At 49.9% G+C, this 246,680-nt stretch overlaps 1 protein-coding gene across 1 annotated transcript; it reads right to left on the bottom strand.

The window, feature by feature from the left end:
* Positions 1-56,128: 56,128 nt before the first annotated feature.
* Positions 56,129-199,814, bottom strand: ABLIM3 (actin binding LIM protein family member 3). The gene is made up of 21 exons (XM_075543154.1): positions 199,681-199,814; positions 199,198-199,295; positions 140,105-140,242; positions 130,900-131,083; positions 128,920-129,032; positions 123,000-123,126; positions 117,933-118,026; positions 110,966-111,053; positions 92,308-92,366; positions 88,986-89,057; positions 81,078-81,207; positions 78,672-78,719; positions 76,488-76,622; positions 73,902-73,966; positions 72,542-72,689; positions 69,351-69,380; positions 68,194-68,252; positions 64,617-64,677; positions 63,894-63,901; positions 63,273-63,353; positions 56,129-57,647 (listed from the first exon to the last, which is right to left on the bottom strand). Exons 2-21 carry the CDS (start codon positions 199,241-199,243, stop codon positions 57,534-57,536), a joined length of 1,800 nt encoding a protein of 599 aa, XP_075399269.1. The 5' UTR covers positions 199,244-199,295; positions 199,681-199,814; the 3' UTR covers positions 56,129-57,533.
* Between the last annotated feature and the right edge of the window lie 46,866 nt (positions 199,815-246,680).

Below are 246,680 nucleotides of genomic sequence, written 5' to 3'. Positions count from 1 at the left end.
ACCTTCCCGGTCGCTCTGTGGGAGAAAGAAGAGGCTGTTTGCGCTCATAAAGATTTACAGCCTCAGCAAGGCTAAGGATCAGGTCTCCTCTGTCTCAGATGTCATTCGGGGACGGAGCTGACTCCGCGGCAGTGGGCTTTTGCTTTTCAATGGCCAGGCTGGCCACTGGGGTGAGGCAGTTGGAAAATGGGTACGATGTTGCCCCAGTGGATTTGCTTGTAGGCACTCTCATTTTCTCTCTCCCACATAAGGTGCCCGAGAGAGGTTGGCCCCCCGAGAGGCGGCCAAGATTCCAGCCCTGACTTGTAAGTGGAGATCCGTGACACTGCTCTGCCACCCCTCGGGGCCGGACGCGGGGGCGGTGGCCGTCCATCCCTGGCCTGGCGATCCTGGAACTTCGGGGTCTCAGCTCTTCTTTTTCTTTCTGACAACCAGCCGCATTTCTGTCTTATGGGGCGATGCATTGCTGACGTCACCTTGAAGCCCGAGTCGAGGTCGAACACAAGAGGGCACGCCAGGCTTCCCGCTGGCCTGCAGAGCTGCCCTGCCATGTGCCTTTTCTGGAAAACGCCACCGTGCCCCATTTACCCCCACCCCCAGACGCCATCGGTCGATTCCCAGCGGCGCCTGTGTGGGCAGAACTGCTCTCTGCAGGGTTTTCAGTGGCTGATTTCTCAGGCCTACATCTTTCTTCTGACATGCTATTGGTGGACTTGAACCTCCAACCTTATAGTTAGTCACTGGCCGACTAAGAGGCTTCATAGGTCAGACCTCGTGTACCCCTGAAGGCAGCCTGAAGGCCCCAAGGAGTCCCCAGACACACCGTGAAACCAGGTAACACCTTGCAATGCATGCCTTATGATGCATGACTCCATTCTCTCAACGCTTTGAGTTTCTTAAATCTGGTTCTTTTTTCTTCTTTCTTTTCTTCTCTGGGGGGAAGACAGGGCTTTTTACTTCTGTAAAGAGCTATGGTTTTAGAAGCCCACGGGGCGGGGCATACCTAGGGTCGCTGTAAGTTGGCATCGATTCTATGGCAGTGAATTTGGGGTTGGCTTTTGTACTCTGACCTCCCCACCCCCTGCCTTGGAAATCTTTCCTTTTTGCTGGGAGGTTCCAGCGATTTCTTTTGTCATCGAGGGCCAATGCACAACGTCGACCAAGGGAAGATCAAGCAGGTTCTGGGGGTGTTCTCAGTAAAACAACCAGGAGCTTTGGCCCTCAACTTTGCCACGTCCTCTTGTTTCCTTGTGGGTCTTTGATGACTCCTAACACAACAGCTTGACCCCCACGTGGCTTTCAGTAACTGAGATGTTATCATAAAAGCCCACACAGAGAAGGGGAAGTGAGTGAATCTGGGTGAGGCAGATGGAGCCGAGGGCTGCCCTGGCTTGGTGCTGGGGACTGCAGCCCAGGACAACTGCAGGCAGCAGATGGCTGAGGGAGACTCACAGAATGCTTCTAATGAGCACTTGGGAAGTTTGTAGGGAAAGTTGAGCCAGGAGGCAGCAGCTCTGAACAGAAGGTGTATGCACAGCCTGCTGGAGGGTACAAGCTTCTCAGGCGCTGGGCAGTGAGTATGCGTGATCTCACTGAATGCTCACAATCCCTTTTGTGTGTGTGAGAGAGAACTTTTTATCAACGAGAAATTGTACTTTAAGAAAACATCCCAGCCCAATCCAGATCAAGTCCCTAAGTCCAATATTACCTAATATGTCGATACTAGTCCATAAATTCCTCTTTAGACTCATTCTGCCATGCAGGAAGATCACAGGCCAGTAGGTGGAAAGTCTTGTGGATCCAGTGGTGGTGGAAACATCTCGGCGCTGGTGTGGGTTCTCCAGGTGGCTCCTTCAGCTCCAGGGCTCTAGCTTTATCAGTGTAGCTCTATGTGGCTTGTCATCAGGAATGTTTCACAGGGGGTGAGTGTATCTGGCCTCCAGTGAGCTAGTTATCTCTGTTGCACCTCCAAATGAGGTCATCAAGCTGTGACCTGATTGACGGGCTAAACTCCACCCCCTCTTAATAGTCTCAAGTTGACACCAGATTATGTAACTATCACAGCCTTGCTGATGAAGATCAAGGATCGCAGCCTTCAGGATGGAGTATGACTCAATGTAATGAAAACAAATCCTCACAGCTGGACCAATAGGTAACATCATGGAGAAAAGGCGGAAGTTGTCAAGGGTTTTGTGCTGCTTGGATTCACAGTCAATGCTCATGGAAGCAGCAGTCAAGAGATGAAATGACATATTGCATTGGAAAACTCTGCTGCACAAGACTTCTTTCGAGTATAGTAAGACAGGGGTATTACGTTGAGAACGGATGGAACCAGACCCCTGGAATTGGAGAAGCCACCTGGAAAGCCCTGCCAGCATCGAGATGCTTACAACGCCACTGGACCTGTAAGACTTCCGACCCACTGGCCTGTGATCTTTCTGCATTGCATGTGTTGTGTGAGTCTGAAGAGGAATTTATAGATTGGCATTGGACACATGGGCTAATATCGGATGTGTGGACTTGATCTGGACTGGGCTGGGAGCTTTTCTCAATATTCAGTTGCTCTTGTGTATATAAACCTCTTTCTTATACACATATGTGTGTTTATGAATTTGTTTCTCTAGTCTACCTGGACTAACAAAAGGGTTTTCCTTGTTTTGGGTGCCCCACTACTGTATCAAGCATGATGTTCTTCTCCAGGGACTGGTCTCTCCTGCTAAGATGTCCAAAGTATCTAACACAAAGACTTGCCATCTTGGCCTCCAAGAAGCACATCCTGGCCTCCAAGAAGCACTCTTCCAAGAGAGATTTGTTTGTCCTGTTAGCAATGCTTTCAATATTCTACTCCAGCGCCACAATTCAAATACATCAGTTTCTCTCTGGTCTTCCGTATTCAACGTCCAACCTTCACACGCATATGAGGCAATGGAAAATATCATGGCTTGGGACAGGCACAATCCCTTTAAGAAGTACGCATTACTGCTCCCTATGCGAAACATAATGGCTACCCTATGGGCTGCAGACCACAAGGTCAGCTGTTTGAAACCACCAGCCACTCTACAGCAGACAGGCGAGGCTTTCTACTCCTGGAAAGAGTGCAGCCCACAGGGGCAGCTCCACCCTGTCCTTTAGGGTTGCTGTGAGGGAGACCTGTGCCCACACAGGAAAGCCCTGGGGCGGTTCACACTGTTCGCACTCGGCAATGAACCCAGAGGCTTGTGGTTCGAACCGTCCCGGCGGTCATGAAGAGCGAAGGCCCAGAGATCGACCTCTGTGACGATGACAGCCAAGTCAACCCCACACAGGGCAGCATGGGGAGCGGACAGCAAGAGGCTTTGTTTTGTTTTGATAACACCCTGCAGTGGATTGAAGCGAAGCTCACAGAGTGCAATTCATCAGGCTTTGAACCCGGGCTTGGCTGGTTCCACAGCTGGGCTTTCCTCCTGTACCTGAGCCCTGGGTCAGAAGACACTGACCCCATAATGACGCTGATGGAAAAGACTGGTGGAGGCCGGGCTGGGGCAGGGAGGAGTCAGCTGTACATGCTTCCCTTTCCTCCAAGCCCTCCCACCGAGAGCTCTGGGTCATGACGCGGGACATCATTGGTGGGCCTGCCTTGGGGTGGGGGTGGGGTGGGGAATCCCTTCATCTTGTAACCACAGAGGCCTGATTGTGGGACTGAATGATCCCTTCCTTCTGAAGTGTGCCTCTTCCCAGTAGCTCCTTGGAACTTCAAAAACCTAACTATGAAGATCTCCCAGAAGGAAAACAAGTGACGCAAAGCATGGCTGACCGTGGTGGGGATCTCATCCGGGAGAGGCCCTTGCACACGTCGTGGACGCAGGAAGCCCTCAGCCCGCGCGGAGGCCAAGAACAACACAGAACCTGCCCTGCAAAGCTGGCTGTCCGCCACAGTGCGTCCAGAGAGGCCTGCCACCGCTTCCTCTTCTATGCGAGAGCATTGAAATCACAGGGATGGAAGTCACCAGGGAATCCGATGTGGAGAGAAATCATAGACGCAGAATGCAAATGACAAGTGATCCTGCCTGGGGCTCGGACGTGCCACCAGCAGCCTCCAGCTTCAGTAATAGTGTATGACTTCCCAAGAGGGCTTGTTGGACAGGCAGATTCTCAGACCCAGGAGTGCCTGGACAGCACTAACCGTTAACCTGGGCTTGACTGCTGAAGCTCCAACTCTTCCCAGAAGTGTCTTGGAAGAAAAGCCTCATGATTTACGGCAAAATTGGTCACCAAAAACCCCATGAAGAGTTCTACTCTCACCCGCCCTGCGCTGTCATGAGTTGGGCCGACGTGATGGCAACTGGTGTTGATTCTGGGATCCAGGACTCTGCACCGCAGCAAGTACTCTAGGTAGGCTGCCCTTGACCAAGCACTGCCTCGGGCCGACTGTGAAGACATTCTACAGGAAACACTGTGGGGATCGTGCGTATTCTGAGGGTGCCTATGTCTTGAACAGTGGTGACAGAACCATCATTCTGAAGTGGCTGCGAGAGAAGATGGGAGTAGGAGACCCCACCAAAGACCCTTGCAGGAGGACAATGATTCTTGCTCCTGAAAGTGTTAGTCTTAGAAACCCAAAGGGGCAGGTTCTGCCCTGTCCAAAAGAGTCACTCCGAGTCAGGACTGACTCCTTGTCAGAGAGTGTGAGTGTCTAAAAAGACCCTCCGTGGCTGGGGCGTGGAGTCCTGCTTGGAGGGGCATAGCAGGTGGGCGCTGGACTCTGGCTTATGTGTGCTGGACTTCATGGGCAGCCCTTTTCCAACTGTACAGCATTGGGCAGGTGAGCGCATTCTGAGCCCTGGCTCCAAGGCCCCCAACCTCACAGGCTCGGAGCAGCACTAGGCGAGACCATGCTGGCAATGCAGCGGTCTGCTCCGTGTGGAGCCAGCATCCACTAAATGACAGCTACCTTATGACGGCGGGTGGTGTGGCTTTCTTCTAATATTCTCCCAAACCATGCAGGCTCCCAAGGATTCATCAGATAACAGTTAGAGGTGGATTTGCTACAGTTGTAACACACTCCATGAGCTTAGGAATGGTGCCCAGCCTCCTCAACGCGTACATAGTAGAGGCCCAGCAAGCACGCATTCAACCAACACAGTATTGTGATAACCCAGCCTGACCCCGAAGGGGTCCTTCCTGGTGGTGTCATGGAGTGTGAGTCGGGCTGCTCACCTAAAGGTTAGCAGTTGGAACCCCCTAGCTGCTTCCCAGGAGAAAGATGAGGCTTTCTATTCCCGTCAAGAGTTCCAGTGTCAGCCGTTCTACTCTGTCCTGGAGGCCCCTGTGAGTCAGGACAGACTCAATGGCAGTGAGCCTTTTTGAGCTTGACCTTCTTATTTCAAAGAGGAGGAAACCAGGGCCAAGGAGGTTATTTCATTTACCTTAGGCTGCACAACCTGTTACAAAGAAGAGGAAAAAAAGTTCCTAGTGTGAGATTCAGACAATGGGACACACAGCTGGAGGCTTGCAGGAGGCTGAGCTTCCCAAAGAGAGGCTGAGAGCACAGGCCCTGGGCAAGCTGGGCTCCCCTGGGGGTTTCTGGACATGTGTGTGGAAGTGGTGTCCCATGGGTACGGAGAAGTTGCTATGAAATGGTGCTTATGGAACTCATGTACGGACAGTGTTCTCCTGGCAGAACATCAGTGCAGGGCCAGGCACAGGGGAGGGACCTGGGGACAGGGGGACACTATGAGAGTCCGCAAGTGCCACTGTGCAGATAACTGAAGGTTCTGGCCTGCACTGAGCCCCTTCTTGCAGATGCTTGCCTCCGGTGGACCCTCCATGTCAGGTGAGGAGAACCTGAGTCTTGCTCCCAAGTCCAACGTCTTCCTGGGGTCGGGCTATGACATAGCCCTGAGTCCAGACCCTGCCGTCCGGTGGGGACATTTCCCACCACGCCTCCTCTTGCTTCTCAGACCCTGCTTTTTCTCCCAGTCCAGGCCATCTCCGCACCCCCTGGGCACATCAGGCCAGATGTCAGCACGGTCTTTTTAGGTCCCAAGTTGAGCCATGAATAATTTTCACTGGTCTTGTTTCATGTGGGTCTTAGGGGAACCAATAGGGAGAAACACCAGCGAGACACAGAACCAGTCACGGTGTATAAGGTTCAATCTTTTGCCACGTGGGACAGGCAGCCCCGAAACCCAAGATGGGGCTCACTAACTGCTCCCGGCATGCCGAATGCTGTGCCAAACACAATTACAAACCCATTAAAATGTATCTCTAAGATTAGACTGCTAAGTGCTTATTGTTCCCACTGAAAGCCCAAGCTAGAATAAGAGCAATTTTCTCTCTGCTCCTCCGCCCTTCCTACTAATTGAAATAAAAATAAGATGTTCTACAGTAGAAATTAAGCCACAGGAAAAAAAAAAAAAAAAAGCACCATCACTTGTGCTGGGAACATCACCCCAGGTCACCATGCAGCCAAAGGGACTGGCTGAAGCACAGCCAGAGGGCTCTGGTGCGGGAGAACTGAGATTTACTTAGAAAGCGCCAACGTAAAGGGAGGGAGTCTAATTTCCACGACAAAAGAGAAGCAGTACTGAAACCGCAGGAATAATAAACCCTGCCTTGGGACCTACCAGGTGGGGGAGGTGGGGGTGGAGAGGGCCAGGGCTCAGGGCTGCAGGCCTGTGATCTCATTCCTATGCACCTTTTGCCTGTGGAATGCAGGGAGAATGCTTTCATGACATGCAAAGCAAGAGGAGGAAGGAAAACAGGTTCTCCTCTCCCCACCTCTCGAAAAAGGCAGCTTCATCCTTCTTTGTTCCCCAAGTCAGAGAACAGGCCGCCATCCCTAGGAAACAGCCGAAAGCACGAGTTGCCGAGTGTGGTTTTCTGAAGGACTCCGATTTGATGCTGCTTTTGCTTTACTGGGTCCCTGTCTTGGTTCCTGAGAGCAGGATAAGTCCCTCCATCTCATCAAGGCTCTTTCCCGTTCTGGAGCGAGAACCAGTGTGCCCCACTTTTCCAATTCTGGATTGTGAGGTTAGCGGGGTGTGTGTGTGTGTGTGTGTGTGTGTGTGTGTGAGGTTTCCTGTATGCACAGGTGAGCCCCCTGCAGGGGCACGGCCCTCTGTGGTCAGACCACACGGAGAGGGGACAGTGTCCTAGCAGGGGTGACCTGGAGGTTTAGGAGAAGTGCTGAAGAGCCTTTCCTGCAACTTCACATCGTGTGGATGCTCCTGTCTGGCTCCCTGCGGCTCTGTTCCTCAGCCTCTTATCTCCAAGTGTTCTCACATTCTGTTCCCTCCGGTGGTCAGGATCCCTCGCTCCTCCACCAACCAATACGCACTTCCTTCAGCTGTGACCTTCCTCAACACCTCCTGTCCCCAGTCACACCCAGCCCCCCTTTAAGGCTAAAGTCACACATCTTGTATCGCTCCAGGTTGACATTTTGGTCTCCCTTTCTCCGCCCCTCCAGGGCAAGACTGACAAGCACCTGTTGCAAAGCACCTGCCGCAGAGGAAGCGTCCCGCTCAGTTTGTCTGAAGTATTTGCAGACGGACTGACTGAAGCAAAATGTATTTTTTCTGAAGTTGCTAAAGTCAACCAGCTAGTCCGTGTGAGGTTAAACCGTGTCTGTCACCACAGAGGTGCAACGTCATTACAAAGGCGCCTGAAAAAAATGTGGGGAGGAGGCAACAAAAAGCCCTGGAAAGAAAAGGCAGCAAAAGCACCATGTTTTCTCTTAGCTGAGCACCGGCAGAAGATGCAAGGCCGGACCGCGTGGGGGACATCAGGGACGAAAGCAGAAGTCATTGCAAAGACAGGAGAGAAAGAAAAGATCGGCGTGGATGCCAGCGAAGACTCTGAAACCTGCTCTTGGCCGTGGAGTAGTGAAGGCAAGGGGAAGAAACGGTGCAGTCGGAGAGCTGGACAGACAGTTCCAAGGGCAGCTCGAGAAGACAGTCAAATATTATCATGAAATGCACAAAGACCTGGAGTTGGCAAACCCCCCAGGAAGAATGTGCTCAGCCCATCTTAAAACTGAACGAGCTAAAGGAAAAATTGAAGACACGAGTTGCAATACTGAGAGGTTCAATGAGCAAAGTACTGGATGATGCAGGCAGCATCAAAAGAAGGTGGAAAGCATACACAGAATCACGGTACCAAACCGAACTAGGTGACACACAACCATTTCAAGAGGTAGCACACAGATCAAGGACCAACAGTCTGAAAGGAGTCCAAGTTGCACTGAAGACTAACCCCCGCCCCCCCCCAACACCCCCGCCCCCAGAATCCAAACTAAACCCAAACTCACTCTCACTGAGTCCATGCCAATTATCATGACACTATGGGACAGGGTAGAACTGCCCTGGTGGTTTCCTGAGACCCTAAATCTTTACGGGACAGAAAGCCCCGCCCTGCGGAGCGGCTGGTGGTTTCAAAGCTTGCAGTTATAATCACCACGGCACAGGCCTCCTGGAGCCCAAAACAAGGCTTTGATGGAATTTATGGAATACCAACTGAAATGTTTCAACAAGCAGATAAAGCACTGGAAATACTCACTGGTTTTTGCCAGGAAATTTGCAAGACAGCTACTTGGTCAACTGACTGGAAGAGATCCCTATTTGTACCCATTCCAAAGAAAGGTGACCCAAGAGAATGCTCAAGCTATAGATCAATATCATTGATATCACATGCAAGTGAAATCTTGCTGAAGATCATCCAAAATTAGTTGCGGTAGTACATTCCTGGGGTCAGATGGATCTTGGCTGAAAGCAGAGTGCCAGAAAGATGTTTACTCGTGTTTCATTGACTACGCCAAGGCATTCAACTGTGTGGATCACAACAAACTAGAGAGTCTTGAAAAGAATGGGAATTCCAGACTCCTTAATTGTGCTCATGTGGAACTTGTCATTCATGGATCAGGAATCAGTCGTGGGAACACAACAAAGGACCACTGCATGGCTTAAATCAGGAAGGGTGGGCATTAGGGTTGTATCCTCTCACCACACTTTAAAAAATATAATTTTATTGGGGGCTCATATAGCTCCTATCACAATACATACATACCTTCATGTGTCAAGCTCATTTGTACATTTGTTGCCATCATCATTTTCAGAACATTTTCTTTCGACTTGAGTTCTTGGTATTAGCTCCTCATTTTCCTCCCTTCCCTCCCTTCCTCCCCCCCCTCCCTCCCTCCCTCCCTCCCTCCCTGCCTCCTTCCCAAACCCTTGATAATTTATAAATTATTATTTTTGCATGTCTTACACTGGCCGATGTCTCCCTTCACCCACTTTTCTGTTATCCATCCCCCAGGGAGGGGGCTATATGTAGATCAATGTGATAGGTTCCCCTTCTCCGCCCACCTTCCCATTCCCCTCCTGGTATTGATACTCTCTCATTGTTAGTCCTGAGGAGTTTATCTGTCTTGGATTCCCTGTGTTTTGAGCTCTTATCTGTACCCATGTACATCCTCTGGTCTAGCCGGATTTGTAAGGTAAAATTGGGATGACAGTGGGGGTGGTGGTGGAAGCATTAAAGAACTAGAGGAAAGTTGTAGGTTTTATCAGTGCTGTACTGCACTCAAGTACTCCCTCAATGCAAGTACACTTCGTTCTAATAACCTGGCATTCCATGATGCTCACCTTCCCGATATGATCACTGAAGACAAAACGGGTGCATAACCAAATGTAGTGAGGAAAGCTGATGGTGCCCGGCTACCAAAAGGTATAGCATCGGGGGTCTTAAAGACTTGACGACAAACAAGTGGCCATCTAGCTAAGATGCAACCAAGTCCACATGGAAGAAACACACCAGCCTGTGTGATCATGATATGTCGATGGGATCAGATATCAGGCATCAATGACTCAGAACAAAAAATCATATCGATGTGAATTAGAGGGAGTACAGAGTGGAGACCCAAGCCCATCTGTAGACAATTGGACAGCCCCTTACAGAAGGGTCACAAGGAAGAGACGAGCTTCCTACCATACTTACTCAATCTCTATGCTGAGCAAATCATCAAAGACACCGGATTATCAGAGGAAGAATGCAGCATCAGGATGGGAGGAAGGCTTATGAACAACCTGCAATTGGAGCAACCTTGCTGGCTGAAAGCGAGGAGGACTTGTAGCACTTGCTGATGAAGACCAAGGATTACTGCCTTCAGTGTGGGCTCCGACTCAATGTAAAGAAAACCCAAATCCTCACAACCGGACACTGGACCAATAGGTAAACACTGTAACTGGAGAAAAGAGCGAAGTTGTCAAGGATTTTGTCTGGCTCGGATCTATAATCAATGCTCATGGAAGCAGCAGTCAAGAGAGCAAACAACACATTGCTTTGGGGAAATCTGTTCCACAAGATCTCTTGAAAGTGTTGAAAAGTCTGATACCAAGGGCTTAAGTAGAAAGAAAATGTTTTGAGAACGATGATGGCAACAAATGTACAAATGTGCTTGATACAATGGATGGATGCATGGATCGTGACAAGAGTTGTGGGAGTCTCCAATAAAATGATTTTTTTAAAAAAGGTGTTGAAAAGCAAGGATGTTACTTGAAGGATACTAAGATGTGTCTGACCCAAGCATGGTATTTTCGATCGCTTCATATGCATACGAAAGACAGACACTGAATAAGGAAGACCAAGGAAGAATGATACATTTGGATTTCAATGTTGACGAAGAATAGTGAAAGTACTATGGACTGCCAAATGAACAAACAAATCTGTTGGAAGCCCAGCTAGAATGTGCTTAGAGGCAAGAATATCAAGACTCTGTCTTACATACTTTGGACCCCAGTCCCTGGAGAAGGACATCATGCCGGGCAAGGGAGAGGGGCAGTGAAACAGGAAGGTCCTTGCCAAGGTGGGTCGACACAGTGGTGACCACACTGGCTCCAACATAAGAACAATAACGCGGACGGCGCAGGACGGAGCAGTGTTTTGTTCTGTTCTACACAGGGTTGCCAAGGGTTAGCATGGACTCGACAGCACCCAACAACATCCCAGCCAGGAGCTCTGCTGGTGTGGTGAGGTCAGTGGTTTGAACTCACCAGCTGCTCTGTGGGAGAAAAAAGAGGCTGTCTACTGCAGTAATGATTTAGAGCCGCAGCAACCCAAAGGGGGTAAATCCAGTCTGTCCTCCAGGGTCAGAATCAACTCCCAGGCGGTGTGTGAACACGCGAAGCACCCAGCATAACCTGCTCTGTGGACGTTGTCTCTCACGTGGATATGGTTGCCAACTAACTATGCCTTGCAGTTAGCTTTTGATCCTAACACATACACAAAATGTGCACGCTGACTAACCCACCTTGAGAAACTGAACCTAGTGCATTTCAAATCCTACTTTCCCACTCACTGGAGTCACTGGGTGACACATAAAATCACCACTTACTCAGCTGCTAACTGAAAGGCTGAAAGTTCGAGTCTCCCCAAAGCACCTTGGGAGAAAGACTTGGCGATTTAGTTTGGAAAACAGCAGGCACATGAAACTCCTATGGAGGATGATTCTACTCTGACACCCATCAGATCACCATGAATTGGTATCAGCTGGAGGACAACTGGTTTTCTGGTTTCCCCTGCTTCCAATCTGAGTGTCTTAGGGACATCTATCTGCCTTATGTTTTAGGAGCACCTTGTGCTGCATGTATATCATGGGCGACACATATCGACCTCATCAGGGGAAATGAAGGTCTAATACACGTGGCAGTGCTTAGAACTGTGTCTGGCACCTAATAAATACTTAATAAATGTCAGATGTGTATATGATTCTGTTAGCTTAGCATAGGGACTGGGGCATCCATTGCATATACTCAGAGGTTCAAGCTTCCGGACAGGAAGGAGTGGTACACCTAGGTGCGTGTTACACCTGGATTGGCCCCTCTGGGCCAGGAGAATTCAATTCAGCCAACAGGATCGACCAAGATCATCAACCACGCCTCCCAGCAGAGGAATTGAAAAGGCGGGATCCCGGAGCCCACCGTTCTGTGGAGCAGCTTCTAGGCAGGCTGTACAGGGGTGAGGGGCCCCGAGGGTGCCTGTGTGAACCTGAAACTTCTTCTAACTTTCATAAAACTCACTTGGATCACAATCCAGGCTTCCGAGTGAATTCTTTCTCCCGTGAAGCCAAGGGCCGTGGTTGATCTCTCCCATGAGAGAGCGAATGATTCTTCTATTACTATGGTAAGCCGTGCACCAGGCACACGACGCGGTTATGACAAGGAGTGCCCCCATTTTGTAGGTGTGGGGACTGCACTGGAGGGGGGGGAAGAGCACTGGAGACGTTCCTTGGTGACGTCCTCCCCTTTGTCCCCGCGGAGTTTCCCTGTCCTTCGAGTGGATGCAAGCTAGCGCTGCAGACCAGGCTGGTAGAGAGGCTCCTTCACATTGTGAGCTCAGAAACCTCTAGCCTTTTCCAAGTCGCTGCCCATCTACCCAGCTGGGGCCAGGCGGACGTCTTCCTTCCTCCCTTCCTTCCTTCCTTCCCTTGAATTTACAAGCACTTCTCTCTGAAGCCAAGGGAAGGCCAAACAGTGGGCAGAGCATCGGAGGCAGCATTGTTTATCACTAAGACAAACACTTCCTGTTGTCCCCTGAGCAATAGGAAAGGCCGTGGTCACGTGGGCTGGAGAAGCTTGAAAGGCAGGAGGGGAACCCAGCTGCAGCGCCAATGTCTCCGTGCTCACTGCTTTCCAGGAGTTAAATATAGCTCCTGTGTGTGAGGGACGCAAGGCCAGTGAGGTCACCCTGCAAAGCTTTTGTGTGTGTGAATTGCCGATCACAGGAAAGCGAATATTCTATGCGGTGGAGGAGAGTGCATGCTTCCCTCCACAGAACAGACATGGCAAACGGATGAGGGAGGGAGGTGGTAGGAGTCAGAGGGGAGGAGGACTGGGGAGTTAGTGTTGGAGGACTTGGTTTGGACGCGAATGCCTCCCATTACTAGCAGGTAGATCTGGGCAAGTACTTTACCCCTCTGAGGCCGGGTTTGTAACCCACAGGGGTTCTTCTGAGGGGTGGCAGACTGGGGCAGTTCTCTGATTTACTGTGTCTTCCAGGAAGATGGACGTTGTGAGCTGGTGGGGGAAGAAATGCATCCATTTCTGGGTGACTCAGCCAAGAGGCAACTCATAGCAATGATAATTCTTCAGGCCAGGGGCATTCGCTCAGGGCAGTTCTACTGAACCGCAGTTCTGTCCCGGTTCCTCCTATCTCTAAGGGGACCCCCACTTTGGGGACATCTTGTTTCCCAGCTCTGGGCTGTGGCAGAGCTAAACCTGTCGCTTCCTCTCATCAATTTTTGGCTGGGGGAGAAGGGTGCCCTGCCTCGCAGCAGGGGGAGGGGAAAGCCACTGACTTCCGAGGAAATAACTTTTGGCTGCGACACTGGGTTCTCCCAGAATTGTTCCTTTGTCTGCAGATTCCTCCTCGTTGAGCTCACAGAGGAAATGGTCCCAGGAGGAAGTGGAAGACTGTGACACACACAGGCTCACTCCCACACACAAGATGGCAGCTGTTTCCGTTTTCAGCCACAGAACCCGTCCGGTGAAGTGGCCGGAGACACACAATGATAAAAGTGGGGAGCGAGAACGTTTGAGCTCGCGAGTGATGTACCAGGTGTTGTGTGGGGCACTTTGCACAGATTACCTGTTTAATCCTCAGATTGTCACATTGGTAAAGCGGGACACCAGCAGGACACCATTGATAAAACTCACATCCTGGCAAAACAGCCACATGGCAGCCGAAAACCACATACCCTTGTCGTGCAGTCTTTCCAAAAATTGGTGCTTTTTAAAAAAAATCGGTATTTTTTAAAAACGCCGTGGGACACGGGAAAAATTGTTAAAAATTGGGACTGTCCCACCAAAAGCGGGACATCTGGTCACCTTATCATAATGTCCCCAAGAGGCAGGAACCGTGTCTTCTCCCATTTCACACAAGCACCAAGTAAAGTTCAGAGACGCACAGCCATTTATCTAAAGGCACACAGTGAACAGCTCTAAGATTCAAGCTTAGACTTAACTCTAGAGCTAAGCTTTCAATGGCTGCACAGTAATACTCTCTAGACACCCTTCTAATAGAGATCCCCAAAAAACTTGCTGGACCCGGACATGAGCTCCCAGTGACCATTCCTCACTGTTGTTCATTGATCAGGATGAAGGCACCGTGCCTGGTGTGGGGAAGTCTGAGTTTGATAGACCCGTGTCACCAGCTGCCTTGGGCTGACATCTGGCTAGGGGTATCTGGGTGCGCAAGTAATAAGAGACAGACATTCCCATCTCATCTTTCAAATTACTCTTGTCAATTGAATTCCAGAGAGTTCTTAAAAGAGCAAAATGCTCAAGGTAGGCTTTGAAAACAAAGACACTGGTTAAGCTAAACTCTTGTTTGGTTCTGAGACTTCAGAGGCAACTTCTGGTTGAAGGGTTAAAGATTAAATCGGGTAGCTTCAGGGATCATCTACCTTCCATGGTTCCGGGAAGTCTGGAGTCCAAGAGAATTTAAAATTCTGTTTGACAACCCCCCCCCCCTACACTTCCATCAAGATTCTTCTGTGGAGCACGTTTCTTCCACTGAGCCAAGGAAAAGTTCAGGCGTGGCGGCTGGGCACCCTCTGCTTCTTCTGCTCTCACGGCAGGAGGCGGTTGCTCACGAAGGTACTTAGCCACACGTCCTTCTCTCCCTGTGGCTCACTCTGCGCCTTTCTCTGTTGTTCAGGAAATCGAAACCTACTGCTACATTTTACGATTACGGTTGCCTAAACTGTCTAGAAAGATATAAACTACACGAAATCTTCTGTGGCTGACTTGCTGTCTTGAACATCGCGTTGATTAGACTCTCCTCTATTGCTGCCCGTCACTGTGTTCATTCATCTGGACTACTGGGTCCCAGTCCATTGTGGGAATAGTCTCTGGGCTTGCCCTATGCCTGCTTCCTCCTTCAACTCTGCATGATAGCAACTCGTCTTAGTTTTATTGACCGAAAACCGAGGCCTACAGAGACTCAGAGAATTGCTGGAGGCCAGACGTGACAGGGGTAGAATCATCCTGACCTAGCCTCCAGTGTTTACTGTCATTCTCTGTGGTGGAGGGAACAGAGGCAGTGAAGCCAGAGCCCCAGCTCCATACTGGCTGGCCGTGTGACATTGGGCAGGTGGCTGCACTTCTTGGGGCCTCGTGATGACAATACAGAGTCTTATACACCTCCCGCCCACCCCACCCCACCCCCTCTGTGGGAGACACTTTGTAAAGAGGTAGAACGTGTTTACGAGCATATGTCCCACCACCCCCAATGAACAAGAGAACATGAGCATGGCTCAGGGGATGAGAATGACCAGCCCTGGGTGCAGCTAGATGAAGGATCAGCTCACGGAAGCCTCGGTGTGAGAGAGTATCCAGCACACCCCCAACAAATGCTCGAGCTGCACTGATCAATAGGAAGACAGCAATCAGCTTTGCTCCGATCACTGGAGTTATTGTTTGATGTTTTTGACCCATTTTCAATATCTGAGACCCATGCACATGCCATTTGCTTGTGGTGTTTCCATCCACCCAATGGCCTATCTTATTCACACTGCCGCCCATGAATTGTTAGGACCCCGGGCAGGTGACTTCACTTCTCTGGGGGTCAGCTTCCTCATTTGCAAAATGGGGATGTTAACACCGACCCCTCTCGGGGCTGTTCTGAAGATCCAGGTGCTATTCTCCAAAGGGCCTTGAACAGCACCAGAGGTGCACTGAGCTGCCTATTGCCGTGGAAAACCGCTCCAGTTCCCAGGTGGTGCCCATTCACCAGGTCTGGATTTAGATGTCTTCCAGGCAGGTGGGGTCACCCTGTCCTACCCTGGAGAGCAGAGGATGTGTTCAGTGGCCTTCTCCTTTGAACTGGCAGGCCTCAGGGAGCAAGAGGGTGCCTGCCTCACTAGCCACCTAGGCTGCCCCAGGCCCAGCACAGTGACAGGCCCAGAGCAGGGACATCTGGAGGCATTGTGAGGAGGGGCTCATGGACAAAGGGATCCAGAAATCCTGCCCATGACAACTGCCTCCAAGGATGGAGGGCTCATTGGGGCTTCCTTGGGGTCCTGGGGGGCAGGCTGGAACCGTGGGTGGCAGCTCCAAGAACACAGTATTTGGCTCACGGTTTGGAAGAATGTTCTAGCAATCTGAACTAAGAAGCAAGAGGGCTGTCGCTGCCAAGAGGGGCTGTGCCCAGGTGGAGCAATCCCTGGCCAGGAGAGTTAGGGAGGAGTCAGTGGGTAGTTGAGGCACTGGGACGAGCGGGGGTCAGAAGCACCCACAATCGTGCTTTCACCCTCCCCCTCTCGGTTCTCCCAGGTGTGAGCAGAAGGGTGCAGTGAGGAGAAAGGGAGACGTGCACAGAGCAGGAAGCTTTGTGTCAGGCACTGGCGAGTCCTTTGGTTAGGGTTTGCTGCCATCATTTAGGTCTTGGTTATCAGTCCCGGGATGGTGGAAACAGTGCTTGAGGACTAGCCTGGAATCTAGACTTGCCTTAGACTGTCTTAGACCCTGGCATACTAACGCGAGGACTCAGAAGGACACCTGCATGGCACCAAAGAGGAAATTCTCCCTCTTCCTTCCCGTCTCCCTTCCTGGCCTCTCCTCTGCCAAGACCTCCCAGGGCCAACCCTGGATTTGGTTCTGGGCCAGACTCCCAGAAATCTCTCCTCCCGGAGGCCAGCCACCTAGAGCCGGTGCATCGCACCACTGGCCTGTTTCCTGCCTCCCCTGGGCATGGAAACCCAAGAGACGGTTGAATGGCACGAACACAGATGTGTCCTTTCTTGGAGGGCTCCAGACCTAAGTCTCTTTTGCTGCCCCTGTTGTAGCTATGGGTGCTTTCAAGTTGTTTTTGACCATAGCAACTCTATTCCAAAGAACAGCACTGCCCCATTGCATCTCTTAGGCTGAAATCTTTGCAGGGCTGAGTGCCAGGCCTGGGGAGCGGGTGGTGGGCTTGAACTGCTGACCTCTGGCTCAGCGGTCCCGCTCTTAACCACTGTGCCAGGGGCCTCCTCTGGTGAGCTGGTGCCGTCTGGTGAGCCAACTCTGTATGATTACCTCTGTCTGAGCATGGGCAGAGTGGAAGGGTGTAATGTCCTGTTCTTAGGTCTCAGGGAGGCTCGAGTGGTCCGCACCCAGCTGCACCACCGAGGAAAGACCTGTAATCCGATTCTGTAGAGAGTACAGCCAGCAAAACTCGATGGCGCTATTTTATGCCCCGAGGGCTCGCTAAGGGTCAGAGCAGAGGCCACGGCCATTGGTGGCTGTTGTTGGTTCCTCACTGACACTCCGGTGCATTAGCCTGACGCTGCCTGCTGCCCACTGCAAATGCACACTGCAGCATCAGCCTCTGCATGTCTACCTGCATGCAATCTGGCCTTCCCAGCACCCCAAAAGTACAGCCCTCACCGCACCTTAGTCCCTCTCAAGCTCTCCAATCGCTCCCCATTGCCCAGACCACCAATTTCCCTTTGCAGCGCTCTGATGAAAGCTCTTGGCAGGCTCTGCGCATGCCCGGTCTCCCCGTAAACCCATCCACTCCAAGGGTGGCCATGCGAACAGCGGGGGTGAAAGGACTCCAGTCTGATGGATTCTAAAGGCAATCATTTACATGTTGGACTCTTGAGCATTAGCACCGCCCCATGCACACGCACGCACACACGCACGCACGCACACACACACCTGCCTTTTAATGGGACACTTTTCCAGCACTCAGCGCTTGCCCGGCATGGATCGGCTCTCACTCAGAGGGGGATCTGATTGTTATCTCCACTTTCAGTGGAAGAAACTCAGGAGGTGAATTGGAAGGAGCGGAGCCAGGTTCAGAGCCCAGCCATCTGACACCACAGCCAAGGCACTCAGCTGGTGTATTACTCGCTTCTATTCTTAGTTACACATCACAAGCAGCCCAGCCCCTGGCACCCCACCACTGCCAGTTAGGGGCTTGGAGGATAAGGCCCTTCTACAGAAGGCCGAGAGTCTGGCTCCCTGCAATGTCTCCGTACCGCTCTGCGCTCTCGGGGCTTTTGGCACACCAACCTGCTTAGCAACTGGAGCAGATGTGAGCGGTCCTGATTTTCCAAAATCACTGCCCCGCTCCATTCTAACTCACAGCGACCCCACAGGACCCAGCAGAGCTGCCCCACAGCGTTTCCAAGGCTGCGATCTTCATGGATGTGGACTGCCACATGTCCCTCCCACGGAGCGGCTGGTGGGTTCAAACCAGCGCCCTTGAGCCTGCTCTTCCCAGCTCAGTCATGGCCAAGGAAGGGAAACCAGAGCAGTCTCACATCTGTGAAAGGCGGGTGGATTGGACTGGTAACTGAGATGGCGAAAAGGCCAGCACATGTGTGCTGCATAGAAACCACATTTCTTGACCAGCACAGCTGGAGACAGTGGGGCCCTGCGCACAGATGGTGATCCACAGTGCCCTTTTGAACGCGTGTTGCTTTCCACAACAAAACAAGACACACACATGCGACTTCACTGACATGGGGGCCAAGTCTGACTCATATAGAGATCCCACAGGACAGGAGAGAACTGCCCCTGTGGGTTTCCGAGACTGTAACTCTTTATTGGACTAGCAAGTCTCTCTCCGAGGGGTGGTTGGTTAGCAGCTTGACCCATAACTTACTGGCCATAATGCCATCTCCTGTATTAGGCTCCTGATGCCCCTCATTTTCCCAACCTGGAATTCCAGGGCTGTGACCTGTAATTTTTCCCATTCCAGTCATCATGTTACACATTTTAGTTGTGTAGACCATGACCCAACTGGCTTGAGCCGGTTCAAAGCGCCCGTCCGCATCTTCCCAGCCTGGAATGACATTCCCCAGTGGTTCTGAGGAGTCGCGCTGGAAAGGGTTCCTCACCCCCCTTGTTGTTGGTCGGTGTCATTGAGTGGATTCTGACTCGCAGAGCTCCCATGTGACGAGTGGCCAGAGGCCTCCCTAGGACGTTATCTGTACGGAATCGGATGCTCCCAACCCAAATGAGCAAACGCAGAGCTGACTCATCGCAGCCCTATAGCACAAAGCAGAACTGCCCACCCCTCCACACTATGGACCTTTTATCAGCTCTTTTACTGTAGCACCCCACTAGGGTTCCTTGACGGACGGGGCTGGCTTGTCCATCGATTTGATGGGCACAAGGCAGACGACTTTGTGTCACAGTGATCTTGACAGACGGTCTTACTTTCCCAGACCCACCAGGAGGTTCCAGGGCACAGGGACCCAAAGGCCCCTCTGTCACCCCTCAGAGCTGCACCTGGCCCTCGGCCGGAGGCCAGGAAAGACGAGCTGTCTCCCTGGCTTCCTCACACACCCCCAAGAGATCAGTTTCCTTCTGCGTCTGAGGGGAGCTAAAAAAATCCCTCTTGGTTTCCGATCAGCAGGACCTGCTCTCAGCAAGTCCTTGGACAAGAATGGGCAGGAAGAGTCAATATTTACTCTACAGACGAATATATCAGATTCCATCTTCAAAGAAAGCTTTAGTATAAATTATCATAATCTCTCTGTTCTAAGATGACATTGATTTGAAGATGTTTTCATCCACTTAGTAACAACTTTTTGAAAGAAAAAAAATCAAAAAAGAGACACAGAGAAAGAAACGAGTGAGTTAATATATCCAAGGGAAGATAGGTTCTGATTTTTTAAAGGTGACTTAATTCACTGTCACCGAGTTGGAAATGACTCAGTGACCCTACAGGACAGGGCAGGACTGCCCTGTGAGTCTCTGGGATTGTAGCTCTGCGTGGGAGTGGAAAGCCCAGTCTTTCTCCCAAGAAAGGGCTGGTGGCTTCAAACTGCTGACCTTGCAGCTAGCACCCCAACGTGTACCTGCCATGGCAAGGCTCGGAAGAAAGTGTGTCTTGGCATTAATGAAACGAACGAATAAACAAAGTCCCAATTCAAATGTTAACACTTTTCTTTTGACTAGAGGGCTCTCAGAAACACAAAAAGAGTTCCATAGCCCTTCAGTAAACCACCGTGTGCAGACGGAGAGCTCAGACTAACTGACAGGCCGGCAGTATGGATCCACCCAGAGGTGCCTGGGAAGAAAAGCCTGGAGACCTACAAGGTCACGGCCATGAAAATCCAGTGGAAGGCGGATCTACTCGTGGATTGCCATGAGCTGGCCTGAAGTGATGACAATCAGTTGGGTCTCCTTTGGTTTTAGCATGGGGTTATGACCTGGCCCAAACTCCCAGCTCGGAACCCCTGTGGGCTACTGGGCTAGCAAGAGTTGGTCATGGCCACCAGGCCCCAGTGGCAGCCCCCGGCGCAGCAAAGCCACCTGGCAGGTGTTCTCCCTGACAGAGATGTCTGCGTTCTGTGGAAAGGAGTCGGGGGCGGGGGCGCATGGTATGCTCTTAGGCACACCCTGGAACCTCAGATTACCCACTTGCAAAAGGAGGTGTAAAGGACCAGGTAAGTGGGTTTCAGACTCCATTGTGGTGGAGCGTACAGGGAGCAGGTGGGATGCGGTGGGCTCCACTGGGTGTCCCCATCCCTGCTTCCAGCAGGGCAGCTCTGTTTCGTGGAAACTGCCTTTGGAGCTCTGGGGTCCTTCCAGCATGGTTGTATGGAGTGACAGTGCTCCCCTGCCCGTTCAGACCCCCCTCAGAATCCCTGTCACCCCAGGCCCTCATGCACACACTGCCAACCTCTCCAGAGTCTAAGCCAAGCATCAGCAACATTGTTTCTATAAAGGACCAGGTAGTAAATACTTTGAACTTTGTGTGTTGCAAGGACTCAACTCTGCCTTTCCGGTGGAAGCTGCATTCCAATAAAACGTTAGAGATAAAAACAGAGGGCAGAGTGGGCTTGGCTCCTGCCCATTGCTCAGACGGATCCTTCCACCAGACTGGTGAGGAAACTGATGTGCAAAATGGGGTTGAAAGAAGTGGGTGGAAACCTCAGCTCCTAGCTCTCTCAGTGGGTCAGGTTCCACTTCTTCTCACACATCTCCCTGGCAGCCCTCCCCGCTCTGGACCTCCTGGATCTGGCAGTGCCCGGAGGGCCCCAGCAGGGCTCATCGTCCTCCACCTGAAATGTCACTCGGGGAATCCCAGCCATGTCCCTCGTGGGGGTGGAGGGCAGAACCGGGCAGGGCGTGGCTCTTCTCCCTGCCACAGCTGTCAGGCTGCAGTGCGAGGGGGCAGAGGTGGCACCACATAGCACGCATTCCAGCGCTGGGGGATTTACCAACAGCAGTTCCTGCAGAAGGCAAGCCTGAGAGCTTTTTATAGCTCTCTAATATCCCGCGGGAAAACTGATCGCCTGGAGAGGGAAAGGGGCATAGGTATCGTCTAAGCACCCTTCCTTCCGTCAGCCGGGTAGTCCCCAGGTAGGTGCCCACAGTGAGAACTTGGGGCACGAGTCTCTGTCCAGTGAGTGAGGAGACGACACCTTCATATAGACGCAGAGGAGATCTAAAATCAGTGCGGAGAAATAGCCGAAAGGCCAAAGCTGAGGGAGGGGGTGATGATCCCAAGTCTGGGTGGTGGGGGCTCAGGCTGTGGGCTGGCAGGAAGTCCCATCACAGGGAGGCGATGCTTTCAGGGGGATGGAAGAGCAAGGTCACCTCGGGACCCCAGTTTCTGCGTCTGTCCAATATCAAGGATGTCTCTGCGGGCCAGCTCACAGCGCTGCTGCCCGAGCCCAGAGAAGTCACTGAGGAGAAGGAAGGGTCCCCAGAAGGATGGCTGCATCTGCCAACGAGCCCTTCTTGTCCACGGTGACCCCAGTGAGTGGCCGCTGAGAACACACATCTGTGCACTGAGGTCGCCCAGCATCTGTGGCGAGCACTTCAAGGTACCCAGACCTCTTGATGCTAAGCTGAGACAGACACACTGGAGGATGGGCACATACACACTGGGGGATGGGCACATGCTTCCAGAAGTCAAAAAGCTGTATAGCAAGTATGTTCTCAACTCATGGAAGCAAGTGGCCCAGCTGGGGTGAGACGTGGGAGCTCCCCTCCTGTCTTCGGACCCTTTCCACTCTGCCACTGTGATGCTGGGACACTTCTGGGAGGGTCACGCTTCTCAAGCAGGGTTCGCACACCCTGGGAGTCCCCAAGGGAGGGGAGGAGAAGCCCCGAGGGAAACAAAGCACCACTCTGGAGGGCCCACTGTGCACAAAGATGGGTTCTGGGAAAGGTAAGGATGAAGATGATGTCTATATCAAAACAGACAACAGATATATCAAGGCCTAGCATTACACACACACACACACACACACACACACACACACACACACACACTATTTTGGCATGGCTTTTGAAAGACACAATAAAACATTTCAACATTTCAGAAAGCCATTCTGAGTAGGAGATGAGCCCCGAGCCCCAGTTCATTTCTCCTGCGCTGCTACCACTAGTACTGAGGTCGTGAGGGTGAGAGGCATCTGAGCAGGGTCCAGGGTCATGGCAAAAGCAGTGCATTAGAACAGCAGTGGCCTATGAGTGTGTCAGGATCATCTGGGAGCTTTGGGAAGAACACAGATTCCCATCTCCCTCCAGATCAGCTCTGTCTCCACAGGGGTGTGTTCAGTCAACTCCACAGGCGATGATGTGGAGCCCAGCTTGATGTGTGAGTCACTGTTTTAGACAAATCTGGAGTGGTTACGCATTGGGCTGTTAACCACTGTCAGCAGTTCAAAACCACCAGCCGCTCTGCGGGAGAAAGATGAGGCTTTCTGCTCCTGGAAAGAGTGAACAGCCTTGGAAACTCACTGTGGCAGTTCTACCCCATCCTGGAGGGTCGCTATGAGTCAGCATCAACCCCGGGGCTGTCAGTCTGAGCTGGGGGATCTGTAGGCAGGCTGGGGAAGGGGGGATAGAAAGCAGGAAGCTTCCCCAAGACATGATGTGATTGAGGAGAAGAAAACGTTTTTCAGTGACAGTCAAGAGGACGTGGGGTTTGAGTACATTATAAGCAAGAGTTAACCAGGTGCAGGTACACAGGCCCGGAGGCTGGCAGGAACAAGGGCCTAGGAGGCCATGTGGGAAGAGTGCAGAGCAGGGGGCCAACGTGAGTTGGTAAAGTGGGGGGAGGGGCAGCAGTTTGGACAGGGCCTTGAGGGTCATCACAAGGGTGATAGTTTCATGTGCAATCAGATTATAAATTTAAAGTAACTCTCCTTAATGCATCAGGTCCCTGCTCACCAAATCCAACCCTCAAGCAGAGCTCAGGCCCATAAAACCTTGTGGTAAAGTGTAAGCTAAAAGCAAAGGGGAGTCCTGTTCTCTGGGAGGGAATCCTCCCAAACATTAGGAGGTGGCAGCTGTCCTCACCCTCCGTTTTAACAAGACACTCATCCACCCTCCGGACACCGCTCTTTTTTTTCTCTAATGTCCTCCTTGCCTGGGCCCCCACTTGCTTCTGTTTAACCTACAGGATGGCCTTGTGGAGAGTGCACTACTTTTTTCTACAGGACAGTTTACTTTGAGACTCGATCCCATTATCTCCCCTTCTTGCTCGCAAACACCCGTTTCCTTCCACAGCTCCTCTGGTCACTGCGGAGGAGGGACAGGAAGGGTCATCTGATTTGGTGGTGAACAAGAGGAGTTCAAAACCAGGTCACAGGGTGGTAGGGGCGGCCTCGGAGGCCATGCAGGGCTGGGGCTGGGGAGAGGCTGGGTTTCTGCAAGAGTCCAGTGGTGAGAGCTAAGGCAGCAGAGGGACAAGAGTCCCCGAAGAAGAGAGAGCAGTGGGATTGGGGGGGGGGGGAGAGGAGGGGAAATGATCAGTAAGCACCTCCTGGGATCCTGGGTGGTGCCAATGGTGAATGCACTCGGCTGCTACCAGAAAGGTCGCAGCCCAAGTCTGCTCAGGGGTCCCTCAGAAGAAAGGCCTGGTGATTTACTTCTGACAAGACCCTCGGGAGCACAGTTTTGCTCGGATACAGGAGGCGGCAGCCTGAGTTGGGCAGGCCTCCATGGGCACTGCTTTTAACCACTTGCTAAGGCCTGGCACTGTCCTGGGGGGCCGGCCAATGTTATCTCACTCCATCCCCCTCCAATTCTGGGTGTCGTTCTTCCTGTCCTACAGATGAGGGAAGGAGCTGGGTGCACTGCCCTAGGGCAGCGCAAGTCCAGGGACTCAGCAAGAGATAGGAGAGACTTCCCTGAAGTGGTGGGGTGGGCGCTTATTCAAGCAGCGCAGTCTGGTTCATACAAATGCATGCCGGTGGGTGCCAAGGGAAAAGCTGGAGGTTCAAAACCACCCAGAGGCCCCTCAGAAGAAAAGATTGGGATCTCCTTCTGAACAAACCCGCCTCTGACAACTCTACAGACACCGGTCCACTCAGACATGCTGCCGGCCGCCTCCGTGAGTCAGAGTCTACTCCGCAGGCAACTGGTTTGGTTGTTCTGTTTGACCCCAGAACCTACGCTCTTGCCTTCTCTGCGGAATACAAGGCTAGATCCAGAAAGCACGTGACAGCTGCACATGGAACAAGAAAGACCAAAGAAGGAAGTCCAAATGCACGGATACGGCTGAATCGTGGAGCTGGTGAAGAACACTGAAAAAGCACTGTAGCCTGCCGAAAGGAAAAACACCTCTGCCTTGGTAGAAGGACAGCCTGAACGTTCCTCAGAGGCAAGGATGGTGAGACTTCGTCTCAAACACTCTGGACATGTTGTCAGGAGAGACCAGTCCCTGGGGAAGGACATCGTGCTTGGTCGAGTAGAGGGGTAGCAGAAAAGAGGAAGGCAGCCCCGGAAAAGACAGATTGACACAGTGGATGCCACCCCTGGGCTCCAGCACAGGAAGGATCGGAGGTGCTTTGTTCTGTTGTACAAAGGGTCTCTTGAGTCGGAGTTTCACAACAGCGGCAACATTCAGAAAGGGGTGGCGGGTCAGCCGGGCAAGAGAGAAGTTCAGGAGATGGAAACTTGCAAGAGGTCAAAGAAGTTGGCGAATGGAAGCCATTTGTGATCCTTAAGCCTGACTACTGAGCTGAGGGTGCGATCACAAGTGAGCCTGCAGGGGGCGAAAGAAGTGTTTGGGAGGAAAAGGAGCCCCGGGCAGACCAGTCAGTGGAGAAGTTGGCTAAGAAAGGAAGGAGGAAAATGCTGTGTGTGTGTGTGTGTGTGTGCACGCGCGCGCCCATGCACAACAGGATGGCTTCACTTTTTTGGTTGCAAGCTTTTCAGCAAAGGAAGAAAGCATGAGAAGCCAATGGCATCCGAAGGCAGGATTATTTTTCTGGGCCAAAGATGGGAATGGAGCAATGACAGCCTCTTGGCAGAGGGTGGGGAGGGAGGAATATACTTGTCAGGAGGCTCCCTCATGTGAAAAGGGAGGTTTGAAACTGGTATTTGAGGGAGAGACAGAAAAAGTCCTGGCTGAAATGGAGCAGCCCGACACCATGGAGGCAGAGCAGGACCCAGAAGGGGAAGCAGGGTTCAGTGACCGGCAGATATTTCCAGGGGGAAAAGTAGAAGGTTAAGTTCCATGGGCCCACAGAACCACAAACACAGGTGTTCCACCAGAGGTAAGACACGGCAAGAATGGGGTCCTCTATCAGCTCAAACACAATCTCACCCAACGCAAAGCAGGGCCTCAGACGATTCCTGGACATACCCAATAGACCACACTGTTTCAGCGTTCAGAATGCAGCAAAAGAGACCCTCTTCTTGAGCCGGGTTGTGAAGCTGAAGGGAAAGGAAGCTTCCTATGCATCTGGGAGGTCAGGCAGAACCTTGGATCTTCAAAGGAGAATATTTTTTAGATGAGTCAATTGAGGCCCAAGACTTCAAAGCGAAGATGGCCCAAGAAGATTGGAAAGCTCACAAAGGCAAAACTGGGATGATGCAGGCAGACTCAATACGTAAAAGGACCCACCTGCACATCTCTTAATGTTTTCTCAGTCACTCGGAAATGTCCGTTGAACGGTGGTCCAACTACTGAAGGACAGAGATGACTTTCCAAGAGACAAGCACGATGAGGGGAAAACAGAAGGCAGAGTTGTCTAGGCCAGGACTTAGCACCAATTGAGGTTTCAAAATGCATCCTCAGAGTCATACCAGCTTGGAGAGGGACCAAGTGAAGCTCTCCCTACTGCCATCGAGTTGATTCCGGCGCACAGTAATGCATATAGGGTTTCTGAGGCTATCCATCTTTATGGGAGCAGACAGCTCAGCTTTCTCCGTCCCATCTGCTGGTGAGTTTCATTTGCTGACTTTGTGGTTTGCAGTCAGTCCTATGCCTGACGCACAGAGTCACCAGGGCTCCTCAAATGAAATTCTACAAAGCCGTTTTATTATATTGAGTTTTTTGGGGAAAAAGACCCCCAATCACTGCCATGGGGTTGATGCCAATTCATAGCAACCCTGCAGGACAGGGCAGAACTGCCCCCATGGGCTTCTGAGACTCTTTACAGAAGTAGAAAGCCTCGTCTTTCTCCAATGGGGCGGCTGTTGGTTTTGAATAGTTGACTTTGAGGGTAGCAGCCCAATGCATAACCACTAAGCACCCACCGCTCCTACTTGAGCCTGAAGAGAAGAGTTTAATCAGTACAATAACCAGTTGTCATCAAGTCGACTCTGACTTGAGGGGACTCCATAATTCCATGTGTGTGTCAGAGTGGAACTGTGTTACATAGTGTTTTCAAGAGCTAAGTTTTGGGAAGTGATAACCAGGCTCTCCCTCCAAGGACTTGAACTTCCAACGTTTTGGTTAGCAGTGGACTATGCCAACTCTTTGGGTCACCAGAGACTCCAAGCAGTATGACAGCCAGCAATGACTGCACATATTCCAAGCACTAAGTACCGTTTGAAGTAAATCCAAGCTGGACTCAGAAGATGACATCCGTGCTCATTGTTGATGTCAGATGGATCTTGGCTGAAAGCAGATGATACCAGAAAGATGCTTCCTGTATTTTATTGATGATGCAAAGGCATTTGTGTGGACCATCACAAATTATGGATGACACGAAGAAGAATGGGAATTCCCGAACACTTCACTGTGCTCATGTGGAACCTGTACATAGGCTAAGAGGTAGTCGCTCAGGCAGAACAAGGGAATACTGCATGATTTAAAACCAGAAAAAGGGAGGTGGGCAGGGAGGGAGGAGAAAAATGAGGAGCTGATACCAAGTGCTCAAGTAGAAAGCAAATGTTTTGAGAATGAGGACAACAAATGGACAAATGTGCTTGACAAAATGGATGGATGTATGGATTGTGATAAGAGTTGTACGAGCCCCCAATAAAACGATTTAAAAATAAATCAATAAAACCAGCAAGAGTGTCTGTCGGGTTTGTATTTTTTCACAATACCTGTTCAATCCGTATGCTGGGTAAATCACCCCGGAAACTGGACATTATGAAAAAGTGGGGTCACACTTGGAAGAAGGCTTATTAGCAAGCTCCAATATGCAGATGACACAACCTTGCTAGCTGAAAGTGAGGAGAATTTGAAACACTTATTGAAGTCTGAAGACTACACACTTCAGTATGCATTACAGCTCACTGTAAAGAGAACAAAAATCCTCCCAACTGGACCGAGGACCCTCGTGATGAGTAGAGAAAAGATGGGAGCGGTGAGGGATTTCTGTTTTGCTTGGACTCTCAATCTACCTGGAAGTAGCAGGCAAGAGATCATGTGACGTAATGCATTGGGCAGACCTCTTTAAAGTGTTAAACAGCAAAGAGGTCACCTGAGACCTAAGGGTGAGCCTGACCTAAGTCATGATAGCTTTTCATCGCTTTCTATGCCTGTTAAAGGTGGCCCATGAATAGGGAGATGGGATCAGAATGGGTGAATCCGAATTATGGTCTTGGCAAAGAACAATTCAGAAGAAAGAACAAAGCTCTTAGAAGGGGAGGATGGCGAGGCTGGGCTTCGTGTACTTTGGGCAAGCTATCAGGAGGGACCGGTTCCTAGAGGACACCGTGTTGGGTAAAGTCAGTGAAAGTGAAGGAGACTCTCAGTGAGGTAGGTTAACAATGGGCTCAAACATAACAAGAATGATGAGGACTGGGTAGTGGGATGTTTTGCTTTGTTGTGCACAGGGCCGCTAGGAGTCCGAATCAACTCCATGGGACTCAATGGTAACTCATTTTCTATGCATATCTCATGCAACATTTACAAAAACACCAAGAAACAGGCGATAACATTAGGTCATATTTATCCCATATGAGAATGTAGAACTACTTGTCCTAGCAGATGGCTGTGTCTGTAATCATTGGGCCACCTGTGTGTCACCTTCGCCAATGGCTAATCCTTTCTCCCATATTTACAAATCCCACATGAAGGAATCTCACTATAGTACAGGTGGCTTCTGTGTTTGCTGTGTCGTATGGCCCTTGCTTTACTCGTGCGAGATACATATCCTGTCCAGATCTCACTTCCAGACTTGGTGTTTTCATTTGAGTCGGTTGCCTTTGATGTGGAGCTTTTGGTTGTGGTTGTTATTGACCCCGGAATGATGCAGCTGAGATGTGATGGGGCACCCCAGGCTGAGGCGGCAGGACTCAGGGTCTAAAAAGCGCTACCTTTGGGGAGGTCATCTGCTTCCACAGAAGCAGTTCAGCAGAAAGCCTAAGACCAGGCTTTGTGACTGCGGTTGAGCCCCTCTGAGCCTGCTTTCCTACCAGATAATGATTAACGACAGGACTTACTTTTTGTCCCCACCCCACCAGCTGCTCCTAGAGAAGCCATGTGAGAAGCAGAAGACGGTGCCTGGCACACAGTAAGTGCATGACGAGTGGGACAAATGGCTTGTGTTCAGCTACTGACAGAAAGGTCGGCGGGTATGTGATCCAAATGAGTTTTTATGAAGGTTAGAAGCAGCACAAATGCGCAGGACCGCGGCCACATTGCACGGCGTCTGGAACCGCTGGCAGAGGGATCGCCAGAGCAAACGTCCGGCTTTTCAGGGAGGCGTGGTCGACAATACCGGTTGACCCCATTGGCTAAATCACATACACTTGGCCTACATGGGCCAATCCAGGTGTACTGTCCACCTAGGTATACCACCCCTTCCTGGGCGGGAGCTCAAACCTAACACACCCTGTTCTGTAGGGTCACCATGAATCAGAATTGACTCATGGCAGTGAGGGTTTTTCTGAATGGGACTGTCAAGACTTTGTCTCATACTTTGGACAAGTGATCAGATGAAGTGGGGGTCAGTGACAAAGGGATACACTGACGCAGTGGTTTTAATAATGGGTTCAAAGGTAAGAATTGTGAAGATGGGGCAGGATTGGGCAGTGAGTTGTTCTGCTGTACATCCGGCTGCAACTAATAGAATCAAGTCAACGGCACCAAACAACACATGTGGCACTAGGAATAAAGGCCTGGTGATCTGCTCCATAAAGATGACAGTGAGCAAACCCTATAGAGCAGTTCTACTCGGTAACACATGGGGTCGATAGGAGTCAAATCAGTTTATGGACAACTTGAGAATTAAAAATAATAAATCTGGTCATGATAATCCCACCCCACATCGATCAAAATGTAATTAATGAAACTTGTACTTCTTAACCTTTGCCTGATATCAGAATTGAATGCACACCTGCATGCTGACAGGGGGATTGCTACACAGGCCCATTGGAAAGATTTTTGAAATCTCATGCTTTATCTAGGAGTCTTAGGTAGCATAGTGCTTATACATTTGGTTCCTAACTGCAAGGTCAACAGTTCGAAACCACCAACCACTCCTTGGGAGAAAGATGAAGGTTTATGCTTCTGTAAAGAGTAATAGTCTCAGAAACTCACAGGGACAATTCTACCCTGTCCTTTGGGTCACTGTGAGTTTTCAACTCAATAGAAGTGGGCTTTTTATTTTTGTATGCTTTGGGGAAAAACACACATATTTTTCATTCTGATTCATACTATATGCACAGGAGCCTTCATGTATAAGGTGCTAGCAATTACTCTTCTGGGTAGAAAAACCCGAGGCTCTAGACCAGTGGTTCTCAACCTGTGGGCCGCGACCCCCTTGGAGGGCAAACAACCCTTTCATAGAGGTCGCCTGATTGGTAACAGTAGCAACATTACAGTTATAAAGTAGCAACAAAAATAATTTTATAGTTAGGGGTCACCACCACATGAGGAAGGTTGAGAACCACTTATCTAGACTCAGTGCCTCCTCTCATATGCACACTAGTCCCCTGCCCATGCTACATGCATTCTGAGAAGGCCATTGCCAATCACAGAAGTGGGGATTCAGTAGGATTTTCGTTTGAGAATCTCAATATTCAATATTCCTATTAATCAACTTAAAATTAACGACAGTGTGTTTCGTAGTATTAATTAGTTAATTAAAGCCTTGTGAGAGAGGGCCTGCTCTGCGTCAACCACCGTGTCAACAAAGCGTCCATAGCAAATCCACTCCCTGCCTGGTGGGGTGGGGGTGGGGGTAGGGGGTGCCATTCAGGCTGGGCTGCAGGCACTACTCAGACCTTCGGACACCAAGGCCCACGCGAGAAGGCTGCAAAAAGGTGAGAGTCAGAAGCCCTCGCAGTGCTGAGCACCCGCTTCCCAGGACGTCTGATGCCCTTGGAAGACCCCTCTGCAGGCAGGTAATTAAGCAGGTAAAGCTAAGTGAATTATTAGCACCCTTGGTCCCTGGGTGGCACAAAGGATTTTCACTTGACTCCTAACCTAGGCCAGGTGTAATCTGCTTCCGTAAAGATAACAGCCAAGAAAACTCTATGGGGTACGCCCTCTAGGTTACGGCCGTGTTGTCACTGCGAGCCTGAACCGACTCAAGCGTAGTGGGTTCCGTAGGTCTGTGTATGCTGAGCAAGCTCTGCTCCCCACGGTGCTGGATGGGCCTGGATATGGATTTGTGTACCGAGAGTCAGGCAGGGTAGTATGCGTACTGGACAGCCTGAAGCGGGGGAGGGAAGCGAGGTTTATGCAAGTGGGGGGTGTGATGTGGTTAGGGGCAGGACTAAGGGACATTCATTAGAGGGCTTGCTTGCTGCCTTTCAGGAGCCCGATGTCAGAGAAGTGTTTGGCTGATAGTGATTAGGCACTCTGCTGCTAACAGGTAGGTTGGTGGTTCAAATCCATCCGCCTCCACAGGCGAGAGATGTGGCCGTCTGCTACAGAAACGACTGACCACCTTGGAAATCCCTTGGGGCAGTTCTACTCTGTTCCCAAGGATCGCGCTGGGTGGATTCGCCCGCCACAGCATTTGTTGGGTTTGCTTCTAGCTTCCGGTCTTCCTCCCTGGCGGGCGAGGCTGGCCACTCTTCACCAACTTGCCCAGGAGTCAGAGGGCTTTACAGATTACAGCCTCAGTATCCCAAAGGCCCCAAAGAAGCCACCTCCACTGCCCCTCTGTAGCTCTACCTCGACGGGAGGCGGAATACGCAGTATTTTGTGTTGGGGGTCGGGCGGCTGGGGAGATTCCCCCCTCCCCACCCCCACCGATCTAGGATCTAGGACAGGACACTGGTCATTCCTGGCGGCACTCTGAGCTCCTTTCGTCTGACTGTGCCGGCGGTTTAGCGCGCAGGGAAATGTGGCTCCTCCCCCTTCCCTCCTCAAGCACTCATTCCTGCCCCCAGTGCCGCACCCCTGCACACCCCTTTTCTCCCTGAGATAGTTTATCCCCCAGGGGGCCTCAGCACAACAAACAGGCCGGTCGGTGGGGAAGGGTTCAAGATTATTGAGGGGTGGACTAGGAACTAGTAGCGATGACGGTGGTTATAATGATCAGAATCGCACCGGTGACTGGACCAAGTACTTTGGAACTCATTGGTGGAGGGCTAGGGTCCCCAGGCTTGGGCACGACCCCCACGTCCAGAAGGGCACTCATTTACAGGCGGGCACAAGCCCACGCGGGCTTCTCCACCTCCGTTGCAGCCCGGCGGCCCGTGGGTGCCCTCTCTTGGCCCTGGGCAATCGCCTTTCCTCCGGCTGCCGTGAAATCCCTGCCAATCCACCGGACTCCTTCACAACCGCGGAGCAGCAAGGGACCCCGCGACCGCCCAGTCCAACTTTGTTCCTAGCCCGGGGAAAAGGGACTGAGCCAAAGTCACACTCTATCGCTGAGTCTTTCGTTTCACCAATGTCCAGTGTTTTAACATTTGGCTCTCTGAACCCAAGGGTCAACGCCAGAGTTTTCATTTGTTTTCCGGCGGCAGCCCCAGAGCTCCTGCACATTTCGCTTTCCAGTCGGGAGTGGAACCAGTATTCCTCCCTCCGGGCCCGCGGGCCTGCCGAGCACCGGGGTCGGGCGGGGAAGGCGCTCCCAGCGTCCCGGAACCCTGCGGAGAGTCTCTGAAGTTAACAATCGGAGTGCCTGGAAACTCCGATCTACACACCCGAGGGGCTCGGCCCGGACGCGAGTGTCTAGCCGACTCCGCCGCCGCCCCGGCAGCAGGTGGCACCTGCACACCAGCCCGGGGTCTCCCACCCCGCACCCCGCACCCCAGCCGGCGCCCGCCCCGCCGCCCCCTTCCTCTCCGGTCTGGTCGCGCGCTCGCCTTTCCCCGCCCCTCGCGGCAACAAGTGCGGGGCCGTGGCGCTTCTTACCCCGGCCACTGTCCATGGCGGGCCGCCGGGCTGCGGGGAGACACCGGGCGGGGCGATCCGGCGGGGCTGCTGGCGGCGGCGGCGGCGGCGTGCGCGCCGCTCTCCCTGGTCGCGTCCCGGCGCCCGGCGCTCGGCGCGCGTCCCCGCCCCCCAGCAGGATGCTCGCCGGGCGCCCCCGCCCTCCCGCGCGCGCCCGCCCGCGCGTCCCTCTACGCCGCTCCCGGCACGGAGCCCGAGCGCGCGCGCCTCGCCCCCTGCGCCGCCGGCCGAGTCCCGCGAAAGGCCCGCACACGCCCGCGCCCCGCCCGGCCTTCCGCACACTTTCCTCCTCAGGTGGAGGGCCCAGCACCCAGCACACACGCTCTGGTTCCAGCCCCTCGTGTTCCAGCCTAGGTGGACCAAGGCCTGGCGTGCTCAGTGTTGCTTGTACTCCGCTGCAGATGGGTGGCTCACCACCACACTCTCAGCCTGTTCCATCTTTCGACTAGAGAAATGGTAATCATGTGTTTTTCTCCGGTGCCATCAAAACTCCTGCAGCTCCTACCTATTTCCTTGAGTTAACGTCGCCACCGGGCAGGTCTTACCCCCAAGACCCCGCACTGTGGACGGAGGCATAGCCGTAACACGCATTTCCCACAAAGAAAGCCACCCGGAGACGAGTCCAAACAGAGGATTCTGACCAAGTGCCACACACTTCTAATTTTTGTGGTTCTCTGTGCTTCGAAAAGTTGATGGGGAAGATTTCATCATCGTTTAATCCTGTTTCCCACCAACCTTCTTTCGGAAACCGTCCGCTACAGGAAAGGCGATGAGATTGCCAAGCCAGAGATGAAGAAATGTCTGAACTAGCCCCGTTAGCACAAGAAGGACAACGGATAGTGAGTGAGTGCTCTTCTGTCGGGGATGCGGTTTCCTAAGAAAGCACATGTAATGTTGTCTGGCCAGTGGTACTAGGAGGGTAAAGGGGCGGGGGGGGGGGAGTAAGGGGGAACCCATCAGAATGATCGATGTATGGCCCTCTTCCCAGGGGGATGGATGGACAGCAGAAAAGTGGGTGAAATGAGACGTTTGGTGTAAGACATGAAGAAAAAAAAGAATAATTTACAAATTATCAAGGGGACATGGGGGAGGGAGGGAAAAATGAGGAGCTGATGCCAGGGGTTCAAGTAGAAAAAATGTTTTGCAAAAGATGATTACAACATATATGTAGATGTGCTTGACACAATGGATATATGTATATGTATGGATTGTGATAAGAGCTATAAGAGTCCCTCCCCAAAAAAGAAGAAAAAAATTGTCATTGCAATGGATGAGTTGAAACAAAGTGTGTATGAATTGTTGACTGTAAGACAGATGATCGGCTCTGTAAAGCAGATAAGGCTTCACGCCTAGTTCACAATAAAAATTGTATGTTAAAGAAATTACACGTGGAAGCGATCCTTGCTGGCGTCATGAGCTGCACACTGCGCTGTTGACCACAAAGTCCACGGTTCAAACCCACCAGCCACTCCAGGGGGGAAAAAGTTGTATGGAGAATATCAGCTTCTTTCATTCTGCCATGGTATCTCTGAAAACAGCACGTCTTCGTGTCCAATTCACTGCTGTTGAGTGGATGGCTACTCACAGGCTAGGGCACACTGCCTCTAGGCTTCCCAGACCGTAATCAACAGCGAGTGGAGGGAGCCTCATCTGTCTCCCACGGTGTTGCCCGTGGTTTCCAACTCGACAGGTAAGCACCACTCCCCCAGCGCTCCTTCTTTGTCGATAATATTAAATGTCTCTGAGAAACCCTTTGTCATGTGAAAGACAGGTCCAACGGTCCCTTTCCTTCATGATGGGCTGAATCACATGATCAGTTTTGACCATGGCCGATTAGACTATTCCAGCATTGGGAACACCTTGTGCCAAGGTACAGAAGCAAGAAAGGGCCAGAGAGACCATTGCCTACTTCCCCACATTTCTTGATAAAACAAGAAAACAAACAAAAAAACCCAAACCTACTGCCATCGAGTCAATTTTGACTTATAATGACCCTACATTGCCTATGGGCACCGAGAAATCAAGTCTCTCTTTGCACAATCTCATCAGTAGTTTATTTTGTGCACAGATGTGAGAGCATTGGGAGAGTCCTGCTGTCGTGAAAAATACCAGTAGGATTTTGAATCTGGAACATGTATGTAAGCTCTTGTTCTACTATGTAGTAAATAGCTTTCAATCTGTGAGACGCTCATTTGTGCTATGCGCTATGGGAACAATAGCACAGGGACATTGGGGGAGCAAGGGAAATGATGATACGAACCCACTTTATATGCCACAAAAAGTTATAAAAATGTGAGCTGAACGTTATTTTCCAGGCTTTCCTTTGTTCCCGCCCACTTTTCTCATTTGTAAAGGCCAGTTAAAATTCTAAAGCCGACAATCAATACTTTACAAATGGGTTGAGTTCCAAAAATTCATTTTTTGAACTCTGAGATAGTTGGAAATAAAACTACAATATAGTTAAATTTCCAGACTAACCAACTAATACTTTTTAAAACACAGTATTTGATTTGATTTAAACGTTTTTCCTATTGCAAAAAACAGCTTGAGGCTTTTGTAGAGATTTAACGAGAATTTACATATCTCAATGGAATAATTTGTTAGGTTGAACTGACTTGTGGTCTAGGAAAAAATATTAAAAGATAAGAATAGTTGGCCCTGTTCTTGAGGGTGAACAAAAGATAATTACCTCTGATGGCCATAAGGTGGCAATGTTGGGTAATTCCACTAAATACAGCTTGGCTGCTGTTTGAACTACTGAACAAGACCCAGAGGGAAGCAACAGCATATAAATGATAATTTATGACTTTTGAACATAGAATACCGATCCCCCCACTGCTGCATTTTTTATTTATCAGGGGCCTTTGTTCACGAGAGAAGCCATACTTAGTGTTTATCAGTTCACTTAGGCAATATCTACTGTATCTTCTGTCGGGCTCTGCTAGGAGAACAAATGTTGGTAGGGATGATTCCATTCTCAAGGAATTGACAACCGATTGGAGGGGATGCATATATAAAAATGGTTTTAATTCAAATTATTACGTGAAAGTAATCAGAGGGGTGATAAACCTCCTACAAGACAAAGCCAGAATCTCTCCCTCATCTTGGAGATTGATTGAGTGCAGTGAGCATTGAGCTGGGCTGCGTTTGAACATGCAATGCGTGAGAACATGACAGACAGCGAAGACACGCAGGGACTTTTGAGGCCTGTTACTTGTTCTAGAATTGCATCCGGGGCAAAGATGAAGAGATAGATTACTCCAGGCTGTGTCTGCAAAGCAGTTTGGTTTGTCTGCACAGTGACGGATCTGGTGGGATGCTCTGGGAGAAGGAGAGTGATGGAGGTAGATGGTGATTGAGTCTCTCCTTTTTCCCATTTTCTGTTTGAAGGTGACACCCCCGCAAGGACCCTAGGGATCTCCTTATTATGGCCCTTTCCCTCTTGCTTGTGTGGGGAGTACCAACATTTCCAGTTTGCCTGGGGCTTGTCTGAAGGATCTGTAGGGAGCCCCGACTCAGGCAGAAGATACCAGACTTGGTCCCGGCGAACAATGCCAGGAAGAAGGTTTTCAGCTCCCTCTTGCTCTCAGTCTTATGAAAACAAACGGTTGACCCTGGTCTCATTCTCAGCTTATCAGGTGGCACTGGGAGGTCATGGGAACAGAAAGAATAATTCGGAGGCTAAAGCTTCAATGGAAGAAACAGGCCCTACTGTTTTGACCTGTCACCTGGTCTCCAAGGTCTGCTTCCACCAGGGACATCAGAGTGACCGCTTCACGACTGCAGTCTGACCAGTCACTTCCCCCTAAATATAGTTGATGGCGATGTTTGATTTCTTGGGTGGGAATAACTCGGTTCTTGGCTTTGCATGAGAAGGAATTCACGCCAAAGCCTGGTTTGCGATCCAAGTGGGTTTTTATAAAGGATAGAAGTTTCAGGTTTGACAGTTAACTGAACACAGGACTGCACCCCCACACATGGTGACCTGGTGAGTGAGAGAGAGAGAGAGAGAGAGAGAGAGAGAGAGAGAGAGAGAGAGAGAGAGAGAGAGAGAGAGAGAAACCACAGCACAGGCTGAACGGAAGACAGAGGAGCAGTGGGGAAGAGCAGTGGTCTCCATGTTCTGGCTTTTTAAGGTACCAGTTGATCCCATTGGCTGATTTAAGCCCACCTGGCCAATCTAGGTGTACCACCCACCTAAGGTTATCACCCCCCCTCCTGGCTCAGGGGTGAATTGGCACATGCCCTTTAGACACCCCTGGTTCCTGTTATGCTACCTAACAGCTCCTTTTGGCCCTCAGAGTAAGGTCTAAATTCCTTATGTCATTTAGGATCTTGTCTTCACCACACCCTACCCTACTGTTCAGCAGAGCAGAGGGGCAGGGAGCTCAGGCGATCCCAGGAGGAACAGGAACACAGTTGCCTGCAAGTTTAGACCTGGGTTCTCGGGCTGACTGCCACTGTGGGACCCTCGGTAAGGGCACATGCTGTATCTCACAGCGTACAATACCCCGAGAACTTTGCATCATGCCTAGCACCTAGTGCGCGGCCATGCACATTTTACAGAGTGAGTCCCCGGCCTCCCAGAGGACTCTGCATGGCCAGGGAAAGGCTGGAGGGTGGAGCCCACCAGTGGCATCTCAGAAGCAAGGCCTGGCGAATCTACTTCCGAATGGACAATCACAGTCACTGGAAATCCTATGGAGGGAAGTTCCCCTCTGACCCACGTAGAATCCTCATAAGTCAGTCAACTCCAAGGTCCTGGGGTAAATCAGTGAATTAATGCTCAGGGACTTTTGAGGCCTGCTATTTATTCTAGAATTGCCTTGATGTACATGATGCGAAGGGGCAGAGTCCCCTCACCCACTCGAGAGTAGCTTATTATTCTTATTTTTGTATGCAGAGGAAAATGAAGTTGCAATAAGGCGTTCTTTGGGAAATGCCTTTGTGTGTCCCAGCCCCACCACATGGTGCAGTGGACCTGCAGCCCAGCCCACAGGGCTTCTTCCTTGGCTCCAGGCCCAATCTCCCATGCTCCTTTGTGGAGGGTAAGCCCCAGAGCCCCTTGCTCCAGTCTGTCCGATGTTGGCTGCTGGATGAAAACTTCTCTTGTTCCATTCAGCACAATGTCACCATTATAGCCCCTAATCTGGGGAAATGACACACGCCTGCTGGCCCACCCTGGGCCCCAGAATGGAGATAGAAATCTCAGTGGTGGCTGCTGGGATAAAGTGTTTCATGGATGAATGAAATCCTCTCCTTTCTGAGCACCTTCAGCTTTCTCCTCCAGTGCCTGGGGCTCCTACCTGCACCCATGCCAACCGGTTCAGCTCCCTCTGTCAACAGAGAGCCCAGTGCCCTCATTTTGTCTGAGGGACAGGATGCTGCATGGAGCATGGCCCCTCTCTGCTCGACTTTCCTCCTGAAAAGGCACCTGGGCTCCTTACGTAGAATCTGGGCAATGCATACTGTAATCCCCCGAGCGGCTCACCGAAAGGTTGGCCGTTCTAGTCTACCCAGAGAACACTGGCAAGAAAGGGCTGGTGATCTCCTCCTGAGCACCGGCCAATGGAAACTCTCCAGGGCCCAGCCCTACTCTGACATGCATGGGGTTTCCAGGAGTGGGAGCTGACCTACCTGGTCTTGGTTGGCTCCTTAAGTCAGCCATGGAGGAAGTGAGGGTGGAGATGGAGGAGAGTGTCTTACCCATGTAAAGAGACCAGTAGCCAGCCCTTGTGGGCCACTGTGTCCAGTTCTTCAGATTTCTTAGGAGAACCCAGAAATCCAGAAGTCAGTGCAAAATTTCTCGATGCAAGACACTGATAACAAGTTCTAATTGTTTCAGAACATCACAGCAGCCAGTGGAACCACCTTTGTAGCCAGCAGGCTACCTGATAGACACTGCGGGGCCACGGAGGCTTCTGGAGACTCTGTCCAGCTGGGCCCAAGGCAGATGCCTAACTGGAATCTCCAGTGCTGGCTAACTCCCTTCTGCAAGGTGTGGGCTACACCCCATCTTCATCCAAGACCCGGCTGCAGTCATTCAAAGTGCATTTCATAAGTTTGGGGTGTGAACACTTAAGAGTTGAGAGGAGCCCTAGAGATTAGCCAGTCTGGACTCTTCGTTTATCAGGTGGGGAAACTGAGGCCACAAGCTGGAAATAAATCTTCCCCAAAGTCATATAAATTCATCAGAACCAGAACCAAGAGTGGTGCTCAGTATTTTGGACTTGACACCCAGAACCAAATGCTTTTTCCACCTTCAGCTTGTGTAGCACTGGTGAAGTGTACATGTTGGATATGCAGCTTGGCCTCTGGGCAGCTAAGGGCATGATCTTGAATGTCTCAGATACTCAGATTTCTCATCTCAAAAGTGGGCTTATAGCACCTCCTTCACACCGTGCTCATGAGGCTTAAATGTGATTGTATATGTAGAGCGCTTGGTGCTGTGTCTGGCATGTATGAGCTTTCTCCAAATGCCCATTGAAACTTGATGTAAGGGCGTAGTGTGGTGCAGTGGTCTGGCCAAGGGCATGAGCTTCAGGGTCAGATGTCCCCAAGTTCATATATAGGCTCTGACACAGACAGGAATGAAACCTTGAATACATTTGTTTTAATATTATTATTTTAAAAATAATTTAATTGGGGACTCATGCAACTCATCACAATCCATACATACACCCGTTGTGTCAAACACAGTTGTACATTTATTGCCATCATCATTTTCAAAACATTTTCTTTCTACTTGAGCCCTTGGTATCAGCTCCTCATTTTTCCCTCTCCTTCCCGAACCCTTGATAATATATAAATTATTTTTTTTTCATGCCTCACATGGTCCAATGTCTCCCTTCACCCACTTTTCTGTCGTCCATCCCCCAGGGAGGGGGTTATATGTAGATCATTGTGATCGGTTCCCCTCTCTCCTCCACCTTCCCCTTACTCTCCTGGTATCACTACTCTCATTGTTGGTTCTGAGGGGTTTATCTGCCTTGGATTGGATAGACACACACACACACACACACACACACACACACACACACACACACACACACACACACTCAATTGCTGCTACTCACAGTGACCCAATAGGAAAGAGCAGAGCTGCCCCCGTGGGTTTCTGAGACTAGCCGCTTCATTCCCCTGAGGAGGGGCAGTGCTTAGCTCCATGCTTGTCATTCCTATTGGCATCAACGTGGGCTTCCTCTGAAGAAGCTGTCAGAGATTGATGGAACCATTAAAGGCTCCTGATTCCATGGCCATGCACCCAGGCTGCCCCCTGCAGGGAGTTTTATGTAACTCCAACTGTTGGAAATATAAGCCATTCTGCTAGGTTCCACGACCCCCCTACTGGAACATCTGGTACTCCTGCCTGGCCTGGGAGCCCAACCCAGCTCCTGCTGCCTCCCTGCCAGTGAAGGAGGGCCATTTTGCCTGGTTCCGTGTATCCTGAAGCATTTGACCATGCTGTGCGTTTCCCTGGGCTCCACCGGAGAGCAGTGGTGAGGCTGGCACAGGACCGTGGGCCTTTCCTTCTGCTGGAACCGACACGACAGCACCGAACAATGACAACATGGTTTTTCCAGAAGGACAAATTGCTTGGGTCAGAGGGTCAGGGGGTATCTGTTAGAGGGGCATTCCCGCTTTTGAAAGGCAATGGTATCTCTGTGCACAGGGGGGCTTAGGAAAACTAGAGACTCTTGGGTCCCGGTCCCGCGAACACTCTTAGAGCCTGTTCTGTGAGTGTGTGACTGTCCCACCACACACTCCTTTGGTATCAAGATCTAAACTGTAACCACGCACCTCTCCGCAAAGGCACTGACAACTTCACTCAGGAGGACGTGTTTGTCTAGACTCCTTGGGTGGTAAGTGATAGAATGATAAACTCAAACCATCAAGCACACCCAAAAAAGTCAATTTATTGGCTCAGAGGCTCACTGGGAAGTTGAAGGAGTGAACAAGACTTTAAGGTAAGCCTAGATCCAGGAGCACAAACAGAGAAGTTGTTACGTTCCTTTCGTTTCCAGGCCTCCTATACCTCTGTGTAGTCTTCCTCTTCAGGAGGTCTCTCCCACGCAGTGAAGCATGCTCTACCCTTAGGCTTGTGAATTCTTCCCCTTGGACAGTCAGGTGCGAAGGACCTGCCTCCCTCCCTGTAGTTTCAGTGGTGGCCTCTAGGGGGCTCTGGTGGCTTGGGCAAATCACATGCGCAGAGCCCGAAGGATGACAGTTGAGCAGGTGAAAACAAAGCTCCCCTGCAGGCAAGTACTGTCCCTGAGGAATAGTCGCTGTCGTCCCCAATTTGGGAATTTAATTGCATGTGGCTAGCAAAAGAAGAGGCCGAGATTTGCTCTCTGCAGTGCCAGCGCACTGGTTGGGAACCATGCTTTGAGTAGCAAGATCTAGAGCAACCCTCCCAGATGCTAACAAGCACAGAGTAAGCCTGCACCACTGAGGGCTGCCCTGGCCCGCTGTGAGGTCTGGCTTCTGCCTTCCTCCTCTCCTAATCTCACACTACCCCGCGTACCATTTCGTCTCACTGGCATTTTGAAAAGCCTTTTAAGAAAGTTATTACGGTATTTCCAAAGCTGTAAATCTTTATGGGAACCGACAGTCTGATCTTGTCCTGTGGAGTCCCTGTGAGCGTGAATCGCCAGGCTTGTGGTTAGCAGCCTAATGCTACCCCACAGCACCACCGGGGATTCTTACATACAACAAAAAGTTTGCCATGGTAACCATTTAAAAATTACATTTTATTTATTTTGAGTTTATCCAGGAATTCACACCAAGCCTTTTAGAAGTCTTCTATGTGGAAACCTTATTTAAAAATACAATTATGAGCCAACAATTTATGATCAACGTATTATATTCCATTCAGTTTTTATTTAGATAGCTAAACTCTCTATATGTAAGGGTTGCATCATATACAAGATACCTATTCTATATTTTACATCGTTACCTTCTGATTTTCCTTATTTGTCTGATTTTATTATTTTATCCAAAAGAAGAAACCTCCATGGAAAATTCATTTTAAAGTACCTGCCTGGGTACTTTTCATGCATTCTTCATTTTGATATTTCTGATTTAAAGAACATCAAATATTTGTTTCCCTCCACGCTAAATTTCAAAATGTCCCATAAGCGTCAATGAACTTCCAGGTGTCCTATTTTGTGTCTGTGGTCTAAGCTCAGTTAAAAAAAAATTGTCTACTCTCCCTTCTTTTATTCATTTAAAATCATCATACTATAATTGTTCAGTCATATCGAGAATTAGTTTCAGAACATTTTCTTCTCATTGCTGTTAGCTCCCCATTTCCCCCAACCTCCCCTGCCATGCCCCTTGGTAACTGATTATTAATCCAGTTTCTGTCTCTATAGCTCGACCTATTCTGGATTTCATATACAGAAAATCATACAAAACACAAACAGGAAGTGACAAAAACCCAACAGCCATGACTAGACCTAAGAGAGAAGAACCTCAATCAAATATTAATGATGGAAACAACTTCAATGGGTCAAAAGGGAGATCAAATGATAAGGCATTACACTTAAATCTAACTGTGTTGCCACAATCGACTTCATAATGCTCGCTGACTGGTAGCAAGGCTATTACTATCCCAGGACCAAGGTCAGAGGGCATTCACCAGACACCTACTTAATCATTTGGGGGCCCTGAAAATGAAATTTGCGCTTCCACTGTCAACCCACAGCTTTATGCAAACAGGGTGTTCATAATTTAAGCTCTGATACTGTTCCCTCCTTTGGATTTGGATTTCATTACTTACAATCCTTGGATCACACAGGCTGCTGGGCTTCTTCAATGTGGACTTAGTTGATACCTCACTTACATGGCTGCATGTTTTAAGACAAGCCTTTAAGGCTCCAGATGCTATTTGATCTGATAGCCAGGAACTATCTAGTTTTTTCACCACACTTTGCTAGAGCACCCATATCTTCAATGATGTCTTCATGAGGGTGAGCATTACACAGGGCCATGCCATAATAACTAAGCATTCTTAGATTGGGCCTAAAATTAGTGTGAGGCCCCAATCCATTCATATATATATATATATAATATATATATATATTTCACTTTAGAGAAGCCATTGTCATTTTCTGATAGAGAACATTATAAATCACCCCCCTGGGCATAAGGTAATTCTGTTGAGAGTGCCATTCATTTATCCAATAGTATAGAATTTAAAACATTGTTGATAAAAGGAAATTAGACAAGTATAGGCCAGCTTCAGACTGAAATACATGAATTTTTGACTTGTTTGATTGTTGATTAAACTGTTACGTGACCGCATGAACAATGGAGGTGTGCGACAGGACAAAACTTTCAATAGCACTGTTCACAAAGGAAGAACTATGCCTACCAGACTAATACATGTCAAGAGAAAGCATGGAAAGCATTAAAATAATAAATATATGGTAATCTGGGCCACCATTCATTGGGCATTCTCAAAGCAAATGATCCAAACCCAAATCCAAGGAACTCCAGTTCCATCATCTTGAGATAGCAGTTGTGGTAGTTACATAATCTGTTGTCAATTTGAGAGGATTAAGAGTGAAGGGTGGAGTCTAGCCTGCTGATCAGGTGGTAGTTTGATGACTTCATTTGGAAGTGCTAAGGAGATAAATAGCTCTTTGGAGGTGGGACACAGGCTCACTCCCTGGGAGACATTGCAGCTGACAAGACACATGGAGCTAGGCTAGTGCCCTGAGCTGCAGAAGCCATGTGGAGACCCCTGACAGCACATTGGATCCACAAGACTTCCCACCCAGTGGCCTGTGATCTTCCTGTGTTCTGCATCATTGCACGTGTTTTGTCAATTTGAAGAAAATTTTATAGATTGATATTGGACATATGGGCTAATATTGGATTTATGGACTTAATGTGGACTGGGCTGGGGATGTTTTCTCAATATTCAATTGCTCTCATGTAAAAAACTCCTTCTTATAAACATACGAGTGTCTATGAATTTGTTTCTCTAGTCTACCTGGACGAACACAGCAGTCATCGACTTCTTCTCACACGAGGGGGTTCAGGCTGAAGTCCGAGGGAGTAAGGCAGTTCCTTCAATCTGCTGCAGGTGAGTTTGAGATAAAGCCCAATTCACCGAGGGGAGTTTCCACATTGACTCCTTCTGCTGTGGCCTATGAAAGTTGCTGTGCACCTCAAAATGACAGAGTCTAAAGGCCCACACTGTCTGGGTCACCCACGGCTGGATAAGAACTAAGTCAAAGTGTCCAGCTAGGATCAAAGCATAGAGTGAATTCGCCCCTTGAGTTTTATGTCAGTGTTGTTAAACATTTTTCAAGATGGAAGGCTGCTGCAGACAGTTTACTCCTCAAGAGCAGTGTGATTGCTGAGATGTCCATGGACCCCTTCTCCTGTCTAGACGTGAATTTCCAGCAAGGTTCACTTATCACTCTTGCAGGAGGGACTGTTGATTTGGGGTGTCCTTAGCACAATGCATAGCAGCAATCGAATGGTTTCTTCTTGAGAAACGGTTTCAGCTGATGTGAGGCCGCTCTGTTGAGGTGGTTTTAAAGATGGGCATATGAAGGGGGGATATAAGGTTCATGGGCACTAGGCATGGCTTCTATCTCATTGCTTGGGAGACCAGATTAGGAGATTACACGATGTGAGAGCCGGAGCCTGTCTTTTCTTGGTGTTTATCCTTAAAGTGGTGGACTCATCTAATATTTTCTCTTTTATGATTGGATAACTTCACTCAGCATAATGGTTTCCAGGTCCATCGAGGTTATGAAGTGTTTCCTGGTTCATCTCTGTTCTTTAGGGATGTTGTGTGTATGTGCCAGAGTTTCTTTATCCATTCTTCTACTGATGGACATTTGGGTTGTTTCCAGCTTCGTGCTATTGGGACCTGCCCTTCAATACACATGAGAGAGCATACACCTGTTTGTGTTCTGTTTCCTACTTTTTTGGGTATGTGCCCAGCAAAGGTACTGCTGGATCGTATTGTATTTCTCTTCGCAGTTGCTTTAGGAACTGCCACATTGCTTTCCACAATGGTTGTGCACAATTACATAAATGGTTGTACATATCAGCGGTGCATAAGAGTTTCTATCTCTCTGTGCCCTCTCCAGCATTTGTTGTTCTGTGTTTCGTTTGTTTGGAATTGGGCCATCATTTTCAAGAAAGAGTAGTCGTTGGAAAATAAAGATTTGATGATAGAAATGAAGCTAGAGATGGCCTGATAGAATTTTGCAAAACCAATGACTTGCTAATAGCTAATAACTTTTTCAACAACGGAAAAGGTGACTATGCACATGAACTTCACTGAACGGAATACACAGAAATCAAGTTAAATCTGTGAGAAAAGTCTCTGGAAAAGTTCAGTATTAGCAGCTAAAACCAGTTCAAGGCTGACTGTCGAACAGATCATCAATTGCTAATATGTAAGTTTAGGATAAAGATGAAAAACATGAAAGGTCCTGTATAGTCAAAATACTATCTTGCCTCAATTTTGAGAGTATCTCCAGAACAGATCTGACACATTGAACATTAATAACAGAAGACCTGATGAGCTATGGGAGGATATAAAGATCATCACACAGGAAGAAAGCAAAAGGTCATTTAAAAAGATAGAAAGAGTCATACAACTCTTATCACAATCCATACATATACATACATCAATTGTATAAAGCACATCCATACATTCCCTGCCCCAATCATTCTCAAGGCATTTGCTCTCCACTTAAGCCCCTTGCATCAGGTCCAGAGGAGAAAAAAATGATTAGGGCAAAGACTGTTCAGATGTGCTTTATACAATTGATGTATGTATATGTATGAACTGTGATAAGAATTGTATGAGCCCCAATAAATTGTTTAAAAAAAAAAGATAGGGAAGAAAGAAAAGATCAAAGTGGATGTCAGAAGAGACTCTGAAACTTGCTGTTAATTGTAGAGTTTCTAAAGCAAATGGAAGAAACGATGAGACCAAAGAACTGAATAGAAAATTTCAAAGGGCAGTTTGAGAAGACAAAGTAAAATACTATAATGAAATGTACAAAGACCTAGAACTAGGAAACCAAAAGGAAAGAACATGCTCAGCAGATCTTAAATTGAAGTAACTCAAGAAAAGCTTCAAGCATTGAGTTGCGATACTGAAAGGTCTTATGAGCAAAACATTAAATGATGCAAGGAGAATTTAAAAAATGGAAAACCACACAGAGTCACCCTACCAAAAATAAGTAGTTCACATTCTACTCTTTCAGGAGTTACCATATGACCAAGAATCAAAGGCACCGAAGCAAAAAGTTTAAGATACTCTGAAAGCATTAGGCAAAAACAAGGTTCCAGGAATTGATGGAATACTAATTGAAATATTTTGGTAAGCTGATTAAGCACTGGAATCACTTACTACACCAGGACACCAGGAAGACAGTTACTTGGCCAACTGGCTGGAGAGATCTATATTTGTACTCACTCCAAAGAAAGGTGACCCAGCAGAATGCTCAAACTGTAGAACAATATCATACAATCCAGTAAAATTTTGCTGGGGATCACCCAACAACAGTTGCAGTCGTACATTGACAGGGACTTGACAGAAGTTCAGGCCAGATTTGGAAGAGGATCCGGAAAAAGGGATATCATTTCTGATATCAGATGGATCTTGGCTTAAATCAGAGAATACCAAAAAGATGTTTACTTGTGTTTTACTGAGAATGCCAAAGCATTCAACTATTTGGACCATAACAAACTATGGACAACCAAGAGTTAGAAAGCCAAAAAGGAAGAGCACACTCAGAATAATTGAAACTGAAAAAAAATCAAGAAAAAATTCAATTCTCCAGTTGCAATATGGAAAGATTCTATTGGTAAAGTATTGAATGGTGCAGATAACTCCTTTTTTTAAGATGGGGAAACAACCTAGTCACTGTATGAAAAATAACTAGAGGACATTCAGCCATTTCAGAATGAAATATGAGCAAGAGCCAATGGTACTGAAGCAAGAAGTTTAAGGTACACTGAAAGCATTAGCCATAAACAAACTCCAGGAAATGGTGGAATACAAATTGAAATGTTTCTGCAAGTGAATGAAGTACTGGAAACCCTAATCTCTGCCAGGACATTTGGAAGACAGTTACTCGGCCAACTAAGTTGAAGAGACCCACATTTTTCCTCATTCCAAAGAAAGGGGCCCCAACAGAATGCTCAAACTATAGGACAATAACATTGATATCACATGCGAGTAAAATTTTGCTGGAGATCATCCAACAACGGTTGCAGCAGTACATTGACAGGGACTTGAGAGAGTGCAAGCCCTATTCAGAAGAGTATGTGGAACAAGAAATATCATTGCTGATGTCAGATGGGTCTGGCTCAAAGCAGAGAACACCAAAAAGATGTTTATCTGTGTTTCATTGACTATGACAAAGCATTCGACTCTGTGGACCATAAGAAACTATGGATAGCCTTGAGAAGAATGGAAATCCCAGAAAGCTTCACTGTACTCCTGCAGACTCTGTACACGGATCAACAGGCGGCTGTGCAAACACAACAAAGGAATAGTGCATGGTTTAAAATCAGGAAAGGTATGGATCGGGTTTGGATCATCTTACCACAACTGTTTAATCTGCACGCTGAGCAAAGAAGCTGGACTCTGTGAAGAAGAGTGCGGTACCCAATGGGAGGAGGGTCATTAACAACCTGCGGGACGCAGGTCACACAGCCCTGCTTGCTAAAAGTGAGGAGGACACGAAACACTTGCTAATGAAGATCAAGGCTTACAACCTCCATGATGGATTACAACTCAATGTAAAAAAGAACAAAATCCTCACAACTAGACCAGTAGGCAACATTATGATAAATGGCGAAAAGATCGAGGCTGTCAAGAATTTCATCTTGTTTGGATCCATAATCAATGCTCATGAAATTAGCAGCCAAGAACTCAAACTACACACTGCATTGGGTAAACCTTCTGCTCATGGGTAAATCTACTGCACAAGACCTTTTTTTTTTCCAGTTTATTTTTTATTCTTTTTTAATCATTTTATTGGGGGCTCTTGCAGCTCTTAAAACATTCCATACGTCACTTGTATCAAGCATATTTGTACACATGTTGCTATCATCATTTTCTAAATATTTACTTTCTATTTGAGCCCTTGGTAACAGTTCCTCTTTTTACCCTCCCTCCCCTCCTACTACTCTTGTGACCCCTTGATAAATTATAAATTATTATTATTTTCATTTCTTATACAATCTACTGTTTCCCTCCACCCATGTTTCTGATGTTTGTCACTTTGGGGGTGGGTGATATGTGTCAATCATGGCAATTGGTTCTCCCTTCCTCCCCCCACTTTCCTCCTATTCTCCTGGTATCACTACTCCCATTTCTGCTCCTGAGGGGCTTATCTGACCTAGATTCCATGTGCCATGAGCTCTTATCTGTACCAGTGTGCATGCTCTGTACTAGTCAGAACTGAAAGGCAGGCAGGACTGGGGTCATAATAGTGGGGTGTGAGGAAGCCTCAAAGAACCAGAGGAATATTGTGTGTTTCATTGGTGCTTTACGGAACCCTGTTTGACTCAACCCTTCCTTGTGACCCTTCTGTGAAAGGATATCCCATTGTCTACAGATAGGTTTGTGGTCTCTGCTTCAATCTCCCTCTTTCTCAAAAATATGGCTTTTTGTTTTGTTTTGGGTCTTTGTTTTGGTGCCCGTTCCTGATTCCGTCAATACCTCATGATCACACAGGCTGGTGTGCTTCTTCCATGTGGGTTTGTTGCTTCTCTGCTAGATGGCCATTTGTTTAACTTCAAGTCTTTAAGACCCCAGGCACAATATCTTTGATAGCTGAGCACCACCAGCTTTCTTTACCACATTTGCTTATGCACCCATTTTGACAAGATCTTTTTTAGAGTATTGAAAAACAAGGATGTTACCTTGAGGATTAAGATGCACCTGATCCAAGCCATAGTATTTTCAATTGTCTCATATGCATTTGAAAGTTGGACATTGATGATGATCGTGGCATATGTGCAAATATGCTTGGCACACTGGATAAATGTATGGATTGTGATAAGAGATGTAAGAGCCCTCAATAAAAGTGAGAGAGAGAGAGATAGAGAAGAAAGTTAGACATTGTATAAAGAAGACCAAAGAAGAAAAGATGCATTTGAATTACCATGGACTGCTGAAGAACATTGAAATAGTGAAGAATTCAAAGTCCCATGGACTGCCAAAGGACAAGCTGATCAGACTTGGAAGAAGTACAACCAGAGTGCTCCTTAGAGTCAAGGATGGTCAGACCGTGTCTTGCATGCTTTGGACCTGTTGTCAGGAGAGCCCAGTCCCCTGAGCAGGACACCATGCTTGAGAAAGTAGCTCGGCAACCAAAAACAGGAAGACCTTTGACAACATGGGTTGACACAATGGCTGCATCCAACGGCTCAAACATAAGAACAAATACATCAGAATGCTAACATGTCACACAAGATAGAGCAAAAGCAGTTATTAGAGAGAGATTTATAGCAATCAAAGGATAAGAGGACAGAAAATCCAAGATCAACACCTGAACACAGCGCTCCAACAACTAGAACAAGAGCAACACCATAAACCCTCCAACAACAGGAGAAAAGAAACCATAAAGTTAGAGCATAAATAAATTTACTGGAAAACAATGGGGGAAAACAAACAAGAAGTTGGTTTTTTGAAAGGATTAACAAAATTGACAAACCACTGGCAAAGGCAAAGAAAGAGAAGATGCAAATATCTCGATTAGAGACGAAGGGGGGGAGACATCACAATAGATCCGAATGGAGTAAAAAGAATAGGAGCACATTACTACTCCAACAAGTTTGATAACTAGAAGAAATCGACAAATATCTAGAAAAACACTATACCCACATTAATAAGATGTATGTAGGAAACCTAAATAGACCCAAAGCAAAAAAGAAATAGAGATGTCACCAAGAGACTTCCAACCAAGAAAAGCCCAGGACCAGATAGCTTCACAGTGTTTTCAGGGAAGAGCTGCCACCAGTTTCTACAGACTATTCCAGAATATAGGAAGGGACAGCAAGCTTCCAAACTCATGATGTGAAGCAAACATAGCTCTGATATCAAAACCAGGCAAAGACAGAAAACTAAAGACCAACATCCTTCATGAACATGATGGAAAAATTCTCAACAAAATTCTGGTCAATAAAATCCAACAACATATCAAAAAAACTATTCATCATGACCAAGTAGAATTAATATTGGGGATGCAAGGATGGTTCAGCATTCAAAACAAACAAACAAACAAAAACCAATCACTGAAATCCTCCACATCAGCCAGACAAAGAATAAGAACCACATGAGCATATCACTAGAGGAATGAAAAGCACTTGACAATATCCAACACCCATTTCTGATATTAACACTCAGTAAAATAGGAAGGTAAGGGAAATTCCTCAACATAAGAAAGCCATATACATGACTATATAATAATTTATACATTATCAAGGGTTCATGAGGGAGGGGGGAGGGAGGGGAAAAAATGAGGACCTGATGCCAGGGGCTTAGGTGGAGAGCAAATGTTTTGAGAAAGATGAGGACAATGATTGCACAAATGCGCTTTACACAGTTGATGTATGTATGGATGGTGGTAAGAGTTGTATGAGCCCCTAATAAAATGATTTTAAAAAAAGAAAGCCATATACAAGCATCCACTGGCCCATATCACGATCTTTGGGGGGAAAACAAAAAGTATTTCCCCTGGAAATGGGAATTACACAAGAGCGCCCTTATCACTACCCTGAATCAACATTGTGCTGGCAGTCTTCGCTAGAACTATTAGACAACAGAAAGATGAATTACTAACGTCATATGGAGAGGGAAAGGACCCAGGAGCAGCATGGAGCCCCTCAAAAAGAAGAACAAAGTAGGAAGCTGGCACAATCCCACCTTAAGCCATCCTACACAGCCACAGTGGTCAAACATCCTGGTACTGGCACAATCCCACCTTAAGCCATCCTACACAGCCACAGTGGCCAAACACCCTGGTACTGGCACAATCCCACCTTAAGCCATCCTACACAGCCACAGTGGCCAAACACCCTGGTACTGGCACAATCCCACCTTAAGCCATCCTACACAGCCACAGTGGCCAAACATCCTGGTACTGGCACAATCCCACCTTAAGCCATCCTACACAGCCACAGTGGCCAAACATCCTGGTACTGGCACAATCCCACCTTAAGCCATCCTACACAGCCACAGTGGCCAAACATCCTGGTACTGGCACAATCCCACCTTAAGCCATCCTACACAGCCACAGTGGCCAAACATCCTGGTACTGGCACAATCCCACCTTAAGCCATCCTACACAGCCACAGTGGCCAAACATCCTGGTACTGGCACAATCCCACCTTAAGCCATCCTACACAGCCACAGTGGCCAAACATCCTGGTACTGGCACAATCCCACCTTAAGCCATCCTACACAGCCACAGTGGTCAAACACCCTGGTACTGGCACAATCCCACCTTAAGCCATCCTACACAGCCACAGTGGCCAAACATCCTGGTACTGGCACAATCCCACCTTAAGCCATCCTACACAGCCACAGTGGCCAAACACCCTGGTACTGGCACAATCCCACCTTAAGCCATCCTACACAGCCACAGTGGCCAAACATCCTGGTACTGGCACAATCCCACCTTAAGCCATCCTACACAGCCACAGTGGCCAAACATCCTGGTACTGGCACAATGGTAGAGACATAGACTAAGGGAGCAGGATTGGATCCCCAGAAATTAAACCATCCAACTATAAGCAACTGATTTTTGTGACCAAGGACCCAACCCCCCATTAAATGAGAAAGGGATACCCTCTTCAATAAATGGTACTGTAAAAATTTTGTCTCTACCTGAAAAAGAATGAAACAGTAACCACACCTTACCCTAGGCAGTACGGATTTAAGATGAATTAGAGACCTACATGTAAACCCCAGAGTTATAAGAATCATCAATGAGAAAACTGGGACAATATCAGGGCATTCTTTCAGGGTATACCCAGACTACCAGGTATAATAAAGGAAGCGCACAGTGGGAGACAAAGGAGATGACTGGGACATATTAAAAATAAACACTGTGCACATCAAAAGACCACATGAAAGAGTAAAATGGGAGCCCACAAATTGGGGGGATAAACCTTAGCAATGTCATAATGGACAAGGTACTAATTACTAAAATCTGCAGAATTCTCCAATACCTCAATAAGAAAAAGAAATTCAGTTGAAAGCTGGGCAGAGGACATGCACTGACAATTCACAAGGGACAGCACTCAAATGGCTAGTAAACACGTAAGGAAGTGCTCATGATCACTAGTCATCCAGGAGATGCAAATAAAATCAGTGATGAGATATCTCCGTATAGTACCAGGGGTCCTCAAACTTTTTAAACAGGGGGTCAGTTCACTGTCCCCACACCCGTTAGAGGGCTGGGCTATAGTTTTTTTAAAAAAAAAACTATGAACAAATTCCTATGCATACTGCACATATCTTATTTTGAAGTAAGAAAACAAACGGGGCAAAAACACCCGGCAGGCTGGATAAATGTCCTCGGCGGGCCGCATGTGGCCCGCGGGCCGCAGTTTGAGGACGGCTGCCTTATTCCCACAATGATGCTGTTGTCGTTAGGTGGGTGAAACACTGGCTGGTCCTCAGCACAGTTCTGTGCCTGAGCCCACGGTTGTAGTCACCATGTCAATCTTATCTCCTGGAGGGCCTTCTTCTCTGCCTGTCCCTCTCCTCTACCGAGCAGGATGCCCTTCTCCAGGAACTGGTCTCTCCTCACCTGTCCAAAGTATGTGAGATGAAGTCTCCCCGTCCTTGCCTCTAAGAGGCACTCTGACCATACTTCTTCCAAGACAAATAGGTTTGTCTTTTAGCGGTCCATGGTACTTTCAATCTTCTTCTCCGCATTCAAGTGCATCGGTTCTTTTTCCGTTGTCTTTACTCCATGTCCAATTTTCACACATATATGAGACAATGGAAAATACCATGACTTGGGTCAAGCACACCTTAGTCCTCAAAGTAACATCCTTGCTTTTCAATGCTCTAAAGAGGACTTATGGATTTACATAATGCAAAACACATTTTGATTTCTTGATTGCTGCATCCATTAATAGTGGATCCAAGCAAGACAAATTCTTGACAACTTCAATCTTGACAACTTCAATTTATCATAATGTTACCTATTTGTCCAGTTGTGAAGATTTGGTTCTCTTTTTTTTTTAAAACAATTTATTAGGGGCTCATACAACTTTTTTACATTAAGTTGTAATCCACTCTGAAGACTGCAATCCTCGATCTTCATTAGCAAGAGCTTCAAGTCTTCCTCATTTTCAGCAAGCAAGGTTGTGTCATCTGCATATTGCAGGTTGTTAACAAGCCTTCCTCTAATCCTGACGCCATCATCTTCTTCAGATAATCCAAATTCTCTTATGATTTGCTCAGCATCCAGATTAAACAATTATGGTCAGAGGCTACAACCTTGGTGCACACCTTTCCTGAATTTAAATGGCGTTTTCCCTTGTGTTCGCCCAGCTGCCTCTTGTCCATGCACAAGCTCTGCATGAACGTAATGAAGGGTTCTGAATTCCCATTATTTCCTCTACTTCCGTTCACCTTCCGCCTGTCCCACTATCATGCTCACACTCCATTCGGCTCTCAGTAATTCCTCTCGGATACATGGCTCTTGATCAAGCCCCACCTGGCATTACACACCCTCCTCACCAATTTTAGATCTCCTGATGTTCCCATATCTCTGAGTTTACTGGCTCCCCACTCCCTCACCCAGCCCCCTCCTCTCCCATGTGCCCTGGAACCAGAGGTCCTATAATTTTCTCCTCTGGATTGTTCATCCTGCCTATTTTACATAGACAGACATAAGGCAAAAGAAACAGAAATAAAACAATGAAACCAAACCAAACCAGAGAAAACAAACAAACAACAGATCGTTCCAGGTCGGTCTGCTGACCCATATGTATGTTTTCTGATCAAGTTTGATGAGGTGCCAAACCGTGTCCCCTAGGTCAGAAGCCTATTTTCAGGATTCCTCTGGGACTTGGTTACTTTGCTCCCCTTGCTGCCCAGTTGCACTCCCTCTGAGTTTCACCCCACTGTGCCTGGGGCAGACTGGGATCACTTTTTGCACAATGTCTCCAGTGCTATGGGGTCAGTGAGGGAAAGTCAGGTCTCGTGGCGGGGCTGGCTGTCCTCTCTAATGCACTGGCTGCTCCGAGTACAGATGTTGTCCCAGGGGCTTGGTGGGCCATGGTAAGGTCCACTCTCTCTCTTTCCCTCTTAGTTCACTCCTGTGGGGTCTGGACAGGCCTGCCTCTCTCCCCAGGGCTGTCTTCTTCTGGGGAGAGGGTCAACATAGCTCAACTTGGGCCCGGCCCCATCCACCTGTCTATTAGTTTGCTGCTCCGTGCCAGGATTTTGGTCTGTGGAACATAGTGTCACTATGAATCCATACTGACTCAATGGCACCCAACCACAACAACCACAGCAGCAGCAGCAGCCGCAGCAGCACGTATTGCAGGCATTCCCAGAGTGTTTGGTAATGTGCACTGTGAGTCTGTACAGGAAGCAGCAGCACTTAAGCGACGTTTTTGTTCTGTCCTCTTTCCTCTGTAATTGCGGTGCCCCAAGCCAAGCCAAAGTCACTGTCATCCAGTCAATTCCAACTCATGGTGACCCTGTAGGATGGAGCAGAACTGCCCTGTGGGTTTCCAAGGCCGCAACTCTTCACAGGAGTGGAGAGCCTCATCTTCATCCCACGGAATGACTGGTGGCTTCAAACTGCTGACGCTATGGAGAGCAGCCCAACTCATAATCCACTGCAGCCCCAGAGCTCCTGTATCTGCATGACAAAACGTTTGCCAAGGTCTTTGACCTGTGTAATTCAGTGCAGTCGATTATGTCCATCACGTTGTAAAAGCATCACTACTATCCTTTTCTAAATTATTCCACCAGCCCACCTTCACCACCACCACCGCCACCACCACTTAGTGTGTGTGTGTGTGTGTGTGTGTGTGTGTGTGTTTATCCCCATGCTTGAAGCACAGGCACTAAGTATAGGCACCTACCCACTGGGCGTTTCTCGTCTGTCCGTCTCTCCTCTTCCTGGCCAGGAGGGTGTCACCTCCCATGATCAAGACTGAAATGCCAAATACTCGATTCCTCAGCTTTTTGCACCCCGCACAGGGGCACAGTCCCTGTTCATAGTCAATGGACTGAGGGGACGTCTCCTGAGGGCTTCTGGGAGTTTTCCTGATTGAAAGAGACACACAGAGGGGTTTTTCTTTCCTGTGTTTTGACGTGGTTGTGTGAAGGCACGGCGCCTGGATCAGAAACAGCCCCTCGCAAACGTGACAGGATATCCTGGAGGAGAAAGTCAATGTGACAAGGAGGGTGGGGCGAGGTGTCAGCAACCTGGGTGCTCAATGGCGTCACCAAACCTGGCACCCTAGACTTTCAGTTATGCAAGACAGTAAGTGTGCGCATTGCTTAGGTCATTTTGCATGGGCAAAGTGACTTTACTCAGCGGGACAAGCACCCTAATTTTCCCCCTGGAAAGAGTGGATACGCCGGCCTGTCCAATCAGACAGGCAGGGGAGAGCTCTCAGCCCCACCAGTGGTCATTACATGTCCTCCTCAAAGCCGTTTCCTCACTTGGGAGATGGTGAAAGTAATCGGAGTGGCTTCCTGCTGGGCGGTTGTCGGGGCTGTAGTGAGATAATCGCTGTCTTGGCACATAGTTGGTGCTCACGAGTGAGGAATTTTAATTATTATTATCGATCGCAGAATTAGTCTGCTGTAGTTCTGGACACACTCCCCAGCATATGACAGCACAGAGTGCATTCCGCCCGAAGCCGTCGGAGCCATCCGGACCCCTTTAAACCTTCTCATTTTACCGAAGGAGAACCTGAGGTCAAGCGAGGGGATGCCCGCCCTCCGGGCCCTTGCATTTTGAAACACATGCAAGTGCCCATCTCCCCGCCCCGGTAACTCATTTCCACTCACAACGGGACACAGAGAAGGACACAGTCTGGGCTGAAATGATGTGCTTTTATGGGAAGCAAACAAACAAAAATATTCAACAATCAAAGCCCTCCAATCTCGCCAAGGTCTCAATCAGTGGTAATGAGGCAGTTTCGATGATCGTGACTGGCTGGGGACATTTCTAAAGGTCAGGAAAGTTGAAAGACATTGGCCAAAAGAGAGAAGTTTCAGGGAGGGCTGACATTTGACATGTGAAGTGGAAGTACACTCGATCTCCCCGCCGGTCCCTCCGCCCTCCACCCCTTTCACTTCCAGTCTCTTCCCGGTTCACTGAAGATCATCCTTCTTTAATTTGCTCAAACACTGTCTCTTCCAGAAAGCGTCCGCTGGTCTGCAAGCAGTTCCATGGGCCATTCCGGCAAAGCCACGCCTCCTCGTGCTCCCGCCCATCACTTTCTGCCTTACGTTCGGGCCTGGGTACAGTTTAACTGCCCCCCCCCCCGCCCCCCCACTATCAATAGGGCCGTGTTGATTCATCTCAGTGTCTGCACCCCTCCCCACCCGGTGCTCAGCATGCAGCAGATGCTCAGTGAAGGTGTGCTGAGTTGAACTAAGGTCTACGTTTACTGTGTCCAATGACCAGCCTCTTGAGAGTCCTTACTTGTCACCTGCACTTCATCCTTCCTCCACGACCTCAGCCTGGCCTGCGGAAGGTGGCTTCATGGAGGGAGAGTTTGGGGAGGGGAGGAGAGAAGGTTAAGTTTTCCACTCCTGCTCCCGAAGACAAGGAGGCAGGAAAGGCAGCTCCCAGGGGGAATCCAGGATGGTCCTGAGCGGCGCTGACCAGCCCTTCATTTGGAATCTCAGAGGGAAGGCATCCTTGTAAAAAACTCCCCCCATGAAAAAAAGCCATGTGCACAGAGAGGCCTGAGGACTGTCAGGGGACCAGGGGCCAACAGGCACAGACCTGGAGCCTTTCTTGGGCACGTGACGGGCATGGCCTCTCAAGAGGGTGGCTGGAGATGGAACAGCTAGTGGATCAGGTGGAGCTGTAGTGGGGACGCCAGCCCTGTGCTGTGTTGAGGTGTCAGGCACATAGATTGTAGTAAGGCGGAAGCACAGGCTGCAGGACAGGACCCTCTCCTGGAAAGAAAGACTGGAGGCTGGGAGGAGGCTAGGAGGAGGGGGGTGAGGGCAGCTCCAATTCCAACAGGCGTCCGGCTCTAGCCCCTGCCCCAGGGACCTCCCCTGCCTTCCGTTCTCCAAGTGGGAGCCAGCCAACGTGGCCAGGCTGCAGGGCCATTCAGAAGTGGGGAGGGAACACACGTGCCTTGTTTTCTTTTCCTACCAGGAGTCCCTGGTTCAGGCAAGGGAGAGCGTTTAAGGATACAGGACAGAAAGAGGAAGGTTACACAGCTGTGGAGAGGCCCGCCCCCCGCCCATTGCTGTTTACTGGTGTGAGGAGGAAATTGGAGGCCCCAGCTCACAATGGTGGTCCCATCACCCCCAGGACGCGCCTAATTAGGGGACCAAGAAAAAGTTCCTCCCTGCTCTCAAAGGCGCTCTGTGACTTTGGGAGATCCCTGCACCTCCTCTGTGGGCAGCCCCCAAGGTGCTGCTGACTGGAAGCCCAGGGCGGGCTTCCAGGGCCCGGGATGCAGCCAGGAGGGAGGCTTCTGCAGGCGCTGCCCTTAGGAGAGGGAGCTGGGTCTCAGGGGACAGATGTTACAGTAGAAAAAGGATCCCAAGAAAAGGGCAGGAGTCCCCCTCACACCCCTTCCCAAATCGCACAGCACTTAGGAAAGAGAAGATGAGGCGCATCATAAGGTCTTGATGGCCTGGGCTCGCCTGGCAGCGCAGACAGCGCGTCTCAGGGCAGGCCGCGTGCCCCACCGCACGAGGGCAGTCCCGCGCTTCAGGATAGAGAGCTTACATATGTCTTTATATAAATGCACATATATATTTATCGAGCCTCCGCCTAGAACAGCCGGGCTTGCTTCTTCAGTTCATTCCGCTTCCAGAGGGCCAGCCGGTCAAACTCGGAGATGGTCATGCCGAAGACTTGGTAGAACTCTTCCTGGGATAGGTGGCGCTGAAAGGAGGTGGGAGGGGAAAAAGGGGACAGTGTGAGCATGGAGATGGCAGCTGGGGGTGGGGGGCAGGAGGCAGGGTGGTCACTCTGTGCTCTTATTGGGTCCCTGGACCTGGGAAGGCCTGTAATCTCTATTTGCAGAATGAATGTTGGAGAGATGGAGCGGGGCGGTGTGTGTGTGTGTGTGTGTGTGTGTGTGTGTGTGTTGTGTGTGTGTGTGTGTGCGTGTGTGTGTGTGTCGGGGGCCTCTGCAGCTGGCTAGAGAGGCCTTCCTCTTTGCGGCTTCTTGTACCCAGGCTTCCCCTTGCCTGGTCTCCACTTCAGTGGGACTCATGATGTCCCTAAGCTTCTGGTCCACCCACCTTTCTGCATTCCTGCAAGTTGAGTCCTAACGAAAATTAACCAGAAATGTTACTCCCTCCTCTTTGAGAGGTAAAGGAAGGATTGTCAAGTTTTTAGGGTGCATTTCTCTATCTATCTATGTTAAGATTTTAGGATATAGATGTATATGTGCATCCTAACACACACACACACACACGCACGCACGCACGCACGCACGCGCGCGTGCGCGCGCGCGCGCGCGTTCCTAACTGCAATGTCAGTAGTTCAAGACAGAGCTGTCTATAAGAAACCCAGGAGCGGGCATTGCCTCTCTGGCCTTCCCAGGGCAGGCCATGAACACAGTACCGTTGAAATGGGATTTCCCAGGGGCTCCTTTCAATACTCACCAGCCCTGAGCAACACCCACGATCCCTTGCTGCATTTCTATTAGGCTCAATCGTTTATAAACACAGTCTCTTCCTCTTTCTTTTTCTCAGCCAACCCTTTCGACTACCCTGGAAACCAGGCGCTGTCTTTTAGCCCAGCTGAAGAGGAGAACACCAGGGCAGAGAATTAAAGTGACGGACCTGTGCGAGGGGGAGAAAGGGCCGGGGCATGGAGTGGTGGTGGGAAGGACCACAGGTAAGTAGCCAAGGTGGGAGCGATGCCTGGCCTCCGACCTCACATGCACAGGGCGTGTTCTATCCCGGCGGCTTGCCCCATTCGGAGACATTCATCACGACATCTTTTCATGGCGGGAAGTTGCGGCAACGCACAGGGTTAGAGAAACAACACGAGGCTGGCTGCGAGGGTGACAGCAGGAACAAGACCTGCTCTGCAGGCACAGAGAACGCCGGGAAGCCCTGTGGGGTGTTCTCCTCTGCCACCTGGGGTCGCTGCCAGTGGAAACGGGCCTGATGGCACAGGACAGCCACCGTGTCAGTCCACCTCACTGCCAAATGCATCTCAAAAACACCCCTTTCTCACCCAGGTCTCGGAAGCACGCGAGGGAGAGGCATGGCCGTGCCTCAGACTCCCTTCATCCAACTCGAGTCGACAACCAGAGGCCCCGCTGGTCCCTGGATGCCCTGGGTGGGTTTCTCTGACGAAGGGGTTGCACATTTGGCTGTTGGGTGCCCAAGTGTCCATCGGTCTGGAGCCCTCGCTGTTCCTTCCGGCCAGGGCATGTCCGGATCTGTTCTACTGGCACTCAGACGAAAGCCCGCCAGCTTCTCCCCTCTGTCCCTAACAGTAAAGGCCGAGGGAGATTGTAACACACCAAGGGCGCCTCCACCCAGTTGTTACTGACTCACAGTGACCCTACGGGACAGGGTCCAACTGCCCCGGTGGGTTTCCGAGACGCTACCTCTTCAGGTGGGTAGGAAGTCTTGTCGCTCTCCCATGGAGCAGCTGGTAGTTTTGACCTGGTGACCTCCTGGTTGGCAGCCCAACCGTAACCATAACCATAACCGCTCCCCCAACAGGGCTCTCGAGGGAAATCCTAATGGAGGCTGTTTTGGGCTTTTGGTGGGGCAAGGAGCTGTGGGTGACACTACTGATACTTTAGTAGGCTTTTTAAAAACACATGAGGCTTGAAACAAGCGAGTGGGAGACGAAGCCTCAGGCATCCTGGTGGCACCGTGGTTAAGTGTTGCTAACTGAAATGTGGGTGGGAACTCACTCAGCAGCTCCTTGATTGAAAACCCTTGGCTGTCTGCTCCCAGAGAGGTAGAGCGTGGACACCCCCGCCCCTGCCCGGGGCAGCTCTACGCGGGCAGGTAGGGCTGCACTGAGTTGGGCTGAATTCGACGGCACCCGGCAACCATGGACTCCGCCTCATGAGTCCCGGTGGTGCAATGATGAAGCGCTGGCTGCTACCTGAAGACAGCAGGGTTCAAACCCACCTGCTGTACCTCAGGAAAAAAGACTTGCAAGTGGGACTCCTGTGACAGCCCAGGAGCCCTGTGGGGCAGTTCTACTCTGTCGCATAGGGTCGCCATGGGTCAGCATGGACCCCATGCTTCAATTGAAGCCACAACAGACTCAGCATCAAGTATGGTCGTCCATGAGAGGATGGGGGTGGGGGAAAGCAGACTAAGACCCCTCCCTCCCTTGACAAGCCAGCTTGAGTTGCCTTCCTCCTCCAGCTCCTTAGACATAGACCACCTGCCTGCCCATGCACATGCTGCCAGGTGCCAGTGTGAAGACCAAGAGCACAGGCACACCTGCATGGCAGACCTGGTCAACCACTTCATCTCCCTGAGCCTCCAGTTCTTCCTCAGTAAAGCCAGAGCCTTCCAGGTCCTGCCTCCTGGACGCTGCATGAGATGGTGCAGTCCGGATGCTCAGCCCAGAGGGCGGTGTGCGGTGTGCATGCCGTCTAGAGTACCCGTCACGGCTGTAATCGTCTTTCCACGGGTCTGCCACCTGGCCCCCAGTCATGTCACCTCTCTGCTCAGAACCTGTAATGGTTCCTCATTTTGCTCAGGCAGAAGCCAAAGGCCCTGCAACAGCCCGTGGCTCCAGAATAATCCAGGTCTCCTTCCTTCGACTCTCGCCTCCTGCATTCTCCCCTGTGCTCATCCGGGCTGCCTCCCACCTCCCGCTGCCCTCGAACACACCAGATGCGCCCTTGTTACTGCCTTGCCATCGGTTGCCCATTCTGCCCTGATCACATCAGAACCCAAAGCAGTTGCCACTGAGCTGATTCTAGGTCAGGGAGAACCCATGTGTGTCAGAATATAACTGAGTGTGACAGCGTTTTGAATGGCTGATTTTGGGGAAGCAGTTTGCCAGGCCTTTATTCTGTGGCACCTCTAGGTGCACCTGAATTTGCAGCCTTTTGTTCAGCTGCTGAGTGAGTTAACTACTTGTGCTGTTCAGGACTCCTCCTCTCCACAGAAGCATGGCTCACTTCCTTACCTACTTCAAGTATTTGCTCAAGTTTAAAAGGAAACCTACTCTGACAACCCCCCGACCCCCATTTAAAATGGCAACTCCTGCCTCCACCTAACTCCCAAGCCCCTCTCTCTGCTCTCCTTTTCCTTAGCACTCATTACCGTCTACCATGTCACAGCCTTTATCTTAGTTCCAGCTAAAGGAAGGATGCCTGTTGCAAGGGGGCCGGGGCCTTTGCCTGTTTGGTCTGTAAGCACTGCAACAATGTGTCTAATAGCGCCTGTATCCTAGGCACCTATAGCCAAACCTAACTCACTACCATTGAGTCAATTCTGTCTCCTAGTGACTCTGAGGGAAGATTAGAACAAGCCCTTTGCCCTTCTGAAGCTGTACATCTTTATGGGAGCAGAAAGCCATATCTGTCTCCTTAGAAGTGACTGGTGGGTTTGAACTACTGACCTGGTGGTTAGCAGCCCAATGTGTAATGCACTATGCCACCAGAGCTCCTAGCACCTATAACAGTATCTCACATACCTAATATATTCTAAGCACCTATAGGGAGCCCTGCTGACCTAGTGGTTGCTTTTGGGCTGCTAACCACAAGGTCAGTGGTGCGAAACCACCAGTGACTCCGTGGGAGAAAGATGAGGCTTTCTATTCCCACAAAGAGTTATAGTCTCAGAAACCCACAGGGGCTGCAGGGTGCCATGAGTTAGAATCAACCGATGGCAGTGAGTTTATGTGTGAAGACCTATAGCAGTATCTGGTATATAGGTTTTCAACAAATAGTTGTTGGATGGCTGGCTGTCTGCACTCTGAATTTCCTGAGGACAGATTCAGGATCTCCCTCTGTCAGCCTCCTCCCTGAAGGGGCACAGTGAGCTAGGGCGGTGCCTCTAGCCCAGTAGCACCAACTCTGGTTACACAATAGGGTCCCTGTAGCTTTAAAAATATCCGATGTCTGTCTTGCCCCACTAGATTGTGATTTAACTGGCCTGGGGTGAGTTCCAGTGTGGGTATTTGTAAGAAGCTCCCTGGGTGATTCCAGCGCTTCTGGGTGTCCTGCTGGGACAGAGGAGAGCAGGGTGGTTCAACCATTTCCATGTGGTGGTGGTGGTGGTGGTGGGGTTCCCGAGGCCAGCTGTGGGAGCTGTCCCTTCAGCACCGCAGACACTCACTGCTAGACAGTGAAAGGAGCTGCTTGTAGATGTGGGAAGGATGGCTCACTTTCTGGGCTGTGAAACCCAGGATGCAGGGAGGGCTGGAAACCCTCTGACCCCCTCACATCCTCCAACTCCTGTCTCAGTCCTACAACCAGTTGAGTTGCTCTGACCCCAGACAAGCCCACGGGTGTCAGAGGAGAACTGCTTGCTCTAGGGTTTTCAATGAGTGATTTTGTAAAAGGTGATCATCAGGCCTTGCTTTTGAGGTACCCGTGGGTGGATTTGATCTTTCAGCTTTCCAGTTTAGCAGGATGTGTTCACCACCTGGGGATTCCTTGTCTCTAGCTCCCATCCTGAGCCCTGTGCTTGCTCTGTGCTCTGGAGACAAGAGTGAGGGAAGCTGGAGGCAGAGGGGAGACATGCCATGTGCAGCAGGCATGGGAAGCTTTGGACCACAGGGATTCCTGTGTAGACCTCTGAGGAGAAGGAGGCTAAGGGGATGGGAAGGGCACTCTAGGGAGCAGGAGGGGCACCATGGAACAAAGGGCCGAGAGTGTTCATGATCTGAGGGGCCTGCGGCGAGTGCTCCAGACCAAGTAGACTGAGCTGCTGGCACCCCAGGTGCCAAGTTCAGGCCCACCCTGGGCCTATATGTCATTCCCTCGGCCTCGGAGGCTCTTCTCCCTCCACGCATCCATCCAACCCTGCCTACTTCCACCATCCATCACATCCTTCCTCTTTCAAAAGCCTAGGTCAACCGATCCAGACCCCTGTGGTTCTTTCTGAGTGATCACGTTCTAACATTCATCGAGTACTGACTCCTGTGAAGTGCTTTGGGTACGTGGTCTCAATGACCACATGAGTCAAGCTGTTGGCCCACCTGGGGCCCAGTGCTGCCCCCCTTGTCCTGCCAGGAACACCTGTTTTCTGCACAGTTCTTCATAACACCAGTGGGTCTCTTCTCTGTAACCCAGATACAAGACCCTGAGAGCAGGGAACCAATCGAACGCTCTTCCTACATCTGTCTGCAGAAGCACTGGCCCAGGTGTGGATACCTATCTCTGTACATCACAGATGCTAACTGAATGGAAAAGACAGCATCTCAGAATAGCATGGGGGAAAACCTAGGTCTACGACTTGGCCTTGCCCATCAGCTGTGTGGCCTTACAGTGATATATTCTCTCATCCTGCCCTCCAAGCAGGGGGGAGCTGGAATCCCTTCAGACCCGAAGCCTACACTCACCTCCAAACGAGTCCGGTCCACATCCTTGGGCAACCGGTTCCTTCCTCGTGTGGTCACCAGCAGCAGCTCGTAAGGGTAGATCTAAGGAGGAGAGGGGGTCTGAGGAGGAATGAGGGGCTGTCTCTAGCTTGGGTGAGGGTGCGGGCGCCTTGTCCCTTCCAGCCACACTGGATGTCTGACCTCCCTCTTCTATCCAGATCAGGACAGGGGCTCAAGTCTGGAGGGATGGTGCAGGGTCTGCCATCCCTGGGGTTGCCGAGCAGGCTCAAGGTACCCCCTCCCAGGGGCAAGGCCCCAGAGCCCCTCTAGTGCTGCTCGGCTGGGTGGCATTAGGCAGTCATGTGGGCACAAGGCCTGCAGTGTGTGTCACTCTTTGGCCATTGGTAAACATCTAGAGAGCCCTTCAGGCCCAGGGGACTTGTCTGATTCCAGGCATTAAGAGACCTAGGGTGGGCTGCTGGGTCAAGGAGGAAGGGAAAGGCTAGTCTGGGAAGGACCCTTGGGGTTACTCATCCACGTTCTTTCCCCTGTGGAGCCAGTGCCTTCACCCGCCTGCTGGGCCCAGGCTAGCCAGCCCTATCAGGGTTCCGGAGACCTGCGAGGTCCACGAACAGCGTTTACCTTGTACTCTGTAGAGAGGAGAGAGAGAGACACACACACACAATGAAAACCCATCAGGCTGCGTGCTGCATCCCTCCACGGGCCTGTCTCCACCCTCTCCTCTCCTCTCCTCTCCTCTCCTCTTCTCTCCTCTCCTCTCCTGACCAGCCAGAGCCCCTGGCCTGGCTGAATTCATTCTGCAGGAGAATCAAGTCTTGTCGGAGCACAGCTGGTGGCTGGAGTGAGGGGTTGGATTGGCCTGCAGATACGTGTCTTAGAAACAACGTTTGAGATACTTGGAATAGAATGGGGGGAATCTATAACCCTGAAGCCTGTGGGTGAGACCCTCCATCCTCTGGAGGAACCCCTGGGACTTTGGTGCGGGCCTTGCTCCGGCCTGCTCTGGGGGCTGGTGGAGACTGGCGTGGGGCCTCCCGGGCAGAAAGCAGGCAGCTCATGGAACCTGTACTCAGGGCAGTGTGCATCTGGCTTGCTTCTTGCCCCTGGGGCTCGCGGGTGCCTCTAGTTGAGCAGTGTGAGGGAGGACAGCATGCTGGTGGCTCTGGGGATGCAGATGGGATAATCACCCAAGGACCCACCACCCACAGCCCGCTATGCGCTACGCGAGGATAGGGAAGTGGAAGGAGAGGGAGGGAATGGGATGTGAGAGTTTGTGGGAGGGCCAGCATCAGTGATAAGCGGGGAATCCCAGCACCCCTCCTGTGGAGCCCGGCTTGTACTCACCTCGCATGCCCCAGTTGACGGCATTCATGCTGTCGTAGTGGAAGAGGTCTGCGCTGGGTGTCTGTGGGAGGACAGGAGCCAGACAGCTTGAGGTCAGCTCACTGCTGACCCCTGGCATTCTCACTGCCTCCAGCAGACAAGAGGTGGGAGAGCCCGGGCCTTCTTAGAAGCCACGGTTTGAACTCATTGCCTAACCCCTAGAGTCTAGCAGAAGACCTGCCACATAGGAGGGGGCGTCAAAAAGTTTGTGAGACAATGGGATTAAAAGATCATGAAATTTTCCCATGGACTTTTTGGAGCCCCACTGAGTAGGTCTTTCAATAAACAAATACCCATCTATCTGGTGAGTTTCAGCTCATGCTGTGGTGGTTACACACTTTCATGTCAACTTGAAGATCTGCAGTAGTGTAGGGGTGGGGTTCAATCTGTCAATCAGGTCGCGGCCTGCTGGTGACTGCTTGTGGGCGTGGCTTTCTCATAAGAAGGGCTCGGGAACCTCCCCCTCAATCTCTGCCTTCACCTTTTAGCTGGAGAGCCACTCTGAGACCTGCCAGAGCTGCCACCGTTGAATCCACGGGCCTTTGCACCCACTGGCCGGTCATCTTCCTGCATGCTGGATCATTGCATGTGGCTGTGTGAGTTGATGCGAGACTTATGGACTAGTATTGGACTCATGGCCTGAATCTGGACTGGGCTGGGATGTTTGCTTGATCTATGATTACTCCTTGATATAAATCTCTCTTACACATATATGAGTGTCTCCAGATTTGTTTCTTTAGTCAACCCGGCCCAACACACGTGCTTTCATTGCTCACATGCTGCCTTTCTTATGACATCCGTTAGACCCACTCCACTTAAAAGTGCAGCTTGCCCCTCCCCTGAAGAAGGTGTCCACAGGCTTCAGCTGGATCCATGACAGGAAGATGCATTGGACAGGAGATGGCTAAGAACCAATGGCCTGGCCAGAACATGAGAAGGGGTGCCCCTCACAGAGAGCCCACGGGTCTTTACTAAGCGGGCGGGGATGGGGTTGCTGAGTAGATGGAAATAGCAGGTGCCTTTTCCAAAGGGATAGCGAGATGAGTTGGAGGTGAGCCTTCCCTCCAAGATAGTTAGGCTAGAAGGTCCTGGAGATCCTGTAGAGATGAAAACAGGGGAGCCCAAGAGGTGCAGGGGTTTACTTCAGATCATCAAGTGATCTCAAATCAGGTGGTGTTGGATCAGGTGGGGCTCTAGACCTGGATTCTTTCACTGAAGTCCCCTCATAAAGTGTGCGAGGAGAAGGCAGTGAGACCGAGACTCCAGATGGTTAAGGGAAAAAAAAAAAAGGTATGGGAGAGGGAGATCTGCAAACACCTGTGAGGTAGTTAGTGATTGTACCAGCCTGGCCGATAAACACACGTGGGATTAATTGAAGGGCGGAGGGATAAATGGCTCGGTGAGCCTCACCTCTCTTGTCTCTTGCTCTTTGATCATCGGACCAGTGTGCGGCTGCCTTTTACTTATTCTGTGCCTCCATTTGCAAGCTACACTACCTGTGGGACACCTAACCTATGGACTATGTCACTGTAATCTGAGGTTCCTTCAAGACCTGCTTCACCATACCATTGGAATTTACATCTCTTGAGCTGGGGACTGTCGGACCCTGTCATCTGGCTGACTGTTGGTGACCTGACTGACTGTTTGCTGCCTGTGCCCAGATAGCCTGAATTGCTCTACAGAGGACTACCTGGCAGCCCTCAAGACTTGAAGGACTGCCAGTGTCTCACAGCTGTCTCATGGGAGTGAGTTACACTGAGCCATTTGTACTGCTTTATAATTTAATTCACTGTTTATTTCTTATCTTATATATCTATCTGTATAAATATATATAAAATTATTAGTATTCTGATTTTGTTTCTCTAGAGAACCCTATCTAACACAACCTACTTAAAAAAAGAGAAGGTACTCAAATCAATCCCCTAAACTTCCACCATAGGGCACGGGGCTGGGTGAGGGGAGGGCAGGGTGGAGGGGGTGCATCGAGGGAGGGCAGGGAAGAGAGTAAACTAACCTCAAGCAGCAGAAGAGAGACATTCATAGAGAACCGAGCAGTCACAAATGAGATAGAGAATAGAAAGAGGGGAGTCAACCAAGTCAAAAGTTGGTCCTTTGAAACTAGCAAGAGACCCCAGGAACAGTAAGGGCAGTAGCACTGTCATGAGGGGAAGGGGAAGGTAGAGGAGAAGTGGGAGAAAGGGGAAACTGATGACAATGATCGAAGTATAAGCCATCACCCCCACCCTGAGGGAGACAAACAGCAGAAATGTGGGTGAAGGGAGACAGTGGACGGTGTAAGATATAAAAATAATGTATAATCTATCAAAGATGCATAAGGGTGGGGTGGGGGGAGGAAGGGAAAAAGGGGGGAGCTGAGACCAAGGGCTCAAGAAGAAAGAAAATGTATTGAAAATTATGGTGGCAACCTATGTACAAATGTGCTCGATACAATTGATGTATGGATTGTTATAAGAACTGTAACAGCCCCCAATAAAATGATTTATAAAAAAGAGAAAATATTGAGAAAATTCCCTCAACATTTTTTCTATAGCGCTCAATACCTTCAAAGCGTTTTGTAGAACTTGACTTAGTTCCTATGAACTGTCTGTTTTCTGTTTTCCTGTACCCAAGGATAAGCCCCACAGGGCATGGTCCTTCTCTGCTTCGTCCCTGAGGCTTTCCACACACCCAGAATGTGCCCTGGCTTCCACAGTCCCGCCCCCTCCCCGAGTGCACTCCTGTGAACGAGTGTCTGTCCTGACTTGGGGTGGTGAGGCCCGGGGCCCACGCTCCTCATCCGGCAGTGGTTGATCAGCGTGTGCTCTCCGCCAGTCCCTTTGTTGTCTGTTCCCTGGCCGTCCATGGCATATTTCATATCTCATATACTATGGACATGTCGGAAGAGACCAGTCCCTGGAAGAGGACCTCTTGCTCGGTAAAGTGGAGGGGCAGTGGCAGAGAGATGGTGCCTGCCACAATGGGCTCAACCGTAGCACGGTGGCGAGGATGGTCCAGGACCGGGCAGCGTTTCGTTCTGCTGTGCACAGGGTGCGATCATGCAGCACCCGCGGGAAGCCCAAGCCCAGTGCCCATGCCTTAATGAGGTCCCTCTCCAGCTTCATCTCACCCAGCCCCTCCTCACTGGCTCTGCCCCTGCACCACACCGACCAGGGGCTTTGGGTGTTTCTGACAGATCCTCTCTGGGGAGACCCCTCCCTTCCTCTGTTTAGGTTCAGCGCTCTCTGACCCTCTCTAAGGGTAACCACCTCCCAGGGCTGGGCTACTTAAAAGAGTTCCCACTTAATAAGCATCGCGCCGAAGGCCGGGCACACAGGAAGTGCCAAGTTAGTGTTGTCCAGCACTGCAGGCCGCCCGCCGAGGGCAGAGGACGAGGGAGGGCAGGGTTAGCCACTGCCGTACAGCTGTCCAGGGAGCCCACCCACGCGCCCAGGCTTCACCCTTAGGCAGCCACCCTAACAAGCGCTAATGCTGGAACTGTGCTCGTCTTGGGGCAGTGCTCCCGCCGGGCCTCTCTTACCCTGTGCAGCCCATTTCTCCGGTAGGCAGGCAGGGAGGCTGACTTGGAGATGAGGGGATCTGAAACGAAAGAGCCAGAGCTGTCGCGGGGAGCCCTCCACCAAGGGCCCCTTGCCCTCAGGGCAGCTGGCTGCAAATGGCCAATATGACCCCTACCCAAGGACCCCTACCCAGAGACCACCAGACAGCACCCCTTGCTCTCCAGGCTTTCGACTTGACACTTTGGGATGCTCCATGCCAGCAAGACTTCCAGCCCATGGAGGCCCCCGCTGCCTCTGCTCTGGCTTTGACCCGGACACAATAGGCTCCTACGAGGCTAACTGTGACCTCGCTTCAGGATGCTCTAGACCAGTGTTTCCCAAAGTGGGCGGCACTGCTGGATCCAGCTGGGCGTGGCGGCAGGGTGGGGTGGGGTGGCGGAGTCTGCAAAGGCAGGTCCTTCCGCTTTCTCTTGGATATGGCTATGTGACCAAGGCACCGAGCAGCCTTTTCTGCAGGAGTGGCAGGCTGGATACGGTTTGGGAACCCAGGCTCTAGACCAGCGGTTCTCAACCTGCGGGTCACAACCCCTTTGGGGGTTGAACGACCCTTTCACAGGGTCTTCTAAGACCATCGGAAAACACATAAATAGTTCACAATATATAATTACATGTTGTTTTGTGATTCTTCCCTATGCTTTAAGTATGTTTAATTATGTTCTATTTGCAACAATGAAAAGACAGTCTGAATATCAGCTATTTACGTGAAAATTCATAACAGTAGCAAAATTACAGTTATGAAAATAGCTTTATGGTTTGGGGTCACCACCACATGAGGAACTGTATGAAAGGGTCGCGGCTTTAGGAAGGTCGAGAACCACTGCTCTAGACAAAGGCCTTGGGGTTGCTCAGCAGCCAGGAGAGGGGTTCCCACAGGGTGGAAGAGGCCTGCTCTCCCTCCTCCTTGCTCTCAGGGTTACTGGGCATGACAACCCTGAATCAACCTCAGGAACCAATGTTCGGGGCCCACAATCTAACCAGAAACCAACAGGAGGGGCTGTCTGAAAGGAGAACGCGCAGAGACATCCATGCTGCTTGGCCAGAGCAGCCACCGGGGGTTGCAGCAGGCTCTGCTCTGTCCCCCCAGGACACAGCGGGGCGGGAAGGAGGGCAGACATACCGCTGTCAGCGAGGTAGTGGGACCGAGGAGCTGTAATGGAGAAAAACCAGAGACAAGTCAGTGCCCTTGCGGACAGACAGACGTGGCAACAAACAGTTCCAGGAACTAGGCCACCCGGGCTGGGTTGGGGGAATGCCCCTTTGGGTCCTCTTTCCTGACTGGCCAGTCTCCAGTGGTTGCCATTAGTATGTGCCAGAAGGCATCCCTGGCCCCAGCACCTAGCACCCTGCCTGGCAGAGCAGGTGCTCCTGGGTGACTTGTTGCATGTGAATCATTGAGCGGGGTTGGGTTTTGACCTCGACTTCCGGAGACACTAGTAGTGTGTGTGTGGCTGCTGGCGCTGTGGTTACATGCTCGCCTGCTGACCAAAGGGTTGCCAGTGTGAGCCCACCCACGGCTCTGCAGGAGACAGCTATGGCAGCCTGCTTCCAGGCAGAGCACAGGCTTGGCAACCCTACGGGCGTGATCTGCTCTGTCCTGCAGGCTCACTGTGCGGTGGAATCAACTCAAGGGCAATGAGGTTACTCCGTTTAGGCTAACATTTGGTTCAAGTCTACTTCGTGGCTCTGCAGAAGAAAGAACGGGTGATCTCAAACCATATGGAGAATTCCAGTCTATTGCTCAAGTCAGAAGCTACTCAAAGACAACACTTTTTGTGTTTCTTAGACATCATATTGTCGCTTAACCACAAGTCCTTTAACCACCGCCTGATTTCTTCATCTGTGAAGAATCTCCTTTCTCAGGTTCTTGTGAAGAACCACTCAGTAGCACAGTGCTCAGTCAGACGAAACACTCAATGAAACCCTTATCTTCTCGGCCACCACCAGCAGCACTACCACCTGCAAGCTCCCCAGGACTCACCTTTCCACCACTGTGTCAGAGGGACAGGGCCTTAGGCTCAGAGTTATGCTGTCTTGTCTGGATCCTTCCCTAGATGCTTCCTGACTTCCTGACCTTGGAAGAGTGCCTTAGCTTCTGTTCTCAGCTCTAAGGGCAGTGAGCACAGTCCCTGGACATGGCCGATCTGTGTGAGGACCAGGCGGATAGCGTATCTCCAAATGCCAGGCACACCGCAGTCTAAGGACCCGTGTCTTGTGTCACGCACAGTCTCTCTCCCACGGTGGGCTGGAATTGTGGAGGGCTCAGTTCCCGTGCTTATCAGACAGCACCACCTGGGCTTCAAGGTAGAAGACTGGGAAACCCGACGGAGGACCACTCAGAGTCTGAATTGACTTGGTGGCAGTGGGATCACCCGTCACCGCCTTCCTTGATCTATCAGACTGCCATCTTTGACGAAGGCCCTCTTTGGGTGTTTGTTCCCTTGGCATCTTGCCACCTCCACTGCTTGAGGGGTTTCAAGCCGCCAAGTAAGAAAGTCACCTGGCTGCTCCAGTCATCACAAGAGCTTTTCCTGCACTTGGTCTTCCCAGCTCTCAGGTTCCCGTGTTTCTACCACAGCCCTGGCAGACGGCCTGAGACCCAGGTCCCCCGGGCTAATGCTGCCAGCTACAGGTCCTCAGCGCCAACCAGACCCTGACTGGTCCCTGCAGTGGTGGGCTGTAGGTTTTAAAAAAATCTTTCTTTATTTCTGTATAGTATCTGAACTTGCTATTATTATTATTATTTTTACAAAGAACACACATTACTTCTGTTAAACAAATAAGAAAACCCAAGCCTTCCCCACTCCCCACCTCAGGTATTGATCTGAGATGGGCTTTCCTGGCAGAACAGAATTCCACAGGGGCGAGAAAGAGAGAGCTTTGACCGCAGGTGCACATCACCGCCACCAATAGGAAAGAGAGGAGGCAGGCAGAGCCTGTCTGTGTCTAGGAACGGGGAGGAGCTTCCAATGAGAGGCTCCCAGGGCAAGGAGCCTCACTGCCTCAGCAGGCAGCCCCTTATATTCTTCTGTTATATTCTTAAGCATGTGTTGCTCTGTATGGGCGGAAAGGGTGTCGAGGCTTCTGGGTCCCCAAAGAGGCAGGAGTGGCTGCTCAGGACAGAGCCGAGTCTTTGCTAAGACCCGGAGTCAGTATTCTGAAGTGTGGCCAGCCTGGCAGAAATGCAGGAGAGTGGGAGAGCCTTGAGGGCAGGCTCTCCCGGTTCTTTGTTTGCAAGCTTGGCCATTCCACACCCCCTCCCCCCCCCCATGGTAGCGCCTGTGGCTTCTGCAACACAAGAAACAGCGCAGTCCATGCTGCCGAGCATGTGCTTGTCTGAGACATGGAGACGGCTTTCCGGAGGAGGAGGCATTTGTTCAAAATGACTTTGCTTATTGACATAGTTTTCTAAACACTGATAGCTTGTTGTTCCGCTAGAAAAAAAAATAACTAAACTCATTGCCTTTGAGCGGATTCCGACCCATGGAGACTGCATGGGACAGAGCAGAATTGCCCCACAGGGTTCCAGGCTGTCCCTCTTTACACACGCAGACCGCCACCGTGGGTGCTTTAGAGCAGCTCGCAGGTTTGGAGCACTGAGTTTCCATGACTAGCTGAACTCTTAGCCTTCTAGAACAAGGATGGACGAAGAGCAAATATCTTAGGCTTTTCAGGTCAACGAGTGTTTGATGCCACGGCTTTGTTGTTACAATGACGTCCTGTGGAGGGAGGGCAGCACGCACACAATAGTGGTCATGGCTGCGCTCCAATACAAGGGAATTTACAATAGCTGGCAGTGGATCATCGCTTACCAGCCTGTGCACTAGCAGTCAGTCCCCTGAAAACAAGAATCTGGCCTGTTTATCCCCAAAACCCCAGCATTCAGAATGCTGCCTCCTCCAACTAGAAGGTCCTTCCTCCTCCAGCCTCGTCTGCCTCTGGAGTCAGACTGATTGGCCTCCAAGCAGCTCCATTACTTATAACCGGTGTGGTCTTGGGCAAGATGCCAAAGCCCTCGGGCCTCAGACCCTCGTGTGTAAGGTGTGTGGCTGTGGGGGTAGTGGTGGGGTGGGTAACGGCATGGACTGGACAGGACTGCCGAGAGATTGAAGGGAGACAAGACGGGCTGGGAGTTCCAGGGCGCCAGGCGTAGAGTGAGCCCCCGGCCAGTGTGCACCAGTACTTTCGTTTCTCGTCCACGGCTCTCCTACGGGGCCGAGACGCTGTAACAACGTGGAGAGGCCTGGCTGTGGGGCTCTGGCTCTGACTCACGTGGGGTGCGAAGAATGGGGCCGACAGGGCATTACTTACAGCCATTGAGGGACATCTCGTAGCCAGAGGTGTGCAGGGCCTCTCGGCTGCTGGTGGAGCTCCGGGGCGGGGTCCACGTGTCTGCATAGGAGCTGGACCGGGCCTTCATCTCCTCCTTCAGAATCAGTCTGCCAATTCCGCTCTGGAGCTGGGGTGGGGTCGAGGCGAGATGAAGACAGGCAGAAGTGAAGACCCCCAATATGTAGCAGACTGAGAAAGGCTGACCCTCGATCACCAACATCTGCCCTCTTGGCCTTCCTTCCAGCTCCCCTCCCTGCTTGCGACATGCACACGTTCTGTTGAAATCCCCTCTTCCACACGCAGACCACTGGACAGCCCGGCCCAGGGCCGAGCGCATCTCCTGGCGGTGGCGATTGGCTCAGGGAGGGGTGGGCGACTCCAGCCAGGTCTCAGGATCCTCCCCAGGGATCTTGCTGGCCTTGCTGGTGGCCAGCCTTTTCATTAGTTGAAACATAATTTTTTCTTTGCATTGAAGAGAAATGACTATAACACGGAATTCACTATTTGAAACCAAACGATCCAGTGGCATTTAATCACCATCGGATGCAACTCCCACCTCGCTCTAGTTCTGAAACTTTCACCCCCCTCCTCCCAGTGAAGCCTGTACCCCTGCAGGAGCCCCTCACCCCTCTCCCCACCGCAGCTCCTGGGAACCACGCGTCTCTATTAGGCCTTTATGGGCTTGCCTATTCTGGGTATTTCGTAGAAAGAGAAATCACATAAAATGCACTTTGTGTCTGGGCTTCTTTGGCTACTCCAGGTGCACACAGGCGGCAGTGCGTATCGGGGCTTCCTCCTTCCTAGCTGAAGGATACTCCATTGGGTGCACGGATAGCATTGGTTTATCCAGTCACCTGTTGATGGACATTTGGGTCGTGTCCACCTTCGGGCTACTATTGTAGTGAACACTGGTGTACCCTGCATTCAAGTATTTGGGGATGTACCTGAGAGTGGAATTGTTGGGTCGCATGAGAATTCTGTGTTTAACTTTTTCCACAACACTGGCTGCACCATCTTACATTCTCGCCAGCAACTGACGGGGGCCGCTCGTCCCCACCTGACCACTACATGAGCAAAACCTGCCTGAGCGCGAAGTCGAACAGCAGAAAGCCGGCACAAGAGCCAACTTCCGTAAGGTGGCTTTGTTTTGTTTTAAGCTGTTGGGTCTAGTTACATCTGAAAAGAATGCCACCCTCTGGCTGTTTAGTTATGGGGAGCCACAGATTTCTTTTTCCTCCCTTAAGCCCGTTTGCCTTTGGTTTCCACCACTGGCAAATGAAAATGCTCCCCGTGACTGACCCTCTCGGTATCTCGGGCCGTGCAGTGACTGCTTGCTCACCTTGTGCATGCTGCGATCAAAATCCTCCTCCTCTCCTCCGGATGAGAACCTCCTGGCTCGGGGCACTGCCAAGAGACAGAGAGGGTCAGCTCCTGCAGGCACCCTCTTCTCAGCCTGCCCTAGGGAGAGGGCAGAGAGGGGCATGGAAGCCTAGGGGTTAAGTCTGGGACTTTAAAGCCTTATTTTTGGCTCTCCCACTCTCTAGGAGAATGACCTTGCACCAGTGCCTAGGCACCAGTGCACCAGTCCCAACAGTCAAAGAGCGGCATGATGAGACTCCCTGTCACTGGTGGGAAAGAGTTCTCTTTTTGTCCCGGGTGAGGTGTAAGCTTTGGGCCACCTTTCATGGGATGGGCACAGTGCAGTGAGTCGACCAGTTTTCCATCTTCCAACACGGCACCCGTTTGTGGAAACACCTCAGTCCATCCTGGGCTCCATCCTTGGAGCCTGCTGTCTCCCCAATGCCTCAGCACCACCTGGGCTGCTGCGTTCAGTGCCCCGGCTCTTTCTTTTATGTTGGCATTGTAACAGACGACACTCAAAGGTAAACACAGCCAAGTGTTGAGGCATCTCCCCCTGCCCCCTTTGTAATTCTAAGGAATAACCAAGTCCAGTGCAGGGCCTTTTCTGAGCCTGCGACAGCATGGCCTTGCCTGTCGCCTGCCCTAAACCAGCTCACAAAGACACGGAACGGCGACACTTTGTTTCTGTGGCTGCTGCTGATCCCGGCATGGTCCCCGTCCAGTCTTGTCGCTCCTGATTAAGAGAAAAGGCATCCCTGCCCAGGACTCCTTCCTGGAGGACACTAACCATCTTGACCGTGAAGAAAGATGTCATCTGTATCCTGGATGATGAGCTCCCCCGGGCATTTGACTCATCCTAGGAGAGCAGGAACCGTTCATGCAGGGCCGTCCTGTGAGCACTTCCTTCAAGATGTTGGCCATCTTTCACTCAGCACAGGCCTAGGGGACTGGAGAGTCCTCCGCCCACAGCCCCAGCTGTGCTTCTGCGTCACCCACAGTGTGCCTGCAGCCACTACCACAGGGTCTTGATCAAATGCTACCTCTTGAAATGCCTGAATTCTGCCCGATTCTTTCTAGCACAGTGAATCTGTGCATTCTCTCCACCTTCTTTCGATGCTTTCTGTGTCGTCCGATATTTTGCCCTTAGAATCTTTCACTATCGATTTTGCTACTCAAGGTTTGAATTTTTTTCCTTCAGTTTTTTGTTTTTTAGCTTGAGTATGATCCCCGCTTTTGGTTTTCTAACTCCCGGTCTTTGGATATCTCATATGGTGCTTTCTTTTTGTCTTTCCAGCTGCTCCTTAGAAGCCAAGAGAGCTGGACGTTGTCTTATGTAGTATGACTAGGTTATCAGGCGGTAACCTTTGTTATCATGCTATCCTGAAGAAGGACATCATGCTCGGTGAAGGAGAGAGCCCATGGCCAAGAGGAAGACTCAATGAGATGGCGTGACCCAGTGGCTGAAGCAAAGGACCCAAACATAAGCACTGTGAAGACGGGGCTGGAGAGGCAGGTTCTGTTGTACATGGGTCGGGGGTACGTCGGGACCTCCTGGAGCTCATCTCACCTGGAGGATAATGGGGCCACCTCTAAGGAGAGGGATCCAGGTCCGAAAGACATTCATTCACCCCTAGATCCAAGTAAGCCTCAAGTTAACATAGTTGCAGCGCCCCACCCATTCAGGACAGGAGCTCGACGGTCCCTTCAGCACAGCCTGGTGGAACAGTATGTGCAGCTGCGGTTTTCTTTTGAAATGGGACAGCCCCGATGAACACGCTCCCCGCTCTCTGCTTGGTGGGTGTAGCTTCTCATGTGTGACCTCTCAAGGGTCCTGCTCACCGTCCGAGTTGGCCTCTCATTGTGTGTGTCTCACAGCCCCTTCTCGACAAGGAGAACTCTTTGAGGGTAAGGAGAGGGGCCATCTCTGTAGCTTCCATGAGGCTGTGTTCAGAATGGACATGCAATGAGTAAAGGTGGGTGTCGGATCAATTGCATCTGGATGAAAATGCCTCCCCAGACTTGACAGGGCAAGTTTGAGTTGTTTGATTGGGTGGGTGGTGCCCTGGGGGCCCACTGAGACCTCTGGCCTTGCCAGGAAGCCCATGAGCACCTTGCGTCCTCCCACATCCTCTTCTTGCCACCATGCACACCGTCTCCCACCCTACAGACACAGCGCCTCTCAAAGGGCACATCTGATTGTATCACATCAAGGGCTTCCAACTGCTCAGGATGAAGGTCGAAGTCCTCCTCCCAAACCAGAAGGCGCCGCGGGGCTGGGTCTCTTCTCCACCCCTCACGGTCCCTTCTCTGAGCTCTAGACAGGATGACGGTCTTTCTTGTGGTCCAGTGGAACCCGTCCTCCCATCTTTGACCCCTACGCCTGCGCTGCCGCACGTACTCTTTGTGCTGACGCCCCCCCGTCCCCTGACTCTGTCCCTAGGAGCTGGGGCTGGCCCGAGTACCTGCCTGCAAATGGACACATGAGTGACTCTGAGAAGGAGCAGACAACTCTCTTTTTCAGGCGGTGGGGTCTGGCCCTAGCATCCCTGTGGGGACACGGTACCTTTGGGGGACCCGTGGTAGGTCCAGTACTCAGACTCTGCGGCGTAGTAGGGGTCTGGCGAGTAGGCTGGACTGTACTTGGATGCTTGGCTGATGTCTTCACTTGTCTTGCTCTTGGTGGTGGTGGACAAATCACCTGCCAAGGGACCCAAGGGGAAAGCCTGAGCCAGGCCGAGTCCTGGATGGGCCTACATACCCCTGCCCTGTCATGGCCAGGCTCCTGCCTGGACATGTGAAGCCACACTGTAGTCAGGGACCGCTGGTGGGAGAGTTTGGGACATGGAGAATTTGCCCTCATTTAATATGTAGGAATCTGCATCCCAGGGGACAGGGCTTGCTGAAGACCACTCAGCCAGCTGGTGCAAGAACTAGACCAGATCCCAGAGCAGAGCTCCTCCACCCAATACTCCAGACCTTCCAGACTTGCTCCTTCAGGAACACCAAGATCCTGGTCTCAGGAAGTAAGGTTGGACAGATCCCTCTGCTCCTATCTTAGACTCGCTAATCTAATCTAGAAGCCTGCATTGTTATGGATTGAACTCCACCCTGAGAGGAAATCTCCAGGCAGGGCCATGCAGAGTCAGTGGAACCTTCTCACATGGAAATGTTACACCCTGGTTTGGGGGCTGGGGGTGGGGAGTCACTACATGGCCTGAAGGCAGAAGCACTGGCTGGGGACCGGTCAACACTCACTCAGCCATAACACTGCGCAAAGCTCACCCTTCTCTGCACCAGTCTCCCCATCTATGAAGTGTCACAGTTGGTCTGCTGGCTTAGACCCAACTTCAAGTTCCCACCCAATGTCAACCCCAACCCAGGCACACATACTGAGGGGCTATGGAATCTGAGTGGCCCCAGAATGGGTGACAGGCCCGCTAGGGCTGGGAGAAGGCCTGGGGGAACGCATGAGGCGCCACCACCACTTCTGAAGCCAGAGCAGCACAGGGTCCTGAGACGACCTCCCGCCCCCAAGTCTGAGCAGCTCTCCTGCCCTGCCCCTCATGGCACTGGCTTCCGACAGCTGCAAATGCTCCTCTGGGCTTTTGGTACCAGAAGTCCCTCCCACCGTTAGCTGCGGGCATTTAGCTGGTGGATAGCCCTCTTCTGCATGCAACCCACCCTCACTGCCTGTATACAGTCCTGATGTCAACTCTGAGTAAAGTGAGATGACCTCTCTGGGAAGGGGAGGTGCCTTTCTGCAAGCCCCCACAGTGGATGTGCACGTGCACTGGCTCACAGACTCCCCGCCCAGCCTCTTCCCACACTAGAGATATTTCCCTGGAGATAGATCCGAAGCACCCAGAGCTACTCTTTCTGCTTGCCGTGTCGCCCTCCTGCCTCACCCGCCAACTGTCTGTTGTCCAAGGGACGGTGGCACAGGGCCTAGCTGCTCCTCTAGACTCTAACTCCTTGGAGGAAACCCCAACACTGGTGGCTGTGGAGCTGAAGTTGGCTCCAAGTGCATCCGAGGGGAACTGTGCTCTGCAGGGGTCTCAGGGGCTGGCTTTGGGGAGGCAGACCACCAGGTCTTTCTTCCGATGTGCCTCTGAGTGGGCTCAGACCTCCAACCCTCAGGTCCCGGGCCAAAGGTTTAACCATTTGCTCCACCCAGTGACTCCATCCCCAAAGGAAGGGAAGTGCTGATTGGAGGTAGGCTCAGTAAGGATTTTGGGGAGGAACAAAGTGCTGTTCCCACCTGGCCCATAGGGTTTTCATGGCACAAGGCTTTATGGAAGCAGATGCCACCTCTTTGGCTCATGAAGTAGCCGACAGTTCAAATGCCCACCTTTTGATCAACAGCCAAGTGATTAACCACTGAGCTGCTGTGGCTCTCTGGGGGAAACTGTTACAGACACAAAATTCAGATCCAGGGAATCTGGGACGGGGCGGGAGCCGTGCATTCCCGTGATGCTAATGAACACGAAGGCTGCCTTTCGATGCCTTGGTGTGCGCTTGTCCCACGAAGGTGTGCATTTTGCAAGGATGGCTTTGATCATGGCATTTAGGACACCAGGCAGCAGTTAAGGGATTTAGGGGGCACAAGCCATCTTTGCTCCTGTGAAATGACACCATATTCCTCCCTAATACCCCTTTGAGTGATTGAGGGGTAGTTGGCAGGTGATCCTAGCCTCCATCCTCCTCCTCTCCTGCTGCCTGGCCAAGCCCTGTCTGCCTCGGACCGTACCATGCTGCTTGTAGATGGGAGGTCTCCGGTAGATGTTACTTTCTCCAGCTGCCGCACCAGACAAGAGGGGAGGGGTAGGGGGTGGGTGGAGGCGTTGGACGAGAGGGAGAGAGAAGGAGAAAAGGAGACAGCAGTTGGTCAGTTGATCTCAGGAGAGAGAGAGAGAGAGATCAGCAACTTTCTGACAAAGGTTCCACCCGCTTTCCTCGGGTGGGCTTCCTCTGCCAAAGTTGAGCTTGCCCACCTCGTTCTGGGGAGGGGAGGAGAGAGGAATGGATGGATTCATGGTGGGGGAGCAGGGTGGAGAGGGCTTGGGCCATCCATGGTGGGCAATGCAGGCACAGGTGGGCACATGCTAAGCAGGACCCCATGCAGGACAGGTGTCCATTGCCTCCACCCAGCAGTCTCCCTTAGTCCACGTGAAAGTCCCCAGGGTGCTGCAGCCCCATTTCAGCATGGTTTCCCTCTACCAAGGGCAGTCAGGAGGACACCCTTCGGGGGCCAGTGAGGAGAGGTGCAGATGGGACAGCAGGGAAGTGGGTGAGCCCAGAGCTAGGAGACGGGTGGGCAGGCCTGGCTCTGCTGTCACGCTGGGAGGGACCTTGTCCAGATCCCATCTACAAGGCCATCTAAGTCCTTTGCTGTCGAGTCAAATTCTGACTCCCAGCCACCCTCTAGGACAGAGAACTTCCCCCTACGGTTTCCAAGGCTGTGAATCTTTACAGCAGGAGACAGTCACTAATTTCTCCCAACAGAGTGGCTGGTGCATTCGACCTACTCACATTGTTGGTTTGGGCTGAGCACCTAACCCACTGCTCCTTCCCAGGCAATCTGCTCCCTCTGGTTCTCTTCTCTGCGGCCTTGCTCTAGTCCAGGTAGGTCGGGACCAGAGCGGGGGCAGGGCACTGCCTGCAGCCTCGCAGACTGCTCCCTGCCTCAGTGCCTTAGGGCCTTCACATTTGTGGTTCCCTCTGCTTTCCCCTGTCATCTAGGGAGGTGGGCTCCATCTCATCTTTTGACCTCACGGTCCCCTTCTGAGAAGCCCTTTCTGCTCAGTCTGCCTTAGCTAGCTTCTCCCACTCATGTCACCGGACACCTCTTGTGACCGGAACTCACCGACTTTCCTACCCGCTGTTTCCTCCTTCTCTCTAGCCCCACAGTAAACAAATACCACCAGGGCAGGGCCTGGGCTGGGCCGAGTCGAGCTGCTGTCTCGGCGCCCAGCTCCGAGCAGGGCTGGACAGACGGAACAACTGAGACTCAGCGAAGCTAAGCATCCGGCCCCAACTCTCACAATGGAATCAGGATTCAATTCCAAGAGTTTCAATGCCTGATCTGGAGGCCCCACATGATATAGTACAGCCCAGGTCACATGCCAGTGGGCCCTCGGCACTGCCTGCTCGCTATTTGTGCTTCCTGTCCCTGGGCCGATGCTTGAAGACCCCCTCCATCGCCCTGTGCTCCTCATCAAGGGTGTCTCTGTCACAAGACTGGGCCAGCCTGGGGCCGGGTGGCTGTGTGAGTTGGAGGCCGAGGGCAGTACGGTGGTGGGTTGGGCAGGGTCCCCTAGAAGCTGGCTTTTCCTCAGAGTTGTGGCCCAGTGAGCCCCGGAGCATGCACCCATGCTGGCATTTGGGGCGGGCAGCGCCTACCTGGGATGTGAAAATGCCTGGGAGCTTGGTAAGAGGTCGGAGTGGAGGCCCTCACATCTAACTGGCTATGGTATGGAGAGCTCCGGCCACTCGCCGGCCCTGGAGTGCGCAGGCAGCGGTCCCCAGAGAGAACAGAGGCACAGAGAAAACGGGCTTCAGCGCGCTCGCGGTCCAGGAGGCAGTGAGGCGATGGCAGCGAGGATGGTGGGGGTGGGCGGGTGCCCGGCGTGCTTAGGCCGGTGCTGGGAAAAGCGTGTGCTCTCATGCATGTCCGAGGGGAAGGGCATGACCCTGCTGCCTCGTCGGACCCCAACATCAGTGCTCAGGGCTGAAGAGTCACCTCCAGGCGGGACCCACAGGAAGGCCTCTCCAGCCATCTGGCTGCCCAGCCCTCCAGCCCAGACCACCCCCCTTAATTATGCTTCTCCTCCATGGGAGTCGGGTGCACCCAGGTCACACTCCTGTGACTGGGTTCAGGTTCTGCGCTCTGACTGGCAGGTCAGTGATGAGGGAGGAGGAATCTTCCCTGCTCCGCCCACTCCTGGCAGCTCACCACCCACCTTTACGTAGTTTCTTGGTGCCCCTTTCCCTCGGACCCTCCCACCAGGGCGCATCTGCAGGGCTCAGGGAGCCCTTGGGTGACCATGCTGGGGTGGGATCTCAGGGGAGCCCGGAGCTGTCTCCTACCCAGGGGCATCAATCCACTACTTTAGCCTAAGGGTTCCTTCCTCCCCTGGGGGCTCCCTGTCCTTACCGGAGCGGTAGTAGTGGTGAGGCGAGCGGGAGAAGGTGGGGGACATGCCCTGCCGGCTGTAGGTGGGGGAGTCGATATAGCCGGGACTGGAGGCCCGTCTCTGCCGAAGGTCCAGGTTCTCATAGATGTCCTAGAGGATGAATGGGGGGGGAGGGGGTACGGGATGTGAGCCAGGCAGGTCCTTAAATGCCCTGTGACCCAAGGATCAGGCAGGCAGGTGTGAGGGCGGCCTGGATCAGGGAGTCCAGAGGCTGCCCTCTGAACACAGAGACCTGCTCCCTGTGCGTTCCCAGTGCAGCCCAAGGAAAGGGAATTCCCTGTACCTTCACCCCTCACTCCCTGGCCCCTGAGTGGACCCCAGGGTCAGTCACTGCTGGTTAGAAAGGGCCAGGCAGGTTCCCTCCCTGCCATTCCCATCGGTCATTCTACCACCACACCCACTGACTCCTGCCCCAGCCTGTCTCTGCCTCATTTAGGGTTCAGGGCCCTTGGGGGGGGGTGATGGGGAGGGTCAGGGCACTGCAGTCTGTATAGAGGGGCACAGGTATAGGAAAGTTCTCCCCCAAATGGCTTCATTACCTGCGAGTAGGGAGATAATGTTCCCAGCGACTTAGAGGTGAAGTTTGGAGGCAGCCAGGAAGGAATACAGAGGAGAAAGAAGGGAGAGAGCAAGGCACAGGATCTGGTTAGACGCCTCAGCGGGGAGGGAGGGCCTGCAGCTCCTCTGGGCCAGACACCTTCTCCAGAGAACAGCTATACCCAGAACCCCAGAATACTAGGCCACGGGTAGGGAACCTGAGATCGCGTCCTTCATTTACAAATAGGGAAACTGAGGCCCAGGGAGCAAGAGGCAGGCTCTTCACTTGGACCCTAGCATCTCCAGCCCTGGCTCATAGTGATTTTCATGACACTTTGTTGTCCCCCTGCTGGCCCATACACCCTCTGTGGTTCATGAGGACAGGGCAGGGCAGGCCACCCCAATGCAGGAGCCAAGCAAGGGCCCTGAGGGAGCAGAGCTGGGAGGAAGGGGGGCGAGATCGTGAAGCAAGCTGGGGAATGAAGGGCCCACCCCAGAGGGCAGCCGCTCCTCCTCTCTGGCAGGTCAAGGCCAAGATGAAGTGCCTGCCCAGTGTTTACACAGCTTCCCGCTCTCCAAGAGAAGCAGACCCTGCTGTGACAGCGCTCTGTGCTTGCATGTTGGCAGCTGACGTGCATTTTTAAGAGGCACGTTGTAAGGGAGACGAAACCAATCTGGAGGCTGGCTGGCTGTCGCCTGGGAGCCCCGGACTGTCCCCTCGGGTTTCAGGACAGTATGCTTCAGGGCTCTGCTCCAGAGTGTCTCAGCCATGGACTTGAAAGCTTTATTGGGCTCACACGTGGCGGGGGGCTGCTTTCAACCACCCAGAACCCAGGCCCTTAGAGGGGAAGAGGCCCTTTCCCAGGTTCCAAAGCGAGGTAGTGGGGGACCTGGGATGAGAGCCCATGCTCTCATCCACCAGACCACTGGTCCTTCTACTTCAAACTGTCAAAGCTGGCACCTGACCCTGCTTCTCCAGAGAATATTTCTCCCCTTCTTTCCCTCCCCCTCCCCATCCCCTGGGAGCTGCGGAATCAATTAGGACCCATGGCGACCCTGTGCACAGTACAGCAGAATTTCCCTCCATATGGTTTTCAGTAGCGAACGTCTGGGAAGCAGGTCACCAGGCTTTTCTGCTCAGGTGCCTCTAGGTGAACTTGAACTCCAGCCTTTTTGCTAGCAGCCAAGTGCATTAAATGTTTGTACCCCCCAGGGAGCTAGCTACCATTTAAATATTTCCAAAGCTATTGGATGCATAATCTTCATAAAACAACTTCTTCTTCTGAGCACAGAGGCTTACAAACTCGCTCACAGCCATCAAGTCAATTCCAATTCAGAGTGAGTGGCCCTGTGAGTGATGTTTCATGGGAACAGAAAGCCCGGTCTTTCTCTCATGGAGTGGCTCGTGGTTTTGAACTGCTGACCTTGTGGTTAGCAGCCCAACGCATAACCGCTACTGCCACCAGGGCTAAAGTCAGATGCAAAAACCATACCTAGCCAGGGACAATAACCCCCAATGCCCACAGTGCTCAGAGATGTAAATGAGAGCCATGGGCTGGGCATAAGATACATGTCTCCACTCAGAGAAAAAGAACAGCTCCAGTGCTGAGTGGTCACAGCTCTCGGCCTCAATGTTGGGAATGGTGGATACTAGGGAGAACTGGAGAGCCCATGCCCTGCCCCTGGCTGCCACCTATCTGCTTATCTGCAGAAGGTGGGATTTCAGGTTCGGTGTTGTCAACTCAAGAGTCAACTCTTGATTTTTTTGGGGAAAAAAAAAGTCAGTTTTTTTTGGATGAAATCTCTTGAGCTTTAAACATTGACTATAGGTTCCAGTATATAAAATTTTGGTGCCAACACAGTGGAGGCCAGAGCACCTGTGATGGCCTGGGCTGGGGACTGCAGTGGGACGTCCTCTGCTCTCGAGAGGGACAGGGGTCAATACCTCGCCATAGCCACATCTCTCCAGCATCTCGTCAGACGTGTATCTGGAATGAGGCTCGTAGGAAATGAGGTCGGGGCGCTGTACCTCGTAGATGGATTTAACCTTGGGGAGAGCTGCCAGGTCTTTGTAATTAAGGATCTCATTGTCCACTTTAGCCTGGGGAAGAGGAGGGTGCACAGGAGAGAAGCAGAGAGATCAGAGGAAAAGGAAGGAGGACACACAGAATCTCAGGACCAGGGACTCACAGAGGGTTAGCACTAAGAGATGGCAGAGCCCATCCCTTCCAACAGGAGGAGTGTTTGTGGCATGGACACCTTGTGCCAGGCCCTGCGCTCTGTAGGACTTGTCTCCTTTGCCTGCCACTGCACCTCTGGGAATTATCAGGCGGATTCCTGCTTTCCAGGTGAGGATACCAAGGCTGTAGTTATTCACTGGCTTGTATCCCTTAGCTGGCAGGTTTGAACTGAGTCTGAACTACACAGCCTGGGGCAGAACTGGCTTCCCAGCGCATAGGAGGGAGGGCTCTCTCCATTCAGAGCATCCTTGAAGAAGGCGATGGACGTGGTAAACGTTAATCATGATGGCAAAACACGAGCACTTAGTGTGAGCCAAATGCTGTCTTAAATCCCTTAAATCCCTTGTGTTGCGGAACCTGACTGGTCTCCATGCCTCACAATTCCGATAATTAGGTAACGGTGTTATCCTCAATTGTGCATCGGGAAAGAGAAGCGCAAAGCAAACATACTAATTAGCTAGTGTGTCGGAAGCAGAATTTGAACCCAGGCTGTCTAGCCTGAGAGCATGGCTGACTCCCTGTGATGGGAGCTTATGGTCTTCCGCTCTCAGGGGGTGGCACTCTGAAAGCTGCCCCTTTCCCAGACTGAAATGAGCCCCCACCTACTACTGAACTTCGTCAGAAGTAAAGCTCCTGCAAGGATAGATCCCTCCAGCATGTGACAGTCCGTGCACTGTGGCTCCTGAAGGCTGCCCCGGCCCTGTCCACACACTCTCCAGCAGGTCCTGCTGTGATGCTGGGGCACCTGTGAGGGTCCACTGGGGGCGGTCCCCCTGTAACTGCCTTGGCTTTCAGGACTCTGGACCGTGGCAGCGTAAGACCGAGGCCACCTGTTTTTACCACATATTCCCAATGAGGGCCAGTAAAGTCTCATAAGAACTTCATAAGTGTCAATATTTTCCCTCGTCTCTTCCATTATTCCATCCCCAACCAATTCCACTGCAGTTTGGATGTTGTTTATTGTCCTTAGGTCTACTGTCCCCACCGCCTTGCCTTGATCTGTGCGCTGGACCCTCCATGGACTTCCATGTCCAGGGTTTCTTGCTCTCAGGCTTTCAATTAAGTGTGGTGAATGGGAGGCACCAGCAGAAACTGGAGACTGGTACATTGATATCTATGCCTCCCTATCCACATGGCCGGGTTCCAAAGACCAGGCTGTTCTGTGAAAACTAGTGTTACGCAAAAACGAAGGATGAGCACATCAGGTCACAGCACGTGACCATGACGACAGCATTCCATCACTCCAAATGACACCCTGACTTAACTGTCAAACCACTGAGAATTAGGCTTGTCAAGCTGAGGCACAGCCGTCACCATCATAGCCAGTATCGCGGTTCCCCCACACCGAGCCATTCCTCACTACTAGACAGATGCGGATGTGTGGAACGAAGGCACAACGGGCTTCCTTTCCTGTGATGGAAATGTGGAGTGGCCAACACGCTGAAGGAAGTGAGGTGCAGGGGTGCTCTCTCTGCTTCCTGCCTGCCTGGCCCTGGGCTTGGTAGTGCCAGGCTTCTCTCCTCTCCACTGGCTGCTGCTCTTCCACAGCTCCAGCTCTGGCCACCTCTTGTGACACTGTTTGCTTCCCTTGTCCCTCCTGGCCTAGGAAAGGTCACCGCTTTCCACGGTTGTGCTGTAGGTGCTGTTGAGGCAGCTGTGGCTCATCGTGACCCTATGTCTGTACACTGGACTGAGACACCGCCTGAGCCTGAGCCTGGGCCTGGGCCTGAGCCTGAGCCTGAGCCTGGGCCTGAGCCTGGGCCTGAGCCTGAGCCTGAGCCTGAGCCTGGGTCTGAGCCTGAACCTGAGCCTGTGCCTGAGCCTGGGCCTGAGCCTGAGCCTGGGCCTGAGCCTGAGCCTGAGCCTGGGTCTGAGCCTGAGCCTGAGCCTGAGCCTGGGCCTGAGCCTGAGCCTGAGCCTGAGCCTGGGTCTGAGCCTGGGTCTGAGCCTGAGCCTGAGCCATGCTGACTCGTTCTGAGGTCTGAGCCCTTTGTTCCCGCACTCGGCCAGGCCACCTTCTGGTACTTGGTCAGTCTACCTTGTCGGGGGCTTTCCTCTTTTTTCACTGCCCTCCCACTTTACCAAGTATGGCGTCCCTTTCCAGGGACTGGTCTCTCCTGACAGCATGTCCAAAGCAGTTGAAACCAAGTCTTGCCATCCTCGCTTGTAAGCAGCGTTTTGGCTGCACTGTTCCGAGACAGATTGGTTGGTTCTTTTGGCAGTCCACGGTACCTTCGATGTCCTTTGCCAGCACTGTAACTCATATGTGCCCATTCACCTTTGGCCTTCTTCATCCAATGTCCAACTTTCACACGCCCTGTTGTAAGTCCCTGGGTATTTCGCTATCTCTGTGGGTCCCCCTAACTCTGCCCGCAGTCAATGGCCCCCTCAGGAAACTCTCCTCAGCTAAGCCCCCTCAAGGGTCCATCTGATGTCTGTCAATGCCTGCCTGGACAGACACCCACCTCAATTTTGGGGTGCAGTGTAAAGGGCACCTCGCCAGGAGAGCCCATTTCCCTTTTGCTGTGGGATGTTGGCCTTCTACGGCTGAGAGCTCTTGGCGACTTGCCAACTCCAACTCAACCTTGACGATTCCTCACACACTTGACCCCAAACCTCCGAAATGCCAAAGGTGCACTTCTTCCGAAAGCCGCCTTCCACGGCTATCTAGGAGCCCTGGGTCTGGAGACTCAGTGACTGACTGAGACATCCTAACACAGCGAGTCAGGACAGAAGGAAGCTCACGCACGGGGCCGGCCGAAGCCCAACTCCCCGAGGATGATCCTGGCAGTCCGTGGAGCTGGTGCAGTGAAGTGGGACAGTTTTCTGCCTCTGGTAGGTTCAGTTTTAATCTCATGCCTTCCTACCTGGGAAAACACAACCAGTTTTCTAGCGTTCTGCCTGTGGTTGCAGAGGCAGAAAGGTTGGATGGGTTCATCCCCCTATCTGGAGTACCTGCTTGGGACGGCCTGCGTGAGAACATGGCTCGTCAGACAGGGGCGTCAGTCCCCAGAGGCGCCATCAGAGAGGAGAGGGGGGACCCAAGGGGCCCACAGGACAAAGTGTATCCACCCCCAGCTGGCTGGCACACGGGCAGGAGTGCCCAGGTGCTGCTGCTCCTCTGCAGTGGAGCTGCTTCTTGGGAGCTTTCTCCAGGCCCCCAGGGCGAGCATCATCAGGGAGGTACTTATTTAATGACAGTGAACGAGGCTCCTCAGCACACGGAGGAGTCCAGCCCGTGATTAACGGTGGCAGAACGCAGCGGCCATCTGAGCCCTCGTCCTCGCATTCTGGTAAGTACCTGCTGGAGACAAGCTCAGGGCTGTCAGTAACCTCAGAGTGCCGGCCCTGAAACGAAGCCCATTCACCCTGTTGTGGTCCGGCCCATTCATGACGCCAGGGGCACGATCCCCTCTCCTGTTCTTGGACAGGAAGCTTTAACATGAGCCGCCTGTCCTGTGGTCCAGGCAGCTTGCCGTTTGTGATGGCAGTAAGGCCCGTGTGGAAGCTGCTGTCCGCGATGGCATGGCTTTCTCTCCTTTGAACAGAGGGAGGGAGGAGAGGCACTGGTCCTCCTCATCCGGGCATCACCCAGGAGCAAAGAGGAAAATGGTGTAGACTTCAGATGTAGGGGTGCGCATGCTGGACCCCCCAACATGGCTGGTTAGGGGTGGGTTTCCCACTATAGATTACCTACACCATTACCAGTACCAGTTGCTATAGAGCTGATGCTGAGTCACAGAGGCCCGGTAGAACTGCGTGCCCCGCGGGGTGTTCAGTGGCGGATAGTTTCAGATGTAGTCAGCCAGGCTTTGCTTCCACGGTGCCTCTGAGCTGACTCAAACCTCCAACCTTTCAGTTATTGGCAGAGCACGAGACCTGCTTGCAACCTGCACGGAATGCTGATGCTATAGACCAGTTTCTCCAGACACAAGGGGCTTCATGAAGCTCCTGGAACGTTCCGTGATTTTATAATTCCCCTTTCCCACCAACTTTTGATGCCTTCTCGCATCTGGTCTTCTGGGCTGTTTCAAACTGCGGAAGGCTGCAAGGATCCCAGGCACTGAGGTTGCCGACTGTCAGTTCTGTTCATCTCAGCCTTCCCTGCCTCCGCTCCCTTCTGTTAATTTTCTGACCTAGAGCCCTGAAACCTGGGCTTACATATTTCCTGTTCAGGGATGCCCTTCCCCAATCCGTCCTAGACTGTCAGCTCTCTCCGTTTTACATGTTCAGAGCTGCCAGGACTTTATCATCCTTGCTCTTGTCATAACTGCAACCGATCACTCAGGTAATGAGTAACTGAATGCTCCGAGGACAGGCGTCAGATCCGTGTGGCTCACCTCGCTTCCTGAGCATCAGGCCCAGCACTTAATGCGGAGTAGACACTCAGCATGTGTTTGTTGAATGTAGGACTGGATGGATAGACGGATGGATGAATGAACTACTCATCCAAAGTACCCCTGGGGTCTTTTAACTCACCCTCACTCCTACTGCCATATCCCTGGCAGATGATGAGCCTTTCTTCATTGGAATGTCTTTGGAGATGGGAGCCCCTGGCACCTCCAAATGGTCTATGCCCTGCCAGGATCACGCACATGGTTAGGAAGCTCTTCTGTATGTTTGAAAATTCGTTATGACGAAATCTCTCCATTCACATAGCGACTTCCTCCTTTCTGTCTCTCCCACCCACCTCTACCTCCACATCAGCATCCCACCTGATGCTCCCGCATTTCAACTTGCTCAGGGCTCAGTTACGGAGGCACCTTGTACCAACGCTGGCACTCATCAAGAGCTCGTGGGCCAGTTGCTGTCAGGTGCATGTTTTTCTGGTGCTTCGACTGAACTGCCCCTGGCTCCTGTAACTCTCGTGTGTGTTTCTAATTACTGGACTGGGCAGGGCCTACACCTGCCCTGTTCCCTTCTGTGTCCTCACAACATAGCAGAGAACCTGGCACATGGCAGGCATGCCCTTAATGTCCATTGGCTGAAATGCTGACGGCTGTCTTTGGTCACTCTCGTGTCCTTAAAATCATTGGAAACCAGGACTAAGGAGAAAGAAAAGCCCTTTGGTGGTCAGAAAATGCTACGTACGCAGATGACTCGGTTGGGCGACCCGATGCTGGATCCAGGGGGTGAGATGGACGTTTCAGATGTCCGCCTATGCTGTGAGGAAACACAGAGACATAAGGGTGAGGGCTGCACTGCAGGCTTGGTGGGCAGCAGGAGACGGGATGTAAGGGTGCGACTCTCTCTGTGAATGTAGCCATTCTGCGAAAATACTCTGGTTACTTCTCTATTTTCCCTAAGCATCCTGCCATTTAAATCAATGCCTGGCCTTCCCAACACAATCGCTGAAGACAAAGTGGGTGCATAAGCAAATGTGGTGAAGAAAGCTGATGGTCCCCAGCTATCAAAATATGTAGAGTCTGGGGTCTTAAAGGCTTGAAGATAAACAAGCGGCCATCTAGCTGAGAAGCAACAAAGCCCACATGGAAGAAGCACATCAGCCTGTGTGATCACAAGGTGTAGATGGGATCAGGTATCAGACATCAAAGAACAAAAATCATATCATTGTGATTGAGTGGGAGTGCAGAGTGGGGACCCAAAACCCATCTGTAGGCAACTGGATATCCCCTTGCAGAAGGGTCTCAGAGAGGAGAGGAGCCAGTCAGGGTGAAGTGTAGCATTGATGAAACATACAACTTTCCTCTGGTTCTTTAATGCTTCCTTTCCCCCACTATCATGATCCCAATCCTACCTTACAAATCCGTCTAGACAAGAGGATGTACACTGGTACAGATAGGAGCCAGAAACACAGGGAATCCATGACAGATCATCCCTTTAGGACCAGTGCTGAGAGTGGTGATACCAGGAGGGTGGAAGGAAGGTGGGGTAAAAGGGGGAACCGATCACAAGGATCTACATATAAACCCCTCCATGGGGGATGGACAATGGAAGGGTGGTTGAAGGGAGACATCGGACAGTGTAAGACATGATAAAATAATAATAATTTATAAATTATCAAGGGTTCATGCGGGATGGGGGTATGGGGAGGGAGAGGAAAATGAGGAGCTGATACCAAGGGCTCAAGTAGAAAGAAAATGTTTTGAGAATGATGATAGCAACCAATGTACAAAATGTGCTTGACACAATGGTTGTATGTATGGATTGTGATAGGAGTTGTATGAGCCCCTAATAAAATGATTTTTAAAAAAGGGAGACTAGCCAAATTGGCACATATAGTTGGAATAAATAATTTAATACATAACACACATTAATGGAATCCAATTGAAAGTCTAAAAATAAACACACATTTCTATGTTCAACTAATTTTAGACAAGGTCACTAAGTTCATTTAATCAGGAAAGAGAGTATCAACAAATGGTGTTGGAAAAAGTGGATCTCCTGATGCAGAATATCAAACGGAATCCATGCCTCACACTGTGCATACTCAGAAAGCACAAATAAAGTGTATTAAAAACTATAAATAAATAAATAAATAAATAAATAAATAAATAAATAAATAAATAAATGCCTGAGTGGGAATGAAATCCCCAAATGAGCAGAGCTTTAGATTGCTCAGTAGAAAATGGATTTTCCCTATATATTTGCAGCTGGTCTTTATAAATCGGAAAGGTGCTCACAGAATTTTTCTTCTTTCGGTCCTATCAGCCGATTAAGCATTTACACCGAGCAAAGACAGACTGTAATACTCATTCTTTGACGGGTGTTTGGCCAATCTGTTAAAGCTGACGAAACTTCACGCCATGGCACCCCATGCCCAGTCGTCCCGAACTGACCTCAACCTAAGGGACAAACTTGAAAACAACAACAAAACCCCCAAACGAAAACCTTCACTGAACAACCGCGACGATGGGTCAATGGTTCCCTTGAACAACGGGGTGTAACCCTGAGTGTCTGGAAGTCGGCAGCGACATTAAAAGCCAGCAAGGAACGAAGGGGCACTCCAGATGATGAGAGGCCAGGGCCGCTCATTCCTGGCAGTCAAAGGCAGCGCTCTTCCAGAGCAGCTCACTTCCCTTCCAGACCTGGGCTCTCTCTCGGGGCTAGCTCGCTGGAGTCTTTCCAGTGTGGGCAGTGGGTGAGTAGAGAGGCTCTGGGGAGCTGAGCGTGGGTGGCAGGTTTGCCAGCAGTGCACCACAGGGAGAGAGAGGAAAATGTAAAATTCGATTTCAAGCCTCTTGATCAGATCAAAGGGGGAGCCTGAATGCAACTTCCACACCTCCTAGCCGCGGAAGACTCCCTCCCTCCGCTCATCCTTTATCCACCAGGAGCTGATGCTCGGTTCATTTTCATTGAGTTGGTTCATGGTTATCACTTGTTTCTTTGCACTTGCTCTTTGAAAAGAAGCTTGCTGACATGAAAAGTTGTGGTTGACGCAGAGAAAAGTAGTAAGGGTATAAATGAGACAAGTGGTAGACACACACGTGGGCAAAGCGCATCCGGGTTGTGAAGGAGACGGGGTCTGGGGCAGGCTGCCCAGAGGAACAGAGGGGCGAGGAAGAAAAGGGTGGCTAGGTCGCTTCACTCCACGGATCGGGGAATTCTTGGAAGAAATTGGAAAAGAAACTATCACAGCGTATGAAATTGTACATCAATAGACCAGCTCTTTGACAAGATGCACAGTAAGTGGCTGGGATGGGAAAGAAAAGGTGACCGTGTTACTAGCGGGTCAGAAACCGAGCACACTTGTGAGTCGCCGAGTCCCTGCCAGAGCCTGCACTGGTGTCCCGGGAGCTGTGCTGATGGCCAGGGCTGGGGGCGCAGGCTTGGAGGGCAGCATGGACTGCTGCTTTCCCCCAACCTAGCCTGCAGGCATGACGCCCCTCCCCATTGCCCCCCGCCGGCTTTGAGACACCCAGTCTCCTAGGATTTCCTCGTCCTTGTCAGAACACGGTCATTCGGAAGGAGGCCAGGCCGGCCAGCCCTGCATGCCTGCTGCAACGCTGCGGGATCTTTAGAAGCCGGGCTCTTCCCAGGCAAAACGAAGACCCAAATCCTGTCCCATCTGCCTCACAGTGCGCTTCGTGAACTGTCTGTTTCTGTGCTAATTTTGACCGGTCCTGTTCACAGCTGACCCTAAGCTTGGAATCCACGGTTTTAGTTCCCAAGAGGGGCGCCCACCTTGGTATACAACAGCCAGGTGCTCCGTTTACCCTGGAAACACCCTCAGTTTCCACTGCACTTTCAGAGCCGACACATTAATCCCCTCTCAAGGTTCCCCCTGTCCCCCATCCCCGAGGTAGGGGGGAGCACCGAGGACACGGGCGCACGTTTGGGGGAGTACACACGAAAAATTGCTGCCCATGGTGGGACTGCCTGCTTGGAACCTGTGGTCAGAAGCCCCCATGCACCGGTGATGCTCTGGTATCTCTGGCATTAGCTTGCTTACCTTTAACTTCTTCTCTGCCCGCGCTGCCTGCTTGCAGATGGGGTGCCAAACCTCAGAACCTAAGGGGCCAGGAACACAAGAGAAGCTCAGATGGATCCATACCCTCAGCCCTCTGTGGCTCCCCTCCCCTCTTCCCTGGCAGGCAGCCCTCAGGCCTGACCTACTCAGCAGGATTGCCCCTTGGCTTCCCTGCCTCTCTGCTGGTACGCCCACCCACACAGCCTCCTCTGTCGGCCCATTCCAACTCTGTCTCCGAGGGCGCCTCCCAAACTCTCTTACCTGTCTGCTGGGAGGGGCTTCTCTCTCCTCCGTGTTCCATCGCTCCCCTGAAGCCCTGTCAGCACCTGGGGCTCTGAGTCACAGTAGCTAGAGGCTTCATCACCCACCTAAAGGAAGGGCTCCTCCGGGCGGGGCCTGCCCTCTAGCCGTTGCCTCATCTCCGGCAGAGCACCAGCGTGGGGCTGTGTGCTTAGTGGAGGTGCCACACGTGTTTGGGACTGGGGTGTGGGGGATAGATGAGCGGTCCTGAGTGACACAGCAGCTGGCCAATAAATGTTTGCTGGATGAATGGGTAGCAACGGGGGTGACATACAGTGACAGGCCCTGGTGGATTTCAGCCCTCCTTGCTCTTCAAAGATGCCCGGCAGGCCACCAAAGCCATCACGTTTAAAGGAAGGAGGTGTCATGGTGAATGTTCTGCTCGCTAGCACGGCCATGACCCGCTAATTCCTAAGAGACTCAGCCTTGTCAAATTTAGTACCCACATTCGAGGGCGGGTGGGGGCCCAGTTGGCCAGCCTCAGACCTGAGAGGCCAATTTGGAAAGGCATGAGCAACAGCTGGCTGGCCACATGCTGAGAACCCCCAAATATCACACATTCCCCAAAGCAGGGACAAGTGTCCTGGATTAGAACGAGAAATAGGAACATGTTATCCGGGCGGTGCCGCTCCTCCTGCAACCAGCTCTAAAAGGAGAGGAGCCAGCACATGGCTGGATTCCTGAGCACCCAGATGGCATTTGTTTGTCAGACTGTTTCTAGACTCTTCTCTCCAGTGCGATTGGTTGCCTGGAATCCCAGGGCGACCGGGAAGCTGGTCTGCTAACCTCGGGTTGGTGTCCGGTTGAGCAATTACTCAGACCCGCATGGGGAGCGAGGGGATGGGCTTCGGGGCTCTCGCTGTCCCTCCACCCCCCGAGTCATCCTCCTTCGGATTCCAGTTTCCGCCTCAGGGTGGCTTTGAGGCCGCAGCGAGATGGTTTCAGAGACGATCTTCGCATCCAGAATTCGAATTCTAGGGCGGCCCTGTCTTGTGCAGATGAGGGACCGCAGCATCTTGTTTGAGGGCATTCTTTGGCATCCCTAAATTCTCAACAAACCCTGGTGGCACCGTGGGTGATGTCTTGAGCTGCTTGCCTAAAACCAGCTGCCCCCAGGGGAACAGGTGAGGCTTTCACTCCTGTAAGGACTCCCAGTCCCCCAGCCCCCAGACAGCTGTTCCACTCTGCCCTACGGGGTGGCTTAGGGTAGTGCAGCGGTTCTCATCCTGTGGGTCGAGACCCCTTTGGGGGTCAAACGACCCTTTCACAGGGGTCGCCCGATTTATAACAGTAGCAAGGTCACAGTGATGAAGCAGCAACGAAAATAATTTTATGTTTGGGGATCGCCACAACACGAGGAACTGTATGAAAGGGTCGCGGCATGAGGAAGGTTGAGAACCACTGGAGTATGGGTTTTTTTAAAAAGGTCAAGTGCAGTGGCCCTCAGAGCCCAGTAGAGGGACTCGGGGGCTGCAGCTCCATCAGCTTTCACAGGGTGTGTCCCTGCTTGCTGGTGTTATTAGAGAGTGTTTCCGGTTTCTTTCTGAGTTGTCCCAGAATCTACCAAGGCTCCCAGGCGTGGTTTAGCCCGGCAGCTCTGACGGGAAGCACAGGCTGCAGGTCACTGTAGGAGGTCTAAGCCGGCTCAGAGCTGGCAGGAGTCCTCTTGGGGCCACACTAGCTGGTCTCTCCTGCCTTTTGACACACACGCCAATATGACATTGACATATTCTCTGTGGAGCTGCAAATGGCCATTAGCTTCGGCACTCTGCACTCGGGAAAGCATGCTTACATAAGCAGTCTCTCTCTCTCTCTCTGTGAATCAACAGAGAAAAAGAACATAAAACTAACAACGAAACAATGGAAACACACCAGAACCGTGGAAGTTGGCAGTATAACATCTAAATTATAGAAGGCCCACAAGGAGTTTGTTGGTAGTTTGCAATGAAGGGGAGAAAGGTGGCCTATTCACAAAGGCCTCTGTGAAACTAGGGCTTAAAGGATCCCTGGTGGTTCAGTGCATTATGGGTTGAGCTGCTAACCACAAGGTCAGCAGTTTGAAACCACTAGTCGCTGCATGGGAGAAAGATGAGGCTGGCTACTCCTATAAAGATTTTCAGCCTCCGAAACCCATAGGAGCCATTCTTCTTTGTCCTATTAGGCTGCTATGAATTGGAATTGCCTTGATGGCAGTGAGGTTTGGAGTTTTAGCCTGGCAACACTGTGGGTTTAGACCTTGGGCTGCGAACTATAAGGTCGGTGGTTCAAATACACCGGCTACTCCTCAGGAGAAAGATGAACTGTTTACTCCTGTCAAGACTTAGTCTTAGAAACCAGTTGGAATCATCTCAATGGCAGTGGAATTGGTCTCTCTGCTTTGAGCTATGCCACATAGTTAAAGAAGGTAACGTTCAGAGAGATAAATAGCCCAGCGAAGAAGGTGGCTATTCTCTTCTCTGGGTCCCAGCACCTAAACCGGGGACTGCTGGCTTAGTAAAGAAAGAAACGAGTGACTGGTTGCATTGTAAAGTAAGAGACGAGGTAAAAAGCAGCCAGGAAAGGACAATAACTGGGATGAAGAGAGGACCCCAAACGATGCTGTACGGCAGGCGTTCACCTTGGGGAAGAGAGGACTTTACAGTGCAGGGATGAAAACAGGCTGTAAGTGAAGAGACTTTTAAAAATGTGCTTTTTATTTATTTAATTTTTTGCTGCTGTTGCTGCTGCTGTTGAACATATCTTGGGCTATTTAACGACTCTCTTATGAGAGGGAGGGTTAGCTTATGCTGCATGTCTTGCAAAAGACTAGAACTGAGAGCTAGAAGCTTCAGGGACAGTCCACTGAATATGTAAGAACAAGAAGACCTGAATCGTCTGGCAGTGAGCCCCCCGTGGCAGAAGTATTTAAATACACATTGGGTGGATGAGCCCGTTGCAGAGATATTGTGAAGAAGCATCCCAAGGCAGTTATGATCAAGGGCGTCTACTATCTTTGCCAAGTTTTAGAAAATCTGTTTCCCCGTGTCCGGCTTCTCTGTACAGAGAAGAAAATTATTTGCTTGTGCAACCCCAACTGGAATGCAAATTCCACTGAGGGAGGGGCAACATCTGCCTATCTAGCTGTAGATTTATCTTTAAGGCTGACACAAACCAAAGCCAAGCTCCCTGCCATCTAGTCATTTCCAACTCACGACAACCCTGTAAAACAGAGTAGCACTGCCCCCGTGGAGTCCCGAGGCTTTGAATCTTTATGGGAGCAGACAGCCTCATCTTTCTCCCACGGACTAGCTGGTGGTTTTGAACTGCTGACCTTGGGGTTAGCAGCCCAAGGCATAACACATGGTGGCATCTCAGTAAAAATGCATGAAATGAAAGAACAGAAGAAGCATCAAAATATATTCTTTAAACTAGACTCATAAATTTTGACACATACTGCCATCTAGAATCTGATCAAACTCCTACTATTCCCGACGGAGTGCATATGATCATGCTCACTGGGTTAAACCCAACCAAATGCTGTGGATTCAACTCAAGGCAACAGGTTCCACGTGTGTCAGAGTAGAACGGTCCTTCAAGGGGTTTTCAAGGACTGCTTTCTAGGAAGGAGATTGCCAGGCCTTTCTTCTGACGCACCACCGGGTGACCTGGAACCTCAAACTTTTCAGTTAGCCTTCGAGTGCCTGAGCTGTCTGCACTACCCAGGGGCTCCTTCGCTGGGGTGGAGCTTCACCCGTCCTTCTCAGAGGCTGGAAAATGCACAGCCAGGGAAGCAAGCCTGGGACTCTGTGATTTCAATCAGCCCCCAGGTGACTTCAGGACACCACATTTGGGCACCACGGGGCCTGCTAAGATGCAGGTAGCACTCTTAATCTGTTCTCTTGAAATGTTATGTGATAAAGAAAACCATTTGACAAGACAGAAGTCTGTCAGTTCTGGTATGAATTTGACAGTTTTTGCTGGTTAGCACCCGCTTCCCCTGGAGTGCTGAGATTGCCCCCCACAGCTGCAGGCTCTGCAGCTCAGCCTGCTCACAGAGGTGAGGGGAGAGAAGGGCTCACTCTTGGGTGCCTGCTGACTCAGAGCTCTCCTGGCCCACACTGGCCCCTAACCGGGGACGGGACGGGAAGGGAGGACTGGGTTTAATCCTCATTAGAATCGGCAGCAGAATCTTATCTCTTGGCTTGGTTTGGCACACCCCGACCTGTAACATTTGGGGTTTATTTAATGATGTTTGGAAAGCTACTTCTTCTTCTGCAGGACCTTGGAATTCGATTGGCAGGTTCTCCCCAGCCCCCACCCACTCCCCCACTCCCAGTGGAGATGTTAAGGCTGGAGCTACAGTTGGTTTTCCCAGCCAGCAGGCAGGGGTGCAGGCAGCGCCGCCTGCTGAAATGGACCGCGAAGCCTCTGCTTCCCAGGTCATGTCTGGCAAGCACCTTTGAGTTGGAATGTCTTAGACAGGGCAGGTCGCTAGTGACCCTCCCTGCGGCCTCCCTCTCTTCCTCTCTCATCATGGATTGTGTAGGCACTTGAGTTTGAACCCCTAACCTGGCCGTTCTTGTACAACAGGATCCTTCTTCCAGATTTATCTGGAGCACGGCTGGGTGAGGATTCCGAGTTCCTCCTCAATGTCAGCAGTGTCACCCATGTGACACGAGCTGCAAAAGCCACACTGCCCGCTGTGGGATGGATTCTGACTCCTGATGCCGCCCTGGGGCTAGCAGAAGCTGTAATCTTTATGGAAGAAGATGAGCAAGCCTTTACCCCATGCATGGAACGGCTGGCCAGGTTCTCCCTGCAGCATACCAGCCTGCTCCCAAACCCAAACCAAACGCATTACCATTGAGTTGATGCTGACTCACAGTGACCCTATGGGGCAGGGCGGACTGCCCTCGAGGCTTCCTGAGCTGCAATCTTTACTTGAAGCTGACTGCCACATCTTTCCACCACAGCGTAGCTGGAGGGTTCAAATCCCTGACCTTTTGATTTGGTGCACAGGTGAGTGCTTAACTTTTGCGCCACCAGGGCTCCTCATAGGCCTTCTAGGACCTTGGGATTACTCCGTTACCAACCCTCCCTCCCCCATTCCTTCCTGCAGGCAGGCCCTCTCCGAGTGGCTCTTTGCTCTCCCCCGTCACTCAGAGTTCCCACTCGGCCAGAGGGAGAAGGACAAGCATTTCTGCTGGCTCTCACAAGCAGTCACGCTAACAAGTCCATTCCTATTATTATTTTGAGCATTAGTAGATCTTCCCATTTACCAGGCACTCTTTATGCATTCATTACTTATTTATTTGAATAGTTTTCCTGGAAAATAATTCACTCACTCAACTCACTTGTCATTGAGTCAATGCACACTGACAGTGACCCCATAGGACAGGGTAGAACTGCCCCTATGAGTTTCCCATCTGTAACTCTTTACAGGAGTAGAAAGTCCTGTCTGTCTCCAGAGGAGCAGCTGGTGGTTTTGAACTGGTGACCTTACGGGCTGAAGCCCAACTTATTGCTACTATGTTACCAGGGCTCTGATACAATGCACATGTCGTATAATTTAAAAGTTCTGTCATAGGAAGAGCAGTTGTGTGACCATCATCACCATCAAGTTCAGAACATTTTCTTCTTTCTCATACTCAGTGTTGCTAGCTCCCCACGTCCCTGGATCCTCCCTTGCCATCCCCCCTAGAAAATTATTAATCCAGTTACTGTCTCTGTAGCTGAACCTATCCTGGATTGCATCTACAGAAAACCATCTCAAACAAAACAAACAAACAAAACCCAAACCCAACAACAATGACAAAACAAATATAGAAAAACCTCAATTGCAAAGAAACACACAATATTAAAAACGGAAACAGTGTTAAAATGGGTCAAAAGGAAAGCAACTATGTGGCTGTTATAGTTTTACTTAACTACATCTGCAGCAATCGGCTTTACAATATTCTTTGTCTGATAGCGAGGCTATTTACAGCTCTGGACTTCAGTCAGAGGAGATTCACCGGAAGCTGAATCCATGTGGGGGACCCTGAAAATGGGTTTTGGGCATCCATAGTCTTCAGCAAACTAGGTGTTTAGAATGTAATCTCCTCTAATACTTCTCCTCCTCTGGATTTGGATTTTTAAATTTACAATCCTTGGATGGCACAGGATGGTGTTTCTTCCATGTGGACTTAGCTGACATACATGGCTGTCTGTTTGAAGATAAGCCTGTAAGACCCCAGATGCAATTCTCTCTGAGTAGAGCACCACTTGATTTCTTCACAATACTTTGCAATAGCTCCCATAGCTTCAGTGATCCCTTCATGAGAGTAAGTATCAAGTAGAGCCATGTAATAAGATCTGGTTGTTCTTAGATAGGGCTACAATGAAATGCGAGTTCCAAATCCATGAAGGTAAACCTCTGAAAGGATCTGTGTCCTAGCTACATCACTAACCAGCAGCACCATCTGGAAAAAGTCACTTGCCTCTTGGGTTTTGGCTTCTCCATCGAGAAAACGGGGTTGATAAACAGTACCCACTCATTGTTTATCGCGAGGGCTACTGGGATACTAGATGTATAGACGTTAGAAGAGTATCCGGTCTATAGTGGGTACTCTGTAGGTGTTAATAGAACCCTAGTAACACTGTGTTAATCCTTGGGCTTCTAACCACAAGGTTGGGGGTTCAAACTCACTCGCTACTCCTCTGGGGAAAGAGGAGAAAGTCTGTTACCCTAAAGACTTACAGTCTCAGAAATCCAATAGAGCAGCGTTACTTTGGCCCACAGAGTCAATGTGAGTCAGCACAGACTTGACGGCACGGATCCCCAGTGGCATCAATGGTAACCTGCTTGGCCGCTTACTGGGTGTTTGGCAGTTGGAGCCCATCCAGCAGTTCTTCAGAATAGAGACATGCTGATTTCAGGAGGTACATAATCTGTTGTCAATTTGAGACTTAAGAGTGCAGGGGTGGAGTTTAGCCTGATAATCAGGTTGCAGCTTGATGACCTCATTTGGAGGTGCTAAGGAGATAAATAGCTCGCTGGAAGCGGGACACATGTTTACTCCCTGCCAGACATTACTGATGACGATGAGCCTGATGGAGCTATGCCGATGCAGCCAGAGTTCTGGGAGCTGGAGGAGCCACGTGGAGACCCCTGCCAGCTCTGAGATGCTCCTACCTCCACTGCATCTATAGGACTTTCCACCCACGGGCTGTGATTTCCTGAATTCGGCATGATTGCATGGCTGTGTGAGTCTGAAGAGGCATTTATGGACTATTACTGGACATATGGGCAAGTATTGGACTTATGGGCTTGATCTGGACTGGGCTGGGATGTTTTCTCAATATTCAGTTGCTCTTGTCTATAAAGCTCTTTCTCACACACATATGAGTCTCCCAGGATTTGTTTTTCTAGTCTACCTGGACTAACACAGTGATAAAGATTACAGAAGGATCTTAGCCATGAAAACTGGCTCCATGGTGTCACTGGGAGTCACTATGAATTGGCAGCGCCTTGGGGGTGCTTAAGAACCCAATGTAGGTGTTAGTTGTTATTATTATTGATTCTCTCCTTCCTCCCCAACCCCCAAATAATTTGTTTGTCAGACTAAGATTGGGTAAAGGAAAAGGCACATGGAGAGATTTGGGGGTGGAGGTGGTATTGAATCCCCCTCTCCTGGGCCAGGAGGATGCACTGTGAAGAGGCCTGGCTGTGCAGATGGCGCCACTGAAGAGGCTGCCAGTGCCCCTCCTGGGAGGCTGGGCCTCTGCCCAGAGATGAGAGCGGGAGAGGTGGGAAAAGCCAGGTTGCCAGGAGCTAACAAGACTAAGCGGGCTTGAAGAGAAGATGAAAGGCTGTCGGGGCAAAGTGCTTAGTTAAGCTGGTTACTGTGAAGGAAATCTGGAAGGGTGTGGAGAGGAGAATGGCAACCTCCAGGTGTCCGATCATTCTATGCCTCCGTGAAAAGAGAGCATGCAGAGTTCAATATCACCAGTCAGGGCGAGGCTACTACGGGATGAATGAGGAACAGGTCACCAATGGCTCATCTGTGAGGTCAAGCTGAAGCTGAAGAAAATCAAAACAAGCCCACCATAGTCCAAGTTCAACCTTGAGTATAGAGCCACCTGACTTTAGAGACCGTCTCGGGTACAGGTTTGACGCACAGAATATTAACGGCCCAAGACTAGAGCAGTTGTGGGATAACATCAAGGGCATTGCCACGAAGAGAGCCGAGAGCGGTTTAAATGAAAGAAAGAAAACAGTTGGATGTCAGAGAGGCTCCGCCTTGCTCTTGTCGGCAGGACCATGAGAGCAAAGGAAAACATGAAGTGAAGGCGATTTCAAAGGGTAGCTGGGGAGCAAACGGCAAACTATTAGAACGAAATGTGTCACGACCTGGAGTTAGGAAACCCAAAGGGAAGAATAGGTTCCGACTTTCCGAAGGTGCAAAAAGCTGAAGCAAAAAATCGAGGCGTCCAGGGTCAACGCTGAAAGATTCTGTGGGCAAAATATGGAGATGAGGCATCAAATGAAAGGAAGCGTCAAACGAAGACAGAAGGGATAAACAGGCGCGGTATCAAAAGGAATGGGTCGAAACAACATTCAACTGCTTCTGGAGGTAGCATGTGCGCCAGGACTGAGGCCACCCTAGGAGGAAGTCCAAGCTGCGCTGAAGGCGGCTCCAGGAATTGGCGGGAAAGTTTCCCAAAGCTGACGAAGCACTCACTTGTCTAGGTCCAGGTATTTGGAAGGCAGCGCCCCGGCCAATCAACCGGAAGAGATTCTTAGTTGTGCCCATTTCAGAGCAAGGCGATCCAACAGAATACAGAAATTATTGAACAATGCAATTAATATCACATGAAAGTAAAATTTTGCAGAAGATAATAAAAAATGGTGGCAGCACTACATCAACAGGTAGCTGTGAGAAATTCAGGCCTGAGGTAGGAGAGGAAGACAAAGAGGACCATATTCAGCTTGTGGATTATAACAAACTATAGAGTCTTGAGGAGCATGGGAATTCCAGAGCCCTTCACTGGGCTCATGTGGAACCTGCCCATGGATCAAGAGGCAGTTGTGCAAACAGAACAAGGGAACACCACATAGTCCAACGTTCACATGCATCTGCAAAGACTGGAAACACCCTGGCTTGATCAGCAGCTCCTCTTTCCTCAAGTCTCATCCTGGCTTTGCACCGCTTCAAAGCGGCCTTGTGCGGCAGACTTCCCCAGTGCAATGTGTTTGTTGGCGCTGCCAGAGAGTAGTGAACACACTGAAAGAACAAACACCGGTCTTGGAAGAAGTACGGCCACAATGCTCCTCAGAAGCAAGGATGGTGAGACTTTGTCTCATATACTGTGGACATGTTGTCCAGAGAAACCAGACCCCGGAGAAGGACATCACATTTAGCAGAGTAGAGAGGCAGTGAAGACGCGGGGAGGCCTTTGACAAGATGGATTGACACAGTGGCTGCAACCTGGGGCTCAACCATAGCAACAGTTGTGAAGGGGACGCGAGACTGGGCAGTGGGTCACTATGAGTTCAGCTAACATCAACAATAACAACCACAGTGGGAAGAGCACAGGAATTTGGGGGATGGGAAAGAGAGATGGAAACACTGACTTCAGAAGCATATTGACCCAGGTGGAGGGTTTGTCGAGAAACTATAGCTGTACATTTTTGTAATTATACCTAGTAAGCTTTTCTATGGTTCTGTAGCAATAGCTTTTGACGTAGCCTTGTGATATTGACATGAAAAAGAATGATGCCTAAAACTTGCTGAGCACAGCTGCTGGAACCTACGGCCATTTTTATTAATAATCGTGAGAATAATGACAGTAAACCAACCCAAGCCCACTGCCATCAAGCTGACTCCGACTCCCGGTGACCCTTTCCAGGGTCCCCAAGGCCCTCCATCTTCACAGAGCAGGAAGCTTCATGGTTCTCCTTGGGCGCTGCTGGTGGGTTTGAACTGCTGACTTTGTGCCGACAATAGCCAGCATCTATGGAACGCTGCATCATGGGGAATGGCCACAGCTACGTTAAATACCAGTCACTGGCGCTTTAGACTCATGGTGACGCCATTGCGTCAGTGTAGACTTGTGCTCCGTAGGGTATTCAATGGCTGATTTTGGGGAAGTAGGGTCACCAGGCCTTTCTTCTGAAGTACCTTTGGGGGAACGTGAACTTCTGAATTTTTTTATTAGCAGTTAAGCCTCTTCACCATTTACACCATCTGGGAACTCCATCATGATCCTGTTGTTCTGGCTACGTTCCATCCAGCTGGTTCTGATTCACACTGACCTTGGGCACCACGGACCCCAAACCTGCATGGCCCTGCACCCTGCCTACGATCGCTGCTGTGTTCGAGCCCGCTGTCATTGCAGCCACGGGGTCAGTGTCTCTCGGTGAGGGCCCTCCTCCTCTTCACTGACCCTCTACTTTTGTCCTTTTCCAGGGACCGATCCCTTCTGATAACACGTCCAAAGTACATGTAATCAAGTCTCACTGTTCTCATTTCTAAGGAACATTCTGTACTTCTTCCTAGATAAACGTATTTGTTCTTTTGCAAGTTTATAGTACATTCTTCACCAACACCGGGACTAAGATGCAAGAATTCTTCTCTGGTCTTTTTAATTCGTTGTCCAGCATTTGCATGCACATGAAAGAAAGACCTACCCGAGCTACTAATATTGGAGCCAGATCTGACTCACGGCGACACTACAGACGGAGTAAGGCTGACCCTGTGGGTTTCTGAGGTGGGCAGAAGGCCTCCTCTTTCTCCCCCGGAGTGGCTGGAGAGATGAAACTGCTGACCTTGTGGTTAGTAGCCCAGTGTGAAACCCATGACACCGTCATAGAAGCTCTCATCCCCCCTGTTTTCATGGTGGCGATATTGGAGTTCAGAAAGGTTGCCACTTGCTATCTCTCCACCCTGACCTTGGTGTGGGCATGTGACCATAGCAAGGCTTGTTGGAACCCCCCGGGACTCTTCACCCACAGCCCAGGGGAGCACTGGCTTCTGTATGGGCGCTGGCTGGAGGCCGCCCTTGCCATCTTCCCCTCCAGAAGGAGACATATAGTCTGGGCAGGAGCAAATGGGGCCAAACACCCAGAGCCACCTGGAGAAGGGCTGCCTGATGGCACCTATAGCCCTCAGCACAGCAGCTCGTCCTGGATTAGGTTCTGTGATACCTAATGTAGCTTAACTTTGCTTTCTGTCACCTCAGCAGTCCATCCTAATAAAGCATCGCATTGAACTGAAGCCCAAGTATCTGACAAGTTCTTGACTTGCCCGGCAGGCAATTTTGTTTCCTGGAAAATCGAGGAAGCAACCAGGGAAATTGCTACTCGGGACCTAATTCCAACCAACAGGGACGGATTGACTGGTGAAGTGGATGTGACACTTCAGCCGGGAGAAAATGGCCACGTGGTGGAGAGTTAGCGGGGCCTTGAGAGGAGCCAGCTGGAAATAGACCGTGGAGACATCAAGCTTCCACCACGACAGTGTCATATTTTCTGTGTGAGACAAGTTGTTTGGTAACCCTAAGGATTGAAAAAAGAAAGTTGGAGCGCATCAGAAATGAAAATCTATTCTGTCTCAGAGGAAACAGACTCAGTACAGTCAGACTTAGGAAATCACAATTCAGCACGGCAATAGGAGAGGTGCAAAGAGTCTAAAATTATGTTGCCGGATTGGGGAAACATAGATGTAAAGTCTTTAAGCATAAAACTCCTACACACTAAACTGTCAGTAGAGAGATCCAAATTTAAAATAACAATGCCAAACTACTAAATTATAGCAGCCAATACTCCTTTAGTGCCTTTTAAAGGGTGGTTGGACGAGATGTGCAGATAGTGACTGAGGGTCGGTATTCCGCAGCCTGTAACAACGGGAGGCGCTCGCCCATTCATTAGCTCTGGGCTCCTCTTATAAGCTACTTGTCAGCGGAAAGTGAGGCTGCAGCTAAGCATGCATGTGTCTCCAGCTGAGCCTCAAAGACATACTGCGCCGCCTGGTCCTAGAACCTTGTATCGTCTGAATGTGAAAACCTTTTATTTTTGGATCTGAAATGGACTTGCTTTTACAAGAGAAAGGTGGGTGTGATGGCTGGAGCAGGCTCTCTGGGCTTTGCTTTGACTCGAGTTTATAGAGACTCCTCATTTGCTTGGGCCAAGGACACTTCGGGAAATGACGTGAAAGCAGCCCCACCCACACACACCACACGTGGCGGACAATTTCAAGGGGATTCTGAGACCTGAAGGGCAGCCAGGTCCCACACGTTAGAATTTCTGACAAAGGCTGTAAGTAATCTGCCTTAAGAAAGCCTAGCGACTCGGGCTGGTTGCCCTTGAGTTATTTAGAGATGGGACACTGGAAATGACCGGGAAGACACCAGCAGTACCGCGACGACAAAACGGGCACTTCATTTATAGTCCTTAGTTCAGTGCTCGGCTTAGTCAGCGCTCAGCAGACATCAGCTGGACCAACGATGCATTTTAACATGGGCCTTAGCAGCACAGGGTTTCTACTGGAATTTGATAAATGGCTTTGTGCCCAGTGGGTTTTCGTTAAATATGGTAAGAATTGTTATGGATTAAATTTTTTCTCCCCACCCACCAAAAAATAGGCCCTGCAAATTTCTAACCCCTATATGAATCGTCACGGAAGCAACAGTCAAGAAATCAATGGACACAGTGCGTATTGGGCAAGCGTGCTGACGTATTTTAAGGTGTCTTAAAGGCACTGGAAAGCAAGGATGTCGCTTTGAAGATCGTGCCTGACCCAAGCCATGGTATTTTTAATTGCCTCATATGCAGGTGATAGTTCGATAGGGAATAAGGAAGACCAGAGGTGAATCAATGCATTTGAATTCTGATGCTGGCAAAGGCGACTGAAAGCATCTATAAACTGCCTGAAGGACAAGTAGATCTGTCTTGGAAGAAGTACAGCCAGAATGTTCTTTAGATGCAAGAATGGCCAGACTTCGCCCCACAGACCTTGGCATGTGGTCAGGAGAGGCCAGTCCCTGGAGAAGGACATCGTGCTGGGTAAAGCACAAGAGCAGCAATGGAGTCCTGGTGGCAGCGTAGGTGAAGCATCAGACAGCTTACCATGAACTCTACAGTTCGAGCCTGACCGTGGGTCCATGGGAACAAGGTGAGGCTTCCTACTCCCGTGAAGAGTGACAGTCTCAGAAACCCACAGGGCAGTTCCCCCCCGCCCTACAGGGTGACTCGTGTTGAAAATGATTCCTGGCAGTGAGAGTGAGTACCTTGTGAGAAAATAAATAGTTGTGGGATCAAGCCCTCTATCCCAGTGGTGTTTCTGCGACCGCGGCACTAAGACACCAGGCGAGAAGTAGAAACCCTGCTTAGAAAGTGCAGCTGGCCTACCCGGTCCTCAGCATGGTCTTCGCCTCGGGCCCTTGGAACAGAGAACTGTTGGAGTAGACAGATGGGAGACAGGCAGGAATGGGCCCTTTCTGGGCCCGGGCATCTTTAGAGCCGCAGCAGAGTCTACCCGATGGACCATATTCCCGGTTCAGACAGCCTCCCCCAGGCTCAGCAATGATAACCGTCAGGCCTTCAGTGTATGTTGCTCACACCTGCAGAAAGTTGGCTACAATTTTGCCGCCCAACGTCAGAGACCTAATTTCCTTGAGAAGTCCAAATGAAGGGCCTGCGCAACACAAAGATTAGAAATCTGGCATCTTTACAAAAACAGTTAAAAGACTGAATTCACAACAGAATTAAAACAAAGAAAGGGAAACTTGCTCCTGTCCCCTGAGCCCCCTGGGCAGTTCTCATGGAGACAGACGCAGGCTTCTCCCAATTAGAGCCCATCAGAAAGCCATCAGGAGGAGATTAAAACACAAACAAACCATTTGTCAGTAACACTCTGCACCCCGCCACAGAACTGACAGACCGGGCTTACTAGCTTAGTGCAGTTCCCTCCCTCTCTCGGGTGGTTCTTTGCGGGCTCCGCAGCAATTTCAGACTCATCAACATCCACCGGACCTCGGAGCGTAGGTTAGGGTTGCCCTCTGTGGATCCAGCATGCAGGCCTGCCTCAGTTTCCCCACCATGCAGTGCCTCCCCCCATTAAGGGCGTTTGCGCTTGCCGTTCTTTCTGCTTCCACCGTCTTCCCTCTTCACCCTCTGACCTCTTCCTCGTTTTCAGGATCTTGGCTCGTTTCACGGGGGAGCTCGTGGCCTCTCACACTAGATCAGGGCCCACTTTTCCTCCAGAGGACTATCACAACTGGTCCCTGAGTATTTGGTCTTCAGCTTGAGCTTCCTTCCAGATAGCAAACTCCCTCAGGACAGTGACCATGCGTGCCCGGCCCATGTCAGGATGCTCAGAAGACGTGCACATGGCCTGGCCTCAGCTCCAATGGCAGAGTGAATGACAGGGCTACGATGTGCATTTTACAGGTGAAGGGAGAGACCAGAGAAGGAAGCCACTTCTCAAGGTCACAGCCCAGTCGAGGAAGAACTGATGCTTGAACTCAGGAGTCCGTACTCCCAGATGGCTCTTCCCACTGCTGTGCGGTCGGGGGAGGGCTTTCCTGCTGCCTGTAAAGATCATTGAGAGTCTGGTGTTCTCACCGTCCATCAGGGAAGTGAGCAGCCTCGTTATCAGACACAGCACTGTGAAGTCGATTATGGCAGACGGAGTGAGGTTTAATTGTAACACTGTGTCTTTTGATCTCCATCCTGACCCATTTTGAAGTTGTTTCACGTTGTCATAGTTTCTGTTTTCTTTTTGACTGATTTTTCTACGTTGTATGCAGTCATTGTTGAGGGTTTCGCTGTTTGCTTGTTCCCTGTTTGTGTGTTATATGGTTTTCTGTGGGTGAAATCCAGGATAGACAAATGTGTATGGCAGGGGAGGATCCGGGGAGATGGGGGCAGGTGGGGGGGGTGCTGACCACAATGAGTATGAGAAAGAGGAACTGTTCTGAATTGATGGTGGTGATGATCGCACAAGTCTTCCTAAGATAATCGAAAGATTAAATTGTATGATAGGAGAGGTGTATGTCAATAAAATGACAGGAAAAAAAAGGAAGAGTCCTTGTGTCCCCACCTGGGTAAAGACTCCCAAATACTCCCGGACCAGCTCCCAGTGGGTAGCAGAACCGCCCCGCTGGCAGCCGCCCCCGAGATGCCCACGGCCCAAGTCAGCATGACTACAACATTGGATTGCCTGGTTCCCCTGTTTCAGGATCACTCAGCACCCCTCAAGATAGGGCCTCAAATACCCTGCAATTACACCCACTCTCCCAGAAGCCTGGAGCCAAGGGATAGGGATAATTAACAAGGAGGGTGACAGTCCCTTCTGCATCACCAAGAATATCTCCCACCTCCTGGAGGCATTTCTGCCTTAGGGTTGATGGTGCATCTTCTCTCAAGCCTGCAAAGCCCAGTTCCTCTGCGCTGACCCTTTCTCGTCCAGCATTGTGCCTGGTTCTGGGCAGAGACTACTACACGAGAGGGGCAAGCCCCCAGTGGACAGGGACCTTGTCTAACTTGCTCACCATGACGCCCCGCCACTCCACCCCCCAGTCCTGCTACGTGTCAGGAGCTCGCAGAGTCTCTCTGTGAGGGGCTTCAAACGTTGGTGGATACATTCCATGATCTTTTAACTCCATTTTCCCCACCAACTCCTTGAGGCCCAGATCCAATATTACAGGGATTAGCCTCATCTACTAGTAAGATGGGACTACAAAGGCTTAGAGAGTTCAGAGACTTGCCCACGGTCAAGCATTTTAGTGAGCAGAGGATTCAACCAGGATTCAAGCCCAGGCCATCTGGGCTAAAGTGCTGGATGGGAAAGATGAGGATTTAGGGATTAGGCCGGCAGGTCCAGATGTGGGTATTCTATGTGCAGGGAGGGGTGTGGTCCTGAGGGCAGGGAGACTCAAGGGTCACTGGAGAGAGGAGAGGAATGTCCATTAGCACCTTTTAAAACCAAGCCCCAGTCAGTCCTATTCGCATGGGGTCAGGGCCCTGAAGGCAGTGTTCTGGGCCCAGGAGAGCTTCCCAGCACATATGCAGAAAGCTGGCAGGAAAGGGTGAGGCTTGTGGGCAGGGGGAATCGAACCCTTGTTGGGACAGGCAGGGACTGGATCCCCAGAGGGTGTGACAGTGGGAATCGGGGGCAGGATCCCGCTCTGTCCCTGTGTGCTGTGTGCTCAGGGTGAGACGCTTTCTCGTTCTGGGCTCAGTTTTCCCTTAACCACCACTTGGGTTGTGATTGTGGCCTCTAGAATCCTTGCGCTTCTCAAACTGGATGACCACACAATAATGAATCTATCAAGAGTCTTAGAAACAACTCTAGTCCAATTTAACCCCCACGCTATTGCTAGTGAGGGGACAGCTTCTGTTGACCAGCTCTTGGCGGCGTTCTCAGTCTGGAGTGCATGATTGTGTCCCCCGGACACATATGGCGATGTCTGGCTATTTGGGGTTGTCACAGTGCTTCCTCTGCAGTGGGCAGCTGAGTCCTTCTCCGTTGTCTGTTCTTAGTCTGGAAGCTCTGCGGAAACCTGCTCACTTTGGGTGACCCTGCTGGCATTTTAAATACCAGTGACAGCTTCCAGCATCCAAGCTACCACTGTACGACACACTGCTAGACAAGTGGTGACAAGGTTGCTTCTTACATACTCTGGACACGCTGTCAGGAGAGACCAGTCCCTGGAGAAGAGCATCATGCTGGGTAAAGGGGAGGGGCAGTGAACGAGAGGAAAGCCTCCCCTCAGTGAGACAGATCGACACAGTGGGCTGAAACATGACACTGGTGAGCCCGGTGCAGGGCCGGGCAGCGTTTTGTTTGGGGTGCACAGCGCCACTGTGGGTCGGAACGGACTCGATGGCACCTAGCAAGGAGAGCAGTTGGCAGAGGCCAGGGCTGCTGGTCAACATCCTACAAGGACACAGGACAGTGCTGCCACGCCTGAGAAACCCAGCTCGGGGAAGCTGGCCTCCTGATGTCGTGACGGAACTCCGAGTTGTGGGTGTTTGTGGTTAGGATACAGTTGATAGGAAGCCTCGCTCCGGGCCTTAGATCTGCCTTCAGTATCTCAGGCCTTAGATCTGGAGGAGGGGCCCTTGCTGCTGTCCAGCACAGACATCCCGGTGCCTCCAGTCATAGCAGCCAACGACCACCACCTACAGAGTGAGCATGTGTGCGACTGGTGGCAGGTTCACAGAAAGAGGACCGACCACTCCACTCTAGGCTGGGGAGCACCAGATGCAGGAAAGGGCTGTGGGACCTCAGGGCAGAAGTGGTACCCTCAGTTTTCGTGGAGCTGAAGGTACAAGGGAGTTTTATAAAGGTGGGCAGTGACGGAACTTGGCCTAGAATCATAGGGTTTCCGAAGGAAGGTGCCAGGAGAAAAGAAGTTTCTCTGAGGTATGCAAGCGAAGAATACGTCTCTGGAGGCAGGTGTTTGTTTACGGAGCCAGACACTCTCTTTGACAGACACCCGCCAGGTCCCATCCCTGCACAGCTCCAGCCTCCTGTCTCCCTGCTGTGTCCCAGCCACATGGCCGGCTCCTCTCAGTCCTGCCCACTCCATCGTTCCGTCCCCGCAGCGAGGGCATTCCATTCTTCCGCTCTTTGTCTAGTGACTACCCAGTCCTCCTGTGGATCTCACTTCTGGCCCTTCCTTAGAAACCCCTCCCTGTCATCTCCCCACATCCACTAGTGAGTGGCGGTCAACCTTCCTTATGCCATGATCCTTTAATACAGCTCCTCATGTTGTGGTGACCACCCCACCAACCATAAAATGATTTTTGTTGGTACTTCCTAGCATAAATTTGATAGTTATTAATCAGGCGACCCCTGTGAAAGGGTCGTTCAACCCCCAAAGGGGTCGCGACTCACAGGCTGAGAACCGCTGCACCAGAAGGTCCACACAGCCCTGTACACTTCTCCTTCATAAAATGTACCACGGTGATATGCTGGCATTTCTCCGGGGGCTATTGAGTGATGTCTGGATTGTGGGGATGTGGGGGCAGGACTATGGGTGGTGGGCGGACCTCAGCATCCCTCTGAGGTTGTGGGAGACGCTGCAGATCCACCTCCCAGTACAGGCAGAGTCAGGGGAGTCTGCCCACAGCACTGCCAAGGGAGTGAGCCAGCTGAATAGCGGCAGAAGATGCCCGAGAGGCAGGAGGCAGATTACGTGTCACTTCATATTAGCCACCCCAGCAGCCTTGCCAGTCCACCCAGAGAAGGATGAGTTCACTGCCATTTGGAGGACAAGCCAACTGCAAAGATAATGCAACACAGAAGGAGATGGCCTCTCCTTTCCAGCCCTGGCTAGTAAGACGCGGTGGCGCCGTGTCGGCTTTGCTTACCTGTGAGGTACATCTCCTCCCCTTCGGTGAACATCTGGTGGCAGCGCACACATCTGGCACAGGTTGGGTGGTAGTGCTTCCCTCCTGCCTGTAGACATGAACGAGATGAGGCAGGAGGTCAGGAGTTGGGCTGCCGCCCAGAGGGGCTGGCTGGGTGTGGACACCTCCTGGGTCGGTCAGGGATGCTAGTTGGTTCACCTCACGTCAGAGAGGATGGTGGTCGGGTGGACTTCCACCGAGGGGCGTCTAGAGCTATCTAAAAGCCCACAACCCACCAGGAAGCACGGTCGTTCCCCATCACGGGCCTCTGCCAGCCATGGGGGAGGGGTGCCCGGAACCCCACCCGTCTCTTTTGGCAGTGGAAAGGGGCCTTCAGAAGCCACGGGTCCATTTCAATTGCAGACTAGGAAGCAGTCTTGCTGGTCAGACACCCGGCATTTCCCCGAGTGTGGAACTGTATCACTAGTAGCGTTATGAGATCATTTTCGATGGCACAAGGGCCGGGCATTAAAGAGCGTTAGATGAATCAGAAAGAAGTAGCCCCTTCTCCATCCTCTTTCAATTCTTCTGAGGTTAGCAAGGAGGACATTTTAGACTCACACCAATGCGTCCTTTCTACCCCTGCGAACCTCAGCAGTCAGCATTTAAAGGAGAGAAGGCGTGATGTTGGCATTTCCATAAGCAACAGAATCTAATTGGACTGGCTTTATTTGTTAGTCATATGCAATATGACACACAATAGCATTCTTCCCATTACGGTCTTTGAGTTTTCTTATATATAAGCACTATGGATTAGGTCCCCCAGTCATGCTGAGCGCCCCAAGTACCTTCCTGGGAACTTGAGCTTATTAGCAATAGTCTCTTTAGAGATGGAATTGCTTGCATTGACTTGAGGACATATCGGAATTGGGTAGACGTGAGACAATATGACGGGTGTCCCCGCAAGGAGAGAAGAGACACCCAACAGATGGCAATGCAAAGCTGGCGGTGGAGATGGGAAGGAGCCCTGAGCCTGGAGAAGCTGGAGGCTGGAAGAGGCAAAGGAGGGTCCTCCCCTACCACCTGTAGAGGGAGCACGGCCCTGCCCACACCCAGAATTCAGACTGGTCGTCTCCAGATGGAGAGAATGTATTTCTGTTGTCTTCAGCTACCCAGTTTGTGGCACTTGGCGACTGCAGCCCTACACCAGGAATGCAGGCAATGAGCAAACAGCGCAAAGAGAAGTTAAAGTATTTGGTAAGAAGTAATACTCAGGGCCCACAGACCTGGCAAGAATTGTGAGTGGCACGTGAAGGGCAGCTGCCAAGGTGCACTGGACAAATCAGCGGTCAGAGGGAAAGCCAGGGCCCGTGGGACTTGTGACCAGAGGCTGGTCAGTCCCATGAGGGTTGCACCCAGCGGGAGCCTCCCAGGCTCTGGCTTCATGGAGTGTCCCTCCCTGTGCCATGTCCTGTCCCCTCCATTATTTACACGGAACGTGGCTTTTCTCGGCACTCGCCACTCCTTCTGAGGGTAGCAGGCACAGACCAAGGGAGGGTTGTGTCTTGCTCTCTGACACCTGGGAAGTCATGAGCAGGGTTGGGTCTTGACCCCGAGAGGACAGCCACCTAGAACAGCACTCATTTCCATGCTCAGGATTTTGGTAAATTCCGACAGTAAAACCCCAGCCCAGAGGACCTGATGATGCCCAAGAGCTTTAGTATGGCTCCAGAGAATTCTATCTGTGAGGGGCTTGTGGCTTGTTTGGAGGATATATTTTGCATATCATAGGGAAGGTGTGTGTGTGTGTGTGTGTGTGTGTGTGTGTGTGTGTGATGCAATCTTGGGGGAAACTGATGAAGATCTACAGGCTGTTAAAGGACCCCAAGCCATCGTTAGGTTGGTGCTAATGGATCCCTTCCTATGTGGAGCTCAAATGATATGATTAAGCTCTAGTTTTAAGTTCGTTTGTTTTTTTAAGTGGAGTGGTCAGGGGGTGGTGGTGAGGTAGATATGGACTTGCCTATTTTGGGAATAGTCTAAAATCTAAAGAGTCTCAATTGATTCCCTCTATATTAGTAAGCATTGGAAGGGGCAGGTTTTTACGAAAAAGGGAAGCAAAAAGACCCTCCAATCAATATCCCCTCTTTTCTCTGCCCTGGCTGTTTACATAGATGCCACCAATGAGCAATGTCCTTACCATCATCAAGCAAACTACTTTCAAACTTCGGAAGGAGCCTCCTGCTATTTTCCCAACTGGGGATGTGTGGGACTGATGCTTTTGTACCGTGACAAGGAGAAGCGGTTTAATTAGCAGTCTCTTCCTACTTGGTGTCTCGTTATCACCGCAATTATAGACCTGTCTTCCAGTGTGGCAACAGTGGCTGTAGCAATCTGAAGTTTAGCATCGGCTTCCTAAATGTCACAGCCCCCCCCTCGCCTTCCCCCCAGCCCCAACCAAAAGAAGCTGTTCCCGTCTCAGCAACCCTAGCCATGGATGGCGCCAGAAACCTTTTGAGGGAGGGGAGGCCGCAAGGGCAGCCTGATGCCAGCATCAGTGAGGGAAGACAAAACGTTGGTGAAGGAACCCCGAGAGAAGATGGCAGGCATTGGTGTCTGAAAAATCAGGCCATGCCGGCGAGGGCAGAGCAAGGCAAAGCAGATGAGGAGATGTAACGGCCTCATGAGTTCTGTCATCCAGGAAGGACCGACAGGAAGGGGAGTGACAAGGGTGGGCTGAGACAGGTGGAGAAAAAGGAAACGAAATGCGAATGGGTACCAGGCCAGGTCCCTGGATCACGCAGATGACTTGGCCACTAACTGGAGAGTTGACCATGAGAAGGGCCTCATGACCGACTTTGGGTAGCTCACAGACACGGAGAACGCCAAGGGGTGCACCTCTATTCTGAAGCACAGGGGTACCACAAATCAGAATGGACTCCACGGCAGCAGGACTTCCGTGCCGCAGGCAACGTGGTGGGTCAGCATTCATTTTCCTCGTCAACAGCCTCTCCCCCTTCTTCCCAGGTCATTACCTGTCTCCCCCACCCCCACCCCACCCCACCCCACCCCAGCAGTCCATATAGCTAAGAAGTATCATCGCGTTCCAACTCCATAGTCACAACTTTATGGCCTGAGGCTGTCCAGTGGGAGTCCGTCCCCAGATGTGGCCTGAGCTATTAGAAGACAGTCGATGTGCCGGAGCGACTGGTGGCCAACTTCCCTACCACTGCGACTCAAGCCAACAGAGCAAGGAAGGGAGCCAAGATGGTGACCAGCCAAGATGGTGACCAGCCAAGATGGTGACCAGTTTTGTTTGAGACCTGGATCCAGTTGTGTCCGAAGCCCGGAGAACTTGTGTGAGCTGTATTATGCGAGCCGATGCATTTCCTCTTTGGCTTGAGCCACTTTGAGTATTGTTTCTGCACATACAACCCAAAGGATATTCCCACAGCCATTAGGAACTAAAGAGCAGCCTTCTCCATGGATAGGTAAAGACTCTGACCACTTGTCAAGTTAGTTAGACATGGTACTGTTTGAATACACATCTGCTTCACGTCAACTCAGGTTTCTCTCGTGGCATTGTTCTACCTCAAAAGACCAAGACCCTTGGGTGGCTGGAGCTGGGGGCATATAGGCTACAAGAAAGAGTCCTGGGTACAGAGCCTGGAGTCCTAGACTTTAGCTCTGTTTCTCCCAGAGGCGACCTCGGAAAAGCTCCGCCTGTCTTGAATCTCACTTTTCTCATCTGTAAAATGAGGAGGTTGAAGTAGTTGATGGCTAACAGTCTTTCCCAGCCTTCTAAGGAAGAAAAAAAAAAAGAAATCAATAAGCCCAAGATGCTAATGGAACCTCGCACAAATAGAATCAATTCGAATCCAGTCACAACAGCTGCCAGAGATAAGGAGGCGCCCGCCATGCTCAACAACAGTGACACGTGGGGGAAAGGTAGCCACCACCAACAGCCTTTCAAAGCAGTTTGGGAATGCTGGGACAAGTTCCTGTCAGCAGCCCCATGGGCCATCGGAGTGGTTTCCTTCTTGAAAGAATAGTCAGAAATGGGTGCATAAGCACACGTGGTGAAGAAAGCTGATGGTGCCCGGCTATCAAAAGATATAGCATCTGGGGTCTTAAAGGCTTGAAGGTAAACAAGTAGCCATCTAGCTGAGAAGCAACAAAGCCCACATGGAAGAAGCACATCAGCCTGTGTGATCACGAGGTATTGAAGGGATCAGGTAGCAGGCATCAAAGAACAAAAATCATCTCATTGTGAATGAGGGGGCGTGCAGAGTAGAGACCCAAAGCCCATCTGTAGGCAACTGGACACCCCCTTGTGGAAGGGCCTTGGGGAGGAGACGAGCCAATCAGGATGCAGTGTAGCACTGATGAAACACAGAAATTTCCTCTGGTTCTTTAATGCTTCCTTACCCCCATTATCATGATCCCAATTCTACCTTACAAATCTGGCTAGAGAATGTACACTGGTAAAGACAAGAACTGGAAACACAGGGAATCCAGGACAGATGATCCCTTCAGGACCAGTGCTGAGAGTGGTGATACCAAGAGGGTGGAAGGAAGGTGGGATAAAAGGGGGAACCGATCACAAGGATCTACATATAACCCCCTCCCTGGGGGACGGACAATGGAAGGGTTGGTGAAGGGAGACATCGAACAGTGTAAGACATGACAAAATAATAATTTATAAATTATCAAGGGTTCATGAGGGAGGAGGGGGCAGGAGGGAGTGGGAAAAATGAGGAGCTGATACCAAGGGCTCAAGTAGAAAGCAGATGTTTTGAGAATGTTGAGGGTAACAATGTGCTTGACACAATGGATGGATTGTGATAAGAGCTGTATGAGCCCCATTAAAATGATAAAAAAAGAATAGTCTGCTTGTATGAGTTCGCATCCCACTGACCCTTTGCCCCACTGCAATTGGATGCTACTCCCCCATAGCACTGTAAGGACCCCACACACTGTTCCCATCAAGGTGGTCTTTCACTGGAGCCACCAGCTGTTTCTCATGACACAGTCCTTAAGCGCTCTGCTCCGACGGGCCTCGCCAGCCTTTCCCAAACTGTCCTTTCACTGCCAGGGCCCTCCTGGGTCCTTCCCACTCCTTGGACGGCTTCTCTTTTCCTTCTAAGACCTCAGTGCTTTCCACCACCTGACAGCTGGCTCCAGTCCCCGTGCCCCTTGGAAATCTTGGCGACCTTCTTGACAAGTGCTTTCGGATTGGGTCTCTCTCGGCCTGAGCCCTGCCCCTGAGCTCAGATCCACATTCCTCAGTGCCTTCTGGAACCCTTCTCAGGACAGGATGTCACTCACCACCCAGCCCAAAGGGCACTCCTCTCTGCTCAGATCCCCATGCTGCCCGCCCCACTTCCTCTCCTCCAGGCTTTGCCCTGGGATGCGATGTGCCTTCCATTTCCACATCTCCAACTCACGCTGCTCGAAGTTCAAAAGCTGGAGGCAATCTCCGTCCGAAATGTTGCAGACAAGGGACACCACGCTCCTCATTGCCACTGCTCTCGAGTCGGTGCTGCCTGGGCTGGGCAGTGCCTGCTCCCTGGCCTCCCGCTGCCAGTCTCTCCCCTAGTATTGGGCCTGTGCACCTTCTTACGGGCCGCCCTCATCAGACCACTCTCCCTTTGCCCAGTGATTTCGGACCAACAGCTCACGTTGGTATTACAGATCTGTGGAATCCGGGGCCCAGCTGCCTTTCCAGCCCTCCTGTGACGTGTCTCATCCTCCATTGCTTTCCCGGCCGCTCCCATGCTAGGTTTCATGCTGCAGGGTGTCCAAGTGCTCATCTTCTCTCTGACTCTCTACAGGGAACTCTCCACAGAGCAGTCAGACGATCTTTTTAAAAAACCACCATAGCATGCTGTTCCTTGGGTTAAGCCTCTCCACTGGCTCGCTCCGTTTCACTTGGTCTAAAGGACAAACTCATCCACACAGCCTGCAAAATACTATCTGATACGCACCACCTCCTCAGCACCCAGTTGATATCGTCCACCCACACTGGCCTTCCTCGCTCTCCCTCGAATGGGTCAAGGCCATCCTTCCCCCAGCCCCCCCACAAGACGGCCTCCTTCTCCTCCAGGCTCGGCTTCCATGCCAGCTCTCCAGGCAGTGCCTTCTGATGGTGTCTCACCTGCAGGGCCCAGTTGCGGCCATAGACACCTTGTGAACACACAGCTCCAGGCACCCACCACCCATCGGGCAGATTTGGCAGAATTAATGACTCAGCTCACGATAGCTGACTCAGCTGTCTGTCCCTCAGGCATAGTCAGATAGGAACAGAGAGAATCCTCCCCAAAGTCTGTGCATGAGTTTGCATTGAGTCAATATGAGAGCCCAATCGCTTCTGCTATTATATTTGTCCTTCATACGAAATGCTTTGCTGCTCCCAGTTCTCCCCGGGTGGTGGTGGTGGTCCTGAAGCAGCCTTTCTGTCCCTACAGCGTGTGGGGGAATGGCTGGGGCGGGGGGCGGTGGTGGCTGGCGAGTGGGGAGCTCCGGCAGGGTCTCAGCAAGGGCGCTGTGCTTGTCTGTCACAGGCAGAGAGAGCGGAGTCAGAGGCTGAGGAGGAGAGCTGTTGCCATGGTGATGGACCAGCCAAGGAAGGGCTTCAGAGCAAGCTGCTAGACAAGCTGGTTTTAAATCAACACATCACAAAATGCTTAAATAAGTACAATAATAATAAAAGCTTCCATTCTCAGGCAGGGATGTAAGAAAATGGTACTTGTTACCCATCCCAGAATTCTACTTGGGTTCTAGTCCAGGGAAGCAAGGGATTTTGCCGGCGCAGCAGTTTGGGAGCTAGAAATTATTTTGTCTGCCTTCTCCTGTTTGGGGTCACACTCAAGGCCACGTGGCCAGCAGAGGAAGCAGGGCCGGTGGAGGTTATGAACGACATGGAGTGAGTTTCTTCTTCCTCGACAAGGGCTACGGAGAGTCACAGGCCACCCTGCTCAGCACTCACCTCCAAGACCCTGCCACTGATGTACCGGTCACAGGTCTCGCATTTAATGCCAAACTGGGAGTGGTAGTCGGACTCGCAGTACGGAACGCCATCCCTGCAAGAGGAAATCCACACGGGAAGGGGAAGTCAGGGGGGTGGGGTGGGGAGGGCGTCACGTGGCGGGTTGAAGCCCTGCTGCCAGCAGAGGAGGCAGGGCCCACGCTAGAAGCACTTGGGGGCTGATTAAAAATGCAAACTCCCTAGACACACCTCAGACCTTCTCCTGGGGGGCAGGCTGGGGGACACTGCATCTTGGCAAGTTCCCTGATTAGAAAGGGACCCCTGGTCTGGACTGCTGGGGGGAGTAGGCTGTCCGTGCCCCTCCCCTCCCCCTCACAGTCCCCTTTACCACTCCGTTTGTTCCTTTACTCCAAAGGGCTCCTTTAAAATGTGTTTCACTGTATGTTAGAGCAGGTCATACCGACATAAGACGCAGCATTTTATCGGCCTAAGGGGGAACGGTCTCTGCCTTGCTTTCTTCCCAGGAAGGGCTCATGAGACTAGCTCTTTGTGTGTGTGTGTGTGTGCTTTCTGCCTTTAGAGGAAGCCCGCCAAAGAGATGGAGTGACACAGGGGCTGCAGCCAGGGGCTCAACCTAAACAGGGACCCAAAGCACAAGGACGGGGTGGGGTGGGGTGGGGTGGGAACGGGGTGGGGATGGGTGTCCCGCTCTCTTGCGCATTGGGGAGGAGCGGGTTGGAATGGACTTGACGGCACTGTCGACAACAACAACCACAACGAGGACCACAGGGACGGCCACGGCAAAGCTTTCGTTTGAATGAAGATTTCCCCCTGGCGTGAGAGGCTGATTGGCCTCTCCTGAGCCCCTTCCACGGGCTCCCTTGCAGCGCCCGCTCTGACATCACTAAGAGACATGGCTGGCTGTCCAAGACCTCTCCGTGTACCGCTCTCACTGTGAGTGTCTAAGGGGGGCTAACGGGCTGTTTACTCAGACGTGCCGCAGAAGAAAGGCCTGGTGAGGGAAAATCAGCCAATGGAAGCCCTATGGCGGCACAGTCACACCAAGACACAGTGACCACGCGTCAGAATTCCCTTGGCTTGTTCTTTCATTGTTGTTGTTACCGCTGTGACTAACAGCTGGTATTGCTTGCTGTTTGCAGCCTCTCCCTCTGAGAGTTTTGTAGAGGTGCGCTCATTTCTTTCTATCGCAGCCCTGTGAGGTCAGAAAGCCCAAGCTTTGGGCAGCTGAGTGCCTTGCCTCCCCTATATAACAAACCAACCCACTGGCATCTGGGCAATTCTGACTCATGGCGACCCCATAGGGCAGGACAGAGCTATTCCTGTGGGTTTCTGACATCGTAACTTTTTAGGGGATGAGAAAGCCTCATTTTTCCCCTATGGGGCATCCGGTGGCTTCAAACTGCTGACTTCTCAGTTAGCAGCCCAATGCGCTACCGCTATACTAGAGGGACTCCTTAATGACAAGCCTCAGAGCTGGGGTTCAAAGCCTGGAGGAGAAGCAGCAGAGATCGGGACAGCGGCCTAGCAAAGGTCTGGAGACGAGCCAGTGCCCACAAGGCAAGGAATTGTTTGTGAGCCCGGGAGACAACCCCTCCCAAGTCCTCCCACTGTGGGATGGCGGGTAACTTCAGGGCGATGACATCATTGCCAGGAAGCAGGGAAAGGGAGCCAGCAAAATTTGGGTGTAAATGCCAACAGAACCTCATGTGCACCTACGGGTTGGTGAGGCCTCTGGAAATTTGGAATTCGCACAATTGTTCCAAGCAGCAGATGATACTAGTGACCAGGCTTTTATTAGGTAGGTAGCACAGAGTCTTAGTTTTTGCACAATCCTAGAAGTAGCTCTTCTACAAAGGGTAGAGAGAGCTGCAATGGAAGGTCTTTGCTACAAACAAGGAAATGGAGGCTCAGTGAGTCGAGCCCCTTGCCCAGGTCATGCAGACCGGCTTCAACTGGGCATCGTGGTCAGCATCTGCTGGCAGAAGGATGAGGCGAGAGCTGTAGGTCATGCCCTTGTAAACCCCCATGTCTTCTCTTTTCTCTCTCTGCATGCCTCTGCTCTGGGTCTTCTCCTGCCCAGGCCCTTGCTGTGGCTCCCTGTGGACTGTCCAGGGTAGAGGGTGGCCTTTGAGAACAGCAAGTACCCAAAGATCAGGAGGAAAGGGGCAGAGGGAGGCAGGGTTGGGTGGGAGAGGCCTTGGTCCAAGGCAGGTGGGCTCTGGTGGTGAGACTCACGTAGACCATTGATTTGGGGTCCTTCACCTGCAAGGGGATGAGCCAGGCTGTGGAGAACCAAGATCTGGTGGGCAGTCTCGACTGGGGCTCCCTAAGAAGGCCCTCCCAGCAAACTCTTACCCTCAAGAGATTCTGACTCAGCCTCCAGGCTCGGCACTCCTGACTGGAGACTCCAAGGAGGGCACTCCCCACTTGGCAGGCTCGGAGGGAACGCCAAGCTCCCATTGGCATGGCATTCCAAAGCTCCCTGTGAGCTGACCTTGGCTCACCCCTGCAGCCAGACACGGCTCCATCTGAGCACACAGCTCAGCTGCCTTTAGCACTGGCTCCCCTCCCTCTCTGCCCTTGCTGTGCATCCTGCTAAATGCTTTCTTTAGTAGCATGTCTAAGTCTCTCTCTTGCTCAAGATCAGCCCCAATACCACCACCTTCCAGAAAGCTCTCAGAAAGTCCAGATTCTACTACCTGCTAGTTAGATGCCTCATTGGGGGGGTTGAGCCCACTCCCTGGTACCGCAAAAGAAAGACCTGGTCACCTGCTTCTGCTATGACCGCAGCCGAGAAAGCCACATGAGGCAGCCTTGCTCTGTAACAGGTGGGACCACTGTGAGCTGGGGTTGAGTCAGTGGCAATCGTTCTGATATTTGGGGTTTCTTGTCTACCTCTGACAGTATCCATGGCCAGCATCCATTTCCTCTGCTGCTGGAGATAGTAGATCAAACGCTAGGAAGTTACTTACCACCCCTTCCACGCCTCTGTTTCCATAGCTTTAAAATGGGAATAAATACCTCAGTGAGTAGTTATGGTAGTCTAATGTGACAGTGCACACAAACTCAAACCCAGAACCAGTGCCATCAAGTCCATTCTGACTTAGAGAGACCCTACGGGGCAGCATAGAATTACTCCTGGGACCGTAATCTTTTCTTTGGTTATTTTTAAAAACAATTTTATCGTTATAATTATCAATATAATTCCTGTACCATTCAGTTCAATGGTTTAAATATATTTGTAAAAGTTGTGCAATCACCACCACAATCAACTTTAGAGCATTTCTTCATCCAGTACCCATTATTACTAGCTCCCCATTAACTCCCAACCTCACCTGCGGTACTGAACTATTAATCTAGCTACTGCCTCTATGGATTATTTATCCTGGATTTCACATAAAGAAAATCATATTTTAAAAGACCCCAACAACAAAAAGTAAAACATAGAAAAACCTCAATCCAAAAGAAAGCAGAATAGAAACCAGAACAACTGTTAAAAGGGTCAAAAGTGAAAACAAATGATAACATGCTAAATTGTAACCCAACTCCTCTGCCGTAACCCACTTCCCATGCACTTTGTCAATAGTCCACGGGCTTTCAGTGGAGGGTTAATCCCATGTGCGGACTCTGTAAATGCATTCTGGGCTTTCACTGTCATTCAGAGCTTTCTGCAATGTGGGTGCTCAGAATTTAATCTCCAATGTGATTTCCTCTTCTGATCTTGGATTTTATTATTTGCAATCCTTAGATCACACAGGCTTGCGTGCTCGTTCCATGTGGACTTAGCTGACACCTCACTTAGATGGATGCTTATTATAAGACAAGCCATTAAGACCCAGATGCTAGCCGGTACGGCCTGATTTCTTCACCACACTTTGCTACAGTACCTATATCTTCCGTGGCCACATCATGAGGGTAGTATTGAGCAGGGCCATATGGTAAAAACTAATTGTTCTTAGATTAGGGTTTATGATTAAGTGTAAGGTCAAAATCCATTCATGTATCTAAAGTTAACATATATCCCTGGTTCCCTTTAGAGGCAGCACTATCAGCCTGCTGAGAAATAATTAAAGACACCTCCATGAGACATTCGGCAATTCTAATAATAATCTCATTAATCTAGCCAATGGTATACATTCAAAAGTACTATTGAGACCAGGAAGGTATACATATGTAGGAAAACTTTTTAGATTAAAATATATGGGAAGTTCCCTTCTACAGGTTACAAACTGAACACTGTTTAAGAAAGTAATGAGGGTTAGACACAAGGCAAAAATGCTCATTCACTAAGGCAAAACTATGTATGCAGGACTAAGACCTATTACCCCCTCCCCCCATAAAAAGGCTGTAAAATTTTATGGGAGCAGACAGCCTCATCTTTTTCTCATGGTGTGGCTGGTGGGTTTGAACTGTCAACCTGTTGTTAGCAGCCCAACACGCCACCCACTATGCCACCAAAGCTCCTTCATTCACACAAAACAGTAGTAAGTTCTATGTGCATCATAAAAGCTCAATACATGATAGCTAATATTATTATCAAGAAGCCCTAGAGGTGCTGTTGGGTGAGCAATGGACTGCTAAACCACACGGTTGGCAGTTCAGACCCACCAGTTGCTCTGCCAGAGAAGGACGAGGCTATCTACGCCCATAATGACTTACCACTTTGAAAACCCTTTATAGGGTTGCTAAGAGCCAGAATGCACTCGATGGCAAAGGACAGTGTTATAATCACTACAAAGTTAAGGCAATACATATATGATTGGGCATGGTGTCCGCCAGCTGTAGGAAGAAGACAGGCAGGGCTCTGGGAGGGCTGGTAATAAGGGTCTGGAGGTGATGAGATGGTGTGAGCCTTCTTGGAAGCAGAGGGGAGCGGGAAGAGAAGGAGCAGACATTTGAAGAATGGAGGTGAGCCTCTCAGGCGGAGAAACACCTGAGGGTGGAGCTTGGGCCAGGCAAAGATACCACTATGGCCAAGTGGGGGGCACAGAATCCGAAGGGAGTGGAGGCTGGGGATTGAGGTAGGGGCGATGTGGGGAGACCCACTTGCTAATGTACTCCCCGGTGAGAATGACACTGCAAGTTTGGCATTTGAAGCAGCTGACGTGCCACTGCTTGTCCAGTGCCAGGAGCGATTGGCCGTGCTTGATCTCCTCCTTGCAGCCAGCACAATCTGCAGAGACAAGAGGACGTCATAGACCCTGGATCCACTGGCCATCATCCTACGCTCCTTGAACATCATTCTGCCCACAATTACTCTCACATGCCACTGCCACCTGTCCAGACCCTTGGCCAGGTGAGAGATAAGGAGCCCCTCTGTGGGAGAGAGAAAGAGGGGGCCCATCAGGGCTCCTACACACAGCTCCCGTCCATCATTCTGACCACTGTTCCCCCGCAGAGGACCCACCCTACATAGCCTCTGCCTGGTCCTGAAATTGCTCCTGCATCACAGTGCTCTCCTTGTTAGTACCGCTGGCCCTCACTGGGAGCCTGGGGATGGGTATCATCTCCAGATCGACTGAATTTTAACTACTCTCCAGGTCATTTACAAGCAAGCAAAGTCTGAGAAACACTGCTCTGGTGGGCAGGGCAGGTATGTATATATTTCTTTCTTGCTCCTTGGTGAGGGCTGTGCCTATGTTCTGTGGTTCACTCGATTCCATTGCCTAGCACGGTGCGTGGCACATAGCAGGAACCGGAGGCATATTTGGTGAATGAGTATGAGTGAATGGACCTCGCAGCATCCAAACCAAGGCTAGGCTATATCATATCCTCCCCACCCCCCAACATGTTTATATGCCAAACATGCACCTCCCAAGTGGCAAGGATTAAAGTAAAGTGTCTTCTGAAATTGTCCCAAGTCAGAAGGCAGCCTCTCTCTCTCTCCCTGTCACCAGGGAACTTATGCTAGGGCAACAAAAAGTGGAGGAGGCCCCAGCGTTCTGCTTGCGGCTCAATGGGCGTCTCGGAAGGGGCAGGAAACAGAGCTCAAGTCCAAAGTACTTGGGAGATGCTGGGAATTCAGGCCTTGAGGACCGGATGACCCACTTTAGAGAAGGAAGAGGCCATGGGCCAAAGTTTACCAGAGGACAAACCCTCCTGATGGCACCAGCAGACGGAAGGACACATACATCTGTGCAGTGAGGCAGTGCACATGGCTAGGGGAACCCAGAGGGAAGCTGGGAGTCAGTCCTAGTCTGTGAGACTAGGGAGGTGGTGTGTCCAGCGGGCTGGGGGAGGCTCTGGGGTGCTGACGAACAAAGTCTTCATGTGCATCCTCCGCCACAGTTATTCAGCCTCAGTCCAAGCCAGCGATAAGACAGTTCTCTGATTGCAAAATACTTCACGCCTCAGGCCTTCCATTGGGAGCTGGTGAATAGAGACATTTGGGTTTTCTCTTTTTTTTCTTTCATCTAGGATAAATGCCTCCCTCCAGTAATTGTGGCTTTCAGAGTGTAACAGTGTAGCTAGGTCAAGGTCACACCTCCCCTTCCTTTTCTACAGACAGGCAGGCATCTGAAGAGCCGTGCTCAGGCTCCATGTAGAAGGAGCTGAGGGCTGTGGACACCTGGATACACTCTCCTGACCACAGACTAGGTCTCTGCAGGCCTCCTTGTAGGGCTTCATAGTTCTCTAAGAGTCTGAGGTCATGGACCATTTGGTTGGATTTCCCACTGCACACAGGAATCACCAGCATTCTTGGTAGATGGATGGGTCTCCTCCTTGGGGTTCCACCGCCAGCAGCTTGCTGCTTCTTGAGGAGGCCCATTTTGCCTTTTGTAATAGGTCTGATTAAGAATGTCTTCTTTTAATGTAGCTGAGATCTGGCTCCTTGCAACTCACCCCTATTTCAACATAACCAAGAGCACGCCACCTCTTTCCCACACAGCAGCTGCTTCAACGATTTAAAGAAAACGGCGGTTTCTCCCTCGCCTTCATTCCTTGGACTTCATTTTCCTTGCTTGCTACTGTCCGTGGGTTGTGGATTTCCAGGATGCGGGTGCGGTATTAGCCAACAACGTGACATTTCCCTTCCAATGAAGCTTCTTTGAGTAGGCTGCTTCTGTTCTTGGCCATCCGTCAGTGACGAGTCCCATGCTGCCGTGGATCAGCGAGATGAATGCTGCACTGTGTGGTCGTGCAGTGCAGTAGTTATGAGGTTGCACTGAGGCCAGGCTGCCTCGTGGAGAAGTCCAAGGCTCCCAGCTTCCTCATCAGTACCATGGGGACAGTTATTGATGCCATCGTTACAGTGCTGGTGTGAAGAGTGATGGAGACCAGGCCTCTGAGAACTTGGCAGGCCTGTGCCCAGCAAGTGGTGGTGGTTAGGAGTCCTCCGCTTCTTAAAACTTATTTTCTGGGCAGTCTCCGAACTCAGATCTGAGGCCAGCAGCAAACTGCCTGTCGTTGGAGCCCTGCTGGTTCCTCCTGGGAAACCTGGCTCACCTTCTCCACGGAGTTGTCTTCCCATGTGCTTCCCAAGCGGCTCTCCTTTGTACTGGCTTCATGGTGATCCGGCCATTTCTCCCCTCTCCTTCCTCCTTTCACTCCTGACCTCCAGTGGAGCATCAGACACCCCCCACTTCCCAGAGCCCTGGGTCTGGCGCAGTAAGTGAAACCAGCAAAGCCACACCCTGCCTGTCCTGTGTTGGTCTCTGCATACTCAGCTGTCCACTCCTCCCATGTTCCCCTCCATTCCAGCTGGTAGAAAGTTTGACGCCACCACCTGCCCCCACAAAGCCTTCAGTGTATTACTGAGGCCTCTAAATACCTGTCATTTTTAGCTTGTTCGACTTCACTCTTCATTCACTTAGATCAGCAAAAATAAGTCAAAGCTGGGGGCAGGGCTGTGAATCACAGCAAGCGCCCCACCTTGTTTAGGCAATGAATACCAGAACACAGGCCCCTCCCAGCTAGCAAGTCAGATTCCGACTGCTCCGCTTGCTTGTCCGTGGACTTTGGGCAGGTCATGTATGCTCTGTGAGCCTTCGTTTTCCCATCTATAAAATGGAGAGGAGAGTAACTTCTCGCATGGAGTTCTTATAATGAGTAAATGAGCTGTTATCCCTACAACACTTATTGCAGAGTCTAGCAATAGTCGGAGGCAATCAATTTTAGCAGTGGGAGTGACGGTGATGGTGGTGATGGTGGATGTGATGGTGATGTGCTCGTGAGGACTGGAGGTGATGATGGTGGTGGAAGTGAAAGTGATGGGATGGGGAGCAGTGACAGTGATGGTGGTGACGGTGGATGTGATGGTGATGTGCTCGTGAGGACCGGAGGTGATGATGGTGGTGGCGATGATGGTGGTGGAAGTGAAAGTGATGGGATGGGGGAGCAGTGACGGTGATGGTGGCGAAGGTGGTGATTTGATGGTGGTTACGATGATGATGCTACAGATTATTTTCAATGAGGTCCATAAGGAAACCTTCCTTCTTTCTGTGGAAACAGGATGATCTTCTCCTGACAGTTCCCGAGTCTTCTTCTGGGTCTCTGTTGACTAGTGATGGCTCCTGTGTCTCCAGAATGTCTTTATTCACTTTCAAGGTGGGCTGGGGAGCTGAACCTGCCCCCCTTTTCCTTTTAGCAACCTTTCCTGCCTGGCTTTGGTTCCCAGTTCCCCTTGGGAATGCCGAAAACCCTCCAACCTCTCTTCAGGCCAGGAGACTAGCTTGCCTTTGCAGCCTGACCACTGACCACTCTGCAGTGGAGACCTTTCTAGCAAACACACGCCCTGCAGCTCCTGCAGGCGATGTCTTCTTTGAGGATAATACTCGGTACTCCTCCTGGAAACTGCCCATTGGCTCACTTCTTCCTGTTCCCTCAACATCATAAACTCCAGTCCCTTGATCGACTCTTCCTTCTCACAATTGGGGTGGAGACAGTTGGGGACCTCAGACCTTTTTGAACAGGTCTGATTAAGAATGTCTTCTTTTAATGGAGCTGAGATCTGGCTCCTTGCAACTCACCCCTATTTCAACACAACCAAGAATACGCCACCTCTTTCAACGATTTAAAACCAACTGCGGTTTCTCCCTTGCCTTCATCCTGGGACAGTGACATGTCCTGGAGGCGTTCCCACACAAGCCCCAGTCCCAGTGGAGGGAAGGCTCCACTCCTTCGAGAGTCCCGATGGACAGTCATCAAGCGGCACAGCGGAGAGAACCTACGATGGATCCAGACATCTTGCTCTCGGTCGTCGTTGGTTGACTGCTTCGTTGATTAACTCTGAATGCAGGTCGACCACGCCCTCCACTTCTGTTTGGCAGGCATTTGATGCGCTCCAGCTTGTGAGTTCGACTCCTGCAGTCTAATTCACATCTGCCTCCCACAACACCTCTGCAAGGGAAGAAAACAGCAGCGGCTCCACCCTCTTTTACTGCTGGGTAAACTGAGTCCCAGGACCTGTTTTGCTTCACACAGAAGCCGGGCAGCTCCCGGATTCCCAGCAGGCCTCTGTCTCTGTCCTCCCCCAGGGTCCTGCGGGTGTCTGGCTCCTCTGCAGTGTCTCAGCGTCCGGCCTGGCGGTCCTTCTGCGTGACGAGTCCAAGGAGGGACAAAGCAGAACCGCGCCAAGTCCTCAGCCACCTTGCGATGGAAACCGGGTGACGGCTGCTGAGCATCCCCAAGGATGCAGAAGGAAGAGCAGGCCTGACTCAACTGAAAGGAAGGTTGCGAGAAGGAGCCTTCCCACAGTGGAGGGTAATGGGACTCCCGGGAGCCTGGCGCTGCTGACTCGGGGCTCTCTGCTCAGCCCCTCAGTTGCAGGCAGGCCTAGCACGCTGACTCTGCTAGTGCTGGGCCGGCAGACCCCTCCTGCCCGCCCACAGCATGGGCATGCAGCACAGCAGCCTAATGGCTTTTCATTGATTCCGCCCTCGGGCCAGCGAGTGTCATATAACATGAATGAATGATGGAGTGTGCTGTGCTGAGGTCCAGGGGGCAGGGCTACCTGCGGCACGCACGCGCAGCCGGCAGCTCACAAGGGCATCTGAGCGCAGAGGGTTAGGCATTTTCTCTCTAGCTACACTGGAGTGGAGCGGACCTTTCACAAACCAGAATGCTCAGCCTGCTCAGTTCTTCCAAATGTGCGTGATCAAAGCTAACATTTTCCGTGGCCTGGTCTAGACTCCCTTCCCCCCTATACCGTGATTCTCCGGTGTCCCTCATACCATGAGGTTGATTTGGGCTCACAGCGGCCCCACAGATCAGAGTGGAACTGTCCCTGTGGGCTGAGAGACCCTGAATCTCTACAGGCATAGAAAGCCTCCTTTTTCGCCTGTGGAACCGCTGGTGGGTTTGACCCGCTGACCTTATGATGAGCAGCCCGATCATAACCTCGGGGCCACAGGGCTCCGGTTTGTTTATTTTAGGTATAGCAAATGAGTCCCAGGGAGCATGCTCACTAAGAGTATAGATTTCTAGATCCAAGATGGGCCCAGAAAGCTGTTTGGACAGGATCCCCAAGCCCTGGGGCGCACATTCTAAAACACCTAGGCACAGCCTGTGGGGTTCCCCCACACCACCTCGAGCTTCCCTTTGTCAAACAAGTCTGAAAATCTCTGTGACAGAACTTGTGAGAACGGAGACGCACTAGTGGGAGAAATCCTTGGCCCTCTCTGGGAGGGGTGCTGTTGGGAGCCTGGATCCAGGAGAGGAGATAAGACCAGGCACTCAGCTCATCCCAGAAGAGAGTGCCCACATGGTGGACCAGTGGCTCAGGCCATCCCTATTCAGGTGGGGCAGCCGGTTGTCCCTGTGTGGGTGATTGGGGGTGGGAGGGGCATGGGGAAGCTCATTCTGTGAGGCTGGGCCATCTGCTAACTGGGTCATGTTTCAGGTGTCCTGCAAGGGCCGGGGGGGCGGGGCGGGCAGGGGACCGGCCCCTCTTACCTAATGTCAGGAACAGGGGGTCCCAGAGAGACAGTACCCCCTTACAGGAAGGTGCCCAGTGGGGAGAACTCACGGCTTGGTCCACGGATCTTGATGGGCTTACTGCTGGTCATGGACTGGGAGCATGTCTGGCACACACACTCTTTCCCGCTGAAGGTCACCTTGTCTCCAATGGGGAAAGGTTTCCTGCGAGGAGGAAGAAGGAGACTCAGCACTGGGCTCCTGAGACCTCGGGGGCTGTTGGAGTCATGACGGCACAGCACCTTGGTGAGACCCAGAGCTGCCTGCATCACTCAATTAGAGGCCAGGAGGCCAGAATGTAAGGCCTGTTTGGACCATTTATATGACTTTGACCCTGAGAAAATCATGCCATGTAGCTGTAAAATAAAGAGGTTCCTGTCTCCTCAGCGAGCTCTTCCTCCTGCCTGGAGGGACGGTCCCCTCCCCGCACGGCCTATCCCATGTCACGGAGCACTCAGTCTATTCCCAACCTTCCTAAATGTTCTCCCTTTCAAGGTCCAGCTTATTAACATCCCCTTCCCGCAGGGAGCCCCTGAGTCCGCTGGGCAGCCTCTTCCTATCCTCCTCCGTATCTGTGCAGCTTGAGTTCCAGGCCCAGGACTCCACCTGGACCACGTGCCAGCTTCCCCAGTGGAATCATAATGAATTCCCAGCATGACCCATGCATCGATGGGCTGCTGCTCTCAGATGCAGCTGGGGATGCCTGCTGTACCGATGGAGCAGTAGCCGCTGGCACAGGCTTCTAGTGGCCCTACTGTCCTGGTACTAGCAATATGCGCCAGTGGAGGGAATGCGGGGGCGAGCCAGGAGAGCCACAGTGGTGAAGGGCTTGACAGAATCCTGACTTGCCGCCCACCTCCCCTTTATCACAGAGTGCCCCTACCATGCTAACCTCTGAGGGGCCGGGGCCCCGGGGCCCAGGTTTGAGAAGAGGAATGAATGAGTTCTATTTTCTTCCACACCGTGCCATTCCAGGCCCATTTAGAAATTCTTTGTTCGTTCCTCTGACTGGCCACTGGCTGGTCGTTGTCCTATGGCAAGCACAATCAGTCTATGGAATTCTTTCCTCGTAGGGAAAAAGGAAGGCCCTCAACAAGGTGGACTGACACCGTGGCGGCCACAGTGGGCTCGGACGCAAGAACAAGTGTGAGGATGGCGCTGTAGGCGATGCGGGCACGCCGGGGTCCCTCCATGGATGTCTGCTAGCCGACCGAGTGAGTGAGAACAGAGGGCTGGGGCGTGGGCTATCCACCCCTAGAGAGATCTGAGGGAAGCTAGATGACGGCAGCTAGGATGACAACAAAAATGGAATGAGAGCACACCCAGTTGTGCGCCAGCCCCTGGGAAGGCCTTCACATCCTCTCGCGGATCCTCACGGAGACCAGTGGCACTGGGGTGCCTGTGATCCCCATTTGGCAGATGGGGAATCTGTGCAGCACCGGGCCACGGTCACCATGCCAGCATTCGGTGGCGGCACAATGGAGGAAGGCTATAAACAAGGACCCAGTAAGTAGTATATATGGGTGAGGGACCCTGACCCAGATCTGTGGATGCCAGCTGAGTCCGCCAGCCTACCATAGCCACTCAGACACAACCTCTTGTTGGGGCTTGAGTGGTGGACTGGGGGCGGGAGGGGGTATGGTCAGATCTGCTTCTATGACGAGCGGACAATGGCTCTACATGAGACCGCACTTGGAAATTAAGATTTATGGGCTAGACGATTTGAAAAAATAATCTGAAAACCTGATTTAGAGCAGTGTCTCCTTAAGTGGGTGACACCCCCCCTCGGGTGCACGGGAAGGACCAGGGGGGCTGCAAAGCAGATGCCTACAACTTTATCCTGGAGTAGGGGCTACAGAACAAAAAGGAGGCAGTGAGTACATTTGGGTTTTTTTCTTTCTGAAAAGTCGGCAGAGGGCCAGATAAATTTGGGGATCTAAGGTCTAGATTCTAGAAACCCAAGTGTCCAGTAAAGCCTATGAACCCCAGGACGATGAGGGGTCCCGCAGCCCCAAGGTTCCCTCCTGCTCACCTGCACAGGCTGCACACGAAGCACTTGGGGTGGTAGGTGCGGCCCAGGGCAGAGATGACCTCGCCTGTGATGAAGTCCCGGCAGCTGTCACAGCGGGTGCCATAGAGTTGCTGGTAGTCCTGGGTGCAAATGTACTCTTGGTTCTTGAAGAAGAAGCCCGACTGGGCCAGGCCACAGCCACACACTTGGGGAAACAAGGAGGCAAAGGGCAGGTTGAAGCCAGGCTCTTGTTGGAGGGAAGGGCGGTGTCTACGCCATGAGTGGTCATTGGATCTCATGGGCCTTTGGGACCAGTGTTTCTCAAAGATCGTCTCAGTGACCACTGACATCCGAATCACTGGGGGAGCTTGGTAAGAGGCAGATGCTTGAGCCAGACACTCTGGATGTGGGCCCAGGCATCTGCATGTCAACTCACTCCCCAGGTGACAGTGCAGCACACTGATGGAGAACCTCTGACGCTGTACAAGCAAGTCCCTCAGTGAATGGATGGAAAGGGGAAGATCCCGGTGGCTCACCTAACTCTTCATTGCTAGCAGTTTCACGAACCATCCCTTTAAACTTACCCGGGCACTTCCCGTGTGTCTGATCCTGTGCCAGTGCAGAGCACTGTGGGGACCACATCCTACAGATCCCTAATTGGAGACAGCTTAGGATGGCAATGCGAGGGGGGACTGCATATTTACAACCTGTCGCCAGCACAGCAGAAAGGGGTGAGCTGTTCCTAAGCAAGATTGGCGAGACAGAATCCCCCCAACTGTGTGCAGGGAGAAGACCACACCGAAAGCTGTCAGGTACCACAGACTCAGGGCCTGGCAAGGAGAGAGTCCCCCGGGGGGGAAGGTCCTGGGGCACTTGATGTACACTTGAGGAGGGACAGGATGGGCACAGGAAGTTGAAAGGCGCATTCATGTGGCAGTGGGCTGGGGCAGGATGTAGGGGTGGAGGGTCCCTACAGGAACATGATATTCAGGCCAGTTGGAGGAGAGCTTGAATGTAATTTAGGAAGGCCAGACTTGTGGGACACGGAAAGGTCGTGGAGATTCCTGGCCTAGTTTTTAAAAGCTATCGGGGCGGTTTGGGTGGAGGCTGGATTTCAAACATACACAAAAGCAGAGAGAAGATGATAAGAAGGGGCAACCCAGCTTTAAAAATGATCAACTGCCTCGGTGGCTTCTGAGCAGTCAACAAATAGCCAAAGGTATTTTATGAAATCTCTTGTGGACAATATAAAGACAGAGGACAGGCGGGCAGGGACTTTGAGGTGTCTGCACAACTGAATCCCAGGGGCCAACCTTCCCAAGGACTGAGAATTGGGGGGAACAAGCGTTCCCTCTGAAAGTTCAGTTATGAAGTCAACACATAACAGCTGGAGCAGGAAGAGCCAGCGGCCCTCCGAGTGTCTTGGGCCAGCTGGCACAGGATGGCCCAGGCAGGAACAGGGATGCAAGAAGTCAACGGAAGGGAACTGGGCCATGCATTCAAGTTCCGGGACCAGCTCCCCTTGTTCTGAGTCTGTGTCCTGCAGGCTTTTGTTCGCCAAGCAGACGCTGATTGTTGACTTTCTGAAGAGGCAGCCTGTGGAAAGAGGAGCTGGCCAGGCCATAAACAACTGGTTCAGCTGCGAGTTCCAACTCTTGTTGTCCACTAATCAACAGGCCCTCTGGCTTGATACATCGGCTTCCCAAGCACTTTGTTCACACAAGTCAGATTTGCAAGAGTGGTCAAGGATGGGGAGACCAAGGAGATGGTCTTCAGTCAGCAAGTTTGCCCACCACACCTGAACTGGGGTGACATTACTCCAGTAAATACGACCTCACTTTGGCAGGGAAAGTTGTTCAGCAAGAGCGGGTTAAAAAATGAGAGGAACTTCCAGGTGAATAAATGCCAGGCATATTTCATAATTATTTGTTCACCTCTGTGGCCTTCAAGGGTCAAGCAGAGTGTGGGCAGAGGAGGGCAGCTTTGGCAGGCAGGGCACAGGGAAGACCCAGTGGTCTGGGAGCCAGGACTGCAGGTGTTGCTTTCTGACCTCTCAGGCTTTTTTCTGCTTATTCGTAAAACAAAGAAGCTCAACTTGAGAGGACCTGTGTTTTCTTTGGGAACTGAGATTCCCTGAGTCTATCAGGAAGACAGCTTTCTACAGGGATTACCATATGCCTAAATATTTTAAACTCAGTGTGTAGCGCAGTTGGAGACCCAGGGAGGCCACCCTGTGGAGAGAGGCAGGGCACATGAATGGGGTGGCGGTGGAAGGTGGGAGGTGGGGCAGGTTTCCTCTTCCATCAGGACCCATGAAAATTCATCCCATCAAACAGTACCTCCTCCGGAGGGAAGGCTGGGCCAGAGGACAGGCTGTTCTGGGTTACACAGGTGGCCGATCGATTGACTTCAGGGCTGTGGAATGAGTTAGGTCATGGCCTCCGACCTTGTTGGAAATAGCTCCTGTTTTCCCCCTTCTTTTCTCTCCTTTGTTTCACTTGCCAGCTCCGCCCCCAGAGCCACCTCTCCCAGGGAGAAAGCCAGGAGGTCCTTAGAAAACTTGGAACAACCAGTCCCTCCATTTCCCCTAAGGAGCTGGAGGAGGAAGTGTTTTTTGGTAGTAAGGACGTAAAGGTTGATGAGAATCTCAGGGTTCCTGGAAGTATGGTGGGGGACTGGAGGATGAAGAGAGATGTGTCCACAAGGCTGAGCAGAGCCAGGTGCTCAGAATAACAGGAAGAGCTTCCGTGGGGGTTTGCAGGCTGGAACTGATGAGCGGCTCAGACAGCCGGCACACTCATTACTGGCGTCGGAAAGAAGCGCACTGGAAATACAACCGTTAGGAGGAAGCCTTGCATCCAGCTGTGCCGTGCTGCCCCTGAACCTTGGCGCAGGTCCTCTCCGGTCACTAGGTTGCCGGTGACTCAGGGAGAGCGACTTCAGCTTGCTCAGTGACCTTCTCTGTGAAATGCCCAGGCTGGGTGGCAACTGAGGACTCTTTCCGTTGTGGGAGTCCAGGATTTTGTCACGTGATTTTGTCGATTTTAAACTTTTCGGGTGAGTCTGAGTTTTAGGAAACGTCCAAGTCACAAAGGTGGCAGGTCCCCCGAAGGTGATCAAATTCATTGTTGAAACAGTTTCATTGTGAAGTACCCATATGTTATACGCGCAGTAAATGGATAGAAGTATAAAAGATATGAAATACAGGCCCATGTGCCCACAACTCGGGTTGGGAAATCGAGTATTACCAGCCCTCGGAAGGGAGCTAGGTCTCTGGTCAAGACGATTTTGGGCGGTGTTGCTGAGGCGCTGAAGTCTTCCGTTGGAATGTAGCTGAATTTATCTTCCCTTTGCACCGTCAGTGTGTTATCCACACACGATACTATGTGTCTAGTCTTGCCTGTTTTTAACTTTATATCGATGAAACCATTCTGCATTCATGCCTGTGTGCTTGTTCCCTCCTCCTCTCCCCCATTATGTCGCAGAGGGGGGGGGGCAGGTCTCTGTGGATCATGCAGTTGCAGTCCATGCCTTTTCACTGCTCTGCAATATTCTGTTGTCTGGACCCATGACAGTTACTCTGCTCCATTGGGCACTGACATTTGAGCACACAGCTGCGCTCTTTTGCATGTGGATAGCCGGTTGTCTCAGCCTCGTTTATAGACATGACTCTTTTTTCCTTATTAGGTTAGTTTGGCACTCGTTGAAAATCAACTGACCATGAATGTAAAGAGCTCGCCATTCTGTTCCACTTGATTTTTACATATCTGTCCTTAAGCCAAAGACTATCACACTAGTTTATTATTGCTTTGCGATAAGTTTTGAAATTCCCAAGTGTGGGTCTTCCAACTTTGCTCTTTTGTAGCTTTTTAATAAGTTTTCAGTGAAAAAATTGCGAGCCCTCCCAACTTCATCTTCTTTTCCAAGATTGTTCTAGCTATTTTACTTTCCTTGAATTTCCATGTAAATTTTGGGATTGGCTTGCTAATTTCTGTTAAAAGAAAAATCAAATGTTTAACAATACTAAGTTTTCTAACTCATGAACATGGGAGTTTTCCCCATTGATGTAGGTCTCCTTTAATTTCTTTCAATATTTTCTTGTAGAATATTCATTTTATATGTCTTCAACATTTTTATGCATCGATATTTATTCATCTTGATACTACTGTAAATTGAATTATTTTCTTAATCATTTCTAATCATTTAAAAATTAGATTTCTTAAAATTTTTCTGTCACCTGAAAGTAGAGATAGTTTTATTTTTCACTTTACAATTATGAATGCCTTTTATTCTTTTGCCTAGTTGACTTGGCATGGACCCCCAGTACAATGTTAAATAGAACTACTAGTAGGCAAGAACATCCGTCTTGTTCTTATCTTGTAGAGGTTAGCATTCAGTCTTTCACTATTAACTATAAAGTTACCGATAGGTTTGTCATTGTTCTCAAAATATAACTTTAAAAAAACATAATTCTAATTTGACAGTTTTTCTTTCAGTGCATTGAACATATCCCACTGTTTCATGGTTACCTTGTTGCTTCTAAGAAGCTAAAACCTATTTATCACTCATATGTAGAAGATCTTTCTCATCTCTCTGGCTGCTCTTAGTATCTTCTCTCATCTTTGGTAATCTGCAATTTTATTATGATGGGGTTTATTCTGTATTTATCTGCTAGAATTTATGATGGAGCCTGGAATTGAAAACTTGTATGTTTCAATATTTGAAGAATATTCACTGATACTAACTCCTCAAATATTGTTACCATATCAATTTTCTCTATTATATAGCACTCTACTATAGAAGCACTATGCCACCAGATTTAACCTTGTACACACATGAAACTCTAATTAATTAATTCTCTATTTCATACTACTCTAATTACATACTAGCTCTAATTAATTATATACCTCTAGAACTCTATATATCAGGCCTCCTTATTCTATTATCCATAGATTAACTTTTTCTTTATTTTTATCATCTTTTCATAGTTGTGTGCTATATCTGTGTAATTTATTTTGGCTCAGTCTCCAGATTATTAATTATCTTTGCATCAATATCTAATCAATTTAATTTCATACTTTGGATTTCAAATTTTAAACACTATATATTTTTATTTCTATAATATTTTTGCTTTAAAATTCTATTTGCTAATTTTATCATGTTTTGCTTCTTGATCATATTTTCTAGCATCACTTACTTGTGTAAACTTGGCGAACATGTTTATTATATATGGTCAGAACATTTCAGGAAGAAGTTTTGGGGGTTCTAATTTTGGTCTTCATTGTTTCTGTAGATTTTTGCGCCATTGCGATTTCATTTAGTTGTTTACTGTAAGTTGCTCATTTTCCTAATAATTTTATTTTCTGTTGGAATTCTTTAAAACCTAGAGTAAATTCTATTTCATTCAAAGAGAATTAGTATGTTTCTTCCAATTGCCAAATGTGGGATCATTTTCTTTTAAATCCTCTGCCTAACTTTTTGTTGTTGCTGTCTACACATAAAAAATACACATAGGTATAGTGTCTGAATACATCTAAATAATTGATTATGGGCACACATTTTCATACAAGTTATATTCCCTCCCACCCAATGCCAAAGTTGAGACTGACATTTGCTGTTGCTCCAGCACGATTTATTAGTTATCTTCACACGGACAGTAAGATTTAGCCACGAGTCTCAGTTGTATACAGGGGTCTATTATTAGGCTTCTGCTTTGGTTCGGCTCCAGGTCATGCCTCCAGTTTTCTGCGACTCATGCAGTTATCCAGGTAAAAGACTGGAGTCTTCAGCGTTGAGTGTAAGCCACGGGATGAAAGCTGGCACGGTCATTTGCTCTAGGATCCCTGCTTTCCTTCTGGTTTTGACTCTCCAGGTGCCATCTTTCCTCCTCACCCCCCAGCTGCCGTCTCTTCATTCCAAATGCAATAGTGCGTGTTAGGAGAGTTGAAAAAGCGCAATTCATGGAGAATTTTATATTTTTCAAATGAGAAGGCTATTTAAGATAATTAATTTTCATACTGTTGGGTATAAAAATTCTCTGTTTTGTTTTACTTCTGTGGAATTTAATATCGAATATATTCCAGAAAAGAATGCCCTTCCCCCTCCTTTCTTATAAGCCTCTATTGAAAGAGATTATCCAACCTTTCTGAGGTAGATTGTGAAATGGCATGAACCTCTTTCTCCCTCAGCATCCTCACTTTTGAAATAAATTACTGACCATCAAAATGCAAAGCCCTTTCATTTCCCAATCGTCAGCCATCATCATTTCCCAATTGTCAGCTTGGCTACTAGACTTCTCCTGGTCAGTGAGCCGTTAACAAGCGTGACACACGCCAGAGATCAAAACACACGTGTTTATTGGGGCTTGTTCTCTTACAGGGTTGCTCTGAGCTGGCATCACCTCGATGGCAGTGAGTTTGGCTTGGGTTCTCTTGTTTCACTTGGACCCCTAAGATCATTATGAGAATGAATCCAAGCTAGCCTACTGGAGGATGACAAGCTATTTGGAGGCATCTAGGCCCCAAACCCACCAGTTGACTGATCAGCTAAAGGCCTAACATCAAGATGAGGCAGTAGAGACCATCAAGGCTAGCTCAGCCTGGACGGATTGCCCAGTCAAATCAGAGAATTATGAGCTAGATAAACTATTTTAAGCTATTTTGCCTCCTTTAAATAAAAGATAAATGGTATACTTCCTTAAAAATGTGATTTTGAGTTATAACCCAAACCTCTTTGTAATAATTTTATTGTCATCATCCTTTGTCTTCTTTCCCCCTAGTCCCTCAGTCTACAAACTGAGCATGTAGCGCAAGAAGCCGGACTAAATGAAGAACATGGCTTTCATGGTTAAAGAAGACTCAGTAACAACCTGTAACATGTAGGGGGCACACCTCTTGACATGAAGCATGTACCGTGGAAGACCAAAGACTGTACCCTTCAGGATTGCACCTCACAACTGGACCAATGAGCAACCACATGATAAATCGAGAGAAGATGGAAGTTGTCACAGATTTCATTTTACTGAGATCCGCAATCAATGCTCATGGAAGCAGCAGTGAAGAAGTCAAATATCATATTGCATCGGACACATTTTCTGTATGAAACCTTCTTTGAGTGTTAAAAATTGGTGGTGTTATTTTGAGGATGAAGGGGCATGTGACCAAAGCCATGGTCTTTTCAGTCACCTTGCATGCTTTCAAATTTGGGCAATAAACACGATAGAGTGACGAACAATGGATGACACATTTGCAATATGAAGATTGGCTATACCAGAGGCAAGTCAGAAGAACAAATACATATATCTCGGAAGAAGTACACCCGCCTAGAATGCCCCTGCGAAGTGAGGATGATGAGACTCACCTCATGTATTTTGGACATGCTATTGGAAAGGACTAGTTCCTGGAGATAGACATCATCATGTAGATAGTTGGTCAGTGAAAAGGAGGAAAACCTTCCCTAAGATGGATTGGCTTAGTGGTTGTAAGGCTGGACTCCCGCTTACTGGCAACTGTGTGATGCTACAGGCCCGGGCAACGCTTCATTATTACACACAGGATGGCTGTGGGTCAGAGCCAACTCAATGGCACTCAACAACAACAACAGCATCAATTTGAAGGACAGAAAAATAGCCACTCACCCATTTACCCCTATACGCATGCAAGTCAACTTACACCAAAGGGGCTTACAAATTCTCAATGTAAAATTTAAATCACAGCAATTAAAACCCTTCTTATGCATTCACACACAGATTAGGGGAGATGAATATGCAATTTATTTTCTCAGTGCAGAGCCCAGTGCCAAAGTAGTGCAGGATTTTCTCCATGACTGGGGAAGTCAATCTCCAATACGTGAAACAGAGGTTCTTAGAAGTAGCTACGGCTAGTAAAAGATCAGTTGACTTTAATTGACTTTAAATTCAATATCAGTTAATGGTGTGAAGGGGGTCTTCAGCAAGTCAATTCAATATTAGCTACATTCACAGGAACGTCTGAGGTATTTGATGGTACTTGAGAACTGTGATCTGCTCTGGGCACTGTGCGTTCGGAAGAGAGCTTGGAGAAGAAGATGGCAGGGGAATAACACAAGCAGGCATCATTTCAGACGAGGTCTCATTTACAGCACTGCCATATAATTTGGGGAAGTCTTGGCTAAAAATATCTGAAGGGCAGTAGTAGGACAAGACACACAAAGTACTTCTCAAACCTTCTGAGGGCAAATCTAGAACCAGCAGGTGGGAATTACAGCGTAGAGCGAGTATTTTCTAAGCCCACAGGGCAATCCAACATTAATGGCTGCTCTGTGGAGCAGGGAATTCTAGAGGAAGAGTTTAAGAAGTGGAAACCGAGAGGCATTGGTCAGGGAGATTGTGGGAGGGAGTGTTGCTGTGCCTGGGCCTGAAGGTCAGCTCTTTAGAGAGTCCCGCTGGCCTCCTGCTGCTACTGATCTTTAGGAACTCTTGGCTTGCTTGGGTATCTTAAAACAAACAAACAAACCAAAACAATAACTCACTACTATCGAGTCAATTCCAACTCAGAAACCCTATAGGACAGAGTAGAACTTCCCCCTGGGTTTCAAGGCTATAACTCTTTATGGGAACAGAAAACCTCATCATTTGCCTATGTCGTGGTTGATGGATTCATACAGCTGACCTTGTGGTTAGCAGCTAAAGTCATAACATAACCCACCATGCCACCAGGCTTTACATAAACCAGAGGGAAATGATAATGATTAGCGGTAACCCAACATCCATCCACATCTAAACTGCCAACCTTTACTGAAGTCAAGATGCATCTTTTCCCTTGTGAACCATAATCTTTGAGGATCGTCACACTGATACAGACTAGGTGCTCATCTGAAATTAGTAAAGCTATGGTATTGCCAAGATAGCATGCTCTCTCATTAGTCCTTAAGTTGATCTATCGACACAAGTCAGGTGTCTCTTTAGATGTAAAAGCTTGCAGGTCTCTGAGTCAAGGCCTGCCACTCAGAGATCACCAGACTTTGTCTCTCCATCAGTATCCCTGTGCTGACCTCACTCTAACCTCTCTCTTCACTTCACACTGCTTCAGGGAGAATTCCCATAAGAAGGGTCTGGGGGAATGTCTCTTCAGGGCTTTGTAGATGTCTCTACTGCTTGTGATTTTTTTCCTCCTGCCCCTGTGGCATGCCCTGGCATGAGAGCATGGCCAGCAATCGGAGAAGGTAGTTTGCAAAGGGGACCTCCTACCTTGACAGGTGAAACATCTGATGTGGAAGTGGTTGTTGTGGACACGAACAACTTCCCCTTTGCATGTGTCTCCACAGCGGTAGCACTGGATGACATTGGAGCTGCCCCGGGCAGTGTAAGGGTTCTGTTGATAAGGTACTGCAGAAAGAAACAAAGAGACGAGCATTCAGAAAGGCCCGATTTTTTAAAAATTATATCACAACCTATTGCCATCACCTTAGCTAAAGGAAATACCAGAAAGGTTGGGAATGATCAGCGAAGAACCAGTAATACATCAGCACGTGAAGCATGCACACTAAGACAGCATTCAGAGGTGAGTGGGATTCAGAGGTGAGTGCAGACCCTCCTTAGGCAGGCAGAAATGTATGAGTAGGCATAGTCCCTTTTTTGCAAAAACAGGGGAAATTTATGAATGAATAAAAATAAAAGCGGAAGTAGAATAGAGATCAAACTTCTCATTTTAAGGTAAATGATCCAGAAAGACCACTTCTTGGGTGATGTCTGGATCACCACCAGCCACAGGGACTCCGGATCTTGCCATTTCTCATGAGTCTCAAAGACATGGGTGGCTGGCCCTGTCTCCAATAAGCTTTTGAGTTGAGGAAGTATGGTCCTTTTCTGGGTCTCCATGTTTACATTTATAAAATGAGGAGGGTCGGTGGCAGCAGACTGTCTGTGAGGGGACAAGGAAGGGAGGCCCGTTGGTTAAAGACGGCTGGCTAGGGAAATGCACCTAAAGGACTGCGCTTGCAGGGCTTCTCCCCAGGAGGACAGTGAAAGGAAACAGAGGAAAGGTCCAGGAAGAAAAAGCATGGAGAAAAGCATAAACATAGGTGTGTACACATGTAAACACACGAATTCATAAAAATAGAGGCATTGGCCCATGCAGATGTTTATATGGCAATACCCTGAGGTGGTGGGTGGACTGTGGGCCTCTGCTCAAGCTCTCCCTCAATGCAAGAACACTTTGGTTCTAACCACCGGGCATTCTGTAATGCTCACCCTCCCAACATGATTGCTGAAGACAAAATGGGTGCATGAGCAAATGCGGTGAAGAAAGCAGATGGTGCCCAGCTATCAAAAGCTATGGTGGGGGTGGGGACGGAGGGAATGTCAAGTGTGGATAATGAAGAAAGAGGGGCTGGTGGAGATTATGAAGGGACTGAAGTGACAGGGGGTTTGAGTGAGGTGGTCAGCACGTGAAGATGCCCAAGAGATCGGTAACCCAGCGTGACACTCGAGAGAGAATTATTCCAATCCTTGGTTCTCACTCACATGTTAAGCACATGTCCAGAAACTTCAGCGTGCACCCTCTTACGAGAAGGCTTGCTTTTGTCCTGGCTATAGACAACCACCAGAGTGAAGGGAAATGGCTATCTATCACTTCTATACGTAGACACATTGCCACATTCTGAATAAATATATAAATGAGCCTCCATCACAGTGACGCACAGGACAGGGTAGAACCGTCCCTGTCAGTTTCCCAGACTGGAATTCTTTACTGGGTACAAAGCCCAATCTTTCTCCAACAGAAAGGCCGATAGTTTTGAACTGCAGATCACAGCCAAGCGTACCCACGATGCAAAACTTAGAGATCACCAAATTCAGGGGTCCTTCACCAGGTGTGGCAGTTGTTTTGTCTGTGAAAATTTAGATCTTTTCTTGCAGGCGCATAAAAAAGGCACACATCACACAAACAAACCCCCATGCTCTCTGCCTTTGATTCAACTCTGACTCATAGCAACCCTACGGAGCAGAATAGAACTGCCACTTTCGGAGGCTATAAAGCTCTGCAGGAGCAGAAAGCCTCCCTTTTCTTTCTTGAAGTGGCTGGTGGGTTTGAACTGCTGACCCATTCTGCCAGCAGGGTCCCTTGTGATTTGGGATTGTGTATACCACTTCCAACTGGAAACCTTGCAGGCCAAGATGTCGCATTGCCTTTCCCCTAACCCGGTAGCTAGGGATGTCGCAGCTGGTGTACGCATACTTCCTGGCAACGACTGAGCACTCTAAATTGCAACATTTGGTGAATGCGTGTGCCTCCTCCTAGTCTTCCTCGGATTGTCCACGATGTTTGCGGTATCCATGACTATCTTATTCACGCCCCCCCCCTTAAATATGAGGAACAGGCAGTGGATCTTCTAACTCCCACTTACAGGTCTCCCGAATGCTAAGTGTGATGGAGGGCAGCGAAATGGTTGCTTCCCTCTGAACCTGTTCTCCAGCTAACCTTGCCGTCCGGGGTGGGAGCATGACATCCTTCCCACAGGCTTTGTCTTACAAAGTTCAGGCCCACTCAACTCTGATTTTCCTGTCTTACATTGAAGACCCAAATTACATGTTGGCTAGTTAATGAAATCATTAACGAACGAGTTATTGGGGCATTGCATGTGATGACCCCCACAAGAATGGTTCAAAGCAGCCCTTCCTCATCCCACAGAATGTCCACGGAGGGTCTCTTTAGTCTTGCCTCCTCTATCTGATTGCAGCCCGACATCTCCTGGAAAATGCTTCCCTCTTACCGCTCCCCCTGGCTCCTGAGACAGGTGTGGGCCCTGCCTATGCACTGTGTAGTGATCTGCCATTTCCCAGGGAAACAAAAGCCGAGTCTGAAACTAAAATAAGAACGAAGAATATAATGATCACCATCAATGAAGGCTCTTGAAAGTATCCCACCATCCCTTCATGATAGCTGTACAATTTTTCATCAACCTTTTCTAATTAAAGAAAATCTTTTATTAGGGGCTCTTACAACTCTTCTCACAATCCACACATACATCCATTGTGTCAAGCACTTCTGTATATATGTTGCCATCATCAGTCCATCATTCTCAAAACATTTTCTTTCTACTTGAGCCCTTGGTATCAGCTCCTCATTCCAGCCCCCCCTCCACGTTCTCTCCACTCCCCCATGAACCCTTGATAATTTATAAATTACTATTATTTTGTCATATCTTACACATCCAACGTTTCCCTTCACCCTTCACTTTTCCAGTGTCTGTCTTTTCACCCTTCTCTTTTCCCTTCACTTCTCCTCTGTCTGTCCCCCAGGGAGGAGGTTATATGTAGATCCTTGTAATCTGTTCCCCCTTTCTCCCTCACCTTCCTTCCACCCTCCAGGTATCGCCACTCTCACCACTGGTCCTGAGGGGTTCATCTGTCCTGGACTCCCTGTGTTTCCGGTTCCTCTCTTTATCAGTGTACACCCTATGGTCTGGCCAGATTTGTAAGTAGAATTGGGATCATGATAGTGGTGTGTGTGTGGGGGGGGAGGGAGCATTCAAGAACTAGAGGAAAATTGTATGTTTCATCATTGCTACACTGCACCCTGACTGGCTCATCTCCTCCCCGAGACCCTTCTGCATGGGGATGTCCAATTGCCCACAAATGGGCCCTGGGTCCCCAGTCTACACTCCTCCTCATTCACAATGCTATAATTTTTTTTTTGGTCTTTGATGCCTGATACCTGATCCCTTCGACGCCTTGTGATCTCACAGGCTGATGTGCTTCTCCCATGTGGGTTTTATTGTTTCTCAGTTAGATGGCCACTTGTTTATCTTCAAGCCTATAGAATCCCAGATGCTATATCTTTTAACAGCGTGGCACCATCAGTTTTCTTCACCACATTTGCTTATGCACCCGCTTTGTCTTAAGCGATCATGTTAGGACAGGCTGGTGTGCTTCTTCCATGTGAGCTTTGTTGTTACTCAGCTAGATGGCCACCTGTTTATCTTCATACCTTTTCTAATTAACCCTGCCTTTTGTGCTCTATGGGGGCCCTGGTGGCATAGTGGTTACATGTTAGACTGCTAACTGAAAGGTCAGCAGTTCAAAACCACCAGCTATTATATGGGAGAAAGTTGAGGCTTTCTATTCCCGTAAAGAATTAGTCTTGGAAACCCACCGAGGCTGATACTGTTGCTCCAGCTAACCGTGCCATCTGGGATGCCCTGTCCTATAGGATTTCTCTGAATTGGAATCTATTCAATGCCAGTGAGTTTCTTTGCCTTTTTTGCATAAGAACCAGCTTCCAAGAACAATTTTGTTATAATCTTCAGCTTGCCTTTTCTGTGGAAACGGATTTGTGAAGATCTGTCCTCAGTCAGAATGTCGTCTTGGAGCCTCACAGATAAAAAGACCTAAAAATAATCTATCAAGGGTCACAAGGGTGTGGAGGGAGGGAGGAGTAAAAAGAGGAGCTGATACGTAGGGCTCAATAAAAAGTAAATGTCTAGAAAAAATGATGGCAATATTTGTACAAATATGCTCAATACGACTGATGTAAGAATTGTTATGAGTTGTAAGAGTTCCAATAAAATGATCTTTTAATTAAAAAATAAGGCTTAAGGATCAGAAGGAGAGGATGGAATGGGCAAAGAAGCGTCCTGGGACAGAGTGCTGACGGCCTAGCCACTGCTCCTCAGGACCAGGGTGCTGTGGGGTGATGTTGTAAACAGGCCCACCCAGAGACGCATGCGGTGCTGGTGGGAGTTCTTTCGGTCCCTGATGCAGACCCTGATGATGAACTTGCAGTAAGCACAGGCAGGGCAAGACCTTTCTTTCTTTCATTTTTAAAACCATTTTAAGAGGAGCTAACCAGACATCACATCGTTTCATAGTTTAGTCCCATCAAGCAGTACTGTACAAGTGCTACCATAGTCAGTCTGCAAACCGTTTCTTCCTTCCTGAATTCCTTGATATGAGCTCCCCGCCCCCTCTCCCACTCCCCCCACTGTACTGTCCAGGGACCCTAGTTCCGGTCGTTTCCTCTGTAGGTTCATCAATCCTGGGTTTCATATGAGGATTGCCGAAAACCAGGCAAACACCTGACAAGCATCCAAGGAGGGTACCCACAATGGCAAGACCCATCAGAGAGAACCCCCTTTCTGCTGTCAACAGGGGTGCTGTGGGGAAGGTTGGGGTGGGGGAGAAGGAGGGATGGCAAGAGAAGCTCACCTGAGATATGTCACATCTGCTCCAACCTGGGAGCCACCTCATTTCTGCTAAAACTTTGGAACTTCAGCTAATTGAATCAGGCACTTAATCTAACCGTGTGTGTGTGTGTGTGTGTGTGCGCGCGCGCGTGCACTTGTATGTGTGTGTGTGTGTATGTACAAGGAGCTTTGGTGACATCATGATTAAGCCCCCATTGCTAACCAAAAGATCTTTAGTTCAAATCTACTAGCCAGTCCATGAGAGCAAGTGAGGGCAGTTTGCTTTGGTAAAGGTCACAGACTTGGAAACACTACGGGGCGATTCCACTGTCTTACAGAGCTGCATCGAGTCGGAATCGAGTCCGTGGCAGTGGGTCTGGCTTGGTCTGGCAGGTGTGGACAAACACTCAGAAGATCAAAGCCACTGCCATCCAGTTGATGCCGACTCATCACAGCCCTGTAGGAGAGTGGTGATGGATCAGAGCAGTGTTAGACAGAGCAAAACTGCCCCATAGGATCTCCCGGGCGTAGTCGTTAGAGACTCACACTGCCACATCTTTCTCCCACACAAAGCTTGGTGGTGCCAACTGCTGGTTTTTCCACGAGCAAGCAAACCTTGAGACCCAGGGCTCCCTGGGCGTGCGTGGGCAGGGACGACAATTCTTGCCACCAATCCATTACCCACCTGAATCACTAAATTTTTATAGTTAATTTTCTGCCACTTAATATTTTCACTACATTTTTTTAACCTCAAAAAGTACTGGAGTTCAACCACATGTCTTCTGGGCAAATACTTTTAGATCCTAAATTGACTTACAACTGGATCTTTGAACTACCTTATATGTTAGGATCGGCCTGTCTTTGAGAAAAAATGCTTGGAGCTGTCGCAAGCCTCAAAGGACATTAGCTCTGCTTGCACATGAAACATCCACGAAGGTCCAAAGTTGGGATATGTGCATCTTGTGGAAGGCTGTTCACCGTGACTCCATCAATAACAGCCCTCCAAGAGAGAGTCCCAGGTGCTAGTCCTTAAGTAGTGGTGTCCGGTAGAACCTTCCGAGACGATGGAAGCAGGCTGTATTGACTAGGTGTTCTCTAAACTCACTGCCCCAGAGTCAAGGCCGACGCCCACGGACCCCCGAGACTGTAACTCGAGAAGCCTTGTCTTTCTCCTGCAGAGCTGCTGGGGGTTTCAAGGGCCAGTCTTTCTGTTAACAGCTCAGTGCCAGCCACTGAGCCCCCTGGACGCCTGTCTTCTATGTGCTCCCCCACTATAATAGTCACCAACCACACCGCTATGGGCACTTGAAACATGGTGAGTGACATAGAGAAGCGGAATTTTATATTTTGCTCAGATAACTTTAAATAGCCACTTATGGCCAGTGACTACTATACTAGGCAGTGTAGCTTTATCATTTTGAAAATGAAACACTCAGTATGGAGGCTGAGGGGAAAAAATGAAATCTGAATGAACCCCAGACTTTCCAAAATCAACCGTACAATTTAATTCCGGGATGCCACCAAAGATGTAAATAAATGATCCCTCTTATCCCCGAAGGCTTTTAAAGTTGTAAATGTTTTTTTAAATTGGCAAAAATTTTGCAGTTACACATATAGTCACCTCTCCTGAAGTTAATTTGAAAAAAAAAAATCAAACTCCCCTCCAAACAGACTATTAAATACTGATTTTAAAATGATCACACTTTCCGGAGGCACTGCAGACGGAATAGTTCTCATTCCGAGAATGAAAGCAGGCAACAGCAGCAGCAACAGAAGCAAACACAAACTGCCCCAGCATGAGTTGGCATCATAATTCTTAAGAAGTTAAAGACAATCAGCCTTCGAGAGGAACATTGACGGCTGACACGGTAAGACCTCTGTTACACGCGCGCACAACCTTCAGAACTCACGGGAAGATGCATCCCGATTCCACAACCAGATCCACACTCCTCGAGTGCCACGCAGGTCATTGAAGACTGCCGGAGTAGAACAGCGCAGCAGGTTGGGAGGGGTGACAGACTTTCTGAGACCCTACTACTGGCCCCTGACTCTTAGAGACCCCTACGCTTCAGGATCTGACCGCTGGGGCTTGTAGGGCTTTCACTGGCTGATTTTGTTGGATGGGATCACCAGGCCTTTCTTCCTTGCCTATCTTGGTCTAGAAGCTCCACTGAAAGCCTGGCACCACCTCAGGGACAGATAGGCCTCCACTGACAGGTGAGGGGTAACTCTGTGCCAGGTGTACTGGCCCGGGATTGAACTCATATCTCCCTCGTGGAAGGCGAGGATCACTAGGATGTATCAGGAAATACACTCATCATGAGCCTCTCCCCCTGCCCACGCTTCTTTCTGAGCAACAGCACTGGGGGAACCCAGGTTCCAATGGCCTCTGCTGTTACTTAGTTTTAAAATCTAACTTCTCTGGCCCCTATCCCTCCTTTGCCTGCCCCCACCACTCCCAATCACCCAAGAGACATTGGACTAGTTTGTAAATTCCCCCCAGTTAAAGAATAATTCTGCCACTGTGCATCCTTCTCCTCAACACACTCTTCTCTCTATTAACTGGTCCCACTTTCAAAATAGCCTTCGCTTTATGTTACCAGATTTATTAGTCTCCTTTAAAAGCAGATGCCATGCTTCCCATCTCAGAAACAACACAACCTAAGTTACATTCCTTTGACTGAGGTAGAGCCTGCACACCTTCACCTCTCTGTTACCCCTCCCCCCCACCAGGGTGACCTGACCTTGTAGATAAAACTGTCTCCACATTTAACAAATTCAAATCGTCTTTAAAAGGTAGTCGCCAAAGCAGGTGCATAAGCAAATGTGGTGAGGAAAGCTGATGGTGCCCGGCTATCAAAAGATATAGAATCTGGGGTCTTAAAGGCTTGAAGATAAGCAAGCGGCCATCTAGCTCAGAAGCAACAAAGCCCACATGGAAAAAGCACATCAGCCTGTGTGATCACAAGGTGACAAAGGAATCAGGTATCCGGCATCAAGGAACAAAAAATTATATCATTGTGAATGAGGGGGAGTGCAGAATGGGGACCCAGGGCCTATCTGTAGGCAACTGGACATCCCCTTACAGAAGGGTCTCGGGGAGGAGAGGAGCCAGTCAGGGTGCAGTATAGCACTGATGAAACATACAACTTTCCTCTAGTTCCTAAATGCTTTCTCCCCACCACTATCATGATCCCTATTCTACCTTACAAATCTGGCTAGACCAGAGGATGTACACTGGTACAAATAGGAACTGGAAACACAGGGAATCCAGGACAGATGAACCCTTCAAGACCAGTGGTGTGAGTGGTGATACCGGGAGGGTGGGGTGGAAATGGGGAACCGATCACAAGGATCTATATATAACCTCCTCCCTGGAGGATGAACAACAGAAAAGTGGGTGAAGAGAGACGTCGGATAGTATAAGACATGACAAAATAATAATAAATTATAAATTATCAAGGGTTCATGAGGGAGGGGCAGTGGGGAGGGAGGGGAAAATGAGGAGCTGATACCAAGGGCTCAAGTAGAAAGCAAATGTTTTGAGAATGATGATGGCAACAAATGTACAAATGTGCTTGACACAATGGATGGATGCATGGATTGTGATAAGAGTTGTACGAACCCCCAATAAAATGATTGAAAAAAAAAGTCGCACCTATGCTATGCGTGCGTATAATTAAGGGAGTGACAAAACTGACTTACAGACGACATCAAAACTGTGAATAATTGGCTGGAAGTGTCATAAAAACAGTGCAGTTTCCGGTTGCGAGGTGAAACATGAAGCGGAGAATCCAGGGGCTCAGCAATGGCTTGCAGCCGCCCAGGGGACCCGGCAAAGGGAACAGCGACCCAGAGCAGCAGCTGCCACTTGGCAGCCTCCCCCAGGCCCAGGCTTCATTAGAGCACAAAGGAGTCTGGGTGCACTCACAGCTCCCTTCTCTACGGGCCCAGGAGAGCCCGGTGTGGATCCAGGCACTTCACAGGGGGAGCAGGCTGCCTGGGACGGTTCAGGTGGGTTGTAGCCCAGAGTAGCTGGTACTTCCACGAGGCGGCACAAACAGTTAAGCTCTGGACTACTAATCGAGAGGGCGGCAGCTAGAGCCCACTCAGAGGTACCCTGGACCAGAGGCCTGGGGTCTGCTTCTAAAAGGTCACAGCAGATGTGAACTCCGAAGAACACAGTTCTACTCTGCTACACCGGGCTCCATGAGCCGGAGTGAGCCCTCACCACATGGCTAGTCAACTCTAAAAGGCCGTGGGGCTCGGTTTAGAGCAGAAACGTAGATCTTGACAATGACCTAGGGTGAGATCTCAGAGGCTTGGATCCTGGTTTTGAAGGGGGTGAACGGCACAAGTGTGGGCTCAGCAGTCAGGTGTCAGGCGGTGCGACCTGAGCACGTTACATAACCTCCGGGCCTCCCTTTCTTCGTCTCCAGAGTGGGAATGACCCACGGCACCGTGAGGATTCCATTACTGAAATGATATAAAAGCACGCAGCTTGCCCATCACTCAGACTCAATAAGTATTAGCAATAATTAATTTTGAAGCATCTCAAAAGCCAAGTATCCCAACCTTCAACCCAAGACAGCCACTCCTTCTAAATTATGTTTATCAGCTTGCCCTGGAGATTTGTGCCAACATTTCTCAACTCCATGTTTGGACAAGTCCAGTTTGCACAGAGGTTTCCAGTATTCCTCCCTGCTGACTGTGGTGAAGACAACAACAACAAGCAAAAAACAACCTTGGATTCAGGCCATTTGCCGCCTTAAGCAGTCCTTTCCCTCCCCCTGTCTCCGGAGTGCTCTTTGTTTCTGGGTGTCTGTGGGTTGCAGTGGTGGGTGGCTGATGGGCTCTGATATATCCTGCAGAGGAATGTGTGAATTGGGCGCTTCCTGATGTGGGAGCAAGAGGCTATGATCTAGGCTATCCTGGTGAGGAGTATTTTGGGCACATCTGCTGTTTCCAGGGGGACATGTGTGCTTGTTTTGGTTCCTGAGAACTCTGATGGGGAGATTGTGCCAGCCGCTCTCGGTCACCCCTAAGGGCTTTCACGTGCCAGCACACTGCGCAATTTCATCTGCAACCTGGAATCAGAAGGGCAGGGGGATTAGCCACACCCACGAGGTGGTAACCTAGGGAGTGTGTATCTCTGGCTTACCATGGTCCTCCCTGGGCCAGGCGTGTAAGGAAGAGCAAACAGACAAAGCAGCTGTCACAGAGCTGGTGCTCATGCCGGGAAACCCCACGTGCAGCCGAGCCGAGCTGTGCTCCACGGGTTTTCAAGGCTTTGACCTTCCAGAAGCAAATCACGGGGCCTCTAGTGGGTTTCTCATCAACCTATTGGTTCGTAGTTGGATGCTTAACCCATTGTACCACCAGGGGCTCCCATCTTGTAATAAGTGCTCTGGGAGTATTTGTTGAATGGATGAAAGAACAAATGAAACGGATCTTAGGGCCTCATTTAACGGATGAGCTAACCGAGGTCAGGCAGGGAGGAGGGATTCTCCCCAGTTCACACAGCAAGTTATAATTGCATGTGTCTAAAGGTATCAATTCTAGGGCAATGGATGAAAGAGAAGGTAAACTAGAGGGCCAGGCTGGGACTGCGGCTTAGGGTCATGAAAAGGGACTGGTGGTGGGCTTCACCAAGACTTGACGTTGTTACAAGTCATTCTGACTCACAGTGATTCCAACAGAACACTGTGCTATCTCGGGGTGGTGTGTTCTGGGGACACTGGCTCTGTCCCAAGGGAAGCGTTTGCTTATTTATGGTCCTGAGTCATCCTTACAATCCCTGCTGGGCTTGAGTCAGCTACTGTGGTCATTGTGTCAATTCCTCTTCTAGAGGGTCTTCCTCGTTTTGGCCGAACCTCCACTTTACCAAGCATGATGTCCAGGGACTGGGCTCTCCTGACCACATGTCCAAAGCAGGGGAGACAAAGTTTAGTCATCCTGGCTTCAAGGAGCACTCAGACTACGCTTCTTCCAACAGTACTCTTTGTCAACAACATACTGTAAATGCCTCAGGTCTTCTGCCGTCTTCCTTTTCTTTTAATCGTTTTATTAGGGGCTCGTGCAACTCTTATCACAATCCATACATACATCAATTGTGTACACCACATGTGTACATTTATTGCCCTCATCATTTCTCAACACATTTGCTCTCCACCTAAGGCCCTGGCATCAGCTCCTCATTTTCTCCCCTCCCTCCCTGCCTCCCCCTCCCTCATGAACCCTTGATAATTTATAAATTATTATTTTGTCATATCTTGCCCTGTCTGATGTCTCCCGTCACCCACTTTTCTGTTGTATGCCCCCCCCCCCAGGGAGGAGGTCACATGTAGATCCTTGTAATTGGTTCCCTCTTTCCAACCCACTCTCCCTCTACCCTCCCAGTATCACCACTCACACCATGGTCCTGAAGGGATCATCCACCTTGGATTCCCCGTGTTTTCAGTTCCCATCTGCACCAGTGTACCTCCTCTGGTCTAGCCAGATTTGTAAGGTAGAATTGGGATTATGATAGTGGGGAAGGATGAAGCATTTAGGAACTAGAGGAAAGTTGTATGTTTCATCATTGCTATATCACACCCTGACTGGTTCATCTCCTCCCGGAGACCCTTCTGTAAGGGGATGTCCAGTGGCCTACAAATGGGCTTTGGGTCTCCACTCCACACTTCCCTCCTCATATACAATGATAAGATTTTTTGTTCTGATAATGCTTGATACCTGATCCCTTCGACACCTTGTGATCACACAGGCTGGTGTGCTTCTTCCATGTGGGCTTGGTTGCTTCTGAGCTAGATGGCAGCTTGTTTACCTTCAAACCTTTAAGACCCCGGATGCTATATCTTATGATAGCCAGGCACCATCAGCTTTCTTCACCACATTTGCCTATTCACCCGCTTTGTCTTCAGTGGTTGTGTCCAGAAGGTGAGCATCATAGAATGCCAATTTAATAGAAGAAAGTATTCTTGCATTGAGGGAGTACTTGAGTGGAGGCCCAATGTCCTTCTGCTGCTTTAATACTAAACCTATAAATATATGCACATAGATCTACTTCCCTATCCTCACATATAAATATATTTACATATGTACATGCCTTTATTTAGACCTCTATAAATGCCCTTTGCCTCCTAGTTCTTTCCTCTATTTCCCTTGACTTTCCTCTTGTCCCACAATCATGCTCAGTCTTCATTTGGGATTCAGTAGTTCTTCTTGACTACATTGCTCTTGGTCACGCCCTATCAGGCCTCCCACACCCTCCTCACTACCGATTTGGATCACTTGTTGTTCCCTTGTCCCTGCGTTTGTTAACACCACTTCCTTTCTCCCCACCTCCCCCTCTCCCATGTCCCCCCAGGAACTGTCAGTCCCATTGTTTTCTCCTCCAGATTGTTCATCCAGCCTATCTTATTTAGATAGACCTGCAGAGATAATAACATGCACAAAAACAAGACAGAGCAAAACCAAGCAAGAATATACAACAACAACAACAACAAACCAATGCCAGAAAACAAAACAAAACACCAGAAAGAAAAGCTTGTAGTTAGTTCAAGGACTGTTTGCTGGCCTTTAGGAGTGTTTTCCAGTCCACTCTGTTGGAGCACCACACCCTGGCCCCAAAGTCCAGCTTCAGCATTCCCTGGGGACCTCGCTGCTCCGTTCCCTTGCTGTTCTGGTGTACCCCTTAGTGTCTTGCCTTAGTGTGGTGGGATCAGATTGGGCGCAATTCCCACACTGTGGCTCCGGTGTTGTCTCCTGTAGGTCTTCTGCCGTCTTCCTTACCCATTGTCCGACTTCCACATGAGAGGCCATTGAAACACCAGCGCTTGAGTCAGGTGCACCACTGTCCTCAAGCCGACATCTTTGCTTCTTGTGCAGGGGATGCGCCCGATGTAATACAGGCCAATTTGATTTCTTGATTGCTGTTTCCATTGGGTGTTGTGGATTCTAGTTATTATATATGTCATTTCATTGAGTTTCCCTAACTCAAGAGCAGATACTATAATTATCCATATTTTATAGTTGAGGAAACCAAAGCCTAGGGATCTGAGGTGACTTGTCCAAGGTCACACAGTTGGTAAATGACAAAGGCTGAACCTGAATCCAGTACTCTGACTCCAGGGCCTGTGTGCTCATCACTCGGCACTACTGGCTGTGCAAGCGTGTTAACAGGGGTGACCTCTGGGGAGAGAGTGGACTGGGGGAGGCCAAGAGAAATATGTAGCTTCACAGCAGTAATCATTAACTATGTAGTTGATTAAGTTGATCTGTCTGTCTGTCTTTCTGGAGCCTATGTGGCTGCAAGTGAGTTGTGATTGGCTGCTAACCCACCCAGTAGTGCTGTGGAAGAAAGGCCTAGCTTCTGTACAGATCGGATGATTCAACCAGGGTGCAGTACAGCACCAATGAAACACACATCACTCCTCTAGTTCCTGAATGCTTCACCCCATTCCCCCCCACTACCACGACCCAGTTAAACCCTACAAAACCCGCTAGACATTTGTACAGATAAGAGCGCTCCACCCAAGGAATTCAGGACAGATCAAAACCTCAGGAACAGTAGTGGGAGTAGCGATACCATGAGGAAAGGGAGATGGGTGAGGTGGGGGGAGAAGGCGGGGAAACCAATCACAAGGTTGGATATATAGCCCACCCCAAGAGGGACAAATAACAGAAAAGTGGGTGCAGAGAGACAACAGGCAATGTAAGACATGAAATATCAACAATAATATATAATTGATCAAGGATTCACAAGGGTGGGAGGGGAAAAAGTTGCTGATAACAAGGGCTCAAGTAGAAAGAAAAGGTTTTGGAAATGTTGATGACAACATATGTATCAGTGTGCTTAATATAATTGGATGATGGATTATTATAATAAGAGCCGCCCAATAAGACGATTATTATTAATTTTACAATCTAGAAGACCCCACAGAGCAGCTCTACGCTGTCACACATGGGGCGGCCATGAGTGGGGGGTGATGGTGGTCACTGGGCGACAGTGAACAGCCACGTCCAGCCATCCTTTTGTTCATCTACCTGCCTTTTAAAAATTTATTTCAGAATTGCTGGGTGGGCAGACCCAGAAACCAGGGACAGTAATTCAGCATCTATGATAGGCACGGAAGACGGTGTCACTCCAGCTCCCTGGCCAGGGGAAGTCAGCCTTGCCCAGCTTCCCTGGCTTGGGCAGGCAGAGCCTGACAGGTGTGCGTGCGAGAGAGAGCAGGCTCTGCAGGTGCTGGCAGCTGCACAGGACACAGTGACGAGGCCTCTGGGAACCCCTAGGTCTCTCCGCAGATGGCCCCGGCCTGGCCATAGTTTCCTGTGTTAGCAGGTCAGTAATGCGGTCTGCCGCCCCAAGGGGAGGTTGTAGAGCCTCTGATGCACCAGAAACTCCTGCCCAGCCCAGCTTTGCCAGGCTCATCAGCATGCGCCACGATCCTGGCAAGTCGCTGGCTGCGAGGCTGCCTTTGGCCTAAGTGTCTTGTCAGTACACGTGTCAGACTGGCAGGCTCGTACCTGACAGCCAGCTGCACATACACCCACTGCTGGGAGGATTTGGGTTGGCCGAGTTGGCCCCCCTTTGCTGGCGAGGAGGCCTCACACTGCAGTCCACAAAGCCGGGACGGGAATGCATATTTTTGGTCATTGTTTTTATATTCATTGCTGCTGTGGAGAACAGGGACAACACAGAAACCACACCGACTCAATGGTTTCTCAACGGTGGACAATTCCATGGCTTCACCAGTGGATAACAACACAGTTGAGTGTCTATTTCCAAAGAGCCAAGAAGTATCCAGAGCCCTGGAGGCACAAGAGCTAAGCATGTGGCTGGTAGCTGCAAGGTGATCGGTTTGAGTCTACCCAGTGGCCTTGCGGGAGCAATGCCTGGTGACCTGCCTTTTCCTGGCGGCCTAGAGAGTGCTGTGAGGAAGTTCTGCGGGGTCACATGGGGTGACTGTGAGTGGAGACAGGCTCTGGGGCATCCAACAAGTTCAGCCAGTTTGTTCCCTCCCCAGCCAGTCCCCGCTCCACCCATGTGCCTGTCACTGCGATGGTGTCCCAAGGCTCAACCCAGAAGGCCTGGCACAGGGCCCCTTTCTACAGGGATCCAATATAGCTGTGTTCTCATTTCTTCCCCACCATGGGCCAGGGAATTGCTCTCTCTTTGTAAATTAGTTTTGGGGGGTGGTGGTGGCAGGATGAGGGGATGAAGGAGGATGAAGGGGTTTTTTCTGCATTCTTCAATTTTGGTTTCTCCAGAAAACTTAACGTTATCTGTTCTGAGGGCGTGGGCTTTTGACGTTCAAAGGCATCAAGAGACCCCCTTTGTCTCTGCCATCCCAACCCTGCGGGAGGCTTTGCTGACTGAATGGAGGGTAGACATGCTGGGAAAACACAGATGAACGTTGGAAGAATAGCGTCTAGTTCCACTTGGTCAACACAAGTTGGGACACACAAGAAGATTTGATGGAAAAGGTGGGGGGAACCCCTGCTGGGTATGTGTCTGCCCTCCGTATTTTTCCCACTCTGGGATGGATGTCTGTCGGTCCACAGCAGCTCTCTGGTAACTGCGGACTCTCCCCCAGTCAAAGCTGCTGAAGCCGGCTGCACATTCACGGAGCAGCGTGCTGCGCACGAGGCTAGGGGCCCACCGGCAGCACCTCCTGGAGTTCTCACCCAAACCCCGGGGACCCAGGTCTAGCCCAGCCCTCATCTTGTGTCAGTGGAATTTGAGCGCCCAAGGTTAATTGATTTGTCTAAAGCCATGCCCCTAAATCAATGGAAAAGGACAGCAGGGTCGGTAAAGTAACAGGTCAGCGACAGTGGGGATGTCCTCCGTGCGAGGGAATGGCGGTGGACTCACGCGTCCCGAGGAGCGGAAGGACGGGCAGGACGTGGCAACGTCTTATTCGGCCGGATGGTATAGCTCGCCTCCTTCACTCTGATTTCCCCAGCTGTGCAGATCTCTCTGTTTTTTTTGTTTTTGGTTTTTGGTAAAACAGATTCCAAGGTTGTGGCATTCCCAAGTGGAGCAATCCACCGGCATCGTGTGCCGAACAGCGTGTCCAACTTTGTGTGTCTGTGTCAGACCGGCCATCCTCACAGCCTTCTCATCATGCTATCCAGCACCTAATCCACCACCCACCTCACTGCCACCATCCTTCCGAGTCTATGGCGACTCATAGCGACCCTCGAGGTCAGGGTAGTATTGCCCCTCCAGGTGGCTCTTCACAGGAAGTAGAAAGCCTCACTTTTCTCCCACAGAGCAGCTGGTGGTTTTGAACTGCTGACCTTGCAGGTTAGCAGCCCAGCTCATCATCCACTAGGATGTTACCAGGCCGCCTTACGGAAGAGACTTACCCACCAGACTCTAGTATCGTGTCAACACACCTTTCACATGCACTGGGAAACCAAAAAGAATGTGCGGCTTCTTTTATTGACGTGCTTCCTTTGGGGCGGTGGTCCGGAAGGGCCCTTGCCATATCTTTGGGGTCTGTCTGCGCATAGACTCTCCCTGAGTTGGAATGGATGGGGGTCAACAACAAGCCCACACGTCCACACACTGCATGTGAGTGTCCCACTGAGGCTAGGTCTAGGGCATGTTCAACTTCAACCCTCATCCCTCCCCTGTGGGCCTCCCCGCGGGGCAGGAAAGATCAAGCCTTTGAGAGCCGCCCACGCCTTCTCCACAGAGAGAATGGGGTTGCTTTACACTGGGGACCTCACATCATTCTTTCCAGCATCTCAGCAACTTATCTGACAAATACTATTTGGGTTTTGTCTTGGCCCCTGAACCCATGCTGGAATCAGAGGAACTTCAGGAAGCCAGCAATTGTCTTCGTGTGACCAGTGACTCAGTCTCTTGGCCTCCTGGCCAGCGGTTTGAATACTTATATAATGTTTGTTTCCTGAGCCTCTCGCAGGTCCTCAGGCCCTGCCGGATACACTGAGGGGAAATCCAGGGAACACCGGCTACAAATTGGGTTCCCTGGACTCACATTTTCAGTGTCAGAGTGGATGGGGTTTAGAAAAACATCTAGTCTAGACATTTCCTTTTTTGAAGCTGGGCAGGATCCCTATCTTGAGGTGGGATGGTACACTGGTCTCCAGCTTACACAGACTCTGCAGTAGAGCGCCCTCGGAACGCACACATCCACTGAATTCATTCACCTGGCCATCCTTCAGGGGTCTGTGCGCTGGGCGTGGCTGCCAGACAGGTTTGATGAGAGCTGTTGGTGGTTGTGCTTCAATGATGCTCCCTGTCGCCATGGTCCCCACCGCTGCCGTGGCCCTGGCCGTCTGCTTTCCTGCCCTGCCAGCCCCTGAGAGGCACTTGGGATGTGACTGCCTCAAGCCCAGGCAAATGGAGGCAGAGCTTCTGTGCCTGAAGTGGGGATAGGAGCCTGGAGCTTCACCTACTTCTTGAACCCTCCCCTGAAAGGCAGCCACCAGGATACCTCAGCTCTCGCCCGCATTCCCGTTACAGGGCCTGAGATGCAGAGAGGGGTCCACACCAGGATTAGCAGGAAACATCAGGAAAATGCTCTCCTTGCATGAGAGGAAGCCCCCTGGCCTGTGTGCCAGTCAGATTGTGACTAGGCCCAGCTGAGCTCAATTCTCACAGGCTCAGGAGGCGCCCTCTGTAGGGGCTGAAGTGCTTGTCCTAATGCTTACGCTTATGCAGGATTCCTTGAATGGCCTCTGTAGTCCTTTGGTGGCCCAGTGGGTAACAAACTGAGCAGCTTACCGAAAGGTCAGCAGTTCAAACCCACCAGTTGCAGCTCAGGAGAAAGATGAGGCTATCTGCACCTGCCAATGTTCACAGCGTTGGAAACCCAAAGGAGCAGAATGGATTCAAAGGAAGCGGGGCTTTGGTCTGGCCGTCATCGGCTCACTACTGACCGAACAGAGAACGAGGAGGACAGGACTGCACTGCCCTAAGCCAGCTGCCGCGCAGAAATGCAGCTTGCCGAGCTGTTCCACACACCCACCGTCCCCCAAAAGTTCTTCCCCGGAGGGCCGGTTGCACGGTGGGTCGACACTGTGAACCCATTAGCTGCTCTGTGGAAGAGAGAGGGGGCCGTCGGCATCCCCAGAGATGACACGGCCTAAGGAAACCTTATGAGTGGTCCTACTCTGCCCAACAGGGGATTTGGGTTTGGATCTCTCCACGAACCCCACCCCCACCCCCTGCCTCCTGCTGGGGAGTCTGGTGGTGCAGCCGTGAAGCTCTCAGCTCTTCGCCAGACGGTCGGTGGCTCCAGCCCAACAGGATGTCGCCGTGGTCTGCTTCTCGGTAAAGACGACAACCGAGGAAACCTTCTGGCGCAGTCCTCCCTGTCCTATAGGGTCATGCCGCGTCCTATAGGGTCATGGTGAGTCGACATACACCGGAAGGCTTTTCTTCCAGGGCCAGCGGAGACCTCCCTACCACTCCGTGGGGCTGGGTCCTGACAGGGCTGCCCATGTGGAGTCTGCATCGAGGCAGACCGATGACCACAAAGTCACTTGCTCGACAAGCCCAGGGTGGGGGCTGAGAGAATGGATTCATCCTCCACTGGAATGAGGTCGTACAGGGCCCCGGGCTGGCCACGGGAGAGCCTCACAGGGTGGCATGCTCAAGGCCTTGGAGACATTACTCAGGGGTAAGCAGGGATGCAAACTTTGTAACCGTGACTCACTGGAAGAAATTAATTTTGGATAATGATGCAGTCCATAAATAAGTGGAACAAGCTTCACTACACAGAATTTAATTTTAGCATGTATGACCTGCACTGATATTTTTGCCATCCCATCCCATTTCATCATTTTTCTACCATTAAAAAATGCTGTGTGTCTGTGGATATAATCCTGTTTGGGAATACGATTTTTCTGTTATGCAACTCAGGCTGTATTAGGCACTCATAATGACCCTACAGAACACAGTAGAACTGCTACCTTTTGGGTTTCTGGGACTGTAAAATCTTTCTTGGAGTAGATGGCTTCCTTTTTCTCTCAGGGAGTGGCTGGTGGGATCAAACCACTGACTTTGTGGTTAGGAGCACAGTGTTTTTAACCCACTATCCCCCCCGGCTCGTGCAATAGGGTAGAGGGGGCCTGAAACCTACAAAGCGCAGCAGAGACACAGAGACCAGCAAGCACAAAGGAGGGAAGAGCCACAGCAGGAAAAGACAGCCAAGGGACGGAGACCACAGGCTTCTGGAGCGGGAAGAGACAAGGCTCTCTTCCCAGAGCAGAGGTCGGTAGGTCGGTAGGTGGGTAAACGACAGACAGAAATGGAAGAATGTATGTCTTTCCCTAGAGCTGCTGTTCTGAACTCAGACCTCCAGAATCCTGAACAGTGACAACAAAAGCCCTTTTCTTTCAAGCCAAAGAAAGAACGAACGACAAAGTAAGCGGTGCGCAATTCACTCGGCTGATTTCTCAATCTACCGCTGGTCACACCTACACATACAGCTCTAGGGTCTGGATACGATCAGCCATCAAAGGAATGGTGACGCTTATTCTCAATCAGTGCTAATATGCTAGCCACTTGCCACTTGGGGTATTTAAATTAATTAAATTTAATTAAACTTGAAGAAATTAAACTTCAGTTGCAGTCACGCGAGCCCCATTTCAAGTGCTCAAGTGGCCACACATAACGAGGGGGTACTGTTTTGGACAGCCAGGAACAGGAACTTCCCCGCACTGTGGAATGGTGCACTGGGCAGCACTGGTCTACACCCAACCTCGTATTCTGCCAGTGAAGAAACTGAGGTGCCAAGCCCTTCAGCGATGGCTCTGGGATTGTGCAAGGATAGGCTGGGGGTAAAGAAAAGGTGCTTCACAGTTATTTACCAGCGCACACAGGAGGGACCGAGACGGCTAGTGTGGGACTTTGAATTTGCCCTCACTGCTGGAACCACCCTGGTGGCGTAGTGGATTCTGCCTAGGATTGTTAATCACAAGGTCCTTGGTTTGAAACTACCAGACACTCTGAGGGAGAAAGAAGAGGCTTTCTACTCCCAAAGAGAGTTAGTCTCAGAAACTCACTGGGCAGCTCTCCTCTGTTCCGCACGGTCACTATGAGTAGGAATTGACTGGACAGCAGTGTTAGTTTTGCTTGTAATGGACCTGTAACTCAAAGTCCGCCGCATCCTACATTCCACACGCAAGGGAAGGAATCAGAACGTTAACATTCACAGAATGAGCAATTTTTTTACAGCTCTCCTGGGCATTTACGGAGCAGTCTCTGTGAGTTGGAGAGATAATGGAGGTGGACGCTGTCAGATGTGGTTCAAGCCCAGACTCTGACTCTTCTGGACGATATGAGTGTGAACAAGGTGCTTCATATCACTGAGCCTTAGTTTCCCTGCAACCCGGGGGACAGTAGTACTTACCTTCAGGGTGTTTGTAAGGATCAACAGTGACACATATTAAGCACCTAGCACATTGATTGGGATATTGTAAATGCTTAACAAAAGCTTGCACTAGGAACAAGACTGTGGACATCACTATGAGGCAATGTAAAGGTAAAATAAAAACATTTCCTGCTTCAAAGAACATTCCAAAATGAAGTAGAAACAATAGGTTTTAAAAATTATATCTTGAATGCTAAACAACCTACAATATGCAGACGCCCCAACCTTGCCTGCTGTGAGGGAGGACTTGAGGCACTTGCTGATGAAGATCAGGGATTGCAGCCTTCAGTGTGGATTACCGATCAGTGTAAAGCAAACCGAATTCCTCACAACTGGACCGGGAGATAACATCACGGCAAACAGAGAAAAGATCGAAGTGGTCAAGGATTTCTTCTTGCTTGGATTGAAGAGCAATGCTCATGGAAGGTGCAGTTAAGAAATCAAACAGCTCTTAAACTGGGCCAATCTGATACACAAGGCCTCTTGAAAGTGCTGACGAACATAGATGTCACTTGGAAGGCTCAGGTGCACCTGACCTAAGCCATGATATTTTCAGTAGCCTCATATGCATGTGAAATTTGGACAATGGCTAAGGAAGAGCGAAGAAGAATCGATACATTTGAATTATAGTGTTGGCAAAGGGTACTGAAAGTACCAGGGGCTTTGAAGAAGAAGGAGTGCACCTGTCTTTGAAGTACAACCAGAATGCTCCTTACAGGTGAGCAAGGCGCCGATTCTCATGTTGTCAGGAAAGAGCCAACGCTGAAAAAGGACATCATGCTCGGTAAAGCAGAGGAGCAGTGAAAATGAGGAAGGCCCTTAGTGAGCGGATTGACCTAGTGGCTGCAACGGTAGGCTCAAATATAACAACTGTGAGGCTGGTGCAGGACTAGCAATGTTTCATTTTGTTGCACACATTGTTGTTGTTAGGTGCTGTCTAGTTGGTTCCAACTCATAGGCACCCCATGTAGATGTACTGAATGCGATGCATTGTTTGATCTCTTGACTGCTGCTTCCATGAGCATCAACTGTGGATCCAAGCAAGATGAAATCCTTGACAACTGTGATAGGTAGGTTTATTGTGCCAGCCTGGCCAATGAACACAGGTGGGATTAAATGAAGGGTGTAGAGAGAAATGGATCCGTGGGCCTCGTCTTTCTGGTCTCTTGTTCTCTGATGATTGGGCCAGTGTGCTGCTGCCTTAGCTAGTTCTCTGCCTCAGCTGGCAAGGCTCACTTCATGTGAGACATCCCTGAGGCGAAGCCACATGGACCGACCCTGATGCAGCCCTGGGTGCTGGAGCAGCCACGTGGAGGCCCCTGCCAGCACTGAGATGCTTACATGCTCACTGATTCAGCTTTCCTCCTGTAGTTGGCATCATTTCATGTGTTTTGTGAGATTGAGGAGGATTTTGTAGATCAGTGTCGGACATATGAGCTAATAATGTCAGACTTATAGGTTTGGACAGCACTGGTTTGGGATGCTTTCTTAATGTACACTTACCCTTTATATAAAATGCTCTCTTATAAAATATGAGTGTCTATGAATTTTGTTTCTCTATCTACCCAGACTAACACAACAACTTCAATCTTGTCTCCATCTATCATGATGTTACCTGTTGGCCCAGATGTGAGGATTTTGTTTCTCTTTACATGGAGTTGTCATCCACACTGAAGGCTGCAATCCTTCATCTTCCTCAGCATGTGAAGCAAGCAAGGTTGTAACATCTGCATATCAAGGGTTGTTGATAGCCTTCCTCCAATTCTGATGCTGCATTCCTCTTCACATAGTCCAGCTTCTCTGATGATCTGCTCAGCACACAGACTGAGTAAGTATGGTGAGAGGATGCAACCCGGAGACACACCTTACCTAATTTTTAAAACATGTAGTATTCCCTTGTTCTTCTGCTTTCTTCATGTACGATGTTTCGATGTCATCCCACAGCTCATCCGGTCTTGTTATTAGTGTTTAATGGATTGAATCTGTTCTTCAAATGTTCTAGACATTCCGGTGGGTTAGACTCAAGGTCGTATTTGGGCTCTCATAGACTGTTGTGCAGAAGGTTGTTATAAGTTGGAAGGGACTTGACGGTACCTAACAATTCTAGTGCTTGGTCCTAGTAGTAGGCACTCGATTCAGATGAATGAATCAAATATATACCTGCCCCCCACCAATAGTTACAATCCAAGCTAGAACTTAGTGAAGGAATCAGAGAGGTTAGTTCTGGTTGGGAAGGAAAAGTCAGAGGAGGGGAGATTTTGGGCACGTTTTCTATTTTTTAGTATGTCATCGGTACATGATATATACGATTAAACTATCAAGCCATGCAAGTAACCCAGAAAAACAAGAAGAGGACCAAAGGATAATAGGAAGAAAGACAGAGAACATACTTCTTTTGAGCTAAAAGCAAAGATCCTCCCGACAAAGCAAGGAACAAAAATAGTTTAAAAAAAAAATCTTTTTAGGAAGCAAGGCATCTTCCAAAGTTTCGACACCAATTGGTATATTCAGAGGGAGCGGAAGAAAATGTTTACTCTCTGTGTGCATCAGCAACTAGTTCTCAGTTGTTGTTTGGCCCATGCACAATGCCCTAAGACAGCTTTTTAAAATCCCATAGCAGTAGTGGACATCTGCTGTTTTGCCTGCTCAGCATCTGTTCGCTGCGTCTTCTGGCAGGAGAGCCTCTTTTCCTGTGGGGAACTTATTCGATGAGGCTTGGGTGAGGCTGATTCTTTCCCAGCTCAGGAGTCAACCAGAGTCTGACATTCCACTCTCCGTGGGATGCGCAGACAGGCATGTATGTAAGTCTAGCCCTTTCTGATATTTTCTATGGACACTCTTAGCGCTGCCATTGAACCAGCAGGAGGGAGTGTGGTGCTCCCAGCGCCACCTTGACCTCTGTGTCGAGAGCGCCTTCCAGAGCTGGAGAGAGGGTGAACGGATCACTGAATGCGTCATTTGAGAATGTTGAGAAGATGGGCCTGACACCACCGCATTTGTGAACTTCCCATTATACGAGCCCACAGCGTACAGTTCCTTTTGCAAACTGTGAATTGCTTTCAATTGAGGTTTAGTTAATTGCAAATAACTACCTTACAGCTTTAGGATTCTAAAGGACTCATATCCCACTTAAATCTTAATCTGTCTTTCATTGAAATGGAACCTCTATTACAGGGGCACGTCTCGATAATCAGAGTGGAGGCAGCCCCTGCCCTCATCTGGCTCATACACCACCAGAGAAAACAGTGGGCAAAGTGCCATGAGGAGGAAGGAGAATACTGGGTTGGGCTTGTTACCAGATGCATTGAGTCCGTTCTGACTCCCAGTGACCCCATGCACAATGGAATGAACCACTTCCTGGTCCTGCACCACCCTCACAAGCGTTCTTACGCTTGAGCCCATTGTTCAGTATGGATTGTAACTCGATGTAAAGAAAGGAGAAAATCAAATTCCTCACAACAGGGCCAAGAGATAACATCCTGATCGAAGGAGAAAAGACTAAAGTGGTCTAGGATTTCATCTTACTTGGTTCTATAATCAATGTTCATGGAAGCAGCAGTTGCAAAATCAAATGAGTTATGGCGTCGATCAAATCTGCAGCACAAGACATTTTGGGGGGGTTGAAGAACTAGGATGTTACTTTGAGAATGAAGATGGGCCTGAGCCAAGTCATGGCTGTGCAGGGTCACTGTGTGCTGACGTCAGTTCAATGGCAACAGGTTAACCACACTTCAGCACCGGTGCCGCTCAGGGACGCCGTGAGCATCCTCCAGAGTGAGAGAAAACACCTTCATTGATCTCTCTGCCAACCCAAATATATCCTCCTGTGTCGTTCACCAATGCTTGACAGAAGATGGTTCTAATAACAGACCCAAACAGCTCTCCCTAAAAGAATGACAACTTTAGGAAAGAAACGCCATCTGCCAGGGCTGAATGAGCCGATGTGTGTTTATTCTAGTTTTATTAGGATGTTATTTCAACTTTCCAAGACATTTGTGAGGCTGGCGAGCGCACTGGAGAAAAAAGTACTTTGGAGTACTCAAAGGATTTGGGCATATTTTCTGATGCCTGTACACTTGATCCGTGTTATTTGAGGACATGAAGGCATTTTAACTTCTGGTCTCAGCGCCAAGGATGGTGGGGATCTCTTCTAGTAAAAGACCCAAGAGTTCTCAACTCTTGGTGAGCAGAAGAATATCCAGAGAGCCTGGTTTGAGATGCAAAGACTGATGAGGGCCTGGTGGCACTGGGGGCATAAGCATTGGCCTGCTAGCTGCAAGGTCAGCAGTTCAAACCTATCTGCCGATCTTCCAGCAAATCAGGAGGCTGTCTATCCCTGTAAGGACTTACAGCTTCAGACATCTTAAGGAACAGGTCTACTCTGTCCTAGCAGGTGGCTATGAGTTGAAATTGACACAATGGCAGTGGGTTTGGTTTGTTTGTTTGAGAGGTGCTTTGAAAAAGTTATTCAATAGCAAGTTTGTGATAGGGATATTGAGCTTCACAAGAATACCAAAGGACAGGTGTTGGCAAATTCTTTCTGTCAGAGTCCAGATATTACATATTTTAGACTCTGAGGACCACGTGGCCTCTGTTACAACCAATCAACTTTGCTGTTCCTATAGAGCAAAGGTAGCCATCAACGACATGGGCATGGCTGTGTCCCAATGAAACTTGTGCAAAGACAGGCATTGGGCCAGATTTGACCTGATACCCATGGTTTGCCTACTTCTGCTACAGAATCACGCAGTGAGTGAGCAGAAGCCCTGGGTGTCTGTGCGGGGTGTTCAGTGGCACCCACTTCTCCAGGCTCAAGAGCCAACTCACTAGCCTTCTCTGATTCCTCTGCAGGAAGCTCTCTCCATGGCATCAAGGTTCCTGTAGCACAGCAGTTCTTAAAGTACATATAGTTCATGGACCCATGGGAGTCTCGCATTGGGCCTTTCAGGATGCTGAAGGGTCAACACATTTTTTTGATAAGAAGCTGTTTACCTTTTTGACCTCCTTCTCTCATAGTGTTCCTGGGCTCGGGTAAGACAAAGGGCCTGTGGCCAGAGGGTGACTGACACTTCTCCCAGGCATGGCCACTACTCAGTTCTACCTGATTTCTGCTCTTTGGCAAAATGAACTCCGTGAAACTAGAAATCTTCATTTTTATACAAAATCACCCAGTTTCATATCTTAGCTTAAATATTAAAGGCAAGCCCTGAAGTCTTCTTAAAGTGAAACAATCATTTAGCTTACCCAGTAAAAAGGCTTGCTTTGAGCATTACACTCGTAAGAAAGAGTTGGGCTCCCTCAACGCAAGAACACTTCGCTCTCATCACCTGGTATTCTGTGATGCTCACCTTCCAGACACAATCGCTGAAGACAAAATGGGTGCATAAGCAAATGTGGTGAAGAGAGCTGATGGTGCCTGGCTATCAAAAGATATAGTGTCTGGGGTTTTAAAGGCTTGAAGATAAACAAGCTGCCACTAGCTGAGAAACAGCAAAGCCCACATGCAAAAGCACACCAACCTGTGTGACCATGAGGTGTCAATGGGACCAGGTATCAGGCATCAAAGACCCAGAACAAAAAATCATATCAATGTGAATGAGGGGGAGAGCAGGGTGGAGACCCAAAGCTCATCTGTAGACAACTGCAGATTCTGTTGACCCTGCAGAGTCCTGAAAGGACCATGAGAGACTCCCATGGGTCCAATAATTCCCTTACAGAAGGAAGGGATGATCCAGTCAGGGTGCAGTATAGCACCGATGAAACATACAGCTTTCCTCTAGTTCTTTAATGCTTCTCCTCCCGCTCCCGCCCCCACTATCATGATCCCAATTCTACCTTACAAATCTGTCTTGGCCAAAGCATGTACACTGGAACAGATAATAGCTCACAACACAGGGAATCCAGGACAGATAAACCCCTCAGGACTAACAATGAGAGTAGTGATACCAGGAGGGTAAGGGTACAATGGGAGGAGGGGGACCCATCACAATGATCTACATATAATCCCCCCCCAGGGAATGGACAACAGGAAAGTGGATCTGGGTGAAGGGAGTATTTTGAAAATGATGATGGCAACATATATACAAATGTGCTTGACCCAATGGATATGTCTATGGTTTGTGATAAGAGCTGCAAGAACCCCCAATAAAATGATTTAAATTAAAAAAACACCTCTACAGACAGCAATATCATTAACAAAGGAAGAAATATCATTATGGGGTCAAGTTGACAAGAGCTATGTTAACGACTAGGCAGAAACCGCAGGGGACAGTGAGTTGCTGCTAACGATGAGGAACGCCTCAGGTCAGGAGCATGTGAATGACTGCCCAAGTGCACACCGTCGTCAGAGCCATGAGACGGGGGTGGGGGGACCTGTCGAAGCGATCACACTGGTGTATGTGCTGCTGCCGTCTCGGCAAGGACAGCAAAGCCAACACAACGTAGAGAGGCCAAGAGGAAGAGAATGGCGTGGGTTCCATAGACACACACTCGGATGGTTTTGTCACCCAGGCCACCAGGGTAAGAGGAGTCTTCGTGCCTCTGCAGCTTGAATATGCTTTGATTCTAAAAGAATAAAAGCAGCGTCCTACATTCGATGAGGGGTTTTCCGTTGTCAGAGGGTCTTGATACCTTGCCTCCTATTTTGGCGACTTAGCATCAAAGTCAGGATTGGACCTGAGGGCTTGTGACTCTGAAGTTCTTAGGGCTGCAAAGACGTCTGATTGCAGGGCTGCAGGCTGCCACCGCGCCACAAGAAAGATGGGGATTGAACAGAGTGAGCTGAGGGGGATGGATGGACATGGGCTTTGAAGGCTGAAGGGTTAACCAGACGTAATGAACCATGAAGAACGAGCAGTAGCAGGAGGTGTGACAGACATGTCTAAAGCGACCAACATGGAGAAGATGGCCCACTTGGAATCAGTGTAGAGGACCCCACTCAAACAGCTGTACCAATCACACCTTCCCTTGAGTTCAAGGTAGAGGAATCAATAGAATTCCATCTAACTTGATGAAGTAGTTAGTTTATTTTGCCAACTTGGCCGATAAACACATGTGGGGTTAATTGAAGGACGGAAGGATAAATGGCTCAGTGAGCCTCGCCTTTCTAGTTCTTGGGTCTCTTGCTTTCTGATGGTGGGACCAGGATGCAGCTGCCTCACTAGTTCCCTGCTTCAGCTGGCAAGGCTCACTACCTGCAAGACATCCCTGAGGAGAAGCCACACGGACCTACCCCAATACAGCCATGGGTACTGGAGCAGCCGTGTGGAGACCCCTGCCAGCGCTGAGATGTTTACACACTCACTGACTCGGCTTTCCTCCTGTAGTCGGCATCATTGCATCTGTTTTGTGAGATGGAGGAGGGCTTTGTGAATTGGTGTTGGACATATGTGTTAATGGGTTAATGTTGGACTTGTGGGCTTGGGCAGCACTGGGTTGGAATGTTTTCTTGATGCGCACTTAACCTTTATATAAAACTCTCTCTTATACATGAGTTTCTGTGGATTTATTTCTTAAAGTACCCAGACTAACATACTTGAGCTCACTTGGACTGGGTTTTAATCTCTTACAAGGTAAGTGGTCTTCTAATACAAGGTCTTAAGAAGGAGATAACATACTGGGTAGGTTGTTAGGTTTGACCACTGTTAAGTTCCCTTTCCACCATAAGATTCCATGATGCCTTGGCCTGATCTGTCATTGTTAGCTGCCCTCGAGTTGACTAAGACACATGTAACCCTACGTACAACAGAGTAAAACACTGCCCAGTCCTGGGTCAACCTTATCATGGTAGCACCTTTGAGTCCATGGCTGTGCCAATCTGTACCACCAAGGTCTCCCATGTTTCTGTGACCCTCTACCTCACCCCGCGTGATGGTGTGCTCTAGAGACTGGTCCTTTCTCATGCTATATCCAAAGCATGTGAATCAGGCAGTATTCTGTCATGATCCATAGGGTTCTTTGGGTTCTGCTGAAACCTGTTCACTTTGGGTGACCCTGCTGGAGTTTGAAATACCAGTGACCTAGCTTCCGGGATCACAGAAAGCCACCACAGTCTGACACAATGACAGAGAAACGGTGGTTTCAGGAGAACTTCCAGACTAAAAATAGACTATTAAGAAGCAACAGACTGTCTACTTCTGAAGAATTAGCCACAGAAAATCTTATGAATAGGAGCTACACATTGCCAGGATACTGAGAACCTCACGAAGAGCAGCCGAACATTGTCAGATATCGCATCGTGCCAGAACATGAGCCCCCAGGTCAAAACATGAATGAGGAAGCGCTGTCTTCTAAAAGCAGAATGGACCATAATGGTGTGGGTGGAGGAAAGCCTTTAGGGCGGACTGGGCAGGACTCAAAATAAAAAAATTGGAATTTGTCATGTACCAGTATGAATCTAGGCAAATGGGGAGATATCAAGAATGAAATGGAACACAGGCATATCGATATCTTCGGCCTTCGTGAGCTGAGATGGCTGGTATGGCCATTTTGAATCCGACAGCCATATGGTTTACTCTGCCAGGAACGACATTCACGAGGCACAGTCCTGTTTGCATTGTGAAAATGGACATTTCCAGATCAGTCTTGAAGTACAACACTGTCTGTGATCGGGTAACATCCATCTTCGTCACATACTTTGGACATGTTAACAGGAGAGCACAGTCCTTGGAAGAGGACACCGTGCTCGGCAGAGTGGAGGGCGGTGAAAATGGGGAAGAGGCTCGGCAAGCTGGGCTGACTCAGGGCTGTACATGGCGCCCACACAGCGATTGGGAGGATGGAGGAGGACCAGCCGGTGCTTCCTGCTGCTGTAACCGGGTCGCTGTGAGTGTGAACGGACTTGACAGCGCCTCTCATCAGCAACGGCAGCAATTCTGTTTGGTAGATCATCAGACCTTTCTTCCTCGTTGGGCTTTGTCTGTTGGTGATTGTCTGGCAGCTTGACTGAAGTCTGTCCACTAGGGGTAGCCCAGCTGGTAGCTGAAACACCGGAGGTGTACTCTCCAGCATCATGACCACACGCAAGCCACTACAGTGCCCCAACGGACAGAGGAGCGGTGGCTATCAAAGACAGAGAGGTAGAGTTTCCACCTCGGAGGGAAGCTATATTTGGAAGCTATGCTTGGAATGGAAAGTGCCCTCCAACGGAATGCCCGCAACCACAATTACCCGTTCTCTAACGGAGCATATGTTGGCGGAAACCTCGATTCAGAGCGAGCCAGTTAAAATGCAAGGAAGGGACAGCTAGCAGATCTTTCCAGCAAGAGTCCAGGCTGCTAATTACTCTTGAAAAAGAAATACATAAACATGCAGATGGTAACTGTAGTAAATACTATCATTTACATATAAATATCAAAGTCCAACCCACTCTTCAAGAGCCATCTCATAGGCAACATACTCCTAGAAATATTTCAGTCTCTTTCTCCTCGCCCTGCAAACAATGGCTCCCTGGCTTTGAGATTTCACGGTCGGTACTTCTTCGGCTAAACAGTGGCTCTGAAACTTCAGGGAGCGTTGACATCTCTGGGAGATGCCTTAAGACAGATTGATTGCTAGGCCCCACCCCAAGAGTTTTTCACTTCTTACAACTGGGATTGCTGGAGCTCACAAGGAATGCAGCTGCAGCTGACTGTTTGCCAGCCTGAGTGGTGGCCAGTACGGGAAAACAGTGGCTGAACCACACGCCCGTGGAAATCCTAGCAGGGTCAAGTTCACCAGTCTGTTCGAAGACCAAACCCCGGATGAAATCGATCATAGAGCGATGCAACTTTTCCTCTGCGTAATGTGGTTACTGGAGCCCTGGAGGATGCAGATGGCTAGGTGTTTGACTATTTGCTGGAAAGTTAGTGGGTTGAGCTCAGGCACCCTGGGCACATGGTTGGGTAAGCACGGGGGTCCTGACCATAAGGTCAGCCTTGGCAGTGGGTTTCAGTGAGGCTCAAAGGCAGGCCTGGTGATCTGCTTCTGAAAGGTCGCAGCCTGGGTGATCCGATGGAGAGGTTCTCCTCCGCAGACGTGAGGACACCACGAGTTGGAATCAGCTAGGATGCACCACCACTGTCGGCGTCACCACCATGGGATTACGGTGACAATGACGGGAGTCCTCAAGGCTGTCTTAAAGTGCTTTCTAGGGAGGCCAGGAGGCCATCGAAAAGCTCGATTGGTCTGTCTGAGCAAGAAGGGCAGCCCCGAGAATGAGCCACCTTGCTTCAAAGCAGCAAGAAAGGAAGCTGAGGCACTCCAGGGCCCGAGAGCTGCCAGGAAATCAGCCCTGCTGTAGACAGTGCTGTCCATGGTGGCCCGGGCCGTCCACCCCAGTCCAAGCCTCATCATCTCCTGCCTGGAGGATCACAACATCCATGTTCCCTGCCCCCGACGCATTCTGCCCATGGCAGTCAGAGTCATGCTTCCAACATGCAAATCTGATGATGCTTCAGCGCAACATCCAGACTCCCATAACCTCCAGCTGCATGGAAAACCCTACAATGGTTTCGTTAGGCTCTTGGGATTGAGCCAGCCTCCTCGCTGGGGTCTACAAAGCTCCACAGGAGTCAGTCCCTGCCTGCCTCCCCAGTCTCTTCCCACAGCCTGGTGCCCTCAGGCAGCAAATGACAGCCACACTGGCTGCCTGTCTTTCCCCTCAAACACATCCTGCTCCCTCTCTCCGCCGGGAGATTCCCACTCCAAAGCAGACACGTCAGGGATGCTTCCACTTTCAGACGCGTTACACATCCCGGAAAGGCAGATGGCTTTCTACGGAAGCAGTTCTGATTGCTCTTGCTGCACTGCCTGGGTCCGGCTGCCACTGGTGGAAACCGACTAGGGGGCAGAAGGGAAGTACTGAGGGCATCCAGGGAGGGAGGGGTCACGGGAGAGGGAGGGCCTGCTGTGTCTGGGCGGGGACCACTCCTGCTGCCAGCACCATTCATCTGGGAGTTGAAAAAGGAGCTGGAGGGTGAAGTTTGGGGGCTGTCGGCCAAAGCGAGTCACCTGCTCTGATGGACACGATGAAAGGGCCCTTTCTTTCTGGTCTGTGCTCCTCCTTGCCCTTCTGGATACAAAGAGAAGAAGCATGGCCTCTATCCACCGCCTGTCCTGTGTCTCTTTTAAAAATCATGCTTCCATGAAAGAGACCATGCTCTCTGAACAAGGTGGTGGTGCATGGTTGGATGGGTGGCTACCAGTGAGCTGAAACGTGACATCAGGACTGTCATGCAGAGGGCACTGTATCCACTGAAATGGGCTCTTTTTTTCCCTCACCCCATTGACCTATAACCCACATCCAACCCAAAGCACCTTGTGCTCAGTCTCAGTGCAGGGCTATATTACATTTTAATGATTAAAAAATCCTAGCCAGCAACCAAAAGTAATAAAAAGAAAAGCAACCGAGATCTTTGCTGGCCTCTACCTGGGAAAATAGCAAAGGGAAGAAGACCTTTACTTAATAACCAACCAAACAGAGGCTCCCCGGAACTCGGAGAAGCCCTCTACAGCACAGCAAAGGCTCTCTCACTCAGTGGCCCATTTGATGCACGTGTCCTGTATGAAGTGGGGGAGGCAAGAATCACGAGGCCCATTTTGCAGACCAGCACGTGGAGGCTCAGGAAGTGAAGAGCGGGCGGCCCAAACTCCAACACAGGTCATCTGGCTCGTAGAGAACCTGCCTTCTGTTCACTACAGACACGTGCTGATTTTATATCCTGGTGTTCATTTTCAAAAGGTCATTCACAATATTAAAATTTACCATTTTTACCAAAAGTATTACCAATATTAGAATTCAAGAGGGCACCGCCCCTCACACTCATTACCATTTAATTCCCAGCCCCAGTTGAGCGTGGCATTCAGACATGACAGGGGCAAATCTCACTCGTTGAACACAAACATGGTCGCTCATCGGCCTATCTAAACTAGAATAAAGCCTTAAAAAGCAGAGAGAAAAAGATCCTACCGGAATACCTCTCTTCTAGCCAAAGTGACATTCTGTCACCACTCGACACCAGGAATCCTGGTCCAATAATTAACATGCGGGCCCAAGGCCCAAGCTCATTGGCATGAGGCAGATTCTCTGATCAGAAATAGAGAAGCCCTGGATCCCACTCGCGTAAAGAACTGATTGGCATTATCTGCCGAAAAGAATTCAGATTTCAAGGGAGACAGCGAAGCAGGGAGACCACTGGAATCTTGGCTGTGGAGGAAGTAGGGATTGGGTGGCGTGGGTGAGGAGCTGGACAGCTCAGCGAGTTCATGGCCCCCGAGATTTGCACTGGAGCATTATCTTATATTCACACGAGTGGACTTTGCTATTGGCTACGGAGCGCTGATGACACAGAGCCAAAGTAATCCAGGTCAGCAAACACATTGGAGTTGTAAACAGAAGTGTAACAAGAACTTCCAGGGGCTGATTGGTCTTGTAGTGATGTCCAGTTGTCCTACGATTGAGGGCAGCCTCTGGAGGGCCAAGTTGGAGAGGTGAGAGAAATGGCTTTACAAGGAAAGTAGCAACGAGACCCAGCAAATCCAAGAAAGAAGAAGAAGAGGTAGGTAGGTGAGTAGAGATAAGAGATCAGCCACATGACTGGCTCCAAGGTCTGAAAGGCACAAATGAGAAGACAGACACGGACACAGGCATCCTTTCACTTGCTCTTGGGAGCGGTACAAGGCATGGGGTAAAGTGGGCCATGTGGGATGGGGCAGGCTAGTGAAATGGAGGACAGTTCCTGGATGTTAGGTCAATAGGCTATCTGAGCTTCAGAGTTTTCTCTACTTTGAGATATATACAAGGGGGTACTGTTTCCCAAAAAATGGAAAAAAAGATCCACTGGGCAGAGTTTTCACGGTACCCATTTTTCCCACTAGGTGAGCATTGAGCTCTGAGTTAGTGTACCCAGTGGCGCCATCTGGGAAGGTTCTCTCTGGTCACAGTGAATTTTTTCGTTAGAGCAGTTTCAATCAACTTTGTTTTTTGGTGATGACCGATTTAAGAGAAGAGCATGCAGCTGTAAAATTTGGTTTCCTGCTTGGGAAAAATGCCACAGAAACTGTTGGGATATTGAACACAGCTCACAGCTTTATGGGGAAAAACTCAAGTGTACATGTTGTTTTCTCGTTTCAGAAAAAAGTGAAATGGTGATTGATGACAAACCTTGCTCTGGATGTCCGTCAGCTTCCTGAATGGACAAAAGTATCGAATATCGACAAAATCTGTGTATTTGTGCTTGCAGACTGATGATGGACCATTGAAGAGATGGACAAGTTATCTGAACTACCTTGGAACTCAGTTCAGCGAATTTTAAACGGAAGATTTGGGAATGAGAAAGGTCGCTGTGAAATTTGTACCTTGGGTTCTGACTGACAGGGGAAAAGAGCATTGGGTAAAAACATGCTGTGCTTTGAAAGAACAGTTTCGAATTGACCCAGAATTTTTATCCAAGGTCATTACTGGTAACAAGACATGGTGCTATTCTTACAACTCCAAAAGCAAATATCAATCAAGCCCATGGAAGACACCATCCTCACCACACCCCTTAAAAGCTCATCAAGTGAAATCAAAGATCAAGATGATGCTCATTTGTTTTTTTGATGATAGTGCATTTGGAGTTCATTCCACAAGGTCAGACTATTAATCAAGCTTCCTATTTAGAGGTTCTGAAAAGATTGCAAAGCTGTGTGCAACAAAAAAGCCTTTTTTTGCCACCATGACAATGCACCTGCTCACGCAGCCATCTCAGTGCACCAGTTTTTGGCAAAAAAACAAACAAAAAAAAACAGCATATACCTCTCTTCGCCATGCACTTTACCTCTCTCTGGGCAACTTCTTTTTGTTTTTGTGAATGGAGAGGGACATGAAAGGACAGTGATTTGGTGAAGAAAAAAAAAGAGGGAGGTGTTGTCCGCCATCCAAACAGATGAGTTTGAAAAATGTTTCCAAGAATGGAATTTCAGGTTTGACAAATGTATTAAGTGTAATAGAGAGTACTTTGAAGGTGATAAGGTTGTTTTGTTAAAAAATTTAAATACATAGCTTTAAAAAAGAAAAATTCGGGGTTTTCTTTTTTGGGGGGGGCGAGGGTCCCTCCTCACACAGACCACCTGGATTACAGCCTAAAATGGTTAGAGCAGTCTTCTCTTGTTCTGGTCATCTGATTACCTTTCGACTAAATTATGGTTCCCGCTGCTTTTGCTCCATAACGTGGGCTGTCAGGTGTCGTTTTGACTGAGCGATCGTGTGAACGACAGAACAACTGCTGCCCAGTCCTATGCCATCCTCATAATTGTTACATTTCAGCCCATGATTGCAATCACCATGTTGGTCCATCTCCCTAATGGTCTTCTTCTTTGCTGAACTTCTACTTTACTAAGCATGGTGTCCTCTTCCAGGGATGGTTTCTCCTGATTACATGTCCTAATTATGTGAGATGAAGTCTCATCATTCATGCTGCTAAGACGCACTCTGGCTGTACTTCTTCCAAGATCGCCTTTAATGTCCTTCACTGACACCATAATTCAAATGCATTGATTCTTCTTCTGTCTTCTTTATTCACCGTCCCTGCCTCATGCATATGAGGCAATTGAAAGTACCATGCTATGGGTCGGGGCACCTTAATCTTCAAAGTGACACCCTGGCTCTTCGACACTTTAAAGTTGTTGTGCAGCAGATTTTCTCTACCCAATACTCTAGGTCAACCTTGACCATTGCTTCCATGAACATTGACTCTAGATCTAAGCAAAATAAGTCCTTTACAACTCTGACCTTCTCAGCATTTATCAGGAGGTTGTCTGTTGACCCAGTTGTGAGGATTTTGTTTTCCTTGAGTTGTCGTCTATATGGAAGGCCATGGTCTTTGATCTTCGTCAGCAAGTGCTTCAAGTCCCCTTTGCTTTCAGTGGGCAAGATTGTGTCATCTGCTTAAATAAACCTTCCGATCTTGACGCCGCACTCTTCACAGAGTGAAGTTGCTCAGATTATTTGCTTAGCACACAACGTTCCTGATTTTAAACCATACAGCATCCCCTTGCTTTGTTCAAGAGCCAGCCTCCTGTTCTATGTACATGACCACAACGAATCATTCTAGAAATATCATTCTTCTTAATGATATCCTTAGTTTGTTGTCATCCACACAGTCAACGGCTTTGCATACTCAATAAAGCAAATAAGCCCTTTTCTGGTCTTCCCTTCTTTTCAGCCAAATCCATTAGCAAGGATATGCCTTATGCCACATCCTCTTCTGAACCCACCCTGAATTTCTGGCAGCTCCTTGTCAGTGTGCTGCTGCAGCCATTGTTGGCTGATCTTAAGCAAAGTTTTGTTTGTATGTGATTTTGTGATACTGTTGGGGCGCCTCTCTTTGGACCCGGTACAGCTAAGGATCTCTTTCAGTTAGTTAGCCAGGTAGTTGTCTTCCAAATGTCTTGGCTGGCTGAGAGAATGCCTCCAGTGCTTCCCCGGCTTGTTGGAGCAGTTCCTTTGGTACTCCATCAATTTCTAGAGCACTGTTTTTTGCTAATGGCTGAAGGGCAGCTTGGACTTCCTCCTACAGGTACCACTGGTCATTGATCACCTGCTACCTCTTGACGGGTTGTGTGCCAGCCACATCTTCTTGGTACAGTGACTCTGGATTTTTTCCATCATCTTTTTTTCAGGTGGAGGTACTATATTTCCAAACATGATTCAAAACCAATAAATGCTGGAATTTCCACATGAGATCTTGATTTTATAAAATACATCTGCCACTAAAATACTTCATAAAAGCTGCCTTCTCTTTTGTAGTGGGGAATAAGCAAAAAGTCCAAAGTTAAAAGGTCCTGCATAAAATATCATACCTACAAGTGGTTTAAATTCTTCCCAAATAAATGCTGAAACATTAACACTAACTTATACTTCATTGTTTAGCTGCACTTAATTTCAATGTTTCTCTTCCTATTTGAGTTCATATTTCACAGACAACATGAATAAAATAACAAATATTATAAACCTTTTCATAAAATAGGAAAACAAAGCCATAATACTAAAAACAATCTACTGGGAGAGCTTAAACTTGTAAAATATGCTAACTTAAAGAACAATAAATGCACCCCAACCCAACATATGTTTAACATAAACTCTGCTGGCTCCCCCTGGATGTTCTCCAACCTTAACTCTTTGGTCGGGTAGTTGTGTCATTGTTGTTAGATGCTGTTGAGTTGTCTGCATTGCATAGTGACCTTCTGTACCACAGAATGACACCCTGTCCAGTCCCAGGCCATCTTCATGATGGTCAGTGTGTTGCAGTCCATTGTTGGGGCTATAGACTCACTTATACCCAGCAATTTTCATGTATTGTGATTTCCAGTTTTACTATTCCAAGAAGAGTTTCATTTTAACAAGGTCCAAAGTGGGTTACAGCATAAGCCAGTGGACAAATTATTCACAGAATTAAAAGTTTCCAATGAAACTCAAGTATTTCATCAGAAATAGTGGTTTATCCCTCACTCTTTCTCTTTTCCTTAACTCCCTTTTTATTCAAGAGATTCCCCCATAGTGATCTGTAATATAGGTACTTTAGGATTTGACTATCAAAATTTGGGATGATGATGTCATTTTAAGGAGCTTTGTGCATGTGTTATTTTCTCTGCTTTCTTTGAAGTAAATAACCCCCAAATCAGATCCAAACTTTAATTCCTTCAAATTGTGTCGAAAAGAATAGTATTATATACATTTTAATATATCATATATTATATATGGGATCTCTGTGAGTTGCCATCGACCTGATGGCAGTGAGTTATGATTTATTACTATATGAATTATATTATATTAGAGGTATCTGACCCTCACCTTAAGATCCAAACTTTGGTTCATTCAAATTGTGTCAAAAAGGATAGTGTAGTATGATGAGGATCTCTTCCACAGAATGAGAATTATATTCCTGGTTTTCTAGACAGAAGAATCTTTGCTGATTTCTTCCATCATCTTTTGCTACTTCTTTCAGTGTGATTTTTCAATAGTGCAACTCAAAGGTTGACTTTTTTCTTCAGCTCTTTTAGCTGAAGATATGCTGAGCGTGTTCTTTCTCTTGGCTTTCCAATCCAAGGTCTCTGCATATTCATTGTCATAATTTGTCTTCTCAATTGCCCCTTGAAGTTTTGTTTATTTATTTTTAACTCATTAAAAATGTTAGTTTTGCAAAGGTGACAAATGTTCGTTTGCTCACATCATATGTACCGACAGGGTTCATATATATATGTGCTGGAAAGAACATAAGCTCTGGGGATGGAAGGCTCAGTTTTGGGCTTTGTGGTTTTGTAACTCTCATCTTGGGCAAGTTACTTTAAATTCTCTATATTCTGATTTACTTTGGAATTGTAGTAAGAATTTAGTGAATGTGTATAATTTTTTTAGCCCTGATCTGGTCCTCTGGCTAATTGTTTGGAAATCATTAAGACATGGTAACCTTATATCTTATGAATAATATAGTAACTTTACAGCTTATGAGTAAATGTTTATTCTACTGAGCATTACTTAAGGCAGAAACTGAAGAAGACATTAGTGAGGTTCATAGTTTGGCAATAAAGATGGATTATAGATCTTTTATAGAAATTTAGGGTAGTAGTGGCACTTAGCTCCTACTGTGACAGAGCCACTGGACTGCTATACAGACGAACAGGTAGAGGGTTTGACATTACCAGAGCAGCCTTGATAGTCAGTCCCACAAGTGGGCATCAGACACACAATCGGCCCCAGAGGAAGGAATGCAGATGGATTTGGAAAGCCATGGGAAGGATGAAAAAACAACAACACATTGACAGTGAGTTGATTCCACTTACAGTGACTGCACAGGACAGAACAGAGCCCTTGGAACATTTCTATTTGGTTCTTTGACTGCATCATTTCTCCCATGAGAGTCTACGTTCAAGAGCAGGGTTCCGAGTGTTACTGACACTCATTTTGGCCTTTACATTTCAGATGGCCAGCATGGCATTCCACAGTCCAAACTACTAACCAAATTGCCAACAGCTTGCCGGGGCCCTGTTCGCCCTTCTTTCTCATGGATTACCGTTTTCTGTTGCACCCAGGACAGCACTCTCTAACCGTGCAGTCCATTGCTGTCTCCTTCCTCCCAGAGCTCTCCCTTCTGCACCCCTTTGGTAAACTCCAAGTTCTGTACCTTTTGTTATGAGAGTCTTTATCTTAGTTATCTATCTATCTATCTATCTATCTATCTATCTATCTATCTATCTATGTATCTATATATCATCTATCTACTTCTGTATGGTGTTCTTGATGTCATCCCATAGCTGTGAGGTCTTCTGTCATCAGTGTTAATGTATTACATCTGTTCTTGAGATGTTCTCAGGTGGGATCGATTTATGATAATCCAAGTCTTTTGGCTCTCCTGGTCTTTAAGGAATTTTCTTCAACCTCAACCTGAACATACGTATGAGCCATCGTTTATCTGTTCCACAGTGATGTTGAGCATCTCTATCCTGTCTTATCACAGATGTAGCTAATTTGGTTTCTATTATTCTATCTGGTAAGGTCCAATGTACAGTCACAGTTTATCCTGTTGAAAAGTGAAATATTCAATAGAGAAGTTGGTGGTTTTACAAAATTCTGTCATGTGCTCTCCAGCTTCATTTCTATACCAAGGCCATGTTTTCTAACTACTGTTCCTCTTTCTTTCCAACTTTCACTTCTTCTTTGCCAATAATCAGCAGTGCTTGAATGTTCCATCAACTTCAGACTGAAGACATTGCTAGAATTCTTTAATGTCTATATTACTACCTTTCGTGGTTGGTGTGTAAATTTGAGTAATAGTCATATTAATTGGGCTTCCTTGTAAGCATGTAGATATCATCCTATCACAAACAGCATTGTACTTTGAGAGAGATCATGAAATATTATTTTTTGATGAATACAAAGCCATTCTTCCTAAATATTTCATTCCAGAAACAGTGAGCTATATTATTATCTGATTCAACATGGCCAGAGCCAGTCCATTTTAGCTCACTAATGCCTAGGGTATTGATCTTTGTGCATTCCATTTCATTGTTGATGGCATCTGGCTTTCCTAGATTCATACTTCCTACACTCCACGTTGCTGTTACTAACAAATGGTCTCAGCTGTTTCTTCTCATGTAGAGTTGCGCCCCATTAACAAACGGAGACACTGAAAGCTTCGCTTCATCCATTTCACTGAGGCGGGAGCTGATCTGAGGAGGCAGCTCTTCCCCAGTCCTGCTCCGAGTGTCTTCCAACCCGAGGGGCTCATCATCTGGCACGTTATCTGACCACATTTCACTGCCATTTCTCAGGTTTTCTTAGGCTAATTTCTCAGAAATGGACAGTCCATTCCTCCTTTAGAGACTGTTCTTAGTCTGAAATATCTGCTGTATTTGAAACGTGTTCACCATGTGTGACCCCGCTGGCCAACACAACAACAGTGCAAGCTCCCAAAGTACAACACACTGACAGGTGGGCGGTGCCCTTACCGTATGAGAGGTAAAAGGAGAGAGAAGGGAGCAGATTGAGGGATCTCAGTGCCACTAAGAGAGAAGAACCTGAGCAGACAGCATTTTGGATGCAAGGTCACTGTGCCGAGGACCTCCTGGAACCAGGGAACACAAAGACAAATCCCTCTCTCAGAGCTAGCCCTCGGACATCGGATGTCTAGCCATGTGAGAGAACACACTTCTGTATGTTCAATGTACAATTTTTTTCCTGTGAGGATCACCACACCAGATAACTAAGACAATATCTACGATTGGGTCTTTTCTCTGGAGAACAACCTGTTCCAACCCAGCAGAGGGACCAAAAAGCACAGAACAAAGAGGAATTATTTCAGGCTTCCTAAGGACAAGGTGGTTTTGTCGAGTGCCTTGAAAAAAAAATTTTTTTCATTAGTGATAATGTAAAACAGTGTCTAGCTTTATCAGAAGTAAATCTTCTGACACCCATGATACCCTAGGGAAGACCAGGCTCCAGCAGAGAGTCCCAAGTGAGCACAAATAGATCATTAAGCCCATCCATTGGGGCTCATATTCAAAGTCACAATTATTTATTTGGCAAAAGTTACTTGGTGATATCTATGTGATAAGCACAGGAGATATGCTGGTGAGTAAAAGTATGTTTCCTATTCTTTGGTAGTTTATAATTCAGTGGGAAAGATGCATAATACGTAGGTAAGCAAATAAATAATCACAATGTATCACAAATCGAATGAAGGAACTATCCTAAGGTGGGGGCTCCTTGGGCTGAATGTATTCTTTATAGAATCAGTCTTTCTCTTGCTGGACCACTGGGTGAGTTGGAACTACCAACTCCTTTGTTAGCAGAGGACTGCTTAACCACTGTGCAATCAGGGCTCCTTGTCTCTTTGGCATTCTTCCTGAAAAGTTTGTAACCCGTTTAAACACGAGGAATCATCGGCAAATCCAAATGGATGTATTTTCTGCAAAATATCTGACTAGTGCTATCTTCAAGTGCTAAGATCATGAAAAACCATCAGAGATTGGGCGAGATTAAGAAGACACCAGGACTAAATCCAATGGGCTACTCTGGAAGAGAAAAAGGAGATCAGTGGGAAAACTGGTGAAACTGGAATAAAGCCTGCACCAGAGTTGGTTTCTTAGTTTTGATCAAAGTTCCATGGTGGTACGAGATGTTCACATCAGGGGAAGTTGGGTGAAGAATTGATAGAAATTCTTTGTACTGTTTTCGCAACTCTTAGAAATCTAAAATGATTTCAAAATAAAAGTTGCATTATTTTTGAAGTTTACCAAGTACATTCAGAGGCATTATCGATGAGATAGAAGTTGGTGATAAGTAAGGTAGGAAAAATAGATCCACTGAACCGATCAGAGTACTAGCCTCAGTGGCCATGGAGCTAATGGGAGAGGTGAGGTTCTGAGTCAGTTCTTTTGTTTCTAAGGACTCTTAAAAAAAAACAAACAAATATTTTTTCATTTTAGTAATTTTTAAAATGTGGGTAGGACTTAAAATGTTAAAAGGCAGAGATATCCCTTTGAAGACTAAGCTGCCCTGAAGCAAACCATGGTGTTTTCAATCACTGCACACATAGGCAGACGCTGGACAAAGAATAAAGAAGGCAGAAGAATCGATGCCTTTGAATTCCGGTGCTGGCAAAGAATATTGAAAGTATCATGAGCTGCCTGAAGAACAAATACATCCGTCTTGGGTGAAATGCAGCCTTAGCACGCTCATTAGAAGTGGACATGTGATCGGGAAGGACCTGTCCTTGGAGAAGGACATCATGTCCAAAAAGCACAGTGTCAGGGCTAGAGGAAGAACCTGAATGGGACGGATTGGCACAGCGCTTGCAAGAGTAGCTCAGACATAGAAGGATTGCGAAGATGGCCCAGGACCAGGCAGGATTTGGTTGTCGTGCACGGGGGCTGCATGACAGAAGCTACTCGACACATATATAGAACCTACGCAAACAGTATCCTGATCAAGATAGGGCACATTTCTGTCACCCCAGATAACTTCCTGCAGTCTTTTGCAAGAGGAGCCCCCGTGGCAGAGTAGGCAATGTGTTGGGCTACCGCGTGATAGGAACGTGCGACAGTTTGAATGCACCAGCCACACTTTGGAAGAATGATGAGACTTCCTGCTGCCATAAAGGCTCACAGCCCCAGAAACCCAAAGGGCCAGGTCTGTCCAGTCTTCCAAGTCTGCAGTGAGTCCCAATGGACTCAATGGCACTGAGTTTGGAGAGTGTGTGAGTTTTAATCAGTGACTTCCCACCCCAGCCCGCGGCCATCACGGCTGTGCTTTCTGCTCCGCTGGCTCGTTTGGTCTGTCCTTGCACGTCTTACACCTGGATTTGCACACCGTGTACTCATGTCTGGCTCCTCTGCACCCGCACATTTCTGAAATGCATCCACATTATAGCACATTTCAATAGTTTGCACCTTTCTATTTCTGAGTAGTAATCATTATGTTCATGTAACACAATTTATTTCCCTATTTATTGATTGTTGAGCATTTCAATTATTTCTAATTTGGGGCCATTATGAATTGGCTATCAGGAACATTCTTGTATAAGTCTATGCTTTTGAAGCGATAGGTTTTCATCTCTCATGGGGAAGCTATCTTGGAGGAGAATTACTGAATCATAGACTACATGCATATTTAATCTTTAAGAAACCGCTGCAAAGTTTTCAAAAGCATTGTACCCATTTCATTTCCACCAGCCAGGTCTGAGAACTTTGAGCTGTTTTAAGGAGTGTGAAAGAAGCAGTTTTAATTTTCATTTCCCTGATGACTGATGATGTTGAACATCTTTTTGTATGCTCGCTGACCAGTTGTACCGTATATCCTAGAGTATAAGCCGACACGAATGCCAGCCGAAGCACCTAGTTTTTCCACAAAAAATGCATTAAAAATGTGCTGAAAAACTTGGCTTATATATGGGTATATACAGTATATCTTCTTTCATAAAGCTTCTGTCAGATTTGCTGCTTTTTTATCTTCCAAGAATTATAAATATAAGCATATAAATATAAAATTGAACTGAGGTGGCTTGCTTCGATGCTGGTGCTCTGCCACCAGCGTTTCAAATACCAGTGGGCCCATCATGGTGGACAGTTCCAGCTGTGCTTCCAGACCCAGACAGACCAGGTAGAAAGGCCTGGCAATCCACTTCTAAAATAACTGGCCAGTGAAAACCTTACAAATATGCGTGGAACACTGTCTGATATAGTGCCAGAAAATGAGCCCCTCAAGCTGGGAAATACTCAAAATAGGAGCGGGGAAGAGTTATGCTCCCCACAACAGAGTCACCTTTACCAGTGTGGGGGGAGTAAACTTCCCTTGACCTTCACGGCTGATGTAGATGGACTCAAACTGAGCAAAACATCTGTATTACTATTTGGAATGTGTGTAGTACGGAATCTCAGAAACTTGGAAGCCGTCAGACATAAGACAGAATGCACAGAGATCCCTATCCTCGGCATTGGGGAGCTGAAGAATGGCTCCTGGCTGCTTTGAACCAGGTTATCCCCTAGTGTGGGCTTTGCTGGGAACGACAATTGAAGAAGAATGGCATCACCTTCCTTGTCAAAAAGAACGTTTCAAGATGTATCTTGCACATCATACGGTAACATACACATGCCCACAAGAGGACCAAGAGATCCTAGTGACATAGTGGGGTACAAGTGGGGCTGCTGAGCACATAGTCAGCAGTTCGAATCCAAGGAAAGGAGAAGGATGAAAATTAGAGACACAGGGAAGCAATTAGCCCAGTGGACTGATGGACCATGTTTCCATCCATCTCTACCATCCCGAGACCCAAAGAGCCAGGGAGTGCGTGGCTGCCATTACAAACTGCTCTGAAGGACCACATTATAAGGTTCCAGGTAAAATTGGAGAAAAACACAGAACAAAGCTCAAAGCAATAAAAGAGACTAGGTTTACTGTTTGGATACAGACTGGTGGGACCCCCAAGATTATGGTTCTCGGTTACCCTTCCGGTCTGGAAAGGAACTTGCCCCTGTGTTAAAATAATCATGTGTTTAAGATCAAAATGGCAGCACCTACTCAAGGATAAAGTTCAGAGGGTTAGTAACAAGGGGGAATGGAAGCGGGGGGCACAAGAAGGAAGTGGAAATAGGTGATGCTGCATTGAGGGAGCTACCCTGGATGCATTAAAAAAGAAAAGTGTTTGACTTATTGAATGGAAAACTGACGATCTACTCTGTGAACCTTCACTTAATTCACAACAAAAAATAAAAATGAACTTACTTGAATAAGTCACATTAACTTACAGCAAATGAACTATAGCCATAGGGGTGATTGAAACCAAGGTTCACGGACTTGAGAGGAGGGACTGAGCACTTCAGAAGTGGATGAGAGTTAGCTTGAATGGAAGATTGTAGCCTAAGGATGTCTAGAATTTTGATAAATGGGGGTGCTATTTCTCTTGATAAATTAGAAGAACCGTAAAAAAGAAATTCCTTGGTTAGGATCCTTTTGGGTGTAATTTATAGAATCTCACACTTGCTGAAGCAAAAAGGAAAACTGTTGGTTCTAATGACTATCTGAGATGTCTAAGGTTAGCAGGCTTCAGGGTTGGTAGAATTCAGGGACTTTAATACATAGTGAGCAGTTTGGCACTCTCTGTTTTTCAGACAGCTTCATCCTATGTGCTGGACAAAAATGTCCATCGCTATCCCTAGACTCTCATCTCCTCAGTTTATCCATCTCATTGGAACATCCAAATATCTCCCCAGTATAGATGGAACATGATGATTTGCTGGCCAAGGTCAGGTGCCCAATCCCTGCTAGCGGGACAAATAGCACAACCAACAGACCAACAGTAGTAGTCAGAGTCAGGGAAAAGCTTCTACACAGTTTCTGGAGACGGGATGAGAAAACATGCCGAGCAGGCATCTGCAAAGCACAATTCATTTCCAGGATGGCATTGGAAATGTGGGCCTTGGGTGAGTGGGGAAATGGGAGCCGCAAGCAAAGGAGGAGGAAAGGTTGCTCTGGACGTGGAAGTGATTGGGTGGAATAGGAGCCTGCAGGTTTTCTGGGGGTGTCTCTGGCCTGAGTCTCACTCTTTGGTGCCCAAGAGCTCTGCTCACAGATCCCATTTGTGATGCCTGCTTAGTCTGGATCTAGTGACCACGTGCACCTGTGTTTAGCTTGCTTCCTGTGGCCTCTCCGTGGAGATGAAAGCCATGCAGGGAAGCGTAACGTATGTTGGGTAGGAAGACACAGCAAAAGTGGAGACAGCACCCTGCTTTTTTCCACATCGTTCCGTAGTATCTTCTCTATCTTATTTGAAATATTTGAAGCAAACTGATTCCTCTCTCAAAAAAGTAATCAGATAACCTAAATAAGGAGTATTAGGCAGTTCTTTGTGGTTGTTTTGAACTAGTTCTCATAGTTGGAAGAGACCTAGAGGTTGTCCAGTACAGGGATTAGCAAGCTCTGGCCCTCGGGCCAATTCATCCTCTGCTTGTATTTGTAAATAAAGTTTTATTGGAACACACGGCTGATCATTGATCCATGGTCTAGGGCAGCTTTCATGCTGTAGAGATATCATGCCCAGAGAACTTACTATCTGGTCCTTTGCAGACAAGCTCACGAAACCCTGCTATAGCAGGGTATTTCCCCTACTTCATTAGGACTGCCCTCTGCAATGGGAACTTTGTCCCTGGCGCATGCCAGGGAAAGCCTTGGAGATCAGACTATCACCTGAGATAGGGCAGGAAGATGAGCCCCTAGGTCAGAAGGCACCCACAATAGACATAACAGTAGACTCAACCATCCGGGCAATCGTGGAGAGGGCACAGGACGGGCTGCTGTTTCATTCTGTTGGCCCTTGTCAGAGCCAGCTTGAGGGCCACCAACAACATCACTGGCTATCCATCTATATCTTGGTTCCCCCTTCCTGGTGGAAGTGATCAAAGGGTGCTGCCTCTTTAAAGCACTGTGCATTAATCAATCTATTTAACAGGGCTTTCCCCAACACTTTCCACTGTACTTGACTGGCATGTTGCTGTTAGTGTGTGTTTTGCATGAGACAGGCATTGTGCTGAGCATTGAACGCGCGTCCTCCTCCCCGCAGGGCTCACTTAGTATGGTCTCAGGAGGAAACTGAAGCTGAGAGGGGTACAGTAACTCACCCAAGGCCACACAGCTAGCATGTGGCTGAGCTGGAATTTGAACCCAGGCAGTTTGACTTCACAGCTCAAACTCCTATCAAACACATGATCTAGGCTTCTCGATTTGGTCAGTAACCTAGTTTGCAAAGTATCAGCTCACATGGCCCCAGAAATCAGTAGATAACAGGTCTGCATAGGAGCCGGAGTGCCAACAGTAGAACCAGGCCCGTTTTTTCTTCTGCATCCACACTCACTCCACTTCACGCACTCCCACCTGCCTCTCATTGCCTCTGGCTTCTCCCATCGCCAGGTCTAGGTTGCCCCGGAGATCCCCCTAAATAATGCACAGCTCTGGTCAGGTCACTACTTGGCTCGCCACCTCTCCTGGCTCCTCATTGGCCACAGGCTGTAATGAATACTCTCTCGCCTGGCATCTCCAACCCTCATTGAGCTCTGTTCCCCAGCCTCGTGGCCTCACTGGCCACCTACTCACACTCTAGACCGGACAGGCAGACCAGACTGCCTGACACTTCCCAAAATGCTTTGTGTCTTTTAATTTCACACCCCACCCCATGCAACCCAGTTACTAGCCAAAGGACCCAGGAGTTGCACATTGAGGTTTGACCAATGGAAGGAATTCCTTTCTGTCCCTTCTACTAGAACACAGCTGTCCCAGGGTCCAGGTGAAATACTCACCACTCTGCAGAGTAGCCCCCAGGCCTCTGCCTATTTTCCTTCCCAGCTTTCCCTCTATTTCCCTCTCAGCACTCATCCTGGTTCCCTCAAAGTCACATCACACATGTATGTGGTGTCACGCTTCTGGTCAGACTCTCTATCTTGAACCCTCTGATGCCCCCACACAGAGCGTGGATGTTTCAATGTCGGAGGGAATGGGTGAGTCGTGCTGGGTCATTTGATGGCCCCCCAGTGATGTCTATCACGTGAAACCATGAAAGATGGCATAATCGGGGAAGGGGCCCGGGGCGGGGGGAGGAAGGAGCAAGAGGTGGCCTCCTATTTTCAACAGCATGGCTTCAAATAGCTGCTCCAGCATCCTGTAGCTCATGTGAACTTGGCCAGGTAGTGTCACACTTGAACCTCATCTTCCTCTCAGCAAGTGGTGACAAGGACACATGGCTCCGTGCAGCCTCCATCTTTATTTATTGATTCCAGTCCCCTCGTGAAGGACGTTTCTGATGGGGCACGCGTTCCCTCTTCTCCAGGCCTCGAGTTCCTGCTTTGTGAAATGAGGATAATCCTCGTGTCCACCTTAGAGGACCTGTGTTCAGGGTAAGTACATGCTCAACGAATGTTTACTCTTCTTAGTTGTTCTGGGCTGAATGGCACCCACCAAAGAAATGTGGGAGACCTGAGCTCCGTCCCTAGAAATACGGCCCTTCTTGGAAATAAGGGATTTCTTTTACTAGGGCAATAGCATCGGGCTCAGACCTACTCACTTTTTACCAAAAAATCATTTTATTGGGGCTCCAGACCTAATCACATTTAAACCGTGCCTTATAAAGAGAGAGGGCAGACATACAGACGCACACACAGGGCCGAGGCAGACACCACGTGAGGACATGGCTCTGAGCAAAGGAATGGCAAGGATTGCGAGCAGAGGCCTGCAGGGAGCACTGGCCTGACCTGGACTGTCAGCCTCTAGAAATGAGAGACAATCCGATTGATTCTGTTCTTTACAACCCTCTGGGGCAGGGGGTGGAGGGGGGATTGCTGTTACAGCAGCCACAGCCACGTTAGGAAGCGGAGACCTTCGCTACCGGCAGTCTGCGGAGGGGCAGGAGGATCCGCGGGGACAAAACTGTCCAAAGGGGAGGAGATACGGAATGCCGCACGCAAGCTGTCCACCACAATCACTGTTAACTGTGCGCATCCCTGTGGAGCTCGGGGAGATTCAGTATGACCGGGAGCACCTTCCCGGAATGCGGGTGTTAGGGAAGGCTCCCAGGTTTGCGGTTCTGCTGCCCACAGTGCGGCTGTGAGTCTGGGCCGCTCGATGGCACCTATGGACAAGAGCGGCCAGGGCTGCTGCCAGGATTCAATCCAGGTGTGTTGCTGTTGTCTGGTGCTGTTGAGTCGGAAACATCGAGGGGGCTTCAAAAGCTCACATAAAAATGGGTTTAAAGGATGGGGATGTTTTCCCACCAACTTTTAGATGCCCCCTTGTCCATAAGCCATTTGCCTTCACATAGGCTGTAGTTAACAAAGGATCATTCTGGATTGGGAAGAAGAGGGGAGATCATCTGAGGCTAAGGGATTTCTAAGGAAGTGTGGGCTTCTCTAGGTTCCTGAATTGCTCTCCTCTCCTACCCCTCCTTCACCCCACCCCCCACAGACCCCGTCTTCCTCCATGCCATGGGTTTTTGCCTCTTCCCTTTGAGAGAGGGATGCACGGTCACCGAGGTACCCAGCAGCACACGAAATCCTCCTTCCAGAATAACCCAGGCTGACTTTCGGAGGGGCAGGCTTAGCTCCGGTGGAAATATCTAATTTTCCAATTGCCTTAGACTTTCCCTAGGACAGTCAGGGCCTGGATCCCTGAGCAGTTCCCCCAGATCTCCAAAGGCAGGACCAGATCTGGGCTGCCCCTGCTCCCGCACGCTGCTAGCGAGCGAGCAAGCGAGCGGCTTACAGCAGGAAGATTGGCACTCGCCGGAGTGCGCTTCAGGTGCTTAAAATAGATCAAGTGTGTCATTAGACGACTGCAAAGCCTTCCTTTCATTGGCCCTGCTGCTGCTGGGGAGGGCGAGGGAGAGCAGCCCGTGGAGAAAGACCTGGCCTTTGCACAAAGCTAAGCAGATGCGAGGAAGCAGCTTTGGAACCAACACAGCCAGTGGAGGGGGAGACCTCTGCACGGGGGTGGGGGTGGGGCTGCTGTCCAAGCACACAGGCAGGGACACGACAGCCTGGGTGCCAGGAGTGGCAAAGCGCAGCCCACGCGGACACTAGTTTGGCTGGGAGGTGTGCAGAGAGAGGCTTGGGGAACAGGGCACCCCCAGCCTAGTAGCACTATCTGCACTCGCTCAGCGTGCACGCATCCCAGCATCCCAACGCATGGAACTGACTGGTTCCCTGTTGCCCACACCAGGTGTGTAGAATAGCACTGCTCTGTGGGGTTTGCAGGCTGGGGCTGTTCAGACACAGATCCCCAGGCCTGTCCATGACAGGGCCTTGGGGTGGGCTTGAAGCGCCAACTTTCAGCTATGGATCTGATGCGTGACTGCTTTTGCTACTGAGGGACTCCTGTTGCCCTCTTCCTAGCAGGCTTCACGTTCTGCCCACTCTGCCAGGGTATGATTCAGCTTCCCACTTGCTCCCGGCCCACCACGCTCCACAGAAAGGCGCTCCTTTCTCCTCCCACCAGCATGACCGGCAGCACCTCTGCCAGCAGCCCCCCTCGATGCTCATTTGCATCTTCCTGAACGCTGGTGGGCACTGTCAGGTAAGCATCAGACTGCTAACTGCAAGGTCGGTGGTTCAAACCCACCAGTCACTACGTGGGAGAAAGATGAGGCTATCTGCTCCCATAGAGATGTACAGCCTCAGGAACTTGATATAGGGCCACTGCGAGTCAGAACAGACTCTGCGGCAGCGGAGAAATTTATGGTCAAATTATTGTCACACACGTCTCAACCTTTCTTTGCTGTTTCATACCCCCAAATGGTTGATGTTGGGAGGTGATGCCGGCATGGGAGGAGAGGCCTTCGTGGGAGGGAGAAATGAGCAGCGGTGGTGACAACCCAAACATGGGAGCATGAGGCAAAGGCAAATACCAGCTCAGACCGCTTTTCCATTCCTAATGGGCGCCCGGGGCAGATGGCAGGTGTAGCCACCAGCTGGGGCTACAAGAGCTAAAGCAGCTATTTAAGAAGACATTAAGCTTATTACACTTTCTGCTGGGTCTGTCGTACTTTGGGGAGATCTTGGTGGACACTGGGCTTAGAAGAGAGCCTCTGCAGCCAATAGCAAGGCAGGGGGCTGGGTAAGCGCCATGTACAAGACAGTGCTTTGCTTCCGGTGGGTTGCTCGCTGCATCTGGATTTCTTCCGCCAGGGGAAGAGTGTCCTCTCTGGAGAAGGAAAGTACTCGTGTTGGCATGACCCCCTTTCTCACCATTTCCACCACTCAAGAAGAAGAAGCTGGTGATGGTGGCAGAGGTCTTGAGGACCCCGCAGGTCACTGGTGTCACCTTCCTGCCGTCCCTCCTCAGCAGGCTGGGCACGAAGGCAGGCTGGATTGGAGGGCATGCCATTGGCTAGATACTCTCAAGTGGGTGCAGGCAAGCCCTCTGTGTCCGCACAACCCCCAATGGGATCTGATAGCCTGAACGGCCATCTTTCTGTCTGCGTCCTACCCCGCACTCCTAGGTTCCCTGAAACAGAACCGAGTCTCAGGAGGTGGGGGCGGGGCACTGTTTGCCCTGCTGTTTGTCCAGCAGCATCCAGAGGAAGTGATGTCACCCTCTAGGAATGGTCAGTCGGGGGAGTGTGGCCATGTGCCGGGATGTGCTCATGGCCAGAGGACTTTAGCAGCATGGCAGTGTTAATCAGTCGCCAACTCCGGACAGGACTTTCTCCCATAATAATTAGTGGAGTGGCTGCCGTGTCCACGCCTCCATGTGAAGATTCCGTGTGGACACTCCTCTGTGTTTGCCGTTACAAGGATCACGCGCCAGACTGGGATGTCCAGCCTCCAGCGCGCACAGTAGGAAGGTGAAGTAAACCTGCACAGCTAGCCATGTGTGAGGCTGTCAGGAGCAGCGGGAACCGTGGCAAACTGAAGAGTCCATGCCCACCCACAGCCACTGCCCTGGAGGAAACTGGAAATGTCTTGATTTCTCAGCTCTCCAATGCTGGCAACAATTTCATATTCATTTGAAACCCGAATCCAAAGGAACAACAACAACAACAAAAACCCCAAACCCCAAACCCAACAAACACCGCGTTGCCATCGAATCGATTCTGACTCATAAAGGACCCTGTAGGACAGGGTAGACCTGCCCCTGAGGGTTTCTCAGACCACCTCTTTAAGGGAGTAGAAGCATAACTTATGACGGTGGCCACCAGGAATTGGCATAGCTTGCACATTCGTATGGTCCCTGAAGACAGGCATGGTGTTGTCAGGTGTACTGCTGGGTCTCCAGCGTCATACCTGGCTCAGAGTTTCTCTGGAGTCATTATCTGAGCGAACAAATGAGCGATCGGATGGTTCGTCCCCATGTTGGAGAGTCCCAGGAACCCGGCGAGTGGAATCCCAGTACCAGACTCTAAAGTCTGGTGACCCTCTTGGGATGTTACAGTCGTTGGAGCCGACCTGCAGGGGGCAGGGAGTGTGTTGTTTGCAAACTGGATGACTGTGCACACACTAAGTGACCTGCAGTCTGCCCATCTGGTGTTCCCACTATGTGCAGACGTTTCTCTTCAAGTTCTTTGGCCTACTTTGCTGGTGTAGCAAAACCAAAACCCCCCTGCCATTGAGTTGACTCCAACCCACAAAGACCCTATCGGACAGCGTAGAATGAAGTAGGACAGAGTGGAACGGTGCCTTTGTTGTTTCCAAGTCTGTAAATCATTATAGGAACAGACAGCCTTGTCTGTCTCTCATAGAGCAGCAACTGGTGGTTTCTCACTCAAAAACCAAACTCACTGCCATTGGGCCAATGTCCATGCATAGTCACCCTATAGGACAAGATAGAACTTCCCTTGTGGGTTTCAGAGACTGTAACTCTTTACAGGAGCAGAAAGCCTCATTTTCTCCCATGGAGCTGATGGTGGGACAGCCCAAAGGGGGCCCACTCTACCAGAAGGGCTCCTTGCTGGTTGGGGATGATCAAGCTAGGGTTTAAGCATCAGAGAAGATAGATAACCTTGGTAACACTCGCGATCAGTAATCAACTACCAATATCATACATGAGCCACAGGAAGTGACTGGTATCCAGGGGAAATGAGAAAGTCTTTCAAGAATCATTCTCTAACAAACATGAGTTTTAGATTTGTTTTATAAATGCCTGCTCATCGCTGGGTGGCACAAAAGGTCTGCTCACCTAAAGGGTGCACCTTTGCTGATGAAACCCAAACCCACTGCTGTCGAGCTGCTTCTGGCTCCTAGAGACCAGAGAAAGCAAAGAGGAACACCCCCCACGCCCCGCCACCCCCCGTCATTCTGAGGCTGTCAGTCTTACTGGAACAGGCAGCCTCACCTTTCTGCCCGGAGAAGGGAGATTTGAACCTCACCGGTGGCTCAGTGAAGAGCCTAGCAGTGGGTGGTTAAAGAGTTCCACTGCTGAAAGGCTGGTAGTTCAAACCCACTGATGGCTCTGTGGGAGAACGATGTGGCCGTCTGCTTCTGTAAAGCTTTTACAGGCTTAGAACCCCATCAACTCTGTCCTGTAGGGGTTTGTATTTTGGGAGAGGAGGTGGGGTGGCTCAGTGGCAGCGTGGCGACACGCTTCTGTAAAGACCAGAAACCCCTCTGGGGCCGTTCTCCGGAGCTGTGGTGTGACTCCGAGTTGAAGGGGATTCTATGGCAAGGGGGTTGGCTTGCTTTGTTCGGCGCCATGCAGTGTTCTAAGCAAGTTGTAACCAGCAACTTCTTCGTAACAACTCCTTGAGCGAGGCGCTATGGCTACCCTTGTGATTATCACTGGAGCTGAGAAACTGAGGCACAGAGAAGGAAAAGGACTTGCCCAGACACACAGCTAATAGAGAGCAGGGCTGGCCTTTGACCGCCAGCCTCCTGGGCTCCAGTCTACCCTTAAAAAGGAAATGAGAGCTGCCGAACAGGCACAACAACCAAACCTCAATAACTGGCCGAGGACCCAAAGAGCCCTTGGAGCGCTCCGCGGGGGGTTGTTTTCTGTTCTGTTACAATAGTATCTGGCTACTGTTGGGTATTGGCCAGTTGTTGACTATTCATTGCAACCGATGTTATCTCAGGAAGATATGTAAAGGTTTTGCCAGATAGGAAAGTGGGGAGTTCAGAATGGCAATCATTTCCTTTATGCAATCCCAGTGCTCCTGAAATCACATTGTGAGTTTCTGCGCTGTGTTGTTCACTGCAGATGGTTTTTAAGTTGTTCCTCACATTCCTCCTCCTCCCACCCCCACGCCCCACTCCCACCCCCACGCCCCACTCCCACCCCCACGCCCCACTCCCACCCCCAGCAGCCTCAAGGAACCATTTGTCAATGCCGGCTTCGCTCACTTGCGAAGCACTGTTTTTCTGTCTCGTAGTTGTTGTTTTGACCTATAATTGTAGAGTAAATAATCCCTGTTTTATGAAGTGAGCATGGCTTTAAAGCAGCGGTTCTCAACTTGGGGGGGTCGGACAACCCTTTTACAGGGTTCGCCAGATTCATAACAGTAGCAAAATGACAGTGATGAAGTGGCAATGATATTAACGTTAGGGTTGGGGGTCACCACCACACGAGGAACTGTATGAGAAGGTCGCGGCATGAGGAAGGTGGAGAACCACCGGTTTCAAGACTGGCCTGCTGTCTTGTGCTTGCACTGACCCCCGTTCTTGTGAACTGCTCAGCATTTCTGGGGGAAGGGCATGCATCACCCAGGAAGGCTCCTTGTGCTAGGCGTCTTCCACTCTGCTCCTCCTTGCCCCCTGGGGTCCACATGCTTCCTGCTGATGCTGCCCTGGGGCCCAGGAACCTGCCCACCATGGGCCACTGAAGTGCCTTTTTTTTTGCATCTCCTGCCTCTGGATAGATCCAGCCCACTCGGCGGATGGGGGTGGGGTAGGGGGGTGTAGCTAGAGGAGAGCAGAGGGCAGGGGCGGCCTCTGGATCTCTGGTGGGTTTGGGGGGGGGGGTTGCCTTCACCTGGCTGCCTTCATGGAACCAGGCCCGCAGGTCCTAAGAGCAGCCCTTACCCCGCAGCCCACAGGCTCCCCGGCTTCCTTCCTCAGCTCTTTAGGTCTGGAGCATTGGTGCTGGAGCGGCTTGTGGGCCACTGTTCCTAGCCTCTGGATGGAGATCTTGGTTATCTACACCTTACCACAAGCATGTGAGGAGTTTGTTTTAAAAACTTAACTCCCCTCAAATTGCTGTCTCCCACCCCCCACCCACCTCACTGCACACCAAGACTCTAACTGCTAGAATCCCTTACTTCACATTATACCCAATCAGGGGCTAGGTCAAGCAATGTTTTATTTCCTAAAAAGTCTTGCATACCTCCCCCTATTTCTATCTTTACAGCCACCCGATGCCTTTCTGAAACTCTGAATCATCTCTCACCTGGGAGTCTAAGTTCCTGGCTTGCCCTTTTCAACCCTTACCATGTCACAGAATGCCAGCTAAGTGATCTTCCTAAAGACTTCCTGAAGGCTCGGAGCTTCCCATGTGCAAAGCCAATCGCAGGCTGCAATACCAGCAGAACAGGCTCAGTTTCAATCAGCGCGCTTAGTTCTCAAGACGCCACCGTTCCAGAACTTTGCTCTCCACAATGGCCGTCTCACATTCAATGCCGGCCGCCAAGAACTTATTATGGCGTGCTCATTGGCATTGCTCCTCCCAGGTCATACATGATGAAATTCACATCCAAGGTCACAGAGAGTCCATGATAGGGAATGATTTGAGCTCAAGGGTCCATACCCCAGATCTATGACACTTTTAAAGGAATTATATGACCCCTCAATACTTCCAAAAATTGACGTCTAGTCCAAACAAGTAATTTGCTATCCCATCAATCCATGAAAAACACCAGCAGGGCAAGAGGAAGCCTACCAACCGAGGGAGAATGGCACATTTACACATGATGCCAGCGTACCCTCAGAGATGTTGGGAGGTTTTGACTTATGTGAGGAAGGTGCCTCTTCAAGGGACACAGATGTGACTCTGGCTCCCAGATGCCCTGGCACAAGGAGACCTACTCAGCATCCTCTTGCTTTGAAGCCAGGGCCTTGAGAACTCCTGGGACCAACAGAGGAGCTGGAGACATGGACAGGGAATCGCCAAAGATGGATTCCTGTCTGACCGTATTCAGAGTAGGTCCACGTTGCCACCACGGCTCTGATGACTGTATGAGAACAAGGGGTCTGCATCGGCTGCTTCCCTGCTGCCTGTGTTCAGGGAAATGGCCCATGTAAACCACCACCAAGAGATTCCCTGGAACGTGCTCTCACCCAGGACTACACACCGCAGCTCTCATAATACCTGCGGACAAGTAGCATGGGGTTTTAACGAATGATCACGGGACGGGTGTGGAATGGTAGGGAAAAGGCTCTTGAGGAACAGGGACAAGAAAAAATATATCTATAAAATCAGAGGACATTAGTCGTGCTGAAGGACGGTGGAGGAAGACTTTGTGCAGCTCTTAAGGGCATGGTGGCCAGCTCAAGTGACATGTGGGCTAGATGGGGGCTGACATTCGGGAGGTGAGGACTCTCAGGCAGACAACAAAGGAGGCAGAAAGAAGCAAGAGCCCTTGAGGGAGTGGAAGGAGGTGGGTGCAACCTGACGATGGAGAGTGACTAGGTGTGGACAGGCTGAGACTAGTCACGAGGGACCCGGCAGGGTGCTGGAGAGTCTGTCCTCTCGTTCTAGGAATGGTGGGAATGTCTCAGCAGAGTGTGATCAACGGGCTTGGTGGGTAGAGAATGGCTGGAAGGGCTGTCTCAGTAAGTCAGGAGACGCAGGACCGAGGCTGAGAATGAGGCTCAGCACCTGCAGCTTCACTGAGGACCCATGGCTGCCCTATTTCCCCTGACTCTCCTCTGAAAGCCTTCACTCCAAGGAAGCAGGCTGTCTCAGTATAAAGCCCAACTTTCCTGGGAAGTTCCGGTTTTCTCAGCAGGACCCTGGGCATTTAGGTTTACATGGACCACACAGCAGAGCCCCAGTGGTGTAGTGTCTTCCTCGTTGGGCCTTTAACTGCAAGATCAGCAGTTTGACTCCACCAGCTCCTCCGCAGGAGGAAAATGAAGCTCTCTCCTCTCCTAACGGTCACAGCCTTGGAAGTCCAAGGGAGTAGTTCCACCCTGTCTTATAAGGTCACTAATGAGTCAGAGTTGGCTCGATGGCAGTTTTTCTTTTGTTTTTTCCCTGGATGAAACATTTAAATTAAGGTGTAAGCAAGCCTTGGGCATACTGTTCAGGACTTTGACGTTGTGTCTTGTCTGCAGGAGCTCTCTGACCTTATACTTAGTGGCTCCAAGTGTCACATGTGGCTCAGGTCTGATCAAATTTCCTTTCTTTCAGGTGCCCACTTGCCCATTCTCCCTTAGATGTCACTCAGGAGCAGGGCTTCCGATACAAGGAGACTGCGCACTGAAGACGCACCGGATGACCCAACGATCCAGCTGATGTCCTCTAAGAGACGTTTCTCACTCATAGCAACCACAGGGAGGTGTGTACCCAGCATTTTCTCCTGCATTACCTTAGTTATTCTGGAAGTTTTCTTATGGACACACGAGGCGTTCTTCCCAGTTTATGACCAAGGTAGGATGGCCAAGAGGGCGCCTTTCAACCTGCCCAAAGGCAAAAGGCCACCAGGGCGATAACCAGGGCAAAAACCACACATTGACCATGACCCCACCGGTCATGACCATCATGCCAACTCTGCTCAAGATGCCACCTTCTGCATTCTGTGTGGAGCATCACAGCTAGACCCCATTCCAAGAGGAAGTAGTAATGTTTGACAGATGAGGCAACCCGGCTGAAGGCCACATCACTAACAAGTGGGACAAAGAAGACCGACATCGAGGGATCACTGATTCTACAGCCAGCACTCTGTCGTCTGAGGTAGACCAGTGCTCTTGCGATTCTCATCTCTTCTCCAGATGAAGCAATTAGGCAACTGGGCACATACACACTGCCAAAGATGCTGCAAGCTTAAGTGCCTTTTATAAGGCAGTAATTAGCTGCAGGGCCTGGGGAAGTTACTGAGCATTAGCTACACAGTGCCCCCTATGAAATGAAAGTCACAGTGCCCAGTTCCCAGGTTAGGTGTGAGCATCCAGGGAGAATGGGGAGGTGACGTGCTTATGAGGACCCAACTACCATATGGAAGTTAAAGACAAACCCAAGTCAGAGTTAGCTACAATTTCAGGCATGAGAATCAAGTCAAGAATTTCACATCTCAAAGGGAAGAGCATCTTTTCTTAAGTCAGGTCACTCCAAAGACTTCCTGCCAATGGCCTGTCATCACCATATTGTGACAGTGTCACTCCTTCGCTTGTGTGAAGTCTGAGTTTCCTCCTCCCCATAGGCCAGGAAGACCCTGGATGATTATGGAGCCCACCCATCCAGGGAGCCGTGAGCTTGCAGTGCCTCTAGAGTGGTTCCTGGGCAGCCCTGTAGGGAAGCCCTTCCTGGGTGCTCAGTCTCCTTCTGCACTCCATTCCCCACTGCTCCTGGGAAACAGACCCCTCCGCTTACGCAGGAAAAGGCCCTGAGGCAGGAAGGGCATTTGTCTTAGCTCTCATCTTTTGCTGTATTCCACTCTATTGGACATGGGATCTTCAAAACAGAACAAGAAAACCGTGGGAACTGTTTTCCTTCATTCAGAAATACTCAGATAGGACCAGAGTTCCTGAGGATTCTGGAAGGAGGAAGGGGCAGCTACCTCATTTCTTAGGACCTTGAAAAATGGATAAGCCATCTTTCTCTTCTGTCATTTGGTGAAGGGACGCCCATACATACATCCCTGCCTCTGTAGAGATGGAGAAGTGACAGGCAGTGTACATCTTAATTTCTCTAGCAGCACGCAGAAGCAACATGGCACCCAGGGTGGACAGGATTTTGCTCTTTCCCCAAGCCTGGTACGAAGCCCCCAAACCATTCCCCACCATCAAACTCCCGCGCAGAGTTCTTTGGCTGTAAGAGGCAGCGTACGGCCTCACTGGCGTTCTTAGCACTGATATGTAATACACAAAGGAAGACAGCCCAGAAATGAGTCATACACATCCATAGTAAATAAATACATTTCATTTCCATCACACGGGCGGCTGCTTTGTCTCCCTCTTCTCCATGCCAACAGCCTCGAGATGGCGGGAGGGTGGGAGAGTAGGGAGGGCTGTCTGGTCACGGCCTCAGAAAGTCGCCAGGGTTCTGAACTGGCCACTCAGCCCTAGGTTGGTTGGTTTGTTCCCTCTCCGGAAGAAACTTGTAGATTCCTAGATTAGAAGGGCCCAGGAGAGCCTCTCTCGTTTTACAGATGAGCAGCCTGAGACCCAGAGAAGGGACGGACAGCAAAGATCACAGACTTGGGGGAAGTGACAGTCGTTAGGGTCTGTCCTTTGGTTCCAGAGCCCCACCCAGAGCTGGAATGACAAGCTTGACCTCAGATCTCTCTTCCCAGGCCTCTGCTCAGGCCACCGTGCCCCAGCTGGTGCCCGGGCTCACACGGAGCATGCTGGGGAGACCACACAGTGCCTCTCTTATAGTTCTGACTGTGCGTCTCAGCGCCCAGGCCCAATCGGCAGCAAGATGTCTGATCTGGGCTCTGCAAAGCAGTCTCTGCCTCTGGCAGGATAGAGCCCGTGCTGCCCCCTTCCAAAAGACGGTTTGTCCCCTTTTTTCTCATTCCCTAGAATGACCAAACAGCCTGTGGGTGTGTGCAGAACGCCCCCCCCCCTTACACACACGCACACTCGCGCACACACACAGCAGGAGTTGCACAGAGCTCGGCATTTCACCATCACTAGACTCCCAGGTAAGCTCAGGAATGATTTGTTGATCAAACTGCGCGTTCCCATCCACAGCCTGCCCACACCCACCCACTCACAGCTGGCCTCCCTGCCCGGCCTTGAAGCTCAGGGACACAGAGAGCCCTCCAGATGTGTTTTTCCAGACGTGTGCAGGGAGGTCTCTGCGGAGCCCCCCGCAGCCAGACAATGGCCAGCACTCCTGCTTCCTAGGCCTCCGCAGGCATTGCTGGAAGGGGAGAAGCTGCCTCCCAGGCAGAAGCGATGGGCACTGCCAGTATCCTGGGAAGCCAGTCTGCTGTCCTTCTGCCCACCAGCACAAAAAGCACTAGGAAGGGGTCTGGGTGCCATGCGTCCCGGTAGATGCCAGGCTTCCTTCCAGCGTGCCGGGCAGCGCGGGCACAGGCTCGTGCACCTCCGCCCCCACCCTGGTTCCCATGGCAAAGGCGAGGAGGGATCCACTTACTGCTCGTGTTCATGGTGATGCCTTCCCCCGGTCTCTCATTCAACATGCAGGCCCCAGCGGGGTTTTCAATCTCCTGTTCTTCGGTCCTGGCACATCACCTGGGGGCGAGAAGGCAGTGGGTGCCCGCTCCGTATCCTCAGGTGCGCGCCCTCCCTCCGCCGTCCTCTCGCGGACCGGGCTGTGGCCACTGGCCCGGGAGGCGGGCGCGCCGGGAGGGCGCAGGTGAGAGCAGGGTGCGGGAGGAGCAGCGGGAGGCGGAGGGAGAGCCGGCGGCGCCGAGGCTCCTGCAGCTCGGACCCAGGCGGGCGGAGGCGGCGGGCAGCGCACGGGCTCTGGCAGCGCCGCGGTTCCGAGCGGAGCCGAGGGGGTGTGGACCGCAGGGCGCGGGGCGGGGGCAGCGCGGGCGCCGGCTCTGCTCCAGGCGTCCCCGCCCGGCTCGCTGGGGCTGGGGCTTGGGAGCGGCGACCCGGCCGCCGGACTCACCTCTGGGCGGGCGTCGGGAGCTGGAGGCCCCTGTGCGGGCCTCTGCGGCCGGCTCATGGGTCCCGGTCCTCGCGGGGGCTCTCCGATTGCCCGGCGAGCCAAGCGCAATAGGAGAGCTCGCCATCCATGATGCGGGCTCGCGGGGGGCGGTGCGGGGAGGTGGGGGCGCGGCCGCTCGCTGCTGCCGCCTGTTGGCAGCCCGCGCGTGCAGCAGGTCCCGCCCCGCCTCCTAGGCTGCCCGCTGGGCCCTGGAGGGAGATTGGGGGTGCAGGGGGTCTGGGGCGATGCAGGAAGGGTTAGAGGGTGTGTCTCCCCCTCCCACCTCTGGCTACTGGGGTCTAAGGGCCAGAGGGTGATAGAGCCACCAAGTCATATTGAGGGGACTGTGAAGAGAGGCCTGGCTTTGTGGGAAGACAGTTACCTTTCCAACTTGGCTGACAAGCTTGGGGTCTCAACTTGAAGAATGTGAGGATCAGCCAGAAGACCCAGTGGTAGAGGGTCCTCGAGCCGCAGCCCCCCACCTCTCCTGCATTGCTCTGCATTGCTAACCCTTGCTGTAGCCTCTTGATTTGTCTGCCTCCCCACGTGCCCTTCTGCACGAAGTCATCATTTTCAATTGTTTAATAATTCTTTGCCCTCAGCTTCCTGAAAAGTCTTGTCACTCAAGTTGGTTCAAGAGCCCAAGTGCCTGGCACATAGTAGGTGTTGAGTAACGATTGGTTGACCTTCTGACCCAGGTCTCTCCCGGTTCGAATGATACATAGCACTCAGAGGGGAAGGTCTGGGCACCCCCACCCTGAAACACCGCGCTGACTGAGGAAAACAGCAGGTGTGTCTGTGGCTTCATGACTCAGTCTCGCAGATCCACCCATTTCTGTGTGGTCAAGTAACTCTGGTCTCAAAGTGTTTGTCTCTGTAATTAGTGTGTACAGATAGGTGTGTTATAAAATCCATATCCTCGTGTTTTTTAGTCACGATTGATCCCATTGGGTGGAGTTTCTACAGATCTCTGACTGCTTAGCCTGTCACCTTCTGAACCTAACTCATGCGTGCATAAGCACAACTTTGGGACATAGATTGTCTCTGGCTAAGCCATGTGTAGGACAGAGAAGCTGTGAGCACCCACTTCTGAAATGTGTAGAGAAGGCGACATGGCATCAGCCAGGCTGAGCTGCTTATCCAAGGACACACCATCTTGAAGCAAAACTAGACCAGATCTCCTCATGTCTAGCTCGGGGCCCCTGTGCAGACTCAGTGCACTGGATTCTGGGATATCAGGCTAAGGCTAGGGTAGCCACTCTCTTAACAGTAGGTAAAGCACACCTTTTAAGATAAATACCACGCTTCTAGCATATACAAGGGGAGCGAAATCATATGGTTCATGATGCCAAGACAGCCATTAAAAGCAGTAGTCTTTCAACAAACTGATAGCTTAGTTAATTTGAAACCGATTTTGATAGTTTCTTTAGGCTTGTTCCAAAGCGTATAAAAATAGCCTTAAGCTCTCCACTGTGGCTCTCAGAGTTGTGTTGGTCATAGTAACCCCTACCTGAGTTATCTGAACGCATGCAGGTCCTAGGCTGCCGACTTCCTTGCTCTGCATGGCTAACAAGAATCCCACGGCATTCACAGCCCACTCTTGGCTACTGAAAAAGGAAGAGGTCACTTTGGAAACATGGGTAATCTATATATTTTTTTTAAACTTCCTAAGGGATACTTTTTCAGATCGAGATTCCTTAATCAGTCCTCAAACTGTGGGTAACTTGCTAGGTTCTCATGCTTGGGGAGAGACATTTTTGCCCCCAGGGAGAAAGTTTGGGTACATTTACAAAGTAGCAACAGAAACTCTCAGTGAGTGTATCTCATTTTTGCTCTCAGTGTTCCGGCCATGCCACGGGATAGGACAGGGTTAAAGAAAAGTAGCTGCATTTTAAAGAAAGTAGCTGGATTCACTCAGCTACTGTTCAGCGAGTACCTCCTTGTGCGGGCGGGACCCTGTGCTGGCTACTGGGATGCAGAGGTGAGCAAGACAAACACTGGCCCTCACCTCATGGGCACAAATCCTTTGGCACGGAGATTTCAGACAACATTTACAAGCAACACACGGAGTAGGTCAACCCAGAGGTGCCCCGATGAAAGGTCCACACTTAACAGTCCAGGTCCATCATGTTCCTTTTTGCAACATTTTGAAAATGGTGAATGAGATGCGGACTTTACATTTCAGATCACCAAATTGTGTTCAATGGTTGAAACGAACCCACACCCTCAATAGCTTACCCTATTCCTTCTTGGATGTCTCTCCTCCCTCTTGTAGGTTACGATTTCCCCCTTCTCTCAGGTTAACGTCTGTAGACCCTCTACTTCAGGGGTTGGAAGCCTGCACTTTCCAGCCAAGATGCAGCTCTTTCCGAACATAGATATGGTTCTGAAATAAAATCGAAAAGAAAAATGTGAAGGATATTATTCAAACAACGATGGTTTCATTTGTTTGTAAAAATACATCTGTGGCTCTTGAATATATTGACACTGTTGGGAGGGGCAGGCTTGACTCTTCCATCTCAAGAGTTTGCCTACCCTTGCTGTAGCCTACGGATTCATCTTCCTTCACTTGATCGCCTCCAGAGTCTGTTCTCTTTGCTATGAAAGTCTGTGTCTTAAAAAAAAGATAGCAGTGCTCTCATACAATATATGTCCCTTTGTGGTTGACTAATTTCACTTGGCGTAAGGTTCTCCAAGTCTATCCGGGCCCCGAGGCGTTTCATGGTTTCCTTGATGTGTTGTAGCCATGTAGCCATCATGTTCCGTTGTGGGTCTCCATCAGAGTTTCGCTGTCCACTCTTCTTTGGGTGGGCATTCAGGTCCATCTGTTTGCCCTTGTGAACAGCACTGCCACAGACACTAGCATGCTTATGTCTGTTCACACCCTGACTCTGACTTATCTAGGGCCTCTATCCAGCAGAGGGATTGCTGGAGCCCATGGAATTCCCATTTCCTGCTGCTTGGGGTAGTGCCATATTGTTTCCAATTCCAACATCAGCCCCTCCTAGGCCCGGGCCCAGGGACAAAGTACTCAACTCTGAATCTCAAATTCCTCATCTGTAAAATGGTTCTAATGACAGTCTCTTCCTCATGGATTGCTGTGTATATTAAAATACTTAGCGTAAATGCATGGCTTATGAAGGCTTGTTGTACCCTAATTATGCCTGTCACCCCTCATTGATACCTGCCCTCAGTGACAAGCTTGTCATTTTCTACTTCTGTAGACCTGTCGGGCTTTCCTTGGAGTGGTGGCCAGAGATTATGCATACCTCATAATTTTCCGACAGTTGTTGTTGTTGTTGGCTGCTGCTGACGACAGGGAGCTTAATTGACTCGTTTTTCTTGTCTCGGGTTGTTTTTAATAGGTCCTGCTGGATGTTGATGAATTCATGGGTCTTGGAGCAATCTCAAATAACTTCTGCTGGAGAAACAATCTCAATTTCCCTGCATGGTCTTAAGGATGTGAAGGCAGGGGTTAAAAGAAGCCAAGACGCTATGCCCTTGAGGATGTTGACAACAATCGTGGCCACCTGGAAAGATGCAGGAGGAAGCTGGGGGAAGGCTTTTCTGTGGGATCAGCTGAGAAAGGCATCAGAGGAGCAGAATCCTGGCTCTTTCCTTGGGCGAGAGGGGCGCTGAGAACTTTGGTCCAAAGGATCCCTTTGTTTAGAAAGTTGTTCTGGACTTTCAGATTCCAGGCTGGAGATACACAAGTCCCCCTGAAAACAGGCAAATGTTCCTGAGGTCTGGAAAACCATGTCGCAAGAGCATTGAGAGGCAGTTTTTCCACCTTCTGCCAAGGGAACTTTGTGGGATGGCTCAGCCGAGGACCATCCCCTCACCCCTCACAACCTGGGCTTCGCTTCTCTTCCAGCAGCCCCATCTCCCAACTTTCTGACCCAGATGGGACCTGCTCCAGTGCTCTTCCCCAGCTCTCACCCCCCCCCCCCATCCAACACTGTTATTATCGACTAGCTCAGCCCCCAACTTTTCTTTCCAGTTTCCTTTCTCTCAGTCCTACCCGGTTCCGTCCTCCTTTCCTCCATCGCATCCGCCTGCCCCTCTTGTCTGTCCCAGCCCTGTCCTGTTCCCATTCACTCTTCTTCATCTGGAAATGCAAAATTCCTGTAGTCCATAAGGTGTGAGATTGATGAGAGCAGTAGTTGGAATCTAATAGTGTCTACTTGTTATTCCCTTACTATTTGAATATCATGTCCAGATAAGTAAGTACTCATGTTTATTTCTGAAAAATTATATGCAGTTGCTAACATGACCCCGATCTATGGTAGTTAACGAGGAATTTCATGATGTGTGTTCACATAAGAACATTGCAGAAAAAAAATACAATGCGAATCCCTTTGGGGGAGCATACAGCTCAGGTCCATGCCAACCCACAGTGACCCTGCCTGGGTTCCGAGGCTGTTACTCTTTACAGAAGCCAAGGGCCCCCTCTTCCCCGTGGCTTGAATTCACTGGCGGGTAGAGTTATCACAAAAGGAGAGTCTCCTTAATGAGATGGATCGACATAGGCCACATCAAGGCCCTTAGCGGTCCAATGCTTAACAGGTAGCGCCACCAGGGACCCTAAACCAAAAGGTCCAATCAAAACAGTGTCTCCAGAGGGAATTTTCTGGGCCCGTTAAATTCAAGCAGAGAGGTTAACTACACAGGTTGTGGCTACCGTATTTTTGGATTCCAAAGGGGCCACCTTAATGGATTTTCTCAAAGGACCCAGCATAGTCACAGGGGCGTATGATGAAGAAGTCTTAAGGAAATGAAAACCTGCCTCAGTTGTGTGAGGATCCAGAGAGTGGTGCTGACGCATTTCTTCTGCCACAACAACACGCCTGCTTATTCTCTGGGGCTGACATAGGCTGTTCCCGGACACTTTTTCTAGGACATCAGTTCCCAGCCACCCTGCGTCCCCCCTCTTCCCCTTCAGACTCACGTCTGTTGCTCAAACTCAAAGAACCCGGAAAAGGAACAAGTTAGTACCCTCCCGGGATGTGCAACTTGCTAATTTATGTATTTATTTTGAAATTTTGTTTTATTACTGTCACGTTCCTGTTTTCCTCCTATATTGAGGTCTCTGGATTTAATCATTTGGTTGTTGCTGTTATTTCTACCTTTTAATTGTTTCTTCACTATCCGAGTTTATTATCTTTGTTTTGTTTCCCTCTCCTTCCTTTTTGGATTAATAAACATTTTTTTGCTATTTTGTTGTAGTACTTTTTGACTCATGTGTGTGTGTTTCCTGTTGTTGTTGTTGTTGTTAGGGACCATTGTTTCGGTTACAACTCATAACCACTCCACCTATGACACAAGGACCCTGCCCAGGCCTGCACGGTCTTTACCATCCTTCCTGTGTTTGAGCCCATGGATCTAGCTTTTATGTCAATCCACCCAGTTGAGGACCTTCCTGTTTTTTAAAACTAAGCATGATGTCCTTTTCCTGGACATCTTCTGATAACTGGTCTGTTCTGATAACATGTCCAAAGTAAGTGAGGCAAAATTTTTCCATCGCTTCTACAGAGAATCTAGATATCCTCTTTCCAAGATACAGCTCTTCATTCTTCTGGCAATCCACGGCATGCTCTGTATTCTTTGCCAACACCACTGTTCAAAGGTGTTACATCTTATCTGACCTTGCTTATTCATCGTCCAGTTTTTGTGTGTGTATGAGTTGATTGGAAAAGGCCATGGTGTCACAGATTAAATTATGTTCCCCAACCCCAATATGTGTCAACTTGGCTAAAACTCAGTTTCCAGGATTGTGTTGTTTCATATTTTGTGATCTGATGTAATTACCCGCCATTGTGGTGAGTTGTAAACCCTCATTTCAATAGTTGAACGAGGCACTATCAGTGTGGGATGTATCAGGAGTCACTGCCTCATGAGAGGGCTTGACTCAAGTCGGACCCGTATGCAGGTCGCCTCTTGCTGGGGTCAAGCCTTATCTTTACAAGAGATCAAAGGAGAGCAGTGAGCACTAGGGGAGTACGGCTCACGGAGTGGGTTAGGCATGCTGCAATCCCAAAGGAGCATATTTGCTTTTGAGCATTTTAAAGAGGGCTTCAGCAGCAGATCTGCCAAGTGAGAGTCGCCATCTGATGAGCGCTGCTTGCATGGGTGCTGACTGTGGATCCAAGTGAAATGAACATGTTGACAAACAAACTACTTTGGCTCCCTTTGCTTTAATGTCCTTCAGCTTCAGATTGAATCTCACATGAACAGCGAATAGCCCCGTGCACGGTTAGGCCCTGATGTTCTGATGGACGGCACTGAGTTTCCCACCAACCCTCTCCACAGACGTGGCCTGTCTGCCCACTGCTCACCTGAGAGTTTGCTGGATCACATGGCTTTCATGTTGTGATGCTGCTGAAAATGATGCCATTGGTATTTTAGATGCCACCAGGGTCAGCCATGGTAGGCAGAAAAGAACAAAGAGACCAAGATTAATGTCAGAAGAGGCTCTGAAAGTTGCTCTTTAACATAACACAGCCACAGGGAAGTGAAAAAACCTGAAGCGATGACTTCAGAGCACAGCTTGGGAGGGCAACACACAGGATTATAATGAAATGTGTAACGACACAACTCAATAGTTACAACGCTGAGGGTTTCTGTGGGTAAAACATTGAGCATCCAAAGGGGCTGGAGCGAATACACCGAGTTACTTCGCTGAAATAACTGGCCAGCCTCCATGCACTTGATGAACTGGTGTATGATCAAGAGCCACTGATATTGAAGGAAGAACTGAAAACTGTACTGAAGGCCTTAGTGAAAGACAGGGCTCTGGTGACTAGTAAAAGAGTCTAGTAATTGATGGACTATCAGCGGAAATGATGAAGCACTGTCAGTAATTTGGATAACAGCTACCTGGCCAACCGACTGGCGGAGATGCTGATTTGAGTCCATTCCACACACAAAAAAATAAAGCTTGCCAACAGAATGCAGAGAATTTTAAACAATATAATTAATAGCACATATAAATAAATTTTGCTGAAGACAATAAAAAAACAGTTGCTGCAGTGCATCTAAAGGGAGAATTTCAAGCTGGATTCAAAGAGGACACAGAGCTAAGGAGATAATTTCTAGCATCAGATGGATTTTGACTGAAAGTAGAAGATAACAGAAAGATTTTTGCTTGTGTTTTATTAACTATGCAAAAAGCATTTGACTGTGTGGATCATAACAAACTATGGATAACATTGAGAAGAATGGAAATTTCAGAATACTGCCCTGTGCTCGTGTGGAACCTATGGGTGGACAAAGAGGTAGCCATTGGATGAGAACACGGGGCCACTGCACGGTTTGAAATCAAGGAAGGTGTGTGTCAGGCTTATTTCCTTTCACCATACTTATTTTTTCCATGTGCTGAGCAAGTCATCTGATAAACTAGACTATATGAAGAAGGTGGCATCAGGATTGGAGGAAGGCTCATTGACTACTTATGATAAGCAGATGATAAGATCTTGCTTGTTGAACACGATGACGACTTGAACCACTTGCTGATGAAGAGCAAGGATTGTAGCCTTCAGTATGGATTATAATTTAGTTTAAAGAAATAAAACAAATTCACAACATAACCAATAAACAACATAATGATAATGGAGAAAATATTGAGGTTGTCAGGATTTAATTTTACTTGGATCCACAATCAATTCTCATGGAAGCAGCAGGCAAGAAATCAAATGATGCATCGCCTGGGGCACATCTGCTATGAAAAGAATGTATTTAAAGGTTAAAGAGCAAAGATGTGACTTTGAAGTCTAATATGTGCCTAAGCCAAGCCACGGTAATCTCATCCCCCTCATGTGCATGCAAAGGCCGTGCACAGAACAAGGAAGACGGGAGAAGAATTGAGGCACTTGAATCCTGCTGCTGCTGCTTAGGGGTATTGACAATGCATGGACTGCCAGGAGAACACATCCGTCTTGGAGGAAGTGCAACCTGAACAATCCTCAGAAGGGAGGATGGTGACACTGTGTCTCAGGTACTCTGGGCAGGCTTTCACGAGAAACTAGTCCCTGGAAATGGACATCCTATTTGGTAAAGCTGGGGGTCAGCACAAAAGAGGTAGATCTCCAATGAGATGGATCGATGCATGGCTCTAACATCTCAGCAGTTGTGAGGATGTGTTGGGCCATCAGTGTTTTGCTCTGTGTGTACACAGGGTTGCCTTGAGCTGGAATCAACTGGATGACACTTTACAGCAATATATTCCTGTGGAGATTCCCCCCTAGAAATTCCTATATGGAATTCCGATATGGCCAGGATGAGTCAGAACCAATTGGATGGCAGGCACGCAACAGGAACGGCAGCAACAATATTGCACAAGAGTGGAGCGCTGGTGGCACGACATTTGTTCATTTGTCCGTTAACTAAAAGGTTGGCAGTTCAAATCTACCTCGCTGCTCTGTGGGAGAAAGACATTGCCATCTCTTCCTGTAAAGATTCAAACAAAACAAAAAAAACAGGAAAACAAACTCACTGCCACCCAGTAGAGTCGGACTCACGGCTACCCGATAGGACAGGTTAGGGCTACCTCCAGGGGCGTTCGAGACAGGCGCTCTCCGTGGGAGAGTTACATCAGAGTGGCTGGTGATTTCAAACACATAACAACTACCCGACTAAGGCTCTCCTGTAAGGATTACAGCCTAAAACCTCTCTGAGGCCATTCTATGTGACATCTAGTGTCACGAGTCAAATATGGACTGGACAGCCCCTAACCATGATGACGACAGCATCCATCCAAAATGAACTAAATTAAAATAAAAAAAAATCATTGCTATCAGGTTGAGGAACCTTGGTGACATCATGACATCCTGGGTGACGTGTTGGGCTGCCAGTCACTCTTTGGGAGAAAGATGAGGCTTTCCACCCACAGGTGCAGTTTCACCCTGACTTACAGAGTCGGCATGGACTCGATGGCAGTGAGACCATTCGGTCAGTCCCCATTCTCACGGACACTCAATCGGGCAGAATGGAACTGCTCCAGAGCACTTTCAGGGCTGCTGGTCTTTGTGACAAAAGACTGCCACATCGTCCTCCTGTGGAACAACTGGTGGTTTTGAACTATTGGCCTTTGGGCAAGCAGCCAAGCACGTAATAACTGTGTCACCAGGACTCTTAACAACCATGTAGCCCCAAACCCACCCCAAACTCACTGCCACGGAGTAGATTCCCACCCATAGTGAGTCTCTCTAGGGTTTTGAGACTGTAAATATTTACGGAACTCTCAACCTCATTTTTCTCTGGAGGAGTCGCTGGTGAGTTTGAACTGATGACTTAAGGATCTAGTAAAAGATCTGGAAAAATAACATTTCAGCTCCTTGGATCCAGGTAAACCTTTGGATTATGTAGGTCTGAAAATCAGTGATAGAGGTTTTGGGTGCGAGAAGGCTTATCAGACATGTATGTGAAGGAGAGCTAAGGAGTTCTTCACTTTACCATCCGTTTCTTTGCCCATTTAATTCACGGCTTCTAGTTGCAGGTCTGCTCAGCGTCTGGAAGAAACCCAGATGAGGAAACAACCAATAAGCACACAGCCTTATATGTTAGTGAACAGGGTGGGCAGCAACAGGCATTGTTGAGCTGAGGCTGGAGGAGAAGGGAGGCAGCCACTCTGTGAGGCGCTCAGGGGGGAGGGAGGGGAAGGAGAAGGAGACGGAGCAGAGCCAGGTAGAGAGAATCACGGGTCTGGGGGAAGGGAGACTGGACTGCGGTGACAGGTATAATGATCTGTGGGGGGCACACAGAGGCCGTCTTTTCAGCATTAACAGGTCTAGGTCACTGGGCTGAGGGGAGGAGGGGTCCAGGCGTGGTTGCTGTCTTCATTGGCAGACTGTGGAGTGGATACACCCATGGAAGTGGGATAAAATGGTCTGGATTCAAGTGCTTGCTCTACTGTTTATAGTTCTGTGACCTTAGGAATATGACCTAAATAATCTCTCTAGGTCACAGATTTCCTGTTTGTAAAACATGAATTGTAACAGTACTGCCTCATTGGGAGAGTCCACCGTCGTGATGGGTGTACAGGACCCAGCAGTTTCAAGATCTAGTAAATGATCAACGTTCATTATTATTACCAACAGCTTCAGCTCACAGTGACCCCACGGACACAGAGAAAAATATTGCCCAGCCCTGCCCCTCTTTCCAACCATTAGCATGTCTGAGACCTGTTTGGTGGCCACTGGGCATTTGGAGTGACCTTCAACCCAGAGGGGCTCATCTTCCAGGACTGTAGTGGATGCTGCTGCCCTGTGAGCTACAGAGTTGTCACCAACTTCTTGTCAGCGGCAGATCACCAGGCCTCTCTTCCTCAGCTGGAAGCTCTGCTAACACCCGCCCACCATAGGTGACCCTGCACTGATTGAAATACTGGTGGCATAGCTTCTGAAGTCACACCCCCACCCCCAAAAACCATCAGAGGATGACACAGTGAAAGATCGGTGGTAGGCATGCGGAATACACATTGGCTATTAGTCGTCTTAAAAATGACTGCTCACTTGGTAGACAACCTTCCCTGGGCCCAAGTTTCCACATTTGTAAATAGGCGATTGGATTGGATGATTCCTGAGCTTCCTTTAGTCAGATGTTCTTGGTTCTGTGTATCTAAGTATCCCTGTGGGTGGCATCTGGCCGAAGAGTTGACCGTTGCTTAGGCTGCTGTGGGCACCTTGGTTCCCCCGGGAGTTCCACTGGTCTGCACGGGATCCAGGCCCCAGGGCAGGCGAGGACTTGCCCCCGGGTGGCAATGCTGTGAAGGAGGGTGCACAGCCTCCAGGTCTGCCCTTCTCAGCCCTGCGGGCACCCCTGGAAGCTTGGTGGCACGCACAGGGTGCAGGCTTCCTTTTCTGGCTGAAACGGCATTGCTAAAAGCCATGCTTTTCCTCCTGTTCCTAGAATTGTTTAGTGGAGAAGCACGTCGGAAGAAATATCAAAGTGACTCCTGAGGGGTCGGGGAGCTGGCTCTGAGATCAGAGTGCTGGGGCTGCTCGCCCCGGCTGCAGGGGCCTCCAGGCAGACAGTCCCACCCCACAGGCCCTGCTACAGTCTGGCACCCATGTCCGGCCACAGCCCCACAGTTCCTTGCTGACCTGTGACACATCAGTCATCCGTGGAGCGCAGATGGAACCCGCTGTGGCTACGGACTCAACCCACAGGGCTCCTGGGCAACCTGCTCTGGCTACGTTTTCTAAAACCAGCCTGAAAGGGAGGTCGGTGAGTGGTCTGTCCCCTTTCTCCATGTCAGTCACAGATTAAGAGACCGAGCCTACCTCGCTGCTACTATTGAGAGGTACCGTCCAGTCGGTTCTGACCCATAGTGACCCCATGCACAATGGAACAGAACCCTGGCCGGGCCTGTCCCACGCTCACAATTGTGTCTGTGCTGTAGCCTGTGGTTGCAGTCACTGTGTCAATCCAGCTCTTGGAGGGCCTTTCGCTTTCCTGCTGCTCCTGTGCTTTAGCAAGCAGGATGTCCTTCTCCAGGGACTGGTCTCTCCTGACATGTCCTAAGTACGCAAGATCGTCTCACCATAACTGCCTCCAAGGAGCACTCTGGCCATATCTCTTCCAAGAGACATTGCTTTGCCTTTTGTTTGCAGTCCGTAGTCCTTTCAGGATGCCTTGCCAGCACCACAATGCAAACCCATTCTTCTTAGCTCGTCCTTATTCAATGCCCAACTTTCACATGCCTAGGAGGCGATTGAAAATACCATCGCTTCGGTCAGGTGCATCTTAGTCCTCAAAGTAGCATCCTTGCTTTTCAATACTCCACAGAGGTCTTGTGCAGGACATTTACCCAACGCAACACATCTTCTGATCTCTCGACTGATGCTTCTAGGAGCTTAGGTTGTGGATTCAAGCATGACCCAATCCTTGAGAACTTCAGCCCTTTCTCTAGTCATCATGATGCGACCACTTGGTCCAATTGTGAGGATGGGGCTCTTCTTTACATTGAGTTGTATCCATCCCGCAGGCTGCAATCCTTGATGTCCCCTGTTTGCCTGCACCGGTGCGGTGCTCCACCTGAAGAAAGCTGGTTCCTCCGGCTTCCCCTCTGCCCTCTCTTCCCCTGGAAGCTGTCCTCTGAGCCCCTCTCACACTGACTGCCCAGGCCGGTCAGGAAAGGTATCTGCCTGGCGTCATGCACCCTTCTCTGCCCCTGGGGAGACAAACTGGGCTTCCAGGCGGTTGTCCATCATGGGACCTATGATGATTGGCTTGGAGAAAGCCAAACGTCACCTTGGAGTCAGTTCTGACTGCAGCCGACCCCCAGCCTGGTGAGGCAGCACTGCCCGCCCCGGGGCTTCCAGGGCTGGGAGCTTTGAGCAACCCGTGGCCAGGTCTTGTCCGCAGTTAACATCCACCTTTAGAGGGACAGTGGAACACTTGACCTTGGTGTTCCGCTGGGGCCCCTGGGAGGCTAAGCTTTTGTTGTTGGTTGCCACTGAGTTGGTTCCAACTCATGGGGACGTCACGTGTGTGGAGTGGAACTGGTCCATCGAGTCTCTAAGGCTGGGACCTGTTGGAAACAGATGGCCAGGCCACTCTCCTGCGGTGCCACTAGGTGGATTAGAATGGCCAGCCTTTCGGTTGGTGGCAAACACTTCACCGTTTGTGTCACCCACGGGTGCCTGGCGAGGCGATACCTAGAAAGTCTCGAACCAGTAGCCCTAGAGATGATTCTGGCTCAGAGGCCCCCTAGAGGCCAGAGTAGAACTGCCCCAGTGGGTTTCCATGCAGTAAGCTTTGCAGAAGCCGACAGCGGCGCTCTTCTCTGACCACCCTGCTCAGCACTCGATGGCAGCGCCTTTGGCTCACAGACCAGTGCTTTACCCCCCGTGCCACCAGGACTCCTTGGCTAGGCTGCAGCACCCTGTTATTCAATTAAGCACTAATCTCGGTGTTGCTGTGAATTTGGCAGATGTGATTAACATCTATAATCACTTGGCTTTAATTAAAGATTATCTTTGATCGTCTGGGTGGGCCTCAATCCAATCGGTTAAAAGGCCTTAAAAACAACACTGAAGCCTCCCTGAGGATGAAGAAAATCCTATCTGACAGCAGGGCTCTCCCTGGTCCACAGTCAGTGGGGATTCACCGGAGGCTTACTCCACGTGGGGACGCTGCAAGTCCAGCCTGGGGCTGGTCTTATGGATTCTGGAACTGCCGGTCCCCACAGTCACGTCAGCCAGGTCCTTGAATGTGGGTGTTCACGTGTGAATGTGTGCACATGCATGTTCCTGTGTGAACATGTACACGTGGACACACACATACACACACAGACACACACACAGACACACACACGCCCTAGTGGTCCCATTTCTCTGGAGAACACGGACTGACACATGATCTTCTTGGTTGGGGCTCGGCTCCCAACAGCAGGTTCTCTCATTCTGTTTCTTTCCAAGGCTGGTCTGGTCTCATCCTTTAGCTCTCAGCCTGCTTCAGCGCTGCCTCGACAGAGGCCTTCCAGGTCCAGGCTAGCTGAAGTGGCCTGGACAGTATCTTTCATTACCTGGTGGCTAAGAGGCAACATGGATTTATTAATTCCTTCTAGAGACTTCAGGTAGCCAGTTCATTCCCATACCTGCTTCCCAAGCTTCTCTCCGTTCCCCTCCCCCCCACCTCTGCTCTTACTCACTTGACTCTCTAAGACCTACGTTCTATCACCTGAATGAATCGCAGTCCTGCAGAATCTGCTAAAGATACACGCCTCCCAGTTATTCGGGATGGCGCTGAGTCAGCAGGAAAGTCCAGGATCATCTGGGCCGGAGAACAGCAGCAGAGACCAGAGTCGTACATTCCAGGTCTGCCTTTCTTCCAAAACCAGGCGACCTTGGGCCACCGGAGCATGTCTGCTTGCTTCAGTGTACTGCGCTGTGATGGACAGCCGCAGGGACCACCCCAGGGGCTTCCTGACACCCCCGTGTACTGCTCACCATGGCTGCTCTGAGGCACATATCGGAGCCTTTCAGGAGTCCCAGAGGAGCTGGGCCATGAGAGTGCATACAAAGCAGGTGGTGGGCCTTTCCCTGTCTCATGCCAATGGACCACAGCCAAGTGCAGGCCTTTCCGCCGAGTCGCAGAGGCTGGCGTCCTTTCTCCCGACATCTGAGAAAGCCATGGAAAAGGGTGAGGAGAAACCTGCAGCCACTTCTCCAGGAAAACCACGAAGTGGCATCCACTGTTGGGGACAGTGCATCCTCACCTTGAGAAGATGGAATTTGCAGGCCTCTTGGCAGTGCCCTCTGACCTCCGAACCATCAAACCTCTATGATGAGAAGATCCCACAGGGTCACTACCTGGGATCGCAGAGCGGTTGGCTGCGAGAGCCAGGAGAGTTCCTAGAGGCCACGGAGAGCCAGGCCCGCCTCCTATAGAGCCCCAGGGATGCGGGAATTGGCCGACATCATGCGGCGCAGGGAGGCTGAAGGCAGCAATGAGCAGGGCCAGCTCCTCTGAGATGGAAAGATCTTCAAGGATATGATTCAGATCGTGGTAATTTCATTTGTTTGTAAAAATATATCTGTGGCTCTCAATTAACTTGTTCTGAGGGACAGGATCGGCTCCTCTGTCTCAAAGGGTTGCTGGGCCAGGTGTAGACAGTCACCCGGTGCTTAGAGACCCCGTGCTTAGGTCAGTTTCCCCGTGATTGGACACTGCATGGAAGAGCAGAGCCCTTCACTGCCCTGAGGAGCCCTCACAGCAGTGAGCGAGCAGAGGGGACATGTCACGGAGGCAAGGTTCGTCATAGAGGGAGCACTGGGAGCCGTCCAAACAATCGCAATAATGCAGACCAGTAGGGCTGGTGCCATCACCTGGATGGATACGTAGCAGCTACCGCCTGGTGCAGGCAGACACAAGCTGCAGCCCCGTCCCACACCATGTGCTACAGTTTAGCCAAACAAACCCATATCGATGACCCTGTCTTTTTAAGAGGTGGATGCATATGTACGCCAGGGCCTAAACAAAGTCTGGAACGAAAGGCTTTTGGCTAACTGATAATAATAGTACTTAGTTATGGGTTGGATAGAAGGAAAACTGGGATTGGAAGAGTGGGGCCTAAGGGAACATCAGCCTTAGGGATTCTGCTTTAACTCATTCCATTAAAAATATATTTGTGAGCTCATATATAATTAAAAATTAATGCTAATGATTAAAAAAACCTGTCTCTGCCTTGATTCAATCCTTCCTCTGGCCGGCTGGGCTGGTCCGTGCCTAACCTTGTATGAGTCACAGTGACTAAAGGGAAGGGAGGGTCACCATCCAGATCAATGCCGTCCAGGTTCTGGGACTCCCGTGGCCTTTGGGCCTGGCCCTCTGCCAGTCCTGAGCGGGAGGGCACAGTGTGGCCAGAGCCTCGTGAGGCACCTCCTTCCTCTACCTGCCCTGCCCAGTCCAATGGGGACGCCCCTTTGGAAGGGTGTCCACAGCTAAGCCCACGGCCTCTTAGTCAATGTCAACTCACAAGGACTCCCAAAAAAAACCCTGAGACTTTCTCGATGGGACCAGATGGCTTCCTCTTTCGTCCTTGAACTACAGACCACTCGATGATCAGTCCACTGCCTACCAGGGTGCCTCACACGGTCGGTAAATCTGTGAGGCTGAATGCTCCTCCTAATCCAATCTGCTTCCACCACCTGAACGTGTTGCGCAAGGAAGCTCCTCGGCCTCCACCCAGCCCAGGGCCCTGCCTCCTTTCTTAGCACTGCACCCTTTCCCCCCACCCGCCCCAGCCCCTTCCTGCTCCGTTCAGTTCTTCTTTCTGCGTTTCCTGTATTTCCAATGACTGTTTACTCCTCCATGTCTGGTGCTCATTTCTTCTCTTTTCTGGTCAGCAGTTGCATTGGCACGTAGTTCACGTGTCAAACAATTCAATCGTTCGATCACACCAAGAAGAGTTGTGCCTTCATGACCACAAGCAGCTGTAGAGTGTTTCCTTCATTCTCGCACTCACTGCTGTGACTCCTCCTTTCTCCCCAGAGCTCCCTGTCGTGGCCCCAAGGAGCCAGCCATCCATTTCTGTCTCTGTAGATTTACCCATCTTGGAGTTTATCTACAGAAAAACATTCTTTTTAAATACCCAAACTAACAAGAGGAACCAAGTGAAGCAGAGAAGCACTTCGATTGTAAGGCTTTGTGGTTGCTGTCCCCCCTTTCCTGATGGCTTTTGCTCCAGACGTCAAGTTCAGGTCTCATTTCCAGTGGACGTCACCTTCTCAGAACGCCTTCTACCCCCCACCCCACCCAGTCCCTCACGGCCACGCCACGTGGCGTCATGGCCCTCAGAGCAGGGGACCCCAGCTGATGCACAGTACATGGATCTTTCCTGTGTCCATTAGCTGAGTTTGGGAGCAGATTGGCAGGCCTTTCTTCTGAGTGTGTCTCCGACTGAAACTTTTTCAGCAACGTAGCGATGCCCCAGCCTCCCTTGGCACGGAGGTGGCTGCATCGAGATGCATTGGCTGAGAGTTGAACTGGGGTGTCCTGCGTGGGGAGCAAGCATCTGGGACCACCACCACTCTCGCAGCTGAAGTTGTAATTGTTGGGTGCCATGGAGTGGGTTCCGACCCATAGCACAACAGAATGAAACACTACCTGGTCCGGGGCTAGCCTCAAAACTGTTCCTCAGCCCGAGTCCATAGATGCAGCCACTGTGTCAGTCCATCTCTCCAGGGCCTTCCTGTTCCCCGCTGCTCCTCTGCGGCACTTAAACTCGCTTTCTGAAATAACGCCTTGCTATCAGTTTGGATGTTACCCTTGCTTAGCAACAACAACAACAAAAGGGAATGTGAATTGTGTGGCGATAGGGTATCAGGCTCAGCGGAAGACAGCGCCCTGCGTGCAGAATTCCTCACTGAGTCAGAGGCTGGTCCACACATGTTTTGGTTCTCTTATCAGACACATCCGGCCTTCGCGTGTAGGGTGGCAGGGAGATCCTGGGGGCCTGACCACGAGGAGGGCTGGACTCCGCCGAGCTGGGCAGGTAGAACAGTACTGGATATTTGTTCCAAATACTTCATCCCGGTGCCTGGGGCAGCGTGAGAAGGGGAGCTGCTCAGGTGCCCCCAGCCGTAAGGAGCCAGGTCAGCCTAGTCACCGGGCCTGGCTCTGATCTCAGCCCTGTGTTGCTGCCGCTCCATGGAGAGGCAACTGATCAAGTGTCCTCAGTCTGGAGGTTGGAGGTCAAACCGGTAGGAAAGCCTCCTTTTCCCGAGAGCTTGCCGTGTGCCAGGCCCTGTGCGCAGGAAGGGCTTGGCATTGGTGATCTCAGTGCATCTCTGCATCCCTGCAAGAGGCTGGAGGTAGCAGTGACTGTGCACCCCCAGCTTAAAGTCCAGCAACTGAGGCGCGGTGAGGGTCAGTCAAATGTCTAAGCTCATGCAGAGATGGAGCCAAAATTCAAACCCAGGCTGCCTGAGGCTCCAGGCTCCATTCTTGCCTGCTACCAGATCCTGCTTCCCACAGTACATGATGGGGTATTTTGCTGCCTGACCAGAAACAGCCCCTGCCACGTGGTGCGCACACTCGGTTTACTGTCCGAGGAAGTTAGAGTGGAGAGATCCGAGTAGCCGCTCCAAGTTCAACAGCATGGTAGTGGCAGAACTGACACAGAACCCAGCCATTGGGCCCCTGGGCCACAGGGGAAAGCAGGGCTGCCTGTGATCTTCTCCTCACTCCACATCATCCTGCAACAAGCTGTCGGAGAGGTTGCCGACTGTGCGCTAGATGAGAGCGGGGCGAGTTTCCCAGTCTGGAGACCATTGGTCTCGGGGCTGGAGGAGGCCTTGTCGTGAGGGGCTGGTCCGTGCCTCAGAGGGAGGTGTTTAGCAGCATCTCCTACTCCTACTCGCTAAATGCCAGTAGTGCACACCTACACAGCCCACTGAGGAGAACCAAACATGTCGCCAGATAGAGCCAAAATCCAGCGTCCCCACCCCGCCCCTCGGGTAAGAGCTGCTGGAACAGGAAGATGAAGATGAAAACCAAACACAAGCCTCACAGAAACGCCTCCTCTGCTCCAAGCGCAGGCGAGCGTTGCATGCAGGTGACGCACACGACACGGAGAGTAATACACAGCAGCAAGAACAACAAAACAAACGGACTCGTGGCCCCGGAGTTGTTCCGACTCAAACTGTCCCTGTGGGTTTTCAAGATGCTAAGGAGTTACACAAGGTGTGCTCCCCAGACTGTGAAGATGGACACGAGCCGACCGCAGGTCTTTCTTCGAAGAGTGCCTGCTGGACTTGAGCTCCCGGACGTGTGGTTACCAGTTGAACTCTCATTCCTTTCAGCTTAATTCCTAGACGCCGGGCACACCAGCGCTCTCCCCGGGTACGGAATGATGAGTTGCTTCAGATGAGTATAGCGGCGAGTGACGGGCTTGGTTTACGGGCTTTCTATGAGCCATATATGCCTCTATGCGCTGCAGTTGTTCTCAGGGAGAAAGAGTCTCGTGCAGTAAAAGGCAAGGAAGGGAGGGTTCGGCAGCTGGACAGCCCCCCTCGCCTGCTAATGGAAGACCTCCATTCGTGGAGAAGAATGACAGGGGCGGTGAACTGGCTGGGCCTTACCATCAAAATATGGTCCGTGGACCAGGACCTGAAAAATTGTTAGAAAATGCAACTTCCGAAGAAGGCCCTGCCTTAGATTCTTCAATCACAGTCTACATTGACATGAGCTTTCCAGGTGATTTGTTGTCTCCTCGCATCTGAGAAATTTCCGTCTATGGTTTGCCAATGCCTGCGGTGCACGGAGAGAACCAGCTGATATTCTTTGGATGGTTCGCTCATTTCTGCTGTCGGAACTTTGTAAGTTCTGTGTGCGGAGGATAAGCTGGTTTCGCTTGTTTGCTTAACCTCTCTGCAAATGGACTTCTCTGTAGAGGAAAAACATCCCGGGTTGGACTGTGTGTCCTTCCAACAACTCCTCATGAGAGGAACTCCCAGAGAGGAGCGTGTTCCCTGGGGAACGGAGGACAGCTGTCCTGTGACTGTCCCAGGCTGTACTCCTTGTTGGAGCAGGTTTCCAGGGCCTTTCTTCTGCTGAGCGGCTGGTAGGTTCAGACCCGTGACTCTTGGGTTGCCTGCTGAATGCTGACTGCTGCCCCCCAGGGCACCTTCACTGAACTTTATTTGCTGAGGGTGGAGATGAGGCTTGGGAGGGAAGGGTGTGCTGTGGTGTGCATGTGCTGGTTTTGGTCTTCTTGCTCAAGGGGTGGGACTGGTGTATGTGATTTCTCCCCTTTTTTGCTGGAACGTGGGGAAACCCGTCCGACTGTTACTAGCAATAACACGCGGGAAACCTGTCCCACCCTTCGCCTTCATTTACAAAACGGTGGGACCAACTCTTACTTGACAGGCAGGGTACGAAGGCGACACAATGAGACAACGACTTATAGGTGTCATCTGTCATCGCTGTCCCTGTGAGCAATCTGACCATGCAGTCTCTGCAGCGCTAATGCTTTGCACGTGCTGCCCCCTGCTGGCTGCCGCTTTGAATTAGCATTGGTGGACTTCGTGGAACGATTTAAGAATGGAGACCCTGACATTGAGATGCCTGACTTGCCTCATTTTTTTTCATCATCCCTGTGAAACGATCCCAAGATTTCAGAATAGCTGGAATTTGTTAGGGAGCATATCATGAGATTTCCAGGGACCGTCTTCCCAGAGTTTCTGATTCATCATGCAGGGGCAAGTTCTAGCAATCTGCATTTTGATAAGCCTGTCCACGTGAGTCTGCAGTGCAGTCGGGCATCAGAAGCACTGGTCCTGGGCATGTTTCTTAACCTATGGCCCTGGGACCACCTGTGCATCTCAGACGGATATCGTTGTGGGCTATAATAGCAGACGCCAGCGTGGACGAGAAAGGAGCCAGCAACTCCACTCTGTGCATCCGGCAGGATGGTCTGTGTGGGCTCCTGGATGCAGACCTGGGCACAGAGGCACACGGTCAAGGTCTTGGATGGTGGAGGCCCTCAGAGCAACATCACATAAAGTAAAGGGGCATAGACCTGGGCAGAACGGCTAGACTGGCCCTGAAATGCATCAAGGAAAACATGCAGAAAAAGAAACCGTGACTGCTGTAATTTCCTCGTCCTTGAGATCGTTTCCTTAGGATGCGGCGCAGAGTATCAGGCCAACCGCCATCATTGCCTCACGTTTTCATCCTGAGTAGATAGCGTTCAAAACCCAAGCCTCTGGGCCATGTTGGCACGTGGAGGAGCAGAGGGGGAATGCAGCCAGGCTGCCCTTGGTCTGAGATCACGTGGTATGGGCTTTCTGACTGTGACTGAGTGGGTGCACCTGAGGGTGCCAGGACATTCTGCTCACTGGGATGCCTTTGGACCCACGCAGCCCTGCATGCTCCAGATGTGGTGGCAGAAGCTCACAGGGCAGCCGCAAGACCTGAATGCCCATGCACACGCACACAGGTGTGCATGTGTCCACGCAGACACGTGCAATCTTACATGCGTTATCCACAAAAACACCGCCCAAATCTATAAGCACCTCTTTTAAACCTTACAGCTATTCTGTGAGGTAGGCGTTTTTAATGGTTTCCAGTTAATATTTTTCCCTACAAGAGTGAATCTGCCTAAGAGAAAATAGTTTGGAATCAACACAGCCAGGATTTCAACTGAGGACTGCTGACTCAAGTCTAATAAGTCCATTTATTTTATGAGTTAAACGCACATGGAACTGGTGACAAGATTCTTGCCACCTATATGCATAAGTCCTGGTGGTGTAATGGTTACCAGTTGGACTGCTAACTCTCAGGTCAGCAGTTCAAAACTGCCAGCTGCCATTTGGGAGACAGATGGGGCTTTCTACTCCCATGAAGAATATCTGAAACTCACAGGGGGAAGTTCTACCCTGTCCTATGGGGTTACTAGGAGACAACATTAATTTGATGTGTGTGTGTGTGTGCATTCACCAATAGCTTTCATCTGGTCAGCTCTCCTATCAAACGCAGAAGACAAATCCGAGGACTGGGGCATGGGTGGGTTGGAAGACTGTGACTCTCTCTAGCACAGGCTATACTCTGTGATCGTGTCCTGATTATTGTGTGGGCAGCAGAGGACACCTTCAGTAGGGGAAGATGCTCCCTCTTTTGCTCTGTGGGGCAGCCAGTGTGAGTGGGGACAGGGACTCTCTGCAGGGGATCTTCAATGACCAGGAAGAGGATTGGGGGACCACTAGACCATGCACACAGAGTGGCAGCACTCACGGAAGATGATGCCACCCATTTCATGAGCTGGGCCCCCAGAGCCCCCCGGGCCTGGCTGACGTGGCTACAGGGTTTCTCTGTGGGGCATCAGGCGACTGTGGGTGTTGGAGAGTCTCCAGTCACTATGACTTGAATTGCTTTCCTTCCACTTGGACTACGAACATGACGCTTGAGGTTGGGACCTGAAGTTGACCTTTTGTGATGAAAGCGCACAGGAGGCAGGCCTGCTTTCATGAGCACCCCTGACATCTGACTCTGTGTCTGCACCTCTCACTGTCCTCGTCTGACCTCACCTTCTTTTCTTCCTTATCTATTCCTAAGGACACACTCATGAATATAGGCACTTCAGGTGACTTGTGTGAGAACAAGGGGCAGTGCCCATGTCCTCATTCCCCTCCGTTACTCTCTCACACCCCGACTCTTTCACACAAGGGGGGGGGGTGTGCTCTGTTCAGAGCTGGACTCCTGGCACCAAGCTCAGGGCCAGCACACTCATGGAATCATGGAAAGAGGGGATCACCATCATCTGGTCGGCAGAGCCTTCTTTCAACACACACACACACACACGTACATGCATGCGCACACACACACAAACACACACGTACACACATGCTCACACATAAACATACACACGCACAAACACACACAACAAACACACACATGCACAAACACACACATACACACACATGCACAAACACACACAACAAACACACACATGCACAAACACGCACGCACACACACATGCACAAACACACACACGCACAAAAACACACAAACACACACGGAGTCTTTTTCCATCAATGGGATTATGCTGGTGCTTTGTACTGCAAATTTCTTTTTTGTTTTATCTTCATGATTTCAAAACTGAATCAATGGACTGAACTGCCATCACATAGGTCTTGTAAATAAATTGCACATGCGTTCAAAGCCAGAAATCAATCTTCTCCGCTGCTCCCAGTACTTGCTCTTTGTCTGCTGCCAATTTCCTTTGTGTTTGCTGCCAGAATTCATCTTGAGATCTTCCCTCGACTCTGTCTCTGGACCTGCGTCATCCCTTCACCTGCTGCGCAAATCTGCCTCCTCTATGGGGAGCCTTTCTGTTCCTTCCATGGGTCACGGTCCAGGCGAGCTGCAGCCCCCACCCCCTTCCCTGGGGAAAGCCATCGGAGGGGTGCCTCCTGGTCCTCAAGGGAGGGGTCCACCCTCTTCTTCCACCACTAGGTTTGCTGCCCCAAAACCTACATTTCTTCCAAAGTTAAGTTGACTTGAGGAGAAATTCCTTTCCTGGGGAGTGGTAGGGAGTGTCATTCCTGGGCTTGTACTTGGCAAACACACACACACACACGCGCGCGCGCGCGCGCACACACACACACACACACCTATCCCAGCTCACTAAGAAACATACCTTTCAAACACACACTGAGAAGAGGCTGGATGCTCTGTTCTGCAGAGCACACTGACTTGTGAGCCCCGAGGTGGCATCCCACGCAGACTGAGCCTCGGCCTGGTGTGCATGCACCCCAGCACTGCCTTCCCCTCCGCGCCTCTCAGAGGCAGGACCTTCAGACAGGTCAGGGGGAGTGGGGAGCAGGGCGACACTCACTGTGGTGTGCTGTGGAGTCATCTTGACTCCCACAACCCCCTGCTGTGCAGCTGATTCAGACTCACTGCCACGGCGACCCCACAGGACAGAGTAGAACTGCTCCTAGATGGGTAAGTCTTCAGGGAGGCAGCATGCTCCGTCTTTCTACCGTGGAATGGCTCCTGGGTTCTAATGGTGATCTGCTTCCAAAGGGTTACAGCCTAGGAAACCGATTCCACCCTGTCACACAGAGGGCGGCCATGAGCCCTTGTAGCTAGCAGCCTCACACTTAACTCCCTGAGCTACCAGGGCCCCAGTTATTTCCTCCCATAAAATAGCTGGTAGGTTCAAAGTAGCTGAGCACTTTGTGGTCCAGGCCCCATGCAGAGGAGTCCGGCACTGCTCCTTTAAGGGCACTTTCAATGCGAACCTCCCAGGGGGAGGCTTAGCTTGCCAGCCCTTGACCCCAGTTTTGTGTGGGAGCCAAGAGATGTTGAACTGATGTTTTGGAAAGGCAGTCAGCTCTCCCAGGGAGGCCAGAGCCAGCAGCTCGGTGACCTCTGCCCTAGTACACAGGACATCCCTCCCCCAACGGCTGTCCTGGAGTTCTGATGTGGCCAGTCCCTCCGCTGACCCTTGGCAAGGGCCCACCTCTCTTGTCAAGGACAGCGTGGAGCCAGACACTGCCTGTGGCTTGGTTGTCTGCACCCTTGGTCTTTCTGACAGGGTGCTGGCTGTGCTTCAGACTGGTGGGCACAAAGGCACTGCTCACCACTCACTGTTGAGAGTCAGCTCACTCCGCTATGCACAGCTGGTCATCTGGGGCAAGCCACTCAAATTCTTAGTTTTCTTACTTCTTAAACAGGGCCAGTTCACTGTCCCTCAGACCCGTTGGAGGGCCAGACTATAGTTTAAAAAAAACAACTATGAACAAATTCCTATGTACACTGCACATCTTATTTTGAAGTCAAAAAACAAATGGGGCAAAAACACCTGGCGGGCCTGATAAATGTCTTCGGTGGGCTGTATGTGGCCCGCGGGCCATAGTTGGAGGACACCTGGTATAGCTGATACAGGGTGCTGTTAAGGATGAAATAAAATTGTCTTCCACTGAGTACACAGCTAGAGATCAATGACTTTTTGTTATCAGTGTTTAGCATGGGACAAAACTCCCAAACCCAGTTGATCGTTAACAAATGGTGCATGGATGGGCACCTGCGTGAATGCACTGAAAGTCAGGGATCAGGTTCTAGATCCATTTTGATCCTGACTGCCCTTCAAATGAAATCCTGAGCTTCTAGGGGCAAGAATACAACAATGCACAGAAGAATACACTGCCTCTGCTTTCAGATGGTTTATGTTCTGGAAGGTCGGGGCTGTTACAGATTGCATCTTGTCACCCCCCCCCCAAAAAAAAAAGCTGTGTCAGATTCCTTATACTTGCTGCCTGGGATGATGTTCTTTGAGGAGGTTATTGATGCAGTGACCACGAGATCACACAGGGCGGACGGTGAGTTTACAGCCAGAGTTACATAGACAGAGACGCAGATGGATGGCCGTGAGACAAAGGGAGCTGAGATTGTAGGAGGCAGAAATGTAAACCCAGGAGGACCAAGGGCTCTGGAAGTCTTGAAGAATTAGTAGGCAGGCCTGGAGGAGAGTCTCCACCAGCACCGTCAGAAGGAGTGAACATGGCTGGCATCCTGAATTTAGACCTCTGGCCTCCCCGAACTGTGAGGCAGGACATCGCTGTTCTTCTAAGGCCCCCAGGTGGTGGGACCTTCTTATAGCAGCTCTAGGGAGCAGGTGCAGGGCCCCAGCACCCATGCTGATGGGCCTTTCATGTCCCTACACCATTCTAATCCTCCGGCCCCACAGCCTGGGCATGTGCTCCCAGGGGACACTTTACTCTTCCTCTTTGCCTTTGTAACTGCGACACATCCACCAGATAGAAGCTGAAGGCTGGCCGTCTAAGGAAGAGGGCCCTGGTTGTTCCTGTCCTTATGCCACCCTCCTGAACAGCCATCCTGTGACCACTGGGTTGACCTTCAGGTCCCCAGTGGCTGTACATCCTTAAAGGCAGGGCTCTATTTTCATGCAAAAGTGTCACAAGGCCCTAGAACAGAGCAGTTTGTTGTTGGGTACATGTGAGTCAATTCTGACATGCACGTGGTGGAGCTGAACCATTCAACCCAGTTTTCCTGACTGTTATCTTCGTGGAAGCGGTGGCCAGCGCTCTCTCCGCCTGAGTCAACTGTTGGGCTTGAACTGCCCACCTTTTGCTTCACAACCGAGGGTTTAACCGCTGCCCCGCCAGGGCCCTGGGCAGAAGGGGCTCTCTTTATTGAAAGCAGTGACTCTGAGCCTTCGTCACAGATTTCATGCATTTCGACCTCAAATGGAATGGGTGCTAAGACTTGGGTCTTGGTCAAAAACACCACATCGGAGGAAGCCTTACCTAATTAATTAGGGGTCTTTGACTCAGTCATCAGTGAGTGGTCTGATCACACTGCCATGCCTCCCACATTGTTTCCATCTCATTTGCAAGATGTGGTGTTTCTAAAGTTCTTCTAAAGCTGCTGTACCCTCCTGCTCACCCACCTATCCAAAGGATAGGGGATTGATGGCACAATAAACCAACTATCTCAATGCCACATGGCTAGATGGGGCGATAATATACAGGCAGCCTTACTAGATTTTGTCTTCATTCCTCTGAGCATCCTCAGTCAATTTCCCAGATTCCTTCTGACAAAACGTTGGGAGCTGAGGGCACTGTCTCCAATGAGGAGCTGGCTTATTGATTCTACTGCTTGTGATCAGACACTGGTTGAGGTCAGACTCTGCGCACATAGTTCCACCTCCATCCAGGTACTGGAGGAGGAGTCTGCAGAGAGTGGCTGGGTGGGGGTCACTTGCCCAGGGGTGGCAGTTGAGTCTGCGTGGGTCAGTCAGGTCATCCAGGGAAGGGTAAGCACTGCAGCCTCCATTCTTGGGATGTGCTCTGCCCTCCTCTCTGTCCCAGTGCCTCCCCCTCCCACACAAGGCCCAAACCAACCAGAGTTCCTCCATTCTAGAATGCAGGGAATGAGCCTCAGCCAGACAGGCCTGAAGCAATCCATGGAGGCAGGGAGGAGGCCCCTGGCACAAGCGCTCTCAGGATGGCAGACTAAGGTTCTTCTCCCATCCCCCAGGCCTCCCCTTTCAGCCGACTTCCAAATCTGTGCTGTGCAGAGTGGGGCCTTTGTGCTATTTCTGGAGGCTTTCGAAGAAATGGCTCTTTGGTTTCATGAATGTTTGCTAATTTGGGGTCAGTTTCCCGCCTATCTTATCTAGATAGACATGCAGAGACAATAATAAGCACAAAAGCAAGGCAGAGCAAAACAAAACAACAAAAGAAAACCAAAAACCAGCAGCAACAACAAAAACCAATGACAAAAAAAAAATAAAAGAAAAGCTTATAAATAGTTCCAGGTCTGTTTGTTGACCTTCAGGAATATTTTCCAGTCTAGTTCGATGGAGTGCCATGCCTTCACCCCACAGTCTATTTTTAGTATTCCCTGGGGACTTCACTGCTTTGCTCCCCTTGCTACTCTGTTGTACCCCCTTAGTGTCTTGCCTGTGTGGTAGGGTCTGATCGGGCACAATTCCCACACTATGCCTCCAGTGTTGTCCTTCATAGTGAAATGGGTCAGTGAGGATGTCTTATCTCATGGTGGGGCTGGCCCTATGGTCCTCTCTGAGCAGGAATATCGTCGTCAGGTCTTGGTGGGCCAGGATGTGCTCCACTCTCTCTCCACTTCCCTCTTCGTTTTCTCCCCTGTGTTCTGAACAGGCGCACCCCTCTCCCTGAGCTGTAGCTTCAGTAATGTGCTCTGTAGAGCATTTTTCTGGGAAGAGAGTGGGGGCTGGGGCAAGGATGTCCACGTAGTTGGGATTGGGGCCAGCCCTGCAGACTCTCTATTGGTTTCCTGTTTCATGTTGGTATGTTGCATTCATGTCTTGGTGCACTGGGCTGAAGTCTGGCCCCTCTCGCCCTCTCCTGTGGGGATATAAACAACACCCTCCCCTTGGGTGGGTTAGTGCCCGGCTCCAAAGGAAAAAAACCCAATACTTTTACTCCATTTCTAGCCACACCACAAGAATCAAAATGTCCATTCCTAAGGACACACTCATGAATATAGGCACTTCAAACGACTTGTGTGAGAACAAGGGGCAGTGCCCATGTCCTCATTCCCCTCCCCTTACTCTCACACCCCAACTCTTTCACACAAGGGGGGTGTGCTCTGTTCAGAGCTGGACTCCTGGCACCAAGTTCAGGGCCAGCACACTCATGGAATCATGGAAAGAGGGGATCACCATCATCTGGTCGGCAGAGCCTTCTTTCAACACACACACACACACACACACACAAACACACACATGCACAAACACACAACAAACACACACACACACAAACACACACATGCACACACACACAACAAACACACAACAAACATGCATACACACGCACAAAAACACACACACGCACAAACACAGACACACAAACACACACACGGAGTCTTTTTCCATCAATGGGATTATGCTGGTGCTTTGTACTACAAATTTATTTTTTGCTTTATCTTCATGATTTCAAAATTGAACCAATGGAATGAACTTCCATCTCTTAGCTAAACGCAGTCTTACCAGAAAACGTAGCCATTGTGTTTCTAGGTCCATTTGCCCAAATGAGGTGAACATTTACATCTACACGAAAGCTTGCACACGAACGTTTATAATCGCTTTCTTCATAATTGCCCCACCTGAGACCTAAACAATGCCCTTCAGGAGGTGAATGGGACGCCAGCCGCGGCCATGCTCTATAATGAACGGACATGAGCTATGAAGCTGTGGCAGGGAGGATACTTCAAAGTCTGTCGGGGTTTTTTGTTTGTTTGGTTTAGTTTGAGGTAAAGGAAAGCAGACTTCTAAGTCTGGCCAAAACTATAGAGACAATTCAACAAAAAACATTAACAGTTGGTGGCAGACAGGACATGTTCAGGCCCTGACACCGCTCTGCATGATGCCCTAAGAGTACACACATGGCATTCTGCATTCGCCACAGCTCAGATCTCGGCAACGCAAAGAGTGGAGCCCCAAGCTGACTAAAGACTTGGCTAACAATGAGGGGCGAGTTTAGTTCCCTGGTGGTAACAAATATGCTGTGTCAGCACAAAGTGTTACTGTTCAGAAAACCGTGGGGGAGGGTGAAAGAGTGGCTATGTGGACACTCTGTACTTCCCATCCATGTAAGGACCACCAGAGACTCCGTCCACGTAAGGACCACCAGAGACTCCGTCCATGTAAGGACCACCAGAGACTCCGTCCACGTAAGGACCACCAGAGACTCCGTCCACATAATGACCACCAGAGACTCCATCCACATAAGGACCACCAGAGACTCCGTCCACATAATGACCACCAGAGACTCCATCCACATAAGGACCACCAGAGACTCCGTCCACATAATGACCACCAGAGACTCCATCCACGTAATGACCACCAGAGACTCCATCCACGTAAGGACCACCAGAGACTCCATCCACATAAGGACCACCAGAGACTCCGTCCACGTAAGGACCACCAGAGACTCCGTCCACGTAAGGACCACCAGAGACTCCGTCCACATGAGATGATGTAACAAATGTACAAATGTGCTTGACACAATGGATGGATGGTAGGATTGTGATAAGAGTTGTACAAGCGTCCCATAAAATGATTTAAAAAACCGAAAGCGACCCTGTGACTTTTTCATGAATGACTCTCTCCCCCCCTGCTATTGAGTCGATGAGGACTCATACTGCCCCTGGGGGTTCCCCAGACTGTAACTCTTTATGGAAGCAGAAAGTCCTTTTGAGGATCGGCTAGTGGTTTTGAACTGTGGACCTTGTGGATTGCAGCCTGTCATGTCACTATGCCACCAGGGCTCCTTTTTTCATGAATAGGTCACGTGAACTATGTGCCAATGCAACTGCTGACCAGAAAAGAAACAAAATGAGCACCAGACATGGAGGAGTAAACAGTCATTGGAAATACAGGAAATGCAGAAAGAAGAACTGAACGGAGCAGGAAGGGGGTGGGGGGAGCAGCCTGGCAAAAAACCTTTCTGTATCCCACAATGAATCAAAAGGTGCTAAGAGAATAAGGCATTTACAATGTTGTCTGGAACAGAGCAGGCGAGATCAGTCTGGACTGGGTGTTGCTATTGTTGTACTTCTTGGTGGTGACCTTTGAGACACAATTTTGATTGGATGGTGGGAGCTTCTAAAATGTGCACTTGGGCATGCGTAGCCTCTTATGTCTGCAGAAGCTGTCAATGAATAAGGAAGACCAAGAGGTCTTCGGAACCGATGCACCTGAATCGTGGTGTGGGGAAGAGCTCTGCATAAACCGTGACCTGCCAAAAGAACCTGCAAGTCTGTCTCGCAGGACAAGCACCCCTGCAGGTGGGACTGGGGCAATGCTGGGCCTGTGGCCAGGAAGGAGCAGCCCCTGGAAAAGGACATCATGCTCGGTAGAGGGTGGTGGACTAAGCAGATCCTTAAAGCGATGGATCGACACGGTGACTGCAACAATGGGCTACGCATAGCCGTGAGTGTGAGTCCGGCATATTTCTTTTATTCTTTGAGTCTGAATCAGCCGGGTGGCATCTCACAACAGTAATCTGCATCCCAGCCACGCTTTCTCTGGAGGGGTCTCCAAGTTGGCAGCCTCAGAAGGTGTGCAGAACCTATCTGTAGTCCTGTTTTGCAGAAGTGAGGCAGACCCACTGGGGGCCGTTTTGTGATCCAATGGATCCACTGTTCGGGCTCTCCATCATCTTTTACCACCACCCAGAATGCCAGTAACTCAGTGTGACTCGATCAATGTGAGGGTCACATTTCCGCTGCTGTTTGTTGGGATATGCTCGTACTGCAGCGCACCATCCCGTGTCATGGTGGGCGGGCGTCCAGGACATTTCTCCTTATTTCCATGAAGCTGTCCATGAGCTTACAGCTCCTCATCAGTGACTGAGCTCTCCAGAGCGGAGGGAGACTCGGGGCTAGGGAAGGCAACACAAAGGAGTCAGGTGCTACAGCCAAGTGTGGTGAAGACATTAGATGGTGCCCATCTATCAGATCAACACTGCCTGGGGTCTTAAAGGCTCGTCTCTGAGCAAGCAGCCATCTACGTGATTTGTCAACTAACTCCACATGGAAGGAGCACGCCCTCATCAGTCACCACAGGATTGTGAAGCATAAAATCCAAAGTTGAGGGAGCGATTAGCATCAGAGCCTAAAGTCGGAGAATCTGGTTTGCAGAAGGCTGTGCATGACGGTGGGAGGCCAGGATTGGTTGGTGGAACTCGACAGGAGATAGACCTCCAGTGAACCCGCTCTGTCCACAATAGGGTCCCCCTCTTGAAGTGTGGTGATTGGTTTTTTGTCTTTTGGTGTATGAAAACCAGGACTGAGGAACCTATCAGCAAATGGGATAAGGGTTTTTGGGGGGAAGGGAGCACAGAGGTGGTCTTGGGGTGAAGGGGTGATGATGTCAGGGGGTCCACATAGAGAAAGAATGTTTGGAAACGGATTGTGGTAGCAAATGTACAATTCTGCTGGACGTGATTAACTATGGAGTGATTTGATATATGTACCAATTCCAATTAATTTTAAAAAGGAGGGAGTGGACTCCTTGTCTCCCCTTAAGCACTCTTTAGATTACAGACGTAGCCAGGGGTGGAGGTGGGCTCAGAAAAAGGACAGTCCTGCAACCTGGGGACAAGCAGCAGCCTGGGGTGCTATGCCACCGTTGGACACTGGGGGGCACCCGCTGTTTACGTCATTTGCGATGAGGTATGTGAGGCGCTGCACTGAATCTCCATCCTCTCTTGCATAAAGATAGGTTTCCTTTCCGGGCTAATAGTTTACCCTTAAGTGTCTTGTGGCTTTGCGACCACATCACCAGCACATGGAGACTGCAGTCGCCCTGCCTTCTGATCCACACGCGGCGAGGGGCCTGCTTGTCCATGAAAGCGAGCTTGTGGCAGCCCCAGACTCACAAGTGACTGCGCAGCAGCAGCAGCTCCGAACCCGGCTCTTAAAGCGTGGAGTAGATGTTCTGTTCAAAGAGAGACGGTCTTGGGTCTGCCAGAGAAGCTCTGAGGCATTGATTAGACCTTTGCAGGGGGGCGGGACACCTTCCCTTTGTTTGCTCTGTTGACTGTGAAACTTCTTTTGATACACACCTTTGACACTCCGAGCTATCCAGCCAGTCCCGCCTCACAGCAACCTGCTGCAGAACAGGGAAAACCCCAACCAGTCCTGCCGGACCTCTCCGTCGATGTCCTGTTGCAGCCATTGCGGCCATACATCTTGTCCCGGGTCTTCGTCTTTTTCACTGCCCCTCTGTTACCAAGCATGATGTCCATTTTCCAGGGACTGGTCCCCCAGATAACATGTCCAAAGTCCACGATCTGGAGTTCACCGCTGTCACGTCCAAGGAGCACTGTGGCTGCACTTCTTCCAGGACAGATCTGTCTGTCCTCTGGGCAGTCCACAGCACTTTCAATATTCTTCCCTAGCCCACAGTCCAAATGCATCCATCCTTCCTGGGTCCGTGTTCAACTTTCACGTGCATAGGAGGTGATTGGCAGTACCCACCCTCACTCCTCAACACTTTAAAGAAACCGCGTGCAGACAATTTATCCAGTGCAATGCACAGTTTGCAGACACAGCAAGATAGAATCTTTGACAACTTAAATATTTTCTCAGGTTATTGTCATGTTAACTACTGGTGCAGTTGTGAGGATTTCGGTCTTCTTGACATTAAGTCATACTCCAGGCTACAACCCTTGATCTTCACCAGCAAGTGCTTCGAGTCCTTCTTACTTTCAGCTACCAAGGCGGTGTCATCTACACACAGCAGGTGTTAATAAGCCTTTCTCCATTCCTGATGTTACATTCTTCTTCTTAGCGACCAGCATCTATGATGAGTTGCTCAGCGTACAGATTGTGTTAGGCCAGGTTGACTAGAGAAACAAATCTTATATACGTGTGTAAGAGAGAGCTTTATATCAAACGGTATTCATATATCAAGTAAACATCCCATTCCAGATCAAGTCCTTAAGTCTGATACTAGTACATAAGTCCAATACCAGTCCATAAATCCCTCTTCAGATTCACACAGTCACATGCAATGATGCAGAATGTAGGGAAATCACAGGTCAGTGGGTAAAAGTCTTGTGGATCCAATGGTAGTGGAAGCATCACGGGGCTCATGCATGTCTCAGCATGGATTGTCAGCAGAAGGTGAAGGCAGAGAGAGGAAGGCTCCCAGGACCCTCCTTATGAGAAGGCCATGCCCACAAAGAGGCACCATCAGGCTGTGACCTGATTGACAGGCTAGACTCCACCCTACACTTTTATATCTTCAAGTTGACATGAAATTATGTAACTACTACACAGATTGCATAAGTATGGTGAGAGGATACAACCAGGACACACACCTTTCCTGACTTAAAGCCATGCAATCTTTCCTTGTTCTCTTGACACGACTGCCTCTCGATCCAGGTGCAAATTCTGCACGAGCTCATGAAGTGTTCTGGAAGCCAAGGGGGCAATTCTACTCTGCTACAGGATGACTGTATGTGGGATCAACTCAATGACAATGAGTTTGGTTTTTAGTTTATGTATTGTTGGTAGAAATGTAAAGCCTTGGGATCAATTTTGAAAACAACCTAGCAATTGCCGCAGAAGTTAGACATAGAACTGTCTTTGGCCCAGCAATCCTACTGCTAAGTATATAGCCAAGAGAGATTTAAAAAAATCTGTCCATGCAAAAATGTGTACACAAATGTTCATAGCTGCGGACCCTGTAGGACAGGGGACTGCCCCGGGGGTTTCTGAGACTGCAACTACTTATAGGAGTAGAAAGCCTCATCTTTCTCCCACAGAGTGGCTGGTGGTTTCAAACTGCTGAGTTTGCAGGTAGCAGCCCAGTGAGTAATTAATTATATCACCAGGGCTCTTTATGGAACCATCTAGATGTCTACTGATTGGATAAACACATTGAGATATATACATATAACAGTATATTATTCAGCCATAAAATGAAAGAAGTATTCATGCATGCTATCCCACAGACAGACTTTAAAAATATCCCATTGAGTAAAAGGAGCCAGTCACAAAATACCAAACCCAAATCCCAAACTCACTGTGTGTTTAGAGGAGTAAAAAGATTGGTCTTTCTTCCCCTGAGCTGCTAGTGGTTTCAAACTGCTGACCAACCATGAAGATTGCATCCCAACTCTTAATGACCACAGCACCAGGGCTCTGCCATCAAGTCAATTCTGACTCACAGTGGCCCTGTGTACAGCAGAATGAAACATTTCTGGGTCCTGTCCCAGCCACAAGGTTGTTGCTATTTTGAACCCACTGTTGCAGCCACTGTGTTACTCCATCTGTCTCTATTTTGCTTTTTTCACAATCCTCTACGTCACCAGGATGATGTCCTTGGTGAGAACATGCCGAAAATAAATGAAGAAATCTAGCTGTATTACCCCTTAAACCCTGGAATTTCCCTGAGCAGAGAAGAGTTTTCTTAGTACTTACGTTTCTTGCTAGGTGAGCATCGAGCAACCCACTCTGAGTTAGTGCACCCAGTGGCATCACCTGGGAAGGTTCTCTCTGGGCACAGTGAAGTTTTTTTCTAAAAGCAGTTTCACTTGAACCTTGTTTTGTGTGATGACCAATTTAAGAGAACAGCGTGCAGCTGTGACATTTTGTTTCCTGCTCTGGAAAAGTGCTGCAGAAACTGTTGTGATGTTGAACACAGCTTAAAAGGACAGCTCAATGGGAAAACCTCAAGTGTATAAATCGTTTTCTCATTTCAAAAATAGGTGAAATGTTGATTGATGGCAAACTTCTTTCTGGACATCTGTCAACTTCCCAAATGGATGAAAATGTCAACTCACAGTGCAGTTGGAGCTTATTGAACCAGATCCGACTGTTAATCAAGATTTCTATTTAGAGGTTCTGAGAAGATTACATAACAGTGTGTGAGCAAAATCGCCTGATTTGTGGCAGATGGGGGACTGGTTTTGCCACCATGACAATGCACCCTCTCATGCAGCCTGCTCAGTGTCCCAGCCTTTGGCAAAAAACAGCCTCTCTTGCCCATGCACCCGACTCACCTGACCTCGCTCTGTGTGACTTTGTTTGTTTGTTTCTGAGAATGAAGAGGGGGCATGAAAGGACAGCAATTTGAAGACGTAGAAAAGGTGAAGAAAAAAACTAGGGAGGTGCTGTCAGCCATTCAAACAGATGAGTTTGAAAAATGTCTCCAACAAGGAATCACAGATTTGACAAATGTATTAAGTGTATTGCAGAGTACTTTGAAGGTGATAAAGTTGTTTTGTTAAAAATATTTAAATACTTAGTTTTGGAAAAAAATTACATTTTGGGAGGATATTCCCTCATATTTGTTCTTCTGATTGTCCATGGTATATTTAATATTCTTCACCAACACCCTAATCCAAATGCCTCAATTCTCCAGTTTTCTGTGTTCATTCTCCAGCTTTCACATATATACGAAAAACAACAAACTCCGTGATATATATACACACACACACACACAACAAGGAAGCAAATGGACTTTGGACCTCTGTGTCAGGGGAAGTCAGCCCCTAATACATCATTACGGGTCCGGTAGGCGCAATTGTACAGCGATAATAAGTAAAGATCATAGTAAAGTTATAGAGAGCATGAGCGATAGAAGAGAAGTATTGAAATAAATGGAGTCAGACACAATTCATGGTAGCATGCTCACCTCAGTCCATGTGGAGGGAGAGAGGCCTTTAATGCTCACCAAGGCTTTTATATTCTCTGGGGACATGCAAGCCCCCTAATTACAGGTGAAGACATATGTCACAGGAAGGGGTTGTGCTATAGTTAATACAGTAATGGAAGGGGGTGATCTAGGGATATCCACACAATAGGAAGAGGAGGGATTGGGGGTACACATGTGGCAAGATGGGCGGATTCTAGAGTCAGGATGGCAGCTGGATCTCCATAAGAACCATTATCAGTAGGGTGTAAACCCCACCTACAGGAACCAAGCTAATGGTTGCAAGCTTCAGGGAGAAGTAATCCATTGATTCCAGCAGCAGGGAGCAGGCCCACCCCTGTGGTGGGGCAAGACAGCAATCTGGCAGTGATTGCCTGCAGGGAAGTCTGTAAACATCTGACCTCCCCCCACACCTCTACTTTAATCTTACCTCAGTACAAGAAGGGTTTGTTCTAATAATGTGGCAATATATGATACTCACCTTCCTGACACAATCACTGAAGACAAAATGGGTGCATAAGCAATTGTGGTTAAGAAAGCTGATGGTTCCCATCTATTAAAAGATATAGCATCTGGGGTCTTAAAGGATTGCACTTAAACAAGTGGCCATCTAGCAGGGAAACAACAAAGCCCATATGGAAGAAGCACACCAGCCTGTGTGACCCTGAGGTGTTGTGTTAGTTGGGATAGACTAGAGAAACAAATCCACAGAAACGCATATGTATATAAGAGAGAGTTTTAAGGGTAAGTGTACATTCAGAAAGCATCCCAACCCCGTCGTCCAAGACATAAGTCCGATTTAGCCTATATGTCAAACACCGATCTACAAAGTCCTCCTCAAACTCACAAAACATACAATGACGCCGAATGCAGGAGGATCACAGGCTAGTGGGTGCAAAGTCATTGAATCCAGTGGCAGTGTAAGCATCTCAGAGCTGGCAGGAGTCTCCACACAGGTGCTCCAGCACCAGGACTGCATCAGAGTAGGTCTATGTGGCTTCTCCTCAGGGATGTCTCGCAGGAAGTGAGCCTTTCCAGCTAAAGCAGGGAACTGGCTAAGGCAGCTTCACCTTGGTAGGACCATCAGAAAGCAAGAGTCCCAAGAACTAGAAAGGCAAGGCTCACCTAGTCATTTATCTCTCTGCCTTTCAATTAATTCAACATGTGTTTATCGGCCAGGTTGGCAGAATAAAATTTAACTATCTCAGGTATCAATGGGAATAGGTATCATAAGTTTAAAAATAAGCAACCAATTTGTCCATAGACAAAGTGGAGATCCTAAACCTACCTGTAAGATAATTGGACAGTCCCTCACAGAAGGGTCACATGGAAGGGATGATATATCCAGGGTACAGTACACAACTTTCTTCTAGTTCTTTAATATTTCCTTCCCCTGCTATTATGGTCTTAGTTTTACTTGATTAATCCCGTTAGGTCTGCATATGTTCATTTGTATACTTAAGATAATTCGATCTAGGAAATCCAAGATAGATAAACCCTTCAGAAAGAGTAATGGGAGTAATGATTCCCTGAGCGTACAGAAAGAGAGGGGGAGAAGGTAGGGAGGTGGGAGGGGAGCTGATAGCAGTGATGACTACATAGCTCCACTCGAGGAGAACGAATAACAGAATGGTAGGTGAACAGATACATTGGATTGTGTAAGAAACAGCCCCCCAAATAATAAATAATAACAATAACAACAATAATATTTAATTTGACAACAGGGTTCCTGGGAAATAGGGTGAGGGGATAAAGGGGAGCTGATATCAAAAAGTGCCAGAAGAAAGAAAATGTTTTGAAAACGATGTTGCCAACAATTGTACAGTCATGCTTGATCTAATTGAACTATGGATTGCTATAATGTCTGTAAGCATTCCCAATAAAATGAAAAAAACAAAACAAAACCCTTTGATTTCCTCAGAGTGGCCCTATAGGACAGGGTAGAACTACTACCCTTGTGAGTTTCTGAGACTGAGTTTATGGGAGTAGAAAGCCCTGTCTTTCTCCTGTGGAGCCACTGGTGGTTTTGAACGGCTGCCCTTGCAGGTCACAGCTCAGTAAGTAACCAGTACAGTCACTCTGAGTCAGTATTGACGCGATGGCCCTGAATTTGTTTGTTTGTTTTTTAGTTTCTTATTTCCTCATGACTTCTGCTTCTCTGACTGTGGATACAAGTAAAGTGAAATCTTCAATGTTTTCTTCACTTATCTTGATACAATTTATTGGTCTAATTGTGAGGAATTTTGTTTTCTTTACACAGAAGTGTAACACATACTGAAAGCTGTCGTCTTTGATCTTAATCAGTAGTACTTCAAGTCTTCTTCATTTCCAGCAAGCAAGACGTGTCATCTGCATATCTCAGGTTGTTAATAAGTCTCTCTCCATACTGATGTCATGTTCTTCTTCATGTAGGCCACCATCTCTGATTCTTTTCTCATTTTACAGATTGAATAAGTATGGTGAAATGATGTTGACCCCCCCCTCTCTCTAAAATGAAAAAAACAAACAAACAAAAATAGCAAAGTAACTCTATCATGACTCTTTCATAGTTCAGGGTTCAAGAGAAGCCCATTTAAAAAAATTACGAATAGTGCACAATTAAGGAAAACTAAGTCACAATCAAAAACCCAAGACCCCAAACACAAATGCCTACAAAGAGAGCCAGCAGATGCAACAGAAATCCATAAAGGTGAACAAACACTGCAAGAAGTAGAAAGGAAGGGGAATCAAATTAAGCATGTAAAAATTATCCAAAATGAACACCCAAAGTAAGTGGGTGTTAACAAACCCAGGAACAAGGGAACAACAAATGATCCAAAATCGATAGCAAGGAGGGTGTAGGAGGCCTGATAGGGCTTGATCAAGGGCAATGCAACTGAGAGGAATTACTGAAATCCTAATGAAGGCTGAGCATGGTAGTGGGACAAGAGGAAAGTAAAAGGGAGTAGAGGAAAGAACTAGGAGGTAAAGGGCGTTTATAGAGGTCTAAATACAGGCATGTACTTATGCAAATCTATTTATTTATGATAATGGAGAAATAGATTTATGTGCATATACTTATAGGTTTAGTATCAAGGTAGCAGATGGACATTGGGCCTCAATTCAAGTACTACTTCAATGCAAGAACAATTTGGTCTATTAAACTGGTATTCCATGATGCTTACCTTCCTGACACAATTGCTGAAAATAAAACGGGTGCATAAGCGCATGTGGTGAAGGAAGCTGGTGGTGCCTGGCTATCAAAAGATATAGAGTCTGGGATCTTAAAGATAAACAAGCAGCTATCTAGCTGAGAAGCAACAAAGCCCACATGGGAGAAGCACACCAGCCTGTGTGATCATGAGATGTCGTTGGGATCAAGTATCAGGCCTCAAAGAACAAAAAAATTATCTCAATGTGTATTAAGGGGGGACAGGTTGGAGACCCAAAGCCTATCTGTGGACAATTGATCATCCCCTTACAGAAGGGTCACAGGGAGGAGATGAGCCAGAGTACAGTATAATAACAATGAAACAGACAAATTTCCTCTAGTTCTTTAATGCTTCCTTCACCCCACTATCATGATCCCAATTCTACCTTACAAATCCAGCTAGACAGAGGATGTACACTGGTACGGATCAGAGCTGGAAACACAAGGGATACAGGACAGATGAATCCCTAAGGACCAGTGGTAAGAGTGGTGATTCCAGGAGGGTGGAGGGAAGGTGGGGTTGAAAGGGGGAACTGATTACAATGGTCTACATATAACCCCTTCCCTGGGACACGGACAACAGAAAAGTGGGTGAAGGGAGACATTGGATAGTGTAAGACATGACAAAATAATAATAATTTATAAATTATCAAGAGTTTGAGAGGGAAGGGGCGGGAGGGAGGGCAAAAAATGAGGAGCCGCTACTAAGAGGTCAAGTAGAAAGCAGGTGTTTTGAGAATGATGATGGCAACAAAGTACAAATGTGCTTGACATAATAGATGTATGTATGGATTGTGATAAGAGTTGTATGAGCCTCCAATAAAATGATTTAAAAAGGAAAAATATTATCCAAAATGGTTTTTAAAAGAAAACTCATTAAGGAAAACATCATGGGGCAGGGCGGTGGTGCTTTTAGGGATGGCAGAGTCAGTTCTGTGTTCTCCTTTGTGTGGTCCAGCTTCTCTAGTGATTTGCTCAGCACGCAGATTGATTAAGTGTGCTGAAAGGACACAACCCCACTGCACACCATGCCTGATTTTACACTGTGCAGTAGTCCCTTGTCCTGTTCAAATGAGTGCCTCTTTGCTTATGTACAGCTTCCAAATGAGCACAAGGAAGTGCTCTCGAATTGCTGTCCATGGTCGGTTATGACCCACACAGTGGAATGTCTTTGCACACTCCATGGAACACGAGGAAACATTTTTCTGGTGTGAGGTCTGGGTCTTTTTTGACTATATATATGTAGACGGGTGGACACAGTGGCTGGGCCAACAGGCTCAAGCAACAACAAATGTGACAAGGGCACAGGGCCAGGCCGTGCTTCATTCTGTTACAAACAGGGTCAGTATGGGTCGGAGCCAACTCAAGGGCATTGGATAGCTAACGGCACCTGGTTTTCCCAGCATCGCTGGTTGAAGACTGCTCCTTCTCCACGGAATAGTTTTGGCAATCTCATCAAACATTAACTGGACATAAATATATGGGCTTACGTTTGAACTGTCAATTCTACCCATTTGCCTATATGGGTATGAGTCGGAATTGACTCAATGATAGTGAACTGAGTATATTGGTACCTGTGTTAGTCTGGGTAGACTAGAGAAACACATTCACAGGAACTCATATGTATATAAGAGAGAGTTATATATAAATGGTAAGTGTACATTAAGAAAGTATCCCAACCCAGTGCTGTCCAAGCCCACAAGTCCGACATTAGCCCACATGTCTGACACTGATCTACAAAGTCCTCCTCAATCTCACAAAACACATGCAATGACTCCAACTGCAGGAGGAAAGCCAAACCAGTAAACATCTAAGCATCTCAGCAATGGCAGGGGTCTCCACACGGCTGCTCCAGCACCCATGCTGCATCAGGGTAGGTCCATGTGGCTTTTCCTTAGGGATGTCCCCCAGGAAGTAAACCTTGCCAGCTGAAGCAGGGAACTGGCCAAGACTGCCCTGGTCTGACCACCAGAAAGCAATAGACCTGAGAACTAGAAGGGTGAGGTTCACAGAGCCATTTATCTCTCCACCCTTCAATTAATCCCACATGTGTTTAAGGCCAATACAGGTTGGCACGATACACATTAACTATCTCAGTACCCTTATGCAGAAGCCCTGGTGGAGCGGGGGTTAGGAGTTGAGCTACTCCCTGCAAGGTCCACAGTTTGAAATCATGAGCTGCTCTGCGGGAGAAAGATGGGACTCACAGAAAGAGTTACTGTATTGGAAACTTGCAGGCCCATAAACACATGTGGAGTTAATTGAAGAGCAGAGGGACAAATGGCTCCATGAGCCTCACTTTCGAGTTCTTGGGTCTCTTGCTTTCTGATGGTTGGACCAGGGTGCAGCTACCTTAGCCAGTTCCCTGCTTCAGCTGGCAAGGCTTATTTCCTTCAAGACATAACCAAGGAGAAGCCTCATGAACCTACTGCTATGCAGCCAGCGCTGAGATGCTTACACGTTTACTGATTCGGCTTTCCTCCTGCAGTTGGCATCATAGTGTGCGTTTTGTGAGATGGAGGACTTTGTGGATTGGTGTCAGAATATGGGCTAATGTTGGACTTGTGGGTTTGGGCAGCACTGGGTTGGGGTGTTTTCCTTATGTGAGCTTACCCTTTATATGAAACTCTCTCATGCATATGAGTTTCTTTGGATTTATTTCTCTAAAGTACCCAGATTAACACAACTGCCTTCTTACTGTGGTAAATCTCCCATGAGCATGCTGTATTTTCTCATTTAGTAAGGTCGTCTTTGATTTATTTCAACACTATTTTTTAGTTTCAGAGTATGTCGGGGTCTTCTTCCGTTCAATTTAAGTGTATTTTATTTTTGATATTATAATTTTGTTGTCTTAATTTCATTTTTAGATTGTCAATGGCTAGTGTCTAGGAATGTGAGGGGGCTTCAAAATTAATGGAAAAATGGAATGAAAAGACAATGGATTGTTCCCAAGAACGTCTTGAAATTCGTTTGTACAATTGATTCTTGTCTATTGATCTTGTACTCTGCAACCTTGGCGAACTTGGCTCCGCTGCTTGAAAATAGAGAGGGTTCAATTCCGCTCTCAGCTCACTAGCACGGAGTCAATCCAACTCATGGCGACCCCATAGAATGGAGTAGAATTGCTCCTGCTGGCTTCCAAGGCTGTAACTCTTTATGGGAATAGAAAGTCCCACCTTCCAGCTGCAGGAGCCACTGGCCATTTCGAACAGTGGACCTCCTTGATCAAAGCCCAGCAGATGAGCACTACGCCCGCTACCTTACAGGTAGGTGTACTTCTGCCTTTTCCATTTGGACACCTTTCCCTTCTTTTCTTTTGTCCCGGCAGGGTTTTCAATCTCCTGTTCTTCGGACCTGGCACATCACCTGGGGACGAGAAGGCAGTGGGTGCCCGCTCCGTATCCTCAGGTGCGCGCCCTCCCTCCGCCGTCCTCTCGCCGACCGGCCTGTCGCCACTGGCCCGGGAGGCGGGCGCGCCGGGAGGGCGCAGGTGAGAGCAAGGCGCGAGAGGAGCAGCGGGAGGCGGAGGGAGGCCGGCGGCGCCGAGGCTCCTGCAGCTCGGACCCAGGCGGGCGGAGGCGGCGGGCAGCGCACGGGCTCTGGCAGCGCCCCGGCTCCGAGCGGAGCCGAGGGGGTGTGGACCGCAGGGCGCGGGGCGGGGGCAGCGCGGGCGCCGGCTCTGCTCCAGGCGTACCCGCCCGGCTCGGCTGGGCCTTGGGCTCGGGGGCCGCTACCCGGCCGCCGGACTCACCTCTGGGCGGGCGTCGGGAGCTGGAGGCCCCTGTGCGGGCCTCTGCGGCCGGCTCACGGGTCCCGGTCCTCGCGGGGGCTCTCTGATTGGCCCGCGAGCCAAGCGCAATAGGAGAGCTCGCCATCCCGCCCAGCCTCCTAGGCTGCCCGCTGGGCCCTGGAGGGAGATTGGGGGTGCAGGGGGTCTGGGGCGATGCAGGAAGGGCTAGAGGGTGTGTCTCCCCCTCCCACCTCTGGCTACTGGGGTCTAAGGATCAGTGGGTGATAGAGCCACAAAGTTACATTGAGGGGGCTGTGAGGAGAGGGCTGGCTTTGTGGGAAGGCAGTTCCCTTTCCATCTTGGCTGACAAGCTCTTGAATAGTCTTGAGCAGGTCAAGGTGGTCTCTGCCTCATCTCTCTCAACTAGAATGCCATGGCTGGATGTGGGACGAGATGCTAGGCATTGCTGGAGTGTAAGTTCCCTCTCTGCACTAAGGCATTGCACCACGTGGACTATGGCAAAGTCTGGATAGCCCTGAGAGGAATGGGAATCCTAGGATTGTTTCTACAAGCTGAGGAAGCTCCAGAAGCACTTCCCTTCTCCGTGCCAGGAAATTTGGAAGACAGCTGCTTGACCAACTGTCTGAAAGAGATCCATATTTGTACCCATTTCAAAGAAAGCTGACCCAACAGAGTGTTCAAACTATAGAATGGTATCATTTACATCACATGGATTCAGAAGAGGATGAGGGCAAGGATTTCACTGCAGATATGGCTCTTGGCTGAAAGAAGAGAAAACCGGAAATATGTTTACTGTATCACGTTTCATTAGTTGCTTGTTTACACATTCTTTCCTCCACTATGTTCCTAGCCTCAGGAAAGAATCTGCTTTATCATTGTACACCCTTACCCTCCCAAATTAGGCCTGCACTTGGCCCACACCAACCAAATTCACTGCCAACCAAGTCAATGCTAATTCATAGCGACCCGAGACTGTAATCTTTACTGGAGTAGAGAGCCTTATCTTTCTCCTGAGGAATAGCTGGTACGCAATGTGCAACTATTAAGCCACTTGGTCCATTGTTGATGCTTCATATGATTCCAAACAAAATACACTTAAGCATGCCTCTGTGACTCATAGATGGCTGCAGACAAGTTCTCTCAGAAACACAGCTGTCTTAAACGCTTTCCGGTGCCTTAAAGTCCAATCAAGAGAGTAGATTCCGAGTTCAAGGCAGAGAGAGAGGTCAGCACAGAAGGTTATGGTGACGGCTTATTGGCTCATCTCGATCGCTTTTGCAGGACACAGGATGATGATGGGGGCTTCTCAGGAAAAAGTTTGAAAAGTGCATTGGTGAGAAAAAGGCCAGGAAAATTGCACAGAGGAATCCCCCCGCCCCTCAATCATGACAATGAACTTGCTCATTCCTCAATGGTGGCAAATGTTGTCTTATGAGAATTTCATTAGGAAACCCCACCCCATCCACCCTGCAGCCCTGATCATACATTTTAAAAGGAACACTATTTTAGTCCCTTGAGGATGCAAAACCAGTTTCGATGTGATAGAAACCAGAGCGTACAAAGCCCTCTGGGGAAGGGCTAGAGAGATGGACACACCACCTTAGAAGTGTATAGCCTAGAGAGGGAGGATATGTTGAGAAACAATAATTTCACCCTTGGACATTGTTGCGTAATGGAAGTTTCTAGGGTTTTGTAGGAATATCCTTCAATTTACCCTGTGATGTGTGTGTGCACACATATCACGTGGCAGTGCCACTAGTTCATGTACTCAGCTGCTACCCAAAAGACTTAAAGATTGAGTCTACCCAGAGGTGCCTCAGAAGAAAGGGCTGGCATTCTACTTGCAAACACGGAGCCCTGTGGAGTACTGTTCTGTGGTATCCATGCGGTTGCCATGCATTAGAATTGATGGGACAGCCACCTTTTTTGTAGATCTATAAATCCACCTAAGTAAAATCTTCCCTAAATAAAGGGGGTGATACGAGTCACACATACGCATGTCCAGAATGCAGAGACAAAGGTCAGGAGGGACAAACCCCAGACCCCCAGCGCTTTCCTTTGAGTAGGGGTGACGTGGACTACAGGAGGATTTCTGTTCTTTTGGCTCTAGGTCCCATTTGAACGTTTTCAGTGCTGTGCTAACACTATTTTAAGCAAAACATCCGTGGTAGACCCGGAGCCCGGATTTCCTGCAGGTGTGTACTCGACCCCATTGTCCGCTGAGGGCTCCTGCTCACACGCCCCGCTGTAAACTGATTCCCCAAAGCCCCTCTGCCATCCACCTTTGCTGCTCTCTCACACCCCTACTCCTCCTAGCCCACTGTCTGCTTGCGCTGATTCATGGTTCCTATTCCGCCTTGCCTTGGTGCCATGGTCTGCCTGCATTCTCAGAGCCCTTGCTGGCTGTGGCGGCTGCGTGTATGGGCTCTGCCAGTAGCCCCTGTATTCTCTCAGGTGCTGGCCCCTGCTAGGCCTGCTTGACCAGTCCCTGCTCTGCTGGAGAGTGCTGGAAGATGGACTCGTTGGATGGGGTCCCCTGAAGTGCACAACAGCTAGGCCCACCGCCCTGGCCTTCACTGTGCACTGCACTTTCCAAGTGACTTCCCTCACCCCCTCCTACGGCCCCTTTGCCTCCCTTGCTGGGTGATTCTGTGCACACCAGGGCCTTCACCTGCCAGCTGCCCCCAAATGGCCATCCTGTTCTCTGCTCAGTCCTCCTGCTGGCCCATATCAGAACCCCGCCCTCCTCTGTACACACCCTGGTCCTTTGTCCTTGGTCTCCCTGGGACTTGCAGGATCCGGGGGCCTTCTCCCCTGTGCATCTTGAGTCCTGGGTTGGGTTTACTTAGCACTTCCTAGTCCCTGAGTGCTTGGAGCCATGGGAGGCCTGTGTGTCCTAGGGACTGCCAGGGCTCCCTCCCTCAGGCTCCCTCCCTCTCCCCTCTTCCCACCCACCCCCATGCATGCCAGATGACTCCCAGGTTGGCAGCTCTCTGCTGAATCCTATCACGGGCTTGCCCAGAGCTGAAGAGAACTATTTCCAGATTGTGACTCCTTCCCGGGCAGCCTCTTCACAGGGTGTGGACGGTCCGGCTGTCCTGCTCTGATTAAGGGCCACTCGGAAGGAACGATCCTTCCTGCCCCAGAGCTTCCTGGAGGACCCCCGCTGCAGGTGGTTGGGCGTGCACTGGGACCTCTCTGGTGTGAATCTGCACCACTCCTTGCCAATGGTCTCCTGAGAGCAGGCCGCCAACAGCAGGCTTAGGAGGAAAGTCTGGATCCTGCATGGAAGGGCTCACTATGCAGGTTGATTTCACCTACTTAGAACCCAGCCAAGTCTGAGAAGATTAAAGCTCGTGGAGCAGTGCTTTGGATTTTGGATTAGAGTTTGGTTGGCATGGCATTTATTTGGAAAAAGTATAAAAGTATTTCCTTCATTCTTTAGTCCATTCATTCATTCAATCACTCATTCACCGGTTGCTAACACAAGGCCTACCTGTGCGGGGCATTGTGCTGCACTTTTAGGGGAGAATAAGTAAAGCAGGAGAAGACAATGTACACACACACACACACACACACACACACACACACACACACTCTTTTAGGATTAAAATCCCCCAACCAGACCAGTTGCCTAGAGTGGATCCCACTGCATTACTGAAGAGAACTGCTCCCTGGAGTTTTCTTGGCTGTCATCCGCGGATTGTGGTCTGCCAGGCCTTTCTTGTGTGGTACTGCTGTGTGGGTTTGAACCCAGCATAGTAGTGGACTGTGAGTGTGCTACTCAGAGACCTAGTCCGTAAACAAGGGGCAGCACGGCAGAGTGAAAGAGTGTCTTTCGGGTGAGGTGACATTGAAAGTCAGGATTCAGAGAGAACAACATTCCTCTCAGTGGGGAGCAAGGCTCGGGTGGTTGAAGCAAGGTCTAAGGGGATCTGCTGATGTACATGCTGTTCTGCCTCATGTACCATCTGTGGTGGCATCCCGCGGACCTGCAGCAGAGACACCATGTACAGGCGTGGGCTAGAAAAACAGAATTCTCAGCCCCTTCCTCGACCTCAAGGAGGTGTGCTGGTCCAGTGGGCTACGCGAGCAGTCGGCAGCAGCTCCAGCCCACAAGCTACTCTGGGAGAAAAATGAGCAGTCTGCTTCCAGAAAGATGCTCAGCCTTGGAAACACTGTGGGCCGGTTCTACTGTGGTTGCAGCATGGCAACGTGTCAGGATCGACTTGGCCACAGTGGGCTTTTGATATGGTCCTAGCCCTCAGGATCCGCATCTGCATTTACAAGATTCCAGACGATCAAGACAAAGAATCCCTGCGTGTGTCAGGACATAAAACAACTCCCACGCCTTATCACACAGTCTGAACAGCAGGCGTTCCACAGGGCTGCATTCCTCCTGGAGGCTCCCGGGAAGCGCTTTCTCTTGGCCTCTTAGCTTACAGAGGTGGGCAGCAGTCCTGGGCTTTGGGGCCCTTCCTCTAGTCTTTGAAGCCAGCAACATTGTAGCTTCAAATGTCCCCGTCTGACTGATCCTTCTGCCTTCCACTTATAAGGACCCTTTGTTATTATACAGGATTCACGGGGACAAACTAGGCTACTCTCTAGCTTTCAGCTTCTGTAACTGAATCACAGCTACCAAGGCCAGTTTCCCCTGGGAGCTAACCCTGTCCCGGGCTCTGGGGATGGGGCAACCTTAGGGAGCCCTGTGACACCATGGGTGGTGATGGGTCAGTGGAAACAAGGGAAGCCCTCAAGGAAATGGACAGACGGACTGATGCAGCGGCGGCAACGGTGGACTCAGACCGCCCCAATCATCAGGAAGATGTCCCGGCGCCAGGCAGCATTCTGTGGTCACCCACACACTTGCTCTGGGTGGGAGTTGCCTCAAGGGTAACTGGCAGTGCCCACAATGACATCCTGCCCTTGCCACACCGGGTGACTCAGATCCGTCTTGGAGTATAAGCAGCCCTGTGCCCATAGCCCCCTTACCCTCTGAAATGAAAAAAAAAAAAGATTATTCTGACATTCAGTGGCTATTTATGTATCATGCCAACCTCTTAAGTCCAACTGAGACACCTGTTTTGCGGGTGTGGGAGAATGTCATTAGAATCATTGAAAACGTTCCTATTTTCACTATTAGGTAGGCGTTGCCCGGGTCAGGGCAGGCCTTGGGGCCTGGGTGTGTGTGCCGGTTTCTGTCGCCCGTGGGTCTTCAGTAATGAAAGCTGCGGCATGTGCTAGCGCCAGCGGAACGGTCTGAGAAATTCCACTTCTGCTACTTTCTAGCAAGAAGGGGTCCAAGAAGGCACCTGGCTTCTCCGGGATGGGCCTTCCCT

This window comes from Tenrec ecaudatus, chromosome 2 (assembly GCF_050624435.1).
Source record: "Tenrec ecaudatus isolate mTenEca1 chromosome 2, mTenEca1.hap1, whole genome shotgun sequence".
NCBI lineage: Eukaryota > Metazoa > Chordata > Mammalia > Afrosoricida > Tenrecidae > Tenrec > Tenrec ecaudatus.
Note: the sequence above shows the minus strand (reverse complement) of the source record. Positions and strands in the feature narration are given on the sequence as shown.

Bases quoted from the DNA above. Each gene is read 5' to 3' on its own strand.
- ABLIM3 (XM_075543154.1), bottom strand. From the start codon at position 199,243: ATGTTGAATGAGAGACCGGGGGAAGGCATCACCATGAACACGAGCA. The intron at 131,084-140,104 runs GTAGGAGGTCCC...TGTTTCCCCAAG, and splicing joins CAGATGTTTCACCTGTCAAG to TGTGTGGCTGTGGCCTGGCC. The intron at 69,381-72,541 runs GTAAGTAATGCC...TCTCCATTACAG, and splicing joins CGAGATGTCCCTCAATGGCT to CTCCTCGGTCCCACTACCTC.